The sequence below is a fragment of the Perissodus microlepis genome, chromosome 23 (genome assembly GCF_051167445.1).
Source record: "Perissodus microlepis isolate ML-2025 ecotype Zambia chromosome 23, ASM5116744v1, whole genome shotgun sequence".
In the NCBI taxonomy this organism is placed as follows: domain Eukaryota; kingdom Metazoa; phylum Chordata; class Actinopteri; order Cichliformes; family Cichlidae; genus Perissodus; species Perissodus microlepis.
Window position 1 is genome coordinate 5126221 of NC_140482.1, and position 288358 is coordinate 5414578.

General features: G+C 40.6%; 16 protein-coding genes and 1 non-coding gene across 24 annotated transcripts; 11 read left to right on the forward strand and 6 right to left on the reverse strand.

Moving 5' to 3' along the window:
* The first annotated feature begins 10765 nt into the window (after positions 1-10765).
* On the forward strand, positions 10766-18020 carry pln2 (phospholamban 2). The gene is made up of 2 exons (XM_084922475.1): positions 10766-10875; positions 16056-18020. Exon 2 carries the CDS (start codon positions 16208-16210, stop codon positions 16367-16369), a length of 162 nt encoding a protein of 53 aa, XP_084778601.1. The 5' UTR covers positions 10766-10875; positions 16056-16207; the 3' UTR covers positions 16370-18020.
* Positions 18021-18731: 711 nt separating this feature from the next.
* LOC146360827 (protein FAM184A-like) lies at positions 18732-98717 on the reverse strand. 3 transcript variants are annotated; one of them, XM_084922174.1, is made up of 24 exons: positions 98553-98717; positions 85450-85527; positions 83861-83995; positions 83488-83586; positions 77848-78054; positions 77262-77435; positions 74993-75154; positions 74393-74528; positions 72724-72905; positions 72465-72650; positions 59494-59616; positions 59229-59390; positions 52543-52664; positions 52044-52194; positions 43381-43495; positions 42112-42209; positions 39013-39166; positions 38320-38447; positions 38010-38194; positions 35606-35752; positions 35325-35442; positions 34446-34550; positions 29876-30249; positions 18732-26567 (listed from the first exon to the last, which is right to left on the reverse strand). In XM_084922174.1, exons 1-24 carry the CDS (start codon positions 98715-98717, stop codon positions 26453-26455), a joined length of 3621 nt encoding a protein of 1206 aa, XP_084778300.1. In that variant the 3' UTR covers positions 18732-26452. The 3 variants fall into 3 exon arrangements, with proteins under 3 accessions (XP_084778300.1, XP_084778299.1, XP_084778298.1); XM_084922173.1 differs by lacking the exon at positions 29876-30249 and having other exon boundaries at positions 26454-26567; XM_084922172.1 differs by lacking the exon at positions 29876-30249 and having other exon boundaries at positions 26454-26567; positions 74984-75154.
* A 170-nt stretch (positions 98718-98887) lies between these two features.
* LOC146360828 (voltage-gated delayed rectifier potassium channel KCNH8-like) lies at positions 98888-159373 on the forward strand. 3 transcript variants are annotated; one of them, XM_084922171.1, is made up of 15 exons: positions 98888-98978; positions 126335-126568; positions 126678-126809; positions 128203-128348; positions 129074-129332; positions 131006-131163; positions 133538-133745; positions 135285-135662; positions 136221-136420; positions 137217-137466; positions 142442-142656; positions 147946-148220; positions 156298-156407; positions 156668-156714; positions 158450-159373. In XM_084922171.1, exons 2-15 carry the CDS (start codon positions 126439-126441, stop codon positions 159197-159199), a joined length of 3258 nt encoding a protein of 1085 aa, XP_084778297.1. In that variant the 5' UTR covers positions 98888-98978; positions 126335-126438; the 3' UTR covers positions 159200-159373. The 3 variants fall into 3 exon arrangements, with proteins under 3 accessions (XP_084778297.1, XP_084778296.1, XP_084778295.1); XM_084922170.1 differs by having other exon boundaries at positions 98910-99007; XM_084922169.1 differs by lacking the exon at positions 98888-98978 and adding an exon at positions 107692-108328.
* A 621-nt stretch (positions 159374-159994) lies between these two features.
* Positions 159995-160893, reverse strand: LOC146360829 (gamma-crystallin S-like). Its single transcript, XM_084922416.1, has 3 exons — positions 160885-160893; positions 160568-160810; positions 159995-160267 (listed from the first exon to the last, which is right to left on the reverse strand). Exons 1-3 carry the CDS (start codon positions 160891-160893, stop codon positions 159995-159997), a joined length of 525 nt encoding a protein of 174 aa, XP_084778542.1.
* A 4103-nt stretch (positions 160894-164996) lies between these two features.
* LOC146360830 (DNA-binding protein SATB2-like) lies at positions 164997-191565 on the forward strand. Of its 2 annotated transcripts, none has more exons than XM_084922068.1 (12): positions 164997-165269; positions 173108-173353; positions 175579-175764; positions 179724-179850; positions 180481-180604; positions 181555-181657; positions 184240-184290; positions 184530-185059; positions 185153-185365; positions 185866-186018; positions 187694-187885; positions 189753-191565. In XM_084922068.1, the coding sequence occupies exons 2-12, from the start codon at positions 173119-173121 to the stop codon at positions 190389-190391; spliced, it is 2553 nt and encodes an 850-aa protein (XP_084778194.1). In that variant the 5' UTR covers positions 164997-165269; positions 173108-173118; the 3' UTR covers positions 190392-191565. The 2 variants fall into 2 exon arrangements, with proteins under 2 accessions (XP_084778194.1, XP_084778195.1); XM_084922069.1 differs by lacking the exon at positions 164997-165269 and adding an exon at positions 166280-166750.
* A 23062-nt stretch (positions 191566-214627) lies between these two features.
* Positions 214628-220755, forward strand: LOC146360831 (protein boule-like). Of its 2 annotated transcripts, XM_084921965.1 has the most exons (12): positions 214628-214687; positions 214776-214814; positions 216759-216887; positions 216979-217070; positions 217164-217218; positions 217322-217397; positions 217581-217741; positions 218127-218198; positions 218306-218341; positions 218424-218540; positions 218800-218892; positions 219477-220755. In XM_084921965.1, exons 2-12 carry the CDS (start codon positions 214788-214790, stop codon positions 219621-219623), a joined length of 1005 nt encoding a protein of 334 aa, XP_084778091.1. In that variant the 5' UTR covers positions 214628-214687; positions 214776-214787; the 3' UTR covers positions 219624-220755. The 2 variants fall into 2 exon arrangements, with proteins under 2 accessions (XP_084778091.1, XP_084778092.1); XM_084921966.1 differs by lacking the exon at positions 218424-218540 and having other exon boundaries at positions 214676-214814.
* A 2094-nt stretch (positions 220756-222849) lies between these two features.
* Positions 222850-224013, forward strand: LOC146360832 (gamma-crystallin M2-like). Its single transcript, XM_084922414.1, has 3 exons — positions 222850-222858; positions 222981-223223; positions 223738-224013. The coding sequence occupies exons 1-3, from the start codon at positions 222850-222852 to the stop codon at positions 224011-224013; spliced, it is 528 nt and encodes a 175-aa protein (XP_084778540.1).
* Positions 224014-224391: 378 nt separating this feature from the next.
* On the reverse strand, positions 224392-225238 carry LOC146360833 (gamma-crystallin M2-like). Of its 2 annotated transcripts, none has more exons than XM_084922406.1 (3): positions 225164-225238; positions 224738-224980; positions 224392-224661 (listed from the first exon to the last, which is right to left on the reverse strand). In XM_084922406.1, exons 1-3 carry the CDS (start codon positions 225170-225172, stop codon positions 224392-224394), a joined length of 522 nt encoding a protein of 173 aa, XP_084778532.1. In that variant the 5' UTR covers positions 225173-225238. The 2 variants fall into 2 exon arrangements, with proteins under 2 accessions (XP_084778532.1, XP_084778533.1); XM_084922407.1 differs by having other exon boundaries at positions 224392-224654; positions 224728-224980; positions 225164-225172.
* A 1757-nt stretch (positions 225239-226995) lies between these two features.
* On the reverse strand, positions 226996-228411 carry LOC146360834 (gamma-crystallin M3-like). The gene is made up of 3 exons (XM_084922415.1): positions 228400-228411; positions 227947-228189; positions 226996-227268 (listed from the first exon to the last, which is right to left on the reverse strand). The coding sequence occupies exons 1-3, from the start codon at positions 228409-228411 to the stop codon at positions 226996-226998; spliced, it is 528 nt and encodes a 175-aa protein (XP_084778541.1).
* A 2694-nt stretch (positions 228412-231105) lies between these two features.
* LOC146360835 (gamma-crystallin M3-like) lies at positions 231106-231970 on the reverse strand. Its single transcript, XM_084922412.1, has 3 exons — positions 231962-231970; positions 231537-231785; positions 231106-231384 (listed from the first exon to the last, which is right to left on the reverse strand). The coding sequence occupies exons 1-3, from the start codon at positions 231968-231970 to the stop codon at positions 231106-231108; spliced, it is 537 nt and encodes a 178-aa protein (XP_084778538.1).
* A 454-nt stretch (positions 231971-232424) lies between these two features.
* On the forward strand, positions 232425-233700 carry LOC146360836 (gamma-crystallin M3-like). Its single transcript, XM_084922411.1, has 3 exons — positions 232425-232439; positions 232573-232821; positions 233425-233700. The coding sequence occupies exons 1-3, from the start codon at positions 232425-232427 to the stop codon at positions 233698-233700; spliced, it is 540 nt and encodes a 179-aa protein (XP_084778537.1).
* Positions 233701-235309: 1609 nt separating this feature from the next.
* LOC146360837 (gamma-crystallin M2-like) lies at positions 235310-236451 on the forward strand. The gene is made up of 3 exons (XM_084922410.1): positions 235310-235318; positions 235402-235644; positions 236176-236451. Exons 1-3 carry the CDS (start codon positions 235310-235312, stop codon positions 236449-236451), a joined length of 528 nt encoding a protein of 175 aa, XP_084778536.1.
* Positions 236452-237861: 1410 nt separating this feature from the next.
* Positions 237862-238685, forward strand: LOC146360838 (gamma-crystallin S-1-like). The gene is made up of 3 exons (XM_084922409.1): positions 237862-237906; positions 238064-238306; positions 238413-238685. The coding sequence occupies exons 1-3, from the start codon at positions 237862-237864 to the stop codon at positions 238683-238685; spliced, it is 561 nt and encodes a 186-aa protein (XP_084778535.1).
* Positions 238686-240053: 1368 nt separating this feature from the next.
* Positions 240054-241221, forward strand: LOC146360839 (gamma-crystallin M2-like). The gene is made up of 3 exons (XM_084922413.1): positions 240054-240071; positions 240516-240758; positions 240949-241221. The coding sequence occupies exons 1-3, from the start codon at positions 240054-240056 to the stop codon at positions 241219-241221; spliced, it is 534 nt and encodes a 177-aa protein (XP_084778539.1).
* A 5284-nt stretch (positions 241222-246505) lies between these two features.
* LOC146360840 (ETS translocation variant 5-like) lies at positions 246506-265603 on the forward strand. Its single transcript, XM_084922405.1, has 13 exons — positions 246506-246623; positions 248679-248744; positions 248836-248920; positions 249224-249271; positions 250906-250956; positions 261612-261720; positions 261833-262093; positions 262196-262473; positions 262643-262705; positions 262783-262851; positions 263168-263319; positions 263438-263539; positions 264091-265603. The coding sequence occupies exons 2-13, from the start codon at positions 248697-248699 to the stop codon at positions 264322-264324; spliced, it is 1500 nt and encodes a 499-aa protein (XP_084778531.1). The 5' UTR covers positions 246506-246623; positions 248679-248696; the 3' UTR covers positions 264325-265603.
* A 313-nt stretch (positions 265604-265916) lies between these two features.
* On the reverse strand, positions 265917-266035 carry LOC146360841 (5S ribosomal RNA). The gene has a single exon (XR_014799618.1). It is a non-coding gene; the product is annotated as a 5S ribosomal RNA (ribosomal RNA).
* A 12555-nt stretch (positions 266036-278590) lies between these two features.
* On the forward strand, positions 278591-282826 carry LOC146360842 (nucleoside hydrolase-like). The gene is made up of 8 exons (XM_084922636.1): positions 278591-278645; positions 279348-279525; positions 279614-279793; positions 280593-280704; positions 280821-280957; positions 281108-281185; positions 281403-281495; positions 281586-282826. Exons 2-8 carry the CDS (start codon positions 279349-279351, stop codon positions 281733-281735), a joined length of 927 nt encoding a protein of 308 aa, XP_084778762.1. The 5' UTR covers positions 278591-278645; position 279348; the 3' UTR covers positions 281736-282826.
* The last annotated feature ends 5532 nt before the right edge of the window (positions 282827-288358 follow it).

Below are 288358 nucleotides of genomic sequence, written 5' to 3' on the forward strand. Positions count from 1 at the left end.
GGACCTGGAAAAACTAGTCCATGCATTCATCTTTAGTAGGCTTGATTACTGTAACAGCATCTTTACAGGTCTACCTAAAAAATCAGTCAGACAACTACAGCTCATTCAGAACTCATTGAAAGGAATGCAAGTTCAATGTTTTTAAGAGCAGTGGAAGAGAAGGAGATATATGATATTGTCAGTGGACTTAAGAACAAAACGAGTACTGACTGTCATGATATTGATATGGTAACGGTAAAGAGAGTAATTGATGGTATTGTAAAACCACTACAATATATTTTTAATTTGTCTTTCCAGGAAGGGGTTTTTCCACAAAAAATGAAAGTTGCAAAAATTATTCCTATTTATAAATCAGGTGAAAAGCATTGTTTTACAAATTATAGACCAGTGTCAGTACTCTCCCAGTTTTCTAAGATACTGGAAAAACTATTTCTAAAAAGATTTGATAGCTTTGTGGATAAACATGATTTGTTGGCAAATTGCCAGTATGGGTTTAGAAATAATAGATCAACAGTTTTGGCATTGATGGATTTAATGGAAGAAATAACAGAATGTATGGATAACAAGAAGTATGCACTTGGAGTCTTTCTAGATCTAAAAAAAGCATTTGATACTGTTGACCACGAAATTCTAAAAATCAAACTGGAAAAATATGGGTTCAGGGGTGTGGTACTGGATTGGATAAACAGCTATGTGATGAATCGACAGCAATATGTACAAATAAATGAGTTTAAATCTAAATTGATGGATATTGAATGTGGAGTACCTCAAGGATCAGTATTGGGTCCGAAAATGTTTATTATGTATATAAATGATATTTGTAAAGTATCGAAGATACTAAAGTTTGTCATTTTTGCAGATGATACCAATATACTTTGTTCAGGTGCGGAATTTCAACAGGTTTTGGAGGTGATCACACAGGAGTTAAAGATATTAAAGAAGTGGTTTGATAGAAACAAATTGTTCTTAAATTTAAATAAAACAAAATTTATGTTATTCGGAAACTATAAGAAAAACATTAACATTGAAATTTGTGTCGATAATATATATCTAGAAAGGGTTAATGCCATAAAATTTCTTGGTGTGATCATTGATCAAAAGGCCTGTTGGAAATCACACATCACTTATGTGAGGGGAAAGTTAGCACGGGGCATTGCTGTCTTGGGGAAAGTAAAAAAATTTCTGGATAGGAAAACATTGTATATGTTATATTGTGCTTTGCTATTACCATACATGAGTTATTGTGTAGCGGTTTGGGGAAATACATATAAAAGTAATATTCAGACTATAATCATAATGCAGAAAAGGGCCATTAGACTAATAAATCAGGAGGGGTAAAGGGCTCACACAAACGCACTCTTTATTAGGACGCAAGCTATAAAATTCCAGGATCTGGTGAAGTTTAAAACAGTGCAAATAATATATAAGGTAAGGAAAGGGATGCTCCCAATCGAAATAAGTAAATGGTTCTTAGAAAGAGAAGGGAGGTATCGTTTTATAGGGAAGTGGAATTTAAAATTACAAAGAGTAAGAACAACATTGAAAAGGATGTCTATTTCAATAGCGGGAGTTAAATTCTGGAATGAGTTAAAAGAAGAAATAAAGGTCAGTAGTGATATAAACCAGTTTAAAATAAAACTCAAAAAAGAAATATTAAATAAGTATAAGAATGAAGAAAATGCAATTAACCCAAGACAGCAGTCAAACTCATGTTCATTTTCTTCTGCAAATTAGCAAATCTAAATATAGTTTTAGTTGAACATGTGAAAATATTTTTTTTGAGATGTTATGTTCTAAGTTGAAGGCATTGTATACGTTTTTGTTGTTCAAATTTAGATGATGAGGATGTAAACCTGAGGGGGTAGGGCTAAATAAGTATATACTTCTGCCTACTCCTTTTCAAACAACTGTATGGAATGATTTTATGAAACGTTGGTGAATGTATATGTTTGAAATAAAAAAGAACTGAACTGAACTGAACTGAACTCTGCTGCTCGAGTCCTCACTAAGACCAAAAAAGTGGACCACATCAGTCCAGCTCTGAGGTCTTTACACTGGCTGCCTGTCCGTCAGAGGACAGACTTTAAAGTTCTGATGCTGGTCTATAAAGCTTTGAATGGTTTAGGACCAAAATACATCAATGACCTCCTGACCCAGTATGAACCTTCCAGATCCCTCAGGTCATCTGGATCCAGTTTTTTATCAGTTCCCAGAGTCAGAACCAGACATGGAGAAGCTGCATTCAGCTTTTATGCTCCATATATCTGGAACAAACTCCCAGAAAGCCTCAGATCAGCTGAAACACTCAGTTTATTTAAATCCAGGTTGAAGACTCACCTGTTCTCAGCTGCATTTGAATAAAACACCAAATCCACACTTTTAAGCTTAAATTTCAAAACTTACATTTTAACTACTGATTTTATCTACTGTCTTGATTTTATCTACTGTTTTTTTAATCAATTTTAAATAATGCTTTTTATTTGTCTTTGTTTTTTAATGTCTCTGTAAAACACTTTGAATCACCTTGTTGTTGAATTGTGCTATATAAATAAACTTGCCTTGCCTAATGGGGGAAAAATAACCCAACTTCTAAGGTTTTACATATCAAGACACAAAACATTAGTTAGTTCTTCCAGGTCTTCAACTTTCAGCAGACTCTTCTTTACATTGTTGCTTCAGTTCATTGAGCTCTCTTAACGTCACACACAGCATTTCAACTGGGTTGAGGTCTGGACTTTACCTTCATTCTTTTCTTTTCTTTCATTGTAGATTTGCTGCTGTGCTTGGTATCACTGTCCTCTTGCATGACTCAGTTTTGACAAAGCTTTGTTTGTTGGGCAGATGATCTCAGTTTGACTCTAGAATATTTGGTATTCACATGAGTTCGTCGTCGACTCAATGACTGCAGGGCATCCAAACCCAAATCATCACTCCTCCACCACCGTGCTCACGGTTGGTATGAGGTGTTTGTGCTCATATGCTATGTTTGACATTTGCCAGATGTGGCACAATGCATTATGGGAAATTCACTAACACTCACCCTCCTAGTTCCTATGGAACCAGTAGGGGTGTTGTTGTTCATCTCAGGTTGTATTTATCTCATTTTAAGGAAAGGACCAGATAATGTTTTATTATGTCCTGATATGTAAAACTTTAGAACTGATATAGGGTGTACTGCTGTAACATCAGTATCAAATTCCACACAGAACTTCCACAGATATTCGGTCTGAACATGAGTTTTTCCCAACAGATATTAATTATTAAGATGGAATAATAATATTTATCTGATGTCATAAAGAGCTGAAAGATTTCCTTGTTTCTACGGCACAAAGAGAGGAATAGAGATCAACAAAAACATACTAAATACTCAGAAAATATATTAGCATTGACAGTGAACAAATTGCAATTCCTAACAACAGCATTAGCTCAGAATTTCACAATCAATGCATCACGGGAACTTTCCTGTATGTGTCATTTGTTGATCATTCAGGCTGTTTCCCTACAGGCTCAAACAGGCTTTCCCTTCCTTCATGTCAGGACCGATCATGTCACACATACAGCAACTGTGTTGCCTTGCACCTTCTAAAAACCACAAAAATGTAAAGAAACTACTGGATCAACTGTATATAAATGACACAGTTTTTTTTGCTGTTCAGCTGACAGCTCATATATATAACATGTGACATCAGCACCTACACACAGTCACACACACCCAAACATGCATCTCCCACTGCCATTTAAATATCAAAATCACTGCATGTCTTAATTGCAGACATTAAAGATCCAAACAAGTCATTAAAATTAGATGAGACCAAGGTGTGTGTGGTCTGTGCATTTGGAGCAGTCTTGTAATCACATTAGGCTGAGTGCATTAGCGTGAATACTGATGAAGAAATCGCTGTGTGAGAAATGCCAGGACATGCTTTGCAACCCTGCTCAGTAAAGGATTGGTGATAAATTTTAACTTGGCTAAAACCTGAGCTTGGCAGTCCTTTCAAGATCTTTGAGGTGTACTTCATCCGCTATTGAAAGCAAGGCATTTCACATATTTAGCCCCACTGGTGACGAAGGATTCGAGTATATATTGTCTGCAAATGCTCAATAAAACTTTCCCAACACCACCCAACGATCTCTTTAACCCACCTGAGTTTCTAAATGTGATTTTTCGAAATCTAATCTTGTCATTAGAGTGAGTCAGAGAAGAGAGCTGTTGCTGTGTGTCAGTTGTTAGCATTGTTCCTCAGAAGCCCATATCAGATAAAGCCTGCTCTTAGACAGGGCCTCTGGGGAAAAGCTAGTTGTGGGCTTCTCCGCATAGCTGGCTATATCTGGAGAACAGAGAGCAGGAAGAAAGAAAGAGCGAGGGAATGTGTGTGAAGCCGCCAACAGCTGCATTAAGTCTTCCAGTGTAAACACAGCTGATGGGGTAAACCCTTCCTCCATCCCTCTTCACCCCTAAAATGCTCTCACCCTCTGTTATCCTCTATTTGCCCATCTATGCATGCATCCGTACATCAATATGCATAATTAGGACAACTTTATTGACAGAATGACAAAGAATGTTTTGAAAGCCTAATGAATGCTAGGAAAATCTGCTAATATGTAATCAGTTAGCATGTATATTAGCTCTATGATGAAAGGCAGCTGCCTTTTGTTAGCGAATGCTTACGCAATACTTATTCTATGAAGTATATAAGTATATATTATAGACTTATCCACGACATATTATAGAATTCTTCTCCTGGTTCCAGTACAAACTTCATCATCCTCCCAGTTCCGCTAACATCCACAAACCACTGTGTATGCAGTATTTCAGGAATTCCACTTACATACTTGTTTTCAACAATGTGTGGTTATTATGTGTGAAGTAGCTGTGAGATGAGTGAGTAACTGGAGCTTTGTTGTGCACATCAAGAAGTGGTCACTCTTGGATGACATGGACTATCCGCTTGTTAAGTGATGACATATCAGCCGTGCTTCTGGGTCCTATAGCTCAATTGGTACATGAATTTTTCATGTACTAGTGACTCACCTGGTGTGACAGATGGATCATCGCAGATGAAGTTGACTGAAGTTTGGTCTGTTTTTAGCATCTTTTTCCTGCCACTCGTCTCTACCCCTCAGAACCTTCCCATTGACTTCCCATTCGTCCTCCATCTTTGCTCTGCTAATGTGTTTATATTGTCCTAATTATAGCTCTGTAGCAGGACACCAGGTAGCAGACCATTGTATGCCAGCTAGCCCAACGTCAATAACCCTACAAACATTGCTGCTGTTCATGTTCACTGCAGTTATTCATGCCCAGGTTTACTTAGGGATGGGTATTGTTTAGGTTTTATCCGATTCCGGTGCCAAACCGGTACTTTTGAAACGGTACCGGTAGTTAAATGGTGCTCGAACCGGTGCTTAAAGAATGGAGAACACAAACTTTGTCCAAAAACCTCTCATGTTTAGCTGGTTTTTTTGTAAAAAGATAACAATGTTAGCCTTTTCTGCAGCTATAGGGCATATATGGTATCACTCTTGGCTGGAAGCAGTGCTTAAACAATGGAAAAAACACAAACTTTGTCCAAAAACCTCTCATGTTTAGCTGGTTTTTTTGTAAAAAGATAACAATGTTAGCCTTTTCTGCAGCTATAGGGCATATATGGTATCACTCTTGGCTGGAAGCAGTGCTTAAACAATGGAAAAAACACAAACTTTGTCCAAAAACCTCTCATGTTTAGCTGGTTTCCACTTTTTCTTTGGTCATTTTAGCATTTTTGGCCAGGGTGAAGGGAGTATCTGCCATCAAACAAGAAGACAGCCGCATGTAACTACTACGGTGTTTGCTAGTTCACCTTACATGCATTAATTTAATAACGTGGTTAGCCTACTTAACGTAAATTACACACGAACAACATTAAGCTACTCACGCAGAGAAGAACGGCTGCTGCTGCCATCATCATCCTCATCATTTCTGCTACACTGGCAGGGCTAGGGGCCAGGACTCTCCTCTTCGGGGTCTTGGGGGATGTTGCTAACTCCGGGACCGATAACAGGCACCACCCCCGCAGTAGATGTGCTCGGTGTGAGGTCTCGCAGCAAGCTATCAAATACGGTGCATTTCTCGGCTTTTAAAAAAACGCTATGCATCACCAGGCGTTTCATCAGATTCGAGGTGTTACCTCCTTTGCACAGTATCACCTTAAAGCACTTGTTGCAGGCTGCTGAGTTTGCATCTTTTGCTGTGAAGTACAGCCAGACTTTTGACCGCTTTGCCTTGGGCGTTTTTAATCTGTAGCTCTGCTCTAAAAGAACGTACGTACCTGGGCCCGCCTACTATCCTTGGAAAGGTAAAATGATTGGCTAGAATCCAAAGTGTATGAGATCTCAGGGGGAAAAAAGCACCGAAATGTGTGCTGCTTTTCAGTCTAGTTACTACCGTTTAGGTTTACTGACCCGAGGACTGGTCTCAGACTGGTCAGTGACTGCCTGGAAATCTCTGGTCAGCAGGTAAAACTTGTGCATTGGACAGTGGTGGTTCGGGTTGCTGACTATTATCATATGAAATCATTAATTGTTAATGTAGCAAATTTTCAAAGAAGCTGCTGGACCTACAACCTCTTTTTTTCATTACTTTGATCAGCGGCAGATTGCCGTGGGTACCCGAAGTTTGCAGGGAAGACGCCGAGTGATAGTGAAACAATGAAAAGTGTGACACAAACCAGAAATTGAGACTGTTAGCCTTGAAAGCAAACGTTGTGCTTTACAACAGAAACCAACACTTTAATCAAAAAGCGCAACTTGTACTCCGAAGAGGGACAATCTCTGTTTCTGGCTTGAGTTGCAACTTTCAAAGTTTTACCACTGTGAATAGTTGACAAGTGTTTGCAGACAAATCTGCAGCAATTTGCAAGCGACTAAAGCAATTGCAAAGAGGTTTCTTCGCCTGGATTAAAATAGTCCATGGACCAGCTCCAACCAGTGGGCTGTATTTTGCCTAAGTGCAAGGTATGGGCATACCTGTTGCCCTTTATTTGATTTTGGTGGCTAGCAGAATGTAACAGAAATAACTGCAGTGGTGATGAGATCTGCTCAAGGACAAGTGTGTTCATTACAGGTTTAACCACAAGCGCCTCCACTGACATCTCTGGAAGGTGCAAACGTGAGTGTGAATGTCTGTCTGTCTCTATGTGTTAGACCCGTGACGGATTCTACACATGCTGTTGTTAATTTAGAAAATGCTTCAAAATATCTCATAATTAATTGCCAGGTTACATTTCAAGATGGCTGCCAAGTGTCAAAACTTGCATATGTTGTTGTTGTCTGAGCTGCTGTCGTTCAGATCCAACACTCAGGGCCTGTGGGTGTCCTTCAGAGCATTAAAATTCATTATACAGTTTATGAAAAAAAATCTATAATACAAGAAGTTCATCTTCTGGGGAACACGGAAGCTTCTACTCAAATATATTTTCTTTGTATGTGTGCAGCGAGAATTTTGAGTGAGTGCAAAACCTTAGACTGCTAGAGAAAGGCCCAGGTGTGTTCATTACAGGTTTAACCACAAAAAAAGTTTTAAGTGCAGTATTTTCTTTTTGCATCTCTGAAGAGCAAATCTCTGACTTCTGACTGGTAGCAGCAGAAGCTCTGTCTGTTTTCTCTGCCCTGCTGGGTTTTTTGTTTTAATATGAGTCAAGCTGTTTCTTTCCCTCTGAATCTTTCTGTCTTGCTAGTCTTGGGTTAGAGCAGTCTGGTATTTCACCATGTAAGGCTGCAGAGCTGCACCACTCTAGGGATTTAAAAAAAAAAAAAAGGAGGAAACTATTTTCCTAGCGTAAGAGATTTTATAATTACTTTTCAGCTGGACATAAAGGCTCTGTGTGCTCATGAAGGCAAGACCGAACATGATGACAATGAAAATTAAGTGCAGAGACACTTAATCTACCAGATAAACGCAAATATTTATCATCACTTTCAAAGGACTTTACATAACAGGAGAGAAGTGATTATTTTTGCCAAGAGTGTTATTTTTAGACTTCCAGTGACAGCAGTGGGCTCAGTTTTAGGAGTGTTCCCACTCCCACACTTCCACACCTGGAGGCTGTCCAGTGCAGCAGGAGCTGGATCTGTCCACAGCTGAAGAGCTTTCTCAGATGTGCGACAGCCTCACTCAAGAGCACCTCGGAGCTGCAACTGATTTGTGCATTCCAGATTTATCCCTTCAGTCCTGGCATCAAACAAACACAAAGACACGATGAGCTCTAACCCTCAGTCGGCCACTGGCACCTCACCACTGCCAAATGAAAGCCTGCCTGCTGATTATCAGCAGTAATATTCTGCTGCCAAAAATCTGTCTATACCAAGCGTATGTCAAATATATTTCACATTAATACATCAGCTTGATACCAAATTCTTTTTTGTCCTACATATGCCAAAGTCGGTCAGTCGACTAGATCAATACTGACTTTTTAGAGCAATTAATGATAGATTTTTAGTTAGTAGTTTGAAATCTACCTTTATGGCAACTTCAACAACTCTAAAAAGACAATCTGCACTGTATCTCTCATTCCTCTAACTACATAGTTATTGGAAAAAATACCTCTTAGGCTTCAATTTTGGTGTTGCTGGCAGGGGTTAATTCACCTGTCCTTGATTTCATGAGAGTTACTGCTATAGGCTATCCAAACGTGATAGTCTGTCAAGTGTTTGGACACCTTTAAAATTCAGGTGATCGAATATAACCCAAGAAAATTGAATGTATTGATTTCCATATTACTTTGTACCATTATAGTTCTGACAACCAGCCCTGTTTATCTATCCACAGCTGCTGGACAGTGCATTAGCATCTGGCTACTGGCTTTAAAAAACAATCAGCTCTTCTGAAAATTTCCCGTCACCGTTGCGGTCAGCGCAGCCGGTTTCTCCACCTGATATTTTCCAGACTGCCTTTTAGAGATGACAGTCATAATTTTTGACTGTTTGACAAGTTTTCTCCACTGTTACAAAATCAGGGTCACCAAAGGTTTTCATCCAAGGTAGCAAAGGATGTCACAGGTGCCTCCAGACAGTCCTGCAGGTTAAATGGTTCTAACCAAAGACTTTCAGAGGTTACTATCCCCACATGACTCACGACAAGCAGGCTTAAAAACAATCTGTTAAGAACACAATAATCTGCACATTCAACAACATCTGGACACATTTAGTCCCAGGATAAATGGCTAATTTTGGATTTCAGAATGTATCAGGAAATAATGTCCCAAGTACAGCACGTCCACTACTCCTTAGATTTAATTTCAGTCTGTTTTCTTGCTAAACTTCCTTTTCTTATGATTTTGTGCACAACAAATTCTTCTTCATCTGAACAGTTCTGACTGTGCTTTTGACTCTCGGCTAATATTATTTTATTATTATGTTAATTTTCTATTTACAAATGTTCCTGAAACAGTGGAGCTGTCTCCCAGAGGGAGGATCAAGGTTCCACTTCATATTTGGGAAAAATACAGCTGTCATAAAAGATAGAACTATCTGCTTACCCGTGTTCTCGGACTGTTTGAAGTGTGTATCCGTGTGGAGTAGAGACCAGCAACATCAACAAAGCAGACTTCCCAGTACGTGACTGACAGCCTGTTTACATGCTGATTCCCCATATAAGGCAGATGCAATGCTTTCTGGGCCACAGCGGGGGGGTTATTTTTTACTTTTTACCGACTTCTTTTTGAAACCTTGTCTCGACTGATTTCTCCAAAGTGGAGGATGCTGTCCAGGACTTCACACACTTCGCAAACACACACACAAAATGATAAAAATACTTTTTTTTAAATGAAATTCATACAATGTCAGGTAGTCCCAACTTCACAGCTAATGAATTTAAAATAGCTTCAAAATAAATGGATCTGATAAGCAGACTAGCTTTCACAAGTATTACTGTGACACATTAAATTCACATCCAGGCAAACAAATCTGTTTTTTGTTCTCCACCAGCTGCAAAAGACAGAGTTAGCGAGTTAAGCAATAGAAGAGAAATAACTTTCCCGTGGCTGCTGCAACAATTTCAAGGTCCTGGAGGATCAATACCTGGGCTCTTCAATGATGTGGTCATGGCCAAATGTATACTGTAAATTTAGAGGTGTCATCAGCTGTTCAAAAAGTACAACACATGTGCCAAGTGTATATCAGGCTGCCAGGATAATGAAGACAATAGGGTGGTCTAGGTGTGGTATTTGATCGGAAGCCAGATTTCAAGTGATCGCAGGGACGTGTTTGGCCCCTCCCAGCAGCCACGTCATTAATGCATTAAACAAAGGATAAAGTGGCACGGCAGTAACACATAAAGCATCTCTTTCTTCTCAGATGGGCACAGTGCATCAGTACTGGTGTCTTTCTAAAGCTGGCAAATTTTCCACATTTCCCCAAAAAATTTCCCAGAAAAGAAATCTGCTCTAGGACTGTGGCTAATACGTTAGCCATTTAGCCCAGAGAGCTTAAGAGCATTACCATCCTATCCCTGAAAACTCTTAAATGAACAGTAATACTGGATCTATTACTGAGCCAGAAACAAAAAATATTGTAACGTCTGTGTATATGACTGAGTTGTTTTAAACGAGGGAATGACTTCACAATCTCAGCTTTCAGAACTCTCACCCAAACTTGAACCTTGAAATGCAGCAGTACGTGCCGGTGGCTGCATGTATAATTCAGAAGCCCTAATACAAATTTGGTATCCCCACTCTCTTGAAATCTTTGCTGGGATGTCCTGCCTCTTTCTCTCTCTCTCCTTTATTTCTCCCCTCCCTCCCTCTCTCTCCATCTCTCACTGTGTTTACAGCCTTGGAGAGGACGGCATATCTGACATTTCTCTCTCAAACTCCAACCAGCACTCTTCTCATCTGACAGGTAAGAGCCAGCATCCTCTGAGCTGCTCTTTAGGAAGGCTGACAGAGAGTCGATGATGATAAATGATGATACAGACAAGATAAAAGCCCAGTAGGGTAAATCTTGTGACAAGAAGAGTCATTAAAACGTGTTATTATTGGTAGCTGAGATTAGTTATTTGAGTCAGGTACTTAACTGGTTAGGGACATAAAGGACATTTGTACTTGCAGAAGTTAAATGGTTACAGGAGATGTTTTATGTTAAGATATTAAGGAGCACGATGTGAATCACTGCTTCTTATAAAGTCACTGCTCACTTACAGTAAATAAAGCTTTGTAGAAAGAAGCAGGGGGAACAGGGACTGGGCTAAAACTCCCAGAGGGATAAACACTTATCCCAGCTTCTTACATTCCTATCTCAAACACATGATTTCATTTAAAAGCACTCAGGAGTCAACTCTATCTTAATAATACTTAATGCTACAGTACAATATACAATATTTCCCAGTGTGGTCCAGGAGAATTCACTGTATTTCTTTTTTCTTTGTTTTTGCTCCATTTGATAATCTTATTCTATTTCTAGAAACCTTTCCATTAAAAAAATAATAAGAGGAAGATTTTTAAGCTACTTTTAGATGCATCTTTACTTCACAATGACCTCTCAAGGAGATACAGTACATGGAGCGAGTTACGCATAAAAAGGCAACACTAGAAAGAAGTGGGTGGAAAGATTTTCTTTCTGACATGTGACAAATACAAAAAACAATTGGTAAAAAAAGAAATCAATTATATTTAAGACTGTGAAACTAACTATGTTTATATCATGCTATACAATGCAATTTTACACATGTATATATTGTTACATATGTATATTTATGATAAAGTCCTTAAATTTTTTGACATTATGTTGTTTTAATAGATGTATAATTACGCCTATATTCAGACACTATATCTATTTAATGTTTTAGAGTAATATATATATATATGCCTCCATATTTAAAGTGATTTATGTGAGGTATTGGCTCCCAACAGCTGCTATCAAAGAGTGGGTGCAGCTAGCCATGACCCAATTAGAGTAGCAGGTCAACATCAGTAAGCCCGTGCATCTGTCTAACCTACATACTTCACAGCTGTCAATCATTTTCTAAGAGGAAATGCCAACCAGCTACCTCTCTTGCAAGTGCTGACGTTGATTGCAAAGACAAAAAGCATCGCTAATGACTTATTTTTAGCGTCACTTTAGACTCTAAAGTGGGCAGAAAGTGGCGTGCATGTACCTGCGCGATCTAGCACACAATGACAAAACTCACAGGAGAAAAATTTCAGTTTATTTATAAACTATTTCCATCTCTAAAAACTTTATTACCAGTAACATCAGCACCATTATTTTCCACTTCTGTGTTGGTCACACTGGAGAAATCTAATGCTTGGCAAGAACGGCTAACAACAACTGATTGTGTTTATAGGACAACGCGGTCCTTTCAGCAGCCCAGAGGAGCAATCTGCACTTTAACTGTGATAATCTAAAAATAAAAACAGACTTCTCCTCGAGCTTTGCACGGTAAATACAATCAAATGATTAAATGGACTGTGTTTGTTGCATGAGGCCTATTAGATACATTTTAAAAGTAGCAGCAGAATGATACAGTAAAGTAAAACATAGATTCTGCTTGGGTTCATTTCCTAACCTGCTTTACTGAAACTGCAGGAGGAAAAATAATATCACCCAAATGATCTACTGCTTACTTTTTGGGGCCTTCTCCATATTACAGGATGTGGCTAAGATGGGAAATTACAGTTAACCTAGACTCTTTTTTTTTTTTTTTTTTGAATTGTTGGAATAATTTGAAATTGAATCCATCAGTGTTGCTTTGAGATTATTGACTTTTTTAGGACACAAGATAGCATTCAGCTAATGATCCTTTATCACCGACACTTTTAGAAGCCTGGGAGCTTATTAATAAATATTATAATCCCTCAGGTTTAATCAGTAGCCCTTTTGGGGCTGACACAGTGGCTCATGTGTTCCATTAAACTGCAGAATTACCACTGAAATAAAGGCCACAGCTTCAACCTAAATAAAGGTGTTTGTGAAGTTAGCTAGACCATGTTTCCTGTGACACATTTGGCTTTAAGCCACTTGATTCCATCATATTCCCATTTCATTCTTTTATTTTGGGAATAGTAGTGTGGATTAATCTCTGAGAGAGGAACAGCTGAGCCTGTGTGGCCCTATGAGACGTATAAACAGGCTAAGAAGCAAAGTAGGAAACGATGACGAGTAAAGAGTTTGCCGAAAATAAGAAAATAGATGAATGCACTGCATCAGGATGTAGGTGTGCCTATGTGGACCAAAAAAGAGGAAAGCTTTATATCTACTGTCAACATTTCATTTTCATTCATTTCATGCAGTGCAAATGAGGGTTATTTGCACTCTAGACACAAGAAAGAAAAGCACAGCCTGGCTGACCAGCCGAGGATGAAGCCGAGCAGCGGTGGCTCGCTTGTTATCAGACACGCGGTGTGCAGACTGACATACAGAGTGAATGTAATTTCACCTCAAAGGTCAAACTACAAGCTGCACAAAAATGCCAATTTCTCATATAAAAAGTGAGAAAAGGAGGCAAGGAGGAGAGAAAGATGAGTGGAAGTGGAAGGCTCATGACCTCGGGCACAGGATGATTGAGAGGAACAGAGCCGGGCAGGGAAACACTGGGGCGGATGAATATTAATTTCTTTAGGTGTAGTTTGAGCTGCTGTCAGAGGGAAGCCCAGAATACAAACTGTCTGTGCAGAAGACGCACAAGCAAAGATTTTTCTTGATTGCTTTAGTCCAAGCAGTTTGTCTGCAGACCACTAGATGGAGCTGAGGAAATACACAGATATTTGTAGATTTCATTTTACTGTTTAGTAAAAATTGACATTTTTAGTGATAAATACGAAGTGAAAAAAAGTTTATTTGGTTTAAAAAAGAAACACCAAACATAATACTTATTCAGGAGGATTGCACATGTATTTAAAGCGTTATTTTATAACCTGTATCAACTGTACTCAAAAAGCATAGTTGTGTCAGTCTGAAAGCTTTCTGTCATTTTCAATAGTTCTATTTAGCATTATTAGCACTTTGACCTTCAGATCAATCTGCTGACCTTGAAGAAGAGGTCAGAGGTCAAATGTGACAAGACATTTTAAATCTTTATACTGTACTTTTTATATGTTGACTTGTAAGAATCAGTACGTTTTCAGTAAGTTTTAAGGCTTTTTGTCAATTTTCAACCAATAAATCTTTGAGTTGACCTTGAAGACCTCAGTGGACGACATGACCCCGCTCTACACCCATACAACGTTTTACCAGCATGAATACAAAACATTTTGAGGTGTTGTGCTTACAGAAAATACCTCAAAACAATAGCCCTTAACCACAAATAATGAGCTGAAAGAGCGCCACCTGTTGACCCAAACCAAACAGGACTTTCAGCCTGTCCCTTTCAGGCCACCCTGAAGCTCCACAGCTGATAAAGTCAAAGGCTACTTCTATGTGGAGCAAAATATTTAGAATCTAATGAGTTTAAAAGTCCAGACTGAACGCAAACGCTCTAAATCATGGGTGTCAAACATAAGGCCTGAGGACCAGATTTGTCTAAGCACAGACTCAGCACAGACAGATTTCTTTCATTTACTACAGCAGCATTATTTTATCACGTAGATAAAGAGAAGTACTGTTGAAACCACTCCTCGTTCTCTCATATCAATATATGTCAGGGTTTCAATGTGTAGTTAAATCTCTTCACACTGATAGAAAGAGGAGTTTCGCTGGCTGCTTCTGTGGGGTGGAAGAAAAGAAGAAAACTCATAAACAGATGACAGGAAAAGTTCAGCATGATTACTTTCTGATCATTCTTGGTGCATTTGTTCGAGGACATACAGAGACTTTGAAGGATTTATGAGTAACAGTGATTGCTTGTGTTGATTAAACAGCATATGTACTCTTTAATCAGGTTAACACGCTAAATTAATGAACTCTGTCAGTACGCCTCTACACACAGGTCATTTAAAGCTAAGACACGGCCGTGTACCGGTCGATCACTCCAGAAATCAAACCCCTCAAACCTCCTTCTTCCAGAGCCACTCTGCTCCACTTCAGTGAGGTCTGAAGCAAGCGAGCTGGAGAGTTAACCCGTGGGGTTTGAGAAACTGTGTGCTCAAGTGTCAACATGTGAAGTGATAATGAGTGACTCAGAGGAAGATTACGGGGGTGGAAGGAACAAAAGTGAAATGATTAAAAATAGCCATGGCTGCCTTTTTATTTTTATTTTTACAGACACAAGGAAATGAGATTTTTTTTAAAATAAAAATGGCACATTAGAGTTTGAAAGTACAATTCAAGTATCATAAGCGTAAGTCATAATATATGCAGTATGGGGCACGTTTCCTTTAGCGCCACCCTGAGGATAAACTTCAAACTTTGCACAGAGGACCTCCAAACTCCTGGATTACCACCCTAACACCTACACCTTCTAGCAGCAAAGCTCTCAGGTTCCTAAGCTGTGTGTAGATTGCTGAGCCTCTTTTTGTAATGTGGGATGTAATGTACAATGTACCCAGCAGGGGTGCGCTTGCGTGGATTTTAATCTTGTTAAAAATAGAAAAGAACTTGGCACAGCCGATGCACAAGTGGGAAGATTTTTCTTTTCTTTTTTTTTTGCTGTGTGCAGGAGCCTCTAATGCGAGAGCACGGTAACCTTGTCACGGTGCCTCTGATCTGGGGAAAGTCACAGATCAGATGACAAAAGGGGATTTAAGCCAGTGTCGAGAGCCTGCAGCTGCACTGTGTGATGTGCTTTTATTTCCTGCTTACGCACTCTGCTTACAATCTACGACCCCCAGCCGATCGAGATGTAATGACAGAGGGAGGACAAAACATATTATAAAGTCATGAAAAACTTCTTTTGTTTCCTCCTCCCTCTTTACAAACATGTCCCAGGACTGTGGTCATGACAGTTGTGTTGCCGCCACTCAGACTACACTCCAGCTTAACACATCATCAGGCCTCAGCTGGCGCCTCTTGAGCAGCCGTCTTATCATCACACTCTGTAGTGCTGATATGGAAAGGTCACATGAGGGGACGAGGGCCTGGGGTGATTCTGAAATCCCATTTTTCATGTGTGTCTAACAGTCTCTTTTTTTTTATTTCACCACTAGAAAAGAGAAGATAAAGCGACTGCCATCTGACCCGAGCTCATCTTCAGATCAACACCTCCCCATCCCCGCCATCTCTACAACAACAGGCCCCAGCAGCCTGACCTGAACTCCCTCGCCTCCCAATCGAGCGGATCAAACTGTAACCGGCCTCCATGGAGCGCGTTCAGCACATGACCAAATCGGCCATTCGCCGAGCGTCTCAGATCGAGGTGAACCCGCAGGCCAAGAGGAACCTGCAGGAGCTGTTCGTCAACTTCACCCTCATCCTCATCTGCCTGCTTCTCATCTACATCATCGTCCTGCTGAGCAGCTGAGAGACACGTGCAGAGAGAGAGTTTGGGCAAAGATGAGGGTTTCACTGATACATGCAGATATATTTTTTAAAAAAGATATGAAGCAATAATATAATTGGCATGTATCAGCTTAACCCCGTTTACCAGCAAGGCGCAGAGAAGGATCACAGAGGCATTGGCCAAACTCTCAACTCACAGCAAAGCTCAAGGGTGATGTGGGAGCTGATCGGGAATCAGCTGCGCTGTCTGTGTCTCAAGGATATGATCAAAAGTGACCCGACTCCAGCAGTTTGTAACCTTCACCTCTTCCTGCTGCTCATTCAGATTCACACTGTGCTCGCTTGCAGAGGACAGCGACTCCCGCCGTGCACGCATAAGCACGAGTAAGTGCAGCGATGCTGAAATATCAATACATCACCAATGTTTGACTTCTATTTCCCACAAGCCTGCCCCCCTTTACTTCCTGTAAACCCCCGCCCAACCCAAACCCCCCAGCAGAAAGATAAACAGGCTGGAAATGTTTTTTTTCCATGAGCGTTTTCACGTCTTTCTTGGTGTGCCGCTGACAGAAACCAGGAAAACACTGAGGTTTCGCTGACGTTTCCTGAAACTGCTTATTGGTTAAAAAAAAAAAAAAAGCTTTCAGCAACACAAGTTTAGCAAAAGGTAGCAGGGAGAAAGTCTGAGATGAGCGCGCCTCAAAATGTAATGTTGCTGCCCTAGAAAAGCTGCCATGTGTGATGTCCGTTGAGTAGTTGAGTTGTTGCCACTCTTTATTGGTCCACAGTTACAACAGATGGGCATAGACCCAATCATGGAGGCTACAATTCACTTACATACGCTGCTAAACCTGCTGTCGCCTAAAGTTGTAAATCTACTGGTTTCACTATCACTGACACTCAGATTTCTTCACTGAGGACGTCTTCAGAAGAGAAGCAGATGAAAAAAATTCACAAATTTGCAATTCTATTGAAATTTCAAACTCTGGCGCCGCCCAGTGGTTATATCACAAAAGACATGGTGGATCATTTTAAATGTAAAATTATTTTTACCCTGTTTTTCATCAATTCTGCTGAGAAATTTGACACATATCTTAAATCTACATGGCATTACTTATAAAATGAAGCTCTGTTATCACTGTCTGAACTAATAATGCTGAGCCAGTCAGCTCACTTCCAAAGGTGCAGCATGTCTGCCATTTTATTCAGTGTGTTTCTTACTCTTAATTAACATATATAAACATACTTGATATGATACTTAGGAACGTTTCTAAGTACTGCAGACCTTTAACGAGTGTGTGTGAAGCACAGTCTGAAAGTGACAGTGAAAGGTTTGCTTACAGGTACATGCAGCCTATACACTATCAGTTGTGAAAGAAAGCTCACTTTGCATGGTGTGATTACACGTAGAGCCACTTTCTTTACTGCAGCTAGACTCTGTTTGTTTTCGGCGCTGGAATAAAATACCTAATTATAAAATCATGTCATTGCTTTTGAAACATACTATGACTAAAAATGTTTTTTAAAAAAAGAAAAAGAGATGCACAGTATGAATTAGTTGTTTTTTTTTTGTTGTCTTGTATCTACGTTAGAAAAAATTCCACCTGATTTTTAAACTGTGGAACACCAAATAAACTGCATGTCAAAACAATTAAAAGTAGCGTCTGACTTAATTGACAAATCCTTTGTCTTTATCTGTCTGTAGAGTCCATGTGCATACTGTTTTGGTTTTACAGCTCTTTGAACGCCTGCCTACATCCAAAAGCTTGTTTTCTCTTGACCTGTGATCACCAGAACATACGAGAAATCTCCACTGCCACCCACAGCCAAGGGACTATTTACCCAAATGTGAATTGAATTCTATTTTAAAAAAATTAAATGTTGTTTCATTTACTCATTTATTATATATGTTCTATTTAGCAAATACTAAGAAATTGAAAAAATGCATTGATTTATCAGTAATGCTTAAAAACACTCATTACATTATTCAATTCATCATCATCATTATTATTATTATTATTATTATTATTATTATTATTATTGTGAAAAACAGTCTGCAAGTCTGAAGCAATGTTTGATTTTTAAGCCCCAAAACATATTGAGAATATGCATATTAATGTTTATAGATGGATAATTTCCATAATAATTTCAGTAATGTTGAAAAATACCTGGGTGAAAAAGTCTTCTGAAAATCTCCTTCGACCAGTTTTCTCTTAGTTGTTTCACCATTTGTTGTCTTAACTGGATCATAGTTACTTGTAGTGTCAATCAAAAAAACAATAAATCTGAACACCATATGCCGAACAATTGTTTTGAGCATAGTGTTAGCAACAAAATCTGCTAGCTTTTGTCATGGCCACTGGAAAAAAACACAAGACTCTGAAAAAAGTGTTGACATTTAAAAATCTACATATGTAGGTTAAAAAACAACTGAAAAATGCTTTGCAGTCTTAAACAGATATAAAAAGACATGTTTATATAAGTAAAAAAGTAAAGAGCAGTTGTCCCCAACTTCTTCTAACCTAGCATACAGTTCATGCTAGCAGCTAGCCAAGGTAAGTTCCTCATTTGGTGATTTACAAAAGTAAAAAGATCCAAATTACTTTTTCTTTTTTATAGAAACAGAAAAGACAAATATCTGTAATATCACATTTAAGAAACTGGCAATATCCAATTGTGTATCTCAAAATCCTCAAATACTGCAAGTTCAGATATGTGCAGAGTACAAAAAAAGTACCATTAATACTCGGATGTAGATTCAACACAAATCTTATAAGAAGAATTGCACAACAACAGCTTTTTATCTCACAATCATAATTTTACTGTTTTGTAACATACAACAGAAATTAATATAAATATAAATAAATATTGTTATTGTTATTACTGGTATATATTTTTACTTCAAAAAAAATGACAAGACAGACATCATTAGGTGACAGATTACAGGGGAGACATTAATTTACTTTTTAATTCAGTTGTTACAAACTGCAACACATTTGTTGTATTTACCTGTAACTGGACCGATGTCAGACTTACTTCAATTTCTCTGCAGATTCTGCAGTTTCTATGGGTCTCCAATGGCTGCTTGATATTACCAAGGAATCCCAATTCATTTTGAAAAGCTAAAATTTTAAAGACAATATCTTATATTAGCCAAGAAAATGTGTAATGGAAGAGGCAGGACATGTAAGAACAAATTAAAGCATCAACTCAGTAAAGTAATATATGAGCATATACAAAAAATGTACAAAACAAGTAGTACATTTAATGACAAAACCAAATACACGGACATAATGTTGAATCTAAAAACAAAACAGCAATAAATAAATAAATAATCCCTTTAGGTTATGTCAAACCACTAAATAACGTCAAACTTAAAGGACCGTACCATATGTTCATTCATTAAAATTAATCAGTCTCACCATAATGTCCATTTAGTTCTGGATTCGTCTATATGAACGTCTGAGAGCTCCAGAAATGCCACTTAATGGACCTAGTGAAACTGAATAATCTCCACGTCTCAACTTTCAAACAAACATGGACAAAAAGTCCGTAAAGTGCTCAGAAAACAATTAAAAAAAAAAAAATTATGCAACAAACAGAAAAATTCCTCTTGATGAGGAAAATCATTTTCTAAGAATTAAATCTTTGACTACTTCCTCAACAGCTGCTTCAAGCCTACCTCTCTTGAGCATTTCTCAAGTCTCTCTATGATTTTAAACCATAGTATAATAATTTAAAACTGATTGGAGAGTGAAACGCCTCTAAGTGCCGGAACGATCCTCTAACTATCAGGACAGTCCCCCAAGGTGTGCCTCTTGGTTCCAGCTGGGGTTAACAATGCAACTAAAGTGTGCACTGAAAGAGTGAAAGAGCTGTGAGCTCAAGCAACATGAAAGGAGAGGCAGTAAAATCAGATGTGATTGTGAGGAAAATGTATTAGAACTTAGCTCTAAGAAGAAACAGAAGGCTTCTGCATTGTTGGATGGAGATTTCAAAGCAGAGTTATCTGAATAAATCTTCACAGTGTGCATGGAGGAACGAACCAGCTGTGGTTCGGTGTACCGTGGCCAGGATCCCAGGAAGGATATGGCCAGTTTACGTTCACGTATTGGTCCGTTGCTGGGGTTTGTCATGGGTCAGTATTTACAGTGGGACCTTTTAGTGTAATTAATGATGACATTCGGCGTAACTAAAGCCTCAGTGTCATGACGCTGCATTCTTGTCATATGGGACAGTTGGACACTATGCCGCCACCGACAAACTATTCATTTGATCAGTTCTGTTTATAGAAATCTATTTTCTCAACCTGATGAAAATGAATCAGGGTCGGCCACAGAATGCTCTGCAGTACTTTCTGTCACATTCCTTTATGTAACGGCTCATTTTTGCCGTCCTTCCCATATGCCACAAATACAGACAACCATGTCTCAATCTGGTTTCAGGAAGTGTTTAACTCTTCACTTTAATGAGACAGCCTGTCTGTCATATTAGCTTCAATCAAACGAGAAGATTGATATAGACCAGGCTGTAATTGCGAACTTGCTTTCAGTCACGCTTGGTAAATACACCTAAGTGAGCAGAATGAAAGAACACTGAGGTGTTTCTTATGAATGATCCGCTAACTACACCTGAACTCTGAGCATCTGCAGATATCAAGGGTAGTGTGATCTTAAAGGACATTCAAAAACAGAATGGATACACTCATATATATCACGCAAAAAAAAGCTGATTACTGATTATTGCTTTTCTTGTTTATGCTTGGTAGTTGCTTCACTGAGAGCAGAAACATGAGACCTTCTGGAGCCAATTCTGGTCTTCGAGAGACAGCGAGAACTAGTAATCGAGGACCTTTCTCCTCATGGACAGATTGCAAACATCTACTCTCACAATATGAGTTTTCCACAACACGTCACACATTATAGAAGCTTTGTTGACAAATGAAAGTTTTTACACCTTACACACACACACATGCTAAAAAACTGAGGGCATTATAGACTGCTTCCAGAATCTGTAGTTGGGGTAAATTTAGATAGGAGTGATGTTCTAGGTAAACACAAGGCCTCTGCGTCCCTGATAGGACTGATTGCTGGTGACACAAATATTATAATTGTTTTAAAAAAAATCTTAATATGAACGCAACGATTTATCATGGGTCATGCCTGTTCTCTTCTTGTACAGTCAGTCCAAACTGCGTTCATAATCAACTGTAACTAAATGTGTGCCCAGCTCTACAGTTAGAGTCAATTTAATCGGAAACCCCAGCCAGGCGATGGGAATGACAATCTTGGAAATCATTGTGCCAGGCTCAGAAAAAAACCCAATAAAGCACATGAGATGCAAGACAAAACAAGTCAATAAGTGAGTCCCAGCGGTACAGATAGTCTTAAACTGGGTGTTTCCAGTCAAAAGCAAAGTTAATATAAACCTTTGCTTCTTTCTTTCAAATATATGCAAAGACTTTAAAATGGAATTAATTAATTTAAGTTTTACACACACAACAAATTGTTCTATTATGACACTCAGTGTTGATTTTTCCTTTCATCTGCCCCCGTCCTACATCACCTAAACAATGAATTCAAACGGTGAAAGACCAAACACTTCCTGAAACCTGCAGCGTCAGTCGAGCCTGTTATGGAAGACGAGCATCGATCATTGATCACACTGAGCTGAAACGTGTCTCTGTGGTTAGGTGGAACCCGGCGGTGTCACTGTGAGAGGAAGTAAGCTCTTCAGATTACTGTCTCTCCATCCGCTTTTTAAGAAGTAACAAATAGAGCCTCTTTCAGGCTGATGACGACCATGCAGTTTGGAAACTGTACAGATTACTGAATGGACTTCATCACAAGGAACTATGTAAACTTTCAAGTCAAGTAAAAAAAAAACAAAAAACGAAACAAAAACAAAAAAACAAGACAGTACACCAAAGAAAAGAAGATTTCAAGTGAGCAACAGCAGCATTATGATAGTGTTCCTGTTTTCACATGCTCTACGGTCTGCTCTGCAGGCAGAGACGTGCAGCAACAAGAGTTGTGCCACTGACACGAACTCCTAGCTGGTAATGAACTAAACACTTCTTGGCATTAAAAAAGTTTCTAGGAGTCAACCAATGTCTGCGTGTCGCTGACAGAACTCTTCCTCTGAACGTCTCAGGGCTACCATTGTCATAAACAGACCGTAGAAAAACAGTAGCTTATTACAATATAAATACTTGAATAATAAAAAGACAAGGGGTGCTTGATTCACTTTACCTTGATGTTTCCCCTCCTGAGACTGTTGAGGCGTCTGAAGTGGTAAATCAAGCACCCCTCAGATAGCTCAGAGATCTGAAAAGGACTTTCAAACATTTATTGTATGTACACGGTCAAAGCGTTGGGACAGCAAGCTAAAGTTAGTCTTTTTCTTTTTGCTGGTGTCGTTATTGTGGCGCACTCCAGTTTATCATACTGCAGATGCCAAAAACACAACTTGAATGAACAGCAAGGCCAATTCCCCTCAAGATCACATCTGAATGACAAATGCATATTTATACAACAGATGGACCTACAGTATTAAAGACTAAAGGCAAGTATCAAGGCATTATCACTTTGTCCTGTCCGAACTCTGAAAGCACTTCTAGTCAGACAACAAATTGTAAGACACATTAATGAGCTGTGAAGACAAACTTTGTTTAACACACCAATTGTACCTGCAACACCGTGAACATTTACATGAGCTCAAATGATAATTTTATATAGACCAAGTGTTTATCTAAACTTTCTGAATGTTTGAAATCGGTAAGGGTTCAGAACATGTAAGGATTATTACAGACCCTTTTTACAAGTTATTTCATCATATTTGTTGGAAAAAAACAACATTTAGTTGGACTGCTGAATAATAACAAAGCAGCTCCCCAAATTGTAAAAATAGCAGTCCCCCAAATGGCCACTTGGGGCTGGCACCAAAATCAAGTCAATGACCACTGAATCCAACATTAAAATGCTTTTTTAATTTTAAAGATTTGATTTTGGTAGAGTTGGGTGGATCATCAAACATCGATAGTATTGATACCAACCCCGCTATTGATACTAGCGTGATAGAATGGATACTTTTGTTTCCACCATGTAGCCCACTGAATTGTGATAAACAAATTATGTTTTTGGAAATGAAAAAATAAACCTCCAACATGCACCATGAAAAATGTCTGAAAACTTTTGTGTTGACTGTCACATCTGTTTTATTTTGATGTCTCCCAACAAGTGAAAGGTGTGTTTTAATTAGAGATGGCACGATACCACTTTTTAATGTCCGATACCGATTCCGATATCATAAATTTGGATATCTGCCGATACCGACATGAATCCGATATAGCGTATTTTGTAATCAATAAAACTGTTTGTTTTTTTTATAAATATCTTGCTGCATTTTGTAGAAGTTCATACTCAAGTTTTAAAAAACAAGAGACTGAAGTTATTCTGTTACACCTGTATGCAAAAAATACACTCCACCCAAAACATTTTATAGTTCAGCAACACTGATCAATCTAATAAATTTAAACCTGCACCATCCTCCCTATTCTGGTATTTTAAAGAGTACTTAGTGGAAATATTAAGCAACCTAACTAATAGGGTTGCCAACTCCTAGCAAAAATATTAGGGAACCACCCCCCGACCTTAATCGATGTAATCAACTTTAATTTAATGCAAGTGTAAAACAAATGCACAGAAATCAATTATTTTTCTACAATAATTAAATAGATTCAACATCTTTCTTCAACAGAATTGCAGACTGCACAGATGGTACCTTCCCAAAGGAAAACGTACTATAGCTTACTAGGGAGTATATTAGACTTATTAGTTACTATATACAATAATGGATTTCTATACATTTAATCAGATGACCACTTTTGTTGTAAGATTCAGATAATTATTTATTCAAAGTTTTTAAACATAACAAAGTGATTTATGTTCAAAATCCTGCTTAAACGTTTTAAAAAAAGTAACTTACTGAACTTTAAAAATTTTAAAAAAGGAATATATGACATAACAAAGAAAAATATTTCTTTGTGCCCCCCTTTCCCTGTTAATGCCCTACCTGGGCCCCCGACAAAACTTTGCTAGACCCGCCCCTGCACAGTTACCAGCTGTCAGCTACGTAGAAAAGGATCCTGGTGTTATTTGTCTCTCAGAAACAGTTCATAACTTCAACTCATTCATGTCACCTAAAAGGCAAACCTGTTTCTCCATCACCTGCTCAGCTCTGATGATTCAGTAAGGACATCTCCTGGTTTCATCTTCATGTTTCCCTCTCACCACATATCCAAACGGATATCATGACCAGCAGCTTTTACAGCTGTGGCTCCAGCAAACCTCAGCTGATACTAGAAAGTAATATTAAATACATTTTAACAACAGCTGATCAAGCTTAAACGTGCTGCTGTTGTTTATCCGCTGGTCTCCTCGTTCTAGCGCAAAGTGGGAGATAAATAAACAAGAAAGACGGGACTTGCGACAGAAAAGCCGATCAGCTGATCATTGATCAGTTTCATGTTTGAAGTAATAACAGGAGAGGGAGGGGGAGCGAATGAGAGAAGTAGATGCAACTGTGCAGCAAAGACAGAATAACTCCAGCTTTGTGTCTATTTTTTAAATATGGAACTCCGATGGCCAGTCCAGCTGTGGCTCAATATATCAGTTGTTAAGCTTAACGTGGAAATACTATGCAAACATTCAGGGATGAACTTACACACTTGCTTTACTTCTCTGGGATAGTTTTCTCTGAGATGAAATGCCGCGGTTAGGAAGCATGTGGCAAGGCTCCAAATGCTCCAACAGACCGCCGACAGGTCTCGCAGACAACAGCCGCTCTATCACGTGACACATACTGCTCCCAGGCGACAAGCTGGGTTACGCCAAGTAGCGCGTTTTGTGAGGTGATTTTGTGATACTTCGTATCGGATTACATTTTTTATTTCTCTCCGATATCCGATCCAGTAATTTAGGTCAGTATCGGACCGATACGATACGTAATATCGGATCGGTCCATCTCTAGTTTTAATATATTGTTGAAAGTAAAAGTCACAGTGATTTAGTGGTCATTAAAATGTGCTCTGGATTTGCATTAAGGATTTAATGATTTAATGATTCATCTGTAGGGTCATGACAAACTACTGCATTCTGTACACTAGTGTTAGTTAGCTGTGTCGCTTTGTAGCAATTAAAACCAAAAATCTTGGTTTTAATTGCAAAAATCTTAAAGCATTTGAATTTTATATTGACATCTGGTCTGTGTAGTTCATGTTTTGTTGTTACTCGTCCAGGTTACATCCAGGAAAAATCCAGGAAGCTGTGATTGGCACATGCAGGCAGTGATTCAGTGAGCGCTTGATTTGCTTTGTGTGCTGTTGGCAGATGATACATTTTAGCTGTTAGGAGCCAAAATTGTGATCAAGATTAAAATTTAATTATCTGCAGCCCTAAGAACGGTGTTCAAAAAGCACCATGTAGAGTTACTCTCATTATTAATCAGAGTCTTCATATTGATTTGTAGATTTTAAATACAACAGGATACATTTTCACATCGCTTGGCAACCGGTAAATCTTAAAAGAATGAGATGGAATCATTAAAAGCACCAGCTTCGCCATCAATAAACATGCTACTCCCTTTGGGAAATCTCTTCAGAGCATGCCACGCATTTAAACTTCAGTGTAATATAAATTATTAAATTTAAATTCAGAGGACATTAATTCTTTCTAACTTGTAATTTTCTTCACATTGGGTAGCATGAGAGCTCATACAAATGGCCTCTTTTGCAGAATAACAGATGGCATAAATGTAAAAGACAAATCGCTGTATACTAATGTTTTATGTCACCTCTTTCTGCCATGCACACTTTCATGATGAAGCACTGATAAGCCACACTGCTCATCGTGCTCACCATGTATGGAAGCCCTAAGGTTAAATTCACTCAGCAATGCACACGACAGATGGGAGTGCTGCAATGAGGAGAGGACGTCTCATATTCATGTCGCCCAAATGACTGTGAAAACCTGCAGTTTGATCACTGTCCAACTTTAGCTCTCTGTCCCATTACTTCCTTTTTTTGACACAGTTGGGATTTAGCGAGTCAGAAAGTGAAGTATTGGGCGTACAGCTCCTCTTCTTTTGTGACGTATTCTTTGCTTTTTCCTGGATTCATCCGTGCAGGGTCCGATGGTGTCGCAGAGTTGGCTTCAGGAAGGCTGAGGGAGGGAAGAAAAACATCTGTTAGAATAATGAGGAGGCAGAAGCTCGAGGACAGAGAAATGCTCTGTCAGGAATTCACAGGCTTACAGATGTATGCAATCAGATGCTCACAGATTTTTAGCTGACAAGCTCGGGAGCTTCACAGAACAGAAAATAATAGTGATTGTCTTGCTTGTTGTGATCGTTGGCAGCAGCCACTGTCAGAGCATAATGAGGGAGATCCAGTGAGTGCTCCTACTCGATGTCATACAAGTGAAGAAGTGGTGGTGTAATGTCCAAAATCCAGCATGGACATAGACTTAGACTGCACACATTTAAGGACACATGCACAAAGGAGAGCTTGGGACTAAAACACCAAACCTAAAATTATAAATAACGCAAACTTCAAATCACCAAATCCTTTTTCTACATCCTGAATTGGACATGCCACCAGTGTACCATGGTGAGGTGGGATGCTCATTCACAAAATAAGTCTAAAAGAGAAGCAATAGGACCTTTTTGCTATCAGGTAGCAATGCTGACCCCCTTCCCTCTGGAAACTAATGTAACTCCAATATTGGATTTTTAAGATCGATATCAATACTCGTGATTTAAAAAATCTGATATTCCGACATATCAGCCGATATTTTCTTTCAGGCATACAATATACGAACAGATTTCCTTAATGTTTGCGTGGTTATTTATTTACTTGTTTATTCTCTCCCAAGTGTGCTCTGATTAGCTGCAGATTGCCCTCTAGTGGACAAACTTTTTAATGTCAACACTGTCAAAGGAGCTTGCAAAGAAAAGCGTCTGGACTTCTTTAAGTTACTTGAAGACGTTTCACCTCTCATCCGAGAAGCTTCTTCAGTTCTAAGGTCAAATGGTGGAGAGTCCCAGATATAAACCTAGTGGGAGTGTCCCCCCACAGAGGGACAAAAGGACCCCCTGATGATCCTCTAATCGCCTGAGCCAAGGTGTGAAACTGGGTGTGGGTCCCAATCAGCCAGAGTTTCGGGTGTGTTCATTGTGAAACCTGGCCCCACCTTATCATGCGAATTCCTGAGGTCAGATGGCCCAGGATGTGAGTGGGCGTTAAGGCGTCTGGGAAGGGATCTCAAAACTGGATTATAGATGGCAGAGAGTTGGTGTCGTAAACCCCAATGTGGTGTATGCTGTACAGTGCAGCGAGGAATGCCCAGACCTCTACATTGGAGAGACCAAACAGCCACTTCACAAGCGCATGGCACAACACAGAAGAGCCACCTCCACAGGACAAGACTCAGCAGTCCATCTGCATCTTAAGGATAAAGGACACTCTTTCGAGGATGCCAATGTTCACATTTTGGACTGAGAGGACAGATGGTTTGAAAGAGGAGTGAAAGAAGCCATCTATGTCCACTGTGAGCGACCATCTTTGAACAGAGGCGGGGGTTTACGACACCAACTCTCTGCCATCTATAATCCAGTTTTGAGATCCCTTCCCAGACGCCTTAACGCCCACTCACATCCTGGGCCATCTGACCTCAGGAATTCGCATGATAAGGTGGGGCCAGGTTTCACAATGAACACACCCGAAACTCTGGCTGATTGGGACCCACACCCAGTTTCACACCTTGGCTTACGCGATTAGAGGGGGGTCCTTTTGTCCCTCTGTGGGGGGTTACTCCCACTAGGTTTATATCTGGGACTCTCCACCATTTGACCTTAGAACTGAAGAAGCTTCTCGGATGAGAGGTGAAACGTCTTCAAGTAACTTAAAGAAGTCCAGACGCTTTTCTTTGCAAGCTCCTTTGACTACGATGACCTGGATGACTGAGAACCTTCACAGACATAATGTCAACACTCTTATTATGGTAAAGACTTTTTCTCCTGTCTCTTTATTTTTGAACTTTTCATTTTTAAGCCATTACAAATGCAAATACTGATATACTGACAAATAGTTAATATCGGTTTATTTATTGTCTTGCCTGTAAGTTTTTTCATTGCTTATTCTGCAGATTTTGTGCAAGATACTTTGCAACCCACCTCCACCCCTCTGATACAATCACCGTGCTTTCCTTGAATGTGTTAGCAGAAGAATGGAGTGCCAGAGCAGAGTGGTTACTGCCAAATGTAAATCACTGTAGATGTAAATGTACAGACACATATGTATATTACTCAGGTGCTTCAGTTTCCATGCTATTCCTGAGCCTGCAATCAGTGCACAGGTCACTGGAAGTTTGGACATGTTGCATAAAGCTTGGGACACTTTAAATGAACAAAAACAGTTTTTGTTATAGTTGGCTGCTCCTTTTAGTGACCCATGGCATAACGGGTGGTGGCAATGATTGGTAACTGTTTAGATATAACAAGATTGCACAATACGAGCACAAAAGAAGCAGTAAAGTAAAAAAACAACACAAAAACATGACAGACTTCAGCTTTAATCTAAACTGCAGCTCGATTACAAGATGGGAAAAAGTTGGAGAACTTTCAAACAAAGTCTGCGGTTCAGCTGCAGTTTATACCCTCGAGCCTCAGACCTCCCAATGATTTCTAATCAACGGCCGCAGCAAACAGAACTCCTTCATTTGTATGTCCACTGCCTTCTGTGGAGAGAACAAAGCCCAAAACTATTTCTTTCTCTTTCAAGTTTTACATTTGGAAGTTGCTGCAAAGCTTTCAAAGCAATCATTTGTTTGCCTCTTTGCTTCACTCCCAGTTTAAAGTCCCACTGAGACTGATTTGTAAGTACACTGTCTCCGGGTTGGTTCTCATCTTTTTGTAAAATATTTTTTATTAACAACTGAGAGCAGATAGGCATTACAGCGAGGATTTACAGTGCATTTCAAAGATGATTCTGTCTTTGAAAGCGCCACATTGAGAAAATGAAAAATGTGATGTTAATGTGCGTAATGCATCAAAAAGAGATTACATGTTCATTATTTTTGGGTGTTGACCCCAATGTAATGGAGCGAGGCTGCAGTGTTCCGTGAAATGAAAAGATCAGTGCTGCACTCGGTATTAGCTCGGGCCTAAATTAAAATGATAAAAAGTAGAGAACAGAAAGAAAAAACAGTTGTCTCTCATATTTCATCTCTGGACATTGTCAGAACAAAAGAAAAAAAATAGGAGTAACAGCTGGTCCATAAGTGCTGATCAAATATAAACCTCACCTCGGTTGAGGGTGAGGGGGTGAGGACAGAATGGAGGGAAACTAAGAAGTGAGGTGAAAGATTGGGACAGTGGAAGCAGCAGCAGACATCACATAATTCACTGCTTGAATATGTGAAGTGAAGGTGAACGGTGGGCAGCAGTAGCAGAAATGCACTTTAGTTCTCACCTCCCGAAGCTCTGCAGGCCCTGATGCTGCACCACAGATTCCTGAGGATGAGGAGCATGAGGAAGAGCAAGGCTTGGCATGGGATGATGTGGAGGATGAGGAGAAGAAGGAGGAGGAGGAGGAGGAGGAGGATGCTGAGGAAGAGGAGCAGGAGGATAAGGGCTGAATAGGGGAAGGGGTTTCCTAAGTCGGGGGAGGGATCTCTGGAGGGGGGAGTTAGGAGGCGCATATGGGCCTCCTGATCCTACCTCCTCCACCTCCCGTCCCTCCTCTTCCTGTCCTTCATGAGTCATGGTGGGAGGGCTGACGAATCGGAGAGCTGAATGGCTAGGAAAGCTGGTGAAGCGGTGATCTGATTGGCTGCCTGTTTTTGACTACAGACACACATAGAGAGGCGAGACATGAATGCCGGCTATCTTTAGCTAACTCAGATCAAACTACTAACTGGTTTTAACAACGTGCCTGTCATGCTGTGTAGTTTCCATGGTAACCAAAGTGGTTAAAGCTATTAGCATCATCTCAGATAATGACCTTTAACCTAAACTTGCATCCCTGCCTAAGCAAATCCAGTGAAGAGCAGGAGTAAAGTGCTTATACGCATCTTTCAAATTCCAGTCTACTAAGTGTGATCAAAAGTTCTGTGATTCCACTCATAAAAAGCGGAAATCTTACCTGATTTAAAATGAACTGTGATCCTCTTCAAGGAATCTCCTCGTGCAGGTCTGGACTAACTCCAGTACCATTCCTGGTATTTTAAGATTACTTCCTATTCGATTCAGGTATTAATGTTGGATCTCTTCCACTATATCAGTTTCATTTTAAGGAAGACAATGACGACAGAGGGAGTCAAAACTAACTAGTGTTATACAAAGTTTGCATTGGTATGGCCAATAAAACTGTTTTCAGTGCACTTTGAGTGGCTATATTAAGGTACACCATGTTTTTCTCCCTCAGATGTGTCAACACTGGGAAAAAAAGAGAAAAGCACGCTCCTGGTGTTGGTTGTGACCTGATGTACCACATCTTCTTATAGCTGGAGACCCAACTCATCACCATTGATAATGTTCATCCAAAAAGGTTGGTGAGTTTGACACAGAAGTTGAGATTTTTGTGTGCAAAAAAATTGCAGAGACCACAAAGTGGTCAGAACACGGCACCCAGTGATCTAAAAGTCCAAGTTAGAAGTAGACCAGAGGTGCACAAGGAGACAGCCTTGAGTGGGATAGCAGGAATATTTAATCTGGGATGTGTGGCTTTAATTTTTTTGTTTGTAAAGCTTATAGAACTTTTTGATCTTGTATTATCCTACCTGGAAGGACCGCCTTCCACATGGTAGGGGAATACAATACAGTTTATGTGGCAGCTTTTGCTAACACAACCGTTAATCTTTTTTAGATTTTTAGTTATCGTCTCTTCAGAAATTATGCCTTAAATGCTTCAACATACACTGATCAAGCATAACATTATGACCACCAGCCTAATATTGCATTGGTCTACCTTTGAATTAAAAACAGCCCTGATTCATCAAGGCATGGTCTCTACTAGAGCTGTGATGGTGTGCTGTGGTATCTGACATCAAGATGTTAGCAACAGACCCTTTAATTCCAGTAAGTGGTGCGGAGGGGCATCCATGGATTGGACTAGTTTGTCCAACATTGGTCCAGAATTTGGAGGCCAAGTCAACACCTCAAAGTTATTGTTGTGCTCCTCAAACCATTTCTTCTTTGTGGCAGGGCAGATTATTCTGTGCCACAGCCTTCAAGGAATACTGTTTCCATGAAAGGATGTACACGGTGTGCAACAGTGGTTAGGTAGGTGGTGCGTGTCAAATTAACATCCACATGGATGGCAGGACACAACGTTTATCACAATGTTTCCCAGAAGACAGTGTGATTGCCCAAAGCATCGTCATCAGCATGATCACCGTGTCTGGTCAACAAACTGTGATGCTGTGTTTTCTGACGCCTTTCTGTCAGAATCAGCATCAACTAGTTTGAGGTGCAGTAGATCATCTTTTGGACCACACAGGTCAGACAGCCTTCTGTACCCAATCATCAGTGAGCCTTGGCCACCCATGACCCTGTTGCTAGTTCACCACTGTTCCTTCCTCGGTCCATTTTTGATAGATACTGACCACTGCAGACTGGGAACACCCCACAAAAGCTGCAATTTTGGAGATGCTCTAACCTGTTTGTCTAGCTATCACAGTTTGTCCCTCGTTAAACTCGCTCAAATCCTCACGCTTGACCATTTTTCTCCTTCATCAACTCGGGGGACAAAATGTTCACTTGCTCCCTGATATATCCCACTAACAGGTGCCATGATGAAGAGATAATCAGTGTTATTTACTTCAGCTGTCAGCGGCCATAATGTTATGCCTGGTCGGTGTGCGGAGAAAAGTACATTTCTTCGAATGTCACTGGACAGCTGTCACAAGGGTTTATCATATGGCCAAATGCACAATGCACTAGATTACATTTTATAACAGGCAGCAGCAAAACCTCATTAATATATTTTCTACATACTGGCATTGCAATATTTTTGTAGGGGATCAACCAAATATGTTTAGTGCAAGTCAGCAAAGAATGCATGAAAAAAAAAGAGTATAAATTAAAATATAGGCACAGAGTAGCCTTGAATACAGTGTTGCCAACTTAGCGACTTTTTCGCTATATTTAGCGAGTTTTCAGACCCCTTAGTCGCTAAAAAAAGACGTGAAAGCGCGTATTGCTTTTACTCTCAACAAGCAGCGGGTGCTGTAACGCAGTCAGTTCTTCTTTTACTCTTTTACTCTTATGCTGTTTTGTGGATCACAAGGTTTAAAACTGCTTATAAACACACACACACACAAAGTAACTCCACCAGAGTGCCTATTTCGGGTCACTTTTGCCGGTCCAAGCCCGGGTAAAGGAGCAGGGTTGGAATTGTGACATTAAAAAAAACAATAATTGCTAAAAGAAATTTAATTTGTAGTTCTAAATAAACTCTAAATGCATTTAGGACGTTTTTTACTCACTTTATGTCTCTTCCACGATGTTATTTCTCTCTCCAACAACATAGGTTACAATTAGATTAGCATGACCAATTATGCAAATTAGGCGATGACGTCATTTAGCGACTTCTAGCGACTTTTAGGACAACCAATAGCGATTTTCCTTACTAAGGAGTTGGCAACACTGCTTGAATAATCTCTTAGTGTACCCTGAGGGGACTTGCTGGAGAGAGAGAGAGAGAGAGAGCTGCTATCTTCCTCACTTTCTTGATATCCCCACTAGTTGGCAAACTAAGAGATTTTCCAGTCCTACACATTGGAAGCTTAGACGTGTGAGAGAAGGACTGAAGATGCATATGTTATTCAATATAAACAACCCACAGCGAGCAACACAGGCATGATTAGGAGGAGGAGGAGGATGGAAATGAGGAGACGATGAGCTGATGTTATGATACTGAAATCAAGTGTTATTGTTCTTGAATGACTCAAACTGAAGCTGTGACAGCTGTGTTCACACATGAAGGATGATGAGCAGCTTTGTACAAAGATAACAGTTATCATGAGTCGTGTGCAATGGGCACCAGGTTTCAGGAAGAACGCTCAATGGCGCTCAGACAACAGACGAAAAAAAGGGAGCATAAAGAGTAAGACAAGAAGATTACACAAGCACACGGGCCGCAAACATTCTTCTTTTCTTACAGCTGGTAGCAGACCAATGTGTGAAGATAATTAGGTACAATAGCAACACAGAAGGTTTTAGTGTCCTTGTGCTTTTCTCTTGCTGCAAATCTATTTCTATATAATAAAGAAACATAGTTTATATGGATAAATTATGTTTGCTACCCTCATTAGGCGGGACAATGATCAATAACTTCATCTGGCGGCTGTAAACAAAGCTGGGTAACTATGCCAAGATGCATGCAGTGACTGCCCTGGTGTTTCTCCAATCCTCAGCCTGTTGGATGAGTTGATTCATTGCAGAGTGCAGCTCACCTTTACAGGTTTCACTGGTTTGAATTTATGACTCAAGGGGATTACTTCCATTTATCTTCAAGGATGATCTCAGTACATTTGCACTATATATCATATGTTGGGTGTTTGAGTATGTAATAAATGATAAGAAATATGTGTTTAGTACGTGGATGTGGGTCTTTACATTCTCTGTAGTTCATACACTGTTAAAGATAAACCAATGTAGATCCTTACAGTAAAACACTCAGTCATACATTTAAGCAGTTTTCACACATGCCCGGCAGGCCTGAACTTTTCAATATCAGCAGTGGGAACGGCATTAAACAGCGTTTTCTTTTTAACCCGTGTGGTCCTTCTTTGTGGCAATTAACTAAATGCAGGCAATTATCTAGAGAATTAAAAGCAAGCGAGCAGGCATCGTATGTCCTGCTGTGCGCTACATGTCAGGAGGGACCACCAGAGTTCATGTGTGAAAACGACTTAATACTTACCGGGTAAATAGGTGAAGTAGATGACTTCAGCTGTACAGAAGTTTGGTATGCTGTAAGACTGAAGCATCCACACCATTCACAGTGAAAAAAAGCAGTGTGGAATGAGCCCACTCACCTTAATAAGAGGGTTGATGACACCGACATTGGCACTGGAGTTAAAGACCTTGTTGAATCCCGTCTCTCGGTTGACCAACTCCAGCTGGTAGAACTTCTTGTCGTCCTATATAAAAAAATGACAACATGCTGCAGTCAAACTCCACCCCAATCAAAACACACTCCACTATTCTTCTGTCTGTTTGCCAACACACATTTTTAATAGTCACAGTTTCATAAAGTTTGCATTCCCTCAGTATTTTCAACTAAAACTACACCAAATCAATAATTTCTTGATTCACTGTCCTGCATTCGAAGGATAAGCAAGCGCACATACACAATCCTGTTTACACACATGGATTCATAATTTAAAGAATAACAAAGTGAATTGTGGATCAGCATCTTGAAAAAAGTCTACTGAGATCCCGACTGACACACAGCAGAACCACAAGTGGTGGTTCCACATTAAGACTTCATGAAGTTATCAGCAGCATGCTGCAAAGTCTGATGTGCGTTACAACATACACAGGTCCTCCACAGTGCCTCGAAGGGCCACGCACAAGGAGTGAGAGTGAAGAAGTAGAGACATCGCTCAAACCGAGTTCTGCTTATCAACATTTAACTGCATCTCAGGATCTTTATCAAATCCCAAAGACGCAGCTTGCTCGCTAACTTTTCTTTCCTAAGTAAACAACATCTGCTGGTTGAGACCCTCACATGCAGTCAGATGAAAGAAAGAAATACATTTTTAACCCTGAGAACTGTTGAATGTTTGACCTCGCTTCCAGCGATTAATCCTTGATTTAGACTTTCTCACGAACTGCATGTCTATTTTTCAGTTTACTCCTCAGAGACTATCCCATGCCAAGATCTGGACCCATGGACCCCCGCGTCTACTCACCACCAGCTTTTTGACCAGAGCTTCCCTTTCAGTCACCATCTCTCTGAGCTCTGCAATCACATGCAGGTCTTCTGGTCGGCTTTCTCTGTTTCTTAACTTCTCCTCTGTGCCCTCCAACCTGGACGCATCCAGAAAACATTAAGAGTTAAGTAAACAGGAACAAAGTGTGGCACCAGAGAGACAAAAGGAAGACAAAACAGAGACAACTTTGATCTATCTTGAAACAGTAGCAGCCCAAAAGAGCCACAGAAGAGGTTTCATCACACGGCTTTATGTCTTACAGTATTTGTAGAGCAGAAATCTTGTCTTTGAGGACCTCCTGGGCCTTGTTGAAGTCAGCCAGCATGATTTGTGTTTCTCTCTGATGGATTGCATTGAGCTCCCCCATCTCTCGCTCGTGTCTCTTTGCAAGGTCTTGCTCATGAGCTCTGCAGCAAAGACAGAAGTCATAAATGAATAAATCATTAGGCGAACTTTTCTGCTAGATGCATATTTCCTAAAGTGCCACCAAGTATCACAAGTTTACACTTAAATAATAATCACTTAGGGACTTTTCCTCTGCCTCTACACCAGTACATTTAATTTCCCGAAAGGGGGACCTGTGACATTGACATCGCATTTCAGTAAATTATAGAGGCCGACACCAAGATGTGCAGCTGCAAAGTGAACTCTGCTGGGACACAAAGCACAGCTGGTACAGAGAGCATCCGGTCCCTCAGTGCTTACTGTGTCAATGTCAGAGTGTTAATTTATGTGTCTGCAATCTAAGTTAAAGAACGTAATGAAGAGTGTGCTTCATTTACATATGGGGACCATTAGAATTAAACTTCCTTTAAGAAATGTGAAGAAGCAGGGCCAGGGTTACTGGCACAGGCTGCCAAAGCTTGCACGACTAGCGGACGAACATCCGTCTTTAATGGCTGTGGTTTTGCTTTCACATTTTCTTTTTAGCATCACTCACTCATTAAAGTAACTGTTTTTACAGGCTTAACACTGGACAGTAGCACTCAAACCACTAGAAAAGGGCATTTCAGCAATTCTTGAGGAATTTTAATAAAAAAAAACCTATCCTAATATAATCAGTGTTTTCTCACATTGGGGCAGACAAATATGACAGAAAGTCTGTGTTATGAACAACAAATTAAGCTTGAAAGACACTGACATTTACCATGTTGGAATACTTCATTAACCCCCTAGGACCTGGCGTCCACATATGTGGACATCACATTTTTGGTTATTTAGACCAAAATACTCAATTTTGCTCTACAAGGGCCTGATATCCACTTAGAAGGACATTATACTGCTACCGTTCTATCGAAATTTTAAACGAATATCCTCATTTGTGGCTCTTATTTTTCTTAGAAACAAAAATTGGGTAAAAAAAAACTCTGGTAATTCTTTATTTTTACATTCACTGGGCCCCAATCAGCCCAAATATCAAAGAAAAATTAAAAATGCATGCTGTGGTAGAGTTCGGGTCTTAGGAGGTTAAAGCTGGAGAAGCAAACATAGTCACAGTGGTCTTTAGGTTAGAAAAAAGTGCACAGGAGTCAAAACGCAGTAGGCAAAAGACACTGTGGCATTTTTCCACGCAAGAAAAATGAAACCAGTGCACAAGTGCCTTAACCTGCATTCTAGCCACCAGATGGCGACAGTGGTGGTTACAAAAAGACTTTGGATCCTACAGAAGCCTATGGTTTGTGTGTTGACCTCTATGAACATTTTCCTGCTGAGTTTATGGGCTCCTTCACCAATTTTGGATCTTATTAAATAAAAAATGTTTTGTAAATCTTGATCATCCCATGTTCCAAAACAGAGGATTATCTGGGCTATGCTGATTGGCTAGCCACCCGTGATTGACAATGAGGGTATAATATGCAGACAGACGAAGCCCTGCTCCAAACCAAGATGGCAATTAAATACCATGAATGACTTCATGGTAGCTACATCCATCTTTTATACTGCCTTTTGTAAAGCTGGAAGGCAACACTGATTCATTTTAAGTCAATACAAACTCTGCTGGCTTAGAACAGATAGGCTGGAGTTGTGGAAGTAGGCGTGTAAAACATGAAACACTGAGCTGAGAGGTCCTTTACCCACTTTATCTAAAGCATGATGCTGATAACACTGTGCTTGATTTAGAGCAAAACATGTTTAAAGTTCACCAGAAACTGATCAGAATACAGTATTAATATAAATAAATGCTTACACTGATAGATCTGGTCATCCATAGACTTTGTTGTTTTACTGGGTATTATAGCTATGGCTTCAATAAACAAAGTACTGGTGTTTTAACTGAAATGGTCAGACAGAGCTACACTGGAAAAAATTTTACATATGTGAAAATTAAATAAAAATATATTTTTAGACTGTGAAAAACACGTCTAATGTAAAGTGGCTTGAAAAAACTGCACTTATGAATAAACGTGACTTTTTTCAGAAAATGTAAATCCTCAGAAAAAGACTAAAAATACAGACGCAAGTTTAACATGATTTCACAAATGTGATGTCATCTTTACTTAAAAGGCAACTGTGAAATTCTAGTTTTATGCTGTGAATGCATATTTAAAATTGGATGGTTGATGCAAAAATTTCACAAATATTATTTACTTAAATACTCTTGCTCTTATATAAGCAAGAGTATTTAAGGGTAATGGGAGGATAATGTCTGCTGAGCTACTGAACCTTATCTGATGGTTAGCTTCGCTGCGGACCCGCAGCACCTCTTTGCCCTTCAGCTCCAGCTCTCTGGTGAGCGTGTCGATGGTCTCGTTCAGAGAGTGAATCTCATGGTCCAGATCAGTGATACGGTTGCTACGGGAACACAGCTCCGCTTGCAGGTCTGAGATACGAATTAAGAGATCTTGTTCCTAGAGGATGCACATAATACAGAATAGGCAGTTATTTGCTAGAAGGCTTTTAAACCTTGAGATCACTTAGGGCGAAACACTGAGAGACAAGAACAAAAACAGAACTAAACCACTGTCAGTGTCACCTGCTTTTGGCTGTGCTCCATGGCTTTCTCTAGCTCTCGTTTGGTGGCAGCGTGTTCTTTGAGGTGGATTTGCTTCAGATGCTCGATGGCTGTCGCGTGGAGGTGGTTCAGTTCTGCACGAAGAGAGGCTGCAGGAAAGAGACGCCGCAGGTAATGTGAGGGATCATTTTTTATGTAGTTTATGTAGAAAAATGACAACAGTGCGAAGAAATTAAAGATATTCTCATTTTTTGTGACTCCTTTCCTACATCGTACTTTCACGACTTATTCTTTTAGTTGGTTTAATATTGGAGGCAACTACTGAGATCAATTTTATCACCTAGCACATGTTCACAGATCTCAGAAAGCTGATTTCACCATTAGTTAATTTCATCCTGGTTTCCTAAAGCGTCTTACGATTCAACCACCAAATGTTTCTTTCTTCTTCCTTCTATTCTTCTAAACAGCAATAGGCAGATAATGAAGGTGATTTTGCTGTAATCACTATGGACAAAAACATCATCACAGCAGGCAGAAACAGAACCAGAACGTCTCAGTAGGTAGAAACACAATCACCAACGGGTGGGAAAAAAATCATTGCTGCAATTTAAAACCACGCCACAGAGCGAGGCTGGCAGTGTGGAAACAACCCCGATCGATAACTACAAACCTAGACGTGTCAAAGCCACGTTTACTATATCTATCATCATTTACCCAGCTTTGCTTTCCCCTCGTCCTCCAATTCAAATCGCAGTGTCTGCAGCTCCTGGTCCGACTGCTGTCTGAGGATTTCTAAAGTCCTCCTGTGGGCCTCCTTCAAAGCGTGAACCTCCTCCCGCTGCTCCTGCTTTAGACGTTCCTCGAGGGCCTGGCAGACGGCACGGCGAGGGAGATTAAAGAGGATAGAGGGACGGAAAGGAAGGAGAAGAGAAAGGACGAAGATGACAAGACACAATATGTTACATGAAAAATATGGTTTTGAGAAAAGTGTAGTTTGGCTGTCTGACTCAATATTTCCTTTTTATTTTTGGCTGAAAAATAAAAGTGAAATGTTGTAAAAAGAAAGCCAGAAGACAAAGAGAGAAAATGAACAGTGTAATCGAACCACAGCTCCAAGCTGGTTTTGAGTTACAGACTGGCACGGGAAAAGTGACAATATTAAGAACACACAAAGACTTTTGGAGACTGTCCCACTATGTACTGCATAAAAAAAAGGAAGCTACACAGCTACAGGAAGCAGAACTGACAGCGAGATCCATCAACAGGCTGAAAATGACTAAAGAGTGTAAGTATAAAATCACAGAGCTTTTTGACACATCCTCTCAGTGCCACATAACGGAAAAAAAATCTACCTCAACCATAATTTATATCATTTGGCTCATTTTAATATTACTTAACAAGAAAATTGGTGAAATTAAAGTAAATGATCCAAATAAAATGGCTCAGAAAGCTGGCAATTTCCTCAGGGGTTTGATTGTGCTATGAATCTTCTACACTTCTTGACTCTGTGGCAGACATAAAAGGATCATTAAACAATATTAGAAAAGCTCAAAAACTTTTTTACTTGGTCTCAAGTAGTTTTGTTGACCAGCACTCGCTGAACTTCACAATGTATACTCTGCTACACGTAATCATTGCTGTGCTGTGGACTATATTGGAAATTCAAATTGCAGCACCTTCCACACTATAATTTCCTCTCTGGAAGAAATAACGTCAGGCACTAGACGCTCCCAGGACGACAAATCAAGTTGTGTACGCACTATTTTAAGGACTTTTGCTGATCACAGACTGCTACATACATAAAAAAAGTAGATAAGAACACAGGTGAAAAGAGAGGAACAGCAGCTGCAGATTTTTGTACTGAAAGTCACATTTTTACAGAACTATAAAAAGACAGGATACAGCCAGAGGAGCACATGAACTAATTTGATGTTTTAAAAGTAAAATGATAGGTCAACTCTTATTTTTGTCAGTCTTTTTCTTTCATTTTTAACTTAAAATACACCTAAACTATCAACATTTATAATGGTAATAGGCATTTTACTTGTGTATTACAAAGTTCAAGGGAAGTGACATTGTGGATATATCAGCTACTGAAGCACAATTCTCTACTCTCCTGCTGATAGACAGCTAAAGGACACTTTAATTCTTTAATTTAAGTTTAGCAGCAAGTTTTTAGTTTGTTCTCCTCCCTAATGGAGGGAGTGTGTACTTGGTTTTGTCTGTCTGTTTGTCCACAGTTTTCAAAACAGCATTTTCAGATTTTCTGTGATGGTAGATACCGATAACAGCAATATATTAGGCCTTGGGGGACATAATTACCTATGCTGGCTAAACATGAGCTTGACTGTTGTCCCTATGATGTCGCTATGATGTCACAATGATGACATAACGGGTTGACATCATCATGTTGTAATAAAACATCATAAAACATCAGAGTGTTAGTAAACCTGCCCTTTGATAGGAGTTGCGCTCTCTGAGTGGTCTTGTTTTCACGTGTTGTTTCACGCTCTTGTATTGATGGATTTAGTCAAAAATATTTCTTCAAGAAATCTCAGTCAACATTACCTCAACACAAGGTTACTGTTTACTCTGCTGTTCAAGCAGCTAAATCAACCTATAAGCAGAGCTAGCTTTGGACAGAATACCAATCATGGTTCACACGCAGTGCTAACCTGTTCATAGTTTTATTGCTGCAGTTGTCACATGTGTTTTTGATAACTTGAAGAAAATACAGCCATTTTTTGTTTTTAATTTTCTGCTCAAATGTTGCCTTGCAGTCATTTTTAATCACATAAGTAAAAAATACTGGCTAATAGTACTCATCAGCCTCCTAATAAATACACCTATGGTATTTGAAAGTCCTACGTGACGTCCTTGAGTCATCGCATTCACAAAAACTTGACCTCTGACCTTGCGGTACATCATCACCCTGTTTTTGAGTTAACTATCAAATCCACTCACCCACACCAGTCGCAGCAGATGGCTGCCCCTGCCTGAGCTTGGTTCTGCTGGGGGTTTCTTCCTGTTAAAAGGGAGTTTTTCCTTCCCACTTTTGCCAAGTGCTTCTTCAAAGGGAGTTGTTTGATTGTTGAGGTTTTCTCTGTATTATTTTCTTTATCTTACAATATAAAGTGCCTTGAAGTGACTTGTGCTGGTCTATATAAATAAGACCGAGTTAAACTGAACATTTATTGATGCCAGACTCGGCTGAGGTGACAGATCAAACCAAATTTTATAAAAAATCGTCACACTGAAATCTCTGCAACACCAAACTCCAGCCTAGCCATACAGGATCCACCAACATACAGTGTTCTAGAGTCACGTTAATACTACAGTACAAAGCAAGAGTAAATCTCTCGAATGCTGCATTCAGTAGTCAAAGGTTTGCTGTTTAAAACATATTTAAAATCACAGATTTTATTAATTTAGTTAGGCATTTTTGCTACTAGAATTACTGCAGCACATTATTGCTTCAGTCACAGCACTTGTTAGTGAACGATGGTAGCATTTAGCAGCTGTTGTTGCTGCACTAGTGAGGCTGTCGAAACTGTCCTCGTCGCACTTTTACTGTGTGTAGAAACAGATGAGTTCAAAGAAGACTGCAGTGAAGTCCACAGTGGAACATAGCTGCAGTACAAGAAAGGCTACTGTAATGCATTTAGTAAAAGCCCCCGAGAAGTTAGTTAGAAATTGCTCTACTTTTCTTTTCAGAGAGAACAAAAGGCAGGTAGTGTCGTGCAACTATGTGACAAATCCCAAGACAACCGATGCAAACCTACATGCTTGCAAATGTGTGTGTGTGTGTCGTACTCTTATCTGGTGCTGCCTGGCTTCCTCCATGGTGCTGAGGGCACAGCAGTGAGCCTCCTGTAATCGATGCTCTCTCCTCTGATGTTCTCTCTGCATCTCTGCAAACACAGAGATATCAACGTGTACACTGAGATGCATCAACAGCAGACGTGTTTCCATTCTGTTTGACACGATAAGGCAATATGACAATCTGAGCCAGTCGCACAGCGGCAGGAGACGCGCCGCTGAACAGAAGGTGACAACAAAATATTTACACACTCGATGCCCGGACTACTTGTATTAAATATTTAGGTCAAATTTCAGAATTTTATTTATTCTTCACGACAGAATAAAAATTGGTTTCAGCAGTGGTACAGTGCAATGCAGCATGATTTGTCTCGACATGCTGACGATCTCATGCTAGTGAACATCCTGGGCTGTGAATTCAGTTATTTCCCTCATGGATGTTTTGAAGCAGTGATTCCCAAAAGTTTTTAAGGGAGCAGTGGCTCCCTTCATGGCTGCTTGGCTGCAATAATAACAGAAATTCAGCTTGAAATTAGTAGTATGCACAGTTACATATTTATATCAATGTAGTTATATAAATATGGAATTAAAACAGGAAATAGGAGGTGATATTACTTTATTTTGACCTAAATTTACTTCCCTCGTATTAAAGTTTATGTCCCAGTTAGCCTTACCACTTTGCATATGACTAGGTAGCATTAGCAATTTATAGCCAACGTCCTGTGTGGTTTCTTTTTTTTTTTTTCGAGGAATACATCACATTCTCATGGATTTTGATTAGAGTGAAGATTTAAGATTGGGTGGCCCCAATGGATCTTCAGGTTTTTAAGTGGGCTGCAGCACTCTTGACTTTGGGAATGGCTGATTTAGAGGCACGCAGGTTTGCCCTGATAAAACTTGTCAGACTGCAACTCGTCATCTAACAGCTCAAACTGGCTGTTACAGCTCCAACCTTCCTTCTCTTTCAAATTCCCATAATCAAAAAATAAAAAAATTTCTTGTTTTATAGTTGCATCAGTGATAAAAACTTTCAGACATTATCTTTCTTGTGGCTGCGTTCTGTTAAAAATGATTTTAAGGTTAAGGAAATAATATAGATGATATGAGTTGAAAAGATGCTGATCAGAAATAATGTGTAAAGGAGGTTAAAATCACATACAAATGCAACATCGCTACTTTAAGAAAGTTATTTTAGGATGAAATGTTGAAACTCCAGCGGCAGCTTGTAGCCGCAGTCGCCACGTGGAGGAAGCGCGTACATACCTTTGAGCTGTTGGCTCAGGAGCTCTCTCTCCTGGTTGAACTGAGACTGCAGCTGTTGGAGAGCTGACTGAGACTGAGACAGCTGCAGCTCCAGGGACTGTTTCAGCAGAGAGATCTGAGGAAAAAGGGACGTAAAGGGGGAAGTAGTAAAAATATGGTGTTTAGGTGTTTATAATGAGCAAAGGCTTATTCAAAAAAAAAAAAGAAAAAAGTAACAGGACAGAACAAATTAGATTAAAAGCAAATGTTAACAGGTCAGCGTGCCCACATCCGATAGAAGCAGTAATTACAGGCTGAACTGCAGGGACAACACTGTGTCTCTCTCCAGGTGGTTCTCTATCTTCAACTGTGCAGCGACATCACATTTAATTTACAAGGAAGACATACCTCCAGGAAAGAAGCAACTCACTTAACAGAGCACACACATTTAATTAAAAAAGTCTCTCTTTTGCTCCACTATATTTTTTCCAATGCATCGCTCTTAACCAGGGAGAGAGCCAAGGTTTTTCCCCCTTTTCCTAACAACCACTCCCTGGTGGTGATATTGACACACAGATGTAATAAAACCACTTGAGGGCTGCGGATGAAGATTTCTCCACTCGTGTCAATGAGCTGACAGCCCGTCACGACGATGAGTGACAGCGCGCACGGCCCAATAACAAAAGCCAACAAGCGTAAGCCCCATCAGAGCACGCCAAAGTGTTTTGTTTCGAGGAGATACTGCAGCTATCAGGGGCCTAACTGCTGGTGAGTGGCAGAACTCTCTCAGCCAGACGCCTCCGGTCCTTCACATGCCACTCTTTCTCTGAGCCGCTGCAGTTAAATCCCCCGCAGGACTTAGTGCTGAAGAAGTACCACATTAGCAAGTGTAAGGTAAGATGGATTTAAAAATGAGAGGATGAGGAGCAGGGCTGGGATTTTTCTGAAAGTTTCTGAGGTTCTACATTGGATAAAAAAAAAGATGGCCTGCACAGTTTATCCTCCCTGTCTACTCCAACTAATCATTTTTACATTTACAGCAAAATAATGGGATGTGCGAGATTAGCAATGTGGAAATTCCTTAAGCGACCTTGTTTGCAAAAACATGTACCCAGCCCTCTGTGACTTAATTAAAAACAATCCCAAGCGCAACGTTTTGGCACGCACAAACTGGAGCCTCGGGCTAGGACCTTGTAATGAAAATATCTTAATGAAAAAGAAGTCATTATAGATAACGACGGCACATCCGCCCAGGCGCACAATACCGCACGGGACCTGCGCTCACTTAAGGGCTTTCAGGAATGTCTTTTTCTACTTTAACAGCACATGTAGCTGCCACGTCCATCAAACATGAGAGGCTAAGGCAGCAAAGGCATAAATGGCTTCACTGAAACAGGTTAATCAAAAATTCAGGACATCAGGGGTCATTTTTAACTACATCTGCTAGTGTGTCTGCACAAAACAGGCAAAACGGAAATCATTTGATTTTTTTCTTCTTGTTGAGTCTTGGCAATTCTCTAAAGTTAGTGAGTACAATTATTCAGCGCCAAATGTCGGTGGATTGCAGATTTTGCAGGCAACTGGGGTCTGTTTTTGTACCCCTCACAATTCAAGCGCATAATCCTAGTTACTGTGGCTGCTGTAGGATAGCCACTGTAGCTTTTTTATGTTGTCACAATATATCATATTTGCTTCTTTTTATATCTTATTTTATTATATTTATTTACCATGCTTGTTCATTAACTAACTTGTAAAGACTTTGGATACTTTGTTGTTTTTAACTTTAGAATAGAAATAACACTAACATTGGCAATGAAACATGCCAAGAGAGATCAAAAACATTCAATTGAGACTGAATGCTATAACAGATGCAGCCGGCCGGCATGTTTTTACTCCTGTGGAAGGCTGTCAGTCCACTGTTTACCTCAGCTGTCAAAGCCGGGTGAGAAGCATCTATCTTTATTTAGAAACTTTGTGAAAGGAGTCCAATATGGAGTCAAAAAAGCTCAGTTGTGAATAATGACAGCAATACTGGGTCCTTTTTGCCACTTTTAGCTGTTAGCCTCTGTTAGCAACTGTTGAAACTGTCTTTGTAATGGTTGCAACTTTTAAGGACTCAGGAACTTCATGATTGAACGCTGATACGATGTGAGAATGTAATCAAACTCTTTATCAGAGGGAAAGTGTGATTTTTAGGACACTTGAGCCAAACATTACATATGTAACGTTAGCCCAGAGATGGGCAATTCCAGGCCCCGAGGGCCGGTGTCCTGCAGGTTTTAGATCTCGCATTGGGTCAACACACCTGAATCACATGATTAGTTCGTTACCAGGCCTCTGGAGAACTGCAGGAACTAATTTAGCCATTTAAATCAGCTGTGTTGGTTCAAGGACACATCTAAAACCTGCAGGGACACCGGCCCTCGAGGCCTGGAGTTGCCCACCCCTGCGTTAGCTTGTAACTAGCTGTTGTTGTTTAGCCATAACAGTTGTCAGCTGTCTGGAGATGGGCCAGTTGCTTGTCTAATCTGCAGACAATAAGTGATTGTGGCAGACTGGTATGGAAAGAACAAAGGCATTAACCATGTTTTATTAGTCTGTTTACTCTCATGTAGCAGAAGAAAAGTAAATGCTTAAAATTAATGGCTGTACCTTTTAATCACAATTAATTTTCTGAAAAAATGGGAAACATTTTGATTGGATTTGGTATGCATCTTCATTTCCAGTTAATAAACAAAACTACCCTATCAATCACAGGGGTTTTCCTGGAAAAACAAACCCTTACTTTTAGACTAATTGTGCTGACATTTGTAGCTGCCCCTCAAGACCCTCTCCTAGCCAGGAAAGGCCCTGCATCTACTTAAATTTAGATCTGTATTGAAATTTATTAAAATAATAAATTCAGCAATATGGCAGTTGTCCCACCATTAAATCCATCACACAGCAACCAAGAACAGAGTCCCACCATGCTCACTGCTCTGCTGTTCTGAGCAAACTGAGCATCTGGCAGGCTGGAGAGTCGGCGTATGAAGTATTAACACTGATCAAAAGAAATGCCGAAGAGCAGCAGTTGCTACTGGAATTACTTTTTGACTGAAAGAGAAATTGTACACACCATGAGGGTGGAATGTTGATGCAATTATGGGATTGGTGTTGTCTGAATGCACAATAACTTGAATTTGTAAAGATGATACAGAAGAGGTGCAGAGACACAGAGAAGCACTGACAGCCTTAAAACCACACCAGGAAAGTAACAAGAGACAATCCAAAACCGCTTCTAATATAATATCACCTTCTCTGATAAATAAAGCGGAGAATTTATTATTCTTAGCATTATTAATGGGTAATCGACCAATATACATCCATCATATTTCCGTTATCACTCTGACAGATGCTAGTTGTAATTATGGCTTATGTGTGAACAGTTTGAGATTTGTCCTTAAAATGCAACGTGATGTAATATCTGAGGGGACTGCGAGTTTCTCCTTGCATTGTGACTGATGAGTCTCTGAGCCCCCGGTAGGGCTGGTGTTTCTGCAGAGCTGTAAGTAGGTCAATACAGTGCAGATCACTGTAATAATACCTTCGTGCTTTTGTCTTTATAGTGGCCCAGCTTGCATGTCTGCTGTTTTTTCTCATTAAGTAGTTAATCTTTGTGCAAGACTATGATTGAAAGTATTACGGGGATAAGCTAAAACATTCCTAACTGGGCTTTCAAATTAAATTTAAATATTTTGGGTTGAAAAGGATCTTTTAAGCATGAATTAAACTACTTGGGAATGTTTTTTTCAGGTGATGTTCATGTAGCCTTTGAAAGCATGGTCTTGGATTTTGAAAATTATGCTTATCTGCACTTCACTTTTATGCTGTACTGGTGCCCCCGGCCATATCAAACTCAGAGCAACGACTGGCATCAATTCAATTCCAGAAGTTCTCTGGGTGAAATCCTCTACCTCTGGTTGGTGGCCAATACCATCTACCAGAGGTCCGAGGAGAATGGCCAAACTGCTTTAAACTGACAGGGAGGCAACCACTTATAGTAAATAATCACTTGTAACAAGTGAGTCTGCAGAAGAGCATCTCTACATGCAAATGTTAAAGCAGAAGACCACACTGGATGCCGCTCCTGCCAGCTAATAACAGGAAACTGAGGTTATAATTCTCGAAAATTGGACAACAGAAGATTAGAAAACACTGCCTGCTTTGATAAATCTTGACTTCTGCTGCAACATTTAGATGGTAGGGTGTGAAACCGGTGTGTACAACATGAAAGCAGGGATCCATCCTGCCTTGTATCAATGATTTATGACGCTCGTGGTGCAATGGAGTAGAGAATATTTTCTTTACAGACTGTGGACGCGTCAGTACCAGGTAGGCATCATTTAATTGCCACAGCCTACCTGCGTATTTACCCAAAGCCCAAAGCTCAAATCATCTCAAACTGTTTTTTTGGACATTCAGTTCACTGAACCCAAATGGGCTCCACAATCACCAGATCCCAATTTAATAGAGCACCTTTGTGATGAGGAACTCTGTGATGCTGTCGTGTGAATATGGACAAAAATCTCTGAAGAATTTATCCAGCACTTTGTTGAAATTATGCCGTGAGGAATGAATGCAGATCTGAAATCAAAAGAGGTACTAGCAAAGCACATTTAAAGAGATTCCAGTAAGTGTATATACACTTAATAATATCCGTGGATTACAGTATTACATATACACACATTAGTCATCTTTTCTGTTGCTCCTAAACCCCACCCACACACACACACACACACACACACACACACCCCTGTGAGGGCAAAAAAAGACACACATACAGAGACTCACATATAGTACACATACAGTGTAAGCTCCTTAGATATCTGATCTGTGATACAGTTTGAAGTTTATTTTTAGCCACTCGGCACTATAACTTTAAAATGCTTCTTTTTATACTGTGACCCACATTTACATGATTCCTAATCTGGCATCTATAATCTGCAGATGCTGCAGATAAGAAATGATGCTCCCTAAAGAGCCCACTATGAAATTCCATCTTAATTATTACAGCCACATCAATGAGGACTCCTTCCTTTCATCTTAAAATGATACCATATCTATAGCTGAAACAAATAGGCAGCAATCATTTATTTGAATATTTGGTGATTCTTTTGAAAACTGCCACCTTAGCTTGAACATTTTTTTCAATTAAGCAAATAAATATTTACATTTTAGTCTGCAGAACAAATGATTTCTGGAGTAATTAAGAAACTCCAACACAGTAGCTATATCAAAGGTCAAAGGTCCATCGCAGAGCCGCCGACCACAAACAGATGTCTCAAAACCAAAGGACAATTTTTCTTTGGTAAACGAAAATATTTTATGAAGATGAACAAAACTTTGTGGGAAACAGAATCTCTTGTATCTTGTGTTGGAGTTAAAGTCAGATCACTCTTTAACTTTGTCTCGTTTTGCCGTGAGCTGCTTTTGTCACGGCTTTGGTTGGGAGGCGTCTGAAAAGTTGCCAAGCTGGCACTGGTGACTCCAGCTTGTCAGAAAATGTTTATCTGGAGCCACCAGCGTCTTGGCAAACTCAGGACGAGCCTCTTTGAGGTTTCAGTTGTGACTCAGCTCTGAATTACCCAGAGGCAGTATGCTCTGCAGGAACGGCTACATGACTCTAAGCAGACGAGCGTCTGAGCTCCCAAACCAGCGTCAAACGGCTCGCTCTGTTCCTACAGTGCTTTCATTCTGACCCTAGCAGCTAACTTCAATCCTCATAAGATAAAATCTCCCGAACTGTAGCTACTGGAACATCTGAAGGAGCATTAATTTCAAAGGCTTTCTTTAAAGAACCTATTTAAAGGCTGCAAATACATAGCATGCATATATATTCAAGCATCATGTGCCTTAAACTATGGCTTAGAGACAACCTGGTTTAAAAAAAAAGAGGCTGTTCCTTTTCTTCTACCTCACTATGACGGGACAAAATTAACACTGTTACAGCCTTTGTTGTTTCCATACCAATTTACTGTTGCTGTGGGAGTTATATGAGTTGTGAAGCAGGTCAAGAAGCTATTTACAGCGTTGCTGTTAATCACATTCACACGGTTATTGAAAGAGAGGAATGCCTGTGAGACTTGATTTGGATTTTCTTTTTTTGCTTCAGGCTGTCTCACAGTGAAGCTGTCAATCAAATGAGGCCTTAAGTCAGGGGTCAGCAACCTTTAACACCAAAGAGCCATTTGGACCCAGTTTCCACGCAAAAGAAAACACTGAGAGCTGCAAATACTTTTTGACATCTAAAATGAAGATAACACTGTATATATTGTTTTTTACCTTTATGCTTTGTGTGAACAACTAAGGTGTGTTGCTTATGAAATCCATGAAGTGCTACAGAGAAAATTACATTTTATTTATGTAATGAACACATTTTGAACTCTTAAAGAAATATAACCAAAGGAAAGACAGCCAGCTGAACTAAAATGATCCATGTAGCAAACAAAAACTGTTATATCTCCTTTGGGCTTTTGGAGCCTTGACCTGACTTTTAAAAAAATAATTGGAAAAAAGCACTATGCTGCTAAAAAATGAAAAATAGATATTTGCAAAATTGTGTCTGTGCTCTCTCTGCTGTTGTGTTGGTGTGTGTCGGGCTGTGAGCTGCAAAGCTACAGCCGGCTGTATGCGTACAGCAACCGTGTGTGAAAAGTGGTCAATAAAGAGATGCTGAAAAGCGTGTTCATGCAAACATCGTTGGGTCTGCCGTGATATGTTTACAATGGAACTTCTGCTCCTGAACCTCTGCGCACAGCGTCTGTAAATCAGGGCTGTACGAAGTCACTTTCATCTTTACGCAGGACTGTAAGCTGTCGTCTGTGAGGCGTGAGCGGTGTTTGTTTTTAACATAGTTCACGGAGGAGAACAGCTGCTGACATAATGTGGATCCGAAGATCCATAATTGGCCTACCTGGGGCTGAAAGTCTCGATAAATGCACGGCGTTTCGGCAAGTATACCGGCTTCCGCCAGTGTGACGCTTATTTTGAGCAATGAAAAAATAATAGAATATAATTTTATTTTTTTATTTCAATATCACAATAATCTTCCAATTTAGAACTACAAGTTAAAAAAGAACTAACATAAATAAAATACACTTCAGCTAAATACTTCTAATTTATTTTCCCAAACCACGCTGAGCCGCAGGTTGCCGACCCCTGCATCAGGTTAACAGGGAGCTACAGGCCATTGCTGGGATTCTCTTATTAAAGCAATTATCAAATAAATCATTGAATTACATCAAGTTTTACTCTGGAATAGACCAAGAAATCTGAAGTAAATGATAAATAATTTCAACTGCTTGTCAAAGAACAAAAAATGCATAAAAAATGAACAACTGCATTCCCGGATACTAACAGAGTTCACCTGCATGTGATATGAATGCTTTATCACATACTGCAAACAGTGATGACTGCAGCATCACCAGCATGTGCTCCCAACCTTATGTTGTAGCTTTTGGTTGTTTACAGAAAACTCAGAAAGCTACTGTTTGTGGGTCTGACTATAAAGGCAAAGTCAAACATACTAACAACGTTGGTTAGTAACTACTATAAGACGAGAGCCAATCGTTTACATGGAAGAAGAAGTTGGTCAAATCAGCAGTCCAAGCTTCCCTCTCTCCGTCTCTCAGACTGACATGACCTTTTCTTTTCTCTTGGTTCAGGCTGCCATTATGTTTTTGTTATCATCAGCTGACATAGTAAACGAGTTACTGGGGTCGGTTTGTAAGGCAGCTCTAAGAAAAGAATAAGAGTTTAAGAGTTGCTATGTCAACAGCAAGTCATATTTACTATAGAGCTATTTATCCATCTGGATTGTTTTGGTGTGACGTTCCCAGTTTTTGAGCCATCAGCCATATAAAGGTCTACTTTTGCTTGTATATGATGAAACTAAATGGTACTTACCTTGTGGTTCTCAAAACACTAAAAATACATAAAAAAATAAGCAGCTCTAAAAATATCTGTAAAAATCATGTCCTTCTCACCACAAGAAGGAAAAAAAAGATCCAGCAATGTCAGATCTCTTTCTGCTGCCTGCCAATTAAAAGAAGTGCGCGGCTAGCTAACATGAAAGCTCAGCTGACGGGGGGTCTCTACAATGTTAAAATCTTGCCCTGCTGTCAATTATGTGAGCGTCTCATCATCAGCGGATGAATACTTCCTCCTGACACAGTCGGTGGGTATGGTTTGATAGACAGAAAAATGAAACTGATCAATGTCTGGGGAGGAATGTCTACATGTCTACAGCTGACATCTCCAAAACCGGGCAACGCACACTGAAATGTTCAACAGCAGGGGTATTCAATTAAAAAGTAAGGAGGTCCAGCTAGAGAAAACAAAGATCCAGAATATATGTCATAGTTTAATGCAATACATTTACACTTAGCCTTACAGTTAAATCAATGTCTGTGAAATAAAACAAATACAGTCAATTAAGCAGCATTTTAACAGTGTTTATTAAAATGTTCATAACGACTTGGAGGGCACTCTAATAATAAAATAGATATGATAAACAAACAAATGTCTCGTAATTATTTTATGGTTCAGGCTTTCTGGAGTTAAAGCCCTAAAACTTGTATGTGGTAACCTTACAAAACCAAAACAGGCCGGACTCTCACGTGTCAGTGTCAGCATGTGTGCTTTACCTGCTCCAGCAGGTCTTCGACCTTCCTCTGCCAGCCCTCCCTCGCTGCCATCATCTCCAGCTCTTTTTGCTGGGAGAGCTGAGTCATGGCCGCCTGTTTGTCTGCTTCATACTCCTCAGTCAACTCCTCCTTTAGCAAACGCACTTCTTCCCTACAGAAAGACACAAAGTTTGACTAAATTAATGACATTGTACATTCAGTGTGCGTGTGTGTTAACGCTGCTCAATTTTGTCCTGCTAAAAGACATCTGTAAATATTGCATGCGCTTATAAACTTGCTTCCGACTGTGTTCATTTCCTATTCGTTCTCATCAATATACATGAGTGTTTTGGGGAGACGCCGACTTGTTGGGATAATAAGTGCGATTGTGAAGAGGGCTGTGAGATGACAGAGACGAATGAGAAAACAGAGAAAAAGCAAAACAGGAAAAGTGAGACTGACAGGGTGACAGAGAGCGAGACATCAGGGGAGATGGGCTTTCTGTTTTTTTCTCTTTTACCGCAGTGCATCTCTCCATTTCCGATCCAAGTCATCTGCCATCTTGTCCATCTTCTGCTTCTCCTCTGTTCTGATGGACATCACTCTGGCCTCATGCTGCTGCTTCTGGGTTTCAATCTCTTCCTGCAAATACAAAGCGGTGCACAAATTTGAACTCCAACAGCACTCACACAGTATCAGTATTCCTGATATTTTCTTTTGCTATCTTAGTCTGAAATCAGCAGTTGAGTTGGTAAGAAACATCTGTGCTGTTTATGAGTTGCACATTTGAGGAGACATCATGTTTTATTGTATCACTGCCACAGATAATACATATTAAACCCATACCAGGCTGAGCTCAGACTTCATTTTGGGGAAATCAAATGAACACCCCCCCAAAAAATGCGTTTACCAAATAAAATATATGTAAGCATCTCAAGATTATAAAATTTAACTCATTCTCAACATAAACAGATCTGATATTTAGATTTTCAATTTATGGTCATTTTATCTCAGGGCCTCGTTTGATGATTTTCTTTTTTACAGCTAAACAAAAACTGCTGCTGCTAACAGCGTGAAGTGCCACCTTCAGTCTTGGAATATGTGACCTCTTCCACTAATAACTGCATCCCAGTCCCTAACCCCAGTGTGCAAGATGACTCAGTTTCACAGCTTGTGTTTGAATTCTTTGCAGGTCGGCAAATAAAAAAACAAAACAAAAAATTTGCAATATTGTATCAATACAGGAAAACAACAAATAGATATTTTTTAAATAAATTAAAGAGCTCTGAGATTACTGTGAACAAGAGTGCTCATCTCCTCATGCATCCATCCTGAGATAATGTTAGCCGAGAAAACTTGATGATAAACTGATAAACTGGACACACTAACCGGTAGCTTGGCAAAGCTGCCTCCTAATTCAGAGCACAAATGAGCTGAATGAGCCTTTGTCAATAAGCACAACTCGAATGGACTGTATTCTGGTTATATTTATATAGGACAGGAAGACTGATGAGCACAAATGTAATAATTGAATGTGAATTTGTAATTATAATTGTCAACCTGACCCCATTCAATCATAGTGTGACATCAGACTGACTGTCTTGTGGCAGATTCTAGTAACAGTATTGGTTTGTTTGACATAATTTTAGGCCCCAATCAATAAATATGTAAAAAAAGACTTTCAGAGTAAAATCTATAATAATGCAGGCAGGTAATATCTAAAATAACCTTGGTGTTTAAAAAGTGCTGATGCCCTAATAGTGTAAGTTTAAAGCCGCATAAAGTAAAAAAGTGCATTTTCTTTTTTCTCCAAGTCTGCATCTCTGACCAGATGCCATATTTCAATAGCTGAAGCTGGATGACTCATACTGTAATGCCCACTTCCACATGCATTTCTAATGCCATGGCTACAGGGCATTTATAATGTGCTTGTTTCAAGGCAGAAACAAACTTCACCGGGTCAGCTGTTTCCAGCTGCTGAAGAGGCTGCAGGCTGTAAGTGCTGATGAGCTCATTAGAAGAGCTGAAAGCTCTCTTGTTTAGCTGCAAGGGGAAGCACGTGAGTGGTTAAATCCACTGTGAGGACAATTTACATTTCTGGGAATCTAAATAAGATTAAAAAAAAATCTGTGCTTTTAGATTTCTTACAAGTGGAAATGATTTTTGGAGGAGCAATGCAGGAAGAAACATATGACCAGTTGGATTTGAGTGTTTGTGACTCTTACTAGCTACTGTTCATTATTTAACCCTTTAAAGCCGGTCGGAGCGGACACGCTCCATTTTGCGTAACTATTTTTAAATCGCGGTAGCACTGCAACCACGTAAGCTAGCGCAATAATTTTTTTTTGCATATGAAACCGGAGGAGTTGTACTTACATCTTATGCCATCAGCTTGTCCTAGGTCACAGTTTCCTTCCACATATAGCTTTGCAAAAACTGCATAAAAAGCGCTTGCAGCAACAAAAACATAATATTCCAGAAACACGCTTTGCCGATCCAATCAGCTGTTCATAACACTTCCTACGTCCATCAGGGTGAACTATCACATGACCGCATGACCTGCCAGAAACCGGAAGTGACGTCATTTTGCGGAAATGTAGTTTTTTACCATCGTGGCCTTATGAGCCTATACTTGTGTTTTTAAAAGTTATGTTTGACTTTATGACTTTCTGTGTCGTTTCTGGGATGCTGAGGACTCATATTGCACTGCTGGGAATATTTTATTTTGATGCATATGCTGTTATTTTGCAAATTTGCACTATATTATATTTTTTCGTTTTTCCTGCAGTATATGAAAATTGGTGTATCTCAAAAATAAAACTATGAAGACACTTAAAATAAATTTCCTTTGGTGGGAAACTAGTTTGTGCAACATTTTTGTATTTACAGTTTTGAGGGATAAGCCTCTTAAATTTCTCTAACTAGAAATATATGTTAAAAAATCAAAAACGATTTTCAATTTTTTTGTAGTTTATTGCACTTTTTTGCAATTTATGTAATTACTATGCACTTAATGCAGACATATTATTAAAATTTGGGCTATAATGGTTGTATTGATGTATAGCAACTTGAAATGCTCCAAAAAATGGCTCCACAGCATGTAAAAATATACTATAAGCTCTGGCGGACTTGGTTCTATGGTAGGTCTTAAAGGGTTAAAAGCCTTTTTTAGGAACAGTGCACAGGTTATCTGGGGACTAGATATTTATAGTAATAAAGATATATGCTTCAGTGAGCCACAGTGGGCTGGATTTCTCTCAAAAAGCGACTGATGGGCTCAACGGCAAAAAAAAAAACCCACAGACATGACTCATATTTCACTTATTACTTTATCCTAAAAAGTCTGTATTTGTTTCATTATACTTTCACTTGAATAATTATAATTCTGAATCATTCAGACAACAAATTATATCTGCCTAAGCCAGAAAATCTGAAAGACAGTCAGCGAATGTGACATAATACAAATCAAATTCATCTCAGTGATTTTAGCTTCATTTTATTTCAGCTGACTAAAATTAATGAATTAAAAAGCACTGATTAAGCATTTCTGATAAATCAGAAACTATAATAAAGGCTTACCCACCTACATTAAAGCTAACTGTGAGTAACCATCGCCTTGTTCAGTTTCCGTCATATTTTAGCTGCTTATAGACAAAATGACTGGATGTGCATCAGAGGTTAGTGAGGGTGGTGCAGTTCACTCCAGTATGTGGGGCCCTTCAAAGTGTCGCAAGATAAATCTTGCACTACAAATGTACATATATATTTATATGTTGTTAAGAATAAAATAAATTTAAATGAGACTATATAACAAGAAAATGTAAAGCTGAGGTTAAAACTATTAGCCCCCTTATGAATTTCTTTTTTTAACAGAGCATTTATAAACATTTCTGCACACAATAGAAGAATTTTTTCAGAAAAAAATCAAAATGACAAAGCTTAATATTAAAAGTGGACCTTTTTAAGTGAGCCATAGCACAAACTACTGTTCTACTTTAACTCTGTGATGCTTAAACCTCATAAAATCAAATAAAAAAAGACTGGAAAGAAAAATAGCCTTCAAGCCAGACTGAAGTATGCTAAAGATGACCAGGAGACTATTCATACTGGAAGCATGTCCTTTGGTCAGATGAGATTAAACTAGAACTGGGAATCTCATCAAGGTGGAAGGAACAATGAAAAACAAAGGACGTGTGAAGATTCTGAAAGAAAATCTCAAGCAGTCGGCAGCAAAGATGGGTCTGTGCCGTCGCTTTGTCTTCAACACGACAAAGACCAAAGTGAATGTTACTGACTGTCCTGCACAAACCCCTGACTTAACTGCCATTGAAAATCAGTGAGGTGAACTAAAGGCCAGGGTCAATTCCAGAAGACCACCAAATCTGGAGGAGTTTGAGAGATTCACTAAAGAAGAATGGGCTAAGACTGATCAGGAGGCATGTGCGAGACTTGCTGAAAACTACAACAAACGTTCAGATTCTTTGTGCAAAGTGTAATAATGTAAGCATCCAAAATAAAACCAGCATGTTTGCAATCGCTGTGTGAAATACTGAAAAAAAACACATGAAATTATTTTGTTTTTGTGGAACTTCTAACAACACATCTAAAGCATGAAACATGCTCAAGTACTCATGACTTAATAACAGGCTGCTTGTCTGAGGAACACATGATGTAATCTCTACAATGACATCATAGTTTATAACATTTTCTTTTAATTTTGTGAACTTTCTGTATTTAAGATAGAAATTAAATAAATAAATAAATAAATGAAACCATCTCTCGTTGTACTTTTCCTAACCTAGTAATCTACTTAAAGGTTCATTCTGTGCTAAACAATAGCTGGTCTAAATTTACTGTGAGGCCGGCCTCTGCTGGTGTTGAGCTTGTGTCTATGCTAATGAGCTCAGTGTGAACACAGGATACAATCCTGTGTCAAGCTTGGCTTTTTTACTGCCCCAGTCCTGCTCTTTAAATAGCACTTTAAATAAGAAGCCTGGTGGGAATTCAAAGAGCACCATTCTGCAGTTTCTTTTAATTATCGCTCTTCTTATAGCCTCTCTGCACTGTGCCTCTTATTAACTCTTCTTTCTGCCTTTATTAACAGTTGTTTTAATTCATGTTACTGAAGCTAAGACATTTCCACACTTTTTCTGTCCCTTTCTGCATTTTTGTTCTACTTTAAACCTTTTTATTGTACAGTCCTATGATGATTCAGCCTTCCCAAATTCTCATTTGATGACTTATTATCATGAATAAGTTCCTTTAAATACAAATATCATTCCTATTATTAATAACAGTATTAATAGCTATAATTTTAATGAAAGGATCCAGTCGCTCCCTCCTCCTCCTCCCCTGCCACAGTAAGCCACGCTCTCTATCACAAACGCTCTTCCTGCGTCTCACACCAGCAGGGCTCTTTTCAAACATAGGCCCACTCTGCTCATAATGGCCTCATCATCATTATCTCACAGCTGGCCTTCAGCACCGCGCTTGTTTCTCAGTTAACTCTCATTTCCTGCTCTCCTGCTTTCAAAATGTTCTTCCCCTCTCCCATCCTTCTATCCTCCGATCCTTGCCTGTGTTCCCCCCCCCCTCTGTCTCTCTCTCTATTCGGTCATCAGTGAAGGCTTTTTTTTTAATCACCACATTTATTTGACTGACTGAGTTGTTATTGTCAGACTATGAGACAGGCTGTCACACTGACTTACTATGTCAGGAAGCAAATTACCATCTGCCAGTCTCAGTGTCGGGTCTGAAAACTCTTGACTGGTTGACCCAACCTGTCAAGAGTTTTGCAAAGGTTACTTCAATTCAGTAAAATCTGAGTCCCAGAAAGTTGGTAAAATAAAAGCTGGGATTTAATCCATTAAGTTTAAGTGACTGAGTGTGTGTAACAAGGTGCATTAGACAAAAAAACAAGAGCCAGAAATTAACAGCTCTAAGTTTATCCTTGGGGAGCGCCGGTTTAGCTCACTGGAATGAGCAGGCGACCATATGCCACACGGCCGGCCTGGGTTAGAGTCTGATACGCGGTCCTTTGCCACATGTGTTCCCCTCTCTCTTTCCGCCACTTTCCTGTCAGTCTTCACTGTCCCTATCAAAAATAAAGCCATAAAAAGCCCCCTTCCAGTCCCTAAAAGCCCACTCTCTTTTGATTGGCCATCTTCTGGAAGCCCACTGAGGGGCAATGACCTTATAAGGAAATCTGATTCAGAAAGAAAACAGACTAGAAAGCTATCAGTGGCTTACTTTTACATTATTTTTATGCTTATACAAATGTTTACTTCATTATTTGCACCTTTAATACTTTCAACACTTTCTACTAAACAAAACAAAGACGATAGAATTTGCATATTCTCAGCTGCAGTTTAACGCTCTGTTCATTTGTCTAGATCTGAATATCAGAGTGTGACACTGACAACCAATCTGTGTAATTTGACACTCTGTATGTTTACATCTTACAGGATTCTAAAACAAATATTAAGAACTGATCTGTGACTACTGAAGGAAATACAACATTTCCTTCCACTGTTATGCTGATGACATCCAAATTTACTTCCCCTTGAAACTGGATGTTTCTGTCCCACTGAGGTCTCTGCTTAACTGTCTACATGATGTTAAAGACCAGTTAACACAAAATTTTCTCACCCTAAAAAATAAGACTGAAGTTGTTGTTTTTGGAAGACACGCCCCTTTTGGATAAGTTAACTGATACCTTTGGTCCTCTTGTTCGTCATCATTCCCACACTGTAAGAAATCTCAGAGTGTTTTTAGAAAGCTCTTTTAAATTAGAGAAGCAAGTGTCCACAGTTGTGAAAAACACTTTTTTATCAGTTATGTGAAATTGCCAAAGCTCAGCCTTATCTTCCTCCTAAAGACGCAGAAAAACGTATTCATGCCTTCATCACACTGGACTACTGCAATTCTCTCTGTTTGGGTCTTCAGCACTCATCTCTCCATCAGTTAATCTAAAGTGCTGCTGCGCGTCTTCTAACAGGTGTTAGAATGTATGAACACATCACTCCAGTTTTAGCAAATTTACACTGGCTTGGGTCAACTTTGTTGCTTTTAAATGTGCTATAGAAATGTTAAATGTGATATTGAAGTGATTATCCTCAGTAAGACTTTATTTTATTGGGGCATTAATGCAGGAGGACCCTCATTTCAGGTTCTCCAAACCTCAGTACTGTCTTGTTTTCTCCTCACCTGTAGGTCAGTCAGCAGGTTGCTCGTCTCTCGGACGCGGGCTCGAGTCGCGTCTAGCTCTATCTTGAGTTTCTCCTGAGTTTCCTTCAGACAGGTAATCTGCATCTGAGCTGAACTCAGGTTCTGTTCCCCCTCTCTCACCAGCTCCTGAAGGTGGGACACCTGAGGAGACAACCACTCAGTTGATTGAGACGTGTCGGTATACATGGAGACGATCAGGTCATGCTGGTCACGCGTTAGTGCTCCAGTAAGAGCTGACTCATACTTCCTGATTGGCCATGTTGAGTTTGGCCGAAAGCTCCTCTTTCAAGTTGTCGAGTTGCTGCTGGAGGCGATCTCTCTGCTCCTCTAATGACAGCCGTTTAATCTCAAACTCCTGGCTCATTTTCTGGAGACGGGAAGAAAGAGAGAGAGGAAGAAAAGGAACGAGATTGGATGAAAAGACGGATGAGAAGAACGGGAAGGATAATAGGACAAGAAATTGGGCAAGTTGATTAGTGCTGGACCATGAAACTAGAGATTTATTCTACATTCTTCCATGTCTAAAATGTCTTTGTGAGACAAATTCTCAATGCATGTTTTCAATATGAAAATGCTTTTTGCCTGTTTTCCTCTGATATAAACTTAAAGTCTCTAAAAAAATGAGGCGATTTAAAAGCAACTCTATTGAAAATCCAATTTCTGCCACAATGTGGAGTCATGGCAGCGTTTGAGCGTGACGCAGGGCTACTGAATGAGGAAAAGACATGTGAACTGGCATTTACACTTAAAAGGCCATCTCTTCAAAACATCCAGTTTCTATAATCCTTCAAACCAGAGCGTCAAATCCTTTCTGGGCCACTCTGGATTTCTCTTATGAAAATCTCCTTTTGATCTACTTCTTAAGTCTCTCTTTTCAGTAAATTCCTGAGATCCTTACTGTCTATGCTTTATGATACACCTAAACAATACTGAGCTCTGTTTGTACTAACAGTGCTGAGAAACAGGTTTCTGGTTGTTCATTCTTTGCAGATACTATTATTTTACTGTAAAGGTGAATTTAGAATATTTTCTGGATCTTCTGATCATCTGATGTTCGTTACAAGCAAATACAAAAAGAGGGCACGTACATCTACTTATTCAGCTGTGCAATTGCCTTACCAGTGATCAATAAGGGTTCAGTCATTAGTGTCTAATTTGCAGCTATTATTTATCATCTTGACATCCCCGTTGGGTTGAGGCAAGTTGTATCCATGAGAATCTCTTCAATGACGTGAGCAAAATACAAAGCAACCCCCCTTTTAATCTTTCCCACATGGGAGCCACCCAGTAATCCACATCCTCTTTCTTTAACCCACTCACAGGAGAGCCACCTTTCCCATGCAGCTTTAGAGCCACAAGATTAAAATTAAATCAGAGCTTGTACTCTTGTAGCCCCGACTCACAGATTTCAATTAAGTGAGAAGCACAAACTCTTGTAAGGGGAAAAAAAGCCAAACAAACAAATACAACCTGCAGCATTACAACATGCCGGTCACACCACCACCACGCAAGTGCAAGTCTTCAGCCAATAAATATTTAGATCACGTCTCAAAAGAAGTGAAACAAAGACATGTGAACAAACTGAAAGCTTTGAGAACTTAGAAATGATTTATAGCGCGAGACGCAGCATTTCAATCATTCAACTCTCTGCCAGAGATCCACCTCAGTGATGTGTCACACATCACCTGCGGAGTGATAAGTGATACATCGCTGACACCCCCGGCAGGATGAAAGTGTATAAAAGTAGAGCTGGTTAAGAGTATGTTTTACCTGGATGGGGCAATAATTCTATCAATCGGCAGGTCAAGGACAAGAAACCCTTCACTTTTAAATGAATAGTGAGGGCTAATTAGCTTATGTTAGCTAGTTATCTGATATTGATTCACATGTTGTTGAGAGCGGGATAGTCTCCAACTCCCTGGATTTCTTACATGGTTAAGATGGAAAACTGGTGGATGGACCTCACTGTGGCCACTGCACTGTTGCTGGAACTTGTAATCTCTTCATACTCTCTGTTTTGATAATGTACAGGGGTTTTAAACAAACTGAATGGGCAACAGTTATGCCGGCCCACGCCAGCTGATGCCTCGTCCTACTGATGATCTCATATAGGATTGCAATATTTAAGCTTCTTTAGCCCGCCTAGAGTTGCTGCACATCCACAAGCTGCTTTGCAATCCAGCACCACCTTCCACAGAGTGCTTCACTCAATCCATGTCAAATCTCGTGTTACTGCTCTGGTCTGTGAGGGGTCTTCCTCACCCGTACGCACGCGTATAGTGTTTGTGGAAGTGGAAATGAAATCGTCTTTGACTACAGCGATCCTTGCCTCAGTTAAACATATTCAAGTTTCACAAATAGAAAAGAGAACATGAAATTTGATTAAGGACATTTTTACGATTGTTTAAAAACCAAACAATTCATCTAGAACTATGGTGTCAAAATACGGTGGCCCTGAAAAGACTCCAGCCCGGCCTATTTCCATCTTTGGAAATGGTCCCTTTGTAAAGGAGGGCAAAAATACTGGACTTTTAATTACATTTTCATAAATTTTACAGCTTTTCCTGCTGATAAAGACCACCGCTAGAGCCATCATATGACACTAAAGTAATGACGTAATAGAAAAAGAGTTTCAGTCAGGTTTCAGAGCTCATCACAGCACAGAAACAGCTTTAGTGAAGGTTACAAATGATCTTCTTATGGCCTCTGACAGTGGACTCATCTCTGTGCTTGTCCTGCTAGACCTCAGTGCAGCGTTCGATACTGTTGACCATAATATCCTATTAGAGCGATTAGAACATGCTGTAGGTATTACAGGTACTGCACTGCAGTGGTTTGTATCATATCTATCTAATAGACTCCAATTTGTGCATGTAAATGGAGAGTCCTCTTCACACACTGAGGTTAATTATGGAGTTCCACAGGGTTCAGTGCTAGGACCAATTCTGTTTACATTATACATGCTTCCCTTAGGCAGCATCATTAGAAGACATAGCATACATTTTCACTGCTATGCAGATGACACCCAGCTCTCTCTGTCCATGAAGCCAGATAACACACACCAATTAGTTAAACTGCAGGAATGTCTTAAAGACATAAAGACCTGGATGGCCGCTAACTTTCTGCTTCTTAATTCAGATAAAACTGAGGTTATTGTACTCGGCCCTGAAAATCTTAGAAATATGGTATCTAACCAGATTCATACTCTGGATGGCATTACCTTGGCCTCCAGTAACGCTGTGAGGAACCTTGGAGTCATTTTTGACCAGGACATGTCCTTCAACGCACATATTAAACAAATATGTAAGACTGCTTTCTTCCATTTGCGCAACATCTCTAAAATTAGAAATATCCTGTCTCAGAGTGACGCTGAAAAACTAGTTCATGCATTTATTACTTCCAGGCTGGACTACCGTAATTCATTATTATTAGGATGTCCAAAAAACTCACTGAAAAGCCTTCAGCTAATCCAAAATGCTGCAGCAAGAGTACTGACAGGGACTAGAAGGAGAGAGCATATTTCTCCTGTTTTGGCTTCCCTTCATTGGCTTCCTGTTAAATCCAGAATTGAATTCAAAATCCTGCTCCTCACATACAAGGTCTTAAATAATCAGGCCCCATCTTATCTTAATGACCTTGTAGTACCATATCACCCTATTAGAGCACTTCGCTCTCGCTCTGCAGGCCTACTTGTTGTTCCTAGAGTATTTAAAAATAGAATGGGAGGCAGAGCCTTCAGTTTTCAGGCCCCTCTTCTGTGGAACCAGCTTCCAGTTTGGATTCGGGAGACAGAAACTATCTCTACTTTTAAGATTAGGCTTAAAACTTTCCTTTTTGCTAAAGCATATAGTTAGGGCTGGACCAGGTGACCCTGAATCCTCCCTTAGTTATGCTGCAATAGACGTAGGCTGCCGGGGGATTCCCATGATGCATTGAGTTTTTCCTTTCCAGTCACCTTTCTCACTCACTATGTATTAATAGACCTCTCTGCATTGAATCATATCTGTTATTAACCTCTGTCTCTCTTCCACAGCATGTCTTTTATCCTGTCTTCCTTCTCTCACCCCAACCGGTCGCAGCAGATGGCCGCCCCTCCCTGAGCCTGGTTCTGCCGGAGGTTTCTTCCTGTTAAAAGGGAGTTTTTCCTTCCCACTGTCGCCAAAGTGCTTGCTCATAGGGGGTCATATGATTGTTGGGTTTTTCTCTGTATCTATGAAGCGCCTTGAGGCGACTTTTGTTGTGATTTGGCGCTATATAAATAAAATTGAATTGAATTGAATTGAAAAAAGTTCCTGTTTTTTTAAATATCGGCTATAAAAATTTGTTTTTTTATTTTTTATTTTTTTACAATGTAGAGTCAAATAAATAAATAAATGAATAAATAAAAACTTTCTGCTTTATAATTCCAAAACTGTGGAGGTGATGTGCTGCCAGAAATCATTTATAATTTTATACATTTCTTACAATATCTGTCTTTACTGATAGACAGAATTCTCTAAGTACAGCAGCATTTCTTTATTAGAAAAACTGAGACAAGCTGTTGAAACTGCACTTCTCCTTCTTATAATGAGATATCTCAGGGATTAAATGTGTAGTTAAACATCTTCAAAGTGACAGAGAGGGGATTTCCACCTGTCTGACCCACTTAAGCTCAAAACAGGCTCTATGTGGACCTCGATGAATGACTTTGACATCCCCGATCTAGAAAACAATCAGCACAGTAAACAATGCTGAAAGTGACAGTTGGCCGCTTTCGTAAGCTTCAGCTGCTGCCATATTTAAAAGACAACACGCTGCTGACACTGAGTAGAAAGCTGCATCGATGCCAAAATCCTATCACTTCATTATGGACAATTTCATTTTTAACTGTCCTCTTTAAACTGAGAGAAGCTGCGTTCACCTGCAAACAAACCCATCAGAGGAATGAATCTACATGTGCAGCAGTGCAGGGACATTAGAAACACCAATGAAAAGTCTTTATTCTACTGCTGTCTCATCTGGCCTTAAGTAGACCGTGGTGAATTATGAATTAATACAGCACAAGCAATTTGTAGAGTTAGTCGCTTTATTGCTTCGGTTGAAGAACTCGTTAATATCTGCTGACAGTCGTAAAACTAACAAGTACAAAGATGAAGACGTTTTAGAATAAATCGCCTTTTTCTTCTTCTTCTTCCAAATTACCACTTCTGTCTCTTTCTTTTCTGTCTGCATCTTTGTCTCACCGTCTCTCGTCCTGCATCCCCCTTTTTCGTTTCAGCCCAAACAAAAGCAGACATTAATCTAAACGCAGCTTCGACTTACATAATATTTCCCTTTTTCATCAACCCCTCCATCCATTCTCTCCGTCGCTCTGTCTTTCAGGGAATCTATAAACACACGCCCACACGCTCATGCACGACTCTCACTTGGCTTAGAGGCAGGATTTAATGTCAATGAAAATCAACCAATTAGCAGTCAGCTTCAAACAGCATCCGAAGTGTGAGCTCACGAGAGGCGAAAAGAAAGGAAAAAAGAGAGAGAGCAACATTGTGAAAGAGGAGAAATAGGGGACGAGACGGAAGAGAGAAAACACCGAGTGCAAAGTGATTTAAAATGCAGCATCTAATCGTTTCAGACCAAGAATATACGTCTTCATTTTGGACGGCAGGCTTTAATATTAAAGGAATGACTTTTGAGGCAAAGTGTTTTGTGTTACTCTGTGCCAGTCATATATTACACTGCCTTCATGCCTCTTAGCTAATTCATTTTAATTGGATGGAAGCAAACTCCAGTATGTACGCTGTCCTTTGCTGAACTTCAGCTCTAAATGCAGCTGGAGCCATGTGAGCGTGAATAAAGGGGGTGAAATGTACTGTAACAGATATAAACAAGAGAGAACAATAGGACCTACTATTCTGCTCACTTTTTGCCTTTTCAGAGCAAAACAATCATACTGGCCTAAAGGATAATAAGATAAGAGAGGAGTGCAGCCTTTACCGAGCCCCATAGAGTTGGGAGTAGTGGGCAGGCAGCGTGCAGCACCTATGGACCAGCTGCAGCTGTAAGACATGTCTTGGTCATACTATACTGCTCAATATAAGTTTATCCTTCCTGACACAGTTTGATGGAAAGGTTAGAGGTTACTGGACATTCAGGATAATCAGGAACTTTAGTCAATTTGATACTCATGTGTTTTTCTTACATATAAAAAAAATTCATTATTTCTCAATTCAGATTTTTTAACAATATTTTAAAAGACACAAAACGAGTGAAAAGTCAGATTTTCAGTCTGATCGAGCCACCACAGTTGAGCCACACCTCTCAGTCTGTCTGTCCACAGACTCCTCCTACACAATCATCTAAACTTCGTACAGGGGTACATCTATATATCTTTGTCACACATTTTGATATCATCATGTTGCCTAGCAACCACCTTGCTAGGGGCAACGGGCAAAAATGACTTTCTTTGAACATTTTTCCACCTCGAACACCTTACAGCGTTATCACAATAACGTCTACTTCATATCTGCAAAACTTTGATTATCTGTGATATTTTATGAGACGTTGTCATGTTGCCTAGCAACCACATAACAATAGACTAAACATTACCGCAGCATAGGCATCTGCTAGTTAGTGTAATAGAGTGATCAAAAGATTTTGTCAAAGCAGATCATTAATGTGACTTTTATCGCCTTATGACTCACGTGAGGCTTAAAACAAAGAAATTTGTTACAGATATTAAATATAAAGAAGATACTGATATTATATGTGTGTGTAAGAATAACCAGATAGCAGAAATCTGCAATAGTGTGTCAGAACCAATTTATAATAATATTTTTTAATATAGGCAAAATTCTTAATTCTTATAGGCTTATATAATTTTACACAGACAGAAATAAATCATTTTAAAAGTTGAACCTTTAAAATTTTATAGGTCTTAATCCTATTATCCTTAATCTATAGGATAATATCCTTTGAAATTGGTTTCTTAATTGATTTGACTTTTCTATATTATTTCTTTTAGTCCTAAAGGAAATTTAAATAAGTAAAATCACTATGAAGTAATTAGATTATTGTGATTTTAAAAACACTGACCTTCTGCATTTTCTCTCTTTTCTGATCCTGAACTCATTTTATCAAATGATTAGTTGGAAAGAAGCTGAACGAGTACATCATCAGGAGATCAAAATCAATTAAAAATAACTGACAAGAAATCCTAGATTTTGTGCTCATGTGACGAGCAGGCCTGTGACTAAAGGTGTGGGTGGATTTTCGCAACTTTCACACTGTGCCGCAGCAACCTGGTCCACGGCGCTGCCAGCACTCTCTGAGGTTCAGCATCAACAAGCTAACATACTAGAAATTTAAGATTAACCCCAGACAAGGTTTGGACAGGACTTTGCCCACAGTTGTCCTTTAGCACAGAACAGGAGATCAGCAATTTTAGATGTGAGCTCACAAAAAAAGAAAAAAACAAAGAGAAAAACACAAGCCCACTTATTGCTAAACACAAAGAATTGAAAATATGTTAATTTGGCTATAACTAAAAGGTGGAAATTCTGTGAATTACCTTAATGGGGCAGGGATAGCTCAGTAGGTAGAGTAGTGCCCCCATGATCGGAAGGTCGAGAGCTCGAATCCACTGACTGGCTCCCCTGAGGTACCTCTGAGCAAGGTACCATCCCTACACACTGCTCCCCGGGCGCCCAATGGCTGCCCACTGAGTGAACGGGTTAAATGCAGAGAGGAATTTCCCCACAGGGATCAATAAAGTATATATTATTATTACTGAACATGGGGAATACGAGTGTCTGTGCCCATTGATCAGACAGCTATTCCCTGTAGTTGAAAATAAGTTCATACCTACAGAGAGTAAGATGGCGCCAGCGTGTACGGCAGGCCGTCCTCGTCTCTGTTGTCGAGCTCTTTTCCTTGATATTTGTTTATTATTTGCTATCTTTCTGGCACTATGCCCCCCAGATGGTTATGCATTAATCACCTATGACCGGGATACTCTGTTAAATCTTCGTTTTCCCCCCTATGCTGGGTTGGATCAAGGCTGGAATTTGGGAGATGCTTCCTTTCCACGCATCATCTCTTCCACTGGTTCATACGGTTCCTCTCTCTGCCCCCCACCTAAGAAGCGTTACAGGAAGCGGGGCAAACGGAGTGGGTTTCGGGTTCGCTTTAAGGCTTACCTTAAAACATCAGCTGCAGCTAATTCCCTCACCACCGCGGGGATTATACGACTTCCATCCGCTCGGGATCCATTGTCCTTCAGGCTGCTCAGCCATCGCTGGATCTGTCCGGTTTCTCCGGTACTCTCTCTGCCTGTTCGTGTTTGGATTGGGTCCCCCAGCGATGGTGTACGGCACAGGCATTTAAGCCAGGGTACTATGGACATTGATAATGCTGGTATTTCTGACCATTTTTTGGTCATGTTTGATGTTGAGCTATGTGCAATTGATTTAAATTCTAAAGGCTGTCATCGCCCTGTACGTATCATTAACTCTGAGACTGTGGCTAACTTCATTACGGCCTTTTTAAACTTTGCCTTTTTTGATCCAGACTTCACTGATACAAACTGTTACACACCTCCCTTGGTTGATGATTTTGCCAAAGCTATGTTATCCACCTGTTGTTCCATCTTAGATACTGTGGCCCCTATAAAGATGAAACGTCCCAGAACTTCTCATCAACCATGGCTAAATGACACTATACAAGCCTTACGTCGTGTCTGCCGTCAATCTGAAAGGAGGTGGAAAAAAGACAGGCTTCAGATATCCTATGACATTCTTTGTAGAAGCCGCTTTCTATACCAGAACTCTGTAAAGGCAGCCGAAGCAGCTTTCCTATCAGATATTATTGAGACTAATAGCCACAACCCCCGAATGTTATTCAAAATTTTTAATTCAGTGATAAATCCCTGTCCGGACTCTTCGAGCTCGGCCTCTCAGGCTCTCTGTGAGCAATTTCTTAATCATTTTAGTGGAAAAGTTTTATTACTGAAGGCTTCACACTCTCACTCTCTTGTGCTGAATCCTGTTCCGGTTTTAGGATGCATGTCCACCTTTTCTCACTTTGAGATGTTATCACTCCCCACTCTTAAGGGAATAATTGAACAATTGAGAAACTCAAATTCTGTGCATGATATCCTTCAATCCCGAATTATCGAGGAAGGTTTTGAGAAAATTGGGCCTTGTATCTTATTTTTAATGAATTTATCCTTGTTTGTGGGCTGTGGCCCGACTGCTTTTAAACATGTGGTAGTGCACCCTGTTCTTAAAAAAAAAAGTAATTTTGATCAGAAAGACCCTGCCAATTATAGGCCAATCTCGAAGCTTCCGTTTTTATCAATTCTAGAGAAAGCCGTCTTTCTCCAAATACAGGCTTACTTGGTTGCAAATAATATTACTGACAAATACCAGTCTGGCTTTAAGCCACACCATAGCACTGAAACGGCCCTGCTAAGAGTCTATAATGATCTTCTTGTATTTGCTGACTCTGGTCGCCCTGCCATTTTAGTTTTATTGGATCTGTCTTCAGCCTTTGACATGGTTGATCATAATATACTCTTGAGGAGGCTAGAGCATGTTGTAGGCATCAGGGGTTCTGCCCTTAACTGATTTAATTCTTACCTCACAGATAGATCCTTCTCTGTTGTGATGGGAGGATACTCTTCCTCTGTTGCCCCTCTCTGTTGTGGTGTGCCCCAGGGGTCTGTATTGGGCCCTTTATTATTCTCTTTGTATATGCTATGAAAAATACAATATTTCTTATCACTTTTACGCTGATGACATTCAAATCTATTGTCAACTGACTGATGATTTGTCAGCATCACTGTTCGATTGCCTAAGCGAGGTTAAAGATTGGCTGTCAGATAATTCTCTCATTTTAAATGAGGAAAAAACTGAAGTTATGGTGTTCGACAGCCATGTTCCTCGAGACCAGCTTGGGCCCCTTGCTAACTCTCTCACTGATTCTATACATAACCTGGGTGTCTATTTGGATAGCTCCTTTAAGCTCGATAAGCAAGTGTCATCTGTAGTTAAATCTGGTTTTTTTCAAGTGCGCCAGATTTCTAAAGCTAAGCATTATATACCACACAGGGACCTGGAAAAATGTATCCACACTTTTGTGACCTCCAGGTTTGATTATTGTAATTCTCTCTACTGTGGTCTCCAAGCCTTCTCTCTTCGAAGGCTGCAACTCGTTCATAATGCTGCGGCTCGCCTTCTTACCGGAACTTTGACCCTATTACTCCGGCTCTTGTTGATCTACACTGGTTACCAATCAAATATCGCATTGAGTTTAAAATCTTGCTACTCACTTTTAAAATCCTGAATAACATTGCGCCCAGCTACCTCACTGACCTCCTCAATCTGTACACACTTGTCGTGCATTAAGATCATCAGGTCAATTACTCCTGGCCCAACCTAAGTTTAGACTGAAGACCAGAGGCGATCGTGCCTTCAGCTGCACCCAACCTTTGGAACAGCCTCCCTGCTTCTATTCGAGCCTTGGACTCTATCCAATCCTTTAAATCAAGATTGAAAGCATATCTATTTGACTTGGCTTTCCTGACCAGTTAATACCCTTTTAAATCTTTTAAATTTTAAACTTTTAAATCTTTTCAATTTTAAACTTTTAAATCTTTTAAATTTTTTATAAAATTTTTTATAAAATTTTTTATTACATTTTTTATAAAATTTTTTATTAAATTTTATTAAATTTATTATTTTATTACTAATTTTACTGCTGTTTTTGTCTTCTTAGTGGATTTTGTATTTATCTAACTCTCCTGGTCTGTTAGTGCCTCTATCCTGTCTGTGCTAGTGCCCGATCTGTACCCTGTTATTGACTTATGTTGATTCTCCATATTACTGTGAAGCACTTTGGTGTGCCTTTGGGTTTTTAAATGTGCTATATAAATAAAACTGTATTGTATTGTATTGTATAAAGGCCTGTTTTTGCTTATTTAGCTATCCAGAATAAGTGAGACAAGTAAGAAAGAGATGAGTCTGCCCAGCAGTCTTGTTGTTGCTGTTATATTAAATGGATCAGGTTAAATTAATTTAACCAGGGTAATCTCATCAGTTGTCGTTGCTTCTTTGGCAATAAGGCCGTTCGTATTCTCCTCACGTAACCCCTCCCCTTTGAAGTCAAAGAGAGGAGAGCAAATCAGGAGTGAAAAAAAAGAAAAGCTGAAGAAGAAAGAAAGAGAGCGGGCGACAGACTGAAAGACGCAGAGGAGAAAACACAGGCACAGAGAGATGCAGCGCTTCATGTCTTTAGTCTTAATGTTGACCTAATTAAATGTTGAGGGGGGCTGCGCATTTCTTTTAGAGATACATATTTTTTTAATGACTAAAGCCATTTGCTCTGAGGAAAATTAATTGCAAATGCTTCCATGAAAAAAGTGAGAGACATAAACCCTGAGAGAAACCTTCGGCTGTTTGTGTTCCAATTACTGTTTTTATCCCCCCCAAAAACATCTTTATGGCTTCTTTCATGCTTTATCGTTTTATAAAGAATGATGATCAAGATGGTTACACAGCAAAAAGTCAAAACAAACAATCTTCCTTTAGTTTGAATATCTTAAAATAATCCAAGTGACCAACACTTGCTGAGTTTGTGATTTCCTTGCAGTGACACTGACAGTGGGTTTGGCCAAAGACAGCAGTATGTAAATGTAAATTCTCAGTCATGTGCCAACACAAAGAAATGCAGCCAGCAGAGTAAAGACGTAACAGAGTCAGTCTGATCAAAACTGATTAAAAATACACAAAGACAGAGAAATGATTAGATGGCATTAGATTTTAATACCATCTAATCAGAAATGGCCAACCCACCGCCTCCAGCCTGTGCCCTTTACTTGGAGTCTATGAAACATAATCTTCATTCATATGAGTGTTAATTTTCTTTAAAAAAAAACCTCTACTTAAGGCTTTTCAATTTGGTTGAAAAGCCATTTTATTCAGTGATTTGAAGGGGAATAGACGCACCGCCGCATGACACTCTCCAGACCCTCGTGTAGCTCTGACTTATCAGACTGCAGATGGCAGGATACTCCCTCAATAGCGAGAGGGAGACAAGAATGAGTGAGCCATGGCTTCCGTCGTTACTGGAACTGGAGCATTCACTCTATAAATGATGGACATAACTTCCCGTCCAGGTGAAGACTTCTGATAGTAACAAGAAGGCTGCAGAAAAAAAACCCAAACCCTTCCTGGTGACTTTATAGTCTCAGTCACTAGTTTAAAGTGTGACAGAGTTCAATTTAAGATTTTTATTTTGTAATTAACCGTCTTCATTGGAGACGAAAGGACCATAAAGCTGGGTATGCCCACCATAGGGGTGTGATGGATCCGACCTCCACTAACGGTTTCAAAACACCAAGACGAAACGGCTCGAGGCGTCTCAACAGGACGCTGCTAACCAATGGGTTACAGTTTATAGGCTTAGCTAACTGATGACACAGCTCAGGACCAATCACGGTCCTCCTCCACAGCGATGTCTGACTCAGCGGGTTGTGGATGAGAAAAGTCGTCCACTTCTGTGACAGATGGTTTAAGGTTCTGTGTTACTCTGTATTTTTTCTATGCCCCGAGGATTGCTGAGGTACTCCCGCCTCAAACATCCACATACCCTCCTCAACTCTTACAACTTTTCAAAATGATGGTGCGGGTAATGTTCAGCTCAGAGCTACAGAGAATTAATGTCTTTCATTTAACATTATTATTACCAAAGTGTTTAAATTTATTAGTAGCAGCGAACTCAGATTTTGATGGTGAAATGTTCCTCGAACCTAATTTCTTATATCCAGAGGCAGACAAAATCAGGATGTTGGAAAGCTCGTTTTCAGCTTTTAAAAATATGTGAAGACTTTGACCAAACATGTTATGACCAAATGAGGACACCACACACACAAATGCAATTAATAAAAACCCATTAAGATCATGAAGTACAAAGAGACCTACTGTGTCATGGCTACGTTTCTGCGACTGTGCTCGTGTGTATCATACATGTGCAACAATACCATCTGTCTGTCACACTGTCTGTGTTGAAATGATGACTTTGCTCCTCATTTTTTACTTTTTTGTATCATATTTAGTGTTTGATATCCTTGAAAATAATTAAGAAAACCTTGTGAAGAATTTTAGGATAGTTTTTTGGACCAAAAAGTTTCCATTCGTCAGATTCAACATCAACACCGAACCTTCACACTGGACTCACCGTCATGAGGAGTTTCTTCTCCTCCTCTTTCTCTTGCTGGGCTTCCTCTCTCATCACCTGGTGTTTCTCCTCGAGCTCCTCCAATGCTCTGACCTGCGCCTCCTTGAAGCGAAGTGTCTCCTCCTCATAGTGCGCTCTCAACCTGGAGAGCTCCTTCTCATAGCCCTGGTGTTCCTCGCGCAGAGACTGAGGACAAGAGGCAGATTAGAGGAAATAAAAAGGCTTTTTGTGACAGACAAAGAAAGGATAAAAAAAGTACCTGTTCCAGTTTGAGCACTTGTTGTTTGTGCTGGTCGTTGGCGGTCTGGCTCTGGCTGAGCAGAACCTCCCTCTCCCCCTCCAGCCTGCTGATCTTCTCCTTGAGGCGGCTCTGCTCCTGGTCCAAGTTCCTGATGGTCGCCTCGTGGGCCATCTGGGTTGCCTGCAAGGAGCCGATCTGACCTGAAAGCAGTCAAATTGAAATCATGTGTGTGTGTTAAAGAGGCTCTACAATCAGGAATCTGAGCTAACGTTTAAACTAGATGGAGCCGTGTTTGTTATTGTTATTGCTGTTTGAACAAAGAAGTGGCCTCTGCAGCAGAGTTATTAAACAGGAAGTCGGCAGTCTGCTAATTTAAAATATCAGCTGCTTGTAAAACTTGGTGGGAAAAACTTTAAATAACAAACAAGAAAAACAGTGTGGTGCAACAGTGTGGTTAGCTGAGCAGCCAGAGGGAAAGCAGATGTTCTAAAAAGAAAAGCAGTCAAAGGAAAAGATGTGGGATGAGTTTATTCAGACTATTTATGACATAAAAGCTCAATTTCAATCTAGTAATCAGAGGAGAGCTTTAAAGTTTCTATAGACGCTTCTGTAGAGATCACACAGTATAAGGCGTGAGCACAGGCACCCTGACACGCAGACAGCCCTTGGCTTGAGCCCTGTATCACTAACCAACCTGGACCTTATGAGACATGAGCTGTTTTTCCCTTCATAATACAAAAATGCTCCGCTGCACCGATGCTGGAGGGAAAAAAAATTATCCATGCACATACATTTCCTCAAGGTGCAAAAAACTGTGTTTCAACCATTCGTTTGTGGCAGCTGGACAAAATAAAACTTTGCCCTCCATGAAATGGTTTGTTCTATTTTTGGAGCCCGGCACCCCGCTGTCGCACTCTCTGCGTGATATTCTCACAAACAGGCGTCGACCGTGACTCCTAAAGCTGCACACAAACTCCCTGCAGTCATATTGCCAACTACACTTTAATCGATTGGGTGTCTAAACCGCTTTGTAAATCCGTCAACATATACTATTCGTGGTGCATTCAGGTGCACCATGTAAACTTGTAAATCTACAGCTGAACGGCTATGAATGTTGTTCAAACTAAAAGAAAAATCTTTACATGAATTTGCCAGTTAACAGCAGAGTTTTTCAGTGTGTCTGAGGATTTTGAATGTTGTTTTACTCCAACGGTTTTAATAAAATTACAACAAATTATAATGCATTTGTTTCTATGCAGACACATTTTGACTGCTGAATTTAAATCATGTCATTAGCAAACTTTATTGCACAGGTTACAGAGGTCTACGAAAAGGCTAAAAGCCACACGTAGCCACGAATGGACCAATTAGAATAAATGGAAATACCTCATCAAATTTTAAACATACAAGCTGAGATTTACAACATTAGTTAATTAAGCATGAGGAGCTCTGCTGGACTCGCAAATTTAGCTGAAATTTGCAAGCGACGATCAATTATAAAACACGTTGTGAAACATCGCTTTCGTTTGCAGCAGTGTGTGAGGATTTCTTTTGCAAATTGGGGAACATGAAACACAATCGTGAGAATAAGGATGACAAATAGCAGACTTCCTCTTTAATGGATGTGTGAAACATCTGCACACAGCACTGCACAGCACAGCGGTGAACGCCAGCAGTCAAATCTTACTGGCTTTGTGCAGGATTTCAGTAGCCTGCTGCTGAACTCGTTCCCTGCTGCTCTCTAGTTCATACTCGGTGTCCTTTAGCTGCATCACCCAGATCTCTCCGTCCTGGATTGCCTCTTCCAGCTGCTTGTGAAGGTTCTGCAGCACGCACAGAAACACACAGACGCACGCTCAGCTATGTTACAACAATACAACGTTTGGCATTTTAAAACCTCAGCTCAGACTCTCCAGCTACTTCCAAACAGATCTGCCTGCAGGACCATCAGTGCACACTACATTTCCCACCACCTTAAGATTCTTAAAAACACTCTCCACCCCGAGGCTTTCTGTTTCCAGAAAACATTTTCCATTCAATTTATCCCACTTTGTACTTAAAACTGAAGCAAAGAAAAACTCTTTATATTATTTGTACTACTTTGGGAAATCCTGCAAATAGATGAAGGATAAAACCAGCAGTAGCGGCATTAGTACATACTGCTACATTATTTTTCTGTCATTACAAAAACATCAAGGGAATCTGGACCAGAGGGCTTTCATTGTTTTGTCTTATACATTTGATTTGACAATAAAACATGGTGTTCAGCCACTCGTACCCCACACACCTTGATGGTTCCCTCTGCGTTGGCCAGTGACGTCTGCAGTCTGTTGGTCTTGTCGCGGTTCTCTCTGGCCTCCTCCTGAGCTTTCTGAAGCTCACTCCTCAGCTTGGACAGTGAACGCTGCAATGCCACTTCCTGCGCCTGGAACTCCTTACGAAGCTCGACCTTCACGAGGACACAGAATTAAATTAGTCACTCTGACACAAGAACACAATGCTTATAGCCAGCAACACCTGCCTGTGTGAGTTAAAAGGAGACGACACAAGCAACCTTGAGATAAATGAGGCTTTCTTTAAGGCGGGGTCTCAAAAACTGCTACTCATGTAGCAATAACACGCAAGTCCACCACCACTGACAAAGATGCAAATAAAAGCTGGACTAATTAATCCATATTTTAATATAAACAGTAGATCAAGCGCCTGTATGTAACGTAAAAGGTGTGCGTAATTACCTCAGGCTTCTTTTCAAATACAGTTTCGGCTTTCAGGGCTTTAATTAACCTCGTTTCAAGCAGCAGCAGGGAGCAATAAACCATGAATAAACCCAACCCACCTGCCCAACAGCAAACACAAAGTTGGCAAGTAAGCTCGCAAAGACATACTCACATCAACACACTGGAGTCATGTAAGCTTAAATGTGTTTGGTAATCAAACAGAAACATGACTTCTAATGAACGTAGATCTACTAAAGGCAAAAACGGGGAACTGTTTGCTAACAATAACACATTCAAAAACACATTCCCATGAAAAATGTATGTAAACTATCAGCATTGTGTTTGAAGTGAGTAAGCCAACCAACTAATGCTGCTTTTAGATTCTTAATGTTAGGTAATCCGTTAATGGTGCTAACAGCATCAACTGAGTTTGTGTGTGTTCACAAAGGCATACTGTGCTTCCCTAGATTAACAAAAGTTATTCAGAGGTCATTTTCTCTAGGTCAGTGTTTCCCAACAACTGTGCCTAGGTGTCATAGTGAGAAATGATCAGGTGTGCTGTGGAAAATTATCTGGTTTCACCTGATTAGTACTCTAAGCCAGCGGTCCCCAACCCCTGGGCCACGGACCGGTACCGGCATGGGAAACAGGCAGAACAATTACATTCTCTTCCACTAGAGTGCAGTACAACGTTTTGCTCCAATTAAATGGGTTGCCAACTTCCAGTAAAACAGAAGAAGATGAAGAAGAAATTATATAGCCATGCTGCGAGTGAGACAACGCAGAGTGTATTAGAAATAGATAAATATTTGACAAGAAAAAGTAGTCAATCTGACCTGGGTCCCGGAGAACATTTCAACCCAGATGAAGGCCCTAGCGTGAGTAGTGGTCACAAGAAAGCAAAAAAGGTATACTGAGGACAAACCGAGCCGATTGCCATACCCGGTGCGCGGGGAAAACGACATTTTAGTTTGGTGGTGTGCCGTGTGATTTTTCTAATGTGAAATATAATAATATATGTGCCGTGGCTCCAAATGTTGGGAGAGACTGCTCTAGGCAGCTAGAGAAAAATAGCAGCGAATATGTCCCAAATAATGAGCAAGAAAAAAATCAAAACAAAAAAACCATCATGGCGTCGGTCGTGTAAGTGTGCGTGTGAGCTAATCACAAAAGTACATTTACAAGACAACAATATCACCCTGCTGTTTTCAACCGCTGCTCTTACGTTTGATTTATTAACTTTAACACCATCTGCCTGTTCTTACATATGGTATTTACAATTAAAATCATATTAAGCAATGACGAGAAATGCATTCAGGAGGTGCTGGTTTTGTATTAAAAGACCCAAAAATGAAGCTGTTCCTGCAGTGGAAACTGTACTAATGCAACATATTATACTTGACAAACAGAGGGAATTAGAAAAAGTCTCACATCTAATATAAAACTATTTCAATAAAGGGCTTCTACCTACTAAAGTTAAGATAAATACAGCCCTCGGCACTATTTGACGGCTTTATTCTAGACCAATTTCTTGACTTTTTTCAAGAATTTTATACAAGCCTGTTTGTTTCAACACATCTTATTGCCTGTAGCTGTACTGCAACAGAATAATTGTCTTAAGACACACAACACCTGTTAATAAAGAGAGCACTGTGTCTCTCTCAGGAACATAAACAGCTACAGGCCTGATACAGAACACCATGTTTCGGACTCTGTTTAATAAAGCGGTACAGTACTCCTAACAAATGAAAACAAATTAAATGCCTGAGTTTAGTACTTAAAATGTGGTTTCTGCTTTTCTTCTTCTCTGTCATAAAAAGGAGAGGAATAAGCTTTTACCTCCGTCCTCTTCCAGGCCAGCAGGTTCTCAGTGGTGAGCTGGTGTGTTCTCCTCATGGCCTCCAGCTCTCTCTCATAATACTCCTGAGCCTTGGCCAGCTTGGCCTCATACTCCTCCACCAGGCGGACCTTATCCTTTGTTAGCTCCTCCACCCTCTCCATCAATGCCTCCACCTACGCCAAGAGATGGATAAACAGAGAGCTTGTCAAGACACATTCCAAAATCCTTTTTTAAAAACAAAAACAACAAGTCTTGAATGGATCAAGCCCCTAAACCACATTATGTTTAGTCTTAAGTTAGTTTTAAGTCTTTTTATTGTTGAGAGAAAAGAAAAATGGGAGAAAAATAAGAGAATGACATGCAACAAATCTCTATAGCCAAATTATTATCACTCCAGGTTTATATTGTGCTCATAAGCTAACTGCACTACAACACTACATCCTTTCATTTCATTGATAAGCCTTAAAAAAAACAGCAGTTACCTTCGAAAGAAACTTGCTTTATCAACTTTCTACAAAAATCCCAACATGCATCAGTCCAATCCAAACCTCATCTATCTCCCTCGCTCAATCGAGCTCCGCCCACCTCTTGTCTATGAAGCTCAGCCAGCTTCTCCTGGTCTTCTGTGGAGGAGGCGCTTTGGTTCCGCTGGTTGTTGAGGAGCTCCTCCACCTCCTGGCGGTGGGTGGTCCTCAGCTCCTCCAGCGCTCGCCGCTTCTCAGCCTCAAACTGTGCCTGAGCCTGGCTGAACGAGCGCAGCTTCTCCTCAAAATCCCGACGCATCTCCTCCACCTATTGAAACCACGGAATATGTTCTATTCTGTTTTTGTGTTACTGCTAGCCCAGTCGCTAATGGTGTCACGCTAACTGATCGCAGCATCGCCTCAAAATCCTCCTGTAACAATCAGGGAGGCACAAAACATTCAGTTCTAGCATCTTAAGCCTTTCAGTACTTGTTTGTTATTACCAAAATAAAAGCTTGAATCTTCTCTATGTACACCTCTAAGCACAGCAAAGTGTTCTTTGCAGCGCAAGATCTGAAACAGTCCAAAAAAATGTAGAAACATGTAGCGTGTGATGTGATGTCATATGTCATGTAATGCGAACTGTTAGCGCTGGTAAAGATCTTTTTGTTCAAGCTGGAAGCAGACACTGTGAAAGCATTTAAAGTCCAAAGATAACACACAACAATCCAAATGTAAGAGATAAAGAGCTGAGTTTATTTACCCACCAGCTCATTACATCTACAGGGAGTGCAGAATTATTAGGCAAGTTGTATTTTTGAGGAATAATTTTATTATTGAACAACAACCATGTTCTCAATGAACCCAAAAAACTCATTAATATCAAAGCTGAATGTTTTTGGAAGTAGTTTTTAGTTTGTTTTTAGTTTTAGCTATTTTAGGGGGATATCTGTGTGTGCAGGTGACTATTACTGTGCATAATTATTAGGCAACTTAACAAAAAACAAATATATACCCATTTCAATTATTTATTTTTACCAGTGACACCAATATAACATCTCCACATTCACAAATATACATTTCTGACATTCAAAAACAAAACAAAAACAAATCAGCGACCAATATAGCCACCTTTCTTTGCAAGGACACTCTAAAGCCTGCCATCCATGGATTCTGTCAGTGTTTCGATCTGTTCACCATCAACATTGTGTGCAGCAGCAACCACAGCCTCCCAGACACTGTTCAGAGAGGTGTACTGTTTCCCCTCCTTGTAAATCCCACATTTGATGATGGACCACAGGTTCTCAATGGGGTTCAGATCAGGTGAACAAGGAGGCCATGTAATTAGTTTTTCTTCTTTTATACCCTTTCTTGCCAGCCACGCTGTGGAGTACTTGGACGCGTGTGATGGAGCATTGTCCTGCATGAAAATCATGTTTTTCTTGAAGGATGCAGACTTCTTCCTGTACCACTGCTTGAAGAAGGTGTCTTCCAGAAACTGGCAGTAGGACTGGGAGTTGAGCTTGACTCCATCCTCAACCCGAAAAGGCCCCACAAGCTCATCTTTGATGATACCAGCCCAAACCAGTACTCCACCTCCACCTTGCTGGCGTCTGAGTCGGACTGGAGCTCTCTGCCCTTTACCAATCCAGCCACGGGCCCATCCATCTGGCCCATCAAGACTCACTCTCATTTCATCAGTCCATAAAACCTTAGAAAAATCAGTCTTGAGATATTTCTTGGCCCAGTCTTGACGTTTCAGCTTGTGTGTCTTGTTCAGTGGTGGTCGTCTTTCAGCCTTTCTTACCTTGGCCATGTCTCTGAGTATTGCACACCTTGTGCTTTTGGGCACTCCAGTGATGTTGCAGCTCTGAAATATGGCCAAACTGGTGGCAAGTGGCATCTTGGCAGCTGCACGCTTGACTTTTCTCAGTTCATGGGCAGTTATTTTGCTCCTTGGTTTTTCCACACGCTTCTTGCGACCCTGTTGACTATTTTGAATGAAACGCTTGATTGTTCGATGATCACGCTTCAGAAGCTTTGCAATTTTGAGACTGCTGCATCCCTCTGCAAGATATCTCACTATTTTTGACTTTTCTGTGCCTGTCAAGTCCTTCTTTTGACCCATTTTGCCAAAGGAAAGGAAGTTGCCTAATAATTATGCACACCTGATATAGGGTGTTGATGTCATTAGACCACACCCCTTCTCATTACAGAGATGCACATCACCTAATATGCTTAATTGGTAGTAGGCTTTCGAGCCTATACAGCTTGGAGTAAGACAACATGCATGAAGAGGATGATGTGGACAAAATACTCATTTGCCTAATAATTCTGCACTCCCTGTAAGTAGGGCTGAGATGTTCCTTTGTGCCCACATTCATCAGACAAGTGCATATGAAACTGTGTCCCATGATCGTATGACATGACAGATGACATGATACATGTAAGAATATTAGAGTAATATCTATTTTATTAATATTATAGCTATTTTATTGAATTTAATAACTGTACAGTACTCTGTTTATAGTAACCATTGTCCTTAATGTAAATATGTAAGAAAAATTGTGTATGTTTCTGTTCTGTGTACTGTTTGTTGTATATGTGTCTTTCTGGCTGCTGTTACAACCAAATTTCCCCTTGTGGGACAATTAAAGGATTATTCTATCTTCTATCTATCTTATTCTAGCACAACATAATCTGTGCAATACTGAAGTAACAGCAGACTATAACAAGTAGAAATCATACTTCCTTATAATGAAGTGAACACTTACTGTATAAATAAGCAATCTACCGCCTTCTCCTAATCAAACGTGCCAAGTAGCACTTCATTCTGAGTGTAATTTTAATTTTGGGAGCGAGGTGCGTACAAAAGAAGAGTGCAGCAGTGAAGAGCGCATTTGTGGCACTAAAAGTTAAATTCGTATTCATTATCAACATATGCCAGTAACGATTATGACATTCCCCCTGCTGTGTGCAGCTCGTAAACAGCTTACCACTCGTGTGTCACTGGCAGATGCTCCTGCCCATGTGACTGGTGTGTCACCCTTGTTTTAGTGTCATGTGCTGCATTACTAAAAACATGTTGCTGCTACTCTACAAGCATAACTGTATGTGTGTATATCTGTCTGTATGTAGTCAAAGGAGCTTGCAAAGAAAAGCGTCTGGACTTCTTTAAGTTACTTTAAGACGTTTCACCTCTCATCCGAGAAGCTTCTTCAGTTCTAAGGTCAAATGGTGGAGAGTCCCAGATATAAACCTAGTGGGAGTATCCCCCCACAGAGGGACAAAAGGACCCCCTGATGATCCTCTAATCGCCTGAGCCAGGGGGGTCCTTTTGTCCCTCTGTGGGGGGATACTCCCACTAGGTTTATATCTGGGACTCTCCACCATTTGACCTTAGAACTGAAGAAGCTTCTCGGATGAGAGGTGAAACGTCTTCAAGTAACTTAAAGAAGTCCAGACGCTTTTCTTTGCAAGCTCCTTTGACTACGATGACCTGGATGACTGAGAACCTTCACAGACATATCTGTCTGTATGTAATACATAATATTTTGTCAGTAAAAGATAGCCTTATGTATGTAATGTACACTGTCAGTATTTTCTTTGTTCAATCGAACGCTTTCTATTTTTTTTTTATTTCTACACTGTACCACTAGAGAGACACCAACAGGAAGATCCAGTCTCCTAGTATGCATCTGATTTTTCTGATCTAAGAGAGGAGTTCATACCTATCCCCTCCAACTCATCATTTCTGACTGCTAGTACCACATGTTAAATTAAAATAGTGAAACTGGTAGCGCTAAATGACACAGAGGTTGTGGGTGTTCCACGCTGTCTGCACAGATTACCTGGTGGGAGGCAACCTGTCTCCAAACAATCACGGTCTGACTCAGACTGACTGCAATCACTCTCAGATGATGAAGGTTTGCAAATAATTGCTGTCTAATTTAAAAATACAGACAGCCAACATGTCATTCTATGCTGATGACTGCAACCTGTCTGCAACTCGTCTCTCTGCAGTCGGGGACTAAACTCAGCTGGGTGTCATGTCCTTCAGCTACTACGTCACTATATGTGGAGAAATTTCTGCTTCAGATCTGTGAGATTCTGGCTGAACTGTGGATGTAAGGAGTTAATGTGAACTTCTGTGTGTTTGGACAGCAAAATATTTAAAACAGATGCCAACAGATTTGTCTCAGTCAATCACAAACAGATCACACAACTTGACTCCATTTAATTGCAAACTGATTGCAGACTTTTATCACTGTCTTGATGCACTGAAGTTGCTTTAAAGATGGCAGCTAACTGCAAGTGGTCACAAACGGGGTCCCAGTTTTAAAAGTTATAATTATTTTTTCCAATACATCTTTTTCAGGTCGCACCACAGTCTCCACCCGCTGTTTTCCCAAATGTGGCTGTAGCATTACACAGTGCATATTAAATTAGGGCCATAAGTATTTGGACAATGATAAAAAAAAAATCTATTTTCCATCAAGATGTGACTGAAGCACACACCTTCAGAATTAATTCGGTGGGCTTCATTATTATAGATTTTTAAATTATTTTGATGCCGTCATTACAGCCTGATGACAGCGTCCTTTACCAGCATCAACATCTAATTGATGTCAATTTAAGTTGTCTTTCAGTTTATAAATTAAACAATAATATAACATATTTGATCAATTTTATCATATGTGCCAGTTAAAACCTATTAAGGGATAAAGTCTGTGGTGTGAAGTAGTATTACTCACTAATGCTTGTATCAGTCTTGTTTGATTGATTAACCTGCATTCAGCACAAATAAACCATTCCTGTTGTGCATTTAGAGAATAAAACACTTTACATTTTTACAATTACAGCCCCGAATACAAAAACATTGGGATGCTGTGTGATATGTAATTAAACACACAAGGAAAAGATTTGCAAATATAATAAACTCATCTTTTATTCAAAATAGAAAACAGAACTGAAATAGAAACTGCAAAGGATTTTTATATCCAGTACGTAACATCATCACAAGATTCCAAGAATCTGGAGAAATGTCCAAAAATCAATACTGGATGCCCGTGATCATCAGGCCCTCGGGCAGCATGAATTAAAAGCAGACGTAATTCTGTCATGGAAATCACTGCATGGACTCAGGAACACTTCCACTGTTCACTGTACCACCCGGTTAAAGCTCTATATGCAAAGAAGAAGCCATAAGTTAACATGATCCTGGAGCACTATCGTCCCCTGGGCGCTGATCCTCTGAGCAAACGCTAATCTAAAGTGGACTGAAGCGAGTTGAAAAACTGTTCTGTGGTCAGAAGAATTCACATCTGAAAAAGTGGATTCTTTATTCTCAAGGAGAAATGAACTATTTGCACTCAGGCCAAAACTCTGTATCTCTTATGGTGTAAGTGGATTAGTGCCTCAGGGAGTTTGCACATCTGGAAGGGCACCAGCAATGCTGAAAGTTATATACAGATTTAGAGCAACATATGCTCCCATCTTTTTCAAGTAAGACCTTGCATGTCCAGACGTTTCACCAAGTGAAACATTTGGAGTATCATGAAGCAAAAAAAAATGACAAAGACAACAAGAATCACATACATCTGCATCTTCTCACTTTAAACCTTTGATAAGTCTTGCGTGTTCTGCATGTGTATGTGTGATTACATTTACATTTTACACAGCATCCCAACACCTTTCAGAATTGGGTTCATGCATGAAAGTTAACAATCAGGTATTATTTTTGTTATGAGCCCAACCTTACCTCTCTGCTCATAGAAACCACCCTCTGTGTGTGCTGGGCCTCTGTGCACAGCTGCGAGTCCTCCATCCTCTGTCTGTACATCTCGAACTCTGCTAGAGCCTGAAGACAACAAGCACAACAGTGTTACATAAAGACAAATATGGAAACATACAACTGCAATATAACACACCCACTCCTGTATTATATGTTAAGTTGATACTATCCAGTTTTTTACACCTAAATAATCCATATTAAAAAGCTACAACATTAAAACATACTATGGCTTAAAGATGACAACGTAGGAATATGTGAAGCAATACACAAACTAAGCAAAGCCTGGCTCGATACAACCAAACTAAATGAAGCCACGTGGTGCCCGGCAGCGCTGAATGACCTGTCTCTTCATGTGTTCGTGGAGCTCTACAGATTCCTCCAGACTGGCAAGCCGCCGCCTCAGATCCGCCTCGTCCGCCATTTTAGTCTTGTACTGCATGATCTTGTCTCTGGTTTCTGTCACAATGTGTTGGACCTGAGCAAGAGGAAAGAAAGCAGCCAGTGCTTTAAAACAGAACAGAACAGAACATAATTTAAAACAGAATTTAAAACCAAGTTCAGCTCAGGTTTAGGCAATTACGATTAAGATGATTATGAGCAGGATTAAAACTGTTTTGTTCTTTTCCAAAGTGGAAAAATATCATAAAATTACAAACAGAGAAGCAGGAAATAAGACCTGAGGAGAAATATGTGAAAATAAATAAGAAAAAGGTGCCAGCACAACACCGTGGACTCCAAGAAATGTTGGCAGGGGGAGAAAACTCTCACTTTAAAAATTTAACACTTGAAAGAAACACTCATTTAATTAACAATCTTGCAGACTACAGTGCACTAGAGCTTCCCTCTAAAAGAAATACCAGTGAAATTAAGTAGGTTTAAACCAGTTTTGTAAAGGCCAAGTTCACGTCCTCAAATAAACTCTCTATAATGGGTTTTGATTTGGTGCCAGACTTATTCTGTGTCTTTGAAACCAGTTCAGAAAATCGTAACATTTAGAACATAAGGCAGCTGGTGGTAAACATCCACACCGATTGCACTGAATCAGCTGAACCCTTTGAATTAAGTGGACAATCTGGGGGAACTCTGCTGTGCTGTGCTTTTATGTTCTTGTATGTGAGGTTGGAAAAAAAAAGTACTGGTGATGTGATTAATCACGTAATTTCACAATACCTGTGGCACATTACGGCTGAACACATTAAGAAGAAACCCAATAAATGTGGATGTTTCTATAGACATCAGGGAACAGGGAGTGTAAAATATGACTTCTTCACAGATTTGACCCAGATTAATACCTCTGGGAGATTTTTGGAGTCATGTGTTTAACAGTGAGCATCATCAACCCTTAGGAAGCTATACCACAAACCACTGGAAACATCTGTACCTGCCATGGTGATTTAGCTGTTAAACGAATTAATCAGCTGAGAAGTCAGAACTTTGCATCTGGAAACAGCTGTGGGTAACAGATGCTCTTAAGATTTAAGTTCATCTTTAGTTTAACTTTCCTAATCACCCCTCAGTCAAATTAAATAAACTGCTTACTGTAATTGCACAGACAAAAAAAAAGATCCAAGTGAAACCGAATGAAGAGGTCTACGTGGGCGCCCCTTTCTGCAGTGCTGACCTGCTCGCTGCTTTAGGAGGGTGGCAGACAGCAAAACCATGGTTAGCCTTGATAACAAAACTGCAGTTTGCCACTGAATTTGCTCCTCTCCTCTCCACAGTGACTAAAATACCAAACAGATGACGGGGAAACCTCACTAAGGAGAATTCTGCTTCACCACACTTTTATAATGTAAATGAAATAACACCATTTAAACACACTTTCATTCCCACAGCAGTTTGACACCACAAAAGTGACAAACCACATGGCTGTTTATCAATCACAGAGTATTTTCCTCCACATAATAACAGGGTGTTCGGTGTCTGTACCTCGTCCTCGTGAGCTTCTTTCAGGGACTCGATCTCTTCTTCGTGCTCATCGTTCTTGGTGTTGAGAGCATAAATTACCTGGAGAAATGAGCAGAATTAGATCACAGAAAGAAAATGGTAAATGGCCTGTATTTATATAGCGCTTTACTAGTCCCTAAGGACCCCAAAGCGCTTTACACATCCAGTCATCCACACATTGGTGATGGCAAGCTACATTGTAGCCACAGCCACCCTGACAGAGGCGAGGCTGCCAGACACTGGCGCCACCGGGCCCTCTGACCACCACCAGTAGGCAACGGGTGAAGTGTCTTGCCCAAGGACACAACGACCGAGACTGTCCAAGCCGGGGCTCGAACCGGCAACCTTCCGATTACAAGGCGAACTCCCAACTCTTGAGCCAGAAGACAGGAAAGAAAGCTCTTATTAACTGTTTCAATATCAGATCAATAGAAGTGAAGACTAAGCTCAGCTCTGCATCGAGAGTGCAACAAAATCAATACCAACAGCATCAGGAAAGGAGAGAATTATGTTTCGTGTTCTGATTAAAGACAGTCACACACTGAGCCAGGACTACGCTACACACAAAACACAACAAAAGTCCCACAAAGGGAGGTGGGGGGCGAGGGGTCGGGTGTTCGATAATAATTTGGTGCAAAGGAGATAAGTGAACATTTCACAGTAAGCACAGACATTCCTGTGGTCACAGGAAAGCCCTCTACTGGTTGCTGCACATTGCACAAGCCTAAGTGAATAACATCTCGTCAGTCATGCTTGCTCTCTCTCTACCAGGAATATAAGTAGGTTTTACAAGTGCTGGAGGTAAATGATATGCAAGGGCTTTGAAAAAAAAAAAAAAGCTTAAGCTTCAGCAAATTGAAGCCTGCAGGGAAAGCAGCTAATATTCAGTCACGGTCAGCTGAATTATAGCCCCGCTGGCATCGAGACGAACGGGTCCACCTTTTACTCCATTTACAGGTGAGAGGAAAAGGTTACATACAAATCTACAGCAAGAAGTGGACATAAAGGTATAGTGATGGGGGATATTTATCCTTTATGGGCAACACTGCTGACGTTTTAAAGACCACTGGGATCAACAATTGAGTAATCATCACTGCAGGGTATTTGCAACTTTATTAAACTTCCCTGTACTCAGCAAGAAATACTAAAACCACTGCTGTGATACATACTGTATCACACCAACTCAATATAACAGCTGTTTAATATTCTATATTACACTTGATTTCCTGGTGCCTTTAAAAGCAGCATTATTTTGATTTTGCTGCTTTCGCTTGACAGAAAGGGGATCAGCAGCTGTGACGTGCAGAAGACTACATGCAGCTGTACCACCTGAGGTAGAGCCACCCCAGAGGAGATGAACCAAAACACAGACTTAACAATGTGGTGTATGCTGTACAGTGCAGCGAGGAATGCCCAGACCTCTACATTGGAGAGACCAAACAGCCACTTCACAAGCGCATGGCACAACACAGAAGAGCCACCTCCACAGGACAAGACTCAGCAGTCCATCTGCATCTTAAGGATAAAGGACACTCTTTCGAGGATGCCAATGTTCACATTTTGGACAGAGAGGACAGATGGTTTGAAAGAGGAGTGAAAGAAGCCATCTATGGCCACTGTGAGCGACCATCTTTGAACAGAGGCGGTGGTTTACGACACCAACTGTCTGCCATCTATAATCCAGTTTTGAGTTCCCTCCCCAGACGCCTTAACGCCCACTCACATCCTGGGCCATCCGACCTCAGGAATTCGCATGATAAGGTGGGGCCAGGTTTCACAATGAGCTCACCTGAAACTCTGGCTGATTGGGACCCACACCCACTTTCACACCTTGGCTCAGGCGATTAGAGGATCATCGGGGGGTCCTTTTGTCCGTCTGTGGGGGGATACTCCCACTAGGTTTAAATCTGGGACTCTCCACCATTTGACCTTAGAACTGAAGAAGCTTCTCGGATGAGAGGTGAAACGTCTTCAAGCAACTTAAAGAAGTCCAGACGCTTTTCTTTGCAAGCTCCTTTGACTTTCATCTGATTGGTCAATGTCATGTCAATCACAAATTTAACAATCCAATCAGAGAACAGATGGGTTTGGCTGTCGGAGGGGGGCTTTTCTGAACTGCAGGTCCTTGAAGGGTAATACAGTCTGAAGCTGGAGGATCTCTATATAAATATCCTACAGAAGCTAGGTCCCCTAACTTTCAGTAGCTGTTGAAAGGATACAGTTGTGGTATATCAGTGGTTAGAAATGCCATTATTACTTTAGGATTAGTTTAACACAAAGTCAGGGCTGACCCGGGACCATTGCTGTGAGTCACAGTGCGCAGCATAAAGGTCCTTTCACATCGGACGCAGCATGTGCTGCTAATGCTAACTGCTAACTAAAAGCCTGCTGAGCTCTGTGGGTTTTTGCAGCAGCTCTACCTGTACTAGATGCACCTGCTCCTTGTCGTTTCTATCTCTGACTTTATGTCCTCTACAAGAGTTTCTGTTTTTTTTGCTGGTTCTTCATATGTTCAATAAAAACATGTATCGCTAATTCATAACAAAGAAAGCTTTGTAACTATCCCCAATAGTGAAGACTGTGTCATTTCCACAACACTGCCGCCCTTGAGGTCCGCAGCGCTGTTGAAAAGGCTCTGGAGGTCCCTGTATTAAGCACGTAAACCTGTGACACAAAAATCACCAAACTCTTACGACCACAGTCTGTTTTCCTTCCTGGTGATGAATGAAAACGCTGGGCTGGCATGTAAAAGGGCATTTATTCCCTTCAAGGACCTGAAGCTCCATAAAGCACCCCTCCAATAGCCAAACCCGTCTGTTCTCTGATTGGATAGTTAAATTTGTGATTGACATGACATTGGCCAATCAGATGAAAGGAAGAAAAATGGGGTCAAAATTCGTACTTGTAACTTGAAAGTTGAGTGCAGAGTTTCATGCGTATTTTTTGGCTAAGTCCACACACAAATCTTTTTTACACACACACAAATTCTTTTTACACATACAAATCCTGATTTACAAGTACAAAACTGATTTACAGGTACAAAATATTTATGACACAACCACAATTTGAGCCCATATAAATGCAATTTGCAGCTGAGACTTTGAGCTGCACTACAAAATGGTTGACTCGCCATAGAGCGAATGAGTGGACCCACACTTGCAGCCGAGGAATTGCAAAATAAAACAAAAAGCCTTGAATCTGAATTAATCTGAAATAAAATTAAATTAAAAGAATTGATTTCTCTTCCCTTTAACCACTGCCTGGTATCCTTTACACCTGTAATCTAAAAGAGTGACATACGATCTGCTCATTTGTGTTTTTCCACTTTACAACAATCCTGCCTGAATGTTTTTATTGGTGCTAAGCTGAAATTTTGTCATTGGTTATTTTATGTTTTTAAGCTGGCAGCAAAATCAGTGAGAGGAAGGTGGATTTCAACCCTCCGCTCTCTTTGAGAGTGAGCCTTGATTCCCAGCAGTAAGTCTGCCGTGGAACTGTTCCTTCAATTATACATGATTATTTTAATGACGCTGCTGTGCCTGCTGCTTTCATCTCCTTCTTTCCCTCCTCTCTCTTTACTCCCATCCTTTCATCTCCCTTTTTTGTTCTTTATCTCTCCTCCTCTCTTCTCTCCCTTCTCTCTCTTACACTTTCTTCTTTGTCTCGCCATCTCGCAGGGATGAAGATACCTAACATCTCTATTTGTATCTATGGTATAAAAGTGAGACTTGAGTTCCATAAATAATTTCTCACGGAGCAATTGTGTCAAAGTAACCCAGCTGGAAAGGAAATTCTGCTGTGATTAACCACTGATAAAACCTTACTTGGTAATTAGATAGTGTTATTGACTTGGACTGTTAATGAGTGATGAATTTACTGATGAAAAAGAAAAGTCAACAAAGGTTTTCATCTACATAAATCATTTAGCAAAGCTGTCAAACACTCTCTGATTACGGCTTTTCAGATTTAATGATTTGCAGCTTTTCAATGTTTGGTGTCACCATGAAATAGATGACAGTGTTTCCTACTCATAGACTTTATTTGGGAGCGCTGCCCAGGTGTATTAACTGTGGGAAAAGTATAATTGGCCACTCAAGGAGGCTTGGAAGATACTGCTCAGCTGACAAATGGAATTAGGATAAGCAGAAGAAGATGGATGGATGGATGGATGATGGATGGATGGATGGATGGATGCATGCATGGATGGATGGATGGATGGATGGATGGATGGATGGATGGATGGATGGATGGATACCTGCACATCATCATGTGCAGGTATAAATGCTGGCAACGGTGGCTGCTACTTGTGTAGACTACGCCTTAGTATAAATTAGGTGTAAAAAGAGCCTGTGAGGGGTGGCTGGATGGATGGCTAAGGCTAAGATGGCGCCGAGTATGGCAGCCTCGTTGCGAGCTCCCCCAAGCAACAGCTGTTTTCTGTGTTTAATTTTACTTTTACTTTTCCTTTATTTTTATTTTTGCACAACTCTGTTGCTTGTGAAGCTCGCACACAAGAATTTCACTCACATGTACTGTACCAGTGTACCTGCACATGTGATGTGACAATAAAAGTGATTTGATTTGATTTGAGGTGGAGAGGTTGTTAACAAGCTGCTATGTTGAGCTCAGTGAGGCTGCAGAACAGAGCAACGACTACTGCACTTACCTGCTGTCCATGAAAGTGGAGTTAGAGCTCATCTACAAGACAAGAATCTTACTGAAGAGGCAGCTGCACATATCGGCCATTAATTTATTGGTCACACAGTACACTGGGAAACACTGATAAAAAATTATTTTGGTTTTGAGGTTAGCCAGAGAACATTACCAATAAGAAGACAGTCTGTGATGAGCTTTGTAGCATTTTCTGCGATTATAGGATGTATTTATTCAGTGCAACAGCTTTGAGACATCCAGCCAGAATTAAAAGAAGGCTTCAATTTACACAAGCGTTTGTAGATGTGAGAGTGGATTAAAAAGTATGTAAAACTGTCCAACCTAAACTTTTGCCTTTTATTCTATGGTAGTCTCTAAATCTGATATCGATCATGGAGCAGGACCAATACAGGATTTTCAAGACCAAAGCCAATATTTGGCAATTTAAAAAATCTGACAAATCCTTGCTAATATAATACGACAATGCGGGTTAAAAATAATGTAACTGTTGTGTTAAAACAAGTCGTGGATTACTTGTGTAATTTTAAGTGTAATCGAAGTGTCCTCTGGTGGACAAACTACATCATCAACATCAACACATAACATGATTACATGGTGGTTCTTCCTTCTATTATTTGCTTTTTACAATATATGTGCTGATACTGATATATTAATGCTGCCGATATATCAGTAAGGCTCTAATAGTTGATATGATGTGAAACTATTTGACTGCCTGCTCTTACTCTTTAAAAAGACCTAAGATTTTTACTGTAGCTGTTCTGAATTTTTCCACATTAAACAAATCTGCAGCAGTTCAGATTTTCAAAGGTGATAAACATTTTGTGTGTGGTTGCATAGAAGCAGACTGTAAAACTTGCTTGGCTCAGATTTTAGGGTGAAAAAGCAAACACAGTGTGATATGTGTCACTCTCAGAGCACTACAGAATAAACAGACTTCACTGGCATCTGTCTACCACACAGATGCAACCTGACACGCCATAACAAGCTGATTAATGTTTGCAGCAGCAGAGAATGAGGAACTTCCAGCCATGATAAATGTAGCACAACTGTGTGATTTTAAGCAACACACACAGCTGAATACATAACAACTATCTATTTATCTGTATATGTTTAATGTAGCCATTAGGAGGGGGTTATGGAGTTCATGCACCAGCACTTGTTTCGTGTTATTTTTACCTAACAGGTTCCCAAAGAGAAATGCATGAAAGTGAAGCAGAGCATGCACACGTCCACTGCTGGATATGACAAGTTTGACAACAAAAGGAAGAGAACGACAGCCAATAGTTTCTTCCTTTCTTCTCTGCTGGAGGTCTCACAGGAACATTTTCTGTCCCGAGGCTCCAATCAAAACAAGCCTAAAGACAATACAACAGCCTGCAGCTACACACAGTTATTCAGTGCTGAAAAAAAAAACCCCAAAAACATCATGAAACACCTTTTTGTACCACTTTTACTGTTGCTCATCTCACTCTACTAGCATTAGGAATAAAAAACTACAGTGTGCTTCAAGAACAGCTAGATAGATACACAGTGTATTTATCTCCCATTAACCCAACAGGTGGACATGAGATGCAGAGAAGAACATGACCTACCATGCTAGTTCTAGTTTGGCCTTGATATTTTAACATAATTATTCATAACACAGTGAAAAAGCTCATCTTTCAAAGGCAACACCTAACCCCTGTTAATGGCTCTGCAGCCTCCACCGCAGGTTGTCTGTGAACCCGAGGAAACCTGGGAGGGTGATGGAGAGCAACACCTTGGTAGTGTGCTTCCAAAAGTAGACTGAGTGAGAAAGCCTTGGAAGCAAACCATTAATTAATCTTCAAGGGGGTTCACCTACAGAAGCCTTTTATGATCTTTACTTCTTCTAGACGTTGTTGACCAAAGTCTCCCTTTCAATCATCCAGGCTAAAGCTGATCGACTAGCTGGACAGGAAAAGGGAACTACAGAAGCTTGTTAACACCACTTTTGCCCTCTGCAAGCCAAGATTTCAGAGTATTATCTTAAAATAATTTTGAGTTAGGTATGAATAGATTAAAAAAGTTTCCTGCTGCGTCCTTTTACTCCTCTCGGAGTGGTATAAAATTTACACCCATTAAAGCATCATAGAAGAGTATCATTAAAGTCGATCAGCTGAATTCCACGCAGCATGTGTTAAATCAATCAAACTGAACTGCATCTATCATTACAGACTGTTTAACAGCAAATTCTCCTCCGAACAGTAATGCACAGGATTTACAGTCGAAGTCCTCTATCATCGAGGCCTCAAATTTAGAGCTTCTGTGTGCAGGATGGATAAGGGATGATGCTAAAAATGACAGTGGGGGCACCCAGGAGGGATCTCTCTGAGGCTAAAGTCGATCACTATTGATCAAACCGCGGGAGAAAGGTCACTAAAGCCTGGAGAGGAACAACTGCAGCATTTGGCTCTGACAAAACTCTGTTGCTCTGCTCTTGTCATTTTCAGAGGATTACCATCATATGCACTAATTAAAGGATTAATGAAAGCCTGGCTCTCAGATGCGCTGTAGTCTTAATGGGATACCTCGACATTTGAGCTTTTAGTCCAATGTTTTCCTTCACCAGACACGCCATGAAGTGGCAACACAGGCTCTGTTACCAATTAGCCGACGAGCACAGTGCATTTACTTTTTCCTGGTTTAAAGACACTTCGCATCTGTTCCTTCTGTTTTCATTTCGAAGCTCAGGCGCTCCAAGGACACTCACACTTTTCCTCCCTGAGCATCACTAGGCTACATCACAACCTCAGAAACAGAAAGCAAGAACAAAGGCACACTGTGTCTTTGACAGAAAAATGTTTCTGTGACAGCCGTAACAGCATGTTACAACCTAAAAGTAAGCCTCGCCTGATCTTGCTGTCTGGGGACTGATCCAGGTATCTTTTACATTTTGAATGCACTCCATCCATCCATCCATCCATCCATCCATTTTCTCTTTCTTATCCAGGGCGGGGTTGCAGGGGGCAGCAGCCTAAGCAGAGATCCCTCCCTCTTTAGCCTCCTCCTCCAGCTTATCTGGGGGAACATCAAGGCTTCCTGGGCCAGCCAAGGACTGTAATCTCTCCAGTGTGTCCTGGGTCGACCACGGTGCCTCCTCTTGCTTGGAATACCTCACCCAGGAGGCAGGTGCCCAAACCACCCAAACTAGCTCCTCTGAATGTGGAAGAGCAGCGGCACTACTTCATCCTCTCACTAAGGGAGAAGCCAGCCATCCTCAGAGAGAGTGGAGCTGAGAAAGATCATTCCAGCCGCTTGTATCCATAATCTAATTCTTAGATTAGATTATGACCAGAGCTTTAGATAGTGCCTGAAATGGGATTTAATGCATGGAATAACAACACATGAATAGCTTTGGAGGGTGGGGTCGTAGATCAATCGAAGACCAACTGAAAAATGGACAGCTATGCTTTAGGGGTGGGCGATATAAACGATATACGATAAAAACTTAATTGTTACACCTGGTAAAGCAGCAACGCTGATGATTTTATTAAAGACAAAAGAATTTAGACCGTTTTTAACTCTCAGTCTTCGTTTGACTTTGGGACCTGAAGGTGACGGAGTTTTGGACCCAGATTACTCCGCGAAGCTCCTCACCACGGCAGTAGTTGCTCTGACAATCCATCAAGCAGTGCGGCTTACCAAAGTTGTACTAAAACATTTTTTAGCAGATTTCTGCATGCCAAAATCGGTTCGAGGTCATAACCAGAATTCATACATAAGGCACACTCTCGATTTTTGAGAAAATTAAAGGATTTTAAGTGTGCCTTATAGTGTGGGAAATACGTTATACAGAAGAAAAGAATATATCGCGATATATATCGTTACCGCACGTGCTTCAAATTATACTGCGATATGGATTTAAGAAAATATCGCCCAGCCCTACTATGCTTCATATTCAGCTCTCGCTTCTCCGTGACAGACCTGTAGAGCATCCTAATCACCGCTACTGTGGTCCCAGTCAGCTGTGGGAGGAGTTCGGTGAGGCCATGGAAAAAGACTTTTGGACTGCCTCAGAGGGATTCTGGCAAAGCAGTGCTCTAATAATGTGATGTATAGTGCAAGTGGGACGTCGTTGACTTCAACTGAGGATACAGTCGGGTGGAGTATTCTGGGAGGACTTAATGAGACTAAAAAGCAATTACGTGACGTTTCTGAACATGTACCTATTTAGCATGTGGCTAAAACAAAACCCAAACCTAATCCTAACCCTGGATGGTTTGCTACTGTCCTGGTGGATGATAAGAGTTTTGAGAGTTTCAGCCAAATGTGCAGATCAATTCAAACTCTAATTAGCTAATTAGTCCTCAATTCTGACACTTTCACTGCTGTCAGCTAGTTTTTGTAAACTCAGGCTAGATAAATCTTTCAATACTGACTTACGTTTGCAAGAGTTATTGCAAAGCATATTAGCCAAACCCAGACGGGCAATTATGGATTTCTAATAAGTGGTCACTCAATCAAAGTAATGTCTAAGCTTCAGAGTTATGAATCATTACTGTCTGCCAGGCATAAACATCAACCAGCAGTCTTATCAGCCAGCCTTCGGTCATTTACCGATTCCTCTATGGCAGCGGTCCCCAACCTCTGGGCCTCGGACGGGTACCGGTCCGTGAGTCGTTTGGTACCGGGCCGCGAGAGTTGAGGCTCAGGTGTGAAATGTATGGTTTTCAGGGGTTTTATCGGTTTTCAGCGTTATTTTGTTACCGTTTTTATCGTTAACTCGGTTTTCCTGGGTCTTTTCACGTGTGTTATGAATAAATCTTTTTTTCGGTACCAGTACTAGTTTTATTTTGTTGTATTTATCCGCGACACGTTAAAGGCCGGTCCGTGAAAATATTGTTGGGCATAAACCGGTCCGTGGCGCAAAAAAGGTTGGAGACCGCTGCTCTATGGCATTTTAAACACAACAACTAATTTATTTTGAAGAATAAATTACCTTTGCCACAGCTGAAATCCAATAGCTGTTGTAAATTGGACTGCCAGAACGTAAAGTTAGGTTTAATGTTTTTTTCCACTGGACAAACTTTCAATTCTGTTGCCTCTGTGTACCTTTGGTTCCTGATATGTAAAGGTTTTTTCACACTTCAAAAGGCATATATGTAATTCATATATTAATACAAACAGAAGAGATCAGGTGTGTCTGTTGACCACATTTTATGACTCTTAAGACCCAACCATCACGATATCCCTCATTTGTGGGTTTTGTCAGTCTCTCTAGGCTACAGTGTAACTGAAAATGTGTCTGTATTTTGGGATGAAGCATTAGTTTTGGATGGATAGGGAAGAAATAGACAAGCAGGGACAGGAGAGGTGTTTTGGAAATATCAGGAGGAAACCCTTGGGCAGACCCAGGATTTGCTGGAGATTATGTTTCTTGGATGACTTGGGAGTATTCCCCCAGAAGAGCTGGAGGCTGCAGCTGGTGAGAGAGAGATGTTGGCATCTCCTTCTCCACCCCTGCAACCAGGTTCCAGATAAGCAGTAGAAAGCAAATGAATGTAGAGCAGGTGTTTCAAACAGAGTCTTTACAATAAATTCTTATGTTTAAAACGGATTGGAGTGTTAAAGAATAAAACTAATGTAACATATGACATTGTAGTGCAGCCTTCAATTTAATCAACGCTGTACTCCCAGAAAAATCCTTTTATAATAGGTTATATGCACTGCCAGATGTTTAAGCACTGAGGACACAGCTGAAATGGTTTTGCACTGAAACGTGAGCTGTTAGCGATGCTGCTCACATCAAGATGATCAATACTTTCTACTAATTTGGTGATGATTTTTTTAATCACCTTTAGACTTTTAGGGTCAAAGCAAATTTTGTGTTCACTGCATCAACAACTCTGATTATGAGGCTGGATTTAACATCTTAAATGTCAGGTAAAAGTGACATTTCTCATTTGAGCTGATAAAAACAGTTCCACCTTGAGGTTCACAATGGGATTAGACTGGTTGAATACGGCTATTCAAAGCTGTTGCTGTAAGCTCTTGAAAGTAAGTTTAGTGCTCTGTGTGTCACTGTATCCTCTCTTCAGTGAAGATGATGTAATGTTAGGGCAAAAATCAAGCATGTCAGAGCACTGCACTGAATCAGAGCACAGCAGAATATCTACTGTAACACAACCTCATCCTGGATTATACAGTGGATGATTGATGATGAATTTTTGGTAATTTGCATATATCATTTTAATTTCATTTCAGTGATCTCTTTGCTGATGGTACCGGGTGTTCGATCTTTTTGAGAAATATGCTGCAGCCTGAAAATGGCCCACTTTCCTCGTCTAACGCTGCTGCTGCATGACCCTCATGAAAAGGTAAGGCAATGCAGCACCTGTGAATTTAACAAAGAAGCACAATTGCAAAGACGTGGGCAGTCCTGTGGGCAGAGGCAGAATGACCGAAATACACACAACAGCACTGCTGAGAGCTCGGATTTACTATGTGGACGAACAACACATGAATAGAAACGCTGGGAATGTCTGACTCACTCATCTGAAATTAAAATGTTTCCAAAGAAGAGTAACACATGTGCCACAGATACCGGTAGCCTGCAGATAAACACACACTTACGCACTCACACAAACAAAACAGAGACGCATAAATCTGCCATCACACTTTCAATTTTTAAAAACGAAAGACACATGGATTCACAGCAGAGGAAGGTGCTATTTGCTTTAAGGGAGGACGGACGATGCAACAAAACAAGCTCTAAATCTGTGTTAAAATCCAAGTTAAACACAGAGGGATTTCTGAGATCTCCTCAGGACAAATCTGACTGGCACTGAAGTTGCGGCTTACTATTATTTTTATGTTTGCTTATTTTTCTACATGGCAGATGCTGCGCTGGAGAAAATGCCGAGTATCTCTTTCACCATATCTTCTTGAAAGTGTTTAACCAGCTATGCTGGTTAAACACTTTCTGGAACAGTTTGTTAATACAACAAACTGTTCCGGCTTCAGATCCTGCTCACACAACATGCCGCTTTACACATACTCCAATCTAATTATGCAGCATTGCTTCCCAATTTGTGCAGCTATTAGATCTAAGGAACTCCATCAACACAATTTTTTTTTTCAAAAATGGGCTCATTTGGAAGTTGCTGAAAAAGTTAAACCATCGCTGACTTGGCTCCAAACATTTTACATCGATTACACAAAATACTTTAAAAGCCTGAGAGGCATGCAGATGACAGATTTTGCCAAGCTGCTGTTTTCCAAAAAACTAGGCAAAGTATTTAAAGATCCAATCTGCAAGTTAGAGTTGTGAAGTAAAACATCCCTCAGCCAGTTTGGGATTGATTGCAGGTCCTAAATCCTCTTCGTAATTCAGCCGGCGAGGTGAATCTTTCATTTTCATTTGGATCGATGATTGTGGCTGTTTTTTTTAATGTGGGGTGAGGAGCAGGAAACAACCTGAAACCGCATAAACAAACACCAAACATGAGGGGGAAACATGGTGAAGAATAAACAGAGAAAAAGTCCCCGGGTTCAAACACGCAGTTGGATTGCTGACAAAATGTGGACCTTAATGCTGCCGCTGCTCTCTCGCCAAATACATTTTAATCAACCACTGAAACACTGAATTTTAATCCTGGATGTCCACATTTCCAATCTGCCCGATATACTGTGGATATCTGCACAGCTTATCCAACCCTACAGAGTGTCTAATTCCCCGCTGGGTTACCATCACCGCGAGTGTTATGTAAAATCTTCTGTCATCTACTCCTGCTTTTGTTTCTCCTTGATCTGCATAAACGGCTTTATTTACATTACATCCTCAGCTCCACTCTGACAAAAACCTAAATGCTCTAAAAATGTAGCTGCAACTTTAAATCTCCTACAACTGCAGGGCATAGTATCCCTGAATCCTACCCTGGTGTCAGGTGGACTACAAAGAAAGCAAAAACCTCTGCATCCCTCCGAGATTACATAACTTCTCTCAGTCCTTGGGTACCAGAGGCAGCCCAGTGGTGGCAGAAAACAGTTAAACTGTGGTGGGGAGAGGGTGGATGCACATTAACACATTCCTCTGGGCATTTGGAAAGCTCTTAGCTATCAACACCCCTAGGAAAAACAGCCTGGCCACAGAGTAAGGTATACTACCGGCATGCACGGGGAAGTGTGTAAGTACTGCACAGAAATCACAGCCACTGATTATCAACTACCCAGCCTGGGTATTTAACGGTGACCTCTGAACCCTGCAGGCGTGCAGAGCACCTGCTTCAAAATGCCAACACACCAAAGTCAATGAAAAATACAGGAAAAATGAGCGCAATATTTACAAATCACATGCAGCACCAGCACAGTTATTACACAGTTATACTTCATTTACATGCCCTAAATGACTGAACCACTCCACGGAGCTTCACTCACTCACGTCCACGCACCTTGGTCAGCTGTGCTATCTTCTTGCTCATCTTCAAATGCAGGTCTTGAGTGTATTCCAGCGTTAGGCTCCCGTCGTAGAGCATGCTGGAGGTTGTGCAGGGGGGATATTTGGTGCTGCTAGTCGAGGTGTTGTACGGAGGCTGCCAGCCTGCCCCCGTCGCCATTTTCACCGGGAACAAACCCACACGCGACGCCGCGAAGTCAGATAAAATGGAAGTGGCCTCCGCTGCGCCTCACATCGTCCCGTGGTTGCGGCTTGTGCGGTTATTCTGTCGGTTTCTGTGACGGAGGACGGAGAGCTGGAGCGGCGGAGCGCGAGACCGTTCCGCGGCAACGCATCCTCCAGCACCGCGGGCGCGAGCGCTCGAGATGAGGAGAGTGACGGAGACGCGCGCCAGATGCTCACCCCAGTAGCACGCGCTCAGGTCCGATTGGTTTACCCTTTAATGCAGCTGTGAGTGGCTTGTGTGACTTTTCTCTTCTATCTTTCCATCAGTCCAAGCTGTAATATAGTTCTTCCTCCTCATTCCGGGTTTTAACGTCTATTTTTATTATTTTATTAATTTTATTACTGTTGTTCTGAAACAGCTGTTTTTCCTGTTAGGTATATATAGGCTGAAGCATAAAAAATTTACACTCTTGCTTTTACAACTTTAAGCCCAAGGGGGGAGGGAGATGCCTTTGGATTTCATTTAGGCTTCACTGGATTACGTCACTCTCGAGAAGCGCAGGCTGTCACTAATCCTGCACTGACATCTGTCGGTGGCTCGTGTGAACTGCGACGCTGTTGCTGTTATTGTTAGTATTATTATTAAAGGATCAGTTCGGCCAATGTTCAGACATTTTTTTTATTTTTATTGTCAAGAATTACTTTCACACTTCTTCCCTGTGCCTTTAATCAATCATCAATTAATCAGGTACACATGGAAGAAGGGGTGGTCAGGCAAGAGGTGTAAATGCCATCAGTGTCAATCCAAAATGTTAAATCATTATATTTTACTTTTTACATTTATAATTAGCATGCCGACTCTTTCCAAAAGCAAGTTTCAGCACTTGTCAGCTGAAATGGTAACTTCTTGGGGCACTTATTTAAAGCAGCATCTAAATTAACTTTAACACTGTGCACCAGGGCATATAAACGGCATGTATGAACTCATATCATTTAAAAAAACAAGGTTTTAACAACTTATTTCTCCTGGAGAGTATAATCCAGTATAATACCATCGTTGCTGTTGAGGAGTTTTCTGGTGTGCTGCGGTTTTACTGGTTGAGGTCAGATTGAACTATATGTGGCCCGTGATCTCGTTTCATGGTTTGTTTGGGTATTTCAGTTTTCATCTTGATTACTGGGAACTTTTTCCACAGACATGAAATCTTATTCCAGAACAATTCATTTAGTGTAAGTGCAGCACTGATAACCTGGAGCTGGGTTTCAGGAAAGCATATGTGAAGAGCTTTGACCAAACATGCTTTTCATAGTTTCTTGGGTCATTCTTATTCTCTGTTTGAATATTATATGCAGTCCACACAGAGAAAGTGGATGTGTATTATAAATAAAATGATTAGACCAAATGATGGGAGCGTTAGATGTGAAAGGACTGATTATGTCAAAGCAGACACCTCTTAATAAATGCTAGCTTTCAAGTAAAGAAAACAAATAAAAAGCAAATTAGATCAAATAGACGGATTAAATCTGAAACCACAAGGCTACAAGGAAATGCATTCAGTGATGCATTTCCTTGTAGCCTTGCAGTCATTTTCTTACATTTCACTTGCATCTTCATTTGCTTTAGTTTGATTTTTGACCAATCCCAGACAAGTGCTGATATCGGCGACTTTTATTGTTCAAGCTATAAGTACTAGTAGGGCTGTCGTAGCATCAGACAATCATGATAATATATTATTGCAAAAATCTATATAAAAAAAGATCTTAAAATCATATACAGCACTGTGCCTACTAGGACTAACCCCAGTACGCCTGTTTCAGGCCTGCTCATAGAATAAAATATCTGAGTGTGCATCAGAAGACAGAGTTGTCTCTGATTGTGCAGCTACCCTTGGAAAAACCATGTCTGTATTGATAAATACTGTTGTGTCAAAACTCATCATTAAGGGACGAGGGGAAGTCATCAGATGTCATCTTTATGGAGGAACGAGTATGTGTGAGCAAATTGTTGCACATTTTTTATCAAGTGTGTTGTTGCTGGTGCAAAGGAGCTTGCAAAGAAAAGCGTCTGGACTTCTTTAAGTTTACTTGAAGACGTTTCACCTCTCATCCGAGAAGCTTCTTCAGTTCTAAGGTCAAATGGTGGAGAGTCCCAGATATAAACCTAGTGGGAGTATCCCCCCACAGAGGGACAAAAGGACCCCCTGATGATCTTCTAATCGCCTGAGCCAAGGTGTGAAACTGGGTGTGGGTCCCAATCAGCCAGAGTTTCGGGTGTGTTCATTGTGAAACCTGGCCCCACCTTATCATGCGAATTCCTGAGGTCAGATGGCCCAGGATGTGAGTGGGCGTTAAGGCGTCTGGGAAGGGATCTCAAAACTGGATTATAGATGGCAGAGAGTTGGTGTCGTAAACCCCCGCCTCTGTTCAAAGATGGTCGCTCACAGTGGACATAGATGGCTTCTTTCACTCCTCTTTCAAACCATCTGTCCTCTCTGTCCAAAATGTGAACATTGGCATCCTCGAAAGAGTGTCCTTTATCCTTAAGATGCAGATGGACTGCTGAGTCTTGTCCTGTGGAGGTGGCTCTTCTGTGTTGTGCCATGCGCTTGTGAAGTGGCTGTTTGGTCTCTCCAATGTAGAGGTCTGGGCATTCCTCGCTGCACTGTACAGCATACACCACATTGTTAAGTCTGTGTTTTGGCGTTTTGTCTTTCGGGTGAACCAGTTTTTGTCTGAGCGTGTTGCTGGGTCTGAAATGCACCGGGATGTCATGCTTGGAGAAAACTCTCCTAAGTTTTTCTGATACACCGGCTACATAGGGGATGACAATGTTGTTGCGTCTGTCCTTCTTAACAATGTGGTGTATGCTGTACAGTGCAGCGAGGAATGCCCAGACCTCTACATTGGAGAGACCAAACAGCCACTTCACAAGCGCATGGCACAACACAGAAGAGCCACCTCCACAGGACAAGACTCAGCAGTCCATCTGCATCTTAAGGATAAAGGACACTCTTTCGAGGATGCCAATGTTCACATTTTGGACAGAGAGGACAGATGGTTTGAAAGAGGAGTGAAAGAAGCCATCTATGTCCACTGTGAGCGACCATCTTTGAACAGAGGCGGGGGTTTACGACACCAACTCTCTGCCATCTATAATCCAGTTTTGAGATCCCTTCCCAGACGCCTTAACGCCCACTCACATCCTGGGCCATCTGACCTCAGGAATTCGCATGATAAGGTGGGGCCAGGTTTCACAATGAACACACCCGAAACTCTGGCTGATTGGGACCCACACCCAGTTTCACACCTTGGCTCAGGCGATTAGAAGATCATCAGGGGGTCCTTTTGTCCCTCTGTGGGGGGATACTCCCACTAGGTTTATATCTGGGACTCTCCACCATTTGACCTTAGAACTGAAGAAGCTTCTCGGATGAGAGGTGAAACGTCTTCAAGTAAACTTAAAGAAGTCCAGACGCTTTTCTTTGCAAGCTCCTTTGACTACGATGACCTGGATGACTGAGAACCTTCACAGACTTGTTGCTGGTGCATTTTTCTTTGCAGCCATGTGTTGAAGTAGCAGCATCACATCCAGTGACACTAGGATGCTCTGCATGCTGATTAGGAAGTCTGGCTCTGCTCTGGTGACTGCCCCGGAGCCTTTAGGCTTACTTACTCATGGAAGGATGCTACAGCGTAATTGACTATGTGCACGAGACAATGCTAACTTCCTGGTTTGAGACCGGATGTGGGGTTGTGCATTTCCTGTAGCTTTACTTTGCAGTCAATCGCTACTGTGAAGATATACTCCAAAATCATGTCCAAAACTCGAAAACGGAAAGATCTCGTTAAGTTACAAAGAGGAGAAGGTGGGAACACTCACCGCTGTTGTGTCATAAAAAATCTAATGATCAATTTTGACGTTTAAAGCGTTTAGATCGATCAGTTGTTTACATCACTCAACACAAGCAGAACTGCATCACTGCATGCAGAAGACACATCGTCCACATTCAGAAGCACACCTCTGTATAGTGACTGGTCTTATGATTTAAACAGGCAAATGTTCAGCATTCAAACTACAGGTGAAGAATAGTCAAACCAGATGTTTCCCCTGTTATGTCGATATCAGCTAGTCAAGTACACACCTACACAGCATGTTAACAAACCGTGAAAAAAGCCACACAAAAAATGAATGATTGCTGGTAAGGGTTTCTATACATTAGTATTTACGAAGGGTATGTTGTGACTTACCTTCAAAATTACAGCGGTCCCTCGCTATAACGCGGTTCACCTTTCACCTCGCTGTTTCGCGGATTTTTTAGTGCAAGTTTGCATGCTTTTTTTTTACGTCACATTGTGTCCTACGTCCTGATCGCTGCGACGATCTCCTCCGTGACGTCTCTCCTGTACAGTACAGAATCGCTGCATCGATTGCTAGCAGTGTGACTCTGAAGTGCAGTACTGTATGTCCACGAAACGTTTTGCACCGTCAAAAAATAAAATTGGCTACTTGATTTCACCTATCGCTGGTTATTTTTAGAACATCACACCCGCGATAAACGAGGGACAGCTGAGAAATATAACATTTGAATCCCTTTTCTCTTTTGCTCTGAGGTGCGGGGGAAAAATATCGACAAGTCGATGAACATCATTTACAGATATATTGGGTAAATGCCCAAGACATCTATAGAAATGTAAATCGCCGCTTGATTCATTCATTTGCTTAACTTGTTTTGGACCGTAAACCAGGCGCAAATAGGACACCGGAAACAAAGCTCCCCACAGGAGTTTCCGCACCGGAAGTAGCATATGCTAACGTGCACATAGTCAATAGACAACACATCAAATCCCCTGTATGACCTACTAGTCAAATAGCTGCAGTCTTTTCACTTCTGCTGTAAACTTGCTCTGATATAGAAATTCTTTCCAACCCACTACAGCTAAAATGTATAATGACTTCCCACCGTGCAGGGAGAGGAAGCACAAACCACACTCTACTTTTGATTTGCATGCTCTATCTATCCATATCCATCCATCTATCGGATGCTGGGATGTTTACCAGTGAACCTTCTTTTGTCTTCGTTCACTTGTATTGATCAAAAGGTTAATATCTCATAGAGCAAGGGTGGGCAACTCCAGGCCTCGAGGGCCGGTGTCCCTGCAGGTTTTAGATGTGTCCTTGAACCAACACAGCTGATTTAAATGGCTAAATTAGCTCCTCAACATGTCCTGAAGTTCTCCAGAGGCCTGGTAACGAACTAATCATGGGATTCAGGTGTGTTGACCCAAGGTGAGATCTAAAACCCGCAGGACACCGGCCCTTGAGGCCTGGAATTGCCCACCCCTGTCATATCACCATTCAGTCTTTCAACCTAACACATCCTCATTATCCTGGATACTGTTCAGATCTCAGCGGTGGGTTGGAAAAAACTGCCCCTTTATAATTTCTCGGTTTATTATCTTGACTCGAGGGCGTCTGGAGGGTGAGTTTTCATAATATTGGCCAAAACTCAAAACTGTCCACTTCACCAAGGCTGACTTTATGAAGTTGTATCTGACTTAAGCCATAGCTGTGAATTTCAAATCAGTGATATTACTTAAGGGATGTTGGGGATAGTATCATTATTAGATGGCGTATCAGACCTCATCATCTCGTGGATATCTAACTAAACTTTGGCTGCGATTGAGTACAAGACAAAATAAGTCGGTCATAAGTGAATCAAGACCAGGGCAGGAGGCTCACACGCTCACGCTCACACTGCCTCGATGATGCAAAGCTGGAAAACAGGTGCGATCTTTGCACTGGACGTGGTCTTTGCTGTGTTTTGTGAATGCACAGTTTGAGAAAACCACCAAAACAAAATCCAGCAGTAACATAGCCATGTATAATTTATTACACGAGAGGTGCTGTTTAGACTGGAGCAGATCTCACTAAACCCAGCACTGCTGCCAAACAGATAACATACCGCAGTGCAGACTCGCACTGTACATTCAGATTTCTCTTACAAGCTGGGACCTCAGAGAGCTCACAGTGAGTTTTTTGTGGGCCGTTACACTTGAGAACATTCTTAACCCACCTGTTCTGCACAGAATCAGACTCGCTCACAAGCTGTTAACCAGCTGGTAAACCACTGAACAGCTGTTCTGTTGTACGGATTTTGTTGCTGCTTCTGATTTGATACTCTACACGCTTTCATATTTTCAGACTTCACGGAAGCTTCCTCCGAATCTGGAAACAAGCAAATCATTGCTACGAATTTAGTCCTGATCGTCACCCTTAAGTCATCCAGACAACTGATCTCTGTGTGGTGCACTGTCCTTTTTTTCTTCTTCTTTTCTTTTAATTAAAATCCCTTTGATTGTGATAAGAAACACACCATTGCAAGTGAAGAGCTGACTTTTGCCCTAGAGAATAGTTCAGATTTTCCTGTAGATGGCACCCTTGCCTTACTTACACCACTGATGGTCAGGTTTTCAGTGTTTGTGAATGGGGCTGTAATGTTACAGTGTGCTCGTGGTTTATACTCCCAATATCATAACCAGAGAGAAGGAGTCCATTTTGGTTCGGACCAGCTCCCAGTCAATTTTCCCCACCACTGCATCCCCACCCTCCCCTCAGCCCTCTTCTCTGCACCCCCTCCTCTTTGATTGACAGGTCTCTGCTGCAGCAGTTCAGAGAGGAGCTCGACTCTTCTCTCGAGATGCCGTTATCTTGTCTAACAGTAACTTCTAAGCCTATTTTAGTCTTTGCAGCAATTCCAGACAGCCGCAGGTGTGGATGATTTAATTTAGCCTTGTTTTATCTGCAGACCACACTCGCCAGGGCTTCCTGTATTGAATCTACCTCATTAAAAGCCGCTGCGCTGTGTAACATGTGCTTGGGATTCAGTGTCGACCCAACTGAATTGAAATCTCTTGCTAAGAAATATTGAGGTCTAGAACACTGCATCACCTTATATACATAGGTATGTTTGTATGTTTTCATGTGTGCTGTGCAAAGCATTTGCAGTGAATTTCTCTAAAGGGTATTAGAGTAGAGGCATACTTACTTTGCAGTTCCAGGAGCGTTAAGACCTTTGGGGGTCCCGATGCAGACAAAGTGCAATAAGTGTGAAAACGTTGGAGCTTTGCTTGTCTCTGACATTTCAGGATATTTGAGTCTTTCTCTGTGAGATCTCCTTAAAAGAGAAGCCAGGGAGACTCTAGCTGCAAGCCAGCTGCAGTCTGATGAAACTGCACCCAAAGGGCAGGATGTGCAGAACGAAGGCCTTGAAAGTAGAATTTTAATATGCAAAACAAATATTTAAAAAAAAATGCTGCAGGTTTTCAGCTTGGGGTCAGGACCATGCTGTCTTCAGTCTGTGGGATGGTGCATGTTGCTTAAAACCAGAATAGCAAAGATGCGTATGTAAAGTGTCTTACATTTAATTTAATTTCAGTTAAAACAGTTAAAAACATTACTTAAAGAGGAACACGAGTACCATCTTGGTCCTACAGGGCAGGCTTATAGAATGTTTAAAATTAAACCATTTGTATGTACCGAATAGATGTGGTGTAAGAAATTATACACCATCGTCTGTGCTACATCATAGCTGTTTCACATCTTAGGCCACTAAGAAAAGCCCAACTGCAGAAGATGGGATTTCTGAGCTTAGAAGTCCCACTCTTGGACAGTGTTTAACATCTTTAATCTGTTCTTCGGGCCAAACCACTTTCTACTGACTGACCAAAAGTGTGTCCTAACTGTGTGGCAGCAATAAATAAAAGATGCAGAACTTCAGTGACATCATCCCTTTTCTCTAGTTTTGCAGTGTTGCAGTGGGACATCAGCTTTAACCACATTTAAGAGATGGTTGGGTAGAGCCTCTTTTAAAACTTTAAACTCTAACAACTTTCAGACGTGATTTTTTTTTAAAGGCCATTAAGGCTAACTTGAGTTGGCAGTGTTTAGTACTGGTTTTGGTTTTCAACCACATTTCCAATCCCAAGCACTTCAACATAAGGAAAACCTGTCACATCAGCAAATGCAGAGGGTGGGCCTCCATCCACATCCTGGCACTATCTGCACCATCCCAGCTAATGTCGAACGAAAAGAGGGCTGCACTCTGGATGTGCTGCCACTCACAGCGCTGACATATAGACGGGGATCCATTAAGACTCACAGAACCAGGGTGTAAGTGGCAGTCTCTAATCTTTTGACTGATGGAGAAAACTAGCCCAGTGACAGGAAGCCTGCACAGAGAGAAAATGCAAATGCCACATAATGTCATCATCTCATTTGGCAAACCACATCTGTGTCACACTGCATATTTCATATGTTTATATTAGAAAAATGCATAAAAAACAGCATTATTATCATGCTCACTTTCAGCTCCATATCCTGGACTGTACCAGATTAAGCTTGTATCATTCACAGTTCAGTTCATCCTCTGTCTGAAAACAAACTATTTTGACTTCTTTTCACTCACTTAAGCCAGCTGTTTTCTGATTGGCTGCCCCTTGCAAACAAAAGATGTGAACAGTAGATGGGTGGGACTTTGTGCTCACAGCTAAAGCTGCTGCATGAAATGACCATATTAGGTATATCTCCTCCCTTCGATGTCAACAACCAACCAAATAAACAAACAACTAGCAAACCAAACATAATAGACCTCGTGCCATGTTTAACATTAGCATCTATTATTCTAAAAGTATGCAAATGACAGAAAATAAGGAGAAGTATAATGTGTTCCCACTGATCTAACTGCACACATAAGCACATGGATTTTGTATATTTGAGTGGATTGTGGATTCTAATATATATGATCATACTGATGAGAGTTTTTAACAGTTTTCATGTCCATCCTGACTAAATTATTCATTTGTTCTTTGAGTGACAAATGTTGCAGCTTCAAGTGTGAAACGTGGCAGACAATGCTGGTAATAGTTAATCACGCAGTGTAAACAGTAAGGACAATATGACACTTTAATTTACCAGCTTTAAATAGACACTCCCTCAGAACATCAAAGCAGGGAAGGTGAAGAGAGATTGATAGAATTTCAAAGAAAGGAGGAAAAGGGAGCGGTGCTATGGTACAGGGGGGAAAATGGGTGAAAAAAAGAAAACTGTGACTGGAAATGGTCATTTAGCCTGAGAGGAGAGTGTCTGGAAAGGAATAAAGTGTTTGTGTTAGAGAGGCAGAGAGAAAGAGCGAGCGGGAAGGGGAGGAGGAAAGAGGGATGGCTATGCAGTACATCCGTGCGTAAATGTGACCATCCGCGCCGTGGTCCTTCCATCCCCCCTTCATCCCTCCGTCCTCACCCCTGTAGCCTCCAGCGGCTCCTCTCTCCTCCTATAAGCCCGGATCACCTGCTCGGTGGTCGGTGGTCAGCTTTGGACCGTGGAGTCCCGGGTTTCTCGGCTCGGCGCCCTCCTCCAGGGGTTAGGAGGAGCGCCGGGGGCATCCTCGAGGTTTCTGCCGGGCTTCGTGTCAACCGCCAGCGAGAGCCATGGCTCAGAGCGCCGGGAAAGACGAGGCTCGACCCGCTCCCGGATGCCCGTGATGCGGGGTCTTATCGCGCCACAGAACACCTTTTTGGATACTATCGCCACTCGTTTTGATGGCACCCGTGAGTACATGTCTTCCCCGAATCCTCTAAATTTTATTGTGCGCAATGGACATTTACAGCACTTTATATATCACTGACTTATTTACTTACTCGGATCTATGAAAACATTTTTTAAAATAAAAGATTAAAATATCCAAACTCTGTACAGAGTGCTCCTCCGGGGACACGCAAAGTGCTTGATGGGGATCTAGGACACTTGAAGCTTGCCGATTCTTTAATGAATGAGTAATGATGAATGAAAGAAAGCCCAGACTATTGCTTAACATATGAAAAATTCATCAAGCGCCTACCTGAGACGCCAGCTTATAGAGATAATTTTGCATAGGCTACTTGATAATTCAGACTTGGCCAAAGGAGTTTAATGCACTGAGTACAATGACCTGCAGAAGCCATGGCTCTTATTGTAAGTTTACAATGCATTAAAACCCAAATTAGTCGTATTGGATCATAGCTTTCCCGGTGCCAATTTATTATTACATCACTGTATCCATGATAAGTTGAGCTTTACAGCACTGATTCCTCATATAACACACCAGAGTTTCTATGTCTAATAGATATAGTTAATGTGTTGTAAGTACTTGAAAGGTTGTATCTGATACATGTCAGTCTGCTCAAAATGCTTCAGTTTACCATGCCACACCCTTTATCAGTCATCTCATTCAAGCACGGTTGAATTAACTTGTTAATGGACTCCAGGCAGCACAGTGGTGCTGCACCGTCAGCCAGGCTTTCTGTGTGCAGTTTGGATTGTTCCAGCTTCCTCCCACAGTCCACAGACCATGCTTGGGGATTCTAAATTGGCTGTTGATGTAAGAGTGTGTGGTTGTCTGTCTCTCTGTGTTAGCTCCGTGATGGACTGGCGACCTGTCCAGGGTGTGCCCTGCCTTGGGCCCTATGATAGCTGGGATAATCTTCATGATCCCAACTTGGAAAAGCGGTTAAGAAAATGGATGGAGCCCAGAGGGGCAAAAAACATGCTGTCAAACCCCGATTAACGTCCTGGTCCTTCCACTCTCAGTGCAATGTTTTTATCTTTTGTCAGCTAGCTTGCTGTGTTGTTGTTGTTTTTTTTTTGTTTATGAGTGTATAACCTAATTATGAAGGTCTTGGAAATCAGGACTCGATTTAAAATCCTTCTTACATTTGCCAAGCAGGTTATGTGACTGGCCTGGCTTGTTTGTTTGTAAACAGGATCACTTAAAAAGTTGCACATGGATTGGCATGAAAACTTTTTAGCAGAGATGAGGCTTAGCCCAACTCACAAGTGATTAAAGTTTGGAGTCAATCCTGATCTAGAGCTGGGACTTTTTGGAACAGTTTCGACATGTTATGTCACAAATAAACTTGAAACGTGAAATCATATCCTTCTGGATCTGGGACCTGTGGGGGGAATTTTCAATCTTGATGGATGTATTGAGTCCAACCAACAGTCCATTTTCCTCTCTTTATCTTATTCAAATTCACAAGGGTTGGAGCCTATCCAGTAGTTATAGGGTGAAAGGACCTGGACAGGCAGCCAGTGTATTGCCCAGCTAATGCTTTTTTTGTTTGTTCATACTGGAGATTTTGGCCATCTCGAGTTTTTGCCTCTCGAAATGAGCCTTGACATCTTGCTCTGTGAGAAAAACATTTCAAATTGTTAGATCAGCTATAAAAGTCACCATAGATCTATTCATAAAGTAATGGTGCCACCTGAACCCATTCAAAATGCTCTGACATGCGATTTTTCTTTAAACTAAACATCTTCAGAGTAACACTGTTTTAAAAGAAAATAAGCACATTCAGTCAGAGTGCTTTACTGGGACTGTCAAACCAATTAAAACCCAGCCTTTTATTATTATTCACCTGTTCTCACATTCACTGCAAAATTGCTGCACTGTGCATTAGGCTCACAAATATTGCTGTCAATCAGCACATACAGTTGCTTAAGAGAGTTACATAACACAGACCTGAAGGTGTAAATTAAAAGCCTGGACTGAGAGCCGATGCACTGTAACCGCAAGATCTGTTTTCTGAGCTCTAAGTTGAATAAATACACAAAATAAATGTCATTTGTGTCGATTTTTGTTTCCTGCTGCAAAGTGCTGTGGAAAACTCAAAAGTCTAATAATATTCAGTATGCAGTGTTTTCTGCGAGGCCCGTGCAGTTGAAGTCTCATGAGATAGCACTGATTCAATTAGATATTTTTTTTCATTTTGTGTCAACAGCAATCAGTTCAACTCTAAAGTGAGAGCAGAGCAGATTGTTTCTGATCACTTCTTACAGTTGCCCGGCGGTCCCAGTGCACAGGCTGGCAGGAGGAAATCCATTAGACACACTGTTTGAGTAAGCAGGGATTTCACCCACTTCATTAAGACTTGAGGAGTTGTCCACCTGCTTTTCTTATCAAAAGAAATATAAAGCTTACCCTTCATTAGGAACTGGCCCTGGATTTGAAAATTATTTAACCCAGCTAACAAGAAAGGGTATGCACCTGTGCTTTCTGCAGAATTAAAGTTTGGATCATCCAGGAATCAGAAGGTCCAAGGCAGCAGCTTTAGTACCCATCAAAAAGATGCTACAGGGGGACAGAGTCCACAGAGCACCAGGAAAGCTTCCATTAGCCCTCCAGCATGTATCACCACAGACCTAAAGAGCTAGTCTGCTGTTTGGGGTTCATTTCTGGTGTTTGGTGGACAGTCTGAGACTCTAGGACATAAACCACAGGCTGCCTCCACATGTAACCATCACATGAAAGCATGCAGTGTCTCCTGGTGTTTCATCAGGAGGAGGGATCCAAAAGGTTTACACTCATGGCCAAACAAAATGTACTCAATAGGTACATATTCATTTTATACCAAGGACATTTTCCTTAATGATTATTTGAATAAATAATCCTTTGATTTCATATATTTACTCAAATTATAGCAGGGGTGGACAGTGTGCCATGCCTTTCTCTCCTCAGCTTAAAGTTTTTGCTTCTTTTTCAATATCAGTCTTGAAAAAATTCCCTCTCACTTCCAAACTGATTCCATCTGATCTTGCATGCAAAACATTACCAGCGATGATCAAAATTGCATACTTGCAATGATATTGGACATGTTTACTGGAAAAAATGAATCCTAGGAACAACTTATGCAAGTACATTTTGAGGCGCTGTTATTGGCTGGAAACTGCTGTAAAACATATATAAACATATCTGCTGTACTATTGCAGGAAAGGTTATTGGAAATTCAAATTTTTTTCCTTTAGTATTCCCTTCCTTATATACATAAACTACTGTCTGGAGGTTTGGAGGAACAACACACACACAAATCAGTTTTGATACCACAGAAAGGAGCATTACAAATAGTGAACACTGACTATCATGAACCAACTGATGATTTATTTATACAGATTTATTCAACTCCCATGCTCTCAAGAGATTCTGCGTACTTTAATCCTGCACAAATAATGCATAAAGTAACAAAAAAGGAGGAAACTCGAGAGTTTGTTTAATATTAGAATCTGCGTGAAATAAGACGAGTGTGGCGTACATTCAAACACAAGCGGAAAAAACATTTACAACAAAAGTAAAATAAATATGTCTGTTGGTGCAGAAGTTAAACAGGAAATAACTGATGTAAAAAAATATTGGGTGTGATAAGATCCAACACTTATTTCCAACATTTATTTATCCGTTCTTTGAGTTGCATGTATTTAACACTGACTCGAACCAACCTAAAAATGATGCTTCTTGCTACAAAAAGCTGATAATAAGAGCAGTTCGCAGTGACAGAATTTCAATAAGTGGCTTCAATGAGGCCTGATTAAACACGTGTAAGCATTAATCATAAACGGAATTAGCTACGGGGGATAAACGCGTGAATAGATTGGATGAATGTTGACTTTTGATAAGCAGAAGCTCTTCATGCTTGAACAGCCGCATGTGAATGATGTCTGGGATGATGGTAATGTTGACTTTCTCATTCATGAATTCCCCTTTGCTCCTAACCTTTAACAGGCCATTGGTAAAACCACAGAGGTGGAATTTTAAAGAGGGGCTTCTCCAACCATACAACAGTATAACTATACAATGCTGTCAACGGGGGTGCTGTCAAGAAACTGTCAAAGGGTAGGAATTTAGAGACTTCGGTAACTTTGAGCGAACTTGTCTGTCTTTGTGAAGCTGCTTCAGATGTCAGTGATCTTCACACACTTCACTGGTTTTATTTGTCATTACCTATGCTCAGTGACAGAACAGGGGACCTGTTCTTTGTGACTCACAGTGACTCCTCAAATGCCCGTTACCAGCTGAGCAGAAGAATATTTTTAGGTTGGATCGTCTTGTCTTTTTTTCATACAACATTAATGGAGCAAGACGAAGCAGGGAGACTCCAGGGAATTTCTTGATTTCCTTTCGTTCATTTTAGGAGAAAGCTTAAAATGCAAAATCAACTCTCTTTTAACCCAGAGATACCTCAGTCCACATCATGCATATTTAAACGTACAAAGTCAGCCGTTTAATAACAGTTTGATAGCAAATCTCGGAAAATGTTGAAGGTAGCTGTCAGCTTCGCGGTGACAGATTTTTAACAATTAGGCTTTTGTTCAACAGTATTTTTTAATTTCATGGTTTCTGACTTCCGAAAATGCAGTGTAGACTCCTCATTCAGTCTTAACTGTTGGCTGGGAGTGAGTTCAGTATGTGTGATGCTCTGACGAAGGTCTGCTAGTTTGAAATAATGGACACTTTAGCATACCCGGACAAGGTTGTTGGACCTTCTTTTGCCTTCAGATCTTTCTTAACTCTTTGAGGAACTAATTCAACAAGGTGCTAGAAGAACATACGCTGTGGCATTACCAACAATGCACAAGTGGTACTAAGGGGTCCCAGAAAATATCCTATGTACCGTTACACCACCAGCCTGAACCACTGGTACAAGGTGGGATTGCTTGTTGCTTTTATGTTGTTTAGGCTGAATTCTGACCCTATTGTTCAAATGTAGCAGCAGAACTCAAGCCTCATCAGATAAGATCTGTTGCTCAAATCTTCTATTGGCTTGTTTTGGTGAACCTGTGTGAATTGTAGCCTTAGTTTCTTGGCTGACAGAAGTGGCACCCAGTGTGGTCTTCTGCTGCTGTCCAGCTTCAACATTTTGTGCATTTAGAAATGCTCTTCTGCATACCTCATTATACTCTAGGTACACAGAAGAACGTTTGACTTACTGTTGCCTTCGTATTAGCTCTAAATAGTCTCTTAAATACCCGCTGACCTCTCAAAGCAACAAAACATTTTCATCCAGAGAGCTATGGCTCACGGGATATTTTCCCATCCCTACTCTGATGATCACTTTAAATGTCAGCAGGTTGTTTTGACCATGTATACACACCTAAACTGGGATTGGGTTGCTGCCATGTAACTGGCTGATTAGTTGAACAGGTAGTGACAGATGAGTGCATGTCTTGTAACAGCTTTAGATTTCTGTTCAAATAACTTGTAGGGAAAGGTAAAACAAGTCACAGCAATTGTGGATGTAAATGAGGCCAACAACAGTCAGGAGCACTTTGCTTTTGGTTCTTAGCTTGGTGTAACTGCAGTATTTAAAGCTGGTCTGATTTCAGAATTTATAGAAGATTTATCAAAAATTTACAAAATCAAAATGTACAAGTGCTTGGCAGACAGAGACAATTAACACAGTTATCCATGACACGTGCATTTTTAATTTATGGATGCCTCATTTTTTAAATATCACAGTTATCATCAATACATCATTATTGTGACACCTGAGGCTCGCAGCGTGACCACGTTCTTAATAAATAACATCACCTGAAAGGTTAACAGAGAGGCCAACAAAAGCTGCGGGAATATATGTAAATGTATGCGTCGGCTGTCAGCATCCAGACGATGTGTCAGATACAGATCAGATGTTAATAACAGGTGATATTTTAGGGGTACACTGCAGGTCACGCTGTTGATAAAAGACCAAAACCCAGATAGTAAAATAGTTCAGACTCAAAATGACACTTTAATGACTAACATTATAAAACCCACACACAAGTACTGCACAATGACAGCAGGAAAACATTTTAACTGAGCAAATATGGAAGTCCCTTCACCAGAGCAGAGAACATTAAGCACATTTTGTCCAAGTAACTATCAACATATGTAAGAATTAAGTGTTTGCTTTGCATTAATGTTGGCCATGCAGTAGCTTTGAGCTAGCTCACACATCTGCTTGCTTTGCGTTACTGGAGCTTCGTCATACGTAAAGCTGTGGGCTAAATAGTTTTGAAGCTGATCGGAAATGAAAACGTGTTTTCAGTTACAGTCGAGGAAACGCGTCAGAGAGCGGCTTTAATAACTGCTATTGTCCAGCTGTCAGTGCTCGTGTCTTTATTTGTTTTTCCCTTTTCATTTCATTGGCAGCGGCTCTCGCACAGACAAATTTAGCTATAAATGGAAGCCAGATTAAACGCATATTAATAATTTTGGTCAACAGTGTGTCTACAGTTTCTGCACTTGATGCTTCAAAATTATCAGTATTTCAAAAGTGACTTCAGCAAACATGTTGTGCTGTGTGCTGGGTTGTGATTGGCTAAATGCCAGTTGCACAAGAAAAAGGTGTTACTATATGAGGCAAAGTCACACACGATACTTAAATTATATGAGAAAACATTTAAAAGTGTATCAGAAAAGGGTAAAAAGGAGAGATTGTTTTATATTCTTATATGATATTAGAACTATAACAATTATGGTTCAGTAGACGCCTCCAAACGGGTGCTGCAAACAAACATGTAATGTTTGTGGCCTGTGTGCGTGTGTTAGGCTTACATTGTGCGTGAATGTGCTGTGGCAGGCTGTCGCTGTCAGTGTTATCAGTAGCAGGGTTTATCGGGGTTCCCTAAGCCGCTCAGGGGCTGAGTCTGAGCGGTTTTGTTGTGCAGTTCACACGTTATTACACCTGGATTGTGGTGGGGATGTGACAGGCCTGCCTAGTGCCTGGGGAATGAGCAGAAAATAAAACAAAAACAGAATACTATCACGGCATAAGGCCAAAAGGAAAATGGAGGGGCACAGGAAACCGTTTCCTCTGTAAGCAGATCACGTCTCTGAGGGAAAGTGTCCATGTAACTATGAGGCCGACCGCCGCATGTGTGTGTAATGAGCTCTGTAACCTTGCACACAGTGCAGAAGCAGAAAGCATCGCACGTTTAGGTGCAAAGATGTGATTCAGCATTTGCAGGAAACTCTTTCTACTCCATTCTTTTATGTTTTCATGAGATTAAAAGTGCAAAGAGGCTCAGTGATATTTTGGTTTTGTGCAACTACTCTTTTGCTTTGTATTAACAGCGCAAAAATATATCTATTCCCAGTATTTCAAAAAAATGATGAGTACAGCGTGGGGTAAAGTTATCCACAAGCATTCTGTACATTTGGTAAGGGTGTATTTCCATGGTTTGGATTAAGCTCTTTTGTTCCCATTAAGGAGAAGTCTGAATGCTGGTTCCTTGGCTCGGTAACAACCAAGCTAATCACAGCTTTGGATGTGGGATTAAGAATGTGGATGTCATCTTCTAGAGCCAGAAAATGACTGCATCCATAACAAGGAGAGACAGAAAAATGCTTACAAAAACAGCAAGAACCAAGGCTGAAGATAATGTGCTGTCAGGGTTCTCAAAGAAATAACGCTTGAATTAATACATTGTTTTCTTTGTTAAAATGCTCTACGGGTTCCCTGTGGAGTTTTTGACCGAGTAGTGGTGCTTTGGAGGAATGCTTTTATGAACGTGTTACTTACTCTAGGTTGTATATAAAAGATGGATAAAACCACCATCATGTCACTTATCAAATTTATCTTTTTGGTTACATGTTTTTGTTTGTTTGTTTAGTTTGTGTTCAGAGCCATTAGTGAGCAAATTTGGAAGAGAAGGTAGAGTTATCAGCTAATGCTAGCAAGCTTGCTATGTTAGCAAGGTGTATCTTTATGCTTTTAACATGGGAGACTATGGAAACTAACTTGTTTTGAAGCTCAGTCACACTAGAGTAAAATAAGACTGCAAACTGCTGTAACAAGGAAAAATTAGTGGCTGCCCATATGATCAGCTGACTGGGCTGAATTTAGTTTTGCTACTTTTTAGCCGTTGGAGGTCAAATGTAAGTAGTTGCACAACTAGCTTGCTACCCAGAGATTCAATGTGCAACACCCTAAACTTCTGGGTGAAGACTTTCAATCACAAGTTTGACTCTGCAATCCAACTGATTGCAGTCTCGCAAATACTTTCCATCCAGTTGATAAATGCAGAGAGACTGCCAACACCACGTAATGGTGGCTATATCCATCTTTTATATAAAACCTAGAATAAACAACACAGTTTGTCTGTGATGCATCTCTTTGCAATAGGTGACTCGACTTCTTAATTTCTGTTTTAAATCTATGAGGTTCTGGCTGGACTGGGAATGGAAGTATTAGTTAATGTGAATCTCTATGTAGACAGATTGTTGCTGACTTTTCACAGTTAATTGCTGCATTATCACAAACAGATTGCATGCAATTGCCAACTTAACTCCATTCAATCTCAAACTGACAGCAGACTGAATCTTGTTGGCGTTTTATTGCCACCTTGATGCGCCAAAGGCACTTTGACGATGACAACTGGCTGGGAGTGGCTGTGGACCCTAACCCATCTTCAAAGCAACCATGTCAAAGGCACACAGTTGCAATAAATGCATGTGGTTATGCCTGGGTCTCCAACTCCTGTTGTTCCTAGTGTGCCATCTTTTAGCTCGTGGGTGTTGCTGCTTTGGACTCAGATGCATTCATGCATACATGCTACACAGTCCTACACATTCCTACTGACAGTTTACAGGAGCTAAACATGGAAGAAGACTACAGAAGAACTGCTAGGATTGAATAAAAATTGTCAGGGTGCCTTTATTTAGTGCTAAGCGATACTGCAAATTTTAGTTTTGGTCCAATACCAAGTAAATACAGGACTGAGCTTACTTACTAAGCTTAGAGGACAGAAAGAAATATTGATCCTATCGGGTTAGCAGTGTTGGTCAAGTTACTTGAAAAAAGTAATCGGTAACTAATTACTGATTACTTCCCCAAAAAAGTAATCCCGTTACTTTACTGATTACTTATTTTCAAAAGTAATTAATTACTTAGTTACTTAGTTACTTTTTAAAAACACGATTTACAACCTGAATAGGTGATGAAGCGATAGATCTTTCAGCCCAATTCTACTTTTTCTACTTAATCCATCATACAAAATGTAATCAAATGGAAAAGTCCCTTTTTAAAACTTGTTTTATTAGTTTTAATCTTTTAACTTTATGCATCAAGCAAAAATTTAATTATATGCAACATTCTCTGACTGGAAGAAATTTGTTTAATATTTAAACCTATTTTCTGCACATTCCAGCACATAAAATATTTTTTTGTGTGTGTTTACACTCACTCTTTCAAATAGATGCAAGTAAAACACAGCAGAAAATAAATAAAGTCAAAGACTAGCGGTCCTTTTGCTCTATTTTCACCTGTAAAGCAGGAGTGGTGTAGGCGGAGGTTTACCCTGGTGCAGGTGTGCCGCAGCAGTCAGTGGAAGAATCCGCGAGTTTCTCTGTGAATTTCCCATTACGTCATAGCGCACTCGGTGTTTGCTTGGAAGTTTAGGGGTTTTTTTCCGCTGTAAAAAGAAGTTTTCTTCCCACGCACAACAGACGCTAATGTTTTTGTCACTTTTTATGGAATCAAACTTAAAGTAAGGTCAGTACTTCCACGCTTTAAACGCTGCACGCTCATACTCTCTCCTGCACTCGATATATTATCCATTGTTGACCTGCACACAGCTGTTTTCATGAAAGTCGCACTTGCTTATGTCACTGTCATGAGACATTCTCGCAAAAAAATCACGGTTTTAGTAACGCAGTAACGCAGCGTTCCTACGTGAAAGTAACGGTAATCTAATTACCGTTTTTGCAATAGTAATCCCTTACTTTACTTGTTACTTGAAAAAAGTAATCGGATCACAGTAACGCGTTACAAGTAACGCGTTACTGCCCATCTCTGCGGGTTAGTATCGATCTGATACCAATACCAGCACTGGTGTCAATACCAGCGCTGTATCTAAACAGATATTTGGATTGCTCTGTTTTAAAACATCATTGTCAGTAATTACAAATGTGGTAACCATTTTTGTTATTTCATTTTCCAAAAATACCCATTGTGGGATTTTTCTGTCACATCACCCTGAAAGTTTAAGAGTCCCAGTAAAATCTCCTAATGTAGCCTCATTTGAAACCCTACCTTTGTTCTTTTTCAAAATAGGCTCATCGCTATTAAATATTAATATATTCTTTCCTTCATTCTTCCATTTAATCATTTCAAATGTACAAGGCTATTTTTCTGGGTGAAGTGATTCATCAAATCCCATTATATTCTGTCACACTCTTCAGAATCGCCAGATTCTTATGGCAAGGCAAGGCAAGTTTATTTGTATAGCACAATTCAACAACAAGGTGATTCAAAGTGCTTTACAGAGACATTAGAAACAAAAACAAATAAAAAGCATGATTTAAAATTGATTAAAACAAGCAGACAAACAAACTAACTAATTAACAAACAAACAAACAAAACAGTATATAAAATCAAAACAGATAAAATCAGAACAGTAGATAAAATCAGTAGTTAAAATGTACGTTTTGAAATTTAAGCTTAAAAGTGTGGATTTGGTGCTTTATTCAAATGCAGCTGAGAACAGGTGAGTCTTCAACCTGGATTTAAATAAACTGAGTGTTTCAGCTGATCTGAGGCTTTCTGGGAGTTTGTTCCAGATATATGGAGCATAAAAGCTGAATGCAGCTTCTCCGTGTCTGGTTCTGACTCTGGGAACTGATAAAAGACCGGATCCAGATGACCTGAGGGACCTGGAAGGTTCATACTGGGTCAGGAGGTCACTGATGTATTTTGGTCCTAAACCATTCAGAGCTTTATAGACCAGCATCAGAACTTTAAAGTCTATCCTCTGACGGACAGGCAGGCAGCGTAAAGACCTCAGAACTGGACTGATGTGGTCCACTTTTTTGGTCTTAGTGAGGACTCGAGCAGCAGAGTTCTGAATGAGCTGTAGTTGTCTGACTGATTTTTTAGGTAGACCTGTAAAGATGCTGTTACAGTAATCAAGCCTGCTAAAGATGAATGCATGGACTAGTTTTTCCAGGTCCTGTTGAGACATCAGATCTTTTATCCTTGATATATTCTTGAGGTGATAGTAAGCTGATTTTGTTATTGTCTTAATGTGTTTTTCTAAGTTTAGGTCTGCATCCATCACTACACCCAAATTTCTCGCCTGGTTTGTGGTTTTTAGGTGTATAGATTGAAGTTCTCTGGTGACCTGTAATCGTTTTTCTTTGGCGCCAAAGACTATTACTTCAGTTTTGTTTTTGTTTAGCTGGAGAAAATTGTGGCACAACCAATCATTAATTTCCTCAATGCATTTACCAAGAGCCTGTGTGAAATCATTGAGCTCCTCCCTCTCCTGCTGCCTGACAGAGCAGCTTGAATGATCAGGTGTTATTACAGCTGGTTTCTACGGCAGCACACCTGGTAAAAACTGACAAGAAGGAGATGGCACCAGCGTGGCTGCTGTCAGTGCCCATCTACCCGGCTTTGTATGACTAACGCGGCTTCACACTTGTTACATCTCAAGCTTCACCGTGGTCCGTTGTTCATAAAGCTGTACATTAGGAGAGAAAAAAAAAACGCAGAATAAAACAGCTGCTGGGAACATGAGTCTGTCATGCTGGGCTTTTCTGAGCTCACAGTCAGCAAAAACATGCTTTCGCAGGCCTCGCAGCTGCCTTTAGCTAAGCACAGCCACAAAATTACACTTCACTGATTGATATGCCCTTCTGCAGTCAGCAGCACCATATGGCCTTTATACAGAAACATACATTTCCTCCTACATATTGTGGAAACATAATGGCCATGATGGATGGGTGAGTGAAAATAATGTTTGAACTGATTTACTTACAATGTTTGTTTGTAGGTGGCGGCGAACTAAATTTGAAGTGAAAGAAATGAATGCACGACTTCACTCAGCAATCTTTTTCTTTCAGCCAATAACCAAAGCTTATATTTACAGTTTTGCCTCCCAGCAATCATAAAAAATAAAAGAAACAAGCTCTTTAAAAGAATTGCCAGCATTTGGGGAAATATACATCACTGTTTTGCCATCAGTTAGGTCAGAAGTTTGATACTATTGAATCCCAGGTGACTCAGGCCTCGAGACAGGTCGGCAACCACGTGACAATTACAGGTCGCTAGGAAAAAATGTGTTTCCCCACTACCAGCAGCTAGCAAATTAAACTTTTATATATAATAAAGTCTTTTAACAGTTGCTGGAAGTCCATCTGTTTTCTTTCCTTTCTCTAATTCAGTGCTGTAGCCGGTTTGGACTCAGCTCCCAGCTAACCCAGAACATCCTCATTTAAATTAAATTAAATTTGGAAATAATTTGTAACACTTTTTCTGAACAGGAAGCTCCATTTTTATAAGAGTATGTGTAGTTCCTTTGCTGTGCATGGTGTATTCCAGGAGACCAATAAATAATACAACTTGACGTTATCACCTTATTATCCTGCCTTTAGTCAGCGTTATGCTGTGTAGCTGCACGACTTAGAGTGCAAAAAAGTAAAGCAGCATTCATCTTCTCATCTAACTTGCAGAAATTGTGGCTTTCTCATGCAGCAATGTGAAAAAAAACGTTTTCACAGGACTCATTGCATCCGAAAAGCTAAGAACACCCCACGATTTAGTGGCTTCTAGAACCACCTTGTCAGCAATTGTTATTGCTTTCTTTATTTTGTTGTTATTGCCACTCCTCTTTGCAACCATCTTGCAATGCCGTTCAATGTTTATTTACAGTGTTTTTATCTTCATTCTTTTATGAAGAACGGGTGTGCGGTGTGTGCTGACAACTGCCTCGGGATTTGAGTTGAGGTCTCGACTTTGACTGGGTCACAGGAAACACCTTGATTCTTTTCTTTTTCGGCCATTGTTGCTGTGTTTAGGGATCATTGTCCTGTTGCACGTTCTAGTTTGGGTCAGACTTTAACTGTCCCCACATTTAGCCTCACATTTGACTCTAGAATACTTTCGTATGCAGAGGAGTTCATGGTTGACTCAGTGACTGCAAGGTGTAAAGGTCCTGTGGCTCCAACAAGGTCAACTCATCACTACGCCACCACCGTGCTCAACAGTTTCGATCAAGTGTTTGTGCTGATATGTTTAGTTTTCTCTGTTATGACCAGACATCTTCACTTTGATCTCATCTCTCCAGAGGACATTGTTCCAGAAGTCTTTTGGCTTCTTCAGATGCAGTTTTATAAGCCTGAGCCATAATGGCATGAACTTTTTGAAGAGAAGAAACTTTCTCCTGGCAACGTTTTTTTTCTAATTGTACTGTCATGAACTTTAACATTTAACATGCTAACTGTAGATGTAGCTCTTTGTTTTGTTTTTTTGTGTTTTGTTTTTGTAGTTTCTCTGAGCATTGCATAGCCTGACCTTTGGTGGAATTGACTGGGTATCCACGCCTGAGGAGACTGTGACATTGTGTTAACACACCTGAATGCTCCAGACCAGCAAACTGCCAAAACTTTAGTTTTTTTAAGAGATGCTCACACTGGCTGGTTATCAGCCAATCAAACGCAGTTGATTAGTAGCATATGAAAACTTTCTTTTTCACATGTCTGTGTCACTATAAATGAGATTTTCTTGAGCCATATATGTAATGATGACACAATATGCACAAAAATATTTTTTGTCAGTTAATTATTCTGATTTACAACTTCAGTGTACTGCCTCGGAGAAGTATGTGACTTTCCATGAGCCTCTAGCACTGAGAGGCAGTTTGTATTTATGTCTGAGTAGTGCTTCAAGGTCTGGCAAGAGCATTTACATTGGGCATGCTTTATTAATGTGCAAATTATAAAATTTCATTGTCCCCAGTTATTTAAGCAATCTCCCTTTATATGCATCTATTGATCCATCTATTCCTGCTCATCTCATTCAATCATTGGCTCTCTCATCCTGTATTGCTCACATTCTTCAAAGTGGTTGCTCCAGTCCCCCAGATTCATGTATGCATGGACTTTAATAATCTCAATGGAATGAATGCCTTAAGAGTGTGAGTCAGTTATCATACCTAACCCAATGTCTGATAATGAATTATTCAAGGCTGGCTGCATAACTTAAGCTGTCAAAAGATTTGTCATAGCTCTGGCTTATATCATAGCCTGCTCGTCAAGTTACGTATGCTTACATACACACACACTAGCAGTCAAAAGTTTGGACACACATTGTAGATACTCACTGAAGACATCAAATATATGAAGCAAGATATATGGAATTATGTAGCAAATAAAAATTGATAAATAACTCTAAATATGTTTTATATTTTAGATTCCTCAAAGTAGCCGCCCTTTGCTTTGTTGACAGCGCTGCAAACCCTTGACCTTCTCTCAATGAGCTTCATGATGTAGTCACCTGAAATGGTTTTCACTTTACAGGTGTGCCTTTCTTGAAGAACCAATCAGCTAAGTAAAGAGAAACAACAGTTCATCATTACTTTAAGAGCTGAAGCTCAGTCAGTCTGGAAAATTGATAAAACTTTCAATGTGTCCTCAAGTGCAGTCGCAAAAACCAGGTGCTACAAGTGCTACAATGAAACTGGCTCACATGAGGACCGGCCTAGGAAAGGAAGACCAAGAGTCACCTCTGCTGCTGAGGATAAATTCATCCGAGTCACCAGCCTCAGAAATCACAAGTTAACAGGACCTCAGATTAGAGCCCAGATACAGCGGCTTGCAAAAGTATTCGGCCCCCTTGAACTTTTCCATATTTTGTCACATTACAGCCACAAACAATCTTAATCAATCAATCAATCTTATTGGAATTCCACGTGAAAGACCAACACAAAGTGGTGTACACGTAAGAAGTGGAACGAAGATCATACATTATTCCAAACATTTTTTACAAATAAATAACTGCAAAGTGGGGTGTGCGTAATTATTCAGCCCCTTTGGTCTGAGTGCAGTCAGTTGCCCATAGACATTCCCTGATGAGTGCTAATGACTAAACAGAGTGCACCTGTGTGTAATCTAATGTCAGTACAAATACAGCTGCTCTGTGACGGCCTTAGAGGTTGTCTAAGAGAATATTGGGAGCAACAACACCATGAAGTCCAAAGAACACACCAGACAGGTCAGGGATAAAGTTATTGAGAAATTTAAAGCAGGCTTAGGCTACAAAAAGATTTCCCAAGCCTTGAACATCCCACGGAGCACTGTTCAAGCCATCATTCAGAAATGGAAGGAGTATGGCACAACTGTAAACCTACCAAGACAAGGCCGTCCACCTAAACTCACAGGCCGAACAAGGAGAGCGCTGATCAGAAATGCAGCCAAGAGGCCCATGGTGACTCTGGACGAGCTGCAGAGATCTACAGCTCAGGTGGGGGAATCTGTCCATAGGACAACTATTAGTCGTGCACTGCACAAAGTTGGCCTTTATGGAAGAGTGGCAAGAAGAAAGCCATTGTTAACAGAAAACCATAAGAAGTCCCGTTTGCAGTTTGCCACAAGCCATGTGGGGGACACAGCAAACATGTGGAAGAAGCTGCTCTGGTCAGATGAGACCAAAATGGAACTTTTTGGACAAAATGTAAATGGTTTAAAACAAAACATATCCATGTGTTAGAATGGCCCAGTCAAAGTCCAGATCTAAATCCAATCGAGAATCTGTGGCAAGATCTGAAAACTGCTGTTCACAAACGCTGCCCATCTAATCTGACTGAGCTGGAGCTGTTTTGCAAAGAAGAATGGGCAAAGATTTCAGTCTGTAGATGTGCAAAGCTGGTAGAGACATACCCTAAAAGACTGGCAGCTGAAATTGCAGCAAAAGGTGGTTCTACAAAGTACTGACTCAGGGGGCTGAATAATTACGTACACCCCACTTTGCAGTTATTTATTTGTAAAAAATGTTTGGAATCATGTATGATTGATTCATGTTTGTGGCTGTAATGTGACAAAATGTGGAAAAGTTCAAGGGGGCCGAATACTTTTGCAAGCCACTGTAAATGGCACACAGTGTTCCAGTAGCAGACACATCTCTACATCCACTGTTCAGAGGAGACTGTGTGAATCAGGCCTTTGTGGTCAAATAGCTGCTAAGAAAAAACTAAGGCAACAAGCAGAAGAGATTTGTTTGGGCTAAGAAACACAAGGAATGGAGATTAGACCAGTGGAAATCTTTGCTTTGGCCTGATGAATCCAAATTTGAGATCTTTGTTTCCACCTGGCATGTCTTTGTGCGACGCAGAAAAGGTGAACGGATGGTCTCTACATGCATGGTTCCCACCGTGAAGCATGGAGGAGGAGGTGTGATGGTGTGGGGGTGCTTTGCTGGTGACACTGTTGGGGATTTATTAAAAACTGAAGGCACACTGAACCAGCATGGCTACCACAGCATCCTGCAGCAACATGCCATCCCAACAAGTTTGCATTTTGTTGGGCCATTGTTTATTTTTTAACAGGACAATGACCCCAAACACACCTCAAGGGTGTGTAAGGCTATTTGACCAATGAGGGGAGTGAGTGCTGGCCTCCAGTCACCTGACCTAAACCCAATCAAGATGGTTTGGGATGAGATGGACCACAGAGTGAAGGCAAAAGGGCCAACAAGTGCTCAGTATCTCTGGGATATTTATCTTTTTTGGAGTCACTTCCTGCTGGCCATTAAATAGGATTTTAATCAAAGACACCACTGCATCCGTCACTTATATACAGTCTGTGGTTTTATGTTATAATATCTAGCTGTAGACTTTATCCAAGTCAGTCTATACCTAAATTCCTCATAGTAATTCATATGAGTATTTATTAAAAGAAATTATAGAAAAATGTATCACACAGAATTAATTTTAGTTTGGTAACTGAGCTATGGCTAACTATTAATATATTATATAGCTTTAAAATTTGATATGTCAGTATTTATATAATAGCTAAATGGTTAGGTGTTATCTAACTAGTTTTTATGATATTATAACAGCTAAAGCTTACCTTAAAATCTCAAAATGTCTACTTTTGGGAAAAGAAATTAAATAAATAACTCACTGAAACCTCCCAACGATAGCATACAAATGGCAGAGGGCAGGCACATAATAAGACTGTGCAATGTAAATTTTCTCAGAGTAGAATGTTGTAGCCACATGACGATTCAAAAAAATTATAATGAATATAGAAACTTGCAAAGAGATGATTTCAAATTAACAGAGTGATATAAAAATCTTAACAATGTTAACTACTGGCCAAAGCCGACACAAAGAAGAAAATACTGTTGCTAATTTCGGTCTGAAACTATTTAAATGTTAAATAAGGATAAATTGATGTGGCCCCAAATCATAAAATATGTGATTAAAAACAAAAAAAAACCCAGCTGAAGATGATGATAAAAAAAAAAAATGATAATGCACGGGAGGTGCAGAAGACGAACAAAGAAAAGGAGATGATTATTTTTTTTGAAGTTCATTGAAAAGCAGCAGGCATGTTAAATTCTCCTTGAGGACAGCTCTTCAAAGTGAGAAGAAGCCTTTTAGAGCCAAACACTCAGCGAGAGTGAGTACTGAAAGAAAAAAAGAAAAGACAGCCGTGGATGAAATTTTAATGCGATACCTTTTGAATAATCTTGGTGAACCTGTAGGTGCTGACCCCACAACGTGGTGCATAAATGTGACAGGATGCACAGCAAAACCCATCCTTAAAGGCACAGCTCCCAGCCTCAGCTAGTTTAAGCTGTTGTCTGGTGGCAATTAAGTATTTTATCAGCATTTAACAACAAGAGAGAACGACTTGAGCTTTCTGGTTTTGTTCTTTTGTCCTCTAACTGCTCTCCAGTTTTCTTACACTCTTACCCTGATTATGTTTCTCCTTTTTCCTCCCTTGTGACTTTGCTCCATCACTTTCCCATCTTCCCTCCGCTCAGACAGCAACTTCGTCCTGGGGAATGCTCAGGTCCAGTCTCTCTATCCCATTGTCTACTGCTCCGATGGCTTCTGCGAACTGACCGGCTTTGCCCGCGGCGAGCTGATGCAGAAGAGCTGCATGTGTCACTTTCTGTACGGGAGTGAGACCAGCAACCCTCTCACCACACAGATGCAAAAAGCTCTGGATGAACGCCGGGAGTTCAAGACTGAAATCATTCTGTACAAGAAGAGCGGTAAGACTCGGTTGCTGGAGCAGACTGACAAGTTAAATAGCGTTTAGTGCAGTATTTCTTTTTTCCAAACCAATATGTGTCTGTGTTCTGATCTCTTTTCATTGAAAAGGCTCTAAGTTCTGGTGTCTGTTGGACATTGTTCCCATCAAGAACGAGAAGGGCGAGGTGGTTCTGTTCCTGGTCTCACATAAGGACATCACAGAAAACAAGGACCAGGACCATGGCAATGAATCTGACATTGGTGAGCACCATCCATGAGCAAGGCATTAACGAGAATCAGTCAAACTACCTACTTCACGTACCTGCTGTCAGTTCTGTCGAGAGAGATGGCAAAGAGCCGATCAGTTCATATGATTCCTTTAAAGAGAAGGGGTCAAATAAAAACAACATCCTATTGTGCATGGACTTATAAAACACATAAGCACAGTGCTGTGCATGAATGTGCCAGCACATATTCACTGAACAAATACACTTTGCATTTAAAGAACATGATGTGAGCATACAGTGACGTGTGAGTGCGTTGCACATGATGAGCTGTAAATAATGCTAGTGGTTCGAGCAAACGCAGAGTTGCTGCAGCTGTCTATCTAAAGGTCTGATGGAGCTTTATGAATGAATCAGTGCAGCTTCTCACAGAACACAAACAAGTCGGGCAAGTCGATTCTCCTGCTTTCCCAAGCGGTAAATTTTGGGCAAACTTACTGTTAACATCAAGGACTTAAAGCACATATCGAGATTCCTGTGTGCTACTTTGACTGTTTATCTGAAAATATCCAAAGTGGACATTTTCACATGGTCTAATATTCCTATGTCTGTGTTGTTCCTGCATCATGATGACAACGTTCAGAATCAGCATCGCAGCTGACTTGTTTACACTGTCTTAGCATTCAGATGCATTCAGTTAGCGTTAGCCAAGATGTTAGCTTACTGTCACGAGGAACCCAACATGAGAAACCTAAGCCTGGCTAACAGAAAACCTGACTTGATAAAATATTTATTATATTGTATGAATTCTTAAAGAAAACACCTGAAATGCTGAGCTTTATATAAACAAAGGAATTTGATGTCTATGACATCACAACAACGTGACTGGTCAGTTGCAACGCTGAAGAACACCAACATGGGAATATCAGACAGACCTACTTTACAGTGAATTCATTGCCAGTTTTTTTTTTTTTTTCTGCTGTTTTCTGTTTTGTTTCAACTGGAGGGGATTTGCTATGTGCTGAAAACTTTTCTGTATGTGTGGTTGAGGGATGTAAAGACATAACAACCAGCTCCACAGCAGCAGGGAGTAAATGTACAGCATCGCTCCACTAATCTAATGCTGTCATCACCTCACGTATTAGTGTAGTGTTTTACACGACCTCAGACATTTAGATTATGGCTCTCCATAGCTATGGTGAACAGCCATGACCTAAAGTGAAACATATTAGCTTTAGATTACAGATCTCAGTGTAGCCAAACTACTACAATGTTCATAATGTTGCTCAATTAAACCAGACAACAGTCGTCCTCAAGCTATCTCTCATTTGCCTCCTTTTAGATTCAGTTGTAGGCATGTGCAGGTTAGCACGGTGAGAGTTTCTGCCACATTAGTGCTTTGTTCTCCTATTGTGTGCCCTTGCTCTCAGACGAGGAAACTGGTCTGGAGATTCGCCAGATCAGCTGCCCCTCAGGCTGTAACATGGAGCGCCGGCGCAGTCGGGCTGTCCTCTATCAGCTGTCGGGACACCTGCAGAAACAGGACAAAACCAAGAGCAAGCTGAAGATCAACAATGTGAGATGTGCTGTGTTTGGTGGTTTAAATTATTCACAGCCAATGTCTTTTTTTTTTTTTTTAAAGTTCAGTGACCTCTGACTTTTACTCTACAGTCACAATTCTCCTTTGCTAAGTATCAATAAAATTAAAAGTAACTGACAAACAATTCCTGCTCCACAGAGGATGCGCCATTTTAAATATAAATACCCCGTCACAGACTTTCAAACCCTGACTAAGCCTTTAGTAAGGCCAAAAGTAGCAGTGTCATCAGCATGTTTTGTCTGTAGGGAAAGCTGCAGCCTCCAGGAGAGTGCAACTGAAGTGCAAGACTATAAGGTGTCAGGGGTTTACTGGCTTTACTGATTAAGAGGGTTGTCATGGTTTCAAGAGCTTTGCTTGTGACTGTGATCTGCATATCAATTCAAAAAGATGAATGCTTGTAAATTTAAGCAACCTTGGATGACATAAAGACTGCCAAACTGCCTCCAACATGCGAGGAACAGTCGGAATAGCCATTTGTCTTCAGCTTGGCCAATTTTATTTAGATTTGATGGCGATATAAGTCTCAATCACGCCAATCCCGTGGAACCATAAATTATACCTTCACATCTAGTGCTAAAGATGAAATATTTAATGGAGATGAAAAGCCACTCCCCATTGTTAACTTGGCAGATATATAATGCTAATACTGTTAATTTATGCCCATTAATTCTCATGTGTGTTTTTCCATGCTACACATCAAGAGCGTTCTCGGAGCCAATGCGAACCCTGTCCCCGAGTATAAGGTGGCCGATGTCCAAAAATCCCGTTTCATCCTCCTTCACTACGGTGCATTCAAGGCCGGCTGGGATTGGCTGATCTTGTTGGCCACTTTCTACGTGGCCATCACGGTTCCCTATAACGTTTGCTTCACAGCTGTGGAAATACGAGAGGACGGCGGCTCGGCAGCGCGAAACCCACCGAGTGTCAGCGATATCTTGGTGGAGATACTTTTTATCATTGGTAAGCCCGTTTTAAGATGCTTCCCCTCTCTCTGCCAGTCATTTCTCTTTTAACTCCTATCATTTTCTATCCAATTTTATGAACCATACTTAAAAATGAGCACCTTTTTTTTCTGGTGGAAACATCTATGAATGGTGAATATAATATGAGCCTGAAATGATCAAGGATCTATATAGAAGTCACACAAAAGTATTCACAAAGGCCCAAATCCCATAAAAGTTTGCGTTAAACAGTCTGCGAGACAAATGATACCCACTGTCCTGACCTCTCAAAAAGTCCCTTCAGTCAAAAGGGGCTGTTAGTGTCCATGTGACTCTACATCTGCCATTGCAGCTGCACTAACCAGGTCATCCAGGCCTGTGTTTTGTTCCATTTGTACCAAAACATGAATACAGTTTGTGTTTAGGTAATCTGGGTCAGTCTGGAAGTGGAACTTGTAAGATCAGACTGCTTTAAAAGCCACCAGGAGCTCACATTAGTCACTCGTGTAGGCTGCTAGTCAGCTGTGTCCATGGGATTTATCTCTTTTATACAGACTTTTTTGGGGGGGAGCAACATTAAAACTGAGGAAACTAGTGCACAACTACTGCTAGCAGCTGGTTAGCATAAACACTTTAAACAGGAAGAAACAGCAAGTTTTGCCCTGTTTAAAAGTTAAAGTGAAAAAAACAGAAAACCCTGTTTTGCTTGTTTAAGGTGATTCAAAGTGCTTTACAAAGACATTAAAAAACAAAAACAAATAAAAAGCATGATTTAAAATTGATAAAAAAAAACAGTAGATAAAATCAGTAGTTAAAATGTAAGTTTTGACGAAAATTTTAACAATACATCTCAGTTTTTCTGCATGATGGGCTTAAGAAATAAATCTATAAATTTACAGAAAAAGTTCTGTTAGCTCATTGCACACACTGTCCTGTAATTATCAAATGGAAAATTGGCAGAAAATCCTCTTTTTCTTTTTTTTCTTTTTTTTTTTGTAAATTTCAAAATTAAACAGTGAAAAAACAGGAACTTTCTGTCATCTAATGGATTATCTTATACTTATTTACTGGTGAATTTTGAATGAAAAACACAAGTTATGAAAACACAGATAAAAGTAAAATTTATGCCACCCTTCAAAAAATAATTTTTAAAATAATTTAAGATTCATGCGCTTCCTTCCATAGCCGTCAAATGGCTTTAGAAAAGCGGGTTGATTCTGGCCCCTGAGACTTATGTTTGACAACCCTGGTTTAGCAAACACAATACTTGTTTGATTTACAGGTACTGGTTGTGCTAGCTCAGTCCCTGTGGTTCTGCCGAGTAACTGGCTGCTGGCTTTAGCCTCATATTTATGCTACAGGCATGGCTGCAGTATCAAGTTTCTCATCTACTGCTCATAAAAAATGCAAGTAAAAGTTACCAAACTGACACATTGTTGCTTTAGGTAAGAAGGTGACTGATTAATCACAAGAAGGAGGGTCAATTAGACTTTAAGGTTTTGGGACACTGCTAAAGCATTTCAGCCTACATTTGTGATGTCATTCTTTTTCTTTCTTGTTTTATCTGTGGTGAAGGTGGAGTTCCTTTTTTTTTTGCTAGCCAGTTCTATTTCAATAGAAGTTGGGTTGGTCTTGGTCATCCAACTGGGTCATCTCCAGATTTAATGATGCCTTTCGTGTGCTTCGTTCTAGATATCGTGTTGAACTTCCGAACAACTTACGTGAGCACGTCGGGTCAGGTGGTCTACGACGCCCGTTCTATATATATTCACTACGTCACGTCCTGGCTGTCTGTGGATCTGATTGCCGCCTTGCCCTTTGACCTGCTCTATGCCTTCAATATCAGTGTGGTGAGTCTGCAACAATGACTTTTAGTTGGTTACACAAGGGTCAGAATAGAGGCATGGTGCATAAATCCTGCTTGCTTGACTGTTGCTTATGCTTTTGTGATCCTTTAGTTATGATTTTTATCCATTTTTGTGCACGTGACGTGAAGGTAGCGGCTCTAAGGGCCCCGCTAGTGGTCATAGACCTCATTCTTTTATCAGTAACACTCTCTTGCTGCTCAACTCTTTCACTGCTCATTTAATAAGGCCATTAAACTGAACATGCTCAGTGATCACCGAGACGACAACGCCTGCACTTAAACTCACAGAAACTTGAACTGAAAAGTGACTGACAACTTTTTGTTCCATATTTTGTTGAAACATTGCCCCTCCTGTGCAAATTTGTTGCAAGAGTGGCTTCAAAAGGGAGGAAAGCCGAGAGGGTTAGCATCAACCAGAACTCATTATTAGGTAACTGGTAATTAAGTTGATAAATGAGTATACTGAGGACAAATTACCGTTTGAGGCAAGTAGATTAGCCAGATGATGCTCAGTGCAGATCCTGATAGCTGTTCATACAGAAAAGATTGAGACTGGCACATGAGGCTACACTACAGAGAAATCTAAAGGACCACAAGATGGTAAAATTGCAATGAATACACAAAAGATTTCTATATGAGAAAAAACAATTTTATTTTTTTTACTTTGGTCTAATATTTATTTAGTTTTACTACTTTTTTATAGAGCATTTACAGCTCATGTCCCCATTGTGCTGTTTCTAATAAAGAGATATGTCTGTATTTTCAGGGGTTGTAAGTCCAAAAGGCTGTAGGACTCTAGATAAGGAGGACCAGACTTCTGGCACTTCTTTAAGGCTTCCTGGTTGCATCCTTAACCACTTGATGTTATAAACAGAAAATTAAAGTACTGATGTGACAAGTGGAGTGTATGTACTGTATTTTTTCAGCTAAAATGCAGTTAAAATTTCATAATACAGATGGGCGATGACCCAAAAGATCGAAGAGTGTATGTCCTCCAAAAAAACCCAGAAGTTTATTAAAGCAACGAAGTGGAATATTCTTACTCAGTCACCTGATCTGAACCCTATTGAGCATGCACGTCACTTGTTGAAGACTAGACTTCAGACAGAAAGCCTCACAAACAAACAGCAACTGAAAGCCGCTGCAGTGAAGACCTAGCATAGCATTAAAAAGGAGGAAGCCCAGCATCTGGTGATTTCCATGAGTTCAAGACGTCAGGCTGTCATTGCATAGAAATGAACACTTTATTTTCAGTTATTTAATTTGTCTGGTTACATTTGAGCCCCTGAAATGATGGGATTGTGTTAGAAAATGCTGTAGTTCCTCACATTTTTATGCAATCCTTTTGTTCAACCTCCTGAATTAAAGCTGAAAGTCTGCACCTCAGCTGCATCTGAGTTGTTTCATTTAAAATTCATTGTGGTAACGTACAGAACCAAAATTAGAAAAATGTGGTATTCAAACACCACTTTAGTGAAGTCCCAGAATAAAACTGAGGAGCTGGAAATCATAATAACAGGTGCCTGTTTAAAAAATTAACTTTTTTCAGATTTTTTTTTTTGTGCAACACAACCATGCAACTAAAGGCAGATCTGTATATACAGTGTGTGATTAGCATGACACTGAGTAGGGTTTTTTTTGGTTTGTTTTCTAATCATTTATTTTTTAGATCATCATCATCATCATATTTTTGTAACTTTCCCCCCCTGTGATTAAAACAGGAGCAAAGCAGAGCAATCATACACCTGTTTCTTCTTTGCCGATTCTTAATCACATCCAGGTTTCTGGAATTAATTCTTGTCTCTGTGTGGTGTAATCCATCATGCATGTGTGGAAACCAGTGAACAGGCTACTAATTGGACACAGAAATGAGCAAGGAATTGCACAGAATGAGAAAAATCAATATCGTGAGCATGTTTGAGGAGGTAAGATGGAGCATCAGGACTGTTTTCACTAAAGTATGATAACATCAGTGACTTCCTCTGCCTGCTACAACTGAATTTGAACCAGCTCTGAATTTATTTTCTGGGGCTATTTTAATTCCGTCTGTGTTGTAAGGCTACTGAGACATTTTTTGCTGTTTGTCTGTGCTGTAAATAGGTTTGTGCACCAGGTCCTTCAGTAACAGCTCACTATCAAGGTGACTGATTAAGACTGTCAGTGTCCACCAATACTTCTAATTACAAACCTTCCCCAGCTCCAGATGTGAAAAAGATTAAACCTGACTATTTCTAATTCAAGTCGCGGTAAATATTCGACCCTACCTATCTGAGAGTAACTAATCCCATCCTAATGAGCTCCACTTGTCATATTTCCCGTTACAAGTTTTCGCCTTCCCTTCTGTCTCTGACTCCCAGAACTTCGGCGTTCACATGCTGAAGACGGTGCGCCTGCTACGCCTTTTACGCCTCCTGCAGAAGCTGGATCGTTACTCCCAGTACAGCGCTGTGGTCCTCACGCTGCTCATGTCCACCTTTGCACTGCTGGCCCACTGGATGGCCTGCGTGTGGTACTTCATTGGGCGCAGCGAGATCGAAAGTAATAGCCTCACCTCCTGGGATATAGGTTCGTGTCTATGTGTCTGTATTGTGGTTTCATTTAAAGATTTACGGGGATTCATTTGATGGGGGGGCAAAAGAGCACAGAGACAGGGAGACAGACCCAATCAAAGATTGTGCGTATCATTTTAAATGCTCCGAAGCAAAGCATGAAGATACTCTTCTACATGCAGCTTGTATGTGTGTCCTTTCACTGCGAAAACACTTCTAATTATGGTGATCTGTTTCCCCTCCGACTGCGCTCACCGGTGCCAAACAACAACAATACTGCGAGGTGCATGTGGTGCTGGTGCTTATCCTGTTTGAGCGATTTAACGCAACAAAGCGCAATGAGACAAAAGAGTAGAGAGGGAGGACGACGGTGAGCAGCGGTTAAAGATATATCGTTTTCTCTGATTTGTAGATGCGCGTGGATGTAAATGTACACGTGGGGTGGGCTAAGGTGGAGAAGTGGGTCAGCCGTTTATCATAGGGTTGGTAATTGAGCTTGCACAAATTGCTTCCAATGAGCAGGCTTGTTCTCCACTAGTCAGGCTTAATGAGAGTTGTGCACACAAGGTTTAAAAGCTCTCTTACCAGTTTATTTATGTAACACTACACAAGTCAGCTCCGGGTTTGCTACAATTCAGACAAAAAGCTGTGTTTTATTCTTGAAATTACAATGTTCTGATAGAGACTCAGCAGGAAAGAAGACAAGGGAGCAGACAATAATGCACAAAAGTCTCTGTATTTTGCTTCCAAGGAGACGGACATTATGTGTTTTGTTTAAATTGGTCTTGAGCAATAGTTCTCCAGGGTTTCTGAAGGTCTTTCAAAGTCGTATTTGGCTGCTTTGTACAGTCCTTGTACTCATCCATCTTCTGATGGATAGGGATGATGTTGTGTCTACACATAACAGACAACTTAGCAAAGAACACATTTTAAATTGTATCTTTAGGCTCTAAAGAACAGCCTGTTCTAGATCTAGTCATAGGTTTTTGTCCATTTTTGCATCCGTTTTGTGTTTTGACTGAAATGAATATATGACTAGATAATAGAGTTGAACTTTTTTAAGCATTATAAGAGTATGTTATATCGGTATTGTGCGCCACTAGGATGCCTAATCATTTTAAAGCCATTTAGGGTTCTGACATTTTCTTATATTAAGTACTTCAAAGAATGACCTCTGCTTATATAAGTGATGCCCGTTACTGTGGTTGATTAAGAACAAGTAGTAGTATGAAGCAAATATGAGAAGTCCCTGTGATGTAAGTAATTTCTAAGAGACTTTGACTTCCTGTCAAAATGTTAAAACAGCCACAAGCTGACAGATAATGAGACTTATTATTTGCACTGTGCATAAATACAATCTGACATTAAAATGCTTGCATGCTGTGTCAGACGTGTACTCCCAAATGCACAGACACCAAAGCTGAAGGAATGACTCTACCCTTCCAGGCTTGTTACCGCCGCTAATGAAGCCTTCTAGTAAAGGTCATCAAACAAACACGGATGCACTCTCATTAAACTGACAAACTCTTCTGGACTGTCCCACTTCCCCCACCAGGCTGGCTCCATGAACTGGCCAAACGCTTGGGAACGCCATACTTTATGGCACCGCTGACCTCCCTGCTGGGAGTCTCTGAATCGCCTCAAGACACTGTGACAGCAGGACTAAGCAATTACAGCCAGTGGAACGGCTCTAGTTTGGAGCCACTGAACGGGGCGAGCGTGTTGGATTCAGGCCAGTGGAATGGCAGCAAGACCAGAGTGAGGGCACCGAATGGCTCAGGGATGACAGTGAGCGGCGGACCGTCTGTCAGGAGCTCCTACGTGACATCACTCTACTTTGCCCTGAGCAGTCTGACCAGTGTGGGCTTTGGCAACGTTTCAGCCAACACGGACTCTGAGAAGATCTTCTCCATCTGCACCATGCTGATCGGAGGTGGGCAAAACCTCAACATCAAAATCAGATGTTCTTAACCCTTCTCAACCCCGTCTGTCTGTCTGTCTGTCTATAGGGTTTTTTCAACAACCCAAAAAATTATGTAGGAAAAAATTTTCTGTTAAAATACAAACCTCATTGTTTGTTTGTTTGTTTTTTGCTTTTTTATGCAAATGAGTAATTGTGTAAGTGGTAAAATTTAATGCTTGGTTTTCAAAAAATGGAAAAAAAAATCTTAAAAAACAAATATATATATATATATATATATATATATATATATATATATATATATATATATATATATATATATATATATATATATATATATATATATATATATATATATATATATATATATATTTACAGTGCTGATTTAAAACAAAACATAATATAAGAAAATACCACTTTTGCCCAGTAATCCCAAGTTATTTAAACCTCACACTGCACATTTCATGCTGGACGTTAAGCGAACTCACACAAGTACCTCAAGTACTGCAAAAAACATCTCACTGAGCAGCTTTTCAGGTGTTCTTACCTGTTTTTCTGTCTCCTCTGCAGCATTAATGCATGCTGTGGTTTTTGGTAACGTGACCGCCATCATCCAGAGGATGTACTCACGTCGCTCCCTCTACCACACCCGCACCAAGGACCTGAAGGACTTTATTCGTGTGCACAGGTTACCCAAGGTGCTGGAGCAACGCATGATGGAGTGTTTCCAGACAACCTGGTCTGTCAACAACGGTATTGATGTCAGTGAGGTAGGAAGGATGACATTTGGTCTTGATAGTGCAGGAATCTAAGATAGATCTCAGGTACTGCTGCCCTGAGGCAAAAGTAAAACTCATAGGAGTGTTTGTGCATCCAATTCAGTGAATTCTAGATGGAAACAAATGTGAGACTGATCCTTTAACGTTCTCAAACGGACATGTGGCCTCTGTAGCATGGATTAGCCACAATGGGATAAAGTGGACTGAAAGTGCAGATGAGGTGACTTGTCCTCCAGGCAGACTAGAAACTAAATAAATATATATATAAAAAAACACGGCTCCCAGTCATTGAGAGGATTTGGTTTCTGTTTGGTTTCTCTCACGCTGGAGCAGCCATCTTAATTTAACGGATTAATGGCCTCACAGACTCTAAACTCACTCCTGGTGTGTTTTGCCACCAGTTGGTTTTAAATCTAGATAATCCTGTCTTTTTTTAAGAAATAACATCATGGAGGACAGACGCTCTTACTTTGACATGACTACCAGCAACTTTCCTCCTTGCAAAGTTTTCCCCTTTTCCACATTACACTAGGCCTTTCCCTTTAGAAACCAGCGAGATCGCACGAGTGAGTAAATATGCAAAAACATTTTAAGCCTTTAAACCTCTTGCTGAACATGCATGTATCAGCTGCTTGTGACTATGTGGGAAGGTGAAAAGGTTTTATTTTGGCTGTTACCTTCACCTTCCCACACATTACATTCAGAGGATGGTAGAGAAAGTTGAGAAGCCTCTAAAAGCAGCAGAAGTTGAGGCAGAGATTGAGCCATGTTCTCGTTCCGTCTTCAGCTGCTGAAGGACTTCCCGGATGAGCTCAGAGCCGACATCGCGATGCACTTGAATAAAGAGCTGCTGCAGCTGCCGCTCTTTGAATCGGCCAGCAGGGGGTGTCTGCGCTCCCTCTCCCTGATCATCAAGACCTCCTTTTGCGCTCCGGGGGAGTTCCTTATCCGCCAGGGTGACGCGCTCCAGGCTATCTACTTTGTATGCTCCGGCTCCATGGAAGTCCTGAAGGACAACACTGTGCTGGCCATTTTAGGTAAAGAAAAACAAAACTCATTTTGAGTACAAACCCAAACAGTTCAATCATAAATTATGTTTCCTTATTTTCTGTCATATATACACTGTTACTATGAGAGATGCTCATATTAAACATGACCAAAATTTTAAACCATGAGGTCGGTGTCCACACAAGTTATCCCTGTGACCCAAAAGCTTACGTTTATACCCTTGGCTCTGTCTTAAGTCATAGAGAAGGGTGATTTTTAATATGGTCACCTCAAGCATACAGCCCAGTCTGCCCACCTGCTTTTCAGACCCCCTGTTTGTGAGAGACTAAAGGAGTACTGACAGTTCTTTATGTAGTACACCCATTCCCAAAGTCAGAAAGTCTGCAAGACCCTTAAAAACCAGGCAATCCAATGGGGCCACCCAATAATCAAACTCTTATCAAAATACTAATCTGATCAAAAAGTGATGTATTTCCTTGAAATGTCTGCAAAAAAGAACATAAATGGCACAGGCGATTGGCAATAAATAGCTAATGCTACCCAGTCATATGCAAAGTCTTTAATGTCCAAGAGTCCAAGAATGAAAGTATAGAGTTAAATATAGGCATAAGAGATAGGAATAGTTAATGTTAATGCCTAGAATCAGGTAAAAAGTATTAAGTACATGAGTGGTGATGCACCCTAGGGAAGTAAGTGTCGGAGCATTAGGCCTTGTGCCACGCCTGTCTTGGACTCTAGACCATAGAAGCTCTCCTTGATTTTGGTAGGAAACAGGCTTAAAAACCAGCATTTATCTGAGAGTGCACGAGGATGGAGCTAAAGAGGGCCTGCAGTCATTTCTTAGTATGATTAATAGAGTTCAGTGAGCTTCAGAGGAAAAGAGCGCTGTCATTATTGCGTTCGTTGAGTGCCAGATAGCCGTCGTGGGAGGTTTGCTCTCGAGTCGAGTCATCAAAACCTCTTTCAGCTCTTCATTCGTGGCCATTACCGTTGCATGGTCTCTCTTTGTGCTGCAGTGAGAATTGGAAATTGAGTGAAATGTTTGCACAGAAAGATGACCCAAAGGTGATCCAGGTGAAACTAACAATTTAGTTGCAGAAGCTTACATCAGCTGTTAGTTAAACAGTGGCGGCACTTTGCCAGCTCCGGTATGACATTTGTGCACAAGTACAAATGTAGGGTTGCCCCTATGAAGTAACAATATTTCAAAATGCTGGAAAAATTATTTCTAGAGTTGTGATGGTGGCATGTAAGGTTGCTTTTAAAACACACGGGAAATCAACCAAGTGCCAAAGACAGGAAGACAAAATAGAAGATAAGGAATCTTCCTTTTTAATCTCATCTGCTTGCAAGCAAATATGTTTTGTCTGGTTTCAGTGCTGTGTGCAAAGATGGAAAAAGGCTGTTTAACACTAAGGTCGTTATTAGGTTTTCAAGATTTAATAGCCGGCTTTTATGGAGACGAACATAATTAAGAAGAGCGGCCCAGAGCTTATAAAACTGCAGTCATATTAAACCGTCCCTGTGGGCAACAATAAACACCCCATCAGATGGAAGATGGAGTGTGACCCAGGGATTGATGAGACCGTTTGGGAGCACCCATGACCCCTAAAGCAAACCTATAAACAACATTAATGTGTGAATTAATGAATTATTCATTTCTCCACTTAGCTGCGGTGGAACAAGTTGTAGACATGTTGACATGCTGTCAGACACTATACGTGCACTATACGTAAACAGTGTCAGACATCCAGCTGTTGCGGAGCGAGACTCGTCCTATCCCGCAAGTATTTTATTGAGGTGAGGGCTGTTTGTCAGAAAGAAGAAAAAAAAAAAAGAGGCTAAAAAGCTCTGGGATATGGGAGATAATCTGTGGGTTCAGGATGTTTGAGCCAATTTCAATGCAAAAAAGAAGCACAGAGACAGCAGCTTCACTTAAGAGCGGGGAATGGCTAACAACCTCAAACCACCACTGAGAATATTCCTGCAGTTTCACCTTTAAATTGCACCGCAAGCAGCTTGTTAAACAGCTGAAATCACCAACCTGGGTCAATGTCATACCGCCACAATAAGAGCCTCTCCAGGGTCTTGTCCTACAACACGTACATCGACACGCTTTCCATTCCGACGTGGATAAAACAGAATACAGAATCATAAACACACTCGCAAACAGCACTGGAATCAGTTCAGGTCCACATGAAGTGGAGGTAACAAATTAGCAACAATGTTTTTCATTTTAATGAGCTAACTGGTGTAAATAATAAAGTGACTGCTGCCTACAGAGGAGAGACAGCAAACTCGTTAGTATGTCTGACCTGCATGTGTTATGGGTGCACACATGCAGGCATGAAAGCATGCATTTCTTGCTTTCTTATACATATAGAGGTGAGCAAACAGTGCTTTTTTTCTTATCACAGTATTCCTGTCTGCTCTTTCTCTCACACACATGCGCACAAATTGGTGTGGCATTGCCACTTTGGATTTACAGCTCAGGAGACGACAGTGTGGTAAAGAGGGGAAGCAGAAGAAGGAAATGCTGACCTTCTATTCCAATTCATAGCTGTTTATTTGTACTTCTGTCTAACAATACATGTCACCTTGTCATGGTCTGTGAGTCTTGTTGTAGGTGTTCTAAGGTTTTCCTTATTTCTATAAATATTGTTTTTTTTCCTTTTTTTTGCCTGTCCCGTTTGGTTCTTTTGCCATCAGAATTATTGTCTAAAGGCGAAGAAAGATGCCCAATTTACTTTACCAAATTGACCATCCCAGCCTTGCCGTAATGGTCTATTTGATTCACCTTTTATTGTTTATTTTATTTATTTTCACTTGCTAGATACGGGACAGACTTGAATGAGGAAAAGAAAAGGGAGAAAGGAAGAGGGGGAAAAAACAGCGGAGAAGAGGGATAAAGGGCAAAAAAACAAAAAAACAACAAAATAAGCAGACAAAAAAATACATATATCAATCACCTGGATCACCTGTTGAGAAAGAAAAAAGAAAAGAAGCAGAAGAAAACAAGAGCAATACAATAAACAACATCACGATGATATATGGGAATATAACAGTAAATACTAAATATTAAACATTATTGTGCAGCACGTAATATCGACAGCGCACAGTGTCTATAAATATTGTAAAGGCTTCTGTGATTTTATGGTTGTTTCTTTGTTCATAGTTTTCTGAGGCATATCTTGATTTCTGTGCATTTCCACGATTATTCTGGTATTATGAGTTTCTTGGTGTTTTAGAACTCGAGTTTCTATCAGTTTTCTAAAGTCATATATTGGATTCGTTATTTATTTAGGCTAGCTTTCCCAGTTACTTCCTGTTTTATTTTGGTAGTCTTTTGTCCCTTGTAATTTGTCCCTAGTTTTGCTTCACTTGACAAATTTTCATTAATTAGTTTAAACTGTACCTTGTCTCACCAGCTGTCTCTCATCCTCCTGATAAGCTATCAGGCTATCTCTCTGTGTCTTTTTAGTATTCAGTCTGTCTCTGTGTCTTCTGTGTCTGCATTTGGGTTCTTATCTTGAAATACGTGGCACATGCTCTCACCTCAGAGTTTATTTCCAGTGGGAGCACTTTGCCAGCTCTGCCACCATGTGCTGCTTGTAGCATGGCAAATGCTTGCATATTAGTATTTTGGGGAATGGTCCACAATAAATCAGCTAAATACATTTAGAGAATCAAAGGAAAAGGGTGGTTGTAGGGCAAAATGTATATTTGCATTTGATATTATGTATGATAACATCAGAATGTTGATATTGACTCTTCAGTGTGCAAGCTAGTTTATTAAGCTAGTTTTAATTATTTAGTTTTATTTGGTAGTTTAGTTCAGTAGTTTTCAGCCTAGGGATTTAGGCCCTCTCCTGGGAACCATAACATAGATAAACAGATGTGAACATACTTACTGTGATATTACCCAACGGGTTGTATTGAAGTCTTGATATGGCCACACTGCCATACTTGTCAGTACAGCCAGATGTGACTAGTTAGTTTGGTTAGCAAGTTTTATCTACTGTTTTAACTGATGCCCACTGATTGGTGCGAACACAGACATAAAGTAATACTAGAATTTCACTCATGTGAGTACAGAAATTTTTTTCTTAGTAACAATAAAACATATCTGAAGTCAAGCTTTTCTTTTGCTAAAATAAATTTTCCACAGTATGACATGAAACAGTGGGTAAACACAGGTGAAACTAGTCACAAAAAGCTCACATCCAAAAAGAGCTGAACCACTAAAGTAGACATTAGTAACACCCATGTTTACTTTAATGCTCTGGTAACGAGGCCCAAGAGCAAACGGACTTTTCTGAAATGTTAAAATTGAACTACTAGCTTCCCAGCTACCATAGCAAGCTAGCTATGCTAGCAAGTTAGATGCATGAGTCCCAAGCCAAGTGCATTCAACTCAGTCACATCACAGCCAGGAGCTGTACACACCAGGCTGCTGTGGTAGTTTAGTTAACTGATGTTAAATGTCAAAAGAAGTAATGTGATGCTAGTGGAAGTTGTGTTGGTCAAGTGTCTCTCCCCCGCAGTTAAGGCTTGACTAGAAGCAGTTACTTATTTTGCATTACTTTTTATTGTTATTTAATCCACTCAACACTGACTTGATTTTCTTTCTTTCTTTCTTTCTCACTCCCAGAAGGATCCTCTCCATTTTCACTTAGTGGCTTTCATTCTTTTGTTTCATTGTTTAAACAGAAGTATGTAGGCTACTTGCAAAAGAAATAAATGGAGTGAGGTTGGGCCAGTAGGATGGTCAGGTCTCTCCCAGTGTTATTACAAACCTTTTACATTGCCACTGCTGTAGTTTAAAGTATTTTTAAGTCACCATTTTTTGCCAACAGAAGTCTAAACCATAGCTCTGTTTTTTGATCATCTTATTAAAAAACAAAACAGATGCTAGATGTGATAAGGAGTCCTCTATCAAGTGCCGGGCTACTTCTTAACACCTCACACACACTGTTTACTGTCTATTGTGTCTCTGCTTTCCAGGTCGCGGTGACTTGATTGGCTCTGACTGTCTGACACAGGAGGAAGTTATAAAGACCAACGCCTGTGTGAAAGCATTAACCTACTGTGATCTGCAGTACATCAGCCTCAAAGGGCTGCGTGAGGTGCTCTGCCTCTATCCCGATTACGCTCAGAAGTTCATCACGGAAATCCGGAACGATCTGACGTACAATCTACGAGAAGGGCACAACACTGAGGTACAACAACTGCCAAACATCACTACATTACCTTTGTTGTCAAGTAGCAATTTTACCACATTAACTTTAGTTTCAGGCTAAACATTATTTTTGAAGCAACACACATTATAAATCCAGTGGTGATATTTTATCAGTGATGTTCAATGCAATAAGAAGAAGAACAAATAAACTCAAGGTGCCAGCAGTGACTGGTGGTTGGTAGAAGGAGGTAAAGCACTTGGATTGTTCTCCACAGCCACATATCCTATCAACATGTTTACAGCCAGATGGGATGTATAATCCCTCCATTATGCTCTGGGTTGATTTAAGGGACAGAGCAGATGCCACCCCAAAAAAACACCCTTCCACTGGAGAGCCATTATAAATGTTATGGGTCCTTCTTACCCTAGCTTTAAGATTTATTATTATTATTTTTTCTTTTAAATGTGGACCCCAATGCAATGTGAAATAGGCAGAAGAAAAAGCAACAAGCCAGAAACACGAAGCCCTGAAATCGGCAAAAATGGCAAAAATGTGAATAAGGAAAAAAGTGAGAGGAACACTGAGAACGAGCAGAGGTGACCAAGAAGATGGAAGGACAGGGTACAGGGAGAAAGCAGGACAATTAAACACAGAACAAAAGGCAAAAGAAATGAAGGTGGCGGAAAAAATCATAAAAGTTGAGGGGAAAAGGCAAAGGCAGGAAGTAAATCAACAAGAGGCGCAGAAGGAAACGCAAATGCCAAAATAAAAATATCACTAAAAACTGAACAATTACTTAACAAAAACATGACAAAGTCATGGCAAACTCATTTTATAGTCACTCTACATAACTTATGTGCAGAACTACGGCTATGTCATTACCTGCATTCGTAAAAGCGTCACCAATTCACCTGTGACATGTGTTCCTTAACCAAGATTATTTTGCTTCACAAAGGGCGAAAATGATATCAATTGATATCAATACACACCTCCTCTAATTGGCTAAAAGAAAAAAGATTAAAGTACCCCTAATCACGAACCAAATTCTAGTTATTACAATTAGTTTTCATTGCCTTGATCAAGTGTAAAACCTGACTCATGCTAATAATACATTTTAAATGTAACAGCCACGAAAATAGTTTGTCTGTGTCTTAGATTAGTATCAGTTGTGCAATGATCTCCTCCACCCATTTTTTTTTTTTACGCCATGCCACGGCGATGGCTTTGCACTTGAAAAGGATTAGCCATCTGGACCGGGACTGAGGAGGAACCCGCGACTTCTGCTTGAGACGCAGCCAGCGGATAAAGACACGATCTAAACACGAGGATTCACATGCCAGGGCTTTACAGATGGATCTCAGCTGTAGCATGCACATGAAAAACCAGCTTACACTAGAAATATGTCACATTTTTACTGTGAGTAAGCTTGCTAATGAGCACAGAGGCAAGAGAAACCATCAAGGTGGCAAAGACAGTCAAACATAAGGCCCAGGGGCCAGAATTAGCCCTCCAAAGACTCCAGTCTGGTCCCCTGGAAAAATTTAAAGAATGGCATGAATTTTAGACTTTTAACTGTATTTTAATACTTTTTTTTACAGCTCTTCCTACTGATAAAGACCTCACCCATAACCATTCAGTCTGTACCAAAGTAAATAAGTAATAGATAAACAATTAGATGATAGAAGGTTGCAGTTTTTTCACTATCTACTGTAAAAATTGATGATTTTTACAGTGGGTTCACCAGTGGGCTGTAATGTTACAGTTTTACAATTTAAGGCCAAAGTCATGTAAACTGGGCTCTGTGTGGTCCACAATGTAAAATGAGTTTGACATTCAAGGTCAAGGTCAAATTTATTTATATAGCACATTTCAAACAGCCGATGCTGCACAAAGTTCTTAACAATATAAAAATGGTATTAAAAAGCAACAATGTAATACAATAATAACAATAAAAAACAATAATAGGACAATAAAAGAATTAAAACAATAACTAAACTAATTCAAATAAGACCAAAATGCTTGGGTCATAGTGTGTTAAAAGCCAGGGCATAGAAATGTGTCTTTAGTAAGGATTTAAATTGCTCAAGTGTTTGTGCAGAGTTAATATTTAAGGGGAGACTATTCCAGAGTCTGGGACCTGCCACAGAGAAGGATCTATCACCACGGGATTTGAGATTAGTCCGTGGGATGGACAGCATTAGTTTTGAGCTAGACCTCGTGATTTTTCCTGGAGCATAGGCAGAGAGGAGCTCAGACAGGTAAGGAGGGGCTCGGGCATTAAGTGACTTAAAAACAAAAAGTAAAAGTTTAAATTGGATCCTGTAGGAGACAGGAAGCCAGTGTAAAGAAGCTAAAACTGGGGTTATATGCTCTCTCCGTTTGGTACCAGTTAGCAGGCGAGCAGCTGCATTTTGAACCATCTGAAGATGATGGATGGTGGCCTGATCTAGACCATAATACAATGAATTGCAGTAGTCTAATCTGCAAGTAAGAAAAAGGTGAATAACACGCTCAAAGACGTTAGCCGGGAGGTATGGCTTTACCTTGGCTAGCTGTCTTAACTGAAAAAAACAGGACTGAACTACTGCACTCACCTGCTTATTCAATTTAAAAGAACCATCAATGTAGACACCGAGGTTTTTTACATGTGTTTTACAATACGAGGAAAGGGCGCCCAGAGTGCTGTCGATATGATTAAAGTTGCCAAAAATGACAACCTCAGTTTTATTTTCATTTAGCTTTAAAAAATTTAATGACAATGATTCATATAGTATAACAAAAAAAGAGAGAAAAATATGTAAATAAAACCGAAATGACTTGTTTTTTTGTTGTTGTTCTTGTATAAAAACATCACTGCTGTTAGAAATCCTAACCTTGTCCCATTTTTAAGTGTAGTATAATAAAGTCAGATTTCACCTGGTATGAAATGATTGCAGCAATTTCTTACTAAATATTAGATTTTGCCATAAACATTTCACTTAACATTTATTGCTAAATTCATTCTGCCTGAAAATAACCTAGTTTCACATTCTGAAATTTAATAATTTAGAAGATAAAATTAAATCTTTAAGCCTTACAAGATAAATGTGGTCATGTTTTCAAACAGGTTAAGCAAACACAGTTAAAATCCAACTCTGTTCCAGCTGAATTTTACTCGAAAGATGTATCAAAACAAGTTTTCAAAGCCAAGAACAGTTTTGGGAAAATATGGGCTTAATTCTGTCAACAAGAATAATTAAATTGGTGCATTGACAAGACACCAGTTTGAGATGATTTGAGCTTTGTGAGTTGTCCAACTTTGTGCTGCCATCAGAAGATGGTACACGTGGACATGGTCAGCAACAATACTCAGACAGGTTGTGGTAAATGGTAAATGGCCTGTATTTGTATAGCGCTTCACTAGTCCCTAAGGACCCCAAAGCGCTTTACACATCCAGTCATCCACCCATTCACACACACATTCACACATGATGTTTAAATGTTGCTCGGCTGGTACTTAAGACGCCCAAAATGTGTCAAAAAGATATCCTCCACACCATTACACCACCAACAGGGGGATCTATTAAAAGATATGATGGAGCCATGCTTTTGTGTTGCGTACCCAGAAATGCAGACTCGCCAGACCGGAAAATGTTTTTCCTGTCTTCTGTTTTCCAGTTGTGGTGATCCTTTGTGAAATGTAGTGTCAGTTTCCTGGTCTCAAATGAAAGAAGTAAAACCACTCACTGGATAGTTTCTTTTTTTAAGATCATTCTCTGGAAAACCTAGAGATGGTTGTTTGGGCAGATTCATGCTCCAAGTCACTTAAATCACCTTTCTTCCCCATTCTAAATGCCCTGACTTGCTGTCATGTGATTGGCTGATTAGATATTTGCATTAACAGGTAGTTTCAAATCAAGATGGACGCAGATCCAGCATGAAAGGATAAGAATAAATCTCAAACTCACTGCACCAAACTTGTCAGCAACTTACAGTCACAAACCCACATATGGAGTTTATATATATGCACGTGCAGCAAAAGCAGCGGTGCATCCTTAAGTGGGTGTAGCGTGGGACTAAAAATAGTGCTGTCAGATGTGTGTGGGAGGGGCAGGGTCATCCCCAGATGGATAAAAATAGAGCGATATCCAGATGGAGACGAGACGAGGAAAACATCCAGATGAAGGCGAAGCTGCAGGGGAAGAAGGAGGAAGAACCTTGCTGATGTTTGCATTCACGTGCCAACACACAAAGAAATCCACACGCACAGTCATATTTCCATCACTTACAGAAGACAATTACTTTCATTCATTTCCTGGAGACTCACTTCACAGTGATGTGATTGTGTCAACACATTTATGCCCTCTAAGTGTAAGCATAATGCAGATAGCGGGCTAACATAACACAACATATTTGCACTTGCTAAAAGATTCAGAAACTCACACACGCAACATGTTACTGGTCACACTCCAGCCCAGTGTTCATACATACACCGTTTTCCACACCTGCAAACCCAACAACAATAACTTCCCGGTGGCCTTTTTGTGGCACGCTGCTTATCAAGACTGCACGTGCTGCTCACATACTACACACAGACCCACACACACTGAAACTCCAAACAGTCCCTTCTCCGCTTAGTTCCCTCCAGGCAAACCTCTGCTAAAATTAAACCTCTGTGATCTAAAAATACCAAGCAGGCACGTGAGCCCAAGACTGGATGAAGAAGACAACAAGCAGAGGAGAGAGGAGGGGAAGGGTGGTGGTGACAGGGGGAAACAAAAATTGAGGACAAGGGAGAATAGAGGGAAAAGAGAAAATGGGGTTGCATGCCAGCTTTTTTAATCAGCTTTTGAACTGGAGCATGTGAGAATGCATAAATGCAAAAAGAGAAAAGGCGCAGGAGATACAACCAACAACCTTTTAATACAATGCATCTACTGCCTACAACACGCTGAGTGCAGGAATTAAACTCTCTGTTTAGTTCAGTTGGTTCACCTCACACAGACTGACTGTCAGCGACTGGAGCGTTTGCTTTGAATGAGAACGCTTCTTTGCAGGGCTGCTCATAAAATGAATGGAGATGAGAGCCGTTGCAGCTGTTGTGAATGGCGAGTCTCTACTCTGATCAGTGCTTTGAGTAACTCAGCAGCTCCCCCTACTGATCAGCGAGTGACATGACACCATTCCTGATTTCTCTCAAAAAGCTTTTCAGATTGTTTTGTGTTTTCACTTTAAAGACTAAAAAAGGTAATCTGTAGGGAAAAAAGAATAATATTTCAATATTTATTTCAGTCTTGCTGAAAATTTATGATGTTTTCTAACCTCCTATCTTAACTTCTGCCCCATCAGGGAGACTGTGAGAGTAATGGAGGAATCATGAAAAAGCTTCCTTCCATTAAGGAAGATGAGGAGGGCTCAGGGTCCGAGGGCGAACACTCCCCTCTGCCCAAGATGTCATCCCTTGGCAGACTGGGCCGCGGCCTGCGTTCCCCCCTCCGCTCCCCTCTTCGCTCCCCGCTTCTGCCGCCGAGGCCCTTCCGGCCAGCAAGTGATCCCGTCCGGCCCTCCAGCCTGCAGATCCCTGTTGTGAGCTTCAGCTGCCTGCAGCCGGACCTCAGCCCTCGGTAGGGAGCCATTCACGGATTTATTGACTCGGTACTTAGCATTAGATTCGCCTGGAGGAGTTCATTCACTGGTAAATAATCCTCAGTGGGAATTTGGCCTGAATTGCTTGTCACTTGTGACATTATTCATAAACACAAACCCTCCACAGGCTAATTTGCATGGAGTCCCTAGAGAGGTGGCAGCAGACTCTGGGCTTGGGGAATCAATTTATTTTGGCTCAGCTGTGTGAGGGCGCAGACGAGCATAAATTGTGCCACTGTGTCAGTTTTACAAAAAAACATGTAGGGAAAAGCAGGATTACAGTTGTATTTTTTAAAAAAGAAAAAAAAAGTCACCTACCTTTAATGATTGCTTTTAGTAAACTGGGCACAACCAGTAAAGCAGCACAGACACCCACACTGTCTCTACCTTTTCTTCATCTAATGCCTTATACCCAGACGCCAGCACTGGGTTGCAGATGGAGGGTGATTCTTGGCACATGGCTTTTTAATCATGTTTCATTAAAAAAAAAAAAAAAAAGGCACAGTTAGATTTCTTCAATAAAGTTGAGTTCAAAGCACACAAACATATGAATTACTGTCTTGTTGGATTTTTTTTTTTAATGAAACTGTTAAAATTGTTTAAAAGCACTTTTTTTTTCTAATGTTCACCAAAGTTGGTAAAAATAGTCTTAAATCCATTTTCTACTTCGTATCCATGTCTGGATTAGTCGGCAGGCTAAGCTGAGAAACCCAGACCTTCCTCTCCTACCTCCCACAGCTCTTCAGGGTGGATACAAAGGTATTGCCATGCTGGCTGAGAGGCAGATCACAGACATGCTCTGGCATATCAGAAGTGTGCACCCGGTCTCCCAGTAGGACGTTGTTCCATGAATTGCTATCTTACCATGGTGGAGGGGTTTGCTTGCCCATGTTGGGATAGCAACCATTCAGCCTGAGAGGTTTGGCCCTTTATTCGGGACAAATTGGTCCTATGTGAGAGATTCAGAAAAACCCTTAGATGCTGACAAGATCAAGGAATAGTTCACCCTGACCAAGACATAATCACTGGAGCTTCATCCTGGAGCCAGGCCCTGGGTAGGGGCTCGAGAACGAGCACCATTTGGTTGGGCCTGCTCATTCTCGAGCCCAGCCAGGCCTAGCATAAATGAGGTCTACCACTCGGAGAAAGCACCATAGGGGTTCAATGCACTTTGGCTTGAGCAGCAGTCAGGCACCCTGTCGGCCTTGCTTACCAATCTTAAAATCCAGCCTTTCAAAGGTTATCTTATAGATATTTTTTTCAACAGTGTTTGTCCATTAAAGACAAACCACCGGTAAAGCTGCCGAACAGGAAGTGAAGTTGTAATTTAGCAACTTTTGATCGACTGAAACTTGTTAAACATGGTAAATACACTTTCAACCATTTTCAGGGAACATACAAGGGAGTGATGTACAAAGACAACAAGGGTTCAGTTGTTTTAAGAACAATTTCAGCATTTTTTGTAAGTTTTTCCAAACAGCCAACACAGTACAAGAAGCTAAAAAGCTATTAGGCTTACCTCACATCTCAAATGATTTTCATCATTCTATAAACTTCAAAACATATTCACTAGTTTCTGTGTGTTAAACCCTTTTTGCACTAATGCAGTTGTGGTCAGAAGTTTGCATGAACAGCATGATAATTTAAGGCTTTTAATGAATTCTTTGAACCTCTCTTTTTTCCTGGGTGGAATGATTGCACAGCATACATCTTTAATGACTTTAAAAACAAGAATTCGGTGCATGAGCTTGGATTTATTTGGGGTTTTCTCTGATGCAAACAGGGCCAAAAGTATGCATACAGCCTCATATATATTAATACATTCCATACTAACAATTTGGTTGAAAGCTTGTTGATGGTAGGCATCAATCTTCAATACGGATAAGTTCGGGGCATTGGCAAGGCTTAATTATCCTGCTTTATCCACTTAAAATTTGATAAATCATTCACTGCAACATATCCTCCTGTGTTCCTTCAGAAAGTACACATGGTATACAGGTCAAAGAATTCACCTTTAATCATGTGGAAAAAAAAGCCACATGAATTAGATCCCTATAAATTGGGCCATTTGTTTACAGATGATGGTGGATGATGGGCCAGTGAGAATGAGGAAGGAAGGTCTGCCGGTCGTAGAAGATGTGCGCCTCTCCCTGAGCCTGGTTCTGCTGGAGGTTTCTTCCTGTTAAAAGGGAGTTTTTCCTTCCAACTGTTGCCAAAATGCTTGCTCACAGGGGCTCATATGATTGTTGGGGTTTCTGTGTTGTATTATTGTAGGGTCTACCTTGCAATATTAAGCGACTTGAGTTGACTGTTGCTGTGATTTGGAACTGTATAAATAAATACATTGAAAGTGAAAGTGAAAGAAGTAAAGCAAATGAGGAAGGAGGACAAACAGTGCATCTACACTTTAAGTGCCTTCACTGTTGCATGGACTGTCCACACTTTCTGTCAAGAAAATAGAAGACGACAAAAGCAGTGAAAAGTACATTATCATGTGTTAAGATGTTGGTTTCCGTCAGTCTGCTCGGGTTTTGCTTGGTTCTATGACCACCCCACATTCACAAATCTTTTTTGCCCTGACCCTCACATCCTTTGCACCTCACTGCAGAGTAGTGGAATTTTTCTCATCATAGCAGTGGAAGATTTCTGACAGAAATCCCTCAATAGAAAACCTCTTAAATTCCATGAAAGAGGCCGATAGGGATGCTTCCATAGAGGATATTCAAGGCTGGATTAGACATACCAGGGCATATTTCCCATGCTGCCTGGTGAGGGAATAAAATCCTTTGTGATGTTGATGAAATTTTGTGGTTGGATCCAGACCACAGAAAGGATGGTGGGGTACCCCAGCTGTCATTAGAGCCACAGTACATACTTGCATTTGTTCATTTTCTGCATCTAAGCATTTCCTTTCAAAATGTTCCTGTCTTCATTTCATATGGGTTTCTTTTTTTTTTTTTTTTTTTTTTGCCTGTCCTGTTTGGCTCTTTTGCCATCAGAATTATTGTCTAAAGGCAAAGAAAGATGCCCAACGGATTTACTTTACCAAATTGACCATCCCAGCCTTGCCGTAATGGTCCATTTGATTCACCTTTTATTGTTTCTTTTATTTTCACTTGCTGAATACGGGACAGACTTGACTGGGGGAAAGAAGGGGAGAAAGAAAGAGGGAAAGAGAAACAGCTGAGAAGAGGGACAAGGGCAAAAAACAAAAACCAACAGAATGGGCAGAAAAAAAAAAAAAAAAAATGCATCTATCGATCACCTGGATCACCTGTTGAGAAAGAAAAAAGAAAACAAGCAGAAGAGAACAAGAGTAATAGAATAAACAACATCACAATGATATATGGGAATATGACAGTAAATACTAAATATTAAACATTATTGTGCAGCACATAAGATCAACAGAACACAGTGTGCTTTGAGGTAGGAGCCAAAAAGGGTGTAGTTTGTGGGTGTGATCACCCGTGTGTACACCTGTGAGCATGGACGCGCTTGTTTTTTTAAAAGGTTCCTTCATGTAATGATCTGCTAGAGGGTGTGGGGAGCCACTGCCCCGTCCTCCAGGGCATGAAGCAGGTATGGAGGAGATCAAAACTCCAGACATCCAGAGGCCCCCAGAACACAAGAGACCAAGGAAGACCAACAGAGGGGCAGCTGCACCACTGTCCCAGAAAGAGCTGAGGAGAGTCCCAGATGAGGGCTCACTCAGCAGCCGCGGAGCAGAAGCCAGGGGGGGTTGCAGTGACGCGCCCGTGAGCTCCGCCGGCAGCCAGCTGTGCCAGAGTGACCGAGCCCCAGGCCGAGAGGCCGGGGGCACCCCACCCCCGAAGTGGCCCGAGCGAGCCCCAGGCTCCAGGCCCCGACAAGCGGCCACCAAGGAGTGAGCCGGTGTGTACCTGGACGCCCATCCCCAGACACAAAGAACCACCAATGCACCGATGTCTGAGGGAGTCCGCCACTGGCAGGGGAAGTGGTGGTGGGGGGAGATAGGCCTCCAAACCTTGGAGGGCCTGAGATGTCCCCAGAGAGGTGGCGTCTGATACCCAACCTGACATATAGACGCAGACATACAGGCACACACAGATACAAACATCCATTCCCACCCTCATGCTCTCATATGCACTTACTCCACACTCAACCAACGTGGAGACAAACATAAAGAGACGCTGTACACACGATCACACTCCCCAAGCGTACTCTACGAACCGGGTCTAGGTACCCTTGCCCCTGGAGGGGGGAACTGCACCCAGACCCAGGTGGTGTAACCCTTTTCCCTGCGGTGGGGAGAGGCAGACCGCCCCGACTCCGCAGCAGCAGGGAGGCCCCACACTCCAGACCGCAGTCGGACGGCCAACTCCTCCTTCTAGCCCCCCCGCTCCAGCAGGCCGCAGAGAACGGGGGTGAGAGAAGACTCCAAACCTCCCTCCACCCGCTCATTGTAGTGTTGATGCATGTGTGTTCTAAGGTGCATTTAAAACCCAGGAGGGCATGGAGCTACCTGCCAGAGAGCAGCAGGTAAGCGCATAGCCCCTCCTGATAGCCCTCAAGGTCTACGTGTATTTAAAATTGAGAGGTGGGCAACGACGCCAGGGGTGAGGTGTACACCCTGATGGTCTTTTGGAATCAGTGTAGTGTGCCCACCCCCAAGATCCTATATGTATGTGTAATGAGAGTGTGAGTAATGTGAATGTCTAAGTTGTGGGATAAAATTGAGGCAGAGGCAGCCAGAAGGGGACAGAGGGGGGGGTAGCCTCCTCTCATATGGGTTTCTTAAAATAAGGGGTTGAAAAATTTCCCCCCTCTCTTTTGTCAGTGACGCTACGGTGGTGTTGTATATTACTGCTTTAAAAGTCGTTTGTGTGTAGCTAAAGTGATGTTACAAATTTTAAATGTATGCAGATTCTCAAAATGCTTTCTTTCAGAAGATTTTTTTTTTAATATCGAAGAGGAAAAAGTCTAGTTGTCCCTCTGTGTTTTATATAAAGGCAGAGTCTCAGAGTGGTTTCAGAAATGGCTTTCATAAAGTAGAGACTTATCCAAGAACGAAATCACACAATCTCTCTGTGCGTGCTCTTGTTTTTTGGAGGAATTCTCTATGTTTTGGCGTATATACTCTACCTAACATTACAGTCCAACTGAGGCGGGTTTCAATTCTTGCCTTTAATACATCCTATTACAAGCACGCAGCTCTCTTCATGGGTCTGCACTGCAGAGCAATATGACTGGTGGACGTAGCAAAGAGAATAGTTCTTATATGAAACTGCTCCCGACAAAGTTGGCATATTTTATTTTGAATAAGTGGGTCAAGATTTCTGAAATGAGATGCTGCTGCTGATTTTTTTTCCCAGTCATCCTTTTTCATCCTTTCAATTCCAGCCAAGCGCTGTTTAGTTTAATTATATTCAAGAGAAGGCAGACATCTCTACAGCCAATATCTTCAAAACTGGGAAACTCACCAAAATTAGATGAATAAATAACACCACATGCTTAGAGGAAGAACATGGTAATTGGATTTGGGGACTGAAGTGTCTGGTAATACTATGGGAAGTCCCAAAGCTGAGATGTGTCATGTCCAATGTAACTTCACCGAATTACTTCAAAGGATGTTTTTTTTTTTGTTTTTTTTTAATCTTCACCAGAATGGGCACTGTTAATCTTTCGACTATGTCTCACAAAAAGCTGGCAGATGGATTTTAGGTTTTTATAGAAAGGACGAAGCTGTTGAACAGGAAGTAAGATCATGTCTAAGCAACTGTCGCAAACTTGTCGAGGAGGAGGTTATGTTTTTGGTAGCATTTGAATGTCTTTCTGTTTGTAACCGTGATAGCTGGAAAGCTTTTGAATGAATTCTGATGAAACTTTGTAGGGGTGTAGAGCGGGGTCGTGTTAACAGTCCATTAAAATTGGTTCACATCTACCAAGGTCTTCAAGGTCAACTCAATGATTTATTGGTCAAAAATTGACCAATAAATCATTGCAAGTGTGGTGTGTGTCAACATATACAAAGTACTGTATATAGTTTAAAATATCATGTTATTTTTTAAACTCTGACCTCTTCTTCAAGGTCAAATAAGGTCTTTTATCTTTAAAACTTAAAATTCTGCTGCCTTTGTTTGTATTGGCAACATTTAAGAAATGATACTGGTGAAAAGAGCATTCTCATTCCCCAAAACACATTTACATGTATAGATTCAACCAGCTCCGAACACGTAACATACTGACAATTGTGTTGGGATGAGAACGTGTTGTGGTGAATGGGCATTCTAAATATCACTTAATAGTTTGCATCAAGTCATATTTGACCGAACTTTTACGTTTTTTCAAGTTGGCCTCAAAGTGTGTCGTATCTTTAAAGTATTGTCAAGAGAAAAAATGAGCCGCGTACTTACTTAGAAATATACTGTAGTATAACGTTATATAATAATCTCACATTATTAACGCCCTTATTTGCAAGTCAGTATCCATTAGCTACTCATACATAATGTTTATTTACACACTACAACACTATCCCCTTAAAAGTAAATGCTCCTCGGAGAGTGAGCCACCATGGTGGTTTGCGCTCTCGGACTGCTTCTTGTTACATTATATCCACATAAAAAACCTTATTTTGATTCAATCCACACTTCTGTTTTTGGTAGTTTGTGTCCAATTTCTACATAAAGTCCTAAAAAAAAATGTAAGTTTCACCTTACACCTCATTTTGCTAAAGATCCCACAATGTAACGCTACTTTCCTCCTTCCTCGTGAGATAATAGGCACGCACATTAGCGTTATGCAATACTACATCTGTCGGTGGTGACTCATTAGCGTCCAAAAACTCAAAGTCCTAGCAGGAGTAAATAGCAGATGAGTGAATGAGGGAGCGCTTACAGTCACACACTCTGTGTATGATTGTGAGTGAGCAGGAGTGTGGATAGTAATTAGTACACAGGTGCACAGCCTCTCTCCGTCATCTGCTCACACTGAGCACGACCTTTGACCCACTGACTGTTGACAGCTGGGCAGCGTTTCCATAAACCCTCTTTATAACGATGAGTTCTCGGAGAGGCGTGGTGAGCCTTTGACATCTCTGTGAACTTTGCGGGGTTTGTAGAAAGCAGATGGAGGTCTGGGATCTGCAGGAGTCTAGCAGATAATAGATCCGAGAGACTTTCCTCTCAGAGCTGAAGCACTCTCAGAACAGACAGCAGTGTGGAGCGAGGATGCTTTGATCATTTTTGATGTACTGGGTTGTAAGTTTCCCATAAAAGAACTCAACTACAAAACTATAGACTTTAAATCGATGGCGCTTATTACATTTATACTTATTTTTGCATGCTGCCTACGGATTTTTGGTTTGTCATCCAGGTTCCACTCACTTTGAAATTCACTGAGCAAATGCACGCACCTCAGAGGACAGGGCACAGCTCGATCTTTTCTCATGCACCACTCTCATGCATATTTTAGATCCTAATAGGAAAATAATAACAACTTTTTATTGAGCAGGTTTGTGCCTCCCAGGCTAATGAATCTTGTCGACTACTCTACTCTGAAAAGAAAGTGTTTGCTGTTAAGAATATAAAATAACTGAAAGGTTTTGGGGAGTGCCTTAATCACACTCCTGGAAACTCTAAAGGAGTTCTGTGTGATATAATAAAAATATTTCTGGACTCAATGAATGATTTATTTTGTTGGAACTTGCTCATGTAAATTTACATTATGTATAATGTAAATTTACATGAGCAAGGAGGGATCTTGTATGTTGTCTTAAACAAGTAAAAGCCATTTCCAGTATACCTGCCTGGATGTATAACTGCAGCTTTTAATGTGTCAGTATGCAGTTTGTTGGCAGAGTCTGCTGCCACCATGTGGTGTCTCTGTGTCATTAACCAGCAGGTTTTGATAGCTGAATTCTCACATTCAGATAAAATAGTTCCCCAAACTGCCCCCTTTTTTTCTGGAGTCTCTTATTATACTAACTGGCAATTATCTGATATTGTAAATCCAATTTTATTGTGTTATCTTGTTGTCTTGCGTGAAATGCACTCTCACCACCTCCCCGTCTTCCCTCAGGTTTGTGGATGGGATCGAGACAGAAAACCAGAGCGGTTCAATTCCGAGGTTTGATTTTTCTCCCAGTGCAACCCAGAGCTTTCTGCCCGGCCCGGATTCAGCCACCTCAGGTAAAGAGCAGGAAGAGCAGGTAAAAACTAATGCACAGTAATACTGAAGTTTTTTGATGGATAGAGCCTTTGTGAATATTATGTTGCTACTGAACAACATTCGTTTATATGGTGGATGTTTTTGTTATTGTATCCAGCTCACTGGGTATCAAACTTCTGATGGCCACATTTTTACATCATCCTTCATACCAGCTTCCAAAGTCCTGATTCACTCAGAATTAATGCATTGTGTGTAAGTGTGTATATCTGTGTGTCCACAGGGGCCCGGGATGAAACCATGCAAACCATTACAAAGCTTAAATATGAGGTAAGGCTTGTTATAGTCTCATGAAAAACAAAACAAAGCATCTTTTCAGCAGGCTCTTAATCTGTGGTTACGTCCACATTTTTTTACTGGGCACTTGTGGCAGCTAATGATTTATTACACAACCATGTAGAACACGGTTGTTCAGCTGTAAGAGTTTAACTTTCTGTCTAACTTGTTGTTTCTAAGGACAGTCTCAACGAAATGCATGTAAAGTGGCTCAGTTGGTTCAGGTTCAGACTTTGCCAACACTTTAAGATATGAATCTATTAATGCTAAGAACTGCATGAAGTTAGTAATTAATATTATTATTATTAGTAGTAGTAGTAGTAGTAGTAGTAGTAGTACATCCCCATGAAAATAATGCAATTCTTCGATAAAGTGTTCTAGGTGCACCAAATCCTAAAAATTGATGATTTAAGCCTGTTGCTAGGTGGTTGCTAGGTAACATGGTGACATTATAATATATCATGTATAATTCAACTTCAACAGATTTGACTGCCATTACATGAAAGTTGTGTAATTCTTTCATTAGATATTAGGTGCTTAAAGGTTAAGAACAGGTCGTTGGTAGGTGGTTGACAAACAACGTGATGATGTCATAACGTGATGTAGATAAGAACCTTCAGGGGCCTAAGATGTAGCTGCTTGTCAAGAGATTTTGTGTATTACTTCAGGGCAAAAAAATTGTCCATCAAAACTTTATTCAGTTTCTTTGTGGCTTTAACAAAGAAGCAGTTAGGTGATGATTAAAGGGATCAATCCAGTTGATGACTCCAAATGCTAGAAAGGTACATTTCATGCACTGCATGTGTGTCGTTTTTCCTTGTTATTTTTAAATACACTACATTATGTGATCAAACCACAGTCCCCTGACATGTGAATGGTCCCTGGGGCACAAGCTAGTGTACTCCTAGAGGGAGTACATCCAGCAAAAATCTGTGACAAATCATTCCCCCCACCCCCACCCCACCAAATACCTACCATAGCCCCAGGTTGAGATTGGTTTGTTTAAAAAAAAAAAAAAGTAAGCTTGCTCTACAACTTTACTTACTTTAAGCAGCTTTGTGCGCTTCAGGGATTTCAAAATGTGAAACACGTATGAATATGGATATTTCAGTACTTGTTTTTAAGCTTGAGGCATAAGGTTTTTTCCTGTTTGCCTAATTATTTGTGTACTTTCACAATTTTAAATAAATAGACTTTGACAGTGTGGATTTGGATTTGGAGAAGAGTTTCTTTTCTTGGGCGGTGAGATGATGGAATTCATCAGCTCTTTTTATTTGTTATTTGCTTTATTATTTATGATTTGTTAGAGACATAAAGAGACTTCATCTGTATATAATTTGGTGTAACTTGTGTTGCATGATGACAATAAAAATTAATCACTTGCTACTGGTTTAATAAGACTCATTAGGGCAGGGAGTTAATTAGACCAAATGAAAGAACAAATGAATGAAGGAATGAAATCATTCTTCATAATTATTTATGACACTGACCAATGAATATATTAAGAAACAGTTATAAGCCATTTTATGAGCTCCATGCCTTACACGTTTGGAGCATGAGATCCTCGGTTCCCTTCAAGGAGGAGACACAAATCCCTGCGGGGTTATCTCGACAAGAGTGTCTGGGATAAAAGCTTCTTGTAATTATGTGTTACTGAGAAATGCTGTATTTATATGGGATTACCAGTAATATTATTTTTGCTTTCACATTCTTTCATCTCGTCCTCTAGATGTCTGTCCTCTCCCATCAAGTATCCATTGTGAGTCAGGAGCTGCAGGAAATGACGCGACTTCTCAGGCCTCTCTTTCACAACCCGTCCGCACTGCTGACTCCCAGTGCCGTGACTCCCTCGCCCAGCGTGTCCCCACTCAGCTGCTCTCTGGCCCTACACCTCAATACCCAGCGTGCACCTGTGCACTGTTCTGATGATCAAAATCCTCCGTCGTCCATGATGCATGAACCGCCCTCTCCACAGCTGAGCATGACCAAGGTGTTTCAAGGAGAGTTCGATACACTTTCTTCTTCTCCTTCCCCCCATAGTCCTCCATTCTCTCACCAAACCAGTACCACTCCCCCGGTCTCTCACCGCTCGGCTCCCCCTTCGCTCAACAGCTCTCCCCACGAGCACACAATCATGCCACATCCCTCCTCTTCCACCTCCATCCCTTCTCTTTCTTCATCAAGCCACCCATTATCCATCACTCCCCTTCTGGTGGATTTATCAGAGCCGCAATCACGGCTTCGGCCCCACTTCCCACTCCAATCCCATTCTGAGTCCCACCTCCAGTCAGAGACCCACTTCATGTCCCAGTCTTATCCTCATTCCCTTTCCCAGTCTGACATCCAGCCTCAGATTTTTCTCCAAACCTCCAGCATGGCGTCACGTTCCCGAGAGCCCCTCCTGGACCTGCAGAGGGTGGAGTGGGGGGAGCACACCACCCAGCTTAGCCTCGTAGATGAGGGACAGTCCTCGATGTGAGCACACAGGAAGACTGGGACACTCGACTAAGAGACGGGAGCAGCATGCCACACATCCTACTGCATGATAAAGTTTGGCATGCGGGTTACAATGTAAATATGTCGATTTTAAACTGTTGGAAACTGTTATCATGAGCACCTTCAAGAAGATCTGAGAATAAACGTTTGTTTTACAGTTTCATTTGATTTATTTACAGTCAATCATATAAAGGAAAGACTTCTAAGTGTATACTAAAAGCATTTTTTTTCTCCTTTTACTGTGCTAGCACTGGTTTCTGTTAGGATACCAGTCTGTAAAATGATTTGAAAGGTGTGCACCACACAGCAGTAATGTTAGACTGACTGAAAATGAATGCAGCTCTTACACAACTCATGCAAAAGCAATGATTGGAGCTTTCTAAAGGACATGAGCATACCAAGTTTAGCCCTGACTTAAAATAGCTTGAATTTTGCATAAACACTGAAGTGGTGCCTTATGTTTTTAATTTGGGAAAATCTGTGAACATAAAATCCGTTAAATGGTGTTACAGCACCCACAACCCCCTCAACTAGACCCCCGAGTCCCTTTTAATAACTTCTTTAATACAGCTTTAAATAATTTAGCTGTGGTCACACAGGGTAGACTTTTTTATCTCCACACTTTAAAGCACCACACTAACACACAGGGATGAAACAACTTCGCAATGCCTCATCATCCAGTTTTTATTTTAGCTATTTAGCAGCTGCATTGATGCAAATTATTAGCTAATCGAAAGCCAAAGAAAAGGTTAAAAAAAAATAAATAATTGGAATTCTTTTACTCAGTCAGCCGTCTGAACGACTGCACAGTGGGGCAGACAGCGCCCCAGTCCACAGGCCTGCGGTACTCGCCTTTCTCCAGTAGGTACTGGCGGCCCTTGTAGTTGGGGTGCTCGTAGAAGACCCACCAGCCTCCCAGGACCCTGCAGGAGTGCACCTCTCTCCAGTGAAACGTCTCCAGCACAGAGGCACAGTCCTCGCTCGCTTCAAACACCTGACCGGAGAAATCGGCTTTGCCATACAGCTGGATCTTGTAGGGGTCTCCAGGGGCCTGAGTGAAGCGGGATACAGAAGAAGACGGTAGGTAGAGGGGAGGGGGTTGGGAAAACAATGAAGCTAGGTTTGATTGATGTCACTACAAAATATGTTGTTTCTTATCATGGATTTATTCCACCGATCCAGATTTCAAGATTCATTTATGTGAAAATGAAGTGGCGTTTTTAAAATGCTATAAAAATCCCCAATGTCCCCTGAGATGTGTAGGATCTTAGGGTAACACAGCCACTTTCCCACTAACCACAGTGTCTTGGACCTCTTGGTACGAGGCACCTGATGTGTTGAGATGGCTTACAAAGTGAATCATCTTGCAAGAGCTGACTCTGTCATTGAGGCCATTCCAGCTGTGGTAGTTGGGGTATTCCCCTCTCTTCAGGACGTACTGGTAACCCAAGTAGTTTGGTCTCTCGTAGATCACCCAGGTCCCGCTCTCCACACGGGCCGAGTTGCAGCAACTCAGATAGGAGTGGAAGTCGGTGCAGTCGCTGTCGCATTCGTACCTGCGACCCTGGAAGTTCTTGTCCTCGTAGAAGATGATCTGGGGGATTGTATGTGAGTGATAACCTGGTATTAATGATTTTACATGCCAGATCTAAATGTTGTTCTACTCACCCTGCCCATCTTGGGACCGACTGTGCTTCACACAAATATCTACAATAATGTAACGTGTATGTGCTCATATTGCCCTCTTTTATAGCTTCAGAGCCCTCTGAAACTCACACAATTGCTTGGTCATGAGAATGAGATCCAAAATTTGAGTCAGTGGTTCCACTGCTACTCGTGTTTTCCAGAAAGAGGCTGTGGGATTAGACCACATAAAGACCTCAGGCACTGACCAACTCTTTACAGAAAACTGTAAACATACTGCACACAGTGCGAACTACACACACGCACACAGAGTTACAAATAACACACTGATGGATGATTGCATAAATATTAAACTGCACTTAATCATAGCAACTCTAAGCTAAAGTAGAACTCCCATTAGCTGAACTGCTGAGGTGTATTGCCATCCAGTCAGTGTGATACTTCTTCCTCTTCAGTCCAAAATGCTGCATTGTCGTCCAGAGCTTCAATACTTCAGTTCTGAATTTCATATCAGAAGTAAGATGATGTACTTCTTGCTGTGTAGCATAAAAATCTCCCAACTTCAGCTCACGGTTCGGGCTGTAAACTTTTCACACTGGAAATCCACTGGTTAGTCTGCTCACTTACATATTTCTGTGGATAATCTGTTTTCTTTTCATCTCAGTGCAGAGATGGCAGCAGTTCCTCATCTCTGCAGTCAGTACTCACTTTTCAGTCTTAACACATACACGCTGTGCTCACATGAAAGCAAAAGCATTTACACAGGCTTTACATAGGCATGAACAAGGCTGGCTTAACAGCTGGTTTTTGGTGATATCACTCAACAAAGGTTAAAGAAATTAAACCAACTAAAGCACAGTTGTTGTTGTTTTCCCCTGATTTGTGATTTTGCCATATTTTATATAGAGATTATGAAATCTATATTTATATCAAATTACACCCTTGCCCTGCGGGGGGTCTTTATCCTTCAAGGCCGGGTCCTCTACCAGAGACCTGGGAGCTTAAGGTTCTTGCACAGTAACTTTGCTTATCCTAGGACGGCGCTCTTGGATGTTGTTCCAGGGATCTGCTGGAGCCAATCGCCTAGCTCGGGAGTCACTGCACTGAGCTCTCTGTTTACCACTGGGACCACTGTTACCTTCATTCTCCACATCTTCTTGAGCTCTTCTCTGAGCCCTTGGTACTTCTTCAGCTCGTGTTCCTTCTTCCTGATGTTGCTGTCATTCAGTATTGTTACGTCTCTCACTACGACCGTCTTCTTCTGCTTGTCCACCACTACTATGTCCATTGGAAAGCCATCACCAGAACCTCGGGACTTCCAGGCCATATTCGGCATAGATGTTTCTGTATACTATGCCGGCCACTTGGTTATGGCGTTCCGTGTATGCCCTTCCTGTTAGCATCTTGCACCCTGCTGTTATGTGCTGGATTGGCTCAGGGGCAACTTTACACAGCCTGCACCTGGGGTCTTGCCTGGTGTGGTAGACCCCAGCCTCTATGGATCTTGTGCTCAGAGCTTGTTCCTGTGCTGCCATGATTAGTGCCTCTGTGCTGTCTTTTAGTCCAGCTTTGTCCAGCAACTGGTAGGATTTCTGGATGCCATCCATTTCTTTTATCTGCCTGTGGTGCGTGCAGGAGCCTGCCTTTCCATGATGGGTCTTCTCCTTGCTCCTCTTCTTACTTGTGTTTGTGGTTTTTGGGAATCAAAACAAGCAATGTAAATTTATTTGTTTAAATTCATGATAGCTCAGTAAAAGTTACATAGGCCATTTAAAAACATTTGAAATGATTTCTTTATTCTTGTTCTCTGTACAGGTGACACAATTTAATTTATCTATATTTCTGAGGACGTCAAAGCCACAGTGAACCACGGAAGACAGACAAAGGAACTACAGGTGGCTTTGGTAGACATTTCCTGTACATGTATGCATTCATTCATTCATTCATTATTTTTATTATATGCAGTATATTCCATCTGTTTAATTTTGTTTAACACACATTTTCTTATTGTATTTTTTATTTCAATTATGTAAAAAAAACAAACATCTTCTTTTAGTTTTGTATTTAGTTTTAGTACCTGATAATTACCTTAAGCTTAAGCTCTGGACTAGTTTACACACCCTCAGTAGCAAACATATAATTTCCCCCTTGGCACCACAGTGAGGCAGCATTTGCACAGAAAAGCACAAGCTTATGACAGGTCCAGTATATGTACAGTCTCTCATTTTTTTTTAGAGCAAGTGACAAGTGTCACCAAACAGACGGACAGTACATGTCTTTATTTTAATAACTGATTTTGAATGTTAATATTAAACATTTCCAATTGGCTTTGTTTCATTTTCTTTTTATCATATTATATATTAAGTTATAGAAATATCTTTATCTTGTGGGCCTGTGAGTAAAACGTAGCCCTGAGCCTCTGTTAGTTACATATGAAAAGTTTTGCATCTCTTTCAAGATTAATCCATTTAATAGAGAAGCCAAAGAGTGATTATTGATTATTATTGACAATTATAATTTGTATGTGACTGATCTGACAAGTATCTTCTTAAAATGCGCAAAGCAAAAAAAAAAAATCCACATGGATTGAAAGAGAAAAAAAAGAGACTTGATTTTTATTTGTAATGTAATGGTTTGTTCTGCAGTAACTTTGAGGCCTTCAGTCGGCCGCACTGAAACTTTGTTCTGCTTTAAAACAGATTGCAGACATCTCACTTTATGCCATATAAGTCAATCAAGAACACACCGCGTGGTCTTTTAAGCACGTTAAAGCACGTGTAACATCAATATTTGCCATTACAGGTTATGAGAGCCGGCTTGTTCCCGCTGGAGCCTTCTGAAAGCACCCTTTAACTGCTGCACATACCCACACACACACACACACACACACACACCTTATGCTCATGGTGAGTGACCTGTGGTGAGCTGTCAAAGATACTTAAGATGATGTAGGACAGACAAGTGTTGTCAGTGCGGGCACATATACACACACACACACACACACACACACACACACACACACACACACACACACAGCACACAGGGAGAGAGAGAGAGCAAAACCACAGAGGAGGTGCGACAGGAAAGCAGACGGGCTGAGTGGTAATGATAGGTGACTATTCTTCCATCTAGAATAAATCAAGACATGCTGACCACAGTGTTGGGAAAACCCAGGCCTGCTATTTGGACGCACACACAAACAAACATATAACCGGTGGATGGGCGGTGTATATATGTGAAATAAATAATGGGGAAAGTCCAGGGTTTTATTGCTTTCCTTAAAAGCAAGGCAGATAATGTTCCCCATTTATCATCTTGTAAAGACAATGGAAACACAATGAGCTATAATCCAATAGCATTAACATGTTATACACAGAGTACAGCAAGCTCCCCGTGAAGCTGTCCCGGGTTAGGTTCCTTTTATAATCAGGGACCACAAACTCAAGAAAACGACTTGTTTTTACACTGTGAAAAAAACACAGGAAGACACTGGACACCAGTATTCTCCGCTGAATTTTGAATTTTCCGCTTCATAAAAAGGCCGAGCTTTCCATCAGTTTAGTGCATCATGTAACCATTTCTTTAAAGCTTCGCTGAAGCGTTTTGCTCGTCTATCTAACACCAAAGCATGGAAAACTCTGTGTAGTATAGAAGAACAGAATTGTGGGTTAAAGAGACATAAAGACAAAGACAGGACTTTTAAGCCTATCAAATATGAAGGAATCATCTCTGTGTCTTTCATTTATAGATCTCTATCTCCATCGCATCTACTTCTATTTATGAGCTGCACGATTTCTGACATTGCTTCCAAGATGAACTTCTGACATTAATCACCTTTTTCTGCCATCATCCTGTTTCCACTTTTTCCTCCCCGTCCTCCTGTTCTCTGCTATCGCCACATCTGGATTATGAATTAATGACTAACATGATCACATTATTCATTTTAGTTTGCAGCTTTCGAGAACAAAGAAGTGGCTTATTTTACCTGCACAGCTTTGTCCATTTCTTTGCACTTGTATTTACTTTACATTAATTGAGGCTAAAACTGTGATCTGGGGGCAGTAATAAATGTGACTACTGTATTTTCTTTCTGATTTCATGTCATTCTGTCTCTGAGTTTCCCTCCCAGACCTTCCTCCCTCCCCTTTCTTTCCCTCCCTGCCTCCTGCACTCTCCCCTCTCTCTCACTCTCTTTGCATGTGTCATTTTACTGCTCTTTACTCAGCCCGCCAGCAGCAGTCTGTCCTCATCACTCCTTGTCTTTAGATCTCCTTGCTCGGTCCACTGTCGTGCCATTTGTCGCCAGGAAGGGAAAGCGGTGGAAAATTCCTATTCTTTCAGGCTGGATTCACTTGTTTTCACCAATGGATGGAGTTTATTCCCAAGCGCACACAGTGACATCTTGAAAAGTGAGTTATTCATATTCGAGTAAGCAGACATAAAACTTTGGCAAGCTTAAATGGGTAGAAGTTGAAATGATGCTTTTAGATGTTACCAAAAGTTAAGCAGTTGTTACAAATTATTAATGACATATTAAAACCAAAGAGCTTACAGACTGAAGTTTTATGGCAGTTTTGACTCATGCTTGAGGACAATGTAGCACCAAACTCACATATTTATATGTAAGTAAGCAGGTGCCAGGCTGAGCTGATAGAAGTCATGGTAGTTTATCTTTAATCTGTCAATTGTTATTACAATAAAGTAAACACTAACATCCCTCACAATCATGTTACAAGGAGATATTAATGGGTTTTAACTTGGGGAATATTCTGAAGACTTAAAGTACAGTTTTAAGCCTAATGTAGTTATTTAACAGCTTTAGCTTTTGATTCTGTATTTTAGGCGCAAGACTCACATTGGAAAATTGTTGTTTCTCTTATCATGTATCAATACCACCCCTTCTCTTTGGCACATTTGCTTTGCATAGTAAATACATGTCTATGATGCGTTTTACTATTTTTTAAACAGTTTATTTATAACACTCGTTTATTTTTATGGTGCCATAATAACTGCTAAACACTTGTGTGAAGGAAGTTCACCTCCAACACCCTCTATCCATCCCTCTGTAAGCTGGACACATCCTTCCTTTTTGAATAGTTTTGGGACCACTAACTTCTAATAATTCTTCCTTCAGTTTTCTGTGCTTTGAAGTTTGAAGCAGCTTTGCATTTTCCCACCACTATTAAATACAGATGATGGGTGACTGTCAGTGATTTCTAAGAAAAGCTGGAAAGAAATGAACATGGATTCATTTAAACAAAGTGGCCTATTCTTGGTATAAAATATTTCTTTTATGACCTCCATATTATTTTAAAATGGTAAAAACGAATAAACCACACCACAAACACTCCCTCACTGTCAATGCAAAGGGTTAGCTTAATTAAAGCCCCACTTAATTGACACGTGTATTAGCCGGAGGCCTTTGCCAACAGGCAAAAGATGCCCTCTCTTGAATTAAAAAAAAAATCTTTGAAATGAACATGCCTTTTCTCTAAAAACCGAATATTCCTCTCTTCACTTTGGCAAGCCGTCAATTATTTTAATATCCTTTTGTTTAGCTGACCTCTTTCACGTAGGCGCCTTTGGTTAAACACAGCTGCAGCTAATAAAATTAATAACTCCAGCACCGTTTGATTCACTGTGCCGCTGAGCGTTAACAATAGCGCCGTTTCTGTCGGTGTTCACTGGCGTATATTGTCAGTAGTGGTTCATTTAGCACACCTGAATCAAACGGAGCCATTATTAGCCTAATTTTATTAGCTGCAGCTGTGTTTGCCCTCCTGCCACAACAGGGCCAGAGAAAAACCTGCTTTTTTCTTCTTCTTTTCAGAGCTGCTAATAGCTGCTGCTGTTCCTCGGGGTGTAAGTTATAACTTCAGACGACAGTAGAGTAAGTAATAATGTGGATATGTATGCCGAATTAATGATGAGTTAGCCAGTATTTAAAATACTGCAAATGTATTAATAATTATTCATAAATAGCTGTTATTTAGAGATTTTGAGAGAAGAGAGGAGGGGTTCTGCTGAAACAAGCTACAGTAGCTGACAGGAGGCTTTTAGAGGCAAATATGTCATATTAAGTATGGCAACATAAGGAGTGTGGGGAACGAAATGTGTTATAAAGTATTTAATAATAATATGTATTCGCTAGTATAAGTGTTAGATAGTGAACTTTAAAAAATAATTGGCTAAAATGCCCTCAGTGTGAAAATTTCACTGTACAGGAAGAAAGGCAAAGTAAAACTTTTTTGTTGTTGTTTTTGTTTTGTTTGTTTTTTTAAATAGGGAGTTTGTGTTAACGGGAAAATGATTTTCCACTTAAAGGAGGTTTTTATCGAAGTGGGATACATACAAACACTGAGAGCTTCCAGACCAGCATTTCCCCTCTACAGAACAGAGTCACTGTGTGGTTTTCTAAAAAAGCTCCTCATCTCTTTTTTTTCTCCAAGAAAAACATCCCTTAGTATGATCTGTTCCTTATTTAAGTGAGCAAGCAGTGATTGGAAACTATATGTTTGAGCCATGTTAGAGGCTCCTGATGAGATGTAAACTTTCTTTTTAATGTGGTTTTGCTGCTAATATAGTGTATTAACCATAGTTGCATAATCCTCATAGTTTAGTTTATCTCGGTGGGACAATCACCAATACGGCTCACATGCTATAGGTATTAAATGTGCTTGCAATGAATTACCTTGAATCTATAGCATTATTACACTACTCTGGTCAAGAGTTCATCTTCTGATTGAAGCGGTGTGTTTACATGATGAGATTATTGGAAATGCAGATTTTAACTCTTGTCTGTCTACATATTTAGAATATAGATCCCGAAAGCATCTTGAGGTCGTTAAGACCCTCGCCACAAACATTTAGGTGTCACCAGACCCCAATCATTTCAGCTAAATACAACTCAGCTTGGTTTTAATCTCCTGGGCCATCAGGTTTCAATCCAGTATCCCTACTCTTAGAATTCACAGTTTAATTCATTAAAAAGCAGTTAAAGGCCCTTTAAGCTCTGCTTTTACGCACACTCCCTAAATTAGAGTCTGCTGGAGGTTTTCCGTGTGTTTCTACATGATTTGTCGGTCGAAGGCTACTGAGTGTGACTGTACATTTGGCCTCCATGTGCGCTAGTAAAGAGTGCGTGCTGAGAGTGTGTGGTCTCTGAGCTGTACTCCCACCGACTGTGTTGCTTGAAGTAGTTTTAATGTGTGTATGAGTGAGTAAAAGACACTTTACTCCAAAAAGCAGTGTACAAAGGCTAACTTCATCTTACCCCCTCTGTTTTTGATATGAATTTAAAACATCAGAGTAGTAAAATGCTGTTTCAGTTACAGCTCTGAAATATGTGAGACTCTAGTCGGTGCCTGTCTTTAAAATATATTCACGTGGTTCAGCATAATCATACAGCGAGCTCAAGAATGTGTAGTCACAGTGGGGCTGGAATATGCCGTATTCTTTATGTACAGAAGTGATCGATTAAGTCAATAAAGGCCTCTCAGCCACACTGATGTGGTGTAAAATTTAAAATGGAGCTTTTCTTATAAACTTATAGGCCATAATCAAAGTTTACCTTCAAAATGAGTCTTTTTGGGCCTGCACCAGGAATCTTTAAACAAATGACAGCCATTCTTTACTGAATAAATTGCTGGGCCTCGCCACATGGCGTGCACCCACACACATCTGTATCCCGGCACATTGCATTTAAAATCAAACAGGTATTACAGCATGAGGCCAGAGTTGTTTTTACATATGCATTCGATGAAGAATTTAGGAACTGTCCCCCTCCTTTTTTGCCTCACGTTCAATGGACCCAATTTTTCCAAGGGTCTTATATCCAATATGGATACATGGTAGGTTAAGCGGTTTGCTTTCTTTGGATGAACTGCTCGATTTTACACTCTGACACGTGTAAAATATAGAAGGAAAAAATTAGTCCAGTCATAACCCGAATGCATAAACTATGGTCTACGGGTCATAATGCGAGCTGAAGTAAAGGGTTCATCAAGGGAAAATAAATCTGCAGGAAAAATAAATGTTAGGTATCTTTTTATTCTATTTTCTGACACTTTATAATTGAATTCATTTCAGTAACTGTGTTTGATGACTAGGATGGCTGATGTTTATCACTATGAGCTTCTGGTTTCTCATACACAGCAGAATGTGTTCACACAATTCACAGTACTGTGAGCGCTGTGTGGCAGCACATGTAGCAGAGCAGGATGATGTAGGGTCAAATGGTGGCGTCATATCAAGTTACTAGTTTGAAAAATGCTTTTTTGGTAAGTTAATAAACAGTGAGAGCATAGTTTTCAGCATATAAAGAATATTTCTTTATTCCCTGCCAGCATTGATCAGATTGCAGTGTTTTAAAAGCATAGCAAACCAAAACATTATTCAAAAAAGTCTTAAAAATTGTGTTTAAATCTAAACTGATTCCTTTCACATCCTGTGTGCTTCGCTGTGATGCCTCCATGTCCACATTACATTTTTTTTTCAAACCTCAAAGCCATTTACTTTTTTCTTCCCACATTTTATGTCTCCTCATTAATGACTTAAATGTTGCTCTGGTTAGTGGAGAAAATGTGAACGAGGGAAAGGGGCTGATTATAATCCATTACCCCAAATATTAAAAAAATGTGCTTATTAAAAGCAGACCAAACTCAAATTGAGAGGGAGAGAGAGCACTTTGTTGTTTTAAGTTTACATGCAATAAAATCAGAATTCATTAAAAAAAAAGGTCTAATGTAGAGTAACACTGGATGTACTGGAAAAATAATCTGACTGAAACTATGATTGTGAAGAATTGGATCGGAGAAGTTAAGGCGTGAGGGTTTTATTTTGTGTTTATTAGACTGACATTTGACTATTCTCACTAAAGAGCACGGGTGCAAAGAGCACAGTCTGGGTTTTCTCCACAGGGTTCACGATGAGAACCTGAGTTCAACACTGAGTGTCTCAAGCATAGCTGAGCCTTTCCAGGACCAGGTGTGAGGAGGGTGCTTCTGCTTGTTCTTGCACTGGGGACTGGGGTCATTTGTGCAAGCTCCTACTAGATCCTGTAGTGTTGCGTGTTTTAGTGAGTGTGTGAATAACTGTATGTAAAATGTATTCCAGTGTTGTCACATTGACGCCAGTGTTATACTGTCTGTGAGTGTGTGACCTTCAGCTCAAATGTGCAGATACTACGCTACAATAACTACATTACAATATACCAGCTACACAGGCAGACTCCAAGCATGAACCAGAATAATTGATTGCGCTCAGTGTTTGCAGCTTCTGCTTGCAGACATCTGAGCACGTATAAACTTTTGATGGAGCTGAACCAGACAGCTGAGTGTTAACATGCTGTGAGAGGATGTATATTAAACAAAACCAGAGTATTTCTTTTTTATTTACATCAAATCAAATCAAAAGGCAAGAGAAAACCAAGCTTAAACTGTCCCGTGTGAGAGCTGAAAGTTTGGCCGTTTTTGATGTCGAAACACTCGAGGAACACTTGCATGTGTCATTTCAGATGATGTGAACAGAGAGACATAGTTGTACTACTTGAAGCCTTAGAAGGCATCAGACAATAGAAATGAGATGCTAATATATTTTGGCAGCTGTTAATAGATCTAAGACGCCTGCCCAAGTGAAGTTCAGCAAATGCAAAGACGAGGAATTCTGTTTACAGGACCGTTGAAACATTCAGGACTTTCTCTTCTGTTTCCTGGTCCAGTGTGGAGGGGCCTCATTGTGCTCCATACGTTGTGATTCTTTTATTTATTTTTTCCTCGTTTGTATTGGCCAAACTCTTTTAATGGCAGCTATTAATTTTGCATGTGAGTTTTATTATAATAATGTGTCACATTTGGCGCAGACTCGCGTGTCACTGCCGACTTTACGGCCATACCACTGAAAACCACACAGCGTGAGGAAAAATACAAAGCTGTGAGCACAATTGAGCAGCGCCGAGTCTATTTAACGGCGTAAGTTGGATTCAGGTTCTCAGCTTATTTCTCATGAAGCTTCAGCAAATGTAAATATAAGAGGACTGTTGTTTCTGACAGCACAACAGTGCAGATAAACCTTTTTATAGTATACAGAAATATGTGTAAACAGGATGTTTCTCATTCTTCTTTGTTAACAATCAGTTGTTTGTTACCATGTGCCATAAATCTAGAGTGTACACACTTTTTTTTTTTTTTAATGAGCCTCAGCAATAATTGTTTGAATGCTTTGTGCAAGAACAGGAACCCATGAGGACGGATTTGCAGTTTAAGTGCTTTCAGTCACATCATCGTGTTGCTTTGGGCCTTCTTCGCTTTCTTTCTTTCTTATGATATGATCTCATGTGACCAGTTGCAGTGCCGTCTATTGAAGTGATTGCGAGGAAGTGTGTTAATTTTCATTTAGTCTAAGTAGTACATGAGTATATTGATAGCCCATTGATGTCTTGCAGTTGTTAAACTCATCTAACTTGCTTATCAAAAGTAGTAGAAACGGCTCACCTGGTTTAAACATAACAGTTCACCCTCCAGAGATAAAGGTAAACACGCAAATTCTTTTAAATCTGTACAAAAATGTGTAAAGTGCAACAGCAGTTACTTCCTTTATTGTGTTAACTTCACCTCGTCTTGTCACTCAGAGTTATAAAACACTATATAGTATTGTAACCTCCCCTTAGGTCACACAGTGTCATGTCTTGTGATTTCATGCTGTGTGCTGTGATGTACTCCGTCCTCTCCTGGTTTCTTCTATCGTGTCCTTCCCTGTCATGTTGTCTCACATGCTGTCCGTGTTATTTAATCGTGCGCATAACAGTTGATACTGGGTCTACCTCGAAGCAAAAGTAGGCATCTCATCTTGAATATTATTTGCTATAATTTTATCCTCTCCGGTAGCAGAGTGACAGGAACGTCATAGTCGCACCACAGGAACTCCAGGTAAATAAGCTAATCGGACTGTATATTGGAGAAAGCGGCTGCATATTTTAGCATATTAATGAAAGCAAAACAGACTTTTTATTTTAATATTTATTTAATATCTTGATGTTTTTTAGACGCAGACTGAAAAGACGGGAATAAAAGCCAAGCACATTCACATAGTATTGCAAAAGATGACCTCATTAGCATATAGTGATGTGTTCTGCAGCAGTGTGCAGTTTAAGTTCTTGTTGTTGCTTAGAAGAGGCTCGAGCGATTTGAAGTAAAGAAGAGAGTAAATGTAGGCATTTGAAAATTACTACTGCGTAGCATACTATTTTTATAAAGTACAGTTCTGCTTATTTGCATCCACAGTATACAGTGTGCACTATCACTGTATTCATATGTGCTTTAAGCACCTTCACGTCTTTCATTATAACCTGTTGTGTACTCCTGTGAGCCTAAACAGCGGATAATAAACGGGTCTGTGTTTAGTCTGTTGTGGTCGTCCCTGCCTCACTTCTGTGTAAATAAGAGAAAAAAATGTGTTAGCTGGATTGACTGGGCAGGGAAGGAACAAAGTCAGAGTGGTTGATGAAACAGTCTGTAATGGCTCTACACTGTCAACAATGGTAAAATAAGAAAGATGATATAGTTGATCTGCACGCTTCAGATCAACTATATCGTGTGTTATTTTTGTTTTTTACGATTGTTTTATTTTAGTGCTGTGGGTTTTTCTTTCCATCGTGAAGAAAACACTGGAAAAGATGACAGTGCAAGCTATTTATGCATATGGTAGATCTCTGGACCACCTGAATGTGTAATAAAATGAAAGCTGGCCCACTTTCTTTGAAGGCTGCAAAGTTTGGCTAATTCTCAGGAGAAGCTGTCGAGGACAATTACTGTAACATCACTGTTACTGACTCATTGTTTCAAGGATCTGTGATTTGCAGTTTTTTGATGAGGTTCTTCCTCCTCATGGTGTAGTTTATGCATTCACCTACTAAATGAAAGCTCCCTGGTTAGATCCTGGGAGGATGCACAAATACCTGTGGGATTGTGTCAGGAAGGATGTGTAGTAAAGTCAAACATGTGGCACTACCTGCTGTGGGGACTGCTGGGTTCAGCCAAAAGTAGCTTCTGTTGTATTTTTTTAACCTAACTCCAGACTGGTGAGTTCATACAAAGACTTGTTGTATTTCATAATCCACCCATGTGTCTCTTATCTCTAGGTTGTTAATTTCGGCCTCACTGCTGTAGAGCTGTTACTGACTAATTCATGTTGTAGTTATTAATCGCTGTAGATTCAATTGTGCTAAAGCAAAGCTCTTGTGTGTTGCCAGCTTCACAGGCTATGCTGTGTGTTCCTCCTGGAGTTTGCAAGAGGATGGAGCAGCGTGGAAACGCAGGGGGTGAAGCGGAGAGCCCCAGCCGTCAGGACAGCGCCAGCCCGGAGGAGATGGGGGAGAAAGGGGAAAGTCCCACTTCCAGCGGTGGTGTTCAGTGCAAACTGAGCCGTATGGAGGTCAATGGCAGCCCAACAAACCCACGAACCCGACAGAACTGCACACCGCTGAGACCACTTGGAGGTGCGTTGTTAACAGGATAGCTCGATAAAGGTGTACATGTTTGGTTTAATAAAAGTCATTTTAGTGTTTAAAGCTGTCAACAGACAGTGAAAGGAGTTAATTAACATTTAGTGAAATTCTCTCTATGCCATAAACACACAGTAAAATGCTACACTTGAGCCAAGTTGGTCTAAACGGTCAGACAATGAAAGACACCCAGCAGTCCTGCCACAACTGCCTCATTTAAAATGACTTTTATCCTTAAATTAAATTCAGCAGTGTAAAGGGAAGATAAAGAATCTCTTAAGTGCTCACTTCCAGTTTTATTCACTTAATTATTATAAATGTATTTACATCAATTTTATTAACCTCAAATGAGAATATTTGGTATTTCTGCTTGGTTAGTGATCATACATGTTTAATTATTTTTATTTATTTTTTACTTCATGCAACTGGACAGGTGACAAATGAATGAGTCCATTTTTGAAGGTGAGCTCGGCATGAAAGCCTTTGACAGGAGGTTGTTTAAAAATGTTTGTCAGTCTAAATCTTTATGATATCTTGTCTACGGCGTGTTTTCCGCTCCACATCAGTGTACTGAGCATATGAACATCCAGCAGGCTTGATACTGTGTAAAAACTGCTTTGTTCTGAAGCTGTCCCAGCCTTAATCAAAGAGGATATATGTAGTAAAATTATCACTGCATACTACTTTCTAGCTCATTCGTATGCTGTAATGATTGGATATAATGGCTAAAAGACACAGCCGTGGCTCTGGTGGCAAAGCAGGTTGTCTGCTAATCACATCACAATCGCGGGCATGGCTTTGAGAAAGAGACTGAACCCAAGTTTCTCCCGCTGGCAGGAAAAGAAACACATTGTAAAGAGCTTTATAGAGAGTTTGTGCAACGTCGGCTCATGGATAGTGTTACAGAGCAGAAGGTACAGAAAACACTCATTCATAGATGCCCATTATTCTCTCATGCAGTTGAAAACATCATCATGCATCATCACACAAACACTGTAGCGGAACAAACATACACACACACTCACACACACACTGCTGTGTTACCTCCCTCCACCCTTCCACTCAGCGGTCTGGTTATTGGCTGATAGCGTGCCTGATGCTGCTGCGGTTTGGCTCCGGCTGATCTGTCACTGCTCCGCACACTGGGGGAGAAGGATTGATGACTTGTTAATTAGCAGCTCCTGTGGGACAGACGAGTGGACTGGATGGGTGTGAGTGGTTCTGTGCTTTGAGGATCTCTAAGCACTTATCCGATAACAAGTTCAGACTGATGCATAGGAATCGTTTTCACCGCTAGAGTCGTGGCATCGCTCCTGAGCGCTAGATGCAGCAGTTTAATAGCGGTTCTGGAAACAAGTCTTAACCCTTGTGGCTTTTAATATGTGGTTCAAACACAAATACAGTTGTACAATCTTGCACTGACTTATACTGACACTGGCAGCTGCCCAGTGTAACACAATGAGACCACCAAGCTGCTATAGTGCAGCAGTGCTGACGCACTAAATACTGAACAGACAAATTTGTTGAACTGTGGCTGTGAGCTTCAACTTCTGGAGGAATCCCTGGAGAAAGTAATTTATAACATTAAGTTTGTTTTACTCCCTGGGATGAATTTCCAGTCAGTAATGTAGCATTAAATCTTAAATATGTCCACATATCCTTAGCCCAACAGGGAGGACTTAACATGTTTGAAAATGTATTATTTTTTTATCTACGTATTATACAAATAATTGTAGACCTTTTATAAGACGAGTAACAGTTGTTTTCTTGACTATAATGATATGTTGTGTTACAGCAAAAAAGACATTTTCTCTGTCACCATTTAACAGAGTAAGAATATCTCCTCATTGATAAGAGGGAGGGTGGGAGAGGGAGCGCTCAAGCATTTGATAGTAATTACTAAAAGGGTAAACTATCCCACACCTTAACTGCTAGACCCACAGCAACAGAAAGGCCCGGGATGGGAAATCCTGAAAAGATTTATTTTCTACCTTTCACCTGTAAAGTGCTGAATCTTGAAATATTCAGTTTGTCATGCGTATCATGGAAATCTTCTCCCCTCCTCAGATAAAAACACATTAACAGGTGGGGTAGAGGGAAACACTGTGAAACGCTAGTGAGACCTGACCTGCGATTTCCCGTTAAATGCGAGGACCTGGGAAGTGGGTGAGCTACACATTAGCGCTATAACTTTCTCCCTCTCTGTCTTGTTGCGCCAGGTTTGATGATCCCAGTCTACTGTGTGGTGGAGCATGCAGACATGGGAATGGCAGGCAACTGTGAGGGGCGTAGTGACCGCCACGCCGAGTTTGTGTTGGTTCGTAAAGATGTCCTGTTCACACAGCTGGTAGAGACGGCACTGGTTGCTCTTGGATACTCGCATAACTCAGCTGTGCAGGCACGAGGTAAGCAGTGAGTGTGGGTAGGTCTGAAAAGGTAAATTCATGTGGTTTTCAGATGATTCAGATGTTACTCACTATGAAGGACATTTAAACTTAAAGCAACTCTGTCCTTGAAAATGAAACATAACTGATTTTTAAATTTGGCTCATTGCCCTGTCTATTTGGGCACATCTCCTGACACTGCTAGTATTTTTAGTCTTCTCTGGAAGTCCCATACTGACCACTTCTTGGTCTGCAAGGAGTACTGGAGCTCCTCGAAACAGTGACTCGTCAACTAGATTTTCATTTGTTGGATTAAGGATGAAGTCAGTGAGAGCCAAATCTGTAAAGCAGGACAGGTGGTGTGCACAGATAATGTTGGTGTAGCCAAAAATTATATGGTGGGTACTGCCAAACAGTGTCGTGTGTCACAGTTCAGGTGGTTTGTACCAAATGTTCACCCTTGGATCCCTCAAGATGTTGGAGTAGAAAACTTGATTCACAATCTCAGGCTACGTCCACACGTATTTTTGAAAACGCAGATTTTTCTATGCGTTTGCACCTTTCGTCCACACGTAAATGGCGTTTTCGGTCACTGAAAATGTAGATTTCTAAAAACGCCTGCCAGGGTGGATATTTTCGAAAACTCAGTTTTTGCATTTACGTGTGGACGAGAAAAATGCAGAAAACGCAGCGTCAAAGGTGTGCGCCTTGTTTGACGTCACACTGTGCGCCACGTTATTGTTTCGGTGAAATGAATTTCTACAATACTGTTACTGTTAATTGTACTCTCTGCAGTGTTTAAATGCTTACATATACGCACACAGTTACTGTCCCTCCACACATACGACTCGGTTCTGCTTCTATGCCCCATCTTTGTTTACGATTTCCCACCGAGGCTTCTAGACTTCTGATTGGCCAACATTTCTATACGGTTAGGAATATATCGCCACCTGTTGCTTTGGCATGTTCCTAGCAGCGTTTTCCTTCATTTCTGCGTTTACGTGTGGACGGGATTATTTTTTAAAACGAAAACGGAAAATCTCCGTTTTCAAAAATACCCGTGTACGTGTGGACGTAGCCTCGAAGTCAAGCTGACTGGGACATTTCCTGGGAATAATCTAAAAGTTGCAGTTGCACTAGAAGTGATCCAGAGGTGCAAATTTAACCCTCTCAAGGCAGGCGTTGCCGATTTGCAACAGTTAAAAACTAACAACCTCAGCCTGGTTCTGCTGGAGGCTTCTTCCTTCCCACTGTCTCCAAGTACTTGCTCATAGGTTTTTGGGGTTTGCTATTATTGTTTTCTATTATTGTAGGGTCATTACCTTACAATATAAAACACCTTGAGGTGACAGTTTTTGCAATTTGCCACTATATATATTTAAGAAATCTCACAGATGACATGACAACGAATAGCAGGCAAACTGCAGTCCTGACTTACAATTTAAAATCAGTAAAGTTTATCCACATAAAACTGACGCCTCTAAATCTGAATGACTTACTGCTCCTCTAAGAACATCCAAGACACGAGGGGATCTACTGTGAGCATCTTCAGGGCTTTAACTTCCCCTTAAATGCCACCCAGACAGCAGAGCAGTGAAAACAAAGCCAAACTGTAGTTATGCCACATCTTTTAAATACAAATTAAAAAACATGATCGGATGTTGAATAATTTGAAGCTTCTTCACATGTGAGAAACATGCGTTTGTAAACTTCTCTGTTATTACACGCTAATGGGAAGCCTCATGCCTTACTCATTATTACCACCCTGTTAGTTATTTGAGTAATTAATCCAGCAGCAGCTGAATGAAATATTACTGAGTGGGGGTTTTCCACATCGGCACAGTGAGTACTGATGTCGCAAAACTCGGGGACAGTCACAGGAGCGGTATTTACCAAGAAAGTATTTTCAGTGATTCAGTACACCCACCTGGCTGCGTGGCGGTTAAACTGAACAATAAATCTATGTCTGAAAACCCCAGACCAGCACCAAAATTCAGAGATCAAAACAGGAGAGCAAGCAGCATCCAGTTCAACTGCATTCACACACACACTCACTCTCACAGAGCAGGGCAGTTTGAAATTCCTGGTGTGTCCCATAAACACAGGGTACTCTAACCATGTGGCCGACGCCCTACGACCCCCCTCGCCTGTCCCAAATAGCTAGGTTTTGTTCTGAGAAATAAGCCTTTTCTTTTCAAATAAATAATTTTTGGCTGGAGTCATGCATTTTTCCCCCGAGTGTGGTCACGACCAAAATTATACAGAGTCTCTTCTGCGATTGAATTGCATCTTGCATAACTTTGACTGGATGAGTATTTTTAAACTCTTCACTGAATGGCACAGGGCTTTTTTTTTTTTTTCTTTAATTAACTTGCACATTATGGCTAATTAAAAAGCAGCTATTTCTTATTTGGAATATATGGTTAAGGCTCGGGTTGTAACGTGGGCTTAGGTGCACTGCTGAGAAATAGTCTAACTAAATTTAACTTAAGGTCAAGTTTTTGGAAACATTCACTGATATTACAAACTGAATAATGACTATTTTTAAGGTGTTCAAACCACTAGTGGATCCCTTTAAACAACCCAAACTTTATTTTAAGAAGGAAACTGCACTTAACATAGATTATGTCGGTACCCACTTATTTTTAAAATGCTTAAAATAAAATTTTACGGTACCTCTGAATCTCCCAAATTGCTCCTTGTGGAACACGTAGCTCCTTTAGTTGTCTATTTTTTTTCTCTATAAAACTTTTCCTTGCTTGATAATTAGATGAAAATGACTAAAACGCGCTTTTGTTTTATTACATGTGTGCTGCTTTTTGGTCATTAGCGTCAGTCTGTTAGTCATCTTCAGTTAGTTACCATTTTTGTGTTATCTTGTTGTTGCATTGTCAAAAAATGTCTGTATTCGTAATCTTATCCCACCTACAAAGTTGTGATTTTGTTGGATACAGTACTGTGATGTGTGTCTGTGCGGAAAAATGCAGGGAGAAATGCACTGGTGTGCATGCAGGTATGTTTAATAGTGTATGACGTGCGTAAATTGTACCATCAAGAATCCAGTACTCATCTTTTAGAGCTTGCAGAGTCATATGAAAAGATGACAGGAAATTGTGTTTAATATTTAAGCTAAATCTGTGATAAACATCCTTTTGCGCTAACAACAAAAAAAGATTTGTTTTTGGGTCTGTGTGGAGGAAGTCGAGCCCTCTTGCAAAATATGTAGTGCAAAATCTTACTCTGCGCCTGACATGTAGACAGATACACTGATATGAGGTATTGTTTGGGCTCTAGGGAAGACTGCAGATTGGTAAAATGATAAAGCCCAAACATCTGCCCTGTCAGCAGTAATTTAAGCTTTATTCACTTCAAGTGAGAGTTTTAAAAGGTTAAAGTAGCATCTCAGTGAGTAGTTGACCACATGTGAAGGTATCAATAATTTTAAAGATGTGGCAGATCTAGGAAACGTAAAAACTGCCAGTTATCAGAAGATATTCTGTTAGACAAGAGAGCAATGACCTCAGTGTTTATTTGGAGCATGAACATCAAAACAGCGCGCCCATTCACAGCCTGCTCCAGACCTAATGTTGAGTTGATTTTACATTTCTCCTCTCATTAATCAACTGTGGAGGCCAAAGAGAACACACTTTGTTCTTTGCCCCTATCACCAGCATCCTCATGCAACACGCACACACACACACACACACAACTGAGGCTGGCAGGCTAAGACTAGACAGGGTCTGTGTTTGATTTAGAAGATCCTAATGTGATTAGGTCTGTTTAGATTTGCACTTCCAGTCACGGCCGTATGAAGGCCAGGGGAATGTTCAAATCATGATGATGCTCAAAGATTCACCAAGAGTTTAACCAACAGGTCAAAAAGCACAAACAGATTGAGCTGTTTTTAATATATTGACGGGAACAAAACAGTTTAACATGATAACTTTTAAACAGTAATTGGTCTGTGTGTGTGTCCTCAGGGATCATTAAAGTGGGCCGGTGGAAGCCGATGCCCATCCACTACCTAACAGATGCTCCGGAGGCCACGGTAGCGGACATGCTGCTGGATGTTTACCACATGGTCACGCTGCGGATCCTACTGCACAGGTCAGCATTGTGTATTGCAGATTGTAAATAGGAATCCAGCTCTTTTTTTTTTTTTTTTTTTTTTTTGCATCCATGGTGAAGCATCCCCTCAAAATAAGTACCAGGCACACCAGCTGACTTGATTTTGTTCATCTAATTTCATTTTGCAGAGTTTTGGGGCACTTTGCAGTAACAGAACTACAGTGTGTGTATCTGCTGCGTGTGCTTGGTGGACATATGGAGATGACCATATGTATACACTATGCACACAGGCCAGCAGCTCTGGTTTCACTGGGAGCCCAAAAGTACAGTTTTACCCATCCACTCATTATAGTGGCAACTTTTAAGAGTTACAGAATAAATACACTTGAATAGAATCCTATTCTAAGCATTAGAATGCACTATATACATTTTAATAAATTACGTTATTCATCATATATGTGCAGCAGGTATAATTTATACAAGAGATTACTTTGGAACGGGCAAAATACAAGAGGAAAGCCTCTTACAACCAGTGACTGCAGAAAACAAGGGTCAAAACTAGTCTTGTCTTCTAAATGCTTGGATTACATCAGATTCCTGTTTGTTTCATTCTGCAATCAGCACTGCTCTTGAAAGAGTGAACAGAAAAGTTTTGTCATTTCCATGTAGCTTTGCCCGGCTGGAGGAGCTGCCATCAGACCAGTGGACCCACGCCACCGTGAGAAACGCCCTCAAAGAGCTGCTTAGAGAGACCAACCAGAGCGCTCTGGCAAAGGAGTGTCCTCTCTCCCAGGTAACTGCTTCATAACTCTGTCCAGGCAGAGTTCAAGCTCAGCAGGAGTTTCACTGTGTCATGGGTCCAAATCAGACTCGAGTCGCTCTTTCTCTGAATAAGCTGAATGTTTTTATGATTTTTAGGTAATCCATTCAGTCACTGCATATTACTCACATTAGATGGTGTAAACAGAACATTCAAAAGAATTAGTTTGCTAAGTCCCAGATAATAAATGCTTTACACTTCAGGTTTTAGCACCCATAAGCCACAAATGTGAGCTATAATCGGCGCATGCAGGACATATTTACATGTTCCTGCAGGTTGCTTGATATTCAGATTTTCTTTATGTGTTGTGATGACCTGAACACAAGGACAAAGTTTAAACTCCTTCTTTTTTCTTTTTTTGCCTTTTTTTTTTTTTTTTTTTTTTTTTTTTTTGCCGTTTTTGTCACACGCTTATTGATAGCCAAGATGTATTTGTCTCTAAGCACATGGTTTCATCATCAGTTCACCACACGCTTAGTGCAATGTGTAATCTGAGTCACACACACACACACACACACACACACAAATATTGGTACCATCCCATGGGAAAGGATGCAAACACGCACACCTCAATTATCCTGCTCACACACACCCTGCAGTCATTAGAGTCGAGAGTGTGTCATTTCGACTTGTGATTTATACATAAGACTTAGTCATGATGTAATTAGTGATTAGGGGAAGTGTGTGGGTGGTGTGCGTTTGCAGCTTGACTCATGTGACTTTTAATCCTCAGCGTTTCCCATGTTCGGCTTTTGCTGGCGTTTTTGCATCTCTTGCTCGGTATAAGTGGGCAGTTGTTGGTCATTTGCGGAGACTTGAGATTTTTAATCAGTCTGAAAGACAAAGCTGTTGCTTAATGGTTCAAAAATTTTGGCTAACCCCATGAATGACTAATGTACTTTGTCAAATTATCTCTGTGTCAGAGTATGATCTCAGCAATCGTCAACAGTTCCTACTATGCCAACGTCTCCACCTCCAAGTGCCAGGAGTTTGGACGCTGGTACAAGAGATACAAACGCATCAAAGGTAACTCTGAAGCCTTACTCACATTATCAGGTAGCTGAGTGTAATTAAGGCAGTCAGTTTCCTTTTTTTTTTTTTTCTTTCATTGTTAAGCAAGCTATATCTGCAAACTAGCCTCAAGCTGGGCACAGATATTCCTGCCCTAAAGTGCTAAAGTGAAGGTGCTCAGTGGGAGACTCGTCAGTATTTTTCTGATTATGGAACAGTGTTGCATATATTTGTTGGCTGTCAGAGACAACAGCATGCGAAGTCTAATGGGACCACAATGTAGTTAATTAGCTGCAGCTTGTGTGCTCTCACTTAGATTATGACAACTGAATGCTTTCTAAGGCCCTGGCTGAAATGCTACAGTTTGAAGCAGGAATGAATTTGTCCCTAATTATTCTTTTTAAAAATGAATAATGACATTACGGTTGTAAATTGGCTTTATGATTTACCAAATGATTCCCCTGGTTTTATTAACGCTGTTGTTTTAAAGTGGAGCAATGTTTAAGACAAGATAAAGGCTGGTGTGATTTTTAAAAAGGTCACCTTAGTGTTTTTCCTGTTCCGTGGTAAAGAAGCTCATTACGTGTGTCTTTGGCTATCGGATCAATATTATAACAGTTTGTCAGGGAACCACTTTGTACAATGTGAAAATCTCAGGGTGGTAATTTTCCACTGTGAACACTTTTGTCTCAAAGAAATGTAACTAATGATGTTGTTAACGGACTGAAACAGACATAGTTTTATGTCATTTAAACTTTAACGGTTAATTCTGTTTTCGTCCCTCAACACTCAGAGTTGAAAATATCCTTAATTATCTTTAATAAAAATATAAATAAGGATATTTTCAAAAGTGGAAACTACACCTGTACCTTATAGGAACTATCTCTGCATTTATTGGTTGCGTTATTTGAAAATGTAGCCATCTTTAATATGAGCATTGGTTATTGTAACAGTCTATATATTTAATAAAATACGATAGAATTTAATAGAAACCCAAATAACAGGAGAGTTTTGTTGACCATTAACATTAGAGCAGGTTTTAGGTGTGCGTATGAAGGTGTTTCCCCCAGAGGTTAAATCAGAATAGCTGATGTTTGTTTTCACGGGTTGATTCCACACATGCTTTTCCTGCCACAACAAGTAAAAATGACGAACACGATAATGAGGTCATCTTGCAATCTTTTTGTTTGTTTTTTTTAAGGGAAAGCTGGTGACTAAAATGATATTTTTTACGCAGCAGTTAGCAGAAATGTGGCCACACAAGGGTTTTTTGAGTACCAGATCCTTGTGTGTATGTACAGTTCTGGTCCTCACTGCCAGGTGTTGCTGCAATGTAGTGATTATATTTTGAGTCTAGGTGTGTGGCTTTTGGTAACCTCCCGGTTAAGTGTCCCCCTCCTGCCTTGTTAAAAACTTTTACAGTTTTTTGAACAACTCTCCTGAACCTCAGCCACCAGCTGTTCGGCTGTTTATACTTTATTTGCTTTCTGCTGCTTTGAAAACTCATAAAGGTAAAAACTGTCAGACACTTTTTTTTTTAAAAAGAAGGAACTGACACTTATTGCTAGTCACATCTCAAGTTAATATGACTCACCTGCCTTAATGCCTTCGTTTTGTGATCCTTTCTAATGAAGCTTTTCCATTCTTCTGTCCACCCCCTGTATGTGTCTGAGCACATGTGCCAGCCTCTGTGTGTCTAATCTGCTGCATGAGACGTCTGTCAGTGACAGCTCTCAGTAGGAAGGAACTGTCACACATGGTTCACATTAATGTCACCCTTAATACACATGACAAAACTAAATGCTCTTAACTCCTAATGGAAAACAGCAGTAACCTCCCCTCCCCCGCCCCCCAACTCACACACACACACCAACAAAATACAGGAATAATACTTATTACACACACACAAGGTAAAAATCTGATGCCCTGCCAAACCTTGCTGCAACTTTTTATTCCCTTAATAACCAAAAATGCGACACACAGCCAAACCGGAGTGGAAGCCTAACAAGAAGCAGACTTACGTGGAGAGGCTGTTAAAATCCAGGGGAAGAGAAAGAAAAGAGTTCAGAGGAAACATTCTTCACTTATTTGATAATCTTATCTGGTGAATATGGAGACAGTAAGTGAAAATAAGACGATACTTCAGCCGAGGTTGTGATCAGATCGTCCCCCGAAGACTAGAATTATAGTTGAGATGTTCACACTTTGAAATGATACAGTACAGTTTTGTGACTTGGAGCAAAATTTTGTGGTATTCTTGACTCCGGGTCCTGGACCTCTGGGGCTGCCATGACCTAATTTGAGAACCGCTGCTGTACGAACTCCTGGAAGGATCCCTGTAGGATCTCTCACAAGCTCCTCTACTGTCACTACTGAGGCTTGGATAAAACCTGAGCCATTTAACTTTTGCTCACACTGTCTGATGTCAGAGTGGGATGAGAAACATGAAGTAACCGTTAATGGATTGGATGCAGTGTAGATCATTTTTATAAGTAAAGCATCATTGAACTACGTGGGTAATCATGTATGCAGAAACTAGGTTATTTCTGAAGAAACTGCTAACAGTCTTGGTCCTCTCGCTTTCATTTTCTTTGTAGGTGAATACATTGAAAAGATGTGGTCGTCACAGGAGAAGTCGGATATAAAAGGTACGTCCATCGTCTAATGTGTTTTTAGTGGAATGAAAATGAAATACTTCTGACATTTACATTGCATATGATGCTCGCTAATAAGAAGTGTCTCAGAGTTTTTGCATGTTTTCTGAGTGAGATTTGTCTGAAACTTCAAACTGAATACCAGCAGTCTAAGAAATATTAACCTTTAACCCCACACCAGGATGTTCAATCCAGATATATTAACACAATATTGTATATGTGTGTTGACGTAGTGGAGCGGGATTTGGACCTGAGCATCCTCAGCCATCGTCCTCCCTCTCTCTTGCCCTCTCCCACCCATTTGGGCACCCTGTGTGGGTCTGGAGTTCATTCCCTCAAGAGTGGCCTCGGGGACACTCAGACCTCAACCCAGCCTCACGGCCTGCCTCACCCTAGTGGACAGAATCACCCCAGTCCTCCACTTCGTCCACAGGCTCCACCTCTCCTGGGCCACAGCGGGCTCCTGCCTCCCCAACTCCCCCCTCAACTTGTACGTCAACAGCTCGCGATGGCCCACCTCATCAACCAGCAGCTGGCTGTTAGCCGCCTGCTTGCCCACCAGCACCCACAGGGAGTCAACCAGCAGTTCCTCAACCATCCTCCTATCTCACGGAGCTGTAAGATCTCCGGGGCTGTTTCTGAGCCCAGCCTCAACTCCGGGGCCGAAGTCTCCTCCGACATTTACCAGCAGGTCAGGAATGAGCTGAAGAGGGCCAGCGTTTCCCAGGCCGTGTTTGCCCGTGTGGCCTTTAACCGCACACAGGTAAACGTGGAAATAAGGCAAATGTGGAGATGATAATAAAAGACTTCATTCCATAGAATCTAAGAATGACTATTTAAATGTGTGCGTCTGCAGGGCTTGCTGTCAGAAATCCTCCGTAAGGAGGAGGATCCTCGCTCTGCCTCTCAGTCTCTGCTGGTCAACCTGAAAGCCATGCAAAACTTCCTTAACCTGCCTGAGAGCGAGCGAGACCGGATCTACCAGGAGGAGAGGGAGAGGAGTACCAGCACTAACCACAACCAGTCCACCAACCACATCTCCAGTGCCAACACACACAGACACGCACAGGTACATGCACACATTTAAATACGAGCTCTGCACATGAAATAAAGCGCTAGCAGATTTCTTTTCAACTAAAACTTGAAAAATCTTACACTCTTATAGTCTAGCTCAGTGGTCCCCAACCTTTTTTGCGCCACGGACCGGTTTATGCCCGACAATATTTTCACGGACCGGCCTTTAAAGTGTCGCGGATAAATGCAACAAAATAAAACTAGTACCGGTACCGAAAAAAAGAAGATTTATTCATAACACACGTGAAAAGACCCAGGAAAACCGAGTTAACGATAAAAAACGATAACAAAATAACGCTAAAAACCGATAAAAACCCTGAAAACCATACATTTCACACCCGAGCCTCAACTCTCGCGGCCCGGTACCAAACGACTCACGGACCGGTACCGGTCCGTGGCCCGGGGGTTGGGGACCGCTGGTCTAGCTTATGTCACTCACTCCAACATATCTTTATTTTTCATTGACATCAGATTGTGTTTCTTGGTCTTGTGTAGACAAAATGCAGCATGCCCGGCCCGGAGCTGCAGATAAAGCTGGACTCGCTGGTAAACATCACATCAGGGATCTATGAGGAGATCCAGCAGGAGATGAAGAGGGCGAAGGTCTCCCAGGCTCTGTTCGCTAAGGTGGCTGCTAATAAAAGTCAGGTCAGTCCTTGTTTTTGTTGTTTTGTTTTTTTGATTTTCACAACCGAATTATACTCAAATCTGAACCTGTAATCACAGCCCGCTGCTGTGAACTTAGCCTGAACGGGTGTGGGCTGTAGGTGGGCTGCCTAAACTTGCATGTACATAGAGGGTTACACGTGCAAACTTGAGATAAAAATGTCTCAACATGAGTAAAAATTTCTGAGTTGATAATGTTTGAAGGAGCTGATGAGGGTGTAGTGTAGACGTGTGTGACTGTGTGTTTGTGCGAGGGCGTGTGCGGTATCTGATTACCCACTTGTGGCATACCATCATGACTCCATCCTCAGATAAACAATGCGGGTGATCGAGGGCGAGATCAAAGCATAGTCTGCTTCTGAAGGGGGAGACGGGGAAGGAGGGAGGGAGAGGGAGGACGCTATGGTTTTAAAACCAGTTTAAATATCTTCTGACAACAGACTACATTTATTATGAATACCGAGTTGGTGTGTTTGGGTGTGTGAGACTCACTGAGAGATGCTTAAAAACTAAATCTGAAACGCTAAAGGATGAGAACACAGGACGAACAGAAGGATGCAAGATGGAGGAGAAGACAGACAAGATGATGGAGGGATGATCACATTATTACCATTAATTTCCAGGCTGAAGGCTGTGTATAAACAACAGCTGGTGGCAGATCCTGGGTCAGCCTAGCAGAGATAATGCAATCTTCACACACACACATGCGCGCACTCATTTGCAGGCCCCACTCATATCAGACTTTCCTTCTGGTTTTTCCTTCGACTCTTTGGGACAAACTTTGATTCACTCGTGTTCGCACATATATAAAATAATATAAATAAATGTGTAAAATTGAAGAAAAAGTGACTCGGCTTTATTCACCAAGTATGTGCACATGCAGGGTCTCAGTGTATGTGACAGAACAAACAATAGGGAAAAAGCAGCTTGTATAGTACGTTTATATTTATATGTACAATGATGAAAAAGCACAAACATGCTGGGATAAATTATGGGATAAAGAAGGGATGGATAGATGCTTACTGTATATACATAAGGACTTGATAGATATGTACATGTATACGTTATGCTTTGGTTCAGGTATGGTGGATATAAGTACAGACACTTTGCGACTGAAATCATTTTGCTTCCTAAATGAGAACGAATGTTACAGTCACCTGGTGTGTAGCCCTAAAATGTCATATTAGTCACCTACATGCCATAACAGAGCATTTTCTTCACAGGGAAATCATTAAACCTACCTGCCTTCAGTTTTGGAAAGTTGTAAACTAGTTTTAACTAAGCTCCTCTAGATAAAGTTTGTTTGGGGTTTTATTTGCATTGTAATTCAAGTAGTTCACTTACTTTTTAGCATTTTTGTGTAGGTGATTACATTTAAAAGATTCTTTATTTATTTCACCATTGATTTTGCTAATTACTGAAGCATGTTAGTAATTCTTTTTCTTTCATTGTAATTGCTGTAAACACCCTTTAATCAGGTGTCCACCACCACCAGTATTCCTTTGGTAAACCCTCCAGATCTCAGTCTGGAAAATGCTCAGTACACGAGGCTAGAGTAGTTTTAATGCTTTCCTTTTGAGTTACACCTGCAAACAAGTGGGCGCTGCATTAATTTGTTTGATAGTAAAGACACAGCTAACCTCTCTTCTTCCTTCAGGGTTGGCTATGTGAGCTGCTAAGATGGAAAGAGAGCCCAAGCCCTGAGAACCGCACATTGTGGGAGAACCTGTGTACCATCAGGAGGTTCCTGGCGTTGTCACAAGTCGACCGAGATCAGGTGTATGAAGAAGAGTCGAGACAGCAGCACAGCGACAGGCTGCACACCGTCCTGCACATCTCAGAGCCGCAGGTAACAAACATGCAGTCAGTGGTCGGAGTTTGGCACCGCTAGGATGAATCGGAAAGTTTGTTTTGTGTTTCACTGAAGTGGTAAATGTGGTTAAAAATCCGAGGAGCAAAAGAAACGCGTGAAAATCTGATATTTAAAAATAGTCAGCCACTCGCAACCACAGCGCAGCCATGTGTAAGAAAAGACACAAATCAAAGTGTTTTTACGAGTGAGAAAATGGGAAAACCAGCATGAGCGTTTGCTGTGCTGTGTCAAAAAGTTTCCTCTGTCTCCTCCGTCTGTCTGATCCCACCACCTGCTCCTCTTAGCAGCCCTCCTCTTTGTCATGTTTGTGTCCCATAAGTCATTGAAAATAGAAGTGGTAAATGACCAGCCCACACATTTCCTGCTAAACACTCCTCCATCCCACCCTCTCCCAAAAACCAAAATGCTCTCCAGTCTAGCCCTAACCTCAATATTATTCAGAACATAGCCTGTAATTATTGAAGCAGAGAAAAAGGAATTGCCATTATCTTTATTTAGGTCCTTTAATTTTGATGGACCACAGATTTATGGTGTTGGATTCCTGTGTTTGGGTGTGCAGGCCTCCCCACCCTGTTAATAAGCTCTAGTAGCGTGCTTGTTTGTGTGATGAATTTGGGAGTTTAGCGTGCATGTTAGCGGGTGATGGAAGCCGGTTGATAACACTTCCGCTTGTAGTACATTTTCTTTGAGTCTGCAGAGGGGCACGAGCTGAAATACGAGCCGAACAGTTCACTTACTCCCGTGGTGATGAGGAGTGTGAGAACACAGAATGAGTAATCTTCAAATAGACTGTGACAGAGCAAACCATAGTGTGTAATAGATTTTGATGTTTCAAAGCTTGAGAGTTTAAGAGATTTAGTTATTTATGGACAAATACGTGCAACCTGTTTCAGCATGGATGGCAAAGCAAATATGCCCCCTACACAAATCATCAAAAGGCAGTATATTTGTAGCTTTACATATAAGAAACATGTCTAAAGGGAATGATGAAAGTGTTTTAAGTGCTGAAATATTTTTCTCCTGTCTTTCACATCTAACATCTTCAGTGACACAAAGCAAAACAAAAATATAATCAAATGTCCTTTTTAACTGCTTTCAGTCACATCCTACTGAGTTTCTAATGCAGGAAATGCACATGTGATGCAGCTGTCTTAAAAAAAACCTCATAAAAACAGCGATAAAGTAATCGTCGTCTCCTTTTGTCACACACTGAAAGTTATTAAAATCTACAGCAAAACTACTAGCAAAAACCCAACCTACGGGCAGTTTTTGTGAAGTCTGTGTCACTTGTTCAGTATGAAAACACACATACATATGTTAATTTATCTTGTTCCTGTTTTTAGCTTGATTTCACTGTGTATAGCGAGAAGACAAAAACAAATGTATATTACATACTTTTTTTATTCTTTTTTGCAAGCTACATATCAATTACTGGCAAAATCTAAATACATTTTCATTAAATGTATTTACAGCATGTATGTGATGTTGCCTTTTATTTTGAGAACAGTTACTCCATATAACATATATCATTTGTTAGGATTTGAGTCTTATTTGTTCATATGTACAGGGACATCGAGGAAGTTTTAAAAAGTTTAAGTGATAACATTTAACAGTAAATTAAAGAAATCATGACTCAAGGGCCACTTATTAACTTCATACAGTGTCAACTTTGTGTTAAGCTGCCTCAGACCAAGGTGAGCTGCCCTTGAATTGGCTTTTTAAATGTACATTTTTGGCGTTGTCTTGTTTTGTTTTTTTTTTCTATTTTATTCTCGCCTATTGCAGAATAGGCGACACAAATCTTCTAAATGCTGTGACTCAACCTTTTTTATTTTCTAAACAGACCCTCCACAGGCAGCCCCTGCCACCTCTAATGGCTCCATCCCCAATTCATGATGAACCCCAGCCCATCCACCCGCCAGTGCTGCAAAGCTCAGAAGATGGGCCTCAGCGCGGGGTGAGCCCTGGCCTCGGAGGTGGAGGAACAAAGAAGGCCCGGTCACGGACAAGGATTTCTCTGGAGGCCCTGGGAATCCTTCAGAGCTTCATTGGCGATGTGGGACTGTACCCGGACCAGGAAGCGATCCACACCCTGTCAGCCCAGCTAGACCTGCCCAAACACACAATCATCAAGTTCTTCCAGAACCAGCGCTACAACGTTAAGCACCACAGCCAGGCCAGAGAGCCTACCGCTGGGGAGGATGACAGGGAGAGCTCCAGTCCCAGTGAGGGAGGCGTCTGCACAATCGAGGGCAGAGGAGGGGAAGAGGCTTTCTCCCCGTCTGAGGAGTCAAGTGAGGACGGGAGAGGATCAGTGGAGGTGTTCAGAACAGAAGGAGGAGATGTGGGAGGAGAAGGTGAGGTGGAAATGGAGGTTGAGAAGGAGGAAGGGGATGATGCAAAAGCTTCAGGGCCAGTAGCTTCCTCTCTGTCCCCTTACAGCAGCGTGGACAGCCCCCAGTCTGGAGAGCAACAGAGATAACAGCAGCGACCACACACAGACAACCTGTGAATAAACATAATTTTGTCATCACCTTTAATAGAGCTGATGATCAGAGCTCTCTAATATCTGAAAAACTTGGGAAAAGTATTTATGGATGGTTTGACTGAAAAGTGAGTCCACCTACCTTCAGAGCCAGTGTTTTTTGGTTTATAAAACAGTGTTTGGGACAACGCTCAGTGCCACTGAGAGAAAATGCATTTCAGTTATGCCATGGTTTTTGTTTTGAGGTTGGGGAAAAGGCTCCATAGGACAACACGTCTTTGAAAATCAGATTTATTTAATTCTTTGAGTCGTTTTCCACTTTTTGACAGGATAAAAAAGAAAACACTCAAGCCTTCTACATCTTAGACTGCATTTAAAACACAGCCCTCTTACTAGCTCTCCAAGTACATTTCCAAAAGTTTTAGCAAAGAATGTGCATCATCTTTGTCCGCTGTCGATAAAATGCAATAAATTTTGTATTTGCTGTACTGTTTTGATAAAAGGTGCATATATGGTTTGTATAAAGTGATTGAGTGCATGTTGCCCCTCTTAAATCCAACCCCATAAATACATAACTGCAGGGATAGAGGCTTACAGCAGGTCAGAGGAGCAAACTCTTACATGCCTTCAGGTTCAGGTTACATGCACTTACATAGGGACCAAGGATAAACGGCACTGAACTGCATTCACCTTTTAGAAATACAAGCATGCAGGGAAAAAATACTATAAGCTCTTATTTTCTGATTTTTTTTTTTTTTTCTCCTTCTAGATATAATTTTTTTTGTGTTGTCCTTAAAATTATTTTGGAGATCCCTGCATTGACTTGTCTGTATGTGAAACTCAAAAAAAGCCAGTTCACACTTTGCTCCTTTTACTATTTATTACCAGCTTTGTATTTACTTAAATCTAAGTATTATTGTTGTAATTACATTTTCTTTTCTTTGCAATGACTACAGATGTCTTTGTAAATGGGACTAAAACATGCCAAGAGGACCTTTGGACTGTTACACACTCAACATTCAACTTTTTCTTTGGCTGAAAAGGAAAATAACTGTTTTTCTTTTTTTCTTTCTTTTTTTGGGACATTTATGTACGTTATGATGTAAATGTTGGTGATCCACCTGCAAAAGTGAATCTGCCATTAAACTGGGATGCAACCACTGTCACTTTACACTGTTTTGTGTCATTTTGTGCAACAAAGGTTGAGATTTTGTGAAAACAAATGAATCGTTTTATAGTTTATCTGCAGGACAGAGTTCCTGTTGTTGTTCCTGCTGATTCTGTTGTAGGCAGGGCATGAAAATCTGATAAGTTTAATGCATTTTCTGTGTGGGAAATCTTGCATCTTTTGAATTGTAAAAATTCAGTAGCACTGCGATGACACTTACAGTAGCAGCCTGCACAAACCTCGGTGTGTGTGTCTGTGTTTATCAAACACACCCATCAACTTACGAAGGCGGCTGTTTTCAAGAGTCTTCCTGTTTGTTGTCGTCATGTCTGCTCTCCAGAGAAATCCATCAGTTGATCTCGATAATGACTGAAGGGTGCATGTAAAGTCATGTAAAAGCTCGTATCAAAATAGCTGTCATTCCATCTCTGATTCTAAGTAGTCAATTGCAACTCCAACCTCCGACATTATAAAAAGAGCAGCTGTCGAATGCAAAGGCCTCGCTGACCACAGACGTGACTGTAAAAACAGCAGCTGTAAACTGCAAAATATAAATTGTACAAAAGCAATTAAAGGGATTGAGGGGGGGGGGCTTCTTTTTTTCTTTTTTTTAAATTTAGGTCGTGCAGATTTAACTCGAGGACTGCAGAAACAAATATTAAAGGGAGAAACATTAGCTGACACAAGCACGTGTTAAATGATACCATGCAGGTGAACCGTCCTGCAGTTTTTACTCACTGAGAGCTGCTTGGGTTTACTGACCAGAGAAGTTAATGTAGTTATTGTTTGCAGAAATAAAGTTCTTGTTAACTTAAAATGTATGTGCGAGTGAAAGCCTCATCCTATAGTTTTTAATATTTCCCGGAGCTGTTTTCCTTTTTTAAATACTGGTGTTATAGCATTCTGCAGTATACTAATGGCAAAATGTACTGATCTGATTACATAAGTGAATCTGAGTGTAATGATGTCCTTGAGTCTTTCCAATGAATATAATCCATTTAAAAATGTTATCAAAGAACTGTATCTGTCAGAGACTCTGTGATAATATCTGCTGTGAGGGTTCAGAGTTGTTTTGTTCTGGGAGTCATTAAGAGTTTTGCTAACTCTGTGTAGCTCCGTGTTTTCCTTACATGCCAGAGCACCTGATAACAATTTGAATCATTTGAGCAAACTCATATCTCTGTCTGCCCCTCTAAGGTCAAACGTGTTTGTGTGAAATGGCTGTGGTTGCAGGCTGTTGTCGGGAAGACATTTATATTAAGTTGCATGTGAAAACCCTGACCTACACACTCGACCACGACTCTAACCTACTTGTTTCTTTCCCACTGAAAATGTTTTCACTCAAACTGGAGAGGAAATCCCTCAGAAAACAGCCAACCTAGTGGTGGAAAGTAAAGGAAAAGTTATTGGAAAAGTGAAGCCGTGAGCCCTGTGTGCTACTAAAAAGGTTTTTTTTTTTTAAAATGGATTCAAAGCTAAAGCGTGAAATATCCTTTGTGTGTTTCATGTAGTTTTCTGTGTTCATTGGTTGTTTCAAGTGTGATGAAAACTAATTGGAGATCACAGTTAACTCAGATCTAATATTACAACTGCATCAGTGAGTGTCAGCACGGTCCACCGGTTTTCTGCTCACACAGCTGGCTATTAGAGCCGTATGGCAGGCTGATACGGGGCCATTAGAGGTGTGTGTGTGCGTGTGTGCGTGCGCTCTGGGACAGGGACGCAGGTGCTACGTGGGCTGATATTACCCAGGATGCTCGAGGTGGGGGCGTGGGGGTTATAGGGGGAAGGAGGCTCTCTGCGGAGCTCGCAAACACACCTGTGATCCCCTGCTAGCACGCTCACGCACTCAAACACACACACTCTGTCCCCTCAGCCCCTGCGCTGGAGCACGTTAATACACACTCTGATAAACAGGCTAATACTCGCAGCGGCAGCACTTTACACACCATTGAACGCAACACACGGTAATCAGTGAAGCCAACACGTGGCGCTGTGTGTGTCTGTGTGCGATGTTTTGGAGGCTTCTGTGGCCTTTGTGCGCACTGCCTTGCATGTAAGCAACAAACAGCATGTAGTGAAACATTCGAGAAAGTTATACGTGCAAATCTTTACATTTTTAATTTAGAGTCCACATTGCAGCACACTAGTTGCACACTGAGGGCTTTTATTTTTTCATCTACTGTGCCCTGCTCCTTTGGGCACCCTGATTACTTCATTTTGTCACAGATTATTAGGTAGAGGACTCACTCGCAGGACTCTGAAATTTAGAGAGAAGGTGAGGGTTTATTTACAGTGTGACACCAAGTGAGAATATCTACATATATGCAGTGAGACAGATAACACGGGGCTCCAGGGGGTGGAGGGGGGAAGGCCTGTACACAGAAAAACAACGTTAGGAGGAAACTCTAGGTGATCACAAGGAATACTTCCAAAGGCTAGGCTACACTGACGCTAGGTAATGTGACGATCCAGCGAGGAAGCAGCCTCTCTTGCCATCTTAAGTAGTCTGCCAGGATCAGTGTGAATGAGCCACAGGTGTGTGTACAGGGCGGGTTCAGAGGCGGGGAATCAAGGTCCAGTTCCGCCCTGGTGGGAGAGGCAAAGACAAAAAACACACACACCACGACCTCTCCAGATCTTGAGAACCATGACACATTTAGTCAACTAAAACGCTCATGTGATTTGTAGCTTGCAATAAGTATGGGTAGCACTAATTTGCACAGAACCCATGAAAAAGTACAATACGTTAGTCTTGAGCCAGCCCTCATTTCTTTATGTGCTTGCTAAGCAGTCTTCAGGAATAGTTCTCCAGGTTTCTTGAAGGACATTCAAAGCTCTTCTGTGGATGTTTCTGCCTTTTGTTCTGTTGTCTGTCAACATGATCCCACTATGCTTCAATAATGCTGAGATCCATGACTGACAGTGTTCCAGTTATGCTTTTACTGCATTGCCAGTGTGTTCAGGATCATTGTCAAGTCAAAAATTGAAGCTGTTGCCAATCTAACAGTACAATCATAATTTTATCACTTTTGACAAGATCTCCACCACCACTGGCTGAAATGCAAACCTAAACCATGACAGAGCCTCCACCCTGTTTTACAGATGGGTGTATTCACTCATTATTGTACTCTCGCCTGACCTTTTCTGCACATACTGATCCCAATTTGAACCAAAAATGTAAACTTTTTCCACTGACTTTCAATCTAGTTCTTATTTAATGTTCATACTTCTCCCTGTTTCCCTTCCTTAAGGATGGCTTCTTGACAGCCACCCTCCCCTGAGACCATTTCTGATGAGGCTTCAGTGACAGTAGACGGACCAGCCGATGGTTCTTTTCTGGATTTTCTTTTCCTTTTTCTTAAGAACATTATTTTAGAAACTTGAAAGAACGTATACAGGACCGCTTTAAAAAGCACAACAAAGTCTGGCTCCTTGTATGCAAAATTTAAAGACTTGAGGGGTGTCTCAAGACTTTTGCACAGTGCTGCAGATAGATTGCAACTAGTGCTGTGATCTTCATCTGAATATGAAGTGTTAGAGATTGCAAACAAGTTGTCTCTGCATTTGGAGGACTTGAAATAAAAAAAAAACTAAAAGTATCCTAATATCCTACTACCTCCTACAATAGGAGGAAATTTCTTTACTCCAAGTATGAGCAGCTTAAACGTCCAGACTACAGATGTGGGGTTTATTTTCTGTGAGTAAAACCGGAACTTGAAATAATGTCACTGAAAGCACTTTCAGTCAGATTAGGAATTATTGATTGAGTTTTCTTAAACACAATATTACTAATGTATCATACTTGTGATCGAAGTACATCCTGTCTGTCTCATTAGGTGACATTTATGCACAATTATACAATTTACGCGCCCACAAGCACCTGAACAGAAACTGTGTAAATTATAATTACCATGCTCCTTTAACACCTCCTCAATAGCACTAATGCTCTAACCGATTACAACTATTAAACCTTTACCTGAACCTAAAACTGGTTCTAAGATGAAGTTTAAAACCAAGTCCAAGTCTTGAAACAAAGCTTTAAGCAGGTATGGTGACATCTAAATCCTCACCAGTTCACACACACACGCGGTTACGTAACGTTTCCATTTGTCAAAACAGAATTTCGCTCTTATTCAAATCGTAGAAAATTCCTCCTCAGAAATGTGTCATTAACACAATACGTCTGTAGGGTATTATATATGCTAAGACGCATCCAAGTTATTGCACATTGTCATCAGCTACTCGTGGTAACTAAACATCACAACTTTTGGCCCGTCACACACACACACACACACACACACACACACACACACACACACACACACACACACAGATGGTGAAAACACCCCTCAAAACACGCAGAGATGAAACGAGTCAGAAAACAACCACATCACATCTCCTTCAAAAACAAACATTTAATTATGGCAGCTCTGCTGCATTAGTGGCCGACCGGCGGGTTTTGATGTGCGCCTCTAAATAGCGTTACATTGAGCCAGTAACATTTTTAACGCCCACAAAAGACATTCAAAGCAAATCACTTCAAGAGGAAAATGAAAGACAATTTAAGACTAATAGGGTTTTAACTTCTAAAAGTCTGGAATCTGATCATTTAACGTGCCATTTCAAGTAATAAAAGCTCTTTTGTTTGTTAATAGATGGGTTTTTCTTTTGTTTTTTTTTTAAAGGAAATATATTTAAAGCTAAATTAGGAAGCTTTCTCTCTACTTTTGGGAGAACTTTAGGAATGGACATCTTATATTTGGATAATTCATTAGTGGATGTGGATTACCATTAACGTTAACCTACTCCTGATCAAGATTTTGTTGAGCTCCAATAAAACCTTCCAGCTCATCTTTACTGTCTGTAGTCAGGTGTTTTTGACTAATTCAACAAAATATGCTACTTCAAAAGCTTTCAGTGATGGTTTGCGATCATAAACACTATAATGTTTTACTTTGTATTTAACCCAATGAGTTAGGGTTCAAACTATATCTACCTTTTAGGACACGGAGTCCCACAGGGGAGTGTCCTGGGCCCCCTGCTGCTTGTAGGGGAATACAGTGTATCATGGTTACCGTGAAAATCCCATCTTTAAATGTTGATGATTCATTTAGCCACTTAGATTTCGCTCCATGCACATTAATTTAGGTGAAGAGGCTTTTTGGCATTGTCCCATCTGACATGTTAACTTGTGTGATGTGATTTGAAATGTGACAGATAAAAGGAGATGCACGGTGGGCCTATTAACCTAAATAAAGGCACCCCTAATTCTCCCTTTAAAATAATGTACTGTAACAACAGTTAAAGGTTATTTTACAGTGACAGGTTGGCTATCTCTGCACACTGTTGTTATTTCTTTAAGATACATGTTTGGTTGTGCTGCAGGAAAAAGGGAGTTAATGTGTGCAGGAAGGGGAGGCGGGTCTTGGTTGTTGTGTGTGACTGTACGGGGCTGAAGTGAGGTGTTGTACGAGAGCACTCTCCCCGGAGTTAACAGCCCGTTTGCCTGTGTTACCGAATAAACGGACAAACTGAGATCAAAACGTCTGGTTCTTGGGAACGTTACAGTACTTTTAGCCCAGTGTTTTAATGGGGGAAAGAAACATCTAAAATTAAATACATCTATACAACATGCAGTACAAACTGAGCGAGCACAATAAAGTTATTTACCTTTTTAATTTACTCCATTGATAGATTACTAATGCTTCTGTAGGTACGGTAAACAGAACATTCACTTATGTACTCTAATTAGGAAACAAGCCAATTAATATCATTAATAAAAAACAACAGAATTTACAGGCTCTAATTTGTGGCACAATTTATTTGCTTGTTCTTATTTTTCATTTGGTACTTATTATTCACCCAGTAACTGAAGAGGCTTTTAGGCTACGGTACCAGCCAACAGCAAAGTTAAACAGGTGACTGGGAAACTCTGCTGTAGATGTTACTGTGATTTATACGGAGCACCTAAATACTGTTGCAGACCAAGCACACTCACCCCCTCCTACCCAGCCACGCCACTAAACCTATTCAGAAATGTCTCAAGCAACATGACAAAGAACCCAAAGTGTTGACTCTGCCCCCAAACTTCCTAAATCTCCTCCCAAGCAAACATGTAATGTGCCAGAAATGACCTAATCCTCACAACCCACAGGACCTGAATGATCCACTGCCAACATCCTGGTGAAAGACACCATGGGACAGCAACAGAGGTCAAAGGGACCTAGACTATATGAAACAAGTGCCGTGGCTCGTGATCGGCGTATACACCATCATTAATGCCTCTCTGAGCTTTGAGCACACGGTGAAAGTGAGACTCAATGATCTATTAAGGCATTCTGAAGTTATGTAAGGCAACGCTGGCTTAATTTATGCTCTGTAAATAATTATGTCATTGCGCAGTGATCTCGCTTCATCACACTGGATTTTACATCACATCCACAACTTCCAGCTTAGGTGATGTCGCCCAAAAAAAACCCTGAACAACAGATTTCTGTTATTTCTCAGTGACTAAAGGACATCAGTTTGCCAAAAGAATATTTAATAACTGATCCTGAAACATACACTTTCGACTTTTTTGCATTAAAAAAGAAATGTGGCAGTTACTGGAGCACAGCTGAAGTTATTAACCCTTTCAGCAGACAGATAATGTGTTGGTCTAACCTCAGTGCGAGCCAGAGGAGCCGTCGAGGAAGCACAGCTGGCCGGGTGGCTGTGGGCTCTCGACACCAGCTGCAGACTCTTGTGCAGAAAGAGCCACCAGGTGTCTGGGATTTCACGCTCCTTCCCTCTTTCCACCGATTCCTACTGCCGCCTGCTGAACCGTTACTGGGTTGGATTAGCACCGGCTGTTCCTCCACAGTGCCGCCACGGGCCCAAAGCTCACCACGCTTTACTGCTCATCTCCCTCACACAGGATGGAGGAAAATGTTCTTTGGACTTACTTTCAAGTTTGCTGCCGAAGCCGTGTTTTGGTAGTCTGTGTTTAGTGACGGTTGAGATCTATTTGTTGACAGGGTGAGCATATTTGTTTTCACTGTTGTCAAGACAAGAAAGATTTAATTAAGAAAGGTCACTTAACCAAAATTACAAAAACACAAATTGTTCATACAAATAGTTTTTGGTTTTGGTGGCGTTGGTCTACCACTGAAATTTTCTATTCCCAGAACATGGTCCCCAAAACCCTGGACAGTCCAAAGGCTCAGTCAAGTTCTGACACTTCCAATGACAAACTGTGTGAATGAATGAATGAATGAATGAATTTCAGATGTGCATGCTTTCCCGTTACTCTGACGGGATATGACTGCTTCAAGTACAAATGACTACACTGGTCACTTTTCCACAAAAGTTGTAATGGCAGCCTCTTTTCCTAGCTAGTAACATTTATATATTACTTTCAGTGCAGTGCAAGTTTAACTATATGACTGTTACTATAACACACAGGTGAAACCAGCCATGTTACAAAAATGTCCTCCTATTTCCAATCTTGGTGCAAAATTTAGCTAACTCAGTTCTAGCTGTGTTTAGCTCATATAAGATAATCAATAGTATATATTTTCCAAAAGCTAGCTCTAGTCGGATTTACTGATTTGACGATATTCCACTGACTCCATTCTATCAAGGCAGTGGCGCAGTATATATATTAACATACAGTGAAGTGACTCTATGCAGTCCCATGAAAAACAAACTACACCGCACCATTCAGTTGCTTTTGGAGTCATGTTTGGTAGTTATAACATGAAGTCCTGGTCTTCTGTATGACTTTATCAGTCTCTTGTATCAATGTGAAGGAATTTTGGTCCTCTTCTTTACAACATTGATTCAGTTCATTTTGAGGTTTGTGGGCATTCATTTATACACAGCACAGCTCAGGTCTGAACTTTGACTTAGCCACTGGTATACAGAGGAGTTCACAGTCAACTGCAACATCTCAACTTTGGTATCATCTGTCCAAAGGGCATTGTTTCAGAGCTCTTGCAGTCTGTTCAATCTTTGCAAAACTAATCCATGCTGCCATGTTTTTATTGGATACGAGAGGCTTTCTCCTCCAACCCTTCCAAGCAATCCATACTTGTCCTGTCCTTTTGAAATATGTATGAACTTACCTTAAAAAAGGTAAGATTTTGAAACAGTTACATTTCTGCTATTGTCAAACAGAACGCAATAACCAAAGTGAGATTTTGTTTTGTTCATTTTACTTGCTCTTATCTCTCCTCAGCTTTCCCTCATTATTTCTTCCTTCCTTCCTCTCTTGTATTTCTTCCAATCTTCCCAACTAATCAAGAGTGTTTAAAGCCTAAAGTGAAAGAGAAAGGAAGTGTTTAGAGTAATGCATCCACACAGATCAATACATAAACACACAGACACACACATGTGCGTAGGTGTATGTTGCACTCAAAGAAACCTATAACGCGCGCTATAAACACACAGATATACTGTATTCATATACAGAAATACACACAGACCAGGCGGCTCAAGCAACTGCTAACAATTACAACAATTAGTGGTTGTACTTTGCCAGCCAGCCACGCTGCCTGTTTATAATGTGATGGAGCACAAATGTCATAACAATGAAGCTTTGAGACAAACAAGATGCATTATCAACATGATGCCTGCAGTAAACTGCAAGCACTTGTGTTATCAAGCCGAGAAACTGAGGAAGTCTTAATCTTCCGAACGTCAAAAAAAAAGACATGGTTATTTTTTTCCTCAGTTAGTGACAAAGCGTTTTAGTGTTCATAAAAACATGCTCAGAATTTGCAAACTCGTGGTGATGATCTTTCATCTTGATCTTTATATGTTAAAGGTATCGGTACTGGTATCAGTACAGTCCTGATGTTTACTTGCTATCAGGTCAATACCAAAATTTGCAGTATCACACAGCAGCCCTTATTATGTTTCAGACGTTCTGTTAAAAGGTTAAGATTCATTCGCCAAGAATATCCATGACTTGTTTCATGGAAAACGTGACCCCGCAGAAACAAAAAACATGCTGGAGGTCAGCTCGGTGCATTTGATGTGGCCGCAGTATCGTTTTGTGTTCGTGTGGACTGAAGGTTTGGCTGCATCGGGACACAGCGGGAGAGCTTTAATGGCTGCTGCTAGATTGAGCAGCTCTAAGTGAATTAACTGGAGGAGGAGAGCTTGAAAGTGACTAAAATAAGATTAGTGGGCATGAATAGGACTACAAGTGCGCGCGCACGTGTGTGTGTCTGTGTGTGTGTGAGGTCTTGGGGACATTAGTGAGTCCATACAGTCACATTGTGGCTCCCTTTTGGGGACAAAAGGCAAAAAGTCTGCATACTGTGAGTTAATATATTTTAGGGTGAATATTGAAAGTTAAACTTTAAGGTTAAGGCAAGTCTCCAGAAAATGAATGTCAATGTTTAGTCAGTCCCCTTTTCATAGTGGACATTTTGCCAAAGTAAATGTTAAAATGAGTGATCTCATAGTTACATTTAGGCTCTTGAAACCATGCTCTCTGACTGTCATTGCATCAACTCATTGGGGCACTTGAATAGAACAAAACTATTGTTAATATCTTATGAACACCTGTGATTTTCCTACTGTGACTAGTCAAAATGTCTGGTGAGAAAATTCCACTATCCACACTTTTATGAGTCTTTTTTCCACATCTTTTATTTTCAAACTATTATTTTTTATAGCAAATTCTAGTCTAGGACTTCATCTGATGAAGGTCATGTAATCTGCTCAAAACAATGTTAAATATTTAACATGAAACAACAAATTATTAATTCAAGGATTAATATTTTATAGGCATCTGTGTTTGTATAGCATGATAATTTAATTTGGCAGACCTTGGGGCACCCCCGGGTTGCTTTTGGTACTAGTTTGTTCTTGCTTCTTTAGTATTAAAAGCCAAAAAAAAGGGAATGTGGCTTTACAGGTAACAAAGAAGTACATAACTGGATTTGGGGAAACTTTTTTCATCAATTAACTGAATTTTTTCAGCCAAGGAAACTGTCCACAGTTAGATTACAGAATGAATCACACTAGTTTCATGGAAAGCCATGGAAATTTCCAGCCTGTTTTCACTCCTTGCACAATACACAATTTTTTCTTTGATGTAGGTTGTGGCAATACTACGCCAAACTCATCAAACTTGACCATGGCTTGAAATTCAAACATATTGCTTAAGCATTTTTTTAACATGCCATTTTAATGTTGTAAAGGTGCGTATTTTAACCCAAACTGCAATATTTGCCTACATTATTCATTAGTTTTAACCATATAAACCTTAACAAGCAAGTTTTGGAGCATTAACCCAACCAGTTGGTAGAGCCACACAAATATGAAAGCAAAAACTAAGTGGAACAAAGTGCTCTCCCAAATCCTGCCAAAAGAAAACAACCCACAAACCACCACCTGTCGTCGGGGACTGTGATCTCCTGGTGTTCAATACTGCCTCCAAAGTTGCGTCAAAGACTGGTGCCATGAGACACTGTGCACAAATCTCTGTGAACAGCAGTATTTGACTCCCCAGAATGACAACATGTTACTAATTTGTGATTTTACAATGTCATACTTGGTTGTGAGGGTCCATGCAGCTTTGGCTTTCAGCAGTGTAGGTTTAGGGTAAGTGTAGGCATACCCTAAACTCTGAGAGTTGGCATTACAATTACAGTTGGACTTTTTTGTATATGTAATTTGTTTTCATGCACATATTTACATCTGTGGTAAAAAGACAGTGTATATGAGGCTTAGTGCTCACATGTTACTGGCTGGTAAGTGTTAAGGAGGCCTGTGTACTGTAGCAGTGAAGTAGCTAGCATTAGGCTAGCACCTTTGTCACAAATGGATCAATTTTTAAAATATTAGTTCAGGAAACTGCCAGGGTCGTCCAGTGTACTGACAGTGATCAAGCGATATCTGTCTCTTTCTGTCTGTCCTCCTGGATCTCTCCAGTCGTCTGTCTTCCTGGCAGGCAGCAGTCTATCCTACACTGGGACCGTAGCCTCCTCAGCAGACAGCAGCCCTAATTTCATTAATTATAAACCAATATGCTGCTCGCAGTCCCTCTGGAAAGGACTTTACCCAGCACTGGCATCTGTTCAGCACAAACACAGTGAGGGATGGAGGAATGGAGGGAGGAGAAAACAAGGGCATCTCTGACTCCCACCCTAGGTGAAGCATAGAACTGTGCAGGGAAGTGGATGGAGAGGGAAGGAGGTGGTTGTTGAGGTTTTAAAAGTAAGTTGATATGGACTCAAAGTAGGAATCCAAAACAGTTTCATGTACAGAATCATGGAAAAGGAAAACTTACAAGCTTGAAGTAAAAAGGACAGATTTCTATAGAAACTAAAAACCTCAGATCAAGATTTTCTGTGACTTTGGTTCCAATTTTTTAAAGAAGAAAATACACAGTTCTTTGTTTTGTTTCTTTTTATACTCTTATCAAGTTTTCAAAAAAAAGAGTGATAAAGGGTTTCTGTTCGTCATTTCCCTGGAGAAAGCCTTACACCTAAACGCTTCGTGACTCATCCTTAACTGTGATGATTCATTAGTCCATCTCAACTCTTTTTTAATGCGTGGCCAGTCTGCCATTATTTACATTAGATAATCATTAATATCATTTAATGTACGGCAAATTACTATGGGTCGAATAATCGTATTTTTTTTATCACTCACTCTTATAATTTGCATATACAGCCAATGGTGATGAAGCTCATATGATATGGGTAGTTGCACTTGAAATTACAGTTACAAGAAGTTCTGGTAGAAAAAATATTAGTTACCAGGTGTAACTCTATAACCAATCTCTTTCCTCTACCACAGCCAGAAGTTCCAGAATATTCCTCCTGGATCTTCTCCTGATTTAGTGGGATTCATGGCCTGGCCTCAGGTGGGAATTCAACCAACTCAGAGGCTACAAAGACACCCTTTCCTCCAGTCATCCAATAAGCCATTATCACATATATAATACTAAACATTCTACAACACACTGAAACACATTATGTTCAAACTTGACACCACCAGCTCACCAAAAAATGAAAAATAAAAGCGAAGCAAACTTTAAAGAAAAGTGGAATGAAAGAATAATCATAAACAGGCTGTTAATTCATTCACACATGAGCTGCACAGCCTTATGCACAAGCATTCAAAGTGCAAAAGCATGTTACCAAAGTCAGGGCTGTTTACTCCCTCGTCATTCATAAATTATATACGTAAACACAGACATTCTGGCACATCACAAAACGGCCGGACAAAAAAGCGATGCAGGTTTTTATTTTTTCGTTGCATTGGCTACAAATATCAGGACAAAAAGGTGCTAAGCATCACTGTTTCTGTAAATTAGCATTAAGCAGCAAGTGTGAGGTTTGAATGCAAACAATGGGGATTAAAATATGCTGAAATTTGAACATGTCGTTTGACTTTTGTTCTCTGTGCTTTAAAAATTCTGACTTTAAAATGTGTTTAACGATATGGATTTAAGGTACTCGTGCGTTCCAGTCCCAAACAAGCAATGGGAAAAGGTGAACTACTTCCTGTATCACAGGGCAGCTTTAATGTGATTTTCAGCTCTAATTAGAGTTAAGTCACTTAGTGAGTTGTAATGATGTTTGGCTCACCGAGTAGCAGACGCCGTCCATCAGCCAAATGAAATATTAAAGTGACCTACCGCTGGATTGAGTGCGTGTGTATGTGTGTATTTATATTTGTAGTTTTGTCAAGAGACCCCCATAGCACACTGTGTGTCCATCATGACCAGATACAGTACAGTAAACACAAACGCACACACACATTTATGACCTACATTTACTGCACACACAAACAACAGGGTGTCAGGAGGGGCAGGGCAGCAAATATGCATGCGTGTGTTTGTGTGTAAGCGTGTTTGTTGGGGGGGGTGAAACTCTGCAGGTGCACTGGGCCATAAATCTAATGCAAAATTAGTGTTATCTTCCTACCAAATAATTCATGAGCCCGCATCTGAAATGATCGCAGAATGACTCGGCTTGTCGTCCCCTCTGTCTTTGTCACTCCTCCCCCATGAACGATGATTTATTTAAGATGTCACATGGAGCAGAAACTAGTAAATAAGAACAGCTACAACTGACAATTCTCTGGTTTGATCCCAAATGACCGTTAGGCATAATTCGAGTCATGGAGGGCATAGGAAAGGAAGAAGCAGCATCTTGATTTACAGTCATTGTAAAAAGAAGGTACACTATCTTTCAGTTTAAGGCTTTATGTACTAGGACGTAATTAAAAAGTAATCTAAACCTGGGTGGATCTTGGAATAAGGCAAATACAAATTCACACTTACCATAAAATGTGACAAAATGCAGAAACACAGTGGGGAAATCTAAGTACACCTTTATAGGAATTGAGAGGTAGCAGCCACGCTCTGCTATCCAAACATGCTTGATTTGAGAGGGATCCAAGCAGGAAAGACATCAGTAATTATCTCAGAGACGCAATTGTTGCTGCCCATCAAGGGAAGGGTTATAAGGCTGTTTCCACACAATCATCCTACAGTGAGAAAAAGTTATTCACTGTGGGAAAACATTCAAGGCAGCTTCCAATTTTTCCAAGAGTGAATATCCCAGCAATTGCCCCCAAGTACAAATTTGCCCAACAGCTACATTTCAGACTTTACAGGCATCAGTTAGCATGTTAAATATCAAAGTTAATGAAAGTACAATTAGAAAATGATTGAACAAAAATAGCTTGTTTGGAAGGGTTTCCAGGAGAAAGCCTCATCTCTCCAAAAAGAACATGGCAGCATGGTTTATTTTAGACTGCAAGAACTCTGGAACAATGTCCTGTGGACAGACCACACCAAAGTGGAGAACGTCTTTGTAAACCTAACTGTTCAATAGTCTAATATGAGGTCATCTGTCTGACTGTAAAAGCTAAACTGGATCGTACAACAGGACAATGATCCCAAACACAGCAGCAACTCGACAGAATGGCTGAAAAAAAAAGGAAAAGAATCAAGGTTGTAGTGGACCAATTAAAGTCCAGACCTTACCCTGATTGAAGGGCTGTGTTAGAACCTTAAGAGAGCTGTCCATGAGCAAATCCTGGAAACCCTCAATGAACTGAACAGTGCTGTAAAGAAGAGTGGGCCAAAAATGATCTGAGAGACTGATAAAGTTATACTGGAAACAATTATTTCAACTTATTGCTGCTAAAGGTGTTTCTACAAGCTACTGCATCTTGAGGTGTACTTTTTACAAACCTATATGTAGTCCTGTGAGAACTTTCTTCTCCATTTTGACTTAGTTTTTGTCAAATGAATAAATGGCACAGTGCAATATACCATGTGTCGTTGCTCATCTGAGGTTGTATTTGCCTAATTTAAAGCCGGTAAGGTCTACATATTTTTTATCTCCTGATTTTTTAAATCTTAGAGTTGACAGAGGGTGTACTTTGTTTTTACCATGACTGCATATTTATTTTTACTGCAGTTTGAGTTTAAAACACTATTCAAACAAAGGGTGTCTTCTGTAACGATTTTGCTGTCAATAGTCTTAACGAAAGGCTGCAGGTGGGTGGGCCTTCTGAGCTTCTAGCTGTTTTTCTAAGATGACCACATTAGAGATAACAGCTCTCACTGAGATGACTGAGAACCATTTGTAGAAAGAAACTGGGTGCTTAGAGCTGACTGAAGCCTGAGCTTTTAGCTTATAGGGCTACAGTACATACAGTATGCCTCATTAGTTGAATGTTTGATACAAGCATCCACAATTTGAACAGAAAAGTGGTCAAAAACATAATAGGTCTGCTTTAAAAAGCACAAGGGCTGTAATTCAGGGCCTATGTGGCTTGGAACAAGAAGAGGAAGATTAAATATGAACCTCCTGAAGTCTAATACATGCCTTTTTATAGAAATTGTGATCTAATAACTGCAATTTTGCTCCCATTTGTTTGGGCATCAAGGTGGCTAGCAAAACGTAAAAGCAGCGGCAAGCACATTACTGATGTTGTTTGGGATGTGGCTTTTCTCTGCACCCACAACAGCTTTCAATCAAAAGAGGTCAACAAAACAGTGATTTAGTATTAAGTTATAGTGGATCTTTTCTCCTCCACCAAGAGTGGCAATGACTGTGTGTGTGGGTGATGACAAAGTCGCCTTTTAAATAAAAACAGGTAGCATTACTGTGGCAGAATATCTTGTTCCCTCAGGAAGGAACCCTCAGGAAGCACAACCACAAAAAACATTACCAGTCATCAATTAATTTGATGAGCGCTGGAGTAGAGGCAGCTGACAGATAACTATGAAATGTCCTCCAGCTCCATTGACTTTATGTCGTGAAATATCAACTGAATCGTACCATTATTTTCCTTTTACCTGATACTTCCAGAGGGAAATAGCGAGAAGACTTGGCTTCACTTTTAGTTCACTGGCCGGAGCCCAGTTGACTGTGTTTACTTTATTATAGGTCAGTGTGTGCACACCCACTAACTATAGCCAGGGCCTCAGCATATAAAACCCTAAATAATATGTCTACATTTAGAGAAATCATCGGGTGTCGCTGTGGAATGCAACACCATTGTGGTAAAACATTTTCACAAAAGAGCAAACAACCACTGGAGAAAGCCAGAAAAGGGACAACATTATGATACAATGTGATTGACACGTGTATTTTTTTGTGGCCATATTATATATGGATCACCTATAGTGGTTATCATGCAGCAAATACTTCAACATCCACTGTGGGCAAAGATGTTTTTGTGCAATTATTTTTTGTTGTTGTTTTTTTCTTGTTAAGAAATGGTAAAATAGAATCAGTGAAATGATTAATTCCATCTTCTTGCTTTTCTTGCATTGCATCAGGCCCTTTTAATTAATTAATATAGCAGAATGAAAAGTGCTTTTGTAGTTATTACCATTACAGTGGAACCCCGACTTACGAATACCCCATTTAACGAAAAATTCAAGTTACGAAGGCACTTAACGGCAATATTACTGCCCGTGTTACGGCAAAATGCCCGCATAACGAAATCCGCTGGCTCTGATTGGCTGAGCCCAGAATGCCCAGAATGCCTTCTGAATCATGTGACAAACCCTTGGCTTTCGTACTTGCGCTTCGCTGTATGCATGCATGCGTATGCTTTCTTCAGCCTCCACCGCCTCGTCCTCCACCAAGAACTTCGTCTCCAGCCAGCATCGCCTCACTCAAAAGCTGCGATGGGTGCTTCGATTTACGAAAATTTTCGACTTACGAAAGACCCTCGGGAACGCATTAATTACTGTACTTATTGTTGAGGTTATTAGAAACATCTCTGCTTATACTGCTGTGACAAGTCAAGATATCAGCAGTTAAAAGGGTTTATTATAACATCCCCGTTCTCTGTACTCACATACAAATCTGGCCCACAGTCCTGGATTTTTACCTGAAGTTCTATTAGAGACATTAACCATGTTAAAGCAAACTTTGCGTGAGATAGAGTGGCATAAAGCTGGCATTCAGAAGAAAAGCTGTTTTTTAATGTATTGGGAAAAATGATAAACAAAAGCTGTGTCCCAATTCCTAGGCCGCATCCTTCGGAGGCCGCATTTGAAGGCCAATTACGTCACAGCCAGGCGACAAAGGTTGTCCCAATTCGAAGCCTGCTACAAATGCGGCTGACAAATGTGTCCTTTGTTTCTCTGGATTTCAAGCATGGGGTGTATCTATCCCAGAATTCATAGCGCAGCCCAGCCAATTTCAGTTTCCAACAATGGCGGCAGCTACTTAGTTTTAATATTACTCTTTCTGGTTCACAAAATAAACTTTTAAGTTATTTTCAGGTGAGAATGTAGCTGTGTCAACTCCAAATATCTGCTTGGTTTATCAAGACATCATAATTGCAACATAATTGCAAAAGTGTTCCGACGTTTTTGGAGACGTCTGTTACCCACCAGCTCAACAGCTAAACGGGAAGTCAAGGCTCACTAGAGCCGGCAAGAACACCGAACTTCTAGCACATTGTTTTCAGACCCCCCCAATCCTTCACTGCTCAGGTTAAACATGATATATAATTACTTGGATAACTTAAAAATGTTGTTATTTGGCTTTTTTCAGTGTTTTATTTGTTCCTGAGTATATTGGTTTGGCTGAGATTGAAGTTATAGTTTTCACACAGCTGAATAAACATCAAACAGAAAACTGGTTAAACAGAAGTGTGAGATGATCGAGAATTTACTCCAATGTCGTGTTATATTTTAGGGGAGAAAGGAGCAGACGGTTGAGTTTATTAAACTCCACCGAGACAGCTGGGGATGCAAATTTGAAGGCTAGACCGTCCCATTTCACAGCCTCGCGCTTCCGGGCTTCTCGGTCTTCGAAGGACCGACCCCACGTAGACCGTGAAGACTGGGTCCTCCGAAGGATGCGGCCTAGGAATTGGGACACAGCTATATAGACGGCATTGTCATATTTCAGTATATGTCAGGGAGTTAAATGGGTTCCATAGAAACAATGACTCTTATCCAGTGATGCTCAACTAATGGCAAACTTCTCGCTTCAGTAACCATGTGACCAGGCATTTTACTGTTACATGGAAGTTTTTGATTTCATTTAAAGTCTATTTACAATCATGCAAAAGACAGTGGTTTCACTTGCCATGCCCCAAAATTCAGCAGACTGCAGAACCATCTTTAGCAGCAATAAGTTGAAGTACATGTAATGGCCCACTCTTCCTTACAAAATTGCTTCAGCTTACTGAAGTTTGCAGGCATTTTTTTTCCCCATTTTGGTTAACCTTTAGCTGTTGGAGAGCTGGCCTCACATTTAGTTCTTGAAGACTTTGGTATACAGAGGAGTTCATGGACAGCTCAATGACTGCGGAGTGGCCCAGGTCCTATAGCTGTAAAACAAGCCCAAATCATCACCCCTCCATCCCTGTGCTTGACATTTTCTATGAGGTGTTTGTGCACTATTGTGCACCAGACATCTCCACTTTGATCCCATCTCTCCAGAGGACATTCTTCCAGAAATATTGTGGTTGACTTCAGATGCAACTTTGCAAACCTAATCCAAGCTGCTATGAACTTTTTGAAGAGAAGAGGCTTTCTCCTGGAAGTGTATCTAATTGTGCTGTCATAAACTTTAACATTTAACATGCTAACTGAGGCCTGTAGCATCTGAGATGTAGCTCACTCTTTTTTTTTTCAGCATGGCACACTCTGACCTTAGTGAATTTGGTGGTAGCCCACTCCTGAGAAGACTATGGCAGTTATGACATTGTGTTAACACACACCTGAATAGTCCCAAAATGTTTGCTTTTTCAGACGTGGTCACAGCTTTGATGATTACTTAATTAAGTATATTTGATTAGCAGCAGCTGGCTATTACTTACCCCCTTAAATGAAGCAGAAACATATTTAGTTTTTTACACCAGTCCTGTGAAAACTTTGTTTGTTTGTTTGTTTTTTTACTACATACAGATGTTGTGTAAGTTAAACACAAAGCCATAGCTAGGAAACAATTCGCTTAGCAAAAGAACCTGCCATGAGGTTCAAATAGGTTCAGTGCACTCAAATGAAACAACAGGCTATAGATGCCATGTGTAGTTGGATGGCTTTAAAACTTTTGTAGCTTGTTTTAATCTTTAAGCTAACAGAGTCCTGGACTCCTACAGTGGCTTCATATTTCCTCCACTATAGCCTATGTTTAGGGTCCTTTGCATAGTCTGAGGTTTTATTGGCAGGAATTTTGAAACTTGAAAAAGAGTAGGATAACCTTAAACAAGCGTTAGATCAAGGGTTTGAATCAAATAGAACTGGGTCCACAAAAGTAGATATTAGCTGTGACATTAGTTTAACTTATCTCTTCTCATCGGATCCATTTGGGGAATTTAGACATACTAAAGACCAAAACTCCACACAATATACTATAAACAATGAACCCCCCCACCCCCACCCCCACCCCAAAAAAAGATCTCTTCTACTCAGTGGTATAAACTTACCCCAAATTAGGGGGTCATCTGGCCCAGTGGTCCAAAGTTAAAAGGAGCGTTACCCATTCATTTACCCACACAGCCTTTTCTAAACACTGGTCTAAATAAATTGGATATGAAGCCTGGATGCTAAGCAGGCATCATATGATCTTTGTTTTGTTCTGGCAAACGAAATTTGACAAAAAACACAGTCGATAGCAAAGCTCCTCTGATAACCTAAACACACTGGCACGCAAGGACACACACACACATATTCGCACATGTCTCAGTGGATCATATTTGCCAGCAAATCCATATGATTGTAACATAAACACAGTGATGCACAAAGAGGGAGGTCTGGGCCTTGTAGGCACCTGAGTGTTTGCAGACATGAAGGTGCGCGTTTGTGTGTTTTCTTTCGCCCAGTCCCCTCGTGTGTCAGAAAGTGATTTCATCCCGCTCCGTACAAGCTGCTTTTGTCGAGCCATCGCATCTTACTCACCACCTCCCCACCCCGAGCACATTTAGAAGAACAGATGAATAAATGGACGAGGGGGGAAAAAAACAGTAGACTAAAACCACAGTGGAACTCAGCGATGGTCAGCCAGGCCCACCACGCCTCAGCAAATGTTTGTCCAAACCTGTTATTTCTGGCATTGTACTGTCTCAAAGAGATCATTTTATTCTCTGAGAGGAATGCAGCAGCTATAAATAGTCTGGAGATGAAGGAGGGGAAATCAGAGATTTGTAGAGTAATTACAGAGTCAGAGTTGAACCCTTCTGTTACGGCTCATTTTTCATCAACCTCTGTCTCCACGACTGTCTGACTGAGTGACCGACTGAGGTAAAAACGGGCCCTTTTTTCAATGGGAATGCAAGTCTGACCTGATATTTGACCTCCATTTTTATTTCTTCCATGCCTGTTATTTACTCTCTACCTCTTGTTTGTCACAAAACCAAGAGTGGATAGATTTGAATCTCTGTGAGGCACAAATGATTTTATTTTGGAACACTTGCCTCAGTATTTTTAGTCTGAAATAAACAAACAGAAAATGCTGCTTTTTGTCATTTTCATATCAATACGTTTGATGACAAATAAGCTACCTCCAAACCTTATATTCCAGATTAAAACCAGCCCTCTTCCTCTGCATTTGACAAAGCCTGCACCCCTCCAGCGCGAGGCTCATTTTGGGCCAAATTACTCACTCCGATGTAAGACAGATGACACAACGAATATTGCATTTGAATGTCAAGTCAGCAGTTTGTGTCTGATTCAGACTCATCTGAGGTCATTTTTGTTTGATTTAAGTCAATTGAAGGTTGAAATGATCGCAAAACATATATACATTACATAGACATACACATGGCATGCAAATAACTCATGTTCAGTCCAGCAGTGCAATATAACGTCCCAATCTAACTGAGTATATATAACTGAGTATATAGATAGATAGATAGATAGATAGATAGATAGATAGATAGATAGATAGATAGATAGATAGATAGATAGATAGATAGATAGATAGATAGATAGATAGATAGATAGATAGATATGGGTGTATGTATGAGCAGATATATATGTGGGTATGTATGTGTATATATGTATATATATTTATTTATGTTATTCAAGTCCTTTTTTGGAACCCTGTGTTGGAGAATTGTCCTAATTTGTCGGTCTGATGACAATAAAAAGTCTTGAATCTTGAAACGCAGTGATAGAAAGGCTTCTGACGCACAACATTCCCTAGCAATGACAGGGTGGGGGGAAAAATAATGTATAACATGGAAAATTTATATTAAGAGGAAATGAAGGTAGTCAATACAAAGCGACAAACTAAAACAGTCAAAGAATAAAACCTTCACTCTCCTTTGTTTCCAGAGAAAACTCAAACAGCCAGGCGAGTTGCCCTGACAGCACTTGTGTCTTAAATGATCTTTGTGGAGTATAAAAGGACTTTTAGCTCGTAAATTGCTGTAATTATCAAACATGCCCTTCTCATTTTGCACAGTCAGACTTCGTTGGCAAATTCACCCTGGCAATTAAGAAAAGCTGGAAATGAATGACAAGTAATGGTGTGGCCCACATTACTCAGATGAGGGCAAGCAATCCAGAGACAGAAGGGTGTAATGGTGGGAAATGTGCAACACAGACTGAGAAGAATTACACACTGAGTGGATTATAAACTGTGTTTGCACATTTATTCATAATAATATGGATGTGTTCACGGCAAATCCTGTTCCTGCTTGTGTGTTTTTCATTCACTATTAGTATTACTAGGTATGGATTGGTTGCCCCCCCCCACACCACCACCACCCTCCAGCTCTTGAAGACTTTGTGCAGTGTTCAGTGTCACTTTGTTGTGGTCCCAGGGAGGAGCATAAAAAGGTGGTGGTGGGGGGGCACGAGATGCAAATAATGGCGTTTCAGAACACTTTGCAGCCAATCATAGACAAATTATGGCTCCGTGAGGATTTTGCTCAACATCTGAAGTGGCTCCTGAAGGATCAGGAGAGGAAAGAAATGTGGAAATGTGGAAAAGTCACTATTCTAGTTTTTACTGCAGCTCTTAATGGCGAGGAACATAATATTAAAACACATTAAAACAAAAAAAAAAAAAAGATTTTTAAGTGGAAATATAAGCTGTGTGTGTTTAATCAGCATACAGGGATTCAGTCAGTGATGAGATATTTGTGAACTTTGTAGACAGATTTCTTTGACAATATTTCACATTTAACAAAATTTTGACTTCCATGGTTCAAATAGAAAGAAAAGAGAATAACATGCTTGATTCCGATGCGCCCTGGGTCTCTGTGACTACCTGTGCCTTTTTTAGCAACAGAGAAATGGCGCCTCTATGTGGCCACGTTTTAGTACTGTACTTTTTAATACAGCAAACGTGGACTGAAGTAGGACAGCAAAATTGTTCCATGCCCATAATTTTATTATTTATTTATTTTTAAATCAGGAAAGGATTCAGCAGTTAAGCACATTTTAGGTTTAAAATGAGCACATTTCCCCACCCAAAACCCAACAGGACATTGTGGCTATTCTTTCTCTATAAAAGGCGAGGAAGAAGCCGGGAAAGGATTTCTTTTATTATTATGAAAATGATATTGTCTGGAATTATTAAGACGTAAAAGAAAAATTAAAACTTGTATTAACGTCTCTTTTTTTATTAAATTATATGACTTGTAGGGAAAAAACGACATAAATACCCAATTTAACTTTGAGAAAACATGTTATTATTGTAGTCAAAGGAGCTTGCAAAGAAAAGCGTCTGGACTTCTTTAAGTTACTTGAAGACGTTTCACCTCTCATCCGAGAAGCTTCTTCAGTTCTAAGGTCAAATGGTGGAGAGTCCCAGATATAAACCTAGTGGGAGTTTCCCCCCACAGAGGGACAAAAGGACCCCCTGATGATCCTCTAATCGCCTGAGCCAAGGTGTGAAACTGGGTGTGGGTCCCAATCAGCCAGAGTTTCGGGTGTGTTCATTGTGAAACCTGGCCCCACCTTATCATGCGAATTCCTGAGGTCAGATGGCCCAGGATGTGAGTGGGCGTTAAGGCGTCTGGGAAGGGATCTCAAAACTGGATTATAGATGGCAGAGAGTTGGTGTCGTAAACCCCCGCCTCTGTTCAAAGATGGTCGCTCACAGTGGACATAGATGGCTTCTTTCAACATCTATGTCCACTACGATGACCTGGATGACTGAGAACCTTCACAGACTGTTATTATTGTAGTTAAAATAAGAGCATACATTAGAGGTGGGCGTATCATTATCATTAAATATCGATACCAGTGTCGATATTGGTACTAGATTTGACTGATAGTAGCACAACAGGATGTGGATTTCTAAGTTCAGTATGTAGCCCACTGAATTCTGTTAATGCTTTTTTTCTTAACCTTTTTGTGTTGACTGTTTCAAAATACATTAAAATTTGATATCTTGAAATTTTGAGTTATTAAGTGTTTTTTTTTTTTTTTAGATAATATCCCACAATGTTGACTTAAGACAAAAATAAATAAATAATTAAATAAATAAAAATAATCTGTGGTGAAAACACGCCTTCATACATAGTTTAATGGGAGACAATAAAAAAAAAACTTTTAGAGTAAGTAATAAAAATGTTACGTATTCACCTTTACTTTTCCTTTGCTTTCCGAGATACACAAACCAACTGATGAGGTCATAGTTCGTGTGAGTGGTGAAGGCTAACCTAACGGTCGGAGGTGAGCGATGAAGCCGTGTAACAACCATTAGCCAAATCGTGAATAGTCCACCGTTAATCAGAGCAGTAACGTGCATTTATCTTTTTAGCTTCAGAATAATATGGCTATGGAAGCGGAGAGCCAAAAGGTGAGTGCACTGCCAAGTTTGCCCTTGCCGCTTTGCGAGCAGTTATTTTAGCTAACAGCTAACTGAGCTAAGGTAAGTAAGTAATGCTGGGTTGTGTTATGTTATGCGATATAAACTTTATCACAGTTAGTTTTCGATACTTTTGAGCTACGTTATTTCCAATAAATTGTTGGTTATAATCTCAGTTTACGTGAAAAATACATTAAGAAAAATGCTAATTAACTTGTGTAATATATATAACTTGGCAACATGCTAGCTAAATAGGTTAGTTCAAAGTAGCTAAGACGTTAACTATACTTTAATGGGGCACGCTGTTTACACGAATTAAACCATTTTTACCTGAGAAATATTAATGCTCGTTGAAGATAATTTTAAAAAGTTTGTGGTGTTTGAATAACTTTTTTTCTTCTTCTCAATTTGCACACAATCCTTTAAACTATAGGGAAATACTGATTAAGTTAATTGATAATCATTTTTCGCTGTGTTGTATCTTCCTGACAATTTTTCTCCATATTCTTTGGACATTTGAAGTGAATCTTTAAAGGAATTGAATTGTTACCCAGCCCAGAGGCTGTTTCTTGTGTATAAAGGTTGAAGGTACATCTACTTTGGTTTAAGAACCTGCTGTTTAATTATTTATTTTGTTAGTTTTGATTAAGTGTTAAGTTTTAGAGCAGAATTTCCTCGTGAACATGGCTACATTCATTTTACGAGTCACGTTGTGTAAATAGAAGTGGGATTTATAATCTCTGGCCACTTTAAGTAAAGCTAGTTACCTACTCTTTAAGACACATATGTAATCAGCCAATCACAGAGCAAGTAATTCTGCTGCTGCACATCTTGGTCTCAGTATGTCAGAAACTGCTAATCTTCTGGGATTTTTCCACAAAACCATGTTTAGGATTTAGAGAAAATGGTCTGGAAAAGATAAAATATTCTGTGAGGGGGAATCTCTGAGTGAAAATGCCTTTTTGAGGTGAGGGGCCATAGGAGAATGAGCAGACTGCTTTGAGCCGCGAGAAGGCAACAGTAACTCAAATAAACACTCGTTATAAGCAAAGTATACAGAAGATCAGCTCTGAAGGAGCACCACTATGAGCCTTAAAGCAGCTGAGGTTCAGAAGCAGAAGACCACACACGGTGACACTCTTGTCTGCTGAGAACAGGAAGCTGAGGTTGCAGTGTGCAGGGGCTCAAGAAAACTGGAAAACCTTTGCCTGGGCTGAGGACTGTCCCAATGTCTGCTGCAGCATTTGAACAGTAGAGTCAGAATTTTGGTGTAAACAATGTGAAAGCATGGATCTAGCCTGCTGTGTATCAACATGATCATCAGGGATATTTTCTCTTGACACTTCAGGTCCCTTAGTACCAGGTGAGCATTGTTTAAACACCACAGCCTGCCTGACTCAATACTATAATGATCTCCACACTCACCAGATCTCAATCTAAAAGAGCATCTTTGGGATGTTGTGGAATGAGAGAATCACATCATGGATGTGTGTGATGCTGTCATGTCAATATGGACCATAACCTCTGAGGAGTGTTTCCAGCACTTTGTCGAATCTGTGCCATGAATGCAACAAGGGGCCCAACCCAGTACTGGCAAGGTGTACCTAATAAATTGTCCAGTAAGTGTAGCACTTAAGTTTTAATACTCTTAATCTTGACTACTTTCTGGGAAAGAAATTAAAAAATCAGGCCAACCTCATTACGTGTAGAGTTTCTTACTAGCCCAGAGTAAGACCAGTACACGCTGTCTTTGGGCCTGAGTGAACAGAGATATGTATTTTCCACTTTACATTTGCACAATAATGTACACATAAATACAGAAATTTTGGCAGGAGAAATAAAATAATTGCTCTTGGCTTGAAAGCTGGACATGAAACTTTTCATTCCAACAACTTGTTCACACAAAATTATATTTGGTGGGTTTTTTTGTCCCAGAGCGGGGTCAGTTCCTCCCCAAGTGATGTGCTACTTCCAGATGATTATGCTGACAGCCTGACAGACCACAGCACCACCTTTGGCAACGTGATCCCTAACAGGATTTTTGTTGGGGGACTTGACTACAGGGTGAGGGCTGCTGAAATAATGTAGAACAAATGATTCAGACCATGATTTAAAATCTCTTTTGCAATGATGAACCAAACTAATGTGTTTCAAGGTTAATGAGCGTGACCTGCGACACATTTTTTCTCAACACGGCACAGTGAAAGAGGTGAAGATTGTCTTAGATCATTCAGGAGTGTCGAGGGGGTGAGTTCATTGTCTTTTTCCTCTCATACACAGAGTGTTATTTACACATTTACTGTCACAGTAAAACACGCTCTGCCTTTTGTCTTTTAACAGATATGGGTTTGTTACATTTGAAACCCAAGAAGATGCTCTGAAAATCATCAACAATGTAAGTAGTTTAGTGTCTTGCTTTGGAATATTTCATGCATATAATCATGCAAGCAACCTGACTAGAATTTGTTGTCTGTACATTTGTTTATGTGCTGTTACAGACTAATGGAGTCACTTTCAAAGACAAGAAACTCAGTGTTGGTCCGGCTTTTCGAAAGCATCAACCTTCAAGTCAAAGTAGGTTGACGGTCCAGTAGTGCAGGTGTTTGAACATGTAGATTAATTGTTATCAGCAGTTCTAAAATAATTGTGATAACTGGAGTACTAAATTTCAGGCTCATGGTCCAGCTTTTACAGGCACATTTCTTGTGATGGCTAAAGACACCAGATCATGGTTCTGTGGTTTCATTTTTTTCTCAGCAAAGAGCACCTCTACAGCCAGCCTTGAACCTGCCATGTCTCAGCAAACATCCTATGGGACCTTCTACCTGACCACATCCACAGGCTCTCCCTACACTTACCATAATGGAGTTGCCTACTTCCACTGCTCCAACATAAATACTCCTTCCTACCAGTGGCTTGTAAGTGCTCATATAACACCCATTTAACACTTTCTGTACTATGCAGAAGGCTTGATTTTATGCTCAGTTTGCCTCAGCTGGTAGTAGTTTGTGGTGTGGGTGTAGCTCCCTCTAGTGGACAAACTAAGCAATGCAAAACTAACAACATAATAACATACACCACCACCCTAATCAGCTGTTATAAATGCCAATTTGGTTTTAACCAATTTATCCAAGGGAGCTGGTCTAATAAGGGCTCATGCGTTTGTGGTGTCTTTTCTAAAAGAGACAAATTTATACCCACAAAGACCAAACTTGAATCTCCAGATATAGTTGCAGTAACGCAGATTAATCAGAAGCTCTTTTCTAACTTTAAATATTTGCATGATTGATGACTTTCTTCCAGCCGCCATCTTCGCCAATGGTCCCCCATCCTTATCAGCCTGTGTATGAGCAACTATCCAGTCACCACTACCAGGTCAGCTCAGCCTTTCAGGGATCCAATCATTTCTCCCATTGGTGCCATTTAACAAGCACAGCAAGTTATTTAACAGCAAACTTTCTTTCTGCCTACTCTCACTCCAGTGCATGCCAAACCAGTATCAGTGGAATACACCCCAGGTAGGCAAAATGCAGCTTGACTTTAGCTTCAGTTCAGGAGCGTTTGGCCAGTTTTGACCTGTTCTTGATGTCTGTTCTCCAGTGGCAGATGCCATCCTATGCAGTCTTGTACCCCCAGCAGTCACAATATGTTTACCTGCCTGCTGATGGAGTTTCTGTTCAGCCACCTGTGTTGTTCATGGAGGACTCCACAGTGGAGGTGCAGATTCATCAAGGAAGACCAAAATGTTGCACATTTATTTAACTGTATCTATTCCCTTGAGTATGTTTTATTTTGTTAGATAAGGCATGATACATGACTGTAAAATGCCTTCGATCTTTCTGCTGTATTTGTAGCTTGTGTGCAATCTGTGTAATTTTGAATGAAGTAACGTGCCATATTATAATTCTGTCATGACTATTGAGGAAACATGCTGTTCAGGAGGCACTTACTCTGTCCTTTTCTTCTACGCTTGCAGTTTCTTGAGCCAACAGTGCAGCATGTTTACCCAGTGTATCCTCAGAGAGCAGAAGAAATGGCACCTGCTGTTCTGCAGCATGACCCTGGAAAGGTAAGAAATGGATATCCCTCCTGTAAGCCAGCTCATAAATAAAAGGTCCTCGCAGCAGGTGGGTAGAGCGTCTGTGCTCTCGTTGACATCATAAAGAGCCAAGAGGCAAAAAAAAACCCCTGCACAACCAGTATTTAGACCAGTCTGAAGCCTTAGCATCTGGTTCAGAGGGTTTAACTTGTATACTAACATGATTATTTTAAACTTTGGCCATGTTTAATGTGAACATCCATCATTACAGCAAAGTATATATGACAGTAAGTAAAGAAAATAATAATAGGTCTCTGTGTCTGAGTAGGGGAGGGCTCAGGTGCAGGTGATAAATAAGAGTGTCGTTATAGCTAGCACTCTTATTTATCACCAGATTGCTTTCTCTGCATGGTGTTTCTTGGATGGTCCCAAGTTATAAAGATGCCAAAGTAAGAGTACAAGTTAGATGGATGGAGTCTAAATGAGGAAATTATTTTCTTGCACACCCAGTGTCAGACTGTACCACTGCTTCTCCTCTGACTCTGTCATGGTTAGTGTAATAGTGTTCACTGAGTCATAGTGTGTTATTTTTATTTTTTTTCCTCCCTCTGCAGAATCTAAAGTTTTCACCCTCGTGGGTCCATCACAAGCCAAGACACCGCCGCCACATCCACCACAAGGAATACCACCATCTGCCAGAATCAACAGAGCCTCCAGACGCCTCCATGTTTCACACTCCCCAAATGTCAAATGTAGGCTAAATCCACCGAGGGCTTTACAAGAGAAACGAGTTACACATGTAATTTTAGTCACTTCCTTTTTGCCCTATGGGTAGCTGATAAACCTCAGCCTTACAACATAATAAAGGTAAGCTTTCATCTAGTTGTGCAGTCAGATGACTGAGATTTACTGTTACAGTGGGGTTCTTTTCTTACGCTATATTGTTTGTTGTTGTTTTTTTGTTTTGTTTTTTTACATTTAGGCACAAATAGTAGCAGTGGTGAAGTATCCCAGTAACAAGTATTTACTTTAGTGTGAAAACACATAAGTATTCATAGCATATCTTGACTTGATCAAAATAAAAGCTGAAGATGTTCATTTGCAGTAATAAGTTGTACCCTCAAGATTACAGTCATTACAGTCCAGTCATGTCCTTCATGGACTGAAATTTGGACTTCAACTTAAATATGAATTATATCAAATCTAACAGTCAATTTTATAGTAATTTGTTCAATTCCAGCTATTTGTGCTTAGTCGTTTAAAATAGACAAATTAGTTTTTATACATTTAAAATTGTCTGTGTGGTTTTATGACGTTGCTGATAGTCTTTGTTCATTTTCTTTGCTTTTGTTCTGTATTTTGCTTGAGGTTTTCAAGCTTAAAGCAAACTGTAAAACTGAGAAATAATAAAAAAAATAATAGCTCTGTAATGTCACATGACCACCAAAGCTTGTTTTGTTCTCACATAATTTTAAGTTCTTCAGTGGTAATAAATGTTTCCTTTGGTGTAGTCGCCATGTTGTTTCCATTTGTAGGCAGTGATTCTGAAGTGGTGCCTGAAAGGATGGAAAATGGGAATATTCAACAGTTTAAAATAACAGCATGTTTTAAATGTGCAGATTTAAAGTAAATGGGTCAAAAAATCAAGTAAAGCCAGACTGATTTATCGGTAGATTAATGTTATTGGCTTGTAATCGCTATTTGCGTATGTATCTGTGTCAGGATTTAGAACAGCCAATAAGTGAAAATGATCAAAGTGAAGAAGAGATGGGGGGGAAAAACACCCTTCAACTGTGTTATCATTGCTGACATTGCACAGTTTGTCCGCAAGAGGGCACTCTGTAACTTCCCTGTTTGCCACAAACAAAACAACCAGTTGCTCCAAGCAGTCAGGCAAAGTGTACTTAAAGTGTAAATAAACAACTACACATAACAAATGTGGGACATGTTTTTTTATATTTTAAGAAGCAAGAAGAAAAAATATCAGATAAAGTTTCAGATTATCTGGTCTTAAAAATCCTTTATTAGTCAGGTCTGTGATTTGAAATGTACAATATCAAATTAAAATGTTTTAAAGTTGTAGATGACTTAATATTAATTTGCCATTTCTAAAGCAATGATCACAGTGCAAAGGATTTGTGCCTTTTAGAGCAAATCTTTCAAATTGAGTGTGTAACACAGGATTTGCATTATGAATATGAAATCTGCATACATCAGTTTAGCACAGATGGGATGAATATAGTTTTTTAAATGCTCGGAATGATTTGTAAACTCTAGACATTATATTTGTGGCCACCGTATGGGATAATTGGAGCTGAATAATGGAGCAGTCTGGCACTGATGAATCAGGGATTTTATGTGTATGAATGGGATAAAGGCCTTGGCAGAGTGGCAAAGCCGACAAAATGCCAGCTTATTAGAATAACAAGAGATGGAGTCTCGTGACCTTAGGTTGAAGTTTTTTTTTTAAAAAAAAAAAAGTTATGTGTCTATGCATAAGTAGCATTATTTCAGTTTTTTCCAGTTTTCAAGATCTGCTTTACCTGCTGTAAAACTGACAGTAAGCTTTCACATATGTGTAATACACATATTACAACACATTAAAATAGATTCTGTGACCCAGAAGAGGCAAACAGCATCATATTTAAGGTCTCCAGTTCAAGCTTAGTGTAAGGGAGCAAACCACACTACACAGTCTCCCAGCCTCTTAATCAATAATTATTATTTTTTTAACTGCTTCATACTTTATAATGTCACTTTTAGGCCTTACATGGACAATAGTGAAATTGGCATACTGAAGCTTTGGCTTGGATTTCCCTCCATTATATAGATAAATAAACAATGTAAACAAACTGTTGTCAATACTGTGTATCATGTGTATATACAATGCTGTAATCTTTATTAATAATATCAACTGACAAATAATACTGGATGAATAACAGGTTTACATGAGAAAAATGTCAAATGTCAATAGAAAATACAGGCAGTAATGTAAATTTCTGCTTTACTGAAGTTTTCTTTCTAAAGCTGCCCCAACACGAACCATTTCATGGAAACAGAGTGGGACCCATACCATAAAAATGTTAGGATTTGGATTTAGTGTTTCTGTTATCATCATGTACAGGCATGCGTTATCATAGGCCCTAAATGGGGGTGTACACGGCAGCGGTTACTTTGCAAAGCCTCCATCCAAAAACCCACAGTAAACATCAGCAAACCTAAAAATTGAATAATTAATTCAACAACAGTGTAGCCTGTTTCCATAAATGATTGAAATATATGCAAAGATGACTTAATGTCCAAGTTAAACACTATACTTAGGCACTGTAGCAATGCTGATGTCAATACAAACACAAATACTGATGTTCATAATTTCAGTAGAGGCTTTAGTGTATCTATATTTGCTATTTAGCTCTAACATTTGTTACATTACACTCAGGGCCACAGCAGTTCTGTGATTATGGCTAGATAAATAAAAAATCAATTAAAAAACGGTAAAGGTAGATTTAATTACCCCTTAAACAAGTTTATGACAAGATTTAATCATTTTTCGTTGTAGAAATTATTGATTATCCAAAACAGCCTGAGGTACAAACAAAAAACTGTAGCCTTCGGACCCTCAAAGCCATCCAGGATCCCTGAATGACAAAATTCAGGAAAAATACTTGCTCCGACCCTGGCATTTGTACAGTTAGGAATCTATTTGAATGAGAAGGACGCAGTTGTTTTGCACATAATGTGATCACTGACCCGTGGGGCACTAGCAAACTATGGTGTTTTGATCAATAGTGATGAACGTGTGAAAAGTGGACAACAATAACTCATCATCACACTGCAGTGCGTCGCTATACATAACCAGATTTGTTTTATAAAACCTATTTGGATGACAATACTTTATGCTGTGCCATCACACAGCTACTTTATATAAAAGGACAGCAGCACAGAGGGCATCTATTGAGCATCAGTCGGGCCCCCACTAAAATAACAATGGGAAAGGTAAGTTTATTATGTTACTGAAAATACAGAATTAAAAACCAAAGCAAAACATTAACCTTGAGCTAGGAGCTTGAATGAAAAAGGAGCTAAAAATTTGCGAATGCTGTGACATACATTTGCAGATCATATTCTACGAGGACAGAAATTTCCAGGGTCGGCACCATGAGTGCATGAGCGACTGTGCTGACCTGCACCCCTATTTCAACCGCTGCAACTCCATCCGGGTGGAGAGCGGCTGTTTCATGGTTTATGACAGACCTCACTATCTTGGCCACCAGTACTTCCTGCGCAGGGGGGAGTACTCCGACAACCAGCGCATGATCGGAATCAATGACTGCATTCGCTCCTGTCGCATGATTCCCATGGTAAGCATAAGCTTGTATTAAAGATGCAATGAGTTAATATTATTTAGAAGTGGGCATGTTGAATTGTTGAATTATTGGAGTACAAAGCAAGGTCAAAGAAAGAAGACATGTATGTGCTCAATAAATTATTAATAAAACTCAAAGTAACAAAATGGAAGAAGCTAAAGTAAAATAAAGGCTGACTTGGATCAACAGGTAGAAGCTCTAACACAAACTTTGTAAAGGAACTGTCATTATTATTAGACAACTTCGAATAAAAGTGATATAAATTTAGTTTTGGGGAACATTTTAGAATATAAATCCTTGACAGCTAATGTTTGACCAAAACCTTCATCATATTTGGTTCCCCACATCCAGTTGGCTCAGATGCTGGGACCATCTGGTCGTCCCTGCTCCACAAAAGAAACATAAACTGAAGAAGAACTTTTTGGTTAAGGATGTTTTTCCATTAGATTGTCTTAGATGGACTGTTTTACTCTTCCATAGTGTCTGATTAATAAACATTGTTCTGCAGCACCGGGGCTCCTACAAAATCAAGTTGTATGAGCGTCCAGATATGGCCGGCCAAATGCAGGAGGTGAGCGACGATTGCCCCAACGTCCAGGACCGCTTCCGTATGTCTGACATTAACTCGTGCAATGTGGTAGACGGCCACTGGTTGCTGTACGACCAGCCCAACTACAGGGGGAGGACCTACTACCTGAGACCTGGTGAATACCGCAGATACAGTGACTGGGGCGGTGCGAGTCCAAGGATCGGCTCTCTCAGGCGAATCACCGACTTTAATTAAAACCTTCTGAACCTTGTTCCATTGTCTCTTCTCAATAAATATGCTGGGCTTAAACTGCTTGTGTTTATGTCTTTATCCAAAAGAAGACAGCCTTGATGTTTAAACATTTTTTTGCTGTAACATTTAAACTTCTTGTAAAACAATAGTTTGTTTGACAAGAAATGTTCGTGTTGACTTAGACCATTTCATGCCGCTTTCTTCAGAGGTAACGAGAAGCAATCAGTCCTTAAATATTCCAGACGACTCTAAAAAGTTTAAGCAACCAAGAAAAAAACAAAAAAACAAACAAAAAGCAGCTGACACCACTCTGGTCTTTTGTTTGGTTTATTGGTAGTACTTTTTAAAATATTTCACATGAAATATCTCACATCGGTATTCTCACATAATGATGCGTCTGATGGATCCAACCCTGGGACTCATGCCTCCCCACTCATGAAACCTCCTGTATTCACCAGGATGTATCAGGTACTGCCGTCCCCTGTAGTGAGGATGCTCGTAGAAGATCCAGTAGCCATCCATTACGTTGCAGGAGTAGATGTCATTGAAATGGAAGCGTTCATACAGGGAGGGGCAGTCATCTGTCAGCTCCATCATCTGTCCTCCAAGTTCTGGGCGTTCGTAGATCATCAGTCTGTGAGTGCCTTGGTGCTGCAGAAATGATGATTACAATCATCAGTGTAGATCAGTGAAACCTTTAATACAAAAATGCCCAACTGAGACTTACCATAGGGATCATACGGCAGGATCTCACGCAGTCGTTGAATCCCATCCAGCGCTGGTAGTCTGGATATTCCCCCTTCCTCAGGAAGTACTGGTAGCCCATGTAGTTGGGTCTCTCATAGACCATCCAGTTACCACTGTCCACTCTGATGGAGTTGCAGCGACTAAAGTGGGAATGTAGGTCAGCGCACTCGCTGCTGCACTCATAAGAGCGACCTTCGAAGTTCCTGTCCTCGTAGAAAATGATCTGAAAGAAGTTTATTCAGGGATTTTCAGTAAATTGGATGCATGCTCGATTAAATTAAAGACATTTTGCTAAAAATACCACACGTGAAGTGGTTCTGCATCACTGGTTTTCGATGAATAGTCCATGCAGGTATGCAGAAGCACAAAAGGAACAGGATTTTTTTTTAAAAAAAGGTATCCTTACCTTACCCATTGTGTCGGCTAACTTTTGTCACACTGTAGCAGCAGCCGTGGGCTCCAGGCTGCCTTTATAACCCATGGATGACCTGTGTCATTGTGATTGAGAACAATGACTGGGCTGGTCAGCTTTTTCACACAGAACATATTTTTTTCTTGTGCTTTGTTTGGTGAGGTCTGCAGTGCAAATCAGCTGTTTTTTTTTCTGAGCCGAAGCTGCCCCTTGCATTTGTTTAATGGCCTACACATAAAATCCACAACTAAACTAAAAATACCAACAACTATTGTCAACAAATCCCTAAACATATACAGTATTTACACTGGAATGGTGAAAGATGGTATATACATATATACATATCACCAAATTACATTCACGTGTGTTAGGGTACACATTTTACACATTGCGTATAATTAAATGTATCAATGTTAATGCTAATAGCAAATATGATGCATTTGTAAAATTGATAAAAGCTGCAGTGAACATCTTTCACATGGTACTACTTTCAGCTGCCACTGCTGCACCCTTGTGCAAAGTGGCAGCAGCCTTTTATAGTTCCAACAATTCAACCGCTTTTTTTATGTCAGCAAACAAGTTGTTTTAAATAACCTCTTGTCTGTTGTGCTTTTGTTTGGTTCTTATCAGCTTTTTCTGATACGATGTTTAATACACTCTGTGATTATTTAATGCAATGGAGATACAGCATCAAGTATAACGTGCTATTATTAATGCATCAATACATTTGAATCTGTATTGTTAGGATTATTTGATTTCTTTGCTTGTCATATGACAATTAAATCATTATTAATTTATTTACATATGAATCAGTGTCGATACTGTGGATTAGGAGCATCGTGTCAAAGTAGTATTGCCTAATTTAAAGCATGATTATAGTCTTAATGATGATTATAGTCATCTATAAATATATATATGGTGTACAGCATGCATTTTAACTGCAAGAGGCTTATTGTGACATTGTAATTATTCATATCTCAGAACCTTGCAAAGTTGTAAAGTCTATAAAACATATTTCTGTAAAGTTTCATTGCAGTAAAAACCCACATTTGCCAGAAGTGCAACACTTGATCTTTTTCATATAGGGGTTAGCTTGTTCAGGCAGTTTGTTTTACTATACTAATATTACTGGTGTAACTTAGTCAGTGAACAATGGGTCTATCAGAATTCAACCCTTATAAAATACTTTCCCTTCTATCAAACAAAAACTTAAGGACATTAAGAAGAACCATTCATGTAATCCTAATACAGTTATCCAGTATAGTCAAAACTGAAAAATAGATGATAGATGGTTAATAAAGTAGGGAATGTAAGTATTGTATGTAAAGTTGTATATTATGCAAATGAGAGCAATTGTTCTACCAGAAATATCAAAAAAGATTGCCAAAAGGTGTTAGTTACTGATGATTCAAAATATAAAACTGGTTTGTCCTTGTTTTTAGCAAAGTTGTGTTAAATTTAAAAAAAATATATAGAAAATTATAATGTATTTATTTAAGTGGGTTTAAAGATTTAGAACCATCAATATGTGAACTGTGAATATGCATATATGATTGGGTAAATCAGCTATTTATTTTGATTGAGGACTGAGTTGAAAAACAACTTACACAGATCTGTGTCCAGTCTATTTATTATGTGCACCACACAATAAAAGAGGTCAGTTCACAGTAAATTATACATTACAGCTGAAACTACATTCAAACAATGCACAAATCACAGTTTCAGGATAAAACAAAGCTTTCTCTTTTTTGCCTTTGACAATTTGTTAATATTAACACAACAAACCATCTGCAAAAACTTTTAGCCAAATAAAAGTCATGGGACAGTTAAGATTCTGTGATACGTCTGATTGAATTGAATTTCATGTCATTACTGCCGACTCCTTTGAAGTCCCTGTACTCTCCTGGCTTCAGAAAAAACATCCGACCCTCATAATTTGGTTGTTCAAACATCAACCAGTAGCCCTCCATCACGTTGCAGGACTGCATGCTCGACATGTGATAGTTATCCTGGATGGAGTTGCAGTCATCTGTCAGTTCGTGCATCTGGCCTTCAAAGTTTGGTCTTTCATAGATCCTCATATTAAAAAGTCCCTTGTGCTGTAAAAGTTATAAAAAGTATATATTTTAAAGGAATGAAATCGTTGTTTTGCAGTTCAAAACAAATGTACCCAGCTAATGCTAATGCAGAGGTACCCAAAAATTGCGTTAGGCCTTGAAAGGAAATGGCAATAAGCTATATGCTAACTTTGTTGAAGAATGTGTGTGCTGCTGTGTCACGTGGGAATCTTAATAGTAGTTCTGGAAAGTTGTGTTTTGAAAAATGTAACACAAGTCCTTAAGCTCTTGCTAGGTAGCATGCTAACAGGTAGCAGATCTTATAGGCTAGATCTATAAGATCTATACATAAAACAGCTTTGATACAAAATGTTCATTCATGACTAACAAGTGTGACAAAAACAATCAATTTTTTAGCTCAAGTTTAGACCGTTTGGTTACTTTATGCACTTTTTCTATGGTTTTAAGGACTGTGGTAGGCTACATTCACATTTGTGGCAAATTGCTTTATAGAAACATAAATTATGTTTCTGGAAAGAGAGATAAAAAGAGAGATAAAAATGCGTGATAGAAGCTATATGCTGGACATATATATAACACATATCCTCTGCTTCATACAAGGAAGTTGAACTTGGGGTTACACATGAATTCAACAAACTGATCCTTTACATTGCTGACTGTCCTCGTCTTTACAAATGATTATATTATACTCATATTTACCGCAGGGACAATGCGGCAGGACTGAATGCAGTCGTTGAAGCCAAAGGTATTCGTGCATTCGGGATATTCTCCCCTGGTCAGGAGGTACTGCTGGCCCATGAAGTCGGGCTGGTTATAGACTATGAATGTCCCGCTCTCCACCCTGCAGGAGTTGCATTGGCTCAAGTGAGAGGCAATCTCAGAGCAGTCGCTGACGCACTCAAAAGAGCGGCCTTGGAAGTTACTCTCCTCGAAGAAGATGATCTAGAGAAAAAGACACAAATTGTGTTTGTGTGAGACTATTTCCAGAGAGAGAGAGTGTTCAGAGTGTCTGAGATTATCGTAAGAGTAAGTCATATCAGACAGTGCTGCACGGCAGAAGTTACAGAATAAAAATACTATTGAGTTTGACACAGTATATATAGAGTTCAATGTCCTACACCAGCTGCTGCAGGGATCTGTACCCTGCATTACCTTTCCACTCATGGTCGCACGATTTGATTTCTGTTGTTTTTCTCACTGGCGCGCTGCCTTTTATGCATCATGTGACATCCAAAGAATCTGCCTCAATTGTACGGAATGACTGAGTCAGCTCATCAGTATGGAAGTCTCTACTGTACTACACATCAAACTGTGAACACTGCAATTACTGAGATTTAACTTGTGCAGATTTAATGGCGGCAAAGCAAACATCTTTTTCATTATAGGACACATTTATATTTGTAGAGCATTGAATAATAGTGTTTAAAGATGAAAAAAGGCTTTGATTTTCGGATAAATATATAATATTTAAAAGACGAAATAGTGCAGTTCTCAACTCACTTGATGCTGCATTTTTTAATTTCTTTTTTTTCCACACCATAAACAGGACAGACTTTGCATTTAGTTTTATGGCAAGACTGAAACAATAGAATCCATCCACTCTTTTAACTGCTTATTCAATCCAGGGTGACTGATCACTGAAAGTGTGAGCACTTATGCAAAAGCAGAGATTTTGATAGGTCGCTGGTCTGGAGCATTCAGGTGTGTGTCAACACAATGCCACCGTGGACCCAAATTCACCCCCAGGTCAGACCGTGCAATGCTCAGAGAAACTGCAAAAAGCCAAGCAGCTACATCTCAGACTCTACAGGCTTCGGTTAGCATGTCAAATGTTAAAGTTCAATTAGACAAACGCTGAACAAGTATGGCTTAAGCATCTCCCAAAGTGGAAATGTTTAAGCCATAATGCACACACAAAAACCAAACATAGTATATCAGCACAAACATCTCAAACCAACAGTCAAGGTTTGGGTGTTTTGCAGCTACAGGAACTGGCCAACTTGCAGTCACTGAATTGAACATTAACTCCTCTGTAGGCCAAAGCATTTCAGTCAAAAGTGAGCTCATGTGTCTGACAGCTAAAACTGTCAAAGTTCATTAGCCTTCATTTATTAACAGTGCATATGCACAGGTGTGAGTGTAAATCATCAGTGATTTATCAGGACTGAACCTTTTTAATTTAAATATCTAGTATTCTTTATCTAATTTTATCTTTATCAAAAATAATGTCTATCATTACTGGATGCATCTCTTACCCTTGTATTTCTTAGCATTATCTGACTGATGTTGGCAAATCTGATTTTTTTTTGTCTCTGCAACTGACTGCTCACATGCTCACATGCTCTCCCTCCTCCTCCTTTCTTCTTATTTTTCTTGTAAATTATTTTGTCTTTATTCATGTTAACTTTGAATCCAAAGGTTTTTCATTTTTTCATTGTTGTATGTTTTCACTTGAGCCACGTTGACTGTCTCAGGGAAACAATCATCACCATCCCTGCTATTTCAACCCAAACCCAATGTTTTCTATTTATTCATAAATGATCATCACTCCTATGGAAACACTTTGGAAAGCTTTCCCATTTCTGTGTTACTCATTGGGCCTCTGAACCATTGGACCATTGGACACTAATATTTTAGGTTTCTCTCCCTTCCCTCCTACATCATAGTCACCACTCTCTTCACTTCATCTCCAGGTAAACTCATAGTCACCAGTGCATATGTGTCCTAAATCTGAAAGTAATTTTACATGGAAACTCTATTTTGCACAGGATTTAACATATTAGTACACGAGGACCAGCGATCTGAAGCAAACCCCTAAATGTACAAAGGAATGACTGAAAAAGAAAAGAATGCAGGTGTTGCAAGACCCAAAGTTCAGACCTTAACCTGATGAAAATGCTGTGGTGTGACACTGAGAGAACGATGCGTAACCAAATGCATAAACAAGGGAACTAAAGCAACACTTAAAAGAAGAGTGGGCCACAATTCCTCCACAATGATGCCAGAGACTGATAAAGTCATACATAAATAATTACTTCAAGTTATTGCCGCTGAATCATGGGGTGTACTTCATTTTTAAAACGATTGTATAGAGTCCTATGGAACGTCTATTTTTCTCATAGCTGTAATAATATTTTGATTGATATGTTGATTATAGCCAATACCCAATTAAAACGGAGCATTAAAGTAGCTCGGTGATGCTGTGATGTGCTGTATTACAAATGGCGTTTACATTAGACCATCATGGTCATTTTTATATGTTATCTTTGTGTCCACGTCAATTATCTATAACTGAGATAACAACAGAGCAACAGCGGCGCTTTGCTACATAAGCATTTAAGTAGAAACTGTTTAAGTGATGATACTGAATCGAGGGATCCAACCTCTAACTCAGGGGTGTTGAACTCCAGGCCTCGAGGGCCGGTGTCCTGCAGGTTTTAGATGTGTCCTTGATCCAACACAGCTGATTTAAATGACTAAATTAGCTCCTCAACATGTCTTGAAGTTCTCCAGAGGACTGGTAATGAACTAATCATTTGATTCAGGTGTGTTGACCCAGGGTGAGATCTAAAACCTGCAGGACACCGGCCCTCAAGGCCTGGAGTTCGACACCCCTGCTCTAACACAGCTGGTGTGAAAGTTGTGATGGCATTTAGTATTTTGTTGAATGTGCACAAATGCCAGGGGAAATAGTCCTGATTAAGGCTGTAAGGTTATGATAAACTTAGAAGTTTATCTTAAAGGATATAAAACATGACGTTTGCATCTTTGACTCCACACATGAAGCGAAAGAGATACTTCAAAAATATTTCGTTTTTTTTATTTTTCTCCCAGAGTTTCTTGTGAACGGACAGACAATCAGCACATTTCCATGATGCGTCTGATGGAGCTGATTTTCATTATGTTGCTCACTCCCATGTCTCTGAGGTTCCTGTACTCTCCTGGCCTCACGTACATCATGCGCCCTCTGAAATTCGGCTGTTCGAACATCAGCCAGTGGCCGTCCATCACATTGCAGGACTGGCAGTCAGACATATAAAATTGTTCCTGGAGGGACTCGCAGTCATCCATCAGCTCGTGCATCTGGCCTCCAAAGTTCTCTCTTTCATAGATCCTCATCCTGAACTGTCCCCTGTGCTAATGGAGCGGGGAAAAAAGACACGAATCATGAGAAATGCAGTCTGTCCCAGGTCCAGCTGACCTAGCAGCTACCTCTTTGGACTTTGGAGTGTCTGTGCAATCCCCACATGAAATGGTACAGACCATCTACAACCACCAAAATGTCTTACCATGGGGATCATGCGACAGGAGCGAATGGTATCCATCATCGTCATGCCTCCCATGCGCTGGAAATCAGAGTACTCTCCTCTCCTCAAGAAGACCTGATTACCCATGAAGTTGGGGTGGTCGTACACCACAAAGCACCCATTGTCCACTCTGCAGGAGTTGCAGCGGTTCAGGTGCATGTGGATGTCGGAGCAGTCACTGCTGCACTCATAGGAGCGACCCTGGAAGTTCCTCTCCTCATAAAAAATGATCTGCAAAAAATAAACAGGAAAGAGGTGGTAAGCTGACAGCGCCACAGAGTGGTGATTTAATATTTGGATGGACTTGCTTTGCATTTCTAACCCTCTTGTGATGTTTCCACAAGTCTTAATTGTTCAGTATTGTCAGATTTTTCTTTAGCACTATACAAGCAAATGAGAAGTATTACCCTGCCCATGGTGACGGTTTGATTTTTTTCCAACTGATGCCAACCCGTGCCACTTTTATATACAGTATGAGCCCGAGACCACCTTCCTCACCTTTGTGTGAAACATCCTGACTCATCATGAGGTTCACGTGGCACAGCATTCACATTTCACAGTATACCTCAATAGAGTTTGTTTAATACTGTTATTGTTACCACAACATTCAGTCTCATCTACAGATCTGATGTTCATACTACATCGATTTTTACAGAAGAGAGATGAATGCAATAGTAGAAGTTGCTGGAAGGGAGCATAAATCCCAAATTTCTATCACAATACCTATTTGCAGAATCGGACATACAGTCTGCCACGCTACAGTGCTGCTGTGCCACAATATAGAGTGATGACTCAAAGGTTTCAGCACAAGCTGTGCAATGTATAAAAAGGGAAAAGGGTCGATGTTGATGAGATGTATCTGAGATAACCATGACCATGGGGAGGGTAAGTGAAACTTAGCTAATAACAGTAGGAAGTTTTAAAGTTGAACTTCACGAGTTCATAATAACAAATATGCAAAATAGCTGTTTACAGGTTGCTTATTTATATATATTTCACTTGTTTTTCTCTTTTGCAGATCATTTTCTATGAAGACCGGAACTTCCAGGGTCGCTCCTATGAAACCAGCAGTGACTGCCCAGAGCTGACATCCTACCTTAGCAGGTGTAACTCCTGCAGGGTGGAGAGTGGCCTCTTCATGGTCTATGAGAAGTCCAACTTCATGGGCCATCAGATGCTGGTGAGGAGAGGAGAATACCCAGACAACCAGCGCCTGATGGGAATGAGCATGAGTGACTGCATAAGATCCAGTCGCATAATCCCCACGGTAGGTGGATGACATTGAGCTGCATTCGGGGCCCAGCCACAACAGAAAGGACAAGACAGAGACCTTTTAAATATGTAGATGTAGAAGGCCAGTGACAATAAAAGCTAAAAAGAAACAGCCATCTGGTCAACATTTGTCTGAGCACAAAGGCTGCCCTCCTGCATGCAGGAGAAAAATTGTAATTAATTGTGAAATATATTGAAATAAAAATTGAGCCTAGCTGTTCAGTCCTATCTTTCTGCATGTGTAATATTTTAAATTTAGGATTCACTCACTAGAAGTCATCCATATCTCCCAGCCTTCTTTAACCATCCTCAGGTGTAATCACCTGTCCTAAATGAAAGAGAACAAAACTTCCAGATCCCATGGATATGCCGATATAAAATGAAGCAGCAAAAGTTTTCATAAACGTGGAAGAAGATGAATGGAGGGAAACATTAAAATATAGTTTTAAAAATTCCATTTATGCTAATTTTATATTTAATTTTTTTAATAATATTGCTACTTTATGTTGTCCAAGATGTAGGTTTAGATTTACATTCTCAGCTAAAGATAGGTTTTATAGACTTACAGGCCACAGTCATTCTGCTTCTTCATCCACAGCACCGAGGCCCCTTCCGAATGAGGATCTACGAGAGGGAGAACTTCGGAGGCCAGATGTACGAGCTGAGCGACGACTGCGACAACATAATGGATCGTTTTCACATGTCTGTCTGTCAGTCCTGCAACGTGATGGACGGTCACTGGCTGATGTTCGAGCAGCCCAGCTTCAGAGGCAGGATGCTGTACCTCAGGCCGGGAGAGTACAGGAACCTCAGAGAGATGGGGAGCAACATCACAAAGTTCAGCTCCATCAGGCGCATTATGGACTCCTGTTAACTCAAAATCACACACTCCAAATGTACTGTGAATAATAATAAAGCAAGCTGAAATCCTCAGACACACCCCTGGTTTTTCTAATGTAAATACTGATAAGTCAAAATTCAGTTGTAAGTAATATGTTAGAAAGGTTTCGAAGATTAACTGCATTTACAGATGCTTCAAAGTTCTGTATTTGAGAGAGGATTTACTATTAGGAAATACATCCCAAACAGAAATAATAAGGAATTCTGAATACTGAGCAAGTTCGGTTTTATTTTATCAGTAAATTTCAGAACTAGAAGCTCATAAGACTCCTATTTGTATCTAAAACTCAAAGACTTTAGGAAGAAGGGAAACTGTAAAGCATAAGTAAGTGAAGTTTATTTATATAGCACTATTCACAGACATAAAAGTCACAAAGTGCTGTGTATAAATTAAAAGACGATATGAACAGAGAACCGTGTTGAAACAATCAAAAGATGTGAAAGTGTAGTGGGTTTGTAATGAGCAAACCATGCTGAATGCCAAACAAGAACGAACAAAACTTCCCCCCAAGCTTATACCAAGACTGAGAACCCAAGAAGAAGAAAAATTAAATAACAATCCAAGGAGATAAAATAAAAAGGACTCATTCGGTGGACTTTTAAGGATTCACCTCTTTATTTTTAGACAGTTTAGGAAAAGAAAGATGAAGGACATCAGTTGTTTGAAAAGGTTGTCACCCTCTTTTATGCCCGTGTGATCCATTAAGTGTGTGCCTTAAAACTGAAGCACTTGGAGTAAATAGAAAGTAGAAACAATATGAGGCGTAAGTGCTCATATTGTGTATTTTGGAGGTGACATGGCCAAATTGGCTAAGGCCACTTGTGGAGTGCAGAGTCCCCCCCTGTGTCCATCTTAAATATTTATTGAGTAGATTGTACATTATAGTATAGTATAGTTTATCAATTTCTTGCATGTATTGATGTTTAATTACTTTAAAGCTGTTACATATATAGTCTGAAGGTTCCTAATGGACTTAACCAAATCATCACTAAATAAAAGGTCTATTCTGTTTAATGAAACTAGACAGAAAGATGTAATATTCTACAGTTTCACATAATGTAAACACTCTAAATTGCACAGAACAGGTCTTAATGTATGCATTTTATATTTGCAACAGTAGTCCAAAAGACATTTTGAGTCTATCTGCATATACTTAAACCAGTAAATACTACATGAGGCAGGGTTTTTGTTTCCTGTAGGATCAGAAATAGAAAATAAAAGCCTAAAAATGCCATTTTAGTTACATGTTCACATAGGTTTTTTGCAGTAATACCTCAATTTTCAATAATACCTTCAGTTTTTTGTTTTTTGTTTTAAAGGGAGTTACTATTAAACAGTGTTAAATAATTTCTGTCCCTCACAGTCTAACACTGATCCTCTGCCTTCACTGTTCCAGCATGTGTTTGATACAGAGCCATCATCAGGCCAGAACAAAGGCAAATCAAACAGCTCCAAGCTATTTTGCTGATATGTAAATCTACCTCATTTGGGTATCAAAGACTTGCCACACTCTGCACATTTTGTTTATCGTTAAATACTTTGATGGGGCTGCAGCAAAGAATGAGGTCTACAGTGCATCCAAATGGGGAAGGTAAGCTAAGACCTGTTGCGATCAGTGTGCGTTTAAAGACTCTTCCTCCTCTTGGGTTTATTAAAAGCGTACGTTTTCCACAGATCACATTTTTTGAGGAGAAGAAATTCCAGGGTCGCTGCTACAACTGCAGCAGCGACTGCGCTGACCTGCACACATACTTCAACCGCTGCAGCTCCATCCGAGTGGAGAGCGGCGTGTGGGTCATCTATGAGAAACCCAACTACAAGGGTTTCCAGTACGTCCTCAGCCCAGGGGAGTACCCCGACAACCAGCAGTGGATGGCCTTCAACGACAATGTCAAATCCTGCCGTACCGTCAAAAATGTAAGTTCCCCCCTTTTTTTCCCAAGTTCCTTCAACCACAAAATCCAACAGAGGTTTCACATAGACTGCTTCTGGAAATGTGTTTGTGCAGTCCCTGCAGGACAGCATTGTACAAGGGCACCAGTCCAGGCTGGGTGCTCACTGTTAAGCCAGCAGACTAAACAAGTAGACAATAGGAAGCACAACTGGCAGCAACTTTTAGCTTTTTCTTAAAGAAAAAAAAGATTAATGTATGTAAGAAATGTAATTTCTTTGTGTTTGATGGAACATTTTAGCCTCTTTAAGCTCATTGTTTTGATTTAATCAGTCTTTGCTTTAAACCAGTCTAATTGACAGTGCAATAGCAGCCAAAGACCAGCTTTTGAAGAGATTACATAATAAAAATGTAAGTCCATGTGAGCTGATAGCCTAGAGTGAAACCCTGCACATGTATTTTTTATCTTTGGGAGGAATTTTCCAGGACTTTTCATAACACTAAAGTTGGCACTGTAAATCTGCACCGAGTACACTGTGCTTTGCTTGTGTTTGCAGGTCTACGGTAGTGCGTGGAAGCTGAGGCTGTACGAGAGGCCGGACTTTGGTGGGCAGATGGTGGAGTGCTCTGATGACTGCCCATCGGTTTATGATACCTACAAGATGCGCGAGGCCTACTCCTGTGTGGTGACAGATGGTGCCTGGGTATTCTACGACCTCCCCAACTACCGTGGGCACCAGTACCTCCTGGAGCGGGGCGAGTACCGGCAGCACGGCGACTGGGGGGCATCTTCACCTGGCGTCGGCTCTTTCCGCAGGATCACAGAGTTTTGATTAACAGTCATAATCAAAAAGTGATGCACATGACAATAAATAAATGACTTATAAATGACTCAAGCAAACTGACTTTGTCCTTGTGGATTTCATCAAATGTGCCTCAAGCTCGATTTGGAAGAATGAATACATTAATAAAAGCCAAGTAGAACTATTAAATCACGTTATTTTAAAGATGTGAAGACTTTTTGTGTGGCAGTTTCACAAAGTTCAGGAATCTGCAATAGACTCCTCCTTTGTTAGACCTCTGGTGTAAATACAACACTACAACTCCATGCCATGCCATATATATATGTCATGTACGTGTATGTATATAAATACATATCATATTATAAAAGAAAACTATGCACTTGTATTAACGGGCTGAGCATCCTGATCTTAGTTTAAGCAGGAAATCATATCTCTCTCAGGTGGGAAAGAAGCAGGAGAACCGAGCAACTATGACAAAGTACAAAGAAGCCAGTAGTTTCACTGCTGAAGGTAATTCAGTACTGATGATTTAATGTTGGATACCTTTAAATGAGGAATTGTATCATTACTAGAAGGGCAATACTTAAAACATTGTTATTGTTATTTTAAGAATCTGGATCATTCTTCAGTAACAACAGCGATCTTATGGTGGCAGATTTAAAGGTGAAGGTCATCGTGTGGGGAGTTCACCCTCTGGGGAGCATGACTGTTCATATAACCTGTGGCAATCTGCTTGTTACATTTAAAAGAAAAATCTGCCTTGATGATTCAATAAAGGAAAGGAAGTTTATCAAATTGACATTTGTTTGTGTGGAAATGACTAAGTGTGGAGTTAAGGTTCTGATTAATAACAGGGTGGGAACCGGAGATCACCTTTTGTTTGTGTTGGTTCCTTTTAAATGCAATCCTGCTTGTTTCCTAAACATTACCTAACCTTCACCACAGTGTCGTGCTGAAGACCATCACTTGTGTCCTCATGCATTGTTTCAAATGGGAGTTTTTCCCTGCATCATGAACAGTGCATGGAATCAGCTTATTTACCATGGAAAGGAACGCTAGGGGTAAATGATCGATCAAATTACTGCTTACTTGTTATAATATGAATTAGTTATAAAGTGTGTATAAATATTTCCAGCAGAGTCTCTGGTGCCTTCCTGCTGTGTCACTGACTCAGCTCAAAACGTTTCATATCAAACCAACTGTCCTGCAGTGCCCTTGTTTTTGTCAGCACGCTCTGCTGCATCCAGTGGCTTTGGGATGCTTTGCACTGTGCATTTGCATTGTTTAGGGAAACAGGATTCACTGCTTCAGAACAATGTGATAAGCCTGGATAAATATTTGAATCAGTGATTGAATAATCCAGTTCACAGAAAGCAAGCCATGTGCTTAGTTTTATTGTCCTTGTTCTGTATAAAGTGAATATAGGAGGTGGCTGCTTTAATGTTTTATATCACACCAAACCTGTTGATATCGACAATGGAGAAGGTACTGTATGTTTAAGACAGGCACATGTTTGTGGCAATATGATTCATGCTTATACCGTATTTTGAGATGAATGAGTACAAAATGTGTTTGTTTTACCATAACAGCCACTTCCTAGAGTTCAGTGAGTGCAATGTTTCATCAAAACTTGTTTTCTCAGATCATCTTTTACGAGGACAAAAACTTCCAGGGTCAGTCTCACGAGTGTGACAATGATTGCAGTGACCTGCACACCTACTTCCCCCACTGCAACTCCATCAGAGTGGAGGGAGGATTCTGGGTAGTCTATGAAAGACCAAACTACATGGGCTACCAGTACGTGCTAAGCCCCGGAGAGTATCCAGACTACCAGTATTGGCTAGGTATCAACGATTCCATCAGGTCCTGTCGAATTATTCGAAATGTAGGTGACTATATATGTGTGTGAATGGTGTATAATCAATTCACAATATAATACAGTAAGAAACCAACAATGCAGACATTCCCATTCTTTCATTTGTTCCTTCCAGGTGGGGAATTCATGGAGGCTGAAAGTTTGGGAAAAGCCAAACTTTGAAGGTCAATCGATGGAGATGGCAGACAACTTGCCTGCCTTCCCCGAGAACTGGAAAAGCAACAATGTCCACTCTTGCAAGGTGTTCGAAGGAGCCTGGATCTTCTTTGAGCACCCAAACTACAGGGGGTGCCAGTACCTGCTTGAGAGGGGCAAATACAGGAGGTACGCTGAGTGGAGGGGCATGCAGCCCAGCGTTGGATCCATCCGCCGGGTTAAAGAGCAGTAGCCACTGACAAATCTTTGAAAAAAATAAAAACAAGGAAATATGCTTAAAATAAAGTCATGATAGAAAATTAAACATTGGTTGTCATTTATTACCCATGATCCTTTTCACTCATTATCCATATTGTATTACATTTAATCACAACATTTTAAAAAAATCAAATTAAAGCTTTTTTTATACTTTAAAACTTAATAAATAATAAATATTGATTTAAACTGGACAAATGCAATGTTTAAATAGTGAAAGCCATTTTAAATCATAGTAAAATAACTACAAGAACTTTAGGTTAAAATTTGCACCAGTATATAAACTCCTGTGCACGTTATGCATGCACTTGCATTACACAAAAGAAATATATTAGAATTTCTTTTATATCCAAGCTTTTTATTCATTATATAAATGAGTATATTTATTAAGAAAAACAGGAGAATACACACAAAATTTTATTATTTAATATTTATAAGATGTTGTAATGGTCAATGGTTTATATTTATAAATATTTTATATCTAATTCTAGTAGTGAATAGTGTTCAGATGGGAAGGCTGTGCATGTGACAATAAGAACAGCTTTAATAATAAACAAGAGGATAAGTTACAGTTGACTGGGCAAACAAAACAAAAACAGAAAAATAGAAAAAGAGTATATGTGATGTAATGTAATGTAACATGAAATACAAAACACAATAATACATGCTGAAACAATATTTCCATAAATATTAAGATAACAGCAGCTATATCCTACTGTATACTTGTATTCTATTGTACATATTGTATATCTTATTCCTCTGCTCCTCTGTCTCTCTTGCTGCATTGAGCATATGTATGACAAAAGAATTTCCCTCGGGATAAATAAAGTTCTTCTTATCTTCTTATCTTATCTTATCTTATATCCTCCTGAGAACAGGGTATTAGATAAAAGAATCTTCCCACTGAACCTTTTTGTGATTTCCTGCCTCTTTGGAGCTAAAAGAAACCACCCAAACACATGAATATCAATGGAAATCCCAGGATGTCCTCTATTTAGTACCAAAAATCAATGTCCATTACAGAGGACATAAATGATTAGGCTGGTTCTTCGGAGGATATGGGAGGTGACATGAATGAAGAAGTGATTTTTCAGCAACAATATTTCTATTTTTCTAGAGTTAAACAGCATTCAGTCAAAATTTCTGCATCAACACATATAAAGGCCATGTGCTAAAACAATTGCAGAATCAGCTAATGTGCCGATGTTAATGGAGAGCTCATTTGAATGACAATGATTCCCCTGCCAATGCAGTTCATCAGGCTTTATTTAAAAGTGGACTGCCGGCAATGCAGTGTGTATGAGTGGCTTTAATCTGATTGGGTGAGGAGGAACACGAGGCGATTATGGAGCGCACAGGGAAGGTAAGCGCCACAACTGTGCGATATGATAATGCCGTAATGACCTCACGCTAAGCTGTGGGTGACTTGCTTCTTGCTAAATGGCGTTGAGCTGATGTCCTGTCAAATGTTAGTGTGTTAGTGTGACGAGCGGGCGGGGCTTTTGTCAGATATAACCTGATATAACCTGAAGTGCATGAATGTTCCTGCACAAATAAATAGATGGTAACCCTGACAAAAACCTTAAAGCTGAATTATTTCATTTTTAGCCACTAGGGAGCAGCACAAAAAAGTGAAAGTCCAATATTTGCCCTGCGTTAGTACAACAAACTTATCTATAACTATCTATAACGTATAACTCAAATTCTCTGTCAAAAGAGTTATATCAGCGGTGTTGTCTATAGAGATATGGAGAGTTTTAGGGTTTGCTTTACTTGCACAGCTTTTAATTCACACTCTTGCTTGCAGATCTTTTTTTACGAGGACAAGAACTTCCAGGGTCGTTACTTCGAATGCAGCAGTGACTGTCCCGAGCTGAGTTCCCACTTCAGCCGCTGTAACTCTGTTCGGGTGGAGAGTGGAGCCTGGGTCATCTATGAGAGACCCCAGTATATGGGCTACCAGTACGTCCTCTCTAAAGGGGAGTACCCCAACTATCAGAGCTGGAATGGCTTCAATGACACCATTCGCTCCTGTCGCTTCATTAGATATGTAAGTCTCAGGAAGCAACCACAGAACTAGAATACTATGTATACTTTCTTCTCTGTCATTTTTTTTAGAGCAATGCAACGCTGTGAGAAATGTTCTCCTCCTTACAGGATGGACAAATGTGGTCTTAGCTGCTTAAAGTTAAAGGAATTCCTATCAATTATTAACATGTTCTTATTTTTAAATCTTTAAGCCATCCACCAGGCACAGGATCCGCATTTACGAACGTCCAGACTTCAGTGGCCAGATGATAGAGTTTAGCGAAGACATGCCCAACCTGCAGGACCGCTGGCGCTACCGCGACATCCACTCGGCCCACATCCAGGACGGCACCTGGGTCTTCTATGAGCATCCGAGCTACAGGGGGCGCCAGTACCTGCTGGAAAAGGGCGAATACAGACGACACTCGGAGTGGGGAGCTCTTAATCCATCTGTACGCTCCATTAGACGCGTCGTGGACTTCTAGATCAAAAGCTCACTTGCCTTTTCTTGGTTTCCTCCCGTCGCTTATTCAAATGAGCAAATAAACCCACAGGCATAGACAAACAATGAACTGCTGTGATTTTATTTCTTGTTGTTTTAAACCAACCAAAAAAAAAACAAAACAAAACAAAAAAAAACAGGATAAGTTCCACTTTGCGGTGCCCGGCGGGAGTTTTTTTAATTAGCGTGCCAACAGCTGGCGGCTCGTGGTAAAGCCTAGAAATAAAACTGCTGAAAAAAGCCTGCTGGTAATTCAGGAGGGTTCACCAACAGGGGCTAGTGGTATGCCAACAGCCAGCTATTGTTTACTTGTGCCAGAGGTGGCAGAAATAATACAGCAGAGCAACAATATCCACTGCCCAGCAGGTGCCCAGACAACAGCAGCAAAAAATTGTCACCATGTCAGACAGCTATGGTAGTTCGCTGATACACAGTACTGTGGATATGATGCAGGATGCTGATTTTACGATTTATTTAACTTCATCAACATCTGCCTGACCTGGGCTCAAAGTAGTGCCTTTACATTTGATACAGTGCTCTAATCCAACACTGGTAATGGTTTACATTAATGGCTCTGTTACGCCCCAGTCTAAGGGTACAGGAACGTAACATAAGAGTTAAAAAAGGAAGTGACCCCGCCCTGGGCCCCAAAACCATACACAGAAAAACAAATTTCTTAGTGAACGGTGGTTTATTTGTCTACACTGAAAATGAAGCTCTGGGGTGAACAAAGGCCAAAATAACAAACAAAACAAGCTAAGTCAGGTGAGGAGGTGCTATCTAAAAACAGTACAAGGAAAAATAATAAAGCAGCTCACCCCTTCTGTTTCAGTGCCATTTACAATGTGCTATTTACAAGTGAAAACTAATGTACACACTATATACAAAGCTCGGTAAGTCACGAGAATCTCAAACATAAATGTCACAGGTTTTGGAAGCCAGGGTCAGGTCTGCTGCTGCTGTCAGTGGCTGCCCCGGGACAACTGCTGGTGAGGGATTTTGAAAGCAACCACATGATCAGGGGACCAATCGGCAGCCATCAGCTTATCCAATCACGGACTTGCAGAGACTTAAAGACACAGACAGAACAAGAAACAGCCACCAAGACACATTATGACCAGGGCCGTAACAGGCTCTCATAATAGTGAATGATTTACTTATCCTTTATAGTTCAATTATTATCTTTTAATAATAATTAAACGATACCTTTAGGGTTGCCAGGTAGGGTTAGGGTTTGGACAGTTTGTCCCTCTCCAATCTGTATTTTTCATTCTTTTTCACAATGTGTTTTCAGCCTTTTATGGACTTTCTGACCTTTGACTTTCTGGAGAAATGAGCTTGTGTCTAAATCCATTCATTAACATCAGCATATGTACATGATGACGATTAAAACATTTTTTTAAATAAAAAAATTAACAAACACAAGAAACAAAGCTAAATTAGGTTAACAACTAATTATAATACCAACTAATTAGGTTAATTGACAACAGCTCAGGAACATGATTGGGTATGGCCTCAGGAACACTTCCTTATCACTGTCTTTGAACACAGTTCACTGTGGCATCCACAAATGCAGGTTGAGGTTGTATCATGCAAAAAAGAAGCCACAAACATGATCCAGAAACACTGCCGTCTTCTCTGAACCAAAGCTTGTTTAAAATTGACTAAAAGAAAGTGGAAAACTGTTCTGTGGTCAGATGAATCAGCACTTGAAATTCTTTTTGGAAAATATGGAATCTGTGTACTCTGGACTAAAGACTAAAGGAACCATTTGCCTTGTTATCAGTGCTCAGGTCAGAAGTTTGTGTCTCTGGTGGTATGGAGGTACATGAGTGCCTGTGGAACTGGCAGCTTGCACATCTGGAAAGACACCTTAACCAGCATATACAGATTTTAGATCAACATTTGCTCCATTCAGATCACATCAAACTCAAAACGAGCTAATATTGCTCTTAAAATTGTACAATGTCTCAATTTCAGTGTGTTATTTTCTTTTCAACTGTAATTAAAAGATGGGTTTACGTGACTTACACATCATTACATTTTTATTTTATTTACACTTTACAGTGTTCTGACCTTTTGAGAAGCGGGGTTGTCTTTGAATTTGTAATCTGTGAATTAATTTATTATTAAAGTGCAAAGTCAATGGTGTCAAAGGTGAATCTGAGCTGAGAGCTGCTAATAAGTGGTCAGTGCAGAGGAGCTGGCTTTTAGGGGTTTGTGTGCAAACGTTAGAAAGTTTAGGAGGAGCACAAAACTATGCAGGGAAAAACAATGTGATCTAAGATCTCTGGTTCTATGAGAGCTGAGGTAATTTATCACTCTATGAGGACTAAAGGATGTAGGCATGAGAGCCACCCAGTGGTTTAACAACTGCATTTCACATGACAGAAAATAAGTGTAGTAAAAAAGCTTTAAAACTGTGTGATTTTAAAAAAAAAAGAATATCCATACATCTCTGTCTTTTTTTAATCCTGATATTTTGCCTTGTGATCTGTTTATGTAAAATGCACTAAATATTGTAAATCAGCATAATCCCTGAGAAGTAACTGATCCCATATTTAGAGCTAGTCAAAACAATAATTATTATACGGGTGTAATTTTACTTACAATACTTACCCGTTGCTGTAGGTCAAAATGGGGTGATAATTTATCATATGTGAAAACTTATGATAATAAAGTTTACAGATAAAAAGATAAAAAGGAAAAAAAAGACATCAACACACAACTGGAACATTTGATAAGAAGCTTTAGGACTGCAGTGTGTAATTTCCTGTTCCAGGATATGTTCAACTATATCACGCTTGTTGATCTGCCGGAACGGAAGAATAAATTTTTAAAAAAAAATCTGTGATGTGATATTGTGCACAGCCGTAGACGTGCGGTGGCCGAGCAAACAGGAGACACTGCAAATCAGTAACAGAGCTGCTGAGCTCAGCTGATGTTTGAACTGGAACTTTTATCACACGCACAGATCCGTTCTGGCATCTCCCCACGCTGATCGAGCACTTTCTAAGTCGAATGCAAACAGTCGGCGCAGCCCTGCAAAAAAAAAAATCCACCTGAAGAGGTCAGTCAGTATGAAGCCATAAAAGAAACATTTACACGCATTTTCACTGCTAGCAGATCAACATTAACCCTTTAACGCTGAACAGCTGCTCTTTCCTTCCTGTTGTTTGGATCCATTAATTGTAAAGTCGTTTTATGTCATCAGCTCTGTCAAGTTCCTTTTTAATAAATACATAATATATTTGGGACAAAAAGAGCACAGGGGAATAAAAGAATTACTAAATCTATATTCAGTGGGTGATGCAGTCTGCAGAACTTTAAGTAGAAAAATGCACAAACACCTTAGTAATATGCACTGATTTTTCTCTTAGGTAGACAGGAACACTGTATTTGTTTAGAGCAACATGTTGATAACTGCAGGGTTTGCACTGTTGTAGCTTTCCAAGCATTGTAAAGAGCCACCTGTTATTGTGGAGGTACTGTATGAGGGGATTTACCCTGTAATCATGTGGAATTTCTTTGGGTGATCACTCTGCAGCAGCAGGTAATGAAGTGGAATGAGATCAGAGTAGAATTAAAAGTGCAGCAAAGGCTCTGCCACCCACTGAGATGAATACTCTTCAAACAGTCATGTGCGACGCTGGATTAAACCCGTTGAACATTTGACAGTTTCCCAGTTTTTACAGGACTACTTAAATATCCTCAGTGTTACATGCAGTCCAGGTCACAGGAGTCTTTTTGAAGTCTTATCCCCACAAAACACATATTCTGCAGTAGCTTCCAAAAACTGATGGATGTGCCTTCAAAAAAGAAATAAACTGTAACTGGGGCAATACAGGTAGCTGAGGAGGAACATGTGAAAGAACTGCATTAGGGTTGGGTACAGTTTTCGGTATTCCACAGTCCTGAGTAAGAAATGTAAGAAATGCTCTAAGGAACAAAGATTTGAAGCTTTTCTAGGGTTAATGGCCCTCAAAGCCAGATTTAACCTTTTCATACATGTTCAAGTGCTTTATCTATCTTGCATTCACACCTATGGACGATTTACAATCACTAGTTAACCTAAAATGCGGATTTTTGGGAGAATCCGGAGTACTGGGAGGAAACCCACATAACCACATGGAGTTCGTGCCATCTCCACACAGAATGGGATGATAATGAGGCTGGGAGATAGGACCTACTGTACTTGCTGTGAACCAACAAAGCTATAAAGCCTTTTAGGGTCTTATTGTAAAACGACTGTTAGTCTGATAACCTGATGATGCTCCCCTGTGCCTGTGCTCACCTTAATAGTGAGTATAACATTGGTTCATCTTATTCCAGGCTGAAGCTAAGAGACACATTTTTATTATTTCTTTGACTTTTTTTGTTAAATTATTACATATGCAACTTCCCCCCCCCCCCCCCCCAAAAAAAAAAAAAAAAACCCTTGTAATTGACTGTAAGGTTTAATAACAGTAACACTAAATATATGATCTACTCAGTGGTGGTTGTCGTTGTAGTTCCAATTGTAACATCATAAGAGAACAATAAAATTAAGGACATCAATTATTATTACATGGCAAGTATTTCTCTCTCTTCTTGCTATAGTGTTTATTATGATCTGTGGCAGGAAAGATGATCTCATGAATATAACCTAGTTCGGGTGTCACACTCATTTTAAATGCAATTTCAGCAGTTTTTCTACTTGATGATGAAATGATGTTGTAGTCAGTGAAAGAAAATTTGTCAGCATAACTCTTTGGGCTTAAATTGTGAAAAAAAAGTGTAGAATTAAATATAGTAGATTGTGTATTACATTATTACTTTGGTGTAGCATGCATGGTCTTTATCACTGGAAATATGTATGTATGTGTGTGTGTGTGTGTGTGTGTGTGTGTGTGTGTGTGTGTGTGTGTGTGTGTGTGTGCGCGTGTGTGTATATATGCCCTGCTTCAAATTTTCTAAAGCTGCCAGGCATTATGTTTAACACCCCTGATTTAGTTGAAATCAGTAGGCTATATAATAAACCAGCAAAAGCATGCTTGATGACCTTGAATTTGGTTATTTATTTACCTGTTTACTTTGTAAGACCTTAATTGCAGCGCTGGCCCTTTAAGAGAGTCCTGGTTTCATGAATGAAACGCAGCCATTCATAAAAAAACACCGGGGGCCGGGCCACAGAGCAGCCTCGATGACGATTGGCTCGCCTTCTGACTGACTCTGAGTTCCAGCCAATGGCAGGGCAGGAGATCGCTCGTTTTAGCCGCAGCTATCAGAGTCCTTCATTGAGAAAAATCCACAGCCGAGTGATTAATCGAGGTGCTGCATGGGATGTAGGGGAGGAAATCTGCGACGAGTTCTGTTTTCACACTGCCAAGAAACTTCACTTACCAAGTGAGTCTTCTTCTTTTTGTTTTTATCTTACCGCTTTAGTAAAAGCTGGCGCCTGCTTGCCTTTAATTACATAAACACCAGATGCATGGTCGCGGTTTTTTTTCTTTGCTACAGGCTCCGAGGGGAGCACATAGGCGTTCAGAGGCTAACGCCATTTTCTTACAAATCTAACTCAGTGCTGCGTTTATTCCCCCGCGACCGTCTGCCTGCCTGCAGTGCGGCATTTCCGTCTGCAGCAGCTTTTTTCAGATTGTTGGCGCCGGGAATCCTTCACTGTTTGTCTGTGGCGAAATTTGTCAATGGTGAGCGGGTGTCTCCCCCCTCCTCCTCCTCCTCCTTCTCCTGCCTCAGCCAGTATCGCGTTTCACTTCATTGAGAAAAACAAGGAGGACTCAACGAGCGTCACGCGAAACTCCATTCAAAAATCTTTCACTTTAAGCGAGGATTTGTTGCTAACGTTAGCGGAGTTAGTTGGCGTGATTTCTCCTCGGTGGTGTTTGTAGTCACTGAAGCAAAGCCGAGTGACAACCCCCCCCCCCCCCCCCCCCAACACACACACTCACACTCTAAATCGTTTGTGGAGGTTACTTTAACCGAAGACTAGACGAAACGTTACGCAACGTCGGGGGTTGACCTTTTATCTCTTGAAATAGTTTTTCACTGTTTACTTTTGCCCCATATTTCGCGAGCTTTAGTTGGACTCTTGAGCAGTTTGAGCCAGGTCAATACCCCCTTTTTTTTTGTTTGAAGAAACATTAAAAATGTAGAAATTTACAAAGCTTTGAAATATGGTGTAGTTAAGAGGTGCAAAACATTGTTAAAATAATGTCCCATATCTTTATCGCACACATACGTTTATCGGCTACTTTAGGTACACCAAGAAACCAGTTTGAGGTGATCTGAGCTTTATGACGTGGTGTTGTTCTGCTGGATGGGTACACTACGGTCATAATGGGATAGGGTATGGCCAGCAATAAAGCTCAGGTAGAGTGGCATTTAACAATGCCCAGCTGGCACAAACTGCAGCACTACAACCAGTTACAGGTGGTTGGATCCATGCTTTCGTCATCTGAATGTCACAGAAGAAATCAGGCAGCCTTTTTTCTCCCCTCTTGTCTAATTTTGGTTAACCTCTGCAAATTTTAGCCTCTGTTTCCTGGTGACAGGAGTGTCACTCGGTGTGGCCTTCTGCTGCTGTTGCCTGTCTGCTTCACGGTTTGAGGTGTTGTGCATTCAGAGATGCTCTTCTGGTTGTACCAAGTGGTTATTTGATTTATTTGTTGCCGCCTTATTAGATTGAAGCAGTCTGGTCATTCACCTCTGATCTCTAGCATAAGCAGCCTTAGTAAACTCTAGAGGCGATTGTGTGGGGAAACCCAACAGTTCAGCAGTTTCTGATATACTCGCACCAACAACCATGCCACATTCAAAGCCACCTAACTTTCATTTCTTCCCCATTCTAATGCTCACTTTGAACTTCAGCTGGTCACCTTGACTGTGCCCAAATGCACTCAGTTGCAGCAATGTGATTAGGTATTGGCATTATTAGCTGAACAAGTGGTTTGTTTGTTTTTTGTTTTGTTTTTTTTAAATGTTCTTTAATCCTAGCTCTTGGCAAGCAAAGTGTCAAACCATTTTAATTGCTGTCTTTTCAAACATAGCATTGTCATTCTTTGTACATATGCTTCTCTGTACGTCATTAAAGTTGGCACGGCACAGCCAAAGGAAAAGACGTCATGTTTTATTTGACTATTCAGCTGCTTTCTTTTCATTGCCTCAAATCAGCCTTTGAAGAGCGAGTCCTCCCGCAGCTTCACGTCAGTTTATTCATGTCAGATTTGCGTACTGCAGATTGCATAATTCTTTCTGTGACAACGGGGCTTTTATAGCCACTGTAAACAAACATGCCAAGTCATGTGAAAGGGATGATGGTAGTATGGATGGAGGGGCTAGTCCTGTAGGGGGGAAAGAAAAAGACTACGATAGACTTAGATTTAGTCTGCTTAATGACTCCAGTATGTTCAAAGTATATCACTTCCTCACTGCTCATCCCAGGGTGAAGACTCCTGCAACATGGAGGCCTTTTATGATCAGCAGGTTCCCTTTGTGGTCCCTGAGAGTGTGAGTTTGAAACATTATGATTTTATATTCTTATCTTTGTATTGTCTTGCTGCATGTGTGCTGAGTTTCATTCCTTTGCCCGTTGCTGCAGAAATGTCACACACAGGAAGCAGCGAAGTGTCTCAGCGATAGGAAGAGGAAGTTCATGGACACCGAGCTGGCTCAGGACACAGAAGGTACATATAAAACTCAGACTGACTATGAAACTGCAGTTAACTTCTTGTGAGTGCCAGGATAACATCTGTCTGCTGGGTACAAACAATGTGGGGAGAAATTATATTCATAAATTTGCTAATAGGATTATTTTTTTCCCCTCCCCTGTTCTTTCAAGTGCCCCTCGTGGTCTTTGGTATTTCTTTAATAGGTCATGCTTCTCTGACAATCTTATATAGGCCATTTGTTGTCATTAATTACATGTGAAATGTCAAATAACTGCGCCCACACACATTCTAACAAATGAATGTGAAACCATCTTCCAGAGCTATTCCAAGACCTGAGTCAGCTCCAAGAAATATGGATCGCTGAAGGTGAGCATCCCACATTATACAGGGAGTGCAGAATTATTAGGCAAGTTGTATTTTTAAGGAATAATGTTATTATTGAACAACAACCATGTTCTCAATGAACCCAAAAAACTCATTAATATCAAACCTGAATGTTTTTGGAAGTAGTTTTTAGTTTTAGCTATTTTAGGGGGATATCTGTGTGTGCAGGTGACTATTACTGTGCATAATTATTAGGCAACTTAACAAAAAACATATATACCCATTTCAATTATTTATTTTTACCAGTGAAACCAATATAACATCTCCACATTCACAAATATACATTTCTGACATTCAAAAACAAAACAAAAACAAATCAGCGACCAATATAGCCACCTTTCTTTGCAAGGACACTCAAAAGCCTGCCATCCATGGATTCTGTCAGTGTTTTGATCTGTTCACCATCAACATTGCGTGCAGCAGCAACCACAGCCTCCCAGACACTGTTCAGAGAGGTGTACTGTTTTCCCTCCTTGTAAATCTCACATTTGATGATGGACCACAGGTTCTCAATGGGGTTCAGATCAGGTGAACAAGGAGGCCATGTCATTAGTTTTTCTTCTTTTATACCCTTTCTTGCCAGCCACGCTGTGGAGTACTTGGACGCGTGTGATGGAGCATTGTCCTGCATGAAAATCATGTTTTTCCTGAAGGATGCAGACTTCTTCCTGTACCACTGCTTGAAGAAGGTGTCTTCCAGAAACTGGCAGTAGGACTGGGAGTTGAGCTTGACTCCATCCTCAACCCGAAAAGGCCCCACAAGCTCATCTTTGATGATACCAGCCCAAACCAGTACTCCACCTCCACCTTGCTGGCGTCTGAGTCGGACTGGAGCTCTCTGCCCTTTACCAATCCAGCCACGGGCCCATCCATCTGGCCCATCAAGACTCACTCTCATTTCATCAGTCCATAAAACCTTAGAAAAACCAGTCTTGAGATATTTCTTGGCCCAGTCTTGACGTTTCAGCTTGTGTGTCTTGTTCAGTGGTGGTCATCTTTCAGCCTTTCTTACCTTGGCCATGTCTCTGAGTATTGCACACCTTGTGCTTTTGGGCACTCCAGTGATGTTGCAGCTCTGAAATATGGCCAAACTGGTGGCAAGTGGCATCTTGGCAGCTGCACGCTTGACTTTTCTCAGTTCATGGGCAGTTATTTTGCGCCTTGGTTTTTCCACACGCTTCTTGCGACCCTGTTGACTATTTTGAATGAAACGCCTGATTGTTCGATGATCACGCTTCAGAAGCTTTGCAATTTTGAGACTGCTGCATCCCTCTGCAAGATATCTCACTATTTTTGACTTTTCTGAGCCTGTCAAGTCCTTCTTTTGACCCATTTTGCCAAAGGAAAGGACGTTGCCTAATAATTATGCACACCTGATATAGGGTGTTGATGTCATTAGACCACACCCCTTCTCATTACAGAGATGCACATCACCTAATATGCTTAATTGGTAGTAGGCTTTCGAGCCTATACAGCTTGGAGTAAGACAACATGCATGAAGAGGATGATGTGGACAAAATACTCATTTGCCTAATAATTCTGCACTCCCTGTACAAATGATGTGTGATAGTTGATGAGAGGGGTCCTTAAACGGCATGTCTTTTCCTCCTTCTCAGCTCAAGCTACCGATGACGAGCAGTTTGTCCCGGATTTCCAGTCCAATAACTGTGAGTACCTGCTTCTTCTTGGATGTTTGGAGAGATCACGATTTCAGGTTTTAGCAGTGGTGCACACTATTTATGTACGAGAGTATTTTTGTGAGAGCTTTATGATGGGTCTGGAACTGAGCGTTGGAAGTTGGTCTTTAACATGGAGTTGGACATAAGAGGGGTGGCACGTGTGATCACATTGCACTGTCAGCTGTTGGCTCTCATTTAGGATCTGTGCAGCTTCCTGCTCTTTCATGGCAAATGGATAAACTCCACTGAACTACCAGATTATGACTCGTGATCTCAAAGGTCACTGGTGTAAAACCAGTTGTTTACAGTGCTCGCATTCGCTGGTGTTTCCACTCACCTTGGAGCTTTGCCAGTTAAATGATAGTCGTCACGTACCAGAGGAAATGAGGTGAGATAAAATAAAAAAAGTACTGTACTTAAAAGTGTTACAGATAAGGCAGGCGATGAGGAAATGGTGCGTTTAGTGCTCCTGCCAAACACATATTACATCGACTCCCCGTGCGGACAACAAAGCTGACGGAGACCATGTCGTGGATGGAAACATTAGCGGCCTGGCGTCATCGGTGCAGCATACTGATGAGAATCTCTACAGATTCCTGGAAAGCTCAGATCAGATAGGGGTAGGCTTCCTTTCTTTCACAGACGCAGGAGTGGGGAGCAAACGCTGAAAGGGATGATAAAGGAAAAACTTTATGGTAAATGGCAAGCCTGCATTGCAAACTGGAAGAGCGCAACTTAAGGACGTGCAGAGCTTGTCTATTTAATGCGATGTGTCATGGCTACTAAATTATCAACATGAGCAGATAAGAGTTACGAGGTAAATATTCTGGGTCTGAAACGCTGGCAGTAAACTCTAATTTGGATCTGAAACTGTTCTGCCACACCAGCAGGCAAATGTTTCCACCAAAGCTGCCATTTACAGGGAGTGCAGAATTATTAGGCAAATGAGTATTTTGTCCACTTCATCCTCTGCATGCATGTTGTCTTACTCCAAGCTGTATAGGCTCGAAAGCCTACTACCAATTAAGCATATTAGGTGATGTGCATCTCTGTAATGAGAAGGGGTGTGGTCTAATGACATCAACACCCTATATCAGGTGTGCATAATTATTAGGCAACGTCCTTTCCTTTGGCAAAATGGGTCAAAAGAAGGACTTGACAGGCTCAGAAAAGTCAAAAATAGTGAGATATCTTGCAGAGGGATGCAGCAGTCTCAAAATTGCAAAGCTTCTGAAGCGTGATCATCGAACAATCAAGCGTTTCATTCAAAATAGTCAACAGGGTCGCAAGAAGCGTGTGGAAAAACCAAGGCGCAAAATAACTGCTGTTACGAAATCAGTTTTACCCCTGTTCTTTTATTCGTCAAAACTTCCAGAGACGGCACCGGAACTCAGTAGTCATTTCACAAAACCTTTATTCATCTTTATTTAAGCATGCACTTCTAGAAGGGAAGACGAGGCCGGTGTATCCCTCTGCAAATCTTCACCCCTTTGTTAGTTACAGCCAGCTTTATAGAGGCGTCCCCATCATAAAACCCCCTACGGTGTGCTGCAAACTCTGTGTGTCTATGTGCACGAGCACATGAATGCCTACATGTGCGCGTTCCCACGTGTCTATGTGAGTGCTCGTGTGTGACTGTGTACGCATACCTGTGTGTATGTGTGAGTGCACATGAGTGAGTGTGCGTGTGGATGTGTGTGCGTGACAGTTAAAACACTGTGGGTGTAGGTGACTCCCTAGATCATAAAACCCATCTCCCTTCCAGACCACAGTTATCCAGTTACAAATGTTGAGACCCCCACCCAAACATCCTCTGGGTAATTTCCCCTCAGCATTAACTCCTCTGTTTTACTTCCACAGTTCAGCTGGGGAGGGGTCTCCTACAATCTACTCCTAAGTTCACAACACAGTGAGGCCTTTATTATATTGAGGGCAGTGTCAGTGTCTCTACAATAGTTCTACATTCTATGTTAACACATTTCTAAACTCTAAAATCAGCTAAACACTCCTACAAATCCCCCTTTTTATCTGCCCTATGGCAGATAAAACTACACTAAATCTTTCACCATAATGTTTTCATACTGTGACTCCCCATTTCCCAAAAGTGGCATCATGGTGTCTGCCTTTGTATCAGAGTCTCCCACAGCACGATTGATGAGTCTTACGAACAAGGCTCTGATACAAGGCACACAACAACACCCACATGTCACTAATACTGCAATAAAAAAACAAACGAACAAACCATAATTGACATAATGAAACCTTTCCATTGCCCAAAGACAGAGGTCATCCACGCTTCCAGCGGGTCATCTAATCCCGAATGCTCATACATTGTGGTGGACAACGTCTTTCGGCCTTCCAGAACTCGGGTCACAGAGCCGTCGGGAACTGTGTTATTTGGAATGAAAGTACAATACATATCCCCAAACATCGCGCAAACGCCCCCTTTTTCTCCCAACAACATATCTAACACCATCCGATTTTGTACTGCCATTAAAGATGTTGGACTCAACTGTTCAGCAAGCCCTTGCATTTAATGACAGCACAAAGATCAAATGTATAGGAGATTGTGGACCCTTTAACATAGTCCAACTCTATACCGCCATAATAATCAAAACACATCTGATTTACCTGTTTCACTACGTTTGGTTCGCTTCACCGTGGCCTGTGATGTTGGAGTCGCTGGAATGGATTCAGGTCTGTCTCTGGGCAATTCACTTATAAGAAAAATCACAGTTACAATGACAACAGTCACACCTAACACTACCGTTTCTCTCCAATTCCCCCTCAACCAGCCTAGAGAAGTTGACATGAGTTAAATGTAGATAAAAGGCTCGTCTCTTTACATCTCTCCCTCACAGAAGGCTTCTCTGCAGAGCATCAAATCTGCATGGCAAAGTGACACACTTTAGGTGATCTTCATCCTTGGGAAAAGTGGTGTCAACTATTTCCCAGTCTCCTAGTATTTGTGCCTCACACAGAATCACAATTCCATCGCTGGACTTCCTCTGCGCTGTCACTTTTGGAGCTTGGCACGCTCTCTCCATCCCTCAGGTTCTCATGTTCCAACGCTGCTGAAGATTTAAGGCAGAGCACGTCGTACACCTTAGTTGTCTTCCTCAGCGTCAACATTGACTCTCATTTTATTTAAGATCTTGCTGTGGGAAGTCTCCTCTTGATCTCCTGGAAGCTCAGTAGCACAGCTCTCTGTGCGATGTCTGCTGTGCTGAAGATGATCTCTGATCCTCCTGAAGCCTCTCTCCTGGCCTCAGCTCCCATCTTGTGGACGATCCTCTCAGCCACTCCTTCTCGTCATGGCACCTCACGACATCTACAGATTAAAAAATAACACTCCTCTTGCCACATGGCTTTCACCATGTGGCAACTCCCCAATGAGACATGCACAAGAATGTTGCACATTCTCTCTAAAACAATCTCCAGGGTTTCCCACTTGGAGCAGCCATACTCCAACCTGTAACCCTGTGTAAAAACATTAGTCAGCAGTCACATGTTAAGCTTGTTTAACTCCCAGCTCCACCTGGAGCCTGTAACCTGGAAGACAAATCTGTTAAATCAAACTTCACATTTGCAACCAACTATAGATCATGAGAGTGATAAAGTACTCAGCATAACAGACAAGTATCATGTGCAGGTTTTCTCCAATCAATAAATCACTATTGTTACCATAATTTGTCCCAAATCATGAATCATCCCAATTTATTCCACAATTTAATCTGTGACTTTCCTTAAACAATATCACTCCACCCATTTTATCACTGTGAGCTCAATAGTGGCAGGCTAATGAGCCCATATTCAACTATTCCATAAACACTGCATCCCTTATTTGTTTTTCTCATGTCACTTGTCCGCTTCTGCTGAATCCTCTACATGCACTCTTAAAGAAAACAAACATTAGCAACACACATGGATCGTGTGGTGGGCAGGCGTCGGCCATCCACGTTCCAGAGGTGCCGTAAAAGGCCATAAAATTAAGCCTGCTGTAAAAAGAATGACACTGGTTTCAACACAGGAAATTTCTCACGTTATTCACATCGTCAAAGTAACCTTCAACACAGTGTAACAGCATCACCAACTCATAACCTGTAAACACAGTTTTCTTCACACATAAACCCAGAAATCCTGTAGTAGAAAAACATTAACCAGTTGTCCTGTTATAAATCACATGATCAAACCACATGAAGAACTGTAGTGCTGTAGAAAAGAAAATGCAAATGTTAGCGCTGCGCAGATGTATACACACTTTGTCACAGTTACCTCTGTGAGCAACACAAGGTAGTGAATAACACCCCTGGTAGATGCACACACAGAAAGTGGCATTTAAAAGGTTAAATCATCACGCAACCTCAAATGTTGCTGTCATCTTTCTGCTCCTGTAAAAAGAAGCACATAAATTCATCTGCACCTTTGTCAGGTGGGGGTTAACCTTGAGTCGTGGTCAAGTCTTGTCAGCTTTCTTTCTTTCTTTCTTTCTTTCTTAACCTATCGTCGCATTTAGTTTCCACTCTCAGCAAAATGACGTCATTTCAAAAAGAAAAGAAGAACTTTAGATCGGATTACCTCGCTGAATCCTTTTTAGGGAGGGACTCTCATTTTCTAATTGTCCCAAATACGTGGCTTTCTCCTGAGCCCATTTTAATGTGGAGAAACTCACTTGCAACAATTTTCTCGATGACGTGTAGCACTTTTAATTCCCGACATGCAGATCTGCTTAAAGAAAAGAAATTCACAAACAGAAATCAGTGCCTGTTCAAAAAATAAAATGAAAAATGACAAAACTGAAAAACAAAAGAAAATACAAAAAAATACAGAAGCCCGGTCTTAGGACTTGTCACAGAATATTCTTTCTCTTATAGGTGAGAAAACACCAAATCTAAAACTTGGTGCCATGGTAAAACCTCCCCCATACTTCAGAAACAAAAACAAAAAATCTGCTAGTTTCACTCATTTAAACTCTAGCTGCAGGATTCTGTTCACCCCTGCTATCATGTTCCCCAAAATAATATTAATTCAGTCGTCTATGTATCAGTTCTCAACCCACTCAATAAACCAGACAGGATGATGGTAACAGTATTACCTACTTAAAATTGTTTGATCTTCATTACGTGTGTGTGTGTGTGTGTGTGTGTGTGTGTATGTGTGTGTGTTAGTCGGGTTAATACATTTTCTATTTTTATGTATCCTTTTATGTACCTTCCCCCTTTTTTCTGAAACAAAACTCCGTTCACTCCAAATTTTGTTTCAGAAACATCTAAATGAAAAACTCTGTCATAGGCAGGCACAGCTAAACCCCAAATGCTTGCAGGTTACCATAGGCAACCACACTGAGTATTGTTAACCCCTTCTACAAATACCCTCTTTTAATATGTAACACTTTGTGTATGATTTTGTGCTACCTCTAGTGCATATTATGTGTGGTGTCACTTTCCATTTTTTCTAACAGTACACTTGCATACCTCAGTACTTGTCTTCCTCCCCCTTTTGTGGTGGTCTGGACACTGTGTCAACCCTCCACTTCCAGGCAGTCGCTTGTCTCCCCGGATGCTTTAACCCAATTTGATTCCCCACACTAAAACAGCCGCCTCAGTCCTCTTCTGCTCCTTTCTCTCCGTTCTTCTCTCCCACTTTTCAGTCCAATGGCAGTCAGTTGTCTTCAGCTTTGTCCCGTGTATCTCTTTGTCCCACTGTCTCTTTCATTGCCATCTCACTCCAAACATGGCAAGTGTCAAACTCAGACAGTCTTCTCAAAAGTCCTTCACACACAGTGAGGTTGCAGCTTGCTGGAAACGCATCGCCATCCATCCAATCTAGATGGTGGATCTTCTCTTTCTGATGCCGTTTGCCCACAGTGCTGCTGGACCTCTCTGCTCAGAACTCTGGTATTGTCTCTTGGACTTCTGTCCACTGTTGATGTTCAGGATGAGGACGGGAAGCTGCAAAACAATTCAGCCAAAAATTCTGGCTGGGTGTTTCTATTTTTTCTAATGATTTTAACCTATAATTTTCTTCTGACTGCTGCCCGTGGAGAATTGATCCAGGTCCGTTCCCCACCTGTAATCGACAGACTGAGAGACTTTCATTATTCACTGTGACTGCATATGTTTTCATCACTCCTAAAGCAACACATCTCTACTCATTTTGTTTTAAACTCTGACTTTAAACCCCAAAAATGAAATTTTTATTTGTTCTTAACTGCAAACACAAATCTTCTTGATGTTGTTGTTAATTATTTTCATCCACAACACTCCAAATTATGTTTTCGTTTTGTGTCCAGCAGGGGAAGAAGGTGACCTGTAGTGTTACTGCTTCTCCCAGTTGGAGACAATTTCCCACTCACACTTCCACACTTTTTATTTTCTTTGTTTTCATGATTTTCTTTCTCTTTTTTTTTTTATTACCCCATTGTTTTACACCCACACATTAACCTGTTAACTCACTCCTCCAACCTCATTTTCCTTTCACCCCAACAGCTCTCATACAGTCAGCAATCAAATCCTCCATTCATCCTTGAGTACTTGGTTACCTTTAAATGTCACTGTTAATTTTATCAATTTATTTATCATTACCTTAACACTAATCCACTTTTTAATTTTCTTTATGTATTTTCAGTTCACTTTCTCCTATTTGATCACTACGATTTCTTGACTATTATTATTTCACAGAAAATCAACTGATCTACTTTGTCTCCCTTTTTGTCGTCAGGGAATTCACTCACAGACAGACAGACAGACAGACAGGTCACTAGCCCCCACCTTTTCTTTCTCACACACACACACACACACTCTTTACTCCTCGTTCGTTCCACCTGTGAACCCGCAGTCCCATTCAAACTTTCTGCGAGACACTTCTGCTGATTCAGGACAACGCCCTAATCAGCACACAGAGCGGGTGCCGCCCACTCTTATACACCTCAACCTAACTAGGACAATTAGGCTCACGATCTTCAGATCGCGCCACATTTGCCTCACGAACTATTCAAACTGCGCCACGGACTGGATACCGCAGTTTCTCTTCCCCATAAAAAATAAAACCAAATTAAACCCCCCAATTGACTTCACAGTTTGCAACAATTCGCGACACGGCCTCCTGCCGCAATTTCTGCACACCACAAACACACACTTTTAGACACAAATTCTTTTTGTTACTTTAATTGACTCCCGTACTTCAGACGAGACGCCGACTCTAACGGCGCTTTCACACAACTACACAGTCTATACACACTGCAGTCAGTGGGCTGAGCCAAGCAGTCGTTCTCTCACTAACAAAGCAACTTGCCCCCACTCTCATGCAGGTTATCAACCGTGACTAGGATCCAACACCTAGCTTTAGTTATTTAGGGCGCCCCCGGTGCCCAGGTCACCACCCCGGCAAATCCCAAGGACGCGTCCGACCAAGGGTGGAGTTGCCAAACTCGGAGCGCACACGGCCCTCAGCCGGCGACGAGGCCTTTCAGCCCCGCTTTCTAACTAATAGTAACACACGTTTCCTGCTTTAACGCACGAGGACGGATCATGCACCGCCACTTTTTTCCTAATAACTAAGACGGATGAAACACCGATTCTATTAATCCGTAACAAAAGTCTCCTGCTTTAACGCACTGAGATTTTCTTACGGGGCGCTAAACATCAACTTGGAGTTCTTACAAAAGTCTCTTGCTTTAGTCGCTCACAGTACGCTAAACATCAACTTGGAGTTCTTAAAAAAGTCTCTTGCTTTAGTCGCTCACAGTACGCTAAACATCAACTTGGAGTTCTTAAAAAAGTCTCTTGCTTTAACGCACTGAGACGGACGCTAGCCGCCTTTTTTTCTGAGTGAATTTACACTGCAATACGTTCAACTTAGCGAACAGATAATTTAGGCTTTAAACAATATGCACGGTTCGAAAATAAACAGGTCGTGCTTACCTTTTAATCATGTGAGCTAGCTCTCTGTTCGCCTCGTTTCACGATCTCAGCTCTGCCAATTCATCCTCTCTGGGCCTCGAGCGAATCCCGGGTTTTCGGCACCAAAACTGTTACGAAATCAGTTTTACCCCTGTTCTTTTATTCGTCGAAACTTCCAGAGACGGCACCGGAACTCAGTAGTCATTTCACAAAACCTTTATTCATCTTTATTTAAGCATGCACTTCTAGAAGGGAAGACGAGGCCGGTGTATCCCTCTGCAAATCTTCACCCCTTTGTTAGTTACAGCCAGCTTTATAGAGGCGTCCCCATCATAAAACCCCCTACGGTGTGCTGCAAACTCTGTGTGTGTCTATGTGCACGAGCACATGAATGCCTACATGTGCGCGTTCCCACGTGTCTATGTGAGTGCTCGTGTGTGACTGTGTACGCATACCTGTGTGTATGTGTGAGTGCACATGAGTGAGTGTGCGTGTGGATGTGTGTGCGTGACAGTTAAAACACTGTGGGTGTAGGTGACTCCCTAGATCATAAAACCCATCTCCCTTCCAGACCACAGTTATCCAGTTACAAATGTTGAGACCCCCACCCAAACATCCTCTGGGTAATTTCCCCTCAGCATTAACTCCTCTGTTTTACTTCCACAGTTCAGCTGGGGAGGGGTCTCCTACAATCTACTCCTAAGTTCACAACACAGTGAGGCCTTTATTATATTGAGGGCAGTGTCAGTGTCTCTACAATAGTTCTACATTCTATGTTAACACATTTCTAAACTCTAAAATCAGCTAAACACTCCTACACTGCCCATGAACTGAGAAAAGTCAAGCGTGCAGCTGCCAAGATGCCACTTGCCACCAGTTTGGCCATATTTCAGAGCTGCAACATCACTGGAGTGCCCAAAAGCACAAGGTGTGCAATACTCAGAGACATGGCCAAGGTAAGAAAGGCTGAAAGACGACCACCACTGAACAAGACACACAAGCTGAAACGTCAAGACTGGGCCAAGAAATATCTCAAGACTGGTTTTTCTAAGGTTTTATGGACTGATGAAATGAGAGTGAGTCTTGATGGGCCAGATGGATGGGCCCGTGGCTGGATTGGTAAAGGGCAGAGAGCTCCAGTCCGACTCAGACGCCAGCAAGGTGGAGGTGGAGTACTGGTTTGGGCTGGTATCATCAAAGATGAGCTTGTGGGGCCTTTTCGGGTTGAGGATGGAGTCAAGCTCAACTCCCAGTCCTACTGCCAGTTTCTGGAAGACACCTTCTTCAAGCAGTGGTACAGGAAGAAGTCTGCATCCTTCAGGAAAAACATGATTTTCATGCAGGACAATGCTCCATCACACGCGTCCAAGTACTCCACAGCGTGGCTGGCAAGAAAGGGTATAAAAGAAGAAAAACTAATGACATGGCCTCCTTGTTCACCTGATCTGAACCCCATTGAGAACCTGTGGTCCATCATCAAATGTGAGATTTTACAAGGAGGGAAAACGGTACACCTCTCTGAACAGTGTCTGGGAGGCTGTGGTTGCTGCTGCACGCAATGTTGATGGTGAACAGATCAAAACACTGACAGAATCCATGGATGGCAGGCTTTTGAGTGTCCTTGCAAAGAAAGGTGGCTATATTGGTCGCTGATTTGTTTTTGTTTTGTTTTTGAATGTCAGAAATGTATATTTGTGAATGTGGAGATGTTATATTGGTTTCACTGGTAAAATAAATAATTGAAATGGGTATATATTTGTTTTTTGTTAAGTTGCCTAATAATTATGCACAGTAATAGTCACCTGCACACACATATATCCCCCTAAAATAGCTAAAACTAAAAACAAACTAAAAACTACTTCCAAAAACATTCAGCTTTGATATTAATGAGTTTTTTGGGTTCATTGAGAACATGGTTGTTGTTCAATAATAACATTATTCCTCAAAAATACAACTTGCCTAATAATTCTGCACTCCCTGTAATAGGTCTCGAGTGTGTTTTGGTTATGGAAGTGCTGCTTCAACAAACACATTATTTTCCCAGCCAGTGTTCCCAGAGGTAATGTTGTGTAATCCTAACTGTCTAACCATTACGCTCACCAGGGATCCAACACTAGGCAGTTGGAGGCAAATTAGGAGTGTGAGACTTGTGTAACTGTGCGAAAGATGAACTGATGATGATGAAGTCAATTAAAATGCCTTGGCATTGAATAGGGACAGAACATTCAATTTTACTCATTTGAGAAAGCAAAAAACACAGTTTCGAGATAGTGACTGAGGTGTGTGTGTGTATTTATTTTTACGATATTGGAAGTTAAAGAACTGAAGTAACACAAGTGGGGAAAAATCAACAATTAGATGATCCCCTGTGAGCAAGCACTTGGTGACAGTGGGAAGTAGGAACTCCCTTTTAACAGGAAGAAACCTCCAGCAGAATCAAACTTGGGGAGGGGTGGCCATCTGCACTGAGGCATTGGGGTTGAGGGGAGGGCGACAGGACAGGAGAGACACTGGAAATGCAAAGTGTTGTACAGAGACACTGAGTTGAGAAGAAACACTGCATCGTGGGAAGCCCTGCGTAGCCTAAGCTTATCACCTGATTCTGCCTGAACTATAAGCTTTATCAGAAAGGAAAGTTTGTTAAGACTAATCTTTGAAGCAGTCCACTTGGCCATCTAAAGTAAGGGTGTTCATTCCATGCTCTGCAAACATGTATGTATTATTTGCCTGTGTTTTTTGCAGTGATGTTTCATGGACTGGCCGCCAGCAAAGTGAAGCGTGAACCCAGTCCGTCCAAAGACTTCTCTCCCTGCAGAACGCCTCAGGCTGACATGTGCCTTTACAGCTACAGGTAACCATTCATGTTTTTAAACCTGTGTGTGATATACTGCAGTACTACTACCACCACCACACACCTGGCAGACAGAACTCTTGGATGATGTGTTGTTATCTGGTCTCCTTAGTGCCTGTGAGCCTGCTCTGACTCCATCCTCCACACCTGCAGTACAACAACGTGGCTCCATCCACCCTACTGGACCTCCACCTTTACAGAGGCAGTTACAGCCATCTACCCCTCAGCTGACCAACAACTGCTCCCCAAACCACACTCCTGCCCATAGCCCCTCCCACCTCCGCAACCTTCCACAGGCCAATCAAAGCCAGCAGTTTGCTATGCCACATCCTCCTATTGGCTCTTCCAGTGTGTCGTTCAACGCAGAACAAAGGTAAGCTTTAAAAAAAAAAAACAAAAAAAAAAACACACACGGTTTAAGCTGAAAGCGAATGAGCTTCAAACCTTTAAACATCCACTTCTTTCCACACTTCAGGTTCCAGCGGCAGTTGTCGGATCCCTGCCTGTCTTTCCTTCCTCCAAAGAAGACCGCAAACACGCCGTACCACCCCGCCATCCGTGACGGGAGGCCAATGTATCAGCGCCACCTTTCAGAGCCTCTGGTTCCCCATGCTCCCCGGGGTTTTAAACAAGAACTGGTGGACCCGAGATATCCAGAGCCAGGGCCTCCTACGCCAGGTCTGGCACGTCCTCAGACTGCCTTCAACCATGTCACAATTAAACAAGAGCCAAGGGACTTTGGCTATGACTCAGGTATGTTACCCTTAGTGTGGCGACGGCATCTGAATAAAATGTATTCACGTCTGTTAGGGTAACAGGCAGTCTTGCCATAAGTGAAACATTCAAATAACTACAGGCCTAGGCTCAGACACTTTACATTTCCTTGCAGTTTATGAAGAATTGTGACTTTTGTGCCTTTCAGAGGTTCAAACATGCCAGTCGTCATCCTTTGAGAAGTCTGCTTTGTACCAAAATAACAGCGCAGGTGAGTTTGTGTGTCCTGGTTTTAAAAATGCGTTTTCATGCTGCCACAGTCTTTTTACTCTATTCTTTGCTCCACAGGATTTGGTCCAGACAGAGAGCAGTGTCTGTACTATGATGACACCTGTGTTGTGCCGGAAAGACTGGAAGGTAAGACACGGACTTCCAAAACATCCTTGTTAACACTTAGTGTATAAGACAAAGGAGGGAAGGACAATATCATTTAAGGCAGTGAGCTGGCGGTATTGTGTTTGTTATTGGCATTTGCATACACCAGGTTGAGTATTCTGTTTCTAATGTTGTACTATGTTCTGTCCAATGAGACATGATTTAAAAAAAGAAAAAACATAATTTTTTTTTTTTTTTTTTTAAATGAGCAAACGATTAAGAAATTGGTTTAAAAAAACAAACCAACCAACAAAACAGCACAAAAGCAGGAAAGGTGACTTCTGCACGTCTTCACCAGGTAAAGTGAAACAGGAGGGTCTGCCGTACCAGCGCCGTGGCTCCCTGCAGCTGTGGCAGTTCCTGCTCACACTCCTGGACAACCCAGCCAATGCACACCTGATCATCTGGACGGGGCGAAACATGGAGTTCAAGCTGATTGACCCGGAAGAGGTCAGCTACTGCATACCTAATGTGGAACTTTGAGAAGCTTAATATTCTTAAGGCTGAAAAACAACATTTTAAAGCCATATATTAATCCCCCCCCCCCCCCAAAAAATCATGTTTTTAGGTGGCTCGGCTCTGGGGGATCCAGAAGAATCGACCTGCCATGAACTACGATAAGCTGAGTCGCTCGCTGCGGTACTATTATGAAAAGGGCATTATGCAGAAGGTAAAGGCAGGTCATGTTCCACTTGAGTCTTCCTTTACTCCTATGTTGTTGTAATGTTGTAACTATAAAAAAACTAGCTATTGGGCTCTTCCACTGAAGCACTGAGTTTTTGACCTCTTATTTCTAATCTAATCTTAGCCTCTAATGAAGCACATCTGGAAGCCATCCAGTTTTGAGTTTTAAAAGACTTGAGGTTATTTTTTTTATTTATTTTTTTATAATTTTTATTAAAGGCATGTATTTTTTTTTTTTTTGTGTGTGTGTGTTGTTGTACCAGGCTATTAAACATCATCAGTGTTGTTTATTTCTGCGGTTTGGGGCATTTAAACACTGAAATCCATGGAGAATGACTCGCTGTTTAAACCAGCCTCAAGTGGCCGTTAGAGAAACTGCAGTTTTCTGTCCTCAACATTTTGTCATTAATTTCCAAATTTTTGAGAGATTACTTTTGTTTATTATTATTATTATTATTATTATTATTATTATTATTATTATTATTATTTTTATTTTTATTTATTTTTTTAATTTCTCAACTCGAATTCCTTTTGCAGGTGGCCGGTGAGCGGTACGTCTACAAGTTCGTGTGCAACCCCGAGGCACTTTTCTCCATGGCTTTCCCAGACAATCAGAGGCCAAGTCTCAAGCCTGACCCGGATGCTGTCCTACCTCCCAGCGAGGACGAAGGCTCCCACCTCCCCAGCTATGAAGATGACGGGCCTTATCTGGCTGAAGGAGTGGAGCAGGGCATCCAAAGACTGGGCCTCCCTGACGGCTACCCGTACTAGACTCCACAGCCTGGCAGCTGAAGTTATTTTTAACACGATGTAACCTATATTTACGGAGCAGTGTTTGAGAATTTTTAGTATGTACCTACGTTATCTGTCACAAAGACGCAGCATTTGAAGAAGTTAATTTCACAAAAAACAAAAATTATTATTATTATTATTATTAAGCCAGAAAGCTAACAAAAAAAATAACTGAGATGGTTAAACTCAAAATGAAAAAAAAAACTCATTGTAGTTCTGATTTGGTTTCACGTATTATAATATTACCTGGAATTTTAAGATTAGTTTACATTTGAGCAGTCAATAAGATTACAACATGTATCTAGAAGGAGAAGGTTTTACTTTACTTGGGAGACTTGTGATGGGTAAAATGGTATTGAGTCAGGTTTGTTGGGTGGGATAGGCAGTTGTAGCAAAATGAGGCTGGTTAAATTACAATGACAGTTTTATTTTTATTTTTTGTAAAAACTGCATCGGTTCTGAAATATTCCAGCTTCTTGTAAAATTGTGATGCTCAATATTTTTTTTCCCAAGCTTTTTTTTTTTTTTTTTTCTTCAAAATGCTCCATTTTTATCTTTAAAATTCTTTTTGTTAGTGACAGTGGTCTTGATGCCAGTTGTATTTTTTTTTTTGTAGCATGGCCATCTCTGTAGTCCTCTTGCTTGTGAACTCTGGGATTTGTATTACAACCAAAGTATCTCAAAGCCATGGCATTCCTTTACGGTTTCTGTTTTAAACTGCTTGAAAGGGACTGACTTGTATTTTCAGACCTATGAATTCTCCTATAAACATCAGTTTGAAATGTTTTGTGTACCTCTTCTTGTTTTCAAAGCTGATATTTTTTGGCTTTCTATGGACTCGTAAGTTTTTCCTATTGCTGTTTTTGACAAAGGTACTGCTTCTATTTTTGATTCAGTGATACTCTGATGCGAATAATAAGCATGGACTTTCTTATGAATGCGTCAGCAGTTCATGTCCTCGGATAGTTTTCTGCATTTTGTAGAGTTTATTTGCTTCGACATGTAGAAAAAGTGTATAATTATATATGGATATATTTTTGCAAAAGGCTGCGATTTTTTTTCCTGCTGAAGTATTTCTTCAGCCTTCCAAGGATTTACCCATGAACTCCTGCAGCTAGATGGTGGATGTAAAGGTATATTTTGCTATCTGATCACATGGTTGTATAACATACTGATACTGGTCTCTCTTCTGCCCTTGGATTCTGTTATTTGTGCCTTCTGTTGATCTTTACTGATGAAATAAACTATTTTACTCTTTTCTCTCGCCTCACAGTTCATTATTTCAAAACTACTACCAGGTGAAGAAAAGAGAAACAGTCTCCCCTGAGAAAGCAGCAGTGCCCTCTGCAGTTTGTGTTTAGAAGTGCAAAAGCTTTGTGCAAGACACACTAACCATCCTATTAGAAAATGAGCAAAAAGAGGGCCTCAGATTAGTTTCAATATTTAAACTGTCATTTGTATTATTTCAAAACAAAATACCGAAGTGATGTCCTTGTTATCATAGTATTCCTTGATGCTATCTCCACTGAGTGAGCACCAGCGCCCTCTGCAGTTTGTGTGTTGAGTGCAAAAGCTTACAGCACCTGGTATTCCCAGGCGGTCTCCCATCCAAGTACTGACCAGGCCCGACCCTGCTTAGCTTCCGAGATCAGACGAGATCGGGCGTGTTCAGGGTGGTATGGCCGTAAGCGATAAAGCGTTTCAGAAAAAGCCTTTTTATACATGCGGTGACGACACATATACCCTTACATTTTGATCTTCTATATATAAGTTAAAGTCTCCAAACGACAAGAGCTGCTGTTCATCTTTGTTCTTACAGGCATGAACAGTTACATTTCTGCGCATTTGCATCTATTTTCTGTCTTTAATGAGAATATCAGTTTTCCATCTTGTGTTCCAGATAAATCAGTTTCATTCTAAGATTGCATTTCTACACAAAAACTGCAGAGGGCCCTGATGCTCACTCAGGGGAGACAGCTTTAGTAAATATTTTAGTAATTTACAAAACTTCTGTAAGTGCTGCTTTTATATTTTGTGTAAAACTAATAACTATATACAGACATAAAATAATATAAAATCCCCAAAATAAAATAACAATTTGAAAAAATCTTTACAATACAAATGATACAAAGTCGTGAACCACTGAAGCGGTCTGTAGCTTCCTCCTGTTTTCACTTCTGTGCAATGACCCTCAGTGATGACGTCCACTCTACTGATCCTGAACCTCCACAGCTGTCTGACTGTTGGAACTAATTTGAGCTCTAATATTTAATCATTGCTGTAAGCAGACCTTATTTAACTCATCATGTGCACTAAAGTGATCAAAATATTTTGATTTTTATTACCCTCACTATTACAAAGGCTTATGGTTTCCTGTTTTTTCTTTGAATAAATAGCAGAAATTCTACGTGTTACTGACATAATAGTTCATGTTGTTTGTTTGCTATATTGAAAGACTTTGAAAGATTTTTGTATTTTTTTCTCTACTAGTTTCCAAAGATGGGGCAGAATAATGCAGTCCAGATCAACTCCATCGCTATGACCTCAGCACTAAGACAAAATGTAATCATCACCTCTAAGACTGTGTCAACAGAGCATTAACATATATTATCATCACATCATTACATCTTCCAGATAATAATGAGCATACAGCTTCTCTCTCTGTAACAGATTTTAAAAGAAGTGTGTGTGGTTTCACAAGTGCTTCATTTTCAGGTTAATAAAATTCTCTGGAGCGGCAGCTAAAGGATGCTGCTAACTGCTGTGATTGTGATATTTTTCCACATTCACTGAAATCTGCCATGTTCTGTCATTATTATAATTACTGTTATATTATTTAAACTCAACAAATTCTTAAGAAACATTTCCAAAGCAACATCATGAGAACGATCTTTAAAGATCACAGCAAGCTGCTCTCAATAACAGCAACATTGCAAGTGTAGAGATTGAAGGTTGAAGATGGTCAGTGAAGGAAATTCTGTGAAACGTCAGATTGGCTGCAGTGAGTTCAAATAGTGGCCAGGTGACTAAACAGCACCTGCACATCTGATCAGTTTTAAATTGGAATATTTATCTGAACAGAAATCAGTGCAAGTCATCTCTATATGAGATATGCAAATTAATTATACAAAATATCCATGAGAGGAAAGTTCACCAGCTGAAGATGTCATATAATGCAGTATCTGGAAGGTGAAATAGTTTTTATGTAGCGAGTAAAAGCCACCGAGTAACCGCTAAGGGCCTCTGTACTACTCGTGCAAACTTTCAGGCCCAAAGCTCTTACAGGAACAAGCCCAGAATAAACGGGACAAGAGGGTCAATATCAGTCAAATACGTTAACATTTATTATTTAAAAAAAACAACAACAAAACAACAAAAACACAAAGGGTTTGCAATAGGCCTAAAACTAGTGATGGCTCGCTTGAAGCTGACGCCCCGGTGCGTGTGTCAAAAAAATCAACACACTGCTTCAGAAGCACTGTGCCGAAGCTTGATTCGTTTGGCCAGAGTCACGTGATCAGTGACGTCCGAAGCTTCATTTAGAGCCTAACTGCTTCGGCGTCTGACTCCCTGGTTTATAAGGAAGTGAATCATTCGCGGGATTTGTGGAGTGTTTTGATGGTGACAGATAGTGAACCACTGATATTTCTACTGAAAGATTTGGAGCCAGCGAGGAATAGAGGAGGTTCTGTTGTGTGGGAGTATTTTGAGTTGATTTTGGTCAATCGGGTGGGTTTTCCTTCTTTGTGTTCTGGCTGTTTGCTTTTGTTTTGTGCGTGTTTATTTTATCTGAAAACGGGAAAAACTTAAAATGTCAAAAATCTGCTTTTCATAATATAATATAATATAATTAAATAACTTTAGAAAAACTTCCATTTGACTCTTTACATTTAATGTTATAAAAATATATCTTATTTTTTTTTAATTAATCTTAAAATGTTAGTCTGCAAAATGTGCAGCAATTTAATTTATTTATTCTCTTTAGCTGATAGTTGGTGGGGCCCAGGTAGAATGTATAACTGCATCTCTACCAGTTTCTCTGCACTCCAGCCTCCTCTGTGCCATGTGAAGGGATTTTCCTTAAGGCAGGAGAAATTATCTCCACGAAAAGGAACAGGTTTGGTCACCGCACAGTGAAACAAATTCTCTTCTTAAATAAAAATGAAAAAGGGTTACCTTAAATACATCATGTTTTTAATTTTCAAGTTCATAAGCATTTTCCTTTTCCAGTTCACAATCAATTCTACCCCCAGGTCAAAAATATGTATAGGAAAATGTCCCTAATATAATATTATTTATAAATACACCCGTCCGGCGATTAATTGCATAAGTACAAGGAGGCGGGACCTCACAGCAGAAACATACTCCATAATGTGTTGTACATTATTATATGTATATTATATGTAGCGTGGTATTTTTCAATTATTGTATTTACCAACATCAAGAAGTCACAAGCAAAGAAAGACCACGCCATGGTGCATGTTTAAACAAGGAAAGTTTACTGGTCAAAATTATGTATTAAAGAAATAAACAACATTTTTTTCACCCCCAAAAATACATGTTTAAAGCAACACAGCGGTGGCCCAATATCAGACAGAACTCCACTCTGTCGAGTGGGCAATCATAATGAAGCAGTTGGTTTTATTTTGTGGATTCAAGCTGCTCTTCATATTTTTGGCCACCAGATGTCACCAGAGAGGACTGTGTTGAAAAGCTTCGAGTAATGAACCGTTTTTCAATACAAGCTTCAGTGCTTCAGAAAGCTTCATTTGGCCATCACTACCTAAGACATCAAACTAGAAAAGGTCACTAACGACCACAATATAGTTTTATTGGTGCAACCTGCCAGCAATGCAACTATCACCTGAGAGCTTGCTCTACCCCAGTGGTCCCAGATGCTCGTTGCTTTAAAAAAAAACAAAAAAACAAATCCACCCCAAATAAATTCGAGCCCAACAGAACACTTATCACATGCACTAAGTGTTTTAGTTCAGGAAATAATTGGTGGCACTAAAATCACTCTTAATAAAACTTATTCACTGCAAATCCACACGGTGCACCTCTAAAAGACCTAATTCCCCTAAGGCAGGGGTGGGCAACTCCAGGCCTTAGGGGCCGGTGTCCCTGCAGGTTTTAGATGTGTCCTTGAACCAACACAGCTGATTTAAATGGCTAAATTAGCTCCTGCAGTTCTCCAGAGGCCTGGTAACGAACTAATCATGTGATTCAGGTGTGTTGACCCAAGGTGAGATCTAAAACCTGCAGGACACCGGCCCTCGAGGCCTGGAATTGCCCACCCCTGCCCTAAGGTAAGAGGCCAGCTCAGGGATTGCACATTGCCCGACTAATATTGCACCAGCCCAGTAGAAATAAAAACAAACCCCGCATTAAAAAAACAACAACACAGTTTTAAAAGGTGACCCTACTCTAAAACCAACTTGGGAGAAAAACGCAACGAAAAGGAGGAGGAAAAAACTGTGACAAATTCACATGTGCAGCCTGTCCTCCAGCAGACAACTGCGTTTGCTGCACACCTGGCTTGTCTTCTAAAACACTACTCGAACCTCTGCTGTAGAGGTTTAAAACAACCACTGGTGTAGAAGACAATTAAAACTTCTCAGGCTCTTCACCTACTCACACAACCATTGTTCACAGCCGCTCGTCAGTGCAAATGAGAGAAAAGAACACCTGCAGCTACTTCCTTTTTTATACCCTCCCTTGGGTCCTAAAGCCTTCCCCATTACATTTAATTTTTATGTAATTTAAATTTTTCATTGACAATGTTTCCATTTACCCTGCCAAAGTGTTCAGTTTAACTTTGTTAATATTTGTATATGTAATGCTCCAATTTAAAGCAGAGAATGATCCTAAATTTAAGGGTAATTAAGTTTGATGACAAGTAAAACCAGTTCCAGTTTTAGCCAGAAAGACCAAAACCACAGAGGGAATGGTGTAAAATAGGAATCATTGGGTCAAAGACTACATGCATTTTGTTGTAGGACAATATTTGCAGGTAAATAAAATCATCTCATCATTTGTTTAATTCTACTTCTCTGAAATATTGCAAAAATACTACAAAATTCACGTGTATACAAACAAATCACCCAACCTCACTGGATATTACTGTGTTACGTCCCCACATGAAAGCTAGGCGAAGAGGATGGGGGACAGTAACAGTTGGATCCGGGTTGAAATGAAAAGGACTCCAGGCAGAGGGGTTTAACACAAAATAAATCTTTATTATAATTAATTAAAACACACACACACACACACACACACACACACACACACACACACACACACACACACACACACACACAAGGCCTTTTCCACACCTAGCCCACACACTGACCAGCACAGAGGAAATCCCTTAGGGATTAATAAAGTATCCTGATTCTCAAATATATGCATACAAATGAATTTCTTCCATAATATTTTTTTTATTCTTACCTTGGTAGAATCTGAGTTTTGAGCAAGCAAGGTCTGGGTTCCTTTACAGCCACTTGCTTACACAGATGAAAAGATGATCTGATGAGACACTAAAAGAAACCGAAACTTCAACGTACCAACTGATGAGTTGTTTTTTCCAATGTTTATACCTATCCATTGTCCTTAGAAGCTGCATCACATTCTTGTTGGTTTGCATACATTGGTACACTCGATCCTTTTCAGTTGGCCAAATAGATCCAGAGATATTGCCATAGCACTGGCTCTACATACTGCCCTCTTCCACCTGGACAATAACACCACATGTGTGCGGATGCTGTTTATTGATTACAGCTCCACTTTCAACACTATAATTCCATCCAAGCTCATCATGAAGTTTTGGCATCTGCACAACATCATCTCCTTATGCAGCTGGATCTTGACTTCCTCACAGACAGACCACAGTGGTACAGCTCGGCAGTGCCATGTCATCTACACTGACGAGGGATGTGTACTCAGCCCCATGCTGTACACCTTGTTCACCCATGACTCTGAGGCCACACACAGCTCCAACACTATAGTTAAATTTGCAGATGATACCACCGTCAAGTCTGCTTCCAAAGCAGAGGTGAGAGCCCTGATAACATGGTGTTGAGACAAAAAACTACTGTTCAGTGTCAGCAAGACCAAGAAGCTGTTACGGCTGCCGGGGCGAGCCGTGTGGTGTAGGAGGAAAAGTAGTGATGTGACGTTCTGTATCGAGGCTTCGAAGCTTGTGTCGAGTAATTGAGGGGGCGTTTCCGCGATGCGCGTATCAAGGCTTGCTTCATTGACGCCCGAAGCCTCGCTGCCCGGCTGTACCACGTCACTGGTTCATGAAGTGGTTCGAACTTTGCCGCAAGCTATGACAGAGATATAAACCCCTCAGACTTCATTCAAAATGTACGTGTTTGATGCAGAGTTGCGGTTAGTGAGAGTTTGGAGACAGTTTGGAGGTTTATGAGAGTGAGAAGAGAGAGTCAGGAGAAAATGGAGCCAGCTAAGAAGAGGAGGATATCCTCCACTGTGTGGGAACATTTTGATCTTATATCTCCCAACAAGGTATGTAAATTTCTACAGAAGATGGTTTTTCATAATACTGATGGTGCAATACAATTTATGTTAAGCTGTCTTTACTTTTGTACAAGGTGAAGTGTTTGCTATGTGCCAGGGAGCTGGGATATAACAACAACACCTCATCCATGCTTAGGCACTACAGAGCTTTGCATGAGAATAGGGGGAACACCGATTGTGGAGCAAGACCAGGTGAGCCATCAAATGCCATAATAATATAGCATGCAATAATGTTACTAAATGATATAACAATATTATACAGCTGTTATAAGTTACGTGTGTGATATTTATATTTGTGCTTTGTCTTTATTGTCTTTCCTCAGGAGAATAATCTCAAATAGATGAAGACCTGGTTAGCATGGTGATTGAGAACTCCCAGCCATTTAGCATTGTGGAGGACAAAGGATTTAAAAGATTTGTTAAATCATAGAATCCTAGCTATGTTCTCCCCACTAAAAAGGTCATAAAAGCAGTGAAAATTTAGTTTTTACAGAATAAAATGTGGGCATGACTGAGGCTCAAAGCCTCAGTGTGTAGCTGTCCATACCTCAACGTTACAAAAGCACAACTACTGTCCACACCCCAACCACACCTCACCTCACAGTAAATGATCATTTCCATTTTAAGCATTTCCAAATAATCATTTTCCATACTGCCAGTATAAATATACACAGTATACTGCCATCACTACAATATACATGTTTTACACACTCCTTTTGTTGTTGACATTTACAGGCTGTGTGCAAAAGGCCACACTCTTCAAATTCATGCCAACTAATATTTTTACGTCCAGTAGATGTCCTACTAGAGCAAATGAAGCTTCAAGACGCTTTGCACTGGGGTGAACCAATTGGATGAAAAGCTTCAGTGCTTCATGAAGCTTCATCTGCCCATCACTAAGGAAAAGGACCCAAAATGCAGGCAGTTGACTGGTGACGATAGTGACATTTATTTACAGAAGTGGCAGTGACAAAAACAGGCAAAGAAGGGTGGGGAGCTAACCGAGACCTAAACTGGAGGAAACTAAAGAACAGACCTGAACATGGGACAGAGAACAGAGGATGCAGAGAGACGTAGAACACAATGATTTACGCGGCGTTACACAGAGAAACGCAGGCGATCTGACAACGAGCAGAGGCAAACACACACTATAAATACACACCAGGTAATGAGGAGATGACATGCAGGGGTGGACACAGCTGAAACTAATGGACATAACGAGAAGCAGACCTAGAAAGTAAAACAGGAAACACACAGACTGTTTTACAACACAAACTCGGGGACACGAACAGAGCACAGAGGGAAGACACAGGTATATAAACACGACAACCAAACCCAAAGAACTAATACAAAATCAGAATAAACACCAAACCCAAGATGAAGCCAAAAGGAAACACAAAAAGCTGGGTCAACGACCCAGGACCATGACAGAAGCTCATTGTGGACTACAGGAGACTGCAGGGCGGAGGGCACACCCCGATTTACATCAAGGAGAGAGAGGAGAAGGGAGTCAGATACTTCAGGTTCCTGGGGATTAACATCAGTAATGATTCAAGTTGGTCACATCGAGTGGATATGATCACAAAAGCAGTGAAACAGTGGCTCTTTCAGCGGCGGTTGAGGGCGTTTGACGTGGACTCCAGAATACTTACCAATATCTATCGATGCACCATCGAGACTATTCTGTCTGGCTGTATCTGGTATGGAGGTTGTAATATTCTGGTCCCCAAAGCTCTAAGGAGGGGGGTCAGAGAAGCACAACAATCACCAGGTCTGAACTGCCAGCCTTCCAAGACGTCTACAGACAGCACTGTAGGAGGAAGGCCCAGAGGATCCTCTCTGATCCTGGCCAGACATCCTTCATGCTCCAGCTGTCACACAGAAGGTACAGGAGCATCTGGACCTGCACCAGCAGATTCAGGGAAAGTTTTACAAGCCATCAGGCTGCTGAACTGCTAAAATGTTGGACATTGGACAACACTGAGGGGGCTAACGTCACTAACTTTCACATTGGTACTTCTTAAAAGTACCACCACAAGCCATTACATTACAAATTACTTTTTTTTTCTCGTTTGGCTCTTGGCGAAGGCGGTCGCACATTTCTCCTCTCCTCCTCTCCCTTATCTTCCCTGCTTAGCCTCTTATGTCCTTGTCTAGTCTCATATTTTTTGTATTACTTTTCCCTGGAACACTCTCTCACAGTCTGTTCTCTAAAACCTAAAGAGAATTATGGATTTGATCAACTGGTCCCTGAATGCAATTGACACCCTTTTATCAACGAGAAGTCTGGGCTCGGGTGAGCCTGAGTGTCCTGGATGTACTTTCCCTGCCGGCTACACGATGGACGGGTGGCAGAAATGGAGAATCGTGTGCCTGGCGGGACTGTCGATCGAAGACGCTGAAGATATCTACCTATTCGGAACCATGATAACAGAGTTCTTGCTGATCAGAGCTGGCTTGGCCCTGGCTTATCGAAGTATTAAGAAAGCGGAACCAGCTGTTCAAACCCCCACAAGGCTGCCTGCTGGGATTGAAACGATGGGACGAGGCGTGACTTCTCAGAATGGGCTCACTGAGTGCAGCATGGATAAGATCTTGGAGAAGCTTCCAGCTGCCGTGAACACTCAGAATAAGACCTCTGAGCGCAAACTGGATCACATCCTGGAGCAGCTCACTGCAGTCATGAGTTCTCAGAATCTGCTCTTTGAGCACAAGAATGACAACATCACGGAGTGCAAGTTTGATAACATCATGGAGAAGCTCGCGGCTCTTCAACGGGAGATTGAGAGACCAGTGTCGGAGTGTTAAGAACAGCTTTGAAATTCTCATGAGTTGTTCGAACTAAAGAAAACCATCATCATAATGCGGCTATCCCTTCGGCACCAGCTGCGGGCTCAAGGCTGGAGCTGAACAAAAACTCCCTGATAACGACTGTGTTTAGACTGTTCTTCCCATTCCATGCAGGCCACCTGGGTTGGCTGGAAGACTGTTTACTTAGCCTGGCAGGGCGAAGGACACTGTCTCAGCTGAACTCTGGACACGCACACACATACACTGATAAGCACTCACTCATCCCCCACCCCCCCCTTTCCAAACGCCTTCGATGCTTGTTCCCTCCTGGAGAACACGGCGGGTCTGGGCCCGTGCTGGAGAGACGGCGCAGTGGCAGGATGGCTGCTGTGTTTGCTTAGGATTACTCCTCACCCCCTACCCAACCCTGTTGGTTGTCACGTGCTCCATAATGTTGTGCTGTGGACATTTATGTGCTTTCTGTGCAGAGGAGTTTTTTTGTTTCCTGTTCTCATGCTGTCCTACCATAGGAGCCCAGCATGAGTAGAGGTCTCTTTTTTTCCCTCTTGTACTTTCCCATTGTAGTGTACATTTCAGTGGTTTTCTGTAATGTTACCGATTTTGCAAAGAAAAGCGTCTGGACTTCTTTAAGTTACTTGAAGACGTTTCACCTCTCATCCGAGAAGCTTCTTCAGTTCTGAGGTCAAATGGTGGGGAGTCCCAGATTTAAACCTAGTGGGAGTGTCCCCCCACAGAGGGACAGAAGGACCCCCTGATGATCCTCTAATCGCCTGAGCCAAGGTGTGAAACTGGGTGTGGGTCCCAATCAGCCAGAGTTTCGGGTGAGCTCATTGTGAAACCTGGCCCCACCTTATCATGCGAATTCCTGAGGTCAGATGGCCCAGGATGTGAGTGGGCGTTAAGAATGGATAAGGATACTGCAGGATTACCTTTCACACCTGCTGAATCAACCACACTGCATTCTTGACACTTGATTCAGCAGGTGTGAAAGGGAATCCTGCAGTTTTTCTTGTGGCATTACCAATAATGTCACAGGAAAAACAATGGTTTTTCTTCTGGTATTACCAATAATGTCACAAGAAAAACAATGGTTTTTCTTGTGGCTTTACCAATAATGTCACAGGAAAAACAATGGTTTTTCTTGTGGCTTTACCAATAATGTCACAGGAAAAACAATGGTTTTTCTTGTGGCATTACCAATAATGTCACAGGAAAAACAATGGTTTTTCTTGTGGCATTACCAATAATGTCACAGGAAAAACAATGGTTTTTCTTGTGGCATTACCAATAATGTCACAGGAAAAACAATGGTTTTTCTTGTGGCATTACCAATAATGTCACAGGAAAAACAATGGTTTTTCTTGTGGCATTACCAATAATGTCACAAGAAAAACAATGGTTTTGTCACAAGAAAAACAATCAAGTGTCAAGAATGCAGTTTGGCACAGCCTGTAATAATCATGAGTTAACACACATTTTCACAATCACGCATCAGCCCTGCAGCGGTTTGTGTTGAACAACAGTTTGTAGGAACTGTCGTTGAGATGCCAACCATTGACAGACACGTCCAACTTGATCCTCAAGTTGAATCTTGAGTGAACTTGAGGATCAAGTTGGCCATTTCTTACTCCTGAAGTTCTTGATCCTCAAGTTCACTCTTGAGTGAACTTGAGGATCAAGTTGGCCATTTCTTACTCCTGAAGTTCTTGATCCTCAAGTTCACTCTTGAGTGAACTTGAGGATCAAGTTGGACGTGTCTGTCAATGGTTGGATTAAACTGAACTGAACTTGGACTAAACTCCAAGTTCAATCTTGAGTGAACTTGAGGATCAAGAACTTCAGGAGTAAGAAATGGCCCCCTATTACAATAGCACCTTTTTGTTGAGTGTCCTCAGACTAAACTCCACTGCAGAGGTGAAAGAATTAAATTGAGGCTTTTGCTAATGATGTAACCACACAACTTCTGTGGTGATCAAATGAACATAAAGTCTGACTTTAAGTAGGAATGAGTCCTTTTGATTAAGACATGTAGACCTGTTTTAGCATAACTCTGTTCCTGGGGGAAGGTGGTATATCATGCTAATAAAAGATGTCATTATGTCTGTGAATGAACCTAAAAATTGAATGAAACCACAATATTTTTTAACAGTCAACAGCTTTATTCGCCACATGCAGGTTGCCCTGCAGTGGAATGGACCCATCCCCCGACCTTACACACACAACACAGACATCACATGGGGACACAGGTCAGAGATCGGTAACATTATGTCTGTGAAGGTTCTCAGTCATCCAGGTCATCGTAGTCAAAGGAGCTTGCAAAGAAAAGCGTCTGGACTTCTTTAAGTTACTTGAAGACTTTTCACCTCTCATCCGAGAAGCTTCTTCAGTTCTAAGGTCAAATGGTGGGGAGTCCCAGATTTAAACCTAGTGGGAGTGTCCCCCCACAGAGGGACAGAAGGACCCCCTGATGATCCTCTAATCGCCTGAGCCAAGGTGTGAAACCAGTTTTGAGTTCCCTCCCCAGACGTCTTGCTGACACTGAACAGTAGGTTTTTGTCTCAACACCATGATATCAGGGCTCTCACCTCTGCTTTGGAAGCAGACTTGACGGTGGTATCATCTGCAAATTTAACTATAGTGTTGGAGCTGTGTGTGGCCTCAGAGTCATGGGTGAACAAGGTGTACAGCATGGGGCTGAGTACACATCCCTCAAGTCAAGATCCAGCTGCATAAGGAGATGATGTTGTGCAGATGCCAAAACTTCATGATGAGCTTGGATGGAATTATAGTGTTGAAAGTGGAGCTGTAATCAATAAACAGCATCCGCACACATGTGGTGTTATTGTCCAGGTGGAAGAGGGCAGTATGTAGAGCCAGTGCTATGGCAATATCTCTGGATCTATTTGGCCAACTGAAAAGGATCGAGTGTACCAATGTATGCAAACCAACAAGAATGTGATGCAGCTTCTAAGGACAATGGATAGGTATAAACATTGGAAAAAACAACTCATCAGTTGGTACGTTGAAGTTTCGGTTTCTTTTAGTGTCTCATCAGATCATCTTTTCATCTGTGTAAGCAAGTGGCTGTAAAGGAACCCAGACCTTGCTTGCTCAAAACTCAGATTCTACCAAGGTAAGAATAAAAAAAATATTATGGAAGAAATTCATTTGTATGCATATATTTGAGAATCAGGATACTTTATTAATCCCTAAGGGAATTATGTAACTCAGTGCCATCATGTGTGTGTAAAGCTCTTTTTAGATATTAAAAAGGCTGAATGATTGAATTCCACTGAAGATATTTAGATATTTAGTAAACATGGCTATACTAAAAAGTGTGGGTGGCAATATATGCTGCAGGATTACTTTTCATACCTGCTGAAATAAAGTGTCAAGAATGCAGTTTAGCACAGACTGTAAGTAGAAAACGACCAAGACCCCCCATGCTTAATAACTGCAGAGATAAAAGAGCATCATATTTTACCTACGAGAGTGGACGAAAGTATCTAAATTGTTGCTGTATGACAATAAAAAGTGAAAATGTCTATCTTAGTGTGCCACTTTTTACATAATTTAGCAGTTAGCACTTTTGTAACCGTCTTCTTAAACATTAATACAAAGATAACACCCATAAGTCGATACCAAAGGCTACAAGTGTTACACCTTAAGAATCTACTTACCCAACCCATCTCCCTGTGTGTGATTTTTTTTTAAATGCTGTTCATTTACATGACAAAAATATTTTTTTCACTTTATTCAAGCAAGCGGAAATTTGGACAATCTCAATTCAAGCTAAATTTGTAACACCTACAGAATATCTGAAGGTGGAGTTAGCCATGTACTTATGTAACACTTCCCTATATAAAGCTGGCTGCTCTTCAGTTGATAGCATTCAGCTATCACAGCTCCAATCACTAAGCTGTAAACATCTGCCAGAATCCATTTACCAGGTGAGTATTTTACATTTTATTTCAGTAATAATTTCAGAATCTCACTGTATTGTGAAGGTTAACATATCTTTAAAATGTAATTCTTAAAACCACCAGAAATCACTTATTTTTTTTCTTTCTTTCTTTTTATTGCACCTAAAAGCATAATTTTGTGGTGTTTTGATTTCTTTTTTGTTTTTTGACAATGGAAACTGTTGTTTAAAATTCTTTAACCTTGCCCCAATCAGATGCAGGTCAATTACCTGTTCAGGAACATTTTTCAAAATCATTGTGCAAGCCACTATTTTCATATATATTGTAAACTGAAGATCCCAGATATTTTAAAAGCTGATCTAATTATGATATTTGTACTGAACACTACACATTTTAACGCTGTATCTAAAACATTCTCCTGCCTCTACCATAAAACAATTGAAGCAGTCTTTCAATCTAACCTTCATATTTAGGAAAGCTACAAAACATGTAGTTATGCTATGAGAGAAAGGTTTTGAGAGTGTGAAGAGAAAAACACTGTATTGTGTTTATTTAAAATATTTGTAGTTATCTGTGTTTTTGCCTCTTTCCCTCCATCTGACAGCTGAGATAGGCTACAGTTAGACATGTGGTCAAAAAACGGAGGGATAGATGGTGTGGAATGAGGAATGAGGTGTGCATTATTAGAAATAATCACTCTTCAGGTTTGATTCCTCTGGTTAAACACAGGATGAAGAAGCTCATCATTGATGTGGATGCTGGGGTGGATGATGCTATTGCCATCATGATGGCCCTCTCCACACCTGATGTGGATGTTTTGGGGATCACCTGCTGCTATGGCAACACATCTGTGGAGAATGTCCTCAGAAATGTCCTTCGTGTCCTGAAAGTCTGCGACAGGCTGGACGTAAGTTTGTGTCACGCTGTACGAGAGCCCTTCTACATGAATATGTTCGTAGATATGTTCTTACATCCAGCGTATAATACTCATACAGATTCCAGTGTACCGTGGCTGCTCAAAGCCTTTGGTGGACCATGAAAACCATGCAGATAATTTCTTTGGATCAGACGGGTTTGGGGACGTTCCAGATCCACACGCACCAAGCCTGGATCTGGTGCAGCAGAAAAAAGCCGAACAGGCCATTATTGACCTTGTGAACGCAAATGATAAAGAGGTGAGTGTCTGCACCATTAAGCTTCTTACATGAATGAAAATTGAGAGCCTCATTTTCCTGTGATATGTGTACACTAAGAACGTTGTAGCTTACACAGGGGTTGGGTAAAAATGCTGTGTGGAGAAGTAGGTGATCTCAAAATACATGAATACATTTACCCACTTTTTGTAAATGGTTTGTGGTTCTGATCAAATGTTTTATTTAAAGGCCCAGTCACAGATTATTTCAGCAGACATGCCTTGAAGTTTTCCTAAAAAAATATGTTGACATTTAGCTAAAAATTGTTGAACTCCCACACATGAAATTGCATCACTTGACTAATAAAAACTTGTTTAACCAGAGCTAATGATTTAATTGCTTTTTCATGGTGACCAGAAAAATGGATGTAGACACAATGATATCATCTGTTGGTTATGGATTGCAAAGGGTACAATGCACGTGATGTGAAAGAAGCCAACTCGTTGCGAAGTATCACAAAGTTGCCAAACACACATAAAAAAGCATAAGTTGAAGCTTTAATGCAGTTTAAATTTGGGAAGTCATAAAAATTATCTGTCAGTTGTCATGAAGTTTCAAGTGCTTAATAGACAAACTGCACCACTGGGCCATCCCAAACCAGTTTAATTCTCAATTCATTCTAAACACATTTATCAATAATAATTATTTTAAAAACTTGATGCATATATATTAAGAATTTTTCAAGGAAAATTATTATTTTACATCTGAGGGTTTGTTTTCAGCTCAAAGGTTGGTTAGCGGGCAATAAAATCATCAATTCAACTCTGTCTCCTGCCTTCAGGTGATCCTCATATCCACTGCCCCCCTCATGAACCTGGCTGCAGCAGTGCAGTTGGACCCTTCCTTGCCTAAAAAGCTTAAGGCGCTCTACATCATGGGGGGAACCATTGAAGGTGGTCTCCTCACAGAGTATTTCCTCTGTCTCTCATTATCCATTCGTGATTTTAGTCTTATAAATATCTGATATATATGAGAATGAGTGTGTGACTGTGTTTGTTTCTGTGTGCAGCCAGGGGTAACGTCACAATATGTGGAGAGTTTAACTTTGTGTGTGACCCAGAGGCTGCTTACATCGTGTTGGACCGCTACACATGCCCAACCTACATCGCTACCTGGGAGTTCACCTGCTGGAACTGCCTGCCATGGGTGAGGAGGGAAACAAGCTGAACGAGGGCTTCAGTTCTGTTCCAATGAATAATGTCTGAACAGTTTTAAAGTTTGAAAGGATCTCTGCTAACACTGAGTTTGTGTATAAAGTGGTATTTGACAATATCTTACAGTCTTTTTTTCCCTTAGTCTTTCTGTGACACCTGGTTATCTGTACATACTGAAAAATCAGACTTTGTGGAAAAGATTTTACGCATCTCAAGACAGGTAAGAGTGTATTAATTGACACGAAGCATCAAGCATTTAAGTCTTAAGTCCTCACTTTGTACAAGAAAATAAGCTCCAGTTAACAATGAATTTAACCCATCTTCAGTATTGCGTAAATATGCTCGCAGCCCTTTTGCTTAAATCTTGGTGCCCCACTGGTGACAACTTACAGAATATTATAAGATGTCTAAATACCTCTGACATACTGTGTGAACAGAAGTGTGAACAGAAACATGAAGAATTTAATCCCTGTGACGCCTACGCCATGGCTGCAGCCATCAATGATGCAGTCATACCTAAGAGTGAAGAGGCAAGTGACTGCAACTTTTTTTGTCAGGTTACAATGTAAAACATCTTAGCTGAAATCATTGTTTAATGAATTCTTTTGTTACTCATTCAGGTTGCAGTGACGGTGGAGTTGCAGGGGATCTACACTCGAGGCATGATGGTGCTGGACCGCGACGAGAAGCTGAAAAAAGAACACAAAGTCTTCATCATGAAGAACGTCGACTTGGAGAAGTTCAAGGAAATGTTGATTAATGCAGTCTAAAAGAGTGATGCTGTACACTCTGAGGCCTGAGTGTTATGATTAATAACAACAAATAAAAACTTTTGTGTTGCAGTCTCACAAACCATGTACAACATTCATTAAGAAACAGTTTGTCCAGATTGGTGTTGAAGAAGTTGACCAGTTCTCAACTGTGTAGTAGTAAATAGAGTTAATGCTGTGACCCAAATGTATCTGCATAAATGATCAGTATTTATTCAGGTTTAGGTATATGCATTTGCAAAATAGTTTTATGTGTGGTCAAATTACTTTATATTTGTGTGTGGAATGAAGCGCATGCTAGTGAGTCCTCAAAAGTTACACACAAATGACTGCACACACATTTGTAAACCTTAGTTTATACTTGTGGATTATATTGTACACATTTGTCACGTTTTTGAGACATATTGCTCTCCATATGAGATGATACTACCACCACATTACTTATATCTTTATGTACATTTACAATGTAAACACAAAATATAATAAGAGACAAAACTGCAATAAGTACAGATTTTATTTGTCTGCATACATACAAATAAACACAGTAAAATAAATTTACAGTAAATGAAAAAAGGACCAGTAGCTCATGTGACTTAAGGGGTTTTGCAAGGCCAAGTTGCCCAAGATCATAACCCACCAACCTTAACTCCTGACCAATGAACCCTAACCCCTAGCCCATTAAACTTAACACCTTAACAGGCCACAGGCTATCAGCTTGATGTCTGTGCAAATCTGACAGGACAAAATGTCAGACTTTTGAAGCAAATGCAAGATAAAGTGACTGAAATGAACCAGGAAATGAAATTGGTACTTTTGCATTGTCTTATACATCAGGAGGTACTGTGTGAGTCAGCATTAAAAATTACCTGTGTTTTTGATGTTGTAACTAAAATAGTTAACATCATCAGAGTATGACTGCAGAATCGGAGCCAACTCCATGTACAGAATTCAGTCACAGAATTGGAACAAACATTTTCATTGTTGAAGTTTAACAAATCCAGATACAGATCAACTCTTGATATGATGATCACCTGTCTGCTGGCCTTCACATTTCCACTTCAGACCCTGAACCTAACTTTGAAGCACTCATATAAGTACACAACGGACTGGATTTCTGTCACTTATTGTCTTATCAGATGATCTTCTTATCTATTTGAGTGAGTGACTATCAAGGAACCAGATCTCACCTGCTCAAAGCTATAATTATTTGAGAAGTTCATTCACACACCCCTGTTCTCTGCTGGCCATCAGGGCGGGGGAGCTGGGAGGAGGTGTTGGTCGTCCGATTGGGATCTGGGATGCGGGGCCTCGCTGCTGCTGCGAGCCTGGGGCGGTCTGCTTGCCTCCACCCCTGGGGAAAGGGTAACATCTCCTGGGTCTAGGTGCCATTTCCCCCTCTAGGGGCGAGGGTACCTGGACCTGGGGTATAGAGTATGTTTGGGGAGTGTGATTGTGTGTACAGTGTCCATGTATGTCTATCCTTACGTTGGGTGAGTGCTGAGTATTTGTATATGTGTGCATGAGGGTGGGAATGCATGTTTGTGTCTGTGTGTGCCTGTTTGTCTGTGTCTATATGTCAGGTCAGGTCTTACACTCCACCTCTCTGGGAACTCCCAGGCCCTCCAAAGGCCTATCTCCCCTCACCACACTCCCTGCCGGTGACTGATGCCCTCAGGGGTCGGTGCGTTGGTGGTTCTTGGTGTCCGGGGCTGGGCGCTCAGGTATGTACCAGCTCACTCCCGGTGACTACTTGGCGGAGCCTGGCGCCTGTTGCTCGGTCAGGCCTCTTCCGGGGCAAAGGGGGCCCTCGGGCCTCTGGCCTCTGGGCCTGCAGCTCGGTTCACTCTGGCACAGCTGGCTGCCGGGAGAGCCGGTGGGCACGCCAGTGTAGCCCCCTCTGGCTTCTGCTCCGTGGCTACTGGGTGACCCCTCATCTGGGGCTCTCCTCAGCTCTTCCCAGGAGGGTGGCACGGATGCCCCTCCGGTGGTCCTCCTTGGGCTCTCGCACTCTGAGGCTTCTGGATGTCTGGAGCCTGGATCTCCTCCATGCCTGCTTCATGCCCTGGGGGACAGGCCTATGTCTCTCTATACATCCTCTAGCAGACCATTACATGGGGAAACCTTTTGAATACAAGCGCACTGATCCACACAGGTGTGCACACGGGTGTTCACTGTTCATAGACATAAACTACACCTTTATTGGCTGCTACCTCAAAGCACATTGTGCGCTGTCTGTCCTGCGTGATGCACAACAACATTCAATATTTAGTATTTACTGCTGTTTACACTTAGCTAGATTAATGCGATGGTGTTGTGTTTAGTATGTTGCTCTGTTGTTGTTTTTTTGCTTGTTTTCTCTTCTTTTTGTCTCAACAGGTGATCCAGGAGATTTTTTTTCCTCTTCTTTCTCTTTTTAAGTGCCCTTTCTCACTGTCCCTCTTCTCTTCTGTTTTTCTTTTCCTTCATCTTTCTTTCTCCCTTTCCTATCCCTCAGTCATGTCTGTCCCGTCTGCAACAACTGAAAATAAAATAAAATAAATAATAACAACAAAGGTCGATCAAATGGACCAATACGGCAAGGCCGTGATGATCCATTTGGCAAAGTAAATCCATTGGGTCTCCTTGTTGGTCTTCAGGCAACAATTCTGACGGCTAAAGAACCAAATGGGACAGGCAAAAAAAAAAAAAAGAGAGAAGTTCATTTTTATGCATGGATTTTACTCTGTGGCATGAAATGTGTGAGTTAAAGCTACATAAATCTTTCTGGTTTTAGTTATTAAAAGGTTTAATAATTGAACTCCAGTTATAAGACAGTTCACTTAAACAGCACTCAGCCACTTTTTAAATTACTAAATGTGGTCCCGCACTTTACAATAACACAGAGTTATTTCATTTTTGAATTAAATCATAAACGTGTAAGCAAAAATAAAGCTTTTCTTAAGTCTTCCTCAAAACCGTATGAACCGGTCTTTATGTTTGGTTATTTTCCACCAAAATCTCCTCATGCAAACATGTAAAAACTCAGATTGTGGTGGAGCAGTCGCTCATTTTATATTGGATTCCAGATGGCAAAATAAATAAATTAAATTAAAAAGTAAAGTTAAAGAGCTTCATGCATTTCTGCAATATAATCCAATTAATAACTCAAAAAAAGAGATAATGTCCTAGCAGAAAATAATAAGTGCATTTTCCTTTTTTTAATTCATTCATTCATTCATTTGCTTATACACTGTACCATGGCAGCAAGATATTAACAAACACAGGTTTACTGTTAAGTGTGAGTGCCAAAATATACTGAAGGATGACCTTTCACACCTGCTGAATCAAGTGTCAAGAATGCAGTTTGGCACAGCCTGTAATAATCATGAGTTAACACACATTTTCACAATCATGCTTCAGCCCTGCAGCGGTTTGTGTTGAACAGCAGTTTGTAGGAAATGTCGTTGAGATGCCAAACACCAACAGACACGTACAACCTGATCCTCAAGTTCACTCTTGCTTCTCATAAGAGTAAGAAATAGAACCCTATTACAATAGCATATTGTAGCAATAGCAGCAGCTTTTTGTTGAGTGTCCTCAGACTAAACTCCACTGCAGAGGTGAAAAAGTTACATTCAGGTTTTGGCAAATGAGGTGAACACAAACAAATTCTGTGGTGGTCAAATGAGCTTGAAGTCTGTCTTTATGTAGGAATGAGTTCAGTGTCCAATATTTCAGCAGTTCAGCAGCCTGATGGCTTGTGAAACTTTCCCAGAATCTGCCGGTGCAGGTCCGAATGCTCCTGTACCTTCTGTGTGACAGCTGGAGCATGAAGGATGTCTGGCCAGGATCAGAGAGGATCCTCTGGGCCTTCCTTCTAAAGCGCTGTCTGTAGACGTCTTGGATTGCTGGCAGTTCAGACCTGGTGATTGTTGCGCTTCTCTGACCCCCCTCCTTAAAGCTTTGCAGACCAGAGCATTACAATTGCCATACAGGGTTACCAGACAGGCAGACAGAATACTCTCGATAGAGTGGCGTATCATGCTAATGAAAGATGCCCTAATATATTTATATACGCTCTTCAACAATGAACTTAAAAGTTGAATGAAACAATGATATATATAATGCAGTCTGCACCCCATGTGTTGTGTTCTTATCTTTATAATATAACCAAGTTGTTTTCTATCTAAATGAAGTGTAGTTGTTTTTCAAGCACCAAAGTGCCACAGTCCTCTTAAAACCATCAACATCTTCGTCCTTTCTGTTTTTAAACTCAGTTATTGTTAAATACACCTGGGGAAAATCTGACAGCAGGAAGTTTGAATATTGCTGCTCTTGCATAAGATCACTATAAACAAAGAAGAATGTACCAAAGCTTTGAGGATAGTGGCCATGGATAAAAATTGGCAACAACAACTTGTTAGTCGGTATGTTGAAGTTTGGGTTTCTCTGGATCGCTAATCAGATGATCTTTTTATCTGTGTAAGCGAGTGACTGCCAAGAATCGAGACCTCAGACGCTCAAAGCGCACGTTCTACCAAGATAAGAAGAAAAAAATGTAACTGCTATGGCTCAGGAACAAGTCAAAATTCAGCTGCATAAGGAGATGCTGATGTGCAGATTCCCAAACTTCATGATGAGCCTGGATGGAATTATAATGTTGAAAGTTGAGCTTTAGTCAATAAACAGCATCCACACATGTGTTGTTATGGTCCCATTAGGAGAGGGCTAGGGTTGCCAACTATCCCATTTTAGCCAGGAGGTCTTGTATGATGAGCAAAAATTGGTTCCCTTAGTCAACCTTAAATCTCTGTATATTTACACTGTATATTTACATTGTACCCAGCTGGTTGTGCATTGTGCTTCTGGAATGCCAGAGTGTCCCTTATTTGATAGTTAAAAAGTTCATCTGTGAATCTATTTGGCCTGTATGAAAACTGAAAAGGATCAAGTGTAGCAGGCAGTGAAGATGTGATGTGAGCTTTGACTTTACACTCAAAGCACTGAATAACGATAGAGATGGAGAGACACGTCCAACTTGATCCTCAAGTTCACTCTTGAGTGAACTTGAGGATCAAGTTGGACGTGTCTGTCAATGGTTGGATTAAACTGAACTGAACTTGGACTAAACTCCAAGTTCACTCTTGAGTGAACTTGAGGATCAAGAACTTCAGGAGTAAGAAATGGCCCCCTATTACAATAGCACCTTTTTGTTGAGTGTCCTCAGACTAAACTCCACTGCAGAGGTGAAAGAATTAAATTGAGGCTTTTGCTAATGATGTAACCACACAACTTCTGTGGTGATCAAATGAACATAAAGTCTGACTTTAAGTAGGAATGAGTCCTTTTGATTAAGACATGTAGACCTGTTTTAGCATAACTCTGTTCCTGGGGGAAGGTGGTATATCATGCTAATAAAAGATGTCATTATGTCTGTGAATGAACCTAAAAATTGAATGAAACCACAATATTTTTTAACAGTCAACAGCTTTATTCGCCACATGCAGGTTGCCCTGCAGTGGAATGGACCCACCCCCCGACCTTACACACACAACACAGACATCACATGGGGACACAGGTCAGAGATCGGTAACATTATGTCTGTGAAGGTTCTCAGTCATCCAGGTCATCGTAGTCAAAGGAGCTTGCAAAGAAAAGCGTCTGGACTTCTTTAAGTTACTTGAAGACTTTTCACCTCTCATCCGAGAAGCTTCTTCAGTTCTAAGGTCAAATGGTGGGGAGTCCCAGATTTAAACCTAGTGGGAGTGTCCCCCCACAGAGGGACAGAAGGACCCCCTGATGATCCTCTAATCGCCTGAGCCAAGGTGTGAAACCAGTTTTGAGTTCCCTCCCCAGACGTCTTGCTGACACTGAACAGTAGGTTTTTGTCTCAACACCATGATATCAGGGCTCTCACCTCTGCTTTGGAAGCAGACTTGACGGTGGTATCATCTGCAAATTTAACTATAGTGTTGGAGCTGTGTGTGGCCTCAGAGTCATGGGTGAACAAGGTGTACAGCATGGGGCTGAGTACACATCCCTCAAGTCAAGATCCAGCTGCATAAGGAGATGATGTTGTGCAGATGCCAAAACTTCATGATGAGCTTGGATGGAATTATAGTGTTGAAAGTGGAGCTGTAATCAATAAACAGCATCCGCACACATGTGGTGTTATTGTCCAGGTGGAAGAGGGCAGTATGTAGAGCCAGTGCTATGGCAATATCTCTGGATCTATTTGGCCAACTGAAAAGGATCGAGTGTACCAATGTATGCAAACCAACAAGAATGTGATGCAGCTTCTAAGGACAATGGATAGGTATAAACATTGGAAAAAACAACTCATCAGTTGGTACGTTGAAGTTTCGGTTTCTTTTAGTGTCTCATCAGATCATCTTTTCATCTGTGTAAGCAAGTGGCTGTAAAGGAACCCAGACCTTGCTTGCTCAAAACTCAGATTCTACCAAGGTAAGAATAAAAAAAATATTATGGAAGAAATTCATTTGTATGCATATATTTGAGAATCAGGATACTTTATTAATCCCTAAGGGAATTATGTAACTCAGTGCCATCATGTGTGTGTAAAGCTCTTTTTAGATATTAAAAAGGCTGAATGATTGAATTCCACTGAAGATATTTAGATATTT

Bases quoted from the DNA above. Each gene is read 5' to 3' on its own strand.
- pln2 (XM_084922475.1), top strand. From the start codon at position 16,208: ATGGAGCGCGTTCAGCACATGACCAAATCGGCCATTCGCCGAGCGTCT.
- LOC146360827 (XM_084922174.1), bottom strand. From the start codon at position 98,717: ATGGCGACGGGGGCAGGCTGGCAGCCTCCGTACAACACCTCGACTAGC. The intron at 78,055-83,487 runs GTAAGGTTGGGC...TGGTTTCAATAG, and splicing joins TGGTTTCTATGAGCAGAGAG to GTGGAGGAGATGCGTCGGGA. The intron at 42,210-43,380 runs GTATGTACGCGC...CTGTGTTTGCAG, and splicing joins CCTGAGCCAACAGCTCAAAG to AGATGCAGAGAGAACATCAG.
- LOC146360828 (XM_084922169.1), top strand. From the start codon at position 108,253: ATGCCCGTGATGCGGGGTCTTATCGCGCCACAGAACACCTTTTTGGAT. The intron at 126,810-128,202 runs GTGAGCACCATC...CCTTGCTCTCAG, and splicing joins TGGCAATGAATCTGACATTG to ACGAGGAAACTGGTCTGGAG. The intron at 128,349-129,073 runs GTGAGATGTGCT...CTACACATCAAG, and splicing joins GCAAGCTGAAGATCAACAAT to AGCGTTCTCGGAGCCAATGC.
- LOC146360829 (XM_084922416.1), bottom strand. The intron at 160,268-160,567 runs GTAAGCCATCTC...CGCTTCACTCAG, and splicing joins CTTGCAAGATGATTCACTTT to GCCCCTGGAGACCCCTACAA.
- LOC146360830 (XM_084922068.1), top strand. From the start codon at position 173,119: ATGCTGTGTGTTCCTCCTGGAGTTTGCAAGAGGATGGAGCAGCGTGGA. The intron at 173,354-175,578 runs GTGCGTTGTTAA...TTGTTGCGCCAG, and splicing joins ACCGCTGAGACCACTTGGAG to GTTTGATGATCCCAGTCTAC. The intron at 185,366-185,865 runs GTACATGCACAC...GGTCTTGTGTAG, and splicing joins ACACACACAGACACGCACAG to ACAAAATGCAGCATGCCCGG.
- LOC146360831 (XM_084921965.1), top strand. From the start codon at position 214,788: ATGGCTATGGAAGCGGAGAGCCAAAAG. The intron at 217,071-217,163 runs GTGAGTTCATTG...GTCTTTTAACAG, and splicing joins CATTCAGGAGTGTCGAGGGG to ATATGGGTTTGTTACATTTG. The intron at 217,398-217,580 runs GTAGGTTGACGG...TTTTTTTCTCAG, and splicing joins GCATCAACCTTCAAGTCAAA to CAAAGAGCACCTCTACAGCC.
- LOC146360832 (XM_084922414.1), top strand. The intron at 223,224-223,737 runs GTAAGCATAAGC...ATTGTTCTGCAG, and splicing joins CCTGTCGCATGATTCCCATG to CACCGGGGCTCCTACAAAAT.
- LOC146360833 (XM_084922407.1), bottom strand. The intron at 224,655-224,727 runs GTTGGGCATTTT...TGCAGCACCAAG, and splicing joins GATCCCTATGGTAAGTCTCA to GCACTCACAGACTGATGATC.
- LOC146360834 (XM_084922415.1), bottom strand. The intron at 227,269-227,946 runs GTAAATATGAGT...TAACTTTTACAG, and splicing joins CCTGCCGCATTGTCCCTGCG to CACAAGGGACTTTTTAATAT.
- LOC146360835 (XM_084922412.1), bottom strand. The intron at 231,385-231,536 runs GTAAGACATTTT...CCGCTCCATTAG, and splicing joins CCTGTCGCATGATCCCCATG to CACAGGGGACAGTTCAGGAT.
- LOC146360836 (XM_084922411.1), top strand. The intron at 232,822-233,424 runs GTAGGTGGATGA...CTTCATCCACAG, and splicing joins CCAGTCGCATAATCCCCACG to CACCGAGGCCCCTTCCGAAT.
- LOC146360837 (XM_084922410.1), top strand. The intron at 235,645-236,175 runs GTAAGTTCCCCC...TTGTGTTTGCAG, and splicing joins CCTGCCGTACCGTCAAAAAT to GTCTACGGTAGTGCGTGGAA.
- LOC146360838 (XM_084922409.1), top strand. From the start codon at position 237,862: ATGTTTTATATCACACCAAACCTGTTGATATCGACAATGGAGAAG. The intron at 237,907-238,063 runs GTACTGTATGTT...TTGTTTTCTCAG, and splicing joins TGATATCGACAATGGAGAAG to ATCATCTTTTACGAGGACAA. The intron at 238,307-238,412 runs GTAGGTGACTAT...TGTTCCTTCCAG, and splicing joins CCTGTCGAATTATTCGAAAT to GTGGGGAATTCATGGAGGCT.
- LOC146360839 (XM_084922413.1), top strand. The intron at 240,759-240,948 runs GTAAGTCTCAGG...TAAATCTTTAAG, and splicing joins CCTGTCGCTTCATTAGATAT to CCATCCACCAGGCACAGGAT.
- LOC146360840 (XM_084922405.1), top strand. From the start codon at position 248,697: ATGGAGGCCTTTTATGATCAGCAGGTTCCCTTTGTGGTCCCTGAGAGT. The intron at 249,272-250,905 runs GTGAGCATCCCA...CCTCCTTCTCAG, and splicing joins AGAAATATGGATCGCTGAAG to CTCAAGCTACCGATGACGAG. The intron at 261,721-261,832 runs GTAACCATTCAT...TGGTCTCCTTAG, and splicing joins ATGTGCCTTTACAGCTACAG to TGCCTGTGAGCCTGCTCTGA.
- LOC146360842 (XM_084922636.1), top strand. From the start codon at position 279,349: ATGAAGAAGCTCATCATTGATGTGGATGCTGGGGTGGATGATGCTATT. The intron at 279,526-279,613 runs GTAAGTTTGTGT...ATACTCATACAG, and splicing joins AAGTCTGCGACAGGCTGGAC to ATTCCAGTGTACCGTGGCTG. The intron at 281,186-281,402 runs GTAAGAGTGTAT...CTGTGTGAACAG, and splicing joins TTTTACGCATCTCAAGACAG to AAGTGTGAACAGAAACATGA.